Source organism: Elgaria multicarinata, chromosome 4 (assembly GCF_023053635.1).
Source record: "Elgaria multicarinata webbii isolate HBS135686 ecotype San Diego chromosome 4, rElgMul1.1.pri, whole genome shotgun sequence".
Lineage (NCBI taxonomy): Eukaryota > Metazoa > Chordata > Lepidosauria > Squamata > Anguidae > Elgaria > Elgaria multicarinata.
The window spans coordinates 66,203,605-66,471,217 of record NC_086174.1 but is presented as its reverse complement, the minus strand read 5'-3'; the positions used below and the strand labels follow the sequence as shown (position 1 = coordinate 66,471,217).

The window sequence follows — 267,613 nt, the reverse complement described above, 5'->3', positions numbered from 1 at the left end:
GCTGTTGCTACTGGAACCTGGGTCTTTTTGCTTGTGCTAGGGTGGCCACGTAAGAGGACTGTCCTACTTTACAAGTCCATGTAAAGACCAAGAACCATAAGATGGGAGAGCAGGAGTCTTGAATTTGCCTATCAGCAGTTAGTATCTGGACGGTAGACCGAGCAAGAACACAGGTCAACTAGTCACAGTCTTCCTCACTATGAGGGACATTGCAGTTCTATTTAAATTAGGGTCAGTGGGTTGAATCCAAATGTACAATGAATCAGCTGTGCTGGTGGAAGTGGACTTCCCTGCCCCCTCTTTCCCATGGCAGCCCCTCCAGCCCCCTAGAAATGCTACAGTGGGAGTCAGGAGACCCTAATGAATGGGGTGGGCTGTGATGTGGGGAAGATGAGGGATCTCCAACAATTGGATGGAGAGCCTTTCCAAGGGTGGATCCTGGAGCCAACTCATTATTTCTAATTTTGTATCTATAGATATAAATTAGCATATGCAAGCATCACACAAATCTGTGTCCTCCTTTTTTCTTTGTTAATGCATTTCCTCTTTTGTGGTGATGTGTAAGTGGCCACCCTAGCTGTACCATTGAGCTGCAGCCCTTCCCCATGATGGTAACAAAGAAGTGCCTATTGCAGGGTTTTATGCAGCTCCCTGATAGGGTTCTCAACATAGGCCTGCAGCATAATTTCTCCTAGTCTAAGGGAAATGAGCGAGGGAGGAATTTGGGCTGTCCTTAAGTGGACAGAGAACTGCTGTGTCCACAAATGCACTGTGTCTGAGTACAAGACACAGATAGAACCTACTTGGGTTGTGTGCTCAGCTGTAGAGCACTTGCTTTACATGCACAAGCTCCCATGTGCGAACACTGGCAATCCCAGGTAGAGTTGGGAAAGACTCCTTCCTGAAAGGCTGGAGAGCCACCACTAGTCACTGTAGGCAGTAGTGAGATATATGAACGGACTGAGGGTCTGACCTGGAACAAAGCCCATTCCTATGTTCCTACTCAGCCGGCTTCTGCATGTATATGGACTCAGAGCTGGATTGGGAGGAGCGTGTTTAAGGAAAGAGGCACCTTATACGGAATGTACCTGTTCACATAGCACATAATTATAATGTATGGAATCCACTAACACGAGATGTAGTGAAAGCCACCAATTTGGATGGCTTTAAAAGGGGGTTGGAGAAATTCCTGGCAGAGAAGGCCATCAATGGCTACTAGTCCTACCTCCAGTATCAGAAGCGCTATTCCTATGTACACCACTTGCTGGGGAACATGGGCAGGAAGTTGCTGCTTCACCCGTGTCCTGCTTGTGGGTCTCTGGTTGACAGTTGGTTGGCCACTGTGCGAACAGCGTGCTGAACTAGATGGACCCTTGGTCTGATCCAGCAGGGCTCTTCTGAGGTTCTTACGAATCAGATCAATGGCCTATATGTAGCTCTCTACTGTCATTTCTAACTAGAGACACTCAGGCAGAGGCATCTACCATTTCCTGCTCCCTGGGACCCATTTACTGGAGATGCCAAGGACTAGAGGGGATTTTCTGCCTGCAAAGTCTGTGCAAAGTCTCTTGATCCCCTGATTTCTCCTCCCTCATGCTGTAGGTGTGTGATGCCCATCCCCCCCATTTTCATAGAGCCCAACGGAAGTGAGAGTGTATCTCATCTTGATGCTCTGCTCAGCACTGCGGAGAGATGGCACATAATGTCACAGAGCCCCACAAAGCAAACCTTCCACTTCAGCCAAGCCCAGGTGCTGTTTCTGGGAAGCAACAGAATGAATTCTGTGGTGGAATGAAACCGAGAAACTAGCTAAACTGAGCTTAAATAAATCTGGCTCTGCACAAGGAGACGCTCTTATGCTGTATTCTCAGGAATAAAAAACATGGAGGTCTTTGTGTTCAATGACCCATTTCCCAGCGTTCATTTTATTCCTTAGCTATTCCCCCACAGAAGTTTATGTTCAGAACTGTTTTGTTGTTTTAGTAACGCAGAAGCATTGATGTCTCTTACAAAAGAAGGAATTGCTAGCGCCATGCCGCAAGAATCCAAAGGCAAACATCTGCTCCGCTGAACGTCTTGCATCTACATCTTGCTTGTTGTGCATTATTCCAGGAATCATGTGATTAAAATTAAAGCTTTTCGCTGCCTCTGTGCATTGCTTTGGCCGAAAGTATGTGTGGCTTAGTGCGAACCAAGAGACCAGCTCAGAGGCGATCTGTCTACATACAATCCAGCCCATGTGTACTTTGATTCAGTGAAGGGCACAATGGGATCATTCAAAACGATTTGCCTTTTAAAAGGCCCTTTGTTCCCTCCCCCATGTTCCTGGGGTGTACAAGCATGTAGAAATGCAACACAAAGAATGGAGGAGGGGGAGGAAAAATCTGTGGAAAACGTTATTGACAAAAAAAATGTGCATTTCTTTTTGCAAACCAGACGTAGGCTGTATTCAGCTTCAGGGTATTAAGCAGCATTTGCGGACTTGTTAGCGGGCTCGTAGGCATACATACCCCACATTCAAAGGAATGTACTAATAAAACAAATAATACTGAAAGGGCATTCCTGAACCAAAGCCGGGTCTAAATAAAAAGGACCTAGAATTCTGGCAACTTTTTGTTTAGAAGATGTCAACTTCGGCTGTAATCTTATACAGATTTAACTGGGAGTAAGTCCCATTGAACTCAATGGGGCTTACTTATGAGCAGACAAATATAGCATTGCATGGATAGTGATATTGGAATGGTTTTGTTTTTGTGTTTATTCATATATCCCCCTCTCTCACAGTGCTGACTATTAGCAGCTGGCTTAATTGATTGAAAAGTACCTCCCCATGAAAGCCCTTGAACTCTTCCACTTGGAAGCCCCCAGCCCCTTCTGACACGTGTGGCAAAGGCCACATATCTCGCAAAAGACCACTGCATTTCACAAAGGAGATTTGAGAGTGCCAATTGAATAAAGCTTTCTTTGTGAAATATCTTTATGGATCTACAAAGCAGTTAAACCCTCTGTGGGGGGAAATTGTGGACATCTTTTAGAGTGTGACAGCATGAAGTCTCACTGCCTCTGAGGCCTCATTATAAGGTTACTCCCTTATCAGTAGAAGTGTGTGTGCGTGTGTGGGGGGGATAAATCCTGAATGAGAGAAAGGAATCAAGGCTGTAACCCCAGGCAAATTTGTTTAGGAGTCAGCACCACTGAACCTTTAATGGATCATGAGCAAATTAGGCAGTATATAAATAATAATAAATAAACATTCAATAGAAAGGATCAGGCTCCAAGGCTGCATTGTAAACTGCCCAGGGAGCTTTGGCTATGGGGCAGTATATAAATGTAATAAATAACAACAACAACAACAACAACAACAACAACAACAACAATGATTGAAGTCTCTGAGCCGCAACCTGGAAATAGGGTGGCCACTTCTACACTGTCCCCTCTCCAAAAAGGAAATACAACCCCCCACAAAAAAAAAAGACAAAAGAGAGAACAGATTTGCATACAATTTGTTGATGCTAATTTGTAAGTATAGGAGCAAATGTAGAAATGGTGACTATCAATAGAAATACAACCCAGCACACCATAGTTAGGGAAGATGGTGACCAAGTGAGCTGTGTGCTGGATCAGTCTGCTGTCCAGGCGTTAACTGCGGATGGGCGGCTTCAAGGCCCCTTTCTGTGGCTTTTTTGTTTTTAAGTCAGACTTGAGCTGAACAAATAGAGAGAGGATGTTTCCAAATAGAGGACTGTCTTCTCAGCGGCCTTCTAATAGAGGACAGTCCTCTGTGTAGGAGGGCACTTGGCCACCCTACCTGATAACCTTAGATGTCACGCAGCCTTGATGTCTGGCTCCTTTTGTCCTCTATGCCAGGGGTTCCCAACCCCCAGTCCACGGACCGGTCCCGGTCCGTGGCCTGTTAGGAACCGGGCCGCACAGGTGAGCTGCTTTCACCCCCCCCACACACACACACCAGTGTACCTGGGCACGGGGTGCCATCTCGCCTGCCCAGCCGAAGCGAAGCCAGGACGCTGGGGTGGGGTGGGGCGGCTTCGTAATAGTGTGCCCGGCTGGAAGCCGCTCTGGTGCCTACCCAGCTGGAGCGAAGCCAGGACGCTGGAGTGGGGGGACCGGGGGGGCTTCCCAAAACCATGCCCTCAAACCCCCACTCCCCCGGGTCTGTGGAAAAATTGTCTTCCACGAAACCGGTCCCTGATGCCAAAAAGGTTGGGGACCGCTGCTCTATGCAACCCATGATGAACAATGTAAAGAAAAGCAGGGTGCATGTTAATTTTTCCTTTTATTCACATCACATCCCTGAATGATATTGAAAGCCAACATCTTCAGATGTTCCCTACGACTCTTCTTTAAGATTTCTGTTCACCAAGTCAGAGTGAGGCTTCAGCAACGTCTGCTTAAAAGACCTTAGATCTGAACTATTAAGGGCACAATCCTATGCATGTTTAGGCAGGAAAAAATCCTACAACACCCTACATCCACCGGGATTTCCCCCCCCCCTAAATAGTTCAAATGTAGATGATTGTCATTTGCAAAGGTGCTGAGTTCTTGCTGCTGTTGATCTAGTTGTTCAGATTCTGCAAGGCTCACTCTAAATCCAAGGAAACTATTGCAAAATGTGTCGCAAAGTTCACAGCAACATGGCAAAGTGCTTTGCAACACTAAAATGCATAGTGTAGTGTCTTAGCCATCTAATTAGCTTGCAGTGGACTTTGAGTGTGTAGTAAACACAGGTAATTCTTTCCTTAAAACAGTTAATTCTTGAGTGACCACCAGAATCTCTCTTGCAGATACAGGAGTTTCCAAAGGCAGTGGTCTGAATACCCACACGATAGCTCTCAAGTATTGGCTACCACTAGTATGTGAATAATGAAACATGGGACCCACCCTCAAACGATAAAGGGGGAAATCCAGAATGTCTCTTATTGCCATGTCGGTATGGGTGTGTTAAGACCATTTACAGGTGATAGGGCCAGAGATAGTTCCCCACATAAACCTCTCAACTCTATGCAGAGTTAGTATTATTGTTGTTACAACTTGATCCCATTCTTCTCCCTGTCCCTCTTGTCTGGTGATATGATGGCATTTTCCACAAAGCTCTTTGCCTGATGGAAACCCATAGCCCTTCCCCAGCCCCAAACCGGAGTTGACATTAAGTGCATGAATGCATTTGAGTGCCTAATGCCTCCCACCCAAATAACAACTGTGAGGTTTCCCAATCGGATTACCTCTTTCCCTTATCACAACTCCCTACAACCTCCCTCCTCAGAAGTTGCTGGCATCCTCCCCCCACCCACCCACGACAACTCAACTCCTTCCCCCTTCCCCATTAATCTCCTTCCCCCTGTCCTAGTCCCAACAACCACCCCGCCTCTGCCTATCCGGAAGCTACTATTCCCTCTGAAAGGAGAGCTTTCTTTTGGCACTAGAGGACAATTACCCAGTGCCACTTTCAATGCTGATCTCCCAAAAAACCCCACACCACCGCAGTTCCGAAGTGCCTACCATTGCGACACATAGGCAAGATTGAACACGGAATACCCAGCCCTGAAACTTCGCAGCATCGGGTTACTCGACCATAATGTGCAGTAAATAGTGACTAACGATGGTGCTCTCTAAGTAGTCCCCCCCCTTCTGCAACACTGTGCAACTATGAAGCTACAGAATATTGAGTCTTGGCATCTAATGTACATTATCTGCTGTCCTTCGGTTCATTAATTGTACTTGACTGTCGCCATGCCTACTGTTTGTAAACACTCACCTTGGTCCTGCCTCCCACCCTGCACTCTTGCAAGGCTTTGTACGTGCCATGGGGTGTGTCCAGCAGTGGCACACATGTTCTGCCATCATTCCAAAATGGAATGAAGCCACTGGTGCTTCAGCACACTGTGCAGCTGTGGAGGAGCAAGGCGGGGAAACGAAAATGGGAAGTCCCATGACAGCAACTGAGGGGGTATCTGCCCCCAAAGTACACCCACCATTCTATCCCACTTTCACCCCACCAATGACATATACGCTCGAGAACCATAGCGGTGATGCACCAAGGTGAAAATATGCACTAAAGTACTACCTTGAAAATGCACATCTTCGGGAGGAAAACCACGATGTCGCTGTGAGTTGGCAGTTGTGTCATGTGTCCAAAGGTGTGCAAATTTTCAGCCATGATGGAGTAAATTTCCAGTGTAGATATGGTCTTGGCGGAGGTTTCCCTGCTGGGATTAATAGCAGTTTCTCTGGGGGGAGCTTTTCAATAGAATTAAGGTGGAAGGGAAAGGATTCATACCCCTCCTTGCATGGTGCAGTTCTGATCCCTCCTCACAGCTGTTGGAGGGTGGGGGGCCTAGACATGTTAGTTGAGCCCTAAAACTTAGCTGGTGATGTTCCAAGGGAGGCACAAACACAATCCAGGCTTTTGTATTTACAGCAGAGCTTTGAATCAAATGTTTGTGGAGGAGGCCTTACAGCAGCTACAATCCCACTGCATAATGGCAAGAAACAATCATGAGCCTATTTGCACTAACGCCAAACACAGAATCCATCATTTCCAACCGATATCTTTCAGCACCCCTCGAAAATGTTCATGTCTCCTCCATTCGCCACTTTCCCTTCATGCCCACAAATACTGCCAACATTTTATTACCAGCGTGTCGCGTCTGGCTGCGTTTTTGTGTCTCCCACATCTTTATATTAGTGGGTTTTTCCCCCTTACCTCTTTCAGTCACTCGTAGTTTTATAACCTGATCAATAGAAGGCAGTTATACAAACAGCCCTTTTAATTTCCAGGGCAGCCACAGAAAGAGACTGAAGGGAGGGACAGCGCGGTTGCTCAGCCACGTCAGGATGTTTAGTTTTACTTATTATGTTCAGATTCTCATGAAAACTTAAATATCGCTCTTGAATTATAGAGGCAGTCTCATTTGTTCTGCCCGAGTTTTAGGAAATAACTTTGTGCTACGTTTGTGAGCACGATGTCACGTTATTCATTCATCACAAGTTAACTCATTTTGGGGGAGCTCAGGGTAGGTCATTAAAGACTAGCCGCAGATGGCCCAGTCAGGGGGAAGACATCCAGGCAGTGCCGGCTCCACTTTCTGGAGGCCCCTTGGGCCAGGACACCTCCAATGGGCCCCTCCCCCACCGTGAACCTCCTCACTGCCATCGTCCCTGGCTGCTCCTGCTCCTCGCCCTCTTCCTCCTCTTCACGACCACTGGTTGGCTTGACAGGCAGGGAGTCAGTGGGCAAAGAGGCGGTGGGATCTCCTCCTCCTCCTCCTTGTTGTTGTTGTTTACAATATTTATATACCACTCAGTTATCTATCACAGATTCCAGAGTGGTGAACATAGGTATAAACAGTAAAAGAAGATTTAAAAAGCACATTAAAATTGTTCAATTTAAAAACAAAGGAACCAGAAAAGCAGTGGAGGAAGGCTTCTTGAAACAGAGGGCCTTGCTAGACCTACCTGATAATCCGGTGGGGAGTCGGGGCGAGGCCGCGCTGCAGCTAGCGTGGGCCGTTGCCCCTAGCTAGACGTAACACACAACAGGGTAAGGGAAAGCCTCGTCGCGTCCGCCATTTTTTCCTAACTTTAAAGGGGCCATGTGCTCAGGAGTGCACCAACGAAAAGGTAAGTCTTTTTTTTTTAAAAAAATAAAGGGTTCCTCGCTCCCCCTGCCCCTGATTCCCCCCACAATGTCTGATGCCCCCTTGCCCGCTTGCTTGCCCATCCGCGCCCTGCTCGCCATGTCCACCCCCGCTCACCCGCCTGCCCCTCCCCTGCTCACTCACCCGTCCGCCCCTACTCGCCATGTCCGATGACCCCTCCACCCCCCCCAGCCGCGATCTCCCCACCCTGACCCCGTTCTCCCACCCCGGTCCCTGATCTCCTTGCCCTGGCCCTGTTCTCCCCCCCCCCCCGGTCCCTGATCTCCTTGCCCTGGCCCTGTTCTTCTTCCCCCCCCATCCGCCATGTCTGATGCCCCCTCCGCCCCCCCATCCGTGATCTCCCCACCGGCTCCGCTCTTCCCCCCCATCTCTCCCGCTGGGTCCGCTCTTTCCCCCTGGCCCCCATCTCTCCCCCCCCCATGATTTTACATCCCCCTGGCTTGATGGGCACAGTGCTCGCTGTGCCCAGTGTGCGGCTTCTCCCGGCTACTCGTGAGTAAGCGAGCAGCCGGGAAAAGCCATGGAACCAGCTAGACTTTCCACAGCCCTGGGCTCAGCCTGGGGCTGTGGAAAAACTGGGCCACAAGTGGATCCGGTTATCCCGGGTCAAGGGAGGGTTTAGCCCGGCCTGACCCCGGGATCCCCTGTGCATCATCTGCACTCACAGCAGGGAGCCCGGGCCTTGCATCGGGCTAAACCCTCGTCTAGCAAAGGCCAGAGTTGTTTTTAAGAGGTGCTGGAATCAGCCTAGTGTTGGCACATGCCTGACCTCTAGGGGCAGATATTTCCACAGAGAAGGGGCCGCTACATTAAAGACTCTTCTCCTGGTGGATTCCAGTCAGGCCCCAGGTCCATGTGGAACCACCCGGAGCCTGCCCTCTGACCACCTCAGTGATTGGGCAGATTGGTAAGAGAGAAGGCGCTCTCTCACTGTTGTCTGATCCAGAGTGAGAGGCAGGTGAATAAGCAGGTAGCCATGGTGAAGAGGAGGAGCAAATCTAGAGGGATCTTTTCAGTGGGACTTTGCTGGATTGTGGGTCCTTGGCAAGGCCCGACCTGGACACCAGCCCCGCCCTGAAGTGTAGGTCTGTCAGGAGCCATTCTGACCTGGACCTGGGTGTCTGAGCATTTTTAATTGGGATTGCAGCATGTAGTAGGAACAAATTTGACCCGTCTCTCCTCCATCAGGATCCTGAGAAAAATCACCTCCATGTGCTACAATTAGCAGCAAACAAACCAAGCTCCTTCTAAAAGGTTGAAATATCTTCTCTAAGGCTTAGTTACTGGCAGTAAGAACGGTAAGATATAATATGCTGGTGTTCTTTTGTATTTTTGATCCCTGCTGATGCCTTTGACTCCACTCACCACTGGAATGCAGCCTCCAAGAGCTTCTCCATATTAGAGTTCTACCCTCTGTCTGAAAGAGGTTCAACACCCCACTTGATATGTCTACTCAGAAGTAAGTCAAACCGAGTTCAATGACTGGGCTTGAGATTGCAGCCTAGATCAGTTAGAGCTGGCTTCCCTGTTTGGACTGGCGAGTCTAATGTGAGAGCTGGGCCCATGGTACAGTACTCAGGTGACCACAGTCGACAGCTGGGACCAGTGCCCCCACCCCATCACTCCTCTTGCCACAGGGATGGCACCACCTTTCTCCCCAGGGCAAGTGACCCCCAACCCCACTCCATCACTCCAGCCATAACAGCAAGTTTCTGTTCTGTGCCCATGGTGTGGTCTTGCTGAGAAACGACAACATATTTTTGTGCACATTGGAGGCTGCATGACGTAGTGTTTAAAATGGGCCATGAAGTTCATGGGTGGAGAGAGTGCGTGCTGTAAACGCGGAAGGTCCTAGATCCAATCCCCAATGTCTCCATGCAGGGCTAGGAAAAAAATCTCTGTCTGCTACCCTGGAGAGTCACTGCTTGTCAGTGTAGACAATATCTACGCTGGATCAACAGTCTGCCTTGGTATGATGACAGCTTCCTATGTGGCCACCCCATCAGCTGTCTGCCCACAGCAGAGTTATTCTTGTTCCTGCTTCTTGTTTAGGAGGCCAAAGTACAGGGAAGATAGCTGACTTGTTCCAAGACACACAACACGGCGCTTTCAGAGCCAAGACTGAATTCCAGCCCTCTGCTTTCCACCACTGGAGCTCTTGTAAATGTCGGTTTGAGGTTTCCTGACAGCTCTCAGACTCAGCCATCAGAATATGACAAGGAAGTGAGTCCAAAAGGCTTCCGAGTGTGTCTCTCGCTCTGCATACAGATGGTAGGTTTTCAGAGAGGTGGCAGTAGAAGAGCTGGCAAGGGCAGTGGTACACATGCTTAATTGTTTTGCCTCCCACTCCCACCACGGTCACACGGATTTTGTAGGCTTACAAAGCCATTCGACCTGCACCTTGGAGAATCCAAAGCAAGTATACAGAAGCATGACTTGCAATGGAAGTAAAATGGATCGATATTATATGTATTTAAAATATATCGATCACTTCCCCCAAAGCAGTGTACAATAGAAATACTTTAAATGGCCTGTTTCTGTGTGGTTGTTACAGATGCCTACGCTGAGGAGAAGCCACTCCCATGCCACCGCTTTGCAGTGAACTCACAGAGAGAAAACCAATTGGTCATTCATAAGTGACAACCTGGCACTCCTCTGGGAATAGAATTCCCTTTCCAGGAGAAGATCATATGTTGCTCTCGGCAGCTGCACACATGCCTAGTTGGGGAAGATCGCTCTGGTACAAGTGCATATGGGGGGGGCAGGTGGAGGGTCCCTGTCCCACTTGCCCCTAATATAGAACCACTACTGGAATGCACTGAATGTGCACGTCTTATTTTCTTTTTATTTGCCCCCAAATCAATGTTTTGTTATATAAATAGCAGTTTGGGGGGATCTTGAGCAGAGAGAGAGTTTAACTGCCCTCTACACACACACACACACACACACACACACACACACACACACACACACACGCACACACACTATGATTCCATTGGTGCCATTGGCACTAATAGAGGCTTCCCTCCCAATGTAAAGAGCAGCGGGGGGGGGGGGTTCTTTGGGACCACAGCAGAAGGGAACAGGTTAAACTCTCCCTCCCCACCCCTTTGTGGTCCCAGTGCTACACATTCCTCTCCCTTGTGGCTATTTTCATAATAAAAATGTGAGTGAACATTGCATTCACACAATTAATCTCCTGCCCTGTTTATCCCTGAGTCTGCGCCTTCCTTTCAGAAAAATCTGGCTTGCGAACTATGGCTACTCTGTCTAATAAGCCATGCTTCCAGGCAAGGCTTTTACAGCTCAATGTGACTGCCTCATTCACGGAATTTTTCAGGAGGTCCAGGTGTCATCATCATCCCATTTCTCCTCCACTGCTGCTTCCATTTTCTTCCTTACCAGAAAAAAAAAAACCTCTTGAGGAAAACCAGACAGAATAGCTGAACAATGCCTTTTGAGTGTGGGCACCTCTGTCTGGAAGTCCCCTATGTTAACAAGATTCTTACACTGCAACTTAACATTCCTGGGAAAAACTCAGTGTTTTATCGTTATGAAAGTGTCAACGGTTAGCAAGGTCTTTAAAAAAATGCTCCCAAAAGGCTTATGAATTTCCCACCCGTAAGCCGTTTCACCCACAACCACAAGCCTATTTGGCCAGGCATCTTCACTTGTTCTTCACTGACCGTGCATGGGCCACCTTGCTGCTTCTGGCAACCTGTATCAGAGGGGTAGACAAGCCTAGCTTTGCCCCATATAATATGGACTACCATGCCTATGATTATGTCATATTTAAGGTAAGACCCTATTTATCATCTAGAAGAGATAAGAACAGAAATTAATTGAAATGAGTTTGACCAGGCTCACATGATCATGGAGCGGCCACCATGGCTAATTTCTCTTTCTGCATGTTCCAGCTGCATGTCAGGGGACATTTGCCTCCATAGTTTGTCAAGTCGTGTGATCCTGGCAAAGATGGCTTGTTGCCTGTGGCTCCCAGAACCCATGAGCTGTTTTTGGGTTCTGGAGTGGCTTGTTAACCACAGCAACAAATTACCCTTGCTGGGTTTGCATGACACAGCAAGCTGCTTCAGCAAGGATCATGATGCAAATCCCCCTGACATGTGGCAGGGAAAATAAGCCATAGGCACTTATTTCCCCCTTCTGTGATCGTATGTGTACAGCCCCATTTTCTTTCTTTTCATACATCTGAAATTGTGATGGTTCCCTGAATAAATGTTTTGCATACCTATAGTGAGTGGAGAAGGAAGCATGCAATAAAGACACAGACACCAGAGTTTGGGATAAACTAGGGCCTCTTTATTTAACAATAAGGGATATTTAGCTTCATCACACCAGTGTTATACTGTGCAATCACTGTGAATTGCGTGCAAAGGACTCTGAAGTTTTCCAGCTTATAATCTGCTTTGACTGTGAAGTATTCCCATGCATCCTGCTTTAATTGTGCTTCTTAGCCAAAAGAACCGACGTATTTTACTACCCCTTTAGGTGCAAATCTTTTGTTGTCCTCCAAGCGGCCACTGGGGGCACAGGAGGATGATTTGATATGTTTAAAATACAGATTAAACAAATGCTTAGATCTGCGTATGTTCTAAAGATAAAGTCATCAAAATTGGCACAGTAATAGATATTAAGGAGGGCTTTAAGCATACCAAATTTGAATTGGATTGGGTCATCCTTTGATTTTTTATGATTTTTTACATTTCTCCTCCTTTAACCCTTTTCCTAGTATGCAAAGGATCTTAGGAGCACTGCTGCCCGGGGTGTGATTTAGCTAGCAACAGCAGCAGCAGCAGCAGCAGCTTTATGCTATGGGGATAAATTGAGGGAAACGGGGGGGGGATCTACACTATTGCTTTTAAAGCGCTTTAAAGCACTTTGAAAACGTTTTGAAAACTGTATGTGCAGTGTGTCCTGGGCCCCAACAGTTGTCAAAACTGTTCTAAAGTGCTTTAAAGCAGTAGTGTAGATCCCCCAGGTAGGTGGGATGGAGCTCATTCAACCCCTGCTGGATCTGCATGTGAAATGTGTGGGAATCTATATGTCCTTACCTCAGGCAACTTGCCTGGCATAATGGGCGAACCACTTTCATAAGCCAGGAGTCAGGTAAACCCAGCCCCTCTCTTATACAATACTTTGAGAGTATGGGAAAACCACCCCACGTCATCCCCCCTCAAAGCCATAGAACTCTGAGTAGATGAGGCAGGGGGATCTCCAAAGGCATACTATATCCTGACACGGGAGCCATAAAACTCACAAGGAGCAGGAGCTCCAGACATGCCAATCCCTAGAAGATGCCAGAGTGGTCACCATCCCTATTCTGCTATATCAAATTCCCGTGGAGGAAATAAGCCATAGGGACTTATTTCCCTCTCTGTGATCATGTCTACAGCCCCATTTTCTTTCTCTGCATACATCTGAAATTGTGATGGTTTCCTAAATAAATCTTTTGCTTAGCTATTCTTTGTCTTCACTTTTACAGTTCAATCCTGCACAAGACTACTTAGATGTAAATCCCATTGAGTTCAATGGGGCTACTCCCAGGTAAATGGCTATCGAATTGCACCCTCAATCTGCCAAACAAAATTTGAAAACTCTATCAAGATATCTACTTTCTGATTATTATCCCGTTGAAATGCATACTATAGCAACTTAGAAAAAGTAAAATACCCAAACATTTACTGTTGAACCAAATGCATCTATGGATAGGTAAGAGAGGGTACTAAAGAGAAGCTATGTGTGTATTCAGCCCTCACGTGCCCCACTGATTAAAATTAATAAAAGATCTATTGCAGTTTTTCTAGTACACGGTAACTGCCTTTTTAATGGATAATGGCATATGTTGATTTATGGCAGGATGTGATCCTCCAGTGGCTTTTACTATATCATCATAAAACCACAACCCTGAGGAGTACATTAAGCTGAACCGTTCCACTTGCACCATACTTGAGCTCACTGCAGGTCTCTGGTTGTTTTGCATTGCTGGTGGAGAGAAAAAGACGTTATTCATCTTGGCCCTGTGGGGAAGAAGAAGGACCGAGGGGACAGGAGCAGGCAGAAGTAACATTGGGGGCCTGCTCCTGCTGGACTCTTCCCCCCCCCCACAGGGCAAACTGACATCTTGGCCCTGTGGGGAAGAAGAAGGACCGAGGGGACAGGAGCAGGCAGAAGTAACATCGGGACCTGCTCCTGCTGGACTCTTCCCCCCCCCCACACACAGGGCAAACTGCCATCTTGGCCCTGTGGGGAAGAAGAAGGACCGAGGGGACAGGAGCAGGCAGAAGTAACATCGGGGCCTGCTCCTGCTGGACTCTTCCCCCCCCACAGGGCAAACTGCCATCTTGGCTCTGTGGGGAAGAAGAAGGACCGAGGGGACAGGAGCAGGCAGAAGTAACATCGGGGCCTGCTCCTGCTGGACTCTCTCTCTCTCTTTCTTTCTCTCTCCTCCCTCCCTCCCTCCTTGACTCCTTTCCCTTGTGTGTCATGTCTTTATTAGATTGTAAGCCTGAGGGCAGGGACTGTCTTTTTTGCTAAGTGTAAGCCGCTCCGAGAGCCTTTTTTGGCTGAGGAGCGGGGTATAAGTATGATAAATAATAAATAAATAAATAAATAAATAAATAAATAAATAAACCAATCACCAACATCATACAGCTGAAGATGTTTAAGCCACACTTTGGAAGGCAACATCTGGAAGAATGTGAGAAAAGGACTGATAAATTGATTTTATACAAGGATGCCATGAATAATCCCTCTTTCAGATATTCTAGATATATTCTAGAATATACTTTCTAAAGGACATTGACATAGCTGACAACAGAATTCAGCCTTATTTAATTTATCTATTTATTGCATACTGCCCCAAAGCCGAAGCAGAAAAGCCTTATGAACGCCCATGATGGAAAACTTGGTAACTTTCCTGCCATTTATGCTTGCGAGCTATTTGGGACTTCCGAACATGTGCATACCTGAATTTATGCACATGTGCAGTTTTCATAAATGACAATGTCTACATTTCCCCATACACAAGTGTGAATCAGTCCTCAGAAGTTTGTAAACTGAAGTCTCATTACACCTTGGTTTCCCTGCCTATGAAAGAACAATAATGCTGAGCGAGCAAAATTGCTGCATAGGGAAACCAACATTAGACAACCTTAAAAGAAAGGCAGCCTAGAAATAAATGAATATTAGCACATAAAATGTACAGGTAGCTATGTTGACCCATAAGGGGGAGGGACCCTACAAAATCCAGAGCTGGGCAGTGCCTTTATTAGGAGCAACCAAAATGTCACAAAAGATTGAGCAAGCTTTTGAGCAATGAGGGGTAGATCCCATGCTTTGCATGCAGAAGGTATCAGGTTTATTCCTCGGCATTTCCAGGTAGGAAATTTACCATAAATTTCACAAAAATGTGGTAGACTGTTAGCTTCATCCCACCAGCCTTATATTGTGCTGCTGCAGCGAATTCTATGCAATGGACTCAAATGATGTGGATGTAATAGTCAGCTTTCCCTGCGAAGGACTCCGATGATGTCGACTATGTCCTGCTGTGATTGCGGTTCTTCTGCTCCTCACAGCAAAATATTTTGGTGCGTGGAAAGTCTGGTTCTTCTGGTCATGCGAAAACACATCGTTCAAACTTTAACATTATTTTCAAACATCATTTCATTGCGCTGTTTTGTGGGTGTGGTTTCAAAGGCGGGTACTGCTGACGAAAGAGAGGGATGTGACAATTAAACCTTTCCTTCTCCAGCTTCAGAAATCCCCCATTCTCTCCTTGCAGGGAAAACAGGACTGGCTAATCCTCAGTTTAACAAGCAAAAAGCAGCAACAACAACCCTCACCCACATATATACAGGACTGTGAAGGAGGAAAGGAAGGTGGTGGTGGGGTGGGAGAGACTCTTAGATCTGTGTGTGTTTTTAACGGAGCCTTTGCTTCAAAGCACGTGAAAAATGCACCCTCCTTGCCAGTAGCACCCTCATTTTTAAAGATAAAGAGATCCAAATTGGCACAGTGGAAGGTCTTAAGGAGGGCTTTCAGTATACCAAATTTTAATCAGATTGTTTCATCCATTGATTATATATGATTTTAAAAATTTCCCTCCTTTAAACCCTTACAGTTTATAATTCCACTTGTCCATAGGTCCATAAGAGAGGTATTCAAAGCAATACAAGGCTGGTCAGTTTCACCCAAAAATGCCTTGTCAGTTTCAAGTGAAGTCCTTTGTCTGCTTCTGAATCTGTGTGTGTATGTGTGACCTTTTCCATCCTATTCTGCCCTGTTCCCCTACCCTCTCCTTGCCCTCCATGGGGGTGGGGTTCCTTCCCTTATTGATTTGTCTCCCTAAAAACATGTGTTGCTCTTGTTCTTATTTGAATGGGAGTGGGTGGGGGAAGGATACAGATCGTACTTCCATTCCCTTGAGCATGTGAAGCTGAGTGGGGAATGGCAGGAGACACAAACAGGGGGAAGCAGAGATGGAAACATTCTCCATGGGGGGAATCCTGCGTCTCCCCACCTTTTTCTTTTCTTTTTTAACAACAGGGGGTTCAGTTTTTATTGGGAGCTCCCACATGGGAAAGAATGGCTTAATCCTCTCACTAACTGATTTCCCTCTCAATTTCTCTGTCATTGGAGGTCCTGGCACTGCGTTTGAAGTCTCCTCCTCCGTACACTGGGAGTTGAGAAGGCCACTTCCTACCTCGCTTCGCTCCCCCACCCCACCCACCCACCATGTGTTTTTTCCTTTTTAAAGTTGCAAAAATTAAGACTGCAATCCGAGGGGCTCTAATTTGGAAATGCTTTCCGTTGAACTCAATGGACAAAAAAGAGTTGACGGCAGTCTTACCGAACATTCTACTTTGCTGTTCAGTAACAAGAGAAGCAAATCCCAATCCCTGTTGTCCGAGGGGGTGTTGTCCCCACTTCAAACAACCAATAAACGGTAGGAGGAGGTACAAAGAAGATCTGAGGGTGGGGATAACAACATGTGTGAGTGAACCTCAATGGATCTCAACAACGCGCTACAGCAGAGGTGTAAGTTTACAAGTTTTCATATGCTATATAAGCACTAGATAACCGAAATGGGATCATTTGAGGGTAAACCAGAACAAAAGTGTACGTGGGATGAACCTCTTTGTCTCTGCTAGGTGCTGCAGGTATTGGCTTACACCAAGGATCCTGGGATTAAAAAACGTAAGAAAGGCCACCCAAGGTCAGCTATTACCCAGCCTATTTCTAGCCTAAAGTGAAACACATTGGTACCTGATTAGGCAGAGCGGAGACATAAAGAAAAAAGCATATTATATTAGCATATTATATTAGCATAATATTAGTATACTTATATATTTAAATGAATTTCTGAAAGATTTTTGTGTCACATCTGTCCCCCACTTCCCCAAAACCTCTTTTACAAATGCAATGTGCAGAGAAGGAGGGCAAGCATTGCTAATGTGACTTCACCACACACTGTCAAGTACTTATAAACCCTATTTATAGCTACAGTGAAAGATTCAGATATTCAAGTACTCCATTAAAAAAAACACATTAATGAGCCCTCAGAGAAAATTGCTCACAAAGCCTTTTGAGCTCATAACTGCTGGGTTGAGTGGGGGCTTCTTGCTTGTTAACATTCATAAAATATAAATACTGTGTACTAAACACCAGCACTTTGTAGGTCCCAATGACTTATAGTGCTATCAATGGATTGTGTTATGGAGTTTGGAGAGGCACTGCTCGAACTTCGTGGCTGTGTGTCGTTCATTTCTGCGCGCGCCAGTAACTGATTCCTGTTGGAGAGCCTTGTTTTTCTTTGGAACCTGAGTCCTTTGCTTCTTGTGACTCACTCGGTTAGTATCTGCGTGGATAATCTCAGAGATAACTGCCAAGCCTGTTAGGTTAGAGTGACAGAGCAAAGCTTCGGTATAGCTCCAACTCAGGATTGTAAGTGCTGACCTTACAGCTGCAATAAACAAATAAAACTCTTTTGTAGGATTTGAAGCAATGGACTATAAAAGCTTTCCTCTGACATAAGGGATCCCATGTTATCATCGCTGGGAGAGGCATGGTGGCAATGTGGGAGCAGCAAAAAATGAAGGCACATGGAGAACATGGATTATTCTTTCCCCTTCACTGCTGCTTTTTTCAACCACCCTCTACTTTCAATATTGATGTCACTTTTGAGGTATCTAATATTTAGTCTAGATTTTATTAGATTGTAAGCCTATGCGGCAGGGTCTTGCGATTTACTGTTTTACTCTGTACAGCACCATGTACATTGATGGTGCTCTTAAGAGGTAACAGCCATTTGATTGCTGCAAAATGAGTTATGTGCTTCAGACGCAGGTTTTGGACTAGGTGACCGTTAGGCTATCTTCACCCTTTGGATTTTGTGGTCCTGGAACTGTTCACAGAGAAATGGAAGGCCCCAAACATGCAAATGTCTCACACCTTCTTGGATCAATGTCTTATTCTGACAAAGAATGGTCTGGCTGGTACAGAAGTCAACTGTCCTGTATAGTAACCCTCCATTCTGGGCCCAGAAGGTATAATCGAGGAGAATCACTTACGCACTTGCAAGCAATGTCCTACCACGTGTTTGGCTTGCCTGACTGCAGGGTGGGTCAGTGGGCAGTGTGTGTGTGTGTGTGTGTGTGTGTGTGTGTGTGTGTGTGAATAAGGAGACATGCTGGGAAGCCCCTACATGATTACATTGGCCGGCTAGTGCCAACATAGTGGAATAGCAACCCAGGGATCCCCTAGCAGATCAAATTTAATAATGTGGCCCAATTTTCAATCCATACAGTTGTGTCATCTCTTTAATGACTCACCTCCTTGACTTGCAAATAGACCCTGCATTGTCCTGTCATTTGCAGCCTTTCTACAGGGAGCTTTTATTGTGTGCTCGTGATTGCTCAGTTTGTGGGTTCTTTATACTACATTGTCATTCTCCAGGGCCTCTTCCATGCTTTGTGACCATTACTGCATTTTTTTCCTTAATGGGGAAAGTGTGGTATTTTTCTAAATGGATTCTAGAATGCCATAGAAAGCTCATGTAGTTGTGCAATTCTGCTCAACTATTTCGCCGCCTAGTAGTTGTATAGTAGAATACATATAAAGGCAGGAAAAGAAACTGCAAAAAAGAAAACATTTAAAGGAGACGCTCTTACTCCTACAGGGAATAGGAAGCAGCAGCCTTGGTAAAAGTGCAGCTTAAAAGCTTCATGTAGAAAAGCCCTTGGTCATCCCTACCTTGATGGTATATTACCATGAATCAACACAGGGAACAACCAAGCTGCTTTACACCAGTGGGGAAGAGAATCTGCTCTGGGTTTCAGACAGAACTCTAAAGAAGTTATCCAAGGTATGAAGCCTCCATGTTCTATCTGCAATATAAAAATATGTTTCTGCTATGTAATGTCACTCTGGGGCCAATCCAGAGCCAACCTAGGGGTGGAGCTTGGTGGAAGGAGACCAGCGATTGGTCACCTTCCACCAGGTAGGGGGCAGGGGTGGCACAGGACCTGGATAGCCACCCAGAAACTGTGTGCTCCTTCCTCAGTGTTGGGATCACCTGACGCCTGGAAAGAGAGAAAGCGGGGGGTGGGGGGTGCCAACCCGGTGCCATGAAGATTGCCCCTTGGAGAGGAGGCTTTTGAGCAGAAAACCGGAGGGGAAAGTGTTAGTTAGCTTTTCTCCTGTCCTTCCTCCTCCCTTACTGACAGCCCAGGCTGAGTTTGCTTTTTTAAAAAAAAAAAACCAGCTAGGGAGGAAAGAAAGAAAAAATACAGAACCCTGAATAAAATGCCGTTTGAGCCTTATTTAAAAGAGCAAGCAGTGCAGCTACCAGCTGCAACTGAGAAATAAGAGAGAGGAGCCATTAGGGCAATGTTAAGTTCTCAAAAGTAGACTGAAGAGAGTTCAACAAAACAATATTATGTTCTACAGAAGATAGTGGTAGACAGTGCAATATAAGAAAGGTTTTAAAGCCACTTGTTATGTGGAGACAATAATGATCCCTTTACAGGGTGGTTACATAAGAATTAGTGAGATGATGTATGTGCCTCTACATAGTCCTCCATCAAAATTCAAACTGATGGGAGAAATGATGCTGCTGGAGTAACATTAAAGATGTGAGGGCAAAATGTTTAGTTTCTAAAATGGAAGATGCTGAGGACTGACGTCATCCTTGATGTCATCCAGAAAACAACCGCTTCTGATCTGAATCTGTCCCCCTTTCCCTGGCACCCTCAATCCCTCCTGAGTTACTCTCCTACTCTGAGGCAGTTTTTCAAACACTCCTCCAGTCTGTATCACAGTTTTCCAAGAAGAAACAAATGAAAATCAGCCATAAACTGTGGTCTAACTTCCAAAAGAGTGAAATGAACAATAGTAACAAATGGTGGAGACCACAGAAGAGTGGATGTAAATAAAACAAAAATAAAAGTAAATTGCTTGAAATTATAAAAACAAAAACACAGACAATGGCTGTAAACTCCTGAGCTGCCCCAAGACTTCTTGCTGCCTGAGGTGAAAGACAAGATGGTCCCCCGCCCCCTTCCATGGACAGAAGGGCGGGTTGCGTGGTGCATGTACAGCTCTGCCTTCCACACTTCACCACCCCTCTCCATTACATAGCATTTGCTGCCTGAGGCAGCTTCTTTGTTCTCTCTGATGGGCTGTAGGCAAAGGGACAGTTTGAGGTTGAGGCATTAGTTCAGGGTTGGGTGACATGTGGCCCTCCTGGTCCTTTTTGTTCCCCTCCCCACTGTAGTATGGCAATGTGTGTGTGTGTGTGTGTGTGTGTGTGTGTGTGTGTGTGTGTGTGTGAGAGAGAGAGAGAGAGAGAGAGAGAGAGAGAGAGAGTCCCTTTTAAAAAGCAAAAGGTGGTGGTTTGCCACTGAAATTCAGTAATGCCATGGAGGCAAAAGGGAGCTCGTTTAGAGCAAAACAGCCTGTTTTCCCTACAGCAATTAAAATGAATGCACATGGGGAACATGGATTATTCTTTCCCCTTCACTGCTGCTTTTTTCAAACACCCCCTACTTTCAATATTGATGTCACTTTTGAGGTATCTAATATTTAGTTCAGATTTTAACAACTTAAGAGGTAACAGCCATTTGATTGCTGTTTTCCCTGCCACTGCACCTCCACATTTAGGCAGCAAATGTTGGGGTGTGGTGGGAGCAGGGGTGTGAACTCTGGGGGGCTGGGAAGACTATGGCCCCGCCACCCCTAGAGGTAATGATGATTTTATTTATTTATTTATTTATTTATTTATTTATTTCATTTATATCCCACCTTTTTTCCTCCAAGGAACCCAGGGCGGCGTACATAATCCTCCTCCTCTCCATTTTATCCTCACAACAACAACCCCATGTGGTGGGTTGGGCTGAGAGTCTGTGACTGGCCCAAAGTCACCCAGTGGGTTTCCATGGCTGAGTGGGGACTAGAACCTGGATCTCCCGACTCCCAGTCCAACACTTAAGCCACTACACACATTGGCATTAGTTCAGTGGACAGTTTTGTCTTCACGTCCTGCTTCCCAGAAGCACCTGGTGAGCCGCTGTTGCAAACAAGCTGACAAATTAGATGGACTCTCAGTCTAATCCAGCAGGACTCTCTTTCCGTTGTGTAGCCTATGTGCAGAATCTGGCACAGAGGTACACTTAAGACCACTGGTCTATGGGTAGAGATACCTTGTGAAATGTAACTCTATGTGGGGTCCAGAGGGCAGGGGTCATTTCCAGTGGGCAGCTTACCAATTCTCGTCTCCCCTGCAACCTCTCCTGGCTGATTTCCCCCAGTTGCCTCCTAAATCAGAAATTAGCTTGGCTAGGGGGCAAATAGCCAAGGGGATGCAGACAAAAGTAGGTGGGAAGGGGAAGGATTAAACCCACACCTCCACTCACTGATTCCCCCACCCCCCTGCAAATGGTCCCAGCCTCATTCATTACTGTTACCCAGCAAGTACATGTCCGCCTGCATTTTGCACAGATCTGCCCCATAGTGCATTGAATGGCATCAGATTGTGCCTTGGGTGACAAATAGAGTGGGGAAGTTTTCCACTTTTACTTCAGGCAAGACAATGAAAAGAAACCAACATTATATCCCCGTGTAACAAGGGATCAATGGGGGGGGGGAATCATATTGGTGGTACTGGAGGAGATCCTACGCTCATGAAAGTGGAGAGTTTGAGCACTAGATTCAATGAGATCCGATTAGTTTCCAAGAAATCTAAACCATTTTTGATAGCAAGGAAAGAGCTGGCTGGCTTGGGAAAACCTGGGCGCTTAATAAATGCAGTGCCAAGTACTGTTTATTGTGCACAGCTGCCTGGGCCAGACACAGCCATCGTCTGGTTTCACTGTTGTTGCTCCAAAGCTCCCTTGCAACTGGAGCCACTTGGAGGCCCTCTGCAAGGAAACCTATGGATCCCCTTTCAAGCCAAATGAGCATTTGTTGTTTATCTAAGTGATGAAGAACTCTATTGATAACTTGTTCTATCTTAAGTCCTCTCTCTCTTCCAAATGTCACTTTCTTTGGACAGCTGTATTGAAGACAGGGTATGTGTCCTGGAGACTGAGTTAAACCACAGCGTTATCATCTCTTATTATTAAACATCTACAGTCGCCTGTGTAATAAATGGCAGATGCCAAGTGCTCCATTACTGCCCTATATGCAGGGTGAAATCTCGATGCATTTAACTCAATGCATCTTTTGTTATTGACTGCAAAGGGATGTGGATTGCATCCTTAGTTTGCATCAATCACTGCTACACACAGCGCATAGTTAAATGGAGAAATTCACTTCCACAAGATGTAGTGAGGGCTACCAATTTGGATGGCTTTAAAATTCCTGAAGGAGAAGGCTTTCAGTGTGCCATCCAGTGAGAACGACATTGCCCCAAACCTGGATCTCTCTGGACTGCAGTGGGGCTGGTGCCATTCCCCCCAAGCCCTGCAGCAGCGATGGAGTTACATGGCAGGAAGCTGTTTTCAGCTGGAGCCTCATCTGTTTCTCCCAGAGGTGGGGGGGAGTATCACATTTAGCGGGATGAGTGGGTGGGTGCAGGGGCGGCACAGATGTTCCTAAAACCTTTGCCCTATTTTGAACAGAAAGCAGAAGCACACTATGACTTCGTGGATGCGTTGCCACTTGATGGGTACCTGGAATGGTTCAGAGCAATTGAAAAAGTCGCAGTAAAATGACACCGCAAAAAAGCACCATTTCGAAGGTGAAAGCCTGATCTGGCTGTGAGTTGGCATCTGCGTCATTTAAACAATGCAGCGCCACTGCACAGCCATGACAAGGTATACAGGATGTATAGACAAGACCCAGTTCTGAGGCTGTGAGAAGGTATTCAACTGCTGTGCCTCCTCCCTCTCCATCAACCCATCCTGTAACCCACCAGCTGTAGCAAACAAGACTCTTGTGCAGCAGTAGGAGAAGAAGTGTGGGGTTTGAAGTCCAGTGGAGAGAAGGGGCAGGAGACACAGCAGTAACATGCTTTCCCACAGATCTATCCATAACAGACATGATATCCAGGGGGGATCTACACTACTGCTTTAAAGCACTTTATGACAGTTTTGACAACTGTTGGGGCCCAGGACACACTGCATATACAGTTTTCAAAATGTTTTCAAAGTGCTTTAAAGTGCTTTAAAAGCAGTAGTGTAGATCCCACCCACTCCAGGTTGCATTCTGGCAACCTCATAGTATGTGGAGGTAAATCTGGGGATGTAACCCCATTTTCTTGACTAGCCCTCACTTGCAAAACTAAATTGTGTACACCAATACATGCAAGAGAGTGTAATATATACAGATCTACTCAGAAGTCAGCACAATTGAGTCAATGGGACTTGTTCCCAAGTAAATGGTCATAGAACTGCAGTGAAAATGCCCTGAGACTCTGTGATATTTGATAGGATAAAATTCTGCAATTGAAGCAGGAGTTCCAAGACTTGCAGAATGATCATGGTCAGAGAGGTGGATTTTCTTTCACCGCATTTGGGCCACAGCTAGACCTAAGGTTTATCCTGGGATCATCCAGGGTTTGCCCCTGCCTGAGCACTGGATCCCCTGTGTGTCACCTAGATGAACGGGTTTGACCCCTGGACGATCCAGGGGTAAACCTTAGGTCTAGATATGGCCTAAAACTGGGGTTTACATGAAAGTCCAGCAAGTGGTTGTTAAAAGGATTTGATTATACAGAGTAGTCAATGAACTGCCCAGAGATCTTCGGCTATTGGGCAGTATAGAAATGTAATAAATTGGTGTTTGTATGTATATATCAGTGCTGGATATGTGTGTGCTTGTCCTGGCCCCACCCACCCATGCAATCTCCAAAGGATTCCCTAGTCACCAGTATGACCCTCCACCTAAAAAAGTTACCCACCATTGTTCTAAACTGAAGCTTGTATGACTAAGCCTCTCCTGGAATTAAATGCTTAACCGTTCACAATCATTACTTCACAGTCAGCATGCCGCAGCCCAGAAAGTCCCCAAAGCAAGTCATCTGTTCCCTCAGGAGCAAGTGGGTCACGCTAGAATCCTGGGAAGGAGCTAGTCTCATACTTGGCTTTTAGGATGTTTTTAGGATTTTTTTTCCAGATGCTTTAATAATGTGTACTATGTTTTTAATCAATTTTGTGTATTTATACTTATTGATGTTCCCCACCTTGATCCAAACGGAGAGGTGAGTAAGAAATAAAGGTTATTATTATTATTATTATTATTATTATTATTATTATTATTATTATTATTATCGATGCCTCAGCGATCTGGCTCATGTCATGATGGAGGCTATTCTTTCCCCAGAATGCTTTGATTGGATGGATGGCATTCCATGCTTTGGGGCCATGGACCACTGTAGAAACGCCTTTCTGACTGACAAGAAGCAATCTGCTCCAGGCGACTGCATTGTCAGAAGTAATTCCCACTATGTTCAGCAGGGTCCTCCCAGGGTAGGCATGCCTAGGCATGCACCCTTAACCTCACTGGCTGCCTCTTTCCCTCATACTGATTCCCAGCTCCTTTCCTTCTTGTATCAGCCCTCTCAGGCCAGATCTACACCAAGCAGGATATAGCACTATGAAAGTGGTATGAAAGTGGTACGGTTGTCAGTGCCCTTCAATACCACTATAAAGCAGTTGTGCAGATCCTGCCTCTGTCCAGCCTTGGCTCTCCTCCTGCTGCCTTCTTGATGTGGTTTGGCTTTCTGACCTTGACAAGAGGTTCGACCTCCCAGTGTTTGGGAGAGCTCAGATTACATGGCTTGTGCCTCGGACTGACTCATTGCCTTTTGATTCCAGCCATGCTCCCTGCCCCAGCCATAAACAGCATTCTAACCCTTGGCGTTTGATTCCATTTCTGTCTCCTCCAGGGTTACTTCACTCTGGTCAGCTGCTTTGGTCCTCCTGACTCTTGTGTAGCTAATCACTTCCTGATTAGCAGAGCTGCTGCTTTGTCCAAAGGGAAAAGAAGGCAGCATTCACTCACATTGGTGAATCCTGACAAAATGGAAACGTGGTGGGTTGGTGGTTCCCACATGCAGAAAGAGGTGTATTGCCTGTTCTGGGTGGGGTCACATTCCCCCCTTCCCCCGAAGGAGCTGACCTGCACCTTAGGCTGCTCCTTGATCCAACATGGTCACTAGGAGCCCAAGTGGCCACAAGTGGCTCAGAGCACCTTTTACCAGCTTTGGTTGTGGTCTTTCCTGAATAGGGATAGTTTGGCTACTGTGATCCCTGCTTTGGTAACTTTCAGGCTAGACTATTGCAATGCATTGAATGTAGGGATGCCCTTCAGATGGTTTGGAAGCTTCAGCATCTACAGAAATCAGCTGCTGGAGTTCTGCTGGTTTATCTACACCAGGTCTACGCAACAGGGTGCCCATAGGTATCAGTTTGCTCCTGGACACCTTTCTTGGAACCTTTCTACATGAGGCACTTATTATGTGCTCACTATTCCTTACTCACAGTTGTTTACAGGTTCTGACCATCACTACATCTTGTGGAATTGAATCCCATAGCTTCATGGGATGACCCCAGGTTCTAGTATTATGAGAGAGGGCGATAGGTCTCCTTATCCCTGTTCTCCACACCATACATAATTTTGTACACCTCTTTCATGTCTCCCATTACTTGCCTCTTTTCTAACAAAACAATTGCAGATCCTGTAACCTTTCCTCATAGGAGAGTCAACCCCTTATTTGCAGTTGCCTTTTTCTGGTCCTTTTCCAACCATGCCTGGCCACGCTTCCCATGGCAGCCATTTTTGGGAAGCCGTGATGCAGGGACACATGGAGGGGGAGCCACTATTCCAGTGATTTGGGGCAGAAGGAGATATGGCAGGAGGAAGGGGTTGCAACATCAGCATAGAACGGGTTTCAGGTGTCTTCACACTGTTCCCCTTCTACCCTCCTCCTCTAGTTCTCATGTACCTGGTAGCTCATCCACTGAGCCCTTCTTCCCTGTGGTACTACTTTTTAATGCCAGGTCAGTCTGCAATAAGACCTCTCTTATTCATGATTTAATCCTGGATGAGAGGGCTGGCCTGGCGTACATTACTGAGACTTGGGTGGGTGAGCTGGGTGGGGCTGATCTGACTCAGCTCTGCCTATCTGGGTACTCAGTGCAGCACCAAGATAGATTGGAGGGACGGGGTGGGGGAGTCACTGTGATTCATAGATCTTCCATCTCTATCACCAGGAAACCACTCCATCTTGGAGCAGGCCTTGAGGGTTTGCACCTGGTGTTGGGCCAGAGAGACAGATTGGGGATGCTGCTGGTATACCACCCACCCTGCTGCCTGGCATCCTCCCTGACTGAGCTGGCAGAGGCAGTCTCGAGTGTGGTGTTGGAGGAACCCAAGACGGTGGTTCTGGGCGATTTCAATTTTCATGCTGAGGCTGTTTCTGGGGCTCCGGCTCGGGACTTTATGGCCTCCATGACAACCATGGAGCTATCTCAGTTTGTCATTGGCCCAACACATGAAGCAGGGCATACCCTTGATTTGGTTTTTGGGTAGTCTGAAGATTGGGGGGGGGTCCAAGTAACCCCATTGTCATGGTCAGACCATTTCTTGGTGAGATTTGAACTCATAGCGTTACTACCCTCCTGCAAGGGTGAGGGACCCATTCGGATGGTCCGCCCCAGGAGACTGATGGAATCCAATGGATTTCTGAATGCTCTTGGGGATTTTCCAGTGGAGAGAGCTGGTGATCCAGTTGAGACTCTAGCCTCACTGTGGAACGGTGAGATGCGGAGGGCCATTGACTAGATCGCACCTGAGTACCCTCTCCAATCCTATAGAGCCCGCTCTGCTCCTTGGTATACTAAGGAGTTGTGGTCAATGAAACAGGCTGGACGTCGGCTAGAGCGCAAATGGCGCAAGACTCGAAGCGAAGATGACCGAGCACATAATCGTGCCTATTGCATGGCAGTGCAGGCAGCAAAGAAGGCTTATTTTGCTGCCTCCATTGCGTCCTCGAGTAGCCATCCAGCGGAGCTCTTCCAGGTGGTCTGGGGGCTGCTAACATCATCCCCAGCAAATGGGGCCCTGGCTCCATCAAGGACCCACTGTGACCTTTTTGCATCATACTTTGAGGACAAGATCGCTTCTCTCCGCAGCGAGCTTAACGTTGTTTTTAGTGCAGCTCCAGTTGAGGTGTCCATTGCCACCAATTGCCCAATTTTGTGGGATCAATTCCAGTTATTGCGGACAAGGTGCTTGCAGCAGTGCGACTGACCACTTGCCCTCTCGATCCCTGTCCCTCCTGGCTTATAAAAGCAAGCTGAGGGGGTCTGACTGGGTGGGTCCAGGGGGTGATAAATGCTTCTCTCCGGGAAGGGGTGGTCCCTGCTGTCCTTAAGGAGGCAGTGGTGCAACCACTCCTGAAGAAGCCCACCCTGGACCCGATGGATGACCCGATGGATGGCCCTGATGGATGACCTTCATCGAGAGAGGGACAGGGGGAATGCAACCCTGTTAATCCTGCTCAATCTCTCGGCAGCTTTTGATACCATCGACCATGGTATCCTCCTGGATTGACTCCAGGGATGGGCATCGGAGGCACTGTGTTACAGCGGTTCCGGTCCTACTTACGGGGTCGTTTTCAGAGAGTAGCATTGGGTGACCAGTCCTCGGCCTCTTGGCAATTGAGTTATGGAGTGCTGCAGGGCACCATCTTGTCCCCAATGTTATTTAACATCTATATGAAGCCGTTGGGAGCGGTCATTAGGGGATTTGGAGCTAAATGCCATCAATACGCTGATGACACGCAGCTCTATCTCCCTGTGACAACTGAATCAGGTGAGGCTGTGCAGGTCCTGGACCAGTGCCTAGTCTCAGTAATGGGCTGGATGAGGGCCAATAAACTGAGACTGAATCCTGGCAAGACGGAAGCCCTGTGGGTGAGTGGTTCCCGAGTCCGGGAGACAGGCTCATTGCCTGTTCTGGATGGGGTTGCACTGCCTCTGAAAGAACAGGTTCGTAATTTGGGGGTACTCTTAGACCCATTTCTGTCGTTGGAGGCTCAAGTAGCCTTTTACCATCTTCGGTTGGTTCACCAACTACGGCCTCTCCTGGACAGGGATAGCTTGACCACGGTGGTACAGGCATTGGTAACTTCAAGATTGGATTACTGCAATGCGCTCTATGTGGGGCTGCCCTTGAAGCTGCTCCGGAAGCTGGAGCTAGTGCAGAAAATGCTGCAGCTCGGCTGTTGTCTGGAGCTGCCCCTTTCCAGCATGTAACTCCTCTGCTGAGGGAACTGCACTGGCTGCCTATTCGCTACCGGGCCAGGTTTAAGGTTCTTGTACTTGTGTACAAAGCCCTAAACAACTTGGGACCAGGATACCTGAGAGAGCGCCTTCTCCCTTACCAACCTGCCCGGTCACTGAGGTCATCCGAGGGCCTGCTCCTGGTGGTTCCACCTAGATCCATCCTCCGATTGGAATCCACCAGGGGAAGAGCCTTCAGCGTGGTGGCGCCCCTCCTGTGGAATTCCCTGCCTCTGGAGGTCAGGCAGGCTCCAACCTTGTACTCCTTTCGGCACCTCCTGAAAACATCTTTATTCCAAGAAGCCTTTCTTTAACATGCAGCCTTGGATTTCTGTGTTGTTGTTTTTTTGTTTGTTTTTTTGCTTTTTAAATTTTGTTTTAACTGTTTTATTCTGTTTTTATTTTCATTTTACCTTGTACACCGCTCTGAATTTTTTTCAATGAGGAGCGGTATATAAATATTCTAAATAAATAAATAAATAAATAAATACTTTGCCCAGAAATTAATTGGCAGCCAGTGAAGTGATTTTAAAGTTGGTGTAATATGGTCAACCCTAGTAGTTGAAGTTTCCGGACTAAGGTAGCCCTATGCAGAGCACATTGCAGAAGTCGAGCCTCGAAGTTACCAGTATATGCACTACCGTCTTTAGGTCTTCCAGCTCTAGGAAGGGGTGCAGCTGGCATATCAGCCAAAGCTGATAGTAGGCACTCCTGGCCGTGTATAAACAGTAGGGTGCAGTAGACCCAACAACAGCAAATGGGATATTTGGATAAATAGGTCTGCCCATGGTTTCAAGTAATGACTCCATCCTGGAACCATTATCACAATTTGTTGATTATTATTTAAAGCCTTTTATTCCACCCATGCAGTCATATGTTCGTGAGTCCACACTTTTCTTGCAAAGAATAGACTCCATCAAGATACAACCAGAGGACGTGTTGGCTGCTATAGATGTTAGGTTGCTATACACCAGTATACCACAGGACTAGGCACTGGATATTATGTTTAGAATTTTGCAAAAGCATGAAGTATGGCATCCACCATCACATTTTTTAGTTGCTCTGGCAGACATAGCCTTACGAAAAAGTATTTTTCATTTAATAAAAACTATTTTTTGCAGGTCAAAGAAGTAGCTGTGGGGTGTCCCATGGCACCAGAAATTGCCAATTTTCTCTGCGGCGGCTTCTTCCGCCGAGCTCTCCGACCCGGGTGGGCCCCGGGTGGCTCTTTCGCCAGCAAAAGGAGGCCGGCGGGTATGTGGGCGGCAGCTGATTCCCCGACGAAGCCGCTGGGCGCGGCAACTCTTCATCCCGTCCCCGCGAGGGGTGATGCGGGCCCGCCTCCTCCTCCTCCTCCTCCTCCGCCTCTTCTTGGAACGGTTAAGGTAGGGTGTACATCATCGATTTCGGGGCGCCCTAAAGCGCCTTCAGGGCGTCCCAAAGCCTGTGTGTGGATCTGGCCTTGGCAATGCCTAATTTGCAGACATACTTTGGGGCTTTCCAGCTCAGGCAGTTTATCAGAATAATTAAATGTGAGACTGACATCCCATGGGTGCACATGGAAATGGTCCCCCAACAACCTACAATATCTGCTCTTCCCTTTTAAAAACCCTCCTGAGTGACCATTAAATGAATCTCAAATCCATTTACGTGCCTTACTTTTGCTATCTGGAAAAAATGGTCACCATACTTTTCCCCATCAGAATTTCCAATGCTACCCTTCCTGGACCATCCCTTTGTTAGACATGGAGATGAATATGCCCAGTTTGCAGGTTGGGACAGGAATAATATCTATCACTTGAGAGACTTTATAGATAAGGGCCGAGTAATTAATGATAGTAAGTTAAAGAAAAGCTAAACGGTATTAAACCTACCTGGTTCCAATTGTGGCAAGTAAGAATTTTTCTGAACTACAGATTTGACCAGGGAGAAGATCTTTGCCCCCTCACTGCATTTGAACACTTATGTTTAGGCCCCAAGGAAAAAGATAAGGGTTTGACCTCAGCAATTCATGATTTACTGCTAGATAAAGTGGGAGGCTCCTCCCTGGCACTGAAAAACCTATGGGAAGCAGACCTGCACATGCATATAAAAGATGACAAATGGAAGCAAATATGGACAAACCCTCCATGTAGAACATAACATGCTCTATCTCCCCGTTGTGCTGGAGAGGGTGCAATGAGAAGGGCTTCTTTTTGCACATGTGGTGGGACTGCAAAGCCTTAAAGCGGTTTTGGGAACTAGTTTTCAAGGCAATCTCAGAGGCCACAGGCCAAAGAATTCTGCCTGAACAGAACTTGGCTTTGTTGTCCCTGCCGAATGACTTAAATCCATTCCTCATTCTCAAAGAACTTGTAACTATGTTGCTTACAGCAGTGTGTTTAGAAATTGCTGAGCACTGGAAAGACCCAAAGGGCCCAATGCTAAATGGGTGGAAAGGGAAAGTGTGGGACATAGCTCTTTCTGAAAAGCTAACGTATCATATCATCGTAGGGTTTTGTGGGGTGAACTGAGACATGCTCCTTTTGATACAATATGGTCCCCGTTTGTCAATTATGTTAATGGACCTGATGGTAGATCCAGGCCCCTGTTAACTCCACTCCAGGCCACCTCAACTGTTAAATCTTGATTGTAATTAGAATTGGTAATGTATTCATACAATACAGATAATGTAACCGCTCAGCCCGAAATATTCTTGTAAGTATGTATTTTCATCATGAAGAAGCAACCACCATACTTGTTGTAGTGTCATTAATGTAACTATCTTATTTTGAAATAAAGTTTTAAGATCTTTTTTTAAAAAAAGAAAAAGAAAAAAAGACGAAAAGAGATGTTCCATCTTTATGTTCCATCTTTTAGAGAAGGGCATTTTGCCTAGACAAAAGTGGGCCTTTTCTGTGGTGGCACCCTAAATTTGAAATACTCTCCTGGGGAAGGTATGCCTAGTGCCAACAATATATTCCTTTTAGTACCAAGTAAAAACTGTTTATTTCCCAGGCATTTTACATTATTCTATTTTCAGCTGACTGAATACTTATCTCTCAATTTTTACTGTATAGTTGTTTTCATGTTTTATTATTGTATTGTAGCTTTCAATTTTCTATGTATACCTCCTTGTGATTTTTAGATGAAAACATGGTTTATCCATTCTAAGAATGAATAGATAGATAAATAGATCCATACATTTAAGGCGCAATCCTATGCCAGCTTAGATAGAAAAATGGCCTATGTTTTTTTTTTAATATGTTGAGGCTCTTCTAAAAGAAACCTGGCAGAAAAACAAAGAAACCTGGTCAGGCTAGGCTTGTTCAGAACTAGATGGTTACCCTTAGCATGTGAGACTTACTTTCTTTTTTAAAAAGGTGAATGAAACTTGCTCATCCCTAAGGCCAGCTGTGAAACACGTGACATTATTCAAGGACTTTTTGAAGCCAAAAATACATTAATTTGTCCCATAACTCTATAAATCCAGTATTGAGAAAACAGTTCTCTAGAAGTCTACTCAGAAGTAAGTCTCATTATTTTCGATGGCGCTTACTCCCATATAATGCATATAGGGTTGCAGCATGAATCTCTACTCCTTCACTGGGGAATACATAACAGGATAGAAGAGAAGGAAAATTAGCGTCTGTCCTAAGATTCCAGGGATACTGCTAAAAATATTAAGACTGCCCCCCATTTTAAAACTCCTGTTACAAGTGTGGTTTTGAAAACTGCATACCCAGTTTTGAGTATATGCCTTAAACTTCCTTCAGACAGGCAGAAAGCTGCACCAAATGAAAGCTGGCAAGATTCATTTCCCTTTTTTATTCTTGGGGAGGCGGGTGTCAACATTTCATTTCCGTAAAATGCACCTAGTGCTCAGTCAAGAGTTTCAATGTCAGCTCCAGTTATAAGCCCTCAAAGGCACTTAAACTGCAAGCAACAGGCCCTCATTTCCTCCATGAGAAAGACGTTGGGAGTCATGGGAGAATTCTTTCCCATAGCTTCTGCAGCGAAGGCTTAAAATCTTGAGGAGGAGGCTTGGTTAACATACTGACAAGCTAGCCAATGTTCTGCTGCCTGTGCAACTTTTTCTCTTCCTGCTCTGTCGCTAACCACACTGTCTTTGTGCGAAGGACAAGAGGGTCCCTGGGTAGGTTATGTCATTTCCCCTGTTCTCCCGACCAAATGCATATCTGCCTCGTCCACCAACAACTGCTTCTGGGAGGCAAGGCAAGTTGTCAGCAGTTATTTGAGCTGCTCAGGGGTGAACCTATAAAATCATCACCGCTCTTCAAGCTCAGATCAGATGTCAGTTTCATTATTGAGCACTGTTATCGGGATTTATTGGCTTGATGATATTCCTCCATAGTACTAAGAGATAGGTCCCAGTTGGCAACACCCTCACTGAATTGGATGGTCTGTTCTGTTGCAAAAAGTGTGTGGCCTGGAGTTGGTTTGAGGGCAGCTCAGGTAAAAAGAGAGCGCCTCTGTATTTGAACTGCGGAAAGAAGGAATAAGAGGCCCTTAATGAAATCTACATGCCTTGATTCTCCTACACCTTAGCCAAATATAGACTTCTAAAAACTGTAGCTTGAAGCTGAGCCCTGCTGCCTTTCCCCCACCAAAGTCAGTTCTAAAACATCTGGGGTTAGCAAGTTTTCAGAGGAAAGGGCATGACAGGGTCTTCTTTTTAGAAACTAATGATTGGCTACAATCTACTTCCCACTTAAATTAAGTTGTAATAGAGCATGATTGCATCTCAAGTACAGGAAATTAGAAGCGGTCTCAGCAGTTTGTGTTTTGTATTTCAGAGAAGCTGGGGGTTCTTTTTCATACTGAATAACTATAAAAAGTCATGAACATGAAGGCGAGAGTAACTAGGGGATAGCTATGTAGTTCGGAGTCCCCAGACACACACAGAAGCAGAAATGAAAAAGGGCTGGAATCCACTTCAGAGCATAGCCTAGGATTCTAATGGGACTCCTCTTGAGTAGATGGGTTATTGGTTGTAGCCAAAGGTAAATATTCATTTACTAAATCATATATGCAGGTCAATTCAAGGTTGGTTATTCAAGAAGTAGATTATCTGAGGAGTATTGGACTTGTTGGGCAACTGTAAGATTCTTATGGAGTCTTGGCCCAAAACAAGTTTGCTGCCTGAAGTGGAGCCCAAGTGACAAATAAACACACTTTAAAAGAAGGCCTCAGTTATTAATTTTGATGTTATCTTCACCACACCCACCCACAGTGCTGCCTGAAGTGAGTTGCTTTATCCTGCTGCATGGCAGGGCCAGCACTGTTCTTTGGGCCAAATTAGATGTGATGGTGGCAGAGCCAGTTACAGAATCGGGGCTGCTGCCAAATCATTATAAAGCAACAAAGTATGAGAGTGACGGCATGTGGGGGAGGGTGGGGGAGCTGACACCCCTCTGTAACCATGATCCTCCCCTTATTTTACAGTGATTTTTCACCCGGTGGGGCACTGTGACCACAACATAGAAAAGTAGGAAGCTGCTTTATACGGAGTCAGATCAGTACTGGCTTTGGTGGTTATTCCAAAATGAAAGGAATGTCACCATGAAGAACTCTGACGGCGGGCCTTCTCTGGAGTGCCACCCTCCTCTGACCCCCCCTCCCTTGTGCAGTTTGGGAGGCGGAAAATGTGGCATCTTTCAACACCTCCTAAAAGCACACCTTTTCACCCAGATGTTCCCAGGGCTGTAAGTAAACTAATCATGTTGCTCCATTTTGCTGCTCCTTAAGCAGTTTTTACTGTAGTTGCTTTGATGTCGTGCTTTTAAAGTTATGCTTTAATATTATATCTAAATGCATTTTAATATTGTGAACCACTCAGGGATTTTAATATAGTCACTGGTATACAAATATATATTATCAACACTGACCGGCAGCAGCTCTCCAGGGATTCAGGCCGGAGTTTTGTCCCAGCCTTACCTGGAGATGCCAGGGATTGAACTTGGGACCTTCTGCTTGCAAAGCAGGTGCTCGACCACTGAGCTACAGACCCTCCCGACCACAGGAAAGATAGGAAGCTATTGGTCCATCTGACTCAGTGTTGCCTACCCTGACTGGCAGCAGCCCTCCAGAGTTTCACTGGCATCCTTCCCAGCCCTACCTGGAGATGCCGGACGCTGAACTTGGGACCTTCTGCTTGCAAAGCATGTGCTCGACCACTGACCCATGGCCCTTCCCCAAGTCACCTGGGGGAAATAGCTTTCAAAAGGCATTGAAATGTGTGGGGCGGGCAACCTTCTCCAACCGGGTGCCTTCCAGGTGTTTTGGACTACAACCCCTAGCATTCCTGACCATTCACCATTCTGGCAGGGGCTGATGGGAATTGCTGTCCAAAACACCTGGAGGGCACCGGGTTGGGAAAGGGTTCAGCTAGTCCTGCCTGCCTGCTCATGCTTTACTTTAAAGACCTCTGCCCTTCTCTGCCAGCCACTTTAATAAGGAATTGTCAGGGCCTCGTTTGGGTCCTGTTGGCATTTTGTTTCTTTGCATCTCGATTCAAAGACCATGAATCCAGCCTGAAATCATTTAAAAATGCTATTCCATTGCATATGAGGGAGAGAGAGAGAGAGATTTTGTGGCATCTTAAGAACAGGTCTCTCCCCGCCCCCAGTGGGATGTGCTAATGAATCAGAGCCCTGAGCAACAGCTAAGGACTTGCTAGCACCAAAAGTTTAACTATCCCCTCGTCAGTCATCTGTTAACAGAGGATATGACTAAACTGGCTTGGAGGAAAAGGTGCAGCATCAGCTGGGGAATGGCTTACTCGTGTTCAGCATATTTAAGGAGCTGCTTTGCCAATATGTCCAGCAAAGAGAGAGCAGCTGCTTTTCAAAGCTCCCCTACCTTCAAGCGTTTGGAAGATCACCCTAATCAACCAGAGGAGTAGAAGAGGAGGAGGAGGTACAGCACTCTAAAAAGCACAACAACAAAAATAGGAGCTCATGCATTTGTAACAAATGTGCACTGATAATAGATAAAAGCATGTGCCTTCTGCGTGTCGGAAGTACTGCTTCAGCCACATATATATACCTCTCTTTATATATCCATATATCAACAACAATGAGAAGGGGGAGCAATCAGCTGGTTTTTATGATTGTTGCATCAGTGTAAATTGGACTGGTAGAATTTTTTTCCAGTGTTTACTTTGCAAAAAGAGAGCGCCCCTCCCCCTCAAAAAGAGAGATGTGCCCAATGGTATAATTGTGGCATTGGTATAGTCAAGCAGCACTCAGCCTACAAGGGTGGTGGTGGAGCGTGTTCAGAAGAGCGCAACCAGGATGATCAGGGGTCTAGAAACAAAGCCCTATGAAGAGAGACTGAAAGAACTGGGCATGTTTAGCCTGGAGAAGAGAAGATTGAGGGGAGACATGATAGCACTCTTCAAATACTTAAAAGGTTGTCACACAGAGGAGGGCCAGGATCTCTTCTCGATCCTCCCAGAGTGCAGGACACGGAATAACGGGCTCAAGTTAAAGGAAGCCAGATTCCGGCTGGACATCAGGAAAAAAATCCTGACTGTTAGAGCAGTGCGACGGTGGAATCAGCTACCTAGGGAGGTTGTGGGCTCTCCCACACTAGAGGCCTTCAAGAGGCAGCTGGACAACCATCTGTCAGGGATGCTTTAGGGTGGATTCCTGCATTGAGCAGGGGGTTGGACTCGATGGCCTTGTAGGCCCCTTCCAACTCTGCTATTCTATGATTCTATGAATTTCAGTCAAGTAGAGCACAATTCTCGACAAGGTTAAAAGGCCTGGCTTTGGATGAATGAAAGACTAAGTTTTTAAAAAGCAGTATAAATTATTAAGCGTTGTCGTAGTTACCATTTTATACTCCATACTCAGTATACCACTGGTATACTGAGCCAGTCAACCTCTCACCTCTCAGTTGCATGAGGGGAAAAGTAAGACAGCACCTGCTGGCTCTGCCCACTACCACCCTCTGCCCCCTAACCCTTATGGCCCAGCCCTGCGGCCATTGACATGTTGGGACTAAGATTCTGAAGTGGAGAACCTGCTATATGGCCATAGGTCCTTTACGCAATTTAGAAATCTGGTTGTGGTTGTAATCATGTGGATCATAATAGTTGAAGAGATCAACTCCAACAATCATGTTAAAGGATTTGCACATATCTAGGCAACTGTATTGATCCATTCTTCTCTCTCTCCCCCTCCCTCCCTCTCTCTTTTCTAAAGCTATGGGTCTAAATTGCCCCTTTCAAGCATTAAAAGAGGAATATCTCACAACAACAGACTGCTTCTTGGACAATCCATTTCCCCTTCACCTACTTGAAGCCTGGACTGTGTAGATGATGTCAGCATCCCTGCTAATAAAAAAGCCCTTTCACTTTGACCCTGTAAGCCCAAGTTCCACTACACCACTGCCTGTGTATTGCAGCTGCTACCAGAGAGAACCCCTTGCATCCGTTCTGTGGGGCAGGATGTACATATCATAACTAATAAATAATGCTTCCTTGGAAGCCATTTCGTGTGTCCTGGAGGTTCTTATTCTTAATTTGCATTTGGAAGGTACAGGTTACTCAGAAGACATGAGAAGCCACTCTTCTTCATTATTACTTTACTTTACATATTCAAGGGCTGAGCTCTCGTGCTGAAGACAAGTTCTTTATTATTGCTTTACACTGACCAAGGCTGGGTTGGCATTCCAAAAGGTATTCTGGGGCTGAACCAATCCTTTTAAAAATTATTTCTCCAAGGAAATTAATAACCCCAAAAGAGACTTCTGAAAATAATGCAATTTTATAGCAACATGTTTTCCCCTGGCTGCCTGTATGGCATCTGATAGGGAACATTTAGATGCACTCAATACCATTATAGTTTTGGTTCAAACAATAGGATAATAGTGAATCACTTTGATTTGTTTTACTTTAAGTCCTCCAGGCTTGCAATCACAAGCCATGGCATGCTTCCTCTTTTCTTAGGGCACCCAGATCACAAGGGTTAATCTGTAGAGAGTACAAGGGGGCTAATGTGTAATGTGAGTATAATTAAATGCAAGGAGAATCCTGGTTTAAACTAGATGTCTCATGGATCTCTTCCAATGCTAGTCTCATATCTGTCTTCCATTTCCATTGCAGGCCAAAGCTGGACAGAAGCGACCAAGGGCTTGTCTATATGCTCTATATACCCTGTTGGGGCTGCACAGTTGCGCCCTGTTGCTTACAACAGCCACATCGTACTATTCCCGGTGAAACTCTGCTTTTCTGACATGTAATTTTACCATGACTTTTTACATTGCTCTGATGTCACCACGGTTGTTTGTAGTCTGTTAGTGGTGGCTTCAGTTCAGGTTAAAAGAGTGGGTGTAGTGGGGGGCAGATCTCAGTGCAGGTTAGGGGCAGAGATGCAGGCTAGGAGGCCATGGGGTGGGCTTGACAGGCCTAGTAATGGCCACCCTGGCGATATTAAAGTCTGGGGAATGAAGGTAAGGGCTGTTGTGACGAATAATGCATTAATTCAATGAACTGTAGCAGCTACAGGCTTTCAAAGTTGCACAGAGCTTCCAACAAACAAACAAACAAACAAACAATGGTTTTCACAGTTTTCGGTCTCTCGATATTTGCTGCCCACTACCACTGCCTGACACCAGTGCTGTGATTCTTCTTGGCTGGTTAGCCTGTGCTCACTCCTGCTACTCCTGCCATAGCAGCGATGCTGTGGGGTTCTGGGGGAATGAGCAGGCAAAGCAGTGTCATATAGACAGCCCCCAAGAAACTCCTTGTTCCTACGGTAGTCAGTGCATTAGAGATGCATTGCTTCTACTTCCCCAAGAGCTTGGGAGTGCAGCCTCCACACAGATTCCAGCTTCTTTTTAACCTACAGTAGTGTTGGGAACTGGTGGTATGACAGGTGGGCAATTTGTGGACCCCCAGATGTTTTTGGATTGCAACTCCCATCAGCACTAGCAAGCATAACCAATAGTGAGGGATGGAATGAGCTGCAGTCCAAGAACATCCGGGAGCCCACAGGTTGGTCTCCCCTTAGCCAATCCCTTAAGGCACTCTAGGCCCCCATCTTGACGCTGGCGCTTTGGCACCATGAGGCCTCCGGTTCCCACACTTGTGTTCCTTCCCAGCATCTGCATGGGAAGGAATGCAAGTGCGGACTTACCACTGCAGCTGCCACTGTGCTGAGCACCGGGAGGGATCGGGGAGGAATGAGGCAGCCGGAGGAGGACGAGGAGAGGGACGCAGGGCACCCGAACCATCTCTCCTCCCTTTGACCTCCCTCTTTCTGTCCGTTCCTTTCCCTATTATTATTATTATTATTATTATTATTATTATTATTATTATTAGTGCAGCTGAACTCCTGGAGGTCCGCCTCCTTCCCTGTCCAGCCGATGGCAGCCATCGGCTGTGACACGCCTCCACAGACAAAAAGCTCAGGGTAAGTGCCCAACTTTTTTTCAGCAGAGTTTCTGGGGTTTGCCCCTGGATGGCTTCGCAATGGCGACTGCGTCGTGTAGATGACCTGCCGCTACTGTGAATCCACCCATCGTCTAGACAAGCCCCAGCTGTGTCATAAACCCTTCAAGCAGATTAACAGTAGTGCTTGGGACAGCCTCACCTCCTCTGACTTCTATGGGTAACATTTCTGGGATGGCAGTCAGAAAGATTGTTGAGCTGGGCTACCTGAGGTACACCAGAACTTATGTGGAAAAATGAATGATATTGAGTAAGACAAATCTGGATAGCTCACAGCTAAGGGATATGAAGCACTTGCTTTCCTGTCTTACAGAAAGTAGAGAAACCTTGGTAAGAGACACTTGACCCTTTTAAGTATCATCTCATGGCAATAACGACCTCTCATGCATATTTATGTACAGTACTTTGCTTTCATAATGGCCACTTGAAAGGAAGCTATGTGAAGTGTGGCACACACACACACAAAAAGCAGCATTCCTAGGTCCAAATATCAAACATGCCTCTGGAATTTCCTGCATATCAGCCAGAAGCCATCTGACAGGGTATGCAGCGGAGGGGCATTTTCGGAGTCCCTTGCTAAGTAGCTGTGTGCCCCGTTCTTGCATCAGCCTAGTAATAGGACGTTCTTGCTGCAGAACCAGAGTCACATACTTTTGCTCCACAGTTTCCGACAAGTTCTGAGGTGGGGCAGGTGGTTTTCCAAGACGCTTTTCGTTACATGAAACTTTGTGTCGTTCATTAGGGCACCCAAAGCAAAATCATATGACTCCCATTTCCTAAGGAACGTAATTATCTTACTGATTCGTATGACGAGAAACACTGCTTTTATTGTTAATTAATGCTGCCCAATCTGGTTATGCAAATCTGGATACCGGAATTCCAGTTAAGTGCGTGCAAAGGGTGAAGAAAAATGCGGTCTAAAAATAATAAGTGCTATATGCACATCTTTGCATGTGAGTTTACATTTTCCGGTGTAAACCTTTGCTCCTAACTGTGGCAAAGGACAGGGACTGTAGTTGCTTTTCCATGCAAGGGAGAGAAATACAGGCGAAAAAACCACGGAAAGAGTTTAGCCAAAACAAAACAAAAACACAGAATATTTGATAAAGCTAATGAAGTGGAGGAGCAGAAACACACGTGGACGTAACACAATCCTGCTATTTTAGACCCAAAAGAATTTTAGGGGTGGAGAAAGGAGAGGAATGTTTGGACGCCTTTCAAAAGCGTCCCTATTTTTACTGCTTCTTTAAAAGAGAGGGGAGGGGGGCGGACGGGAAATGAAGCAGCGAATTCTTGCGCAGAGAGCATTTTGCCTGTCCCTCAGCAAAGAAAGATCCATCAGACAGAATGACTTCTTGATTCTTTCAGTTCTTAGCCCGTGCTCTAATGAAATTCAAACCTGCTACATCTGCCATACCACACTGTTAATTAGTTTTCTATTTATTTAGCAGATCTAGAAGTGGAAAGCAATCTATTGCCAGTGAATTGTTTGACTTCTATGCTAAGTAGGCTGCATTCCAATCCTCTGATGTTGAAACTAGCAGGAGCCCAACTTTCATCTCATTGCCATGTCAAATTAGCACCCAGCAGATTCTAGATACAAAAAGCTCATCTCTCCACCCCCCCTTTCCCCTCCTCCTCTGCCAGTTTGCAAAAGACCGACATGTTCTTATGAGTCAATATAAACAGGCACTAGGAAGCAATTTGCTGTTCCCATCTCTCTCTTGTCTCTTTCCTCCTTAAATTGATAGGCTAGTTCAGAATACATAAGGCACAGGAACTTGATCGCTTACATTAAACTATGCCTAAGGTGGTGGTGGTTGTTTAAAGCTATGTTTGCTTTTTCATGTAAGTCTAAAAGAGAGAGAGGGAGAGCGAGAGAGAGAGAGAGAGAGAGAGAGAGAGAGAGAGAGAGAGAGAGAGAGAGAGAGAGAGAGAGAGAGATTAAAGATATAGAATAAATGTTTGGTGTATATAAGGAAACCCTGGAATTGCTAGAGCATTTACAAATCTGATGTTAATTCAGGATTGCAGCTTAACAGTACGATCCTATAGAGGTTTGCTCAGTACTAAGTCCCATTGCGTTCAGTGGGGCTTACTCACAGGTCATTGGGTGTAGAATTGCAGCCTGAGACCAGGTTTGCACAATCACCACAGTCCACTGTGGCAGGGGTTGTTGAAGTTTGTTGAATCCTCAAACAATCCCTGCTGCCTGGGTTCAGACAACACAACAAACCATGGGAACCCTCCACTAGGGGCTGGACAGTGGGCAGTGGTGATGGAGTGTGAACTGATAATTCCCTTATTCAAATATCACCTCAGCCATGAACTCACTAGATGGCTTTAGGCAATCTCCTTTCTCTCAGCTTTAGACTATTGAAGGGCACTATATGTGGCCTTGAAGACTGTCTGTAAACTTCAGTTAGTTCAAATAGTGCTAGCCTTAGCAGACAAAACATATTACACCTCTTTTAAAAGAACTTCATTGGCTACCAGTCCATTTCCAGGCACAAGTCAAGGTGTTACTTTTGACAAGTGCTGCTGCTAGGGCTGGACCATGGGAAGCCAGTCACCCCTCTCCTCAAATGACCCCCTGATAGGGGGTGAAGTCGTGCTGCATCAAAAGAAAGTGTTGTGATGGCCATCTCTTCACTACTTGAGTTCCCTCAAGGTAGTGTCTCTGGCTGGTTCAAATTGCTACTACTAAACCTGAGGAAAGTAAAATACTTCTATTTAAAATGGTGTACTGCAGGGCTGCTGCAGCCTCAATTGTGCAACCCCCACCCCCAGCCCAGCAGTGGCAGGAGGAAGTGGAGCCACCACCAGTGTTACTGCTGCCAGAAGGTGGTTTTTTTTTTAATTGCAGGGCTGGCAGGATGACAAGAAGAGTGGCCAAGGAGAGGGGAGGGTACAAGTACTTTGCCTTGTACTTATGTTCTTAGGCAAGTTATTTTTCTTTTAGCCTCACCACTTTGACTCTTGGGACATGGATGTTTTGTTGCACACACGCACAGCATGGCAACCATTTTGTGAATGGGCAAGCTCCACAGCCCATGGCAGCCATTTTATGACAGCACCCATGACATTCTCCAAATTCCAAATGTGCCCACCAACTCAAAACAGTTCAGGACTCCTAATATAGATCAATCCATTGCATAATAATTTGTAAAGGGAGAGCCTCTAACGTAGTGGAAATGGGAGAATGAAAGCTGTACCAAGCACATTATCCAAGTTCTTTAGGCAAAATTAAAGGAAACAGTGCTCATAAGAGTATATGACAGGTCCCTAAGCCCTGTAAGGGATCATTACAAGTGCAACCCTGTATATGCCTACTCAGAAGCAAGTTCTTTTATGAGTATTTATAGCAGTTCTGAACATGGTCAACTGAACCTTGCTAATAGAAGAAAGGGCTATTTTTTAAAAAAAAAAATCCCCAAATTATCCGTGACCGCATTTCATCTTGCACAAATGAATATTCAGCAGGTGTGCTACAGCTAATGCTGATCAGCATAACTTTTTGCTAAATAAATATTACATTTGAAATTGTGAGGGTTGGCATTTTAGTAGCCAAGAAAGGGGGATTTAATTTTTTTTTTATTTAAAGAAAGGGATTAGTTAATCTTTTCAAATGTCCATAGAGTTGATTAGATGAAACAAACAGCTGAACTTTTAAGAAACAATTTGTGAACTGGAGTCATAATAATGAAATACTATGATGCATAACTATGCCTTGGGATGATTGAGAATAAATCCATGAATTTCAGTATCCTTAAATATACATGGTCTGTAGGGTTTTGTTTGTTTGTCTGTTTGTCTGTCCCCAAAGAGCTATATTATCTGCATAACTTTCAGATGTACCAAAAGTAAGATAGGAAAAACACTCAAAGTTTGGGACAAACCAAATTTAAGATGGGGAAAATATGAAACAGAGAGATTCTACAGTTGACAGGTTCATACATCTCTACCTGTAAATGAATGAATTGGAGTGGAGTCTACGAAAGCTTAAAAACAATAAATGTGTTAGTCTTTAGGGTGCCACAATACTCTTCTTGGCCATACTAGTGTGTCCCTAGTTCAGGGTTTGGAGACCACTCCCCATTTCTTGATTTCTCATATACTAAACTTGTGGGTTGGGGAAGCTGCACACATATTTATATATTGTCAACATTTTTTGTTTGTTTGAGAGATGTATTTGTGTTCCATCTTGTGCACTGGTGTTAAAAAGAAAAGAATTTGCCTTCCCTCCATATGCAGCAAACAGATGCCAGAGTCTGGGGACCTCGCATAATCAATGAATGATAACTTACAAAATCTGTAAAACTGCAGGAAGAAATCTAAATTTCAGCAAATTTCCATCTTGTCTGGCTTTTCAGTTTGATCAACTAGAAAAAAAAAGGCAGTTGGGCATAAAAATCCATCTGTTATTATAGCCGCAGTGAATGTGTAGCTGGTAAAAGAATATTCAGAGGGACATTTGAGAAGTGTTGTGAACTCCCCCCCACCTGCCCAAATCCTGGAAATTGTAACTGGCATCAGCGTCATGCTGAGTAACAGTCAAGACTACAATAATCAGTTAGGATCCAACTTTTTGCAGCTGTCCTGAAGGAAGCATATGCTGCACAAGATGAAATGCATGCTTTGCTAGCGATTTATACACCTGTTTAGATGGCAACGTAACAGGCACCTTTAGATTTTTCTCTGGGCAAATGCTATTTAAATTATGCCTTCTTTTTATAGCAGTAATTAATTGGATTGTATCAACTCTTTCTCTGACTTTTAGTTATGCAGATATTCTACCAAAATGCTTGGCGCTGTACAGCCTGCTCTATGGTGAGGGCTACAGAATGTTGCCTCAAATTAACCTGCAAGAGAAATGTATTTATTTTACCATGATTACACATGGCCTTTTCCTGAATACAATAAAGTCAGGTCCCTAGTCCACAGAGCTTAAATTCTAAATTTCTCCAGTGATCAGTGGTGCAGATAGGCAATGTTAGATTCTGGATTTTATGTTCTTACAGTCCCACCCCTTTAGATGATGATGTGTGGGCCTGGCTCCAGGTTTTGTGGCCCTATGGATAACAGAGTTCAATTGGGCCCCTTCAGCACTGTCTCTTTGACACCACCACTTAGAGAGAGAGAGAGAGAGAGAGAGAGAGAGAGAGAGAGAGAGAGAGAGAGAGAGGAAAATGTGTGTGCTTGTATGCATGTGCACCAGTGCCATTCCTGACCCACCACTACATGTGGCCCTTGGGGCTAAAAAGGTTGATCACCCCTAATGGTTATACGTATGGATGGGGAAGAATGTGGATGGGGAGACATTTTGCTCCACCTCCCATAATACTCGAACCCGGGGTCATCCCATGAAACTGACTGGTGGGTGATTCAGGACAAATAATAGAAAGTACTTCTTCACCCAGTGCTTAGTTAAAATATGGGATTCACTTCCACAAGATGTAGTGATGGTCACCAATTTGGCTTTAAAAGGGGGCTGGATAAATTCCTGGAGGAGAAGGCTATCAATGGCTATTAGTCCTGAAGGCTATGTGCTACCTCCAGTATCAGAGGCAGTAAGCCTGTGGGAGTGTGCTGTTGCACCGTGTCCTGCTTGTGGCTCCCTGGTTGATACCTGGTTGGCCACTGTGTGAACCGAATGCTGGACTTGATGGACCCTTGGTCTGATCCAGCAGGGCTCTTCTTATGTTCTTATGAATAACCAATTTATTAAAATCAAAATGACACCTTGTGCAAGGTATGGTATTAAGTTTGTAAGCATGTTGGATATATTGTGAGTTTACCTGTCCTCCTTGAGAGTTACACTGGCTCCCAGGAAAGTGCAGAGTATGGCAGGGAAAGCTACAATGCTTTTAAAAGAATTTGATGCATACGAGAGCCTGGGCTCCTGGCTCTTGAGGTTTTCAAATGCCTCTGTTGGGGGATGAACTGTATCTTCTCTGGAAATGTAGAATTCTTTGCCTTCGGAGATTTGAAATAAACCTAAAGTACTGTTGTTCCAGAAATATCATAAGACCTTATTCTTTGGCATAACCTTTTATTAAAATCTTTTTATTCCCATCTTCGTTTTTTCTACAAGACTTCTACAGAACTGCAAGTTCCTCTCATTTCAACTTCAGGTTATGCTGGATAGCACTCACCTTTTCTGACTGATGCCTTTGAGGTTAGGAGTTTTTCCAGTGTCTTGAAACTTTACACATAGGACAAAAATAATGGAAAACCTTTAGAATAACTGTATTCAAATTTGAATGAAAGCTAATAGAAGGAAACACAGTAGATCCATGTTGTTAGCACAAAGTCATGAGCCATGGATTCTGAACACATTCCATAGCATAGTGGAATAACTCCACCATCTCTCAGGCCCTTTCTGAAGAGGGAATAAGGAGCTCACACACTCACTCACTGTCTAAGTTAGGCTCACAGATTCTCAAGTGGGTGCTCCATCTCCATCATTGTATCATGTCTAGAGCAGTGTCTCTGTTAAGGACTTTGAGCTGCAAGTCCAGGCCTCAGTGCCAACCTTCCACCCCACATCAACTATCAGAGAAGACAGGGTAGCAGATGGTAGGAGACAGCGGCAGCAGGAAACTGTTACAGTGTCAGCACCTGACATGGGCAGTCACATACTGGGACTGAAGAGTCAGTCCCACAACATCCTTTTTTCTTTCTCAAAATTTAGTCAGGAGGTCATGTAGCAAAGTGCCTGCTGCTGAGATTCTAACCACACCTGCCATCTTCATTCCTTCAAAGACACTTTGGGGAAATGAAGATGGTGGACACAGCTGCACCCATGGCAGCAAGAACTTCAGTGGGAACCCAATGCTGGTGACTAGACATTAAGAAGGAAAGAAAGAAAGGCCCTGTTCAGACAACATGCTAAGCCATGGCGGTTAAGCATTTTGAGCTAAACATTATGGCTTAGCCTGTCATGTGAACCATTCCGAACCATGGTAGGTACACAACTGCAGTTTAAACATGCTCACTAACCATTTGCTGCAAAAGGGTTAGCGGCCTAACCATGGCAATATGCTGACTGAACAGGCCCATTGAAAGAACCACAGGACTATTGGGAATATTGCAACCTTGTCTGCAAGTTACTGTACGGGAAGGTGGCAGTGTTGCAGTTAGTTCATTCATGAGGATTTTGAGCACAGCTAGCCTTAGAATCTCTATAGTCTACAGTGTGGTTTCCTGTGATTTCTTTTATTTATTTATTTATTTATTTATTTATTACATTTTTATACCGCCCAATAGCCGAAGCTCTCTGGGCGGTTCACAAAAATTAAAACCACAATAAAACACCCAACAGGTTAAAAACACAATTACGAAATACAGTATAAAAAGCGCAACCAGGATAAAACCCCACAGCAAAGTTGATATAAGATTAAAATACAGAGTTAAAACAGTAAAATTTAAATTTAAGTTAAAATTAAGTGTTAAAATACTGAGTGAATAAAAAGGTCTTCAGCTGGCGACGAAAGCAGTACTTCCTTTTCCTCCTCTCCTCTCCCCATCTGACTACCATCATTGCTCGGCACACATGTGTTTGCTCTGTTGTTCCTGCCTGTATGATAGAACATTTGTTAGTAAAACCATTTTACCGTTTCTTCACTAGAGAAGGCTGTGCGCTTCTTTTATAGACTTGGTGCAGGTGGGGCTTGTAAATGCTCACTGTGTTTCCCCTTTTTTGTTTTTTCTCTGCTAATTGGCTTTCTAACAGGAGGCATCACTATGAATCCTATTAATTAAATTAAACCCATTGCTGTCTGGTACTTGTGGGGGGGGGAGGGGAAGGACCAGGGCACTCGGGGAAGGGAGAGGGTGGTGGAGCACTGGGGAAAGAAAGTGGGACAGCAGCTATGGACCACATTGCCCAGGGCCATTTCAAACTTGGTCGAACCTGGGAAATAAGAGTGTCCTTGAATATATGGGGCACTTTCCAATACAGCTGCTGTACCTCTGCTAATTCCATTGCGCCCATGAGACCCAGTGGTAGCATAACAGGAACTAGCGCTTCCTACAGCAACCCTGGTTGCGAGCAGAAATGCTTGTTTCCAGGACAGGTCAGCATCTGTAAGCTCTGCCTATTTTGTCCTTTTGTTTAGGCTTCTATAGAATTGAAGAATGGTAGATAAAGCCAATGAGAAAGCACCATTTGATATTACAATATGAGTTATGATAAAATCCCAGAGTTCTTCCCTATCCCTGTATGGCCAAAGGAAAGTAACCTGAAATGTAGTCATTTTATTTAAATAAATGGACAGATCACTGGTGCTGAGGTTTGCATATTTGTGTCTGTTAATTTAAACTCTATTAAACTATGTCTCAGGCACATTCCCTCTCCTATTAGTACATTTTATTAAACCAGATTTATCAAAAGGGGAAACATTTATTGATATCTTGAAAGACATGTGTGTCTAATTAAGGATGGGTTTGCTCTGCTATTTTACTTTAAAACAAAGCAATGTTTTCTATTTGTTGAGTTTAACCATGTCGGAAGGGTCATAATGAGGATCTGGCAGCTTTAACTTGGATTGGATTTTGCTCACAATTTCTGTCCACTTAAGATGTTTTCCCTCCAAGATAAACATTTGGCCACTCAAAATGGTGGTCGTTTATCCCAAAATGATCCTCAAATGATCCTCACTTATATGTGACCCTCAAATGATATTTACCTAGAGGATCTGCCATATTGCTTTTTGACTCGTTAATCTATTTGAGTATAAATATGTTTTATGTAGGGTGACCACCATTTGGAAAGGAGGACAGGGCTCCAGTATCCTTTATGGTTGTATAGAAAAGGGAATTTCAGCAGGTGTCATTTATATGCATGCAGCATCTGGTGACATTCCCTCTTTATCAGAACGCTCAAAGCTGCAGGAGCCCTGCCCTCTTTAGCTAGAGTGACCAGATACAAAAGAGGGCAGGACTCCTGCAGCTTTAACTGATGTGATGAAGAGGAAATTTCACCAGGTGCACTATGCAGATAAGTAACAACTAGGGATGTGCTCCGCTTCTAATCGGACTGGAGAAGCAGGAGCGGAGTGGGGGGCTTTGCCTGCCCTTAAGGCGGAGGCGAAGAGGATTGGGGGGCCGGCGGAGCGTGGCGAAGAGGATCGAGGTGAAGGCGGATCCTTCGCCTCAATCCGGAGCTCCGCCGGAAAGGTAAGTGGGGTTTACCGGGCCCTGCCGCTGTCGCTGTCGCCCATGCGGCGACGACGGCAGGGCCCGGTAACCCCCCTCCCCACCCTCCTCTCCCTTACCTGCCTCCGTCCGCGGTCCGTCAGCGTCTTCAATTGAGCCCGCGGTTCCACCAGGAAGTCTGGGCCGCTTGCGGCCTAGACTTCCTGGTGGAACCGCGGGCTCAATTGAAGACGGCGACGGACCGCGGACGGAGGCAGGTAAGGCCCCCCTCTCCCTTGGTCCCTTACCGGGCTCTGCCGCCGTCGGCGCATGGGCGGCGACGACGGCAGGGCCCGGTAACCCCCCCCCGCCCTCCTCTCCCTTACCTGCCTCCGTCCGTGGTCCCTCGCCGTCTTCAATTGAGTCCGCGGTTCCACCAGGAAGCCTGGGCTGCTTGCGGCCCAGACATCCTGGTGGAACCGTGGGCTCAATTGAAGACAGCGACGGACCACGGACGGAGGCAGGTAAGGCCCCCCTCTCCCTTCGTCCCTTACCGGGCTCTGCCGCCATTGCCACATGGGCGGCGACGGCGGCAGGGCCCGGTAAACCCCCCATCCTCTCCCTTACCTGCTTCCATCCACGGTCTGTCAGCAAGCGGCCCAGGCTTCCTGGTGGAACCGCGGGCTCAATTGAAGACGGCGACGGACCACAGACGGAGGCAGGTAAGGCCCCCCTCTCCCTTGGTCCCTTACCGGGCTCTGCCGCTGGGACTGCCTTGAGTCTTGGCGTGCGTATGTATCCCTGGACAAGCTATCATGGTGGCGAGTTTGAGGTTTCTAAAGTGCAAATTGACGGAGCTATGGAAAGGGGTGTGAATGGGGTGCCCGGTTTTCATAAATTCCCCAATAATCAGGGGATGATGGGACTGCCTTGAGTCTCAGCGTGCGGCATATGTATCCCTGGATAAGCTGTCATGGTGGTGAGTTTGAGGTTTCTAAAGTGCAAATTGACGGAGCTATGGAAAGGGGTGTGAATGGGGTGCCCGGTTTTCATAAATTCCCCAAAAATCAGGGGATGATGGGACTGCCTTGAGTCTCGGCATGCGTGTGCATCCCTGGATAAGCTTTCATGGTGGTGAGTTTGAGATTTTTAACGTGCAAATTGACGGAGCTATGGAAAGGGGTGTGAATGGGGTGCCCGATTTTCATAAATTCCCCAAAAAACAGGGGATGATGGGACTGCCTTTAGTCTCAGTGTGCGTATGTATCCCTGGACAAGCTATCATGGTGGTGAGTTTGAGATTTTTAATGTGCAAATTGACGGAGCTATGGAAAGGGGTGTGAATGGGGTGCCCGATTTTCATAAATTCCCCCAAAATCAGGAGATGATGGGACTGCCTTGAGTCTTGGCGTGCGTGTGCACCCCTGGATAAGCTTTCATGGTGGTGAGTTTGAGATTTTTAACGTGCAAATTGACGGAGCTATGGAAAGGGGTGTGAATGGGGTGCCCGGTTTTCATAAATTCCCCAAAAATCAGGGGATGATGGGATTGTCTTGAGTCTTGGCGTGCGTGTGTATACCTCCACGAGGTGTCATGGTGCCAAACTTGAGGTTTCTAACTTTCACAGAAAAAAAAGTTGTATAATTTTTTACCTTAATGCAAGCCTATGGGGGGGGGGAAACGGAGCTCCGAGCGGAGTGGAGTGGACATAGGCGGAGCGGGGGCGGAGCGGCCCGATCCGCAAATCGCAGATCTGGAAGTGAAGAGGAGCGGGGGGTCCGTGCACACCCCTAGTAACAACTGTTAAAGATACAGTAGCCCAGTCCTTCTTTTCATATAGTCACCCTAGTTTTATGTGATTTGTCAAGGAAAAACTCCTGGCAAAACTAGGATCTGAGCTTGACCTTTGCATGTTTTAATAAGGTCATTATTATATACCCTTGCCCTCTAGGCTAGGCCCACAGATGTCCAAGTGTTTTTTTAACAGCTACTGTAAAACACCAATGGAAGTCAAGTACAGGGTACTGGCATAAAGGGTTTGTACTGGTATAGGAGAATTGCTACTATAAACTTTAAACATCCCCCCATCCAAACTGAGTTTGTCATCTCAAACTGTGGCAAAAGGAAGTGGGAGTAGCACTTAATTTTTAAAAGGATAGGTACTAGTGCAATCCTGTGAGGATTTTTTTTGCAGTTGCTCAAAAAAGGCAGATAGAACATGTTCAGGTACTGTATATTATACAATATGTTTCATATGTATTCCTTTAAAATAATATGACCAAAGTTGGAAGGATCTTGTGCTAAATGGGCATGGATAAGGAAGAATATTTTCTCTTGAATACCTTCTATTTCAAATGTATACGCTCACATGTTAATATTAAGCTTCCTGGTGATTAGGGTGGTGACACACATAAACAAAACAGAGAAAACACATCACCAAAAAGAGAGGACTAAACAGGACTCAGATTTGCATCACATGCAAATAAAATGCATGAGCTAATATATATGCATATATTAAAATTTAGAAATAGTTATTATAATTATAATCTGTTATCTGTTTTATGTTTTTTAAATCAGTTTTCTGAAACATTCAATGTTTTAATCTTTGTAAACTGCCCAGGGAGCTTTGGCTATAGGGTGGTATATAATAATAATAATAATAATAATAATAATAATAATAATAATAATAATAATAATAATAATTTAATTTAAATAATAATGCAATACATTTTGCCACATTTGGAAAGACTGCGACCAGGTAACCTGCATGCCTGCTCAGTCTGCTGTTCAGGTGTTCAATGTTGATGGACAACTTTAAGGCCCCTCCTCTTCCTTCTTATGGTTTAAACTGGGTTTGGACTAGACAGAGTTTCAAAGAGAGGATTGTCCTCTGACATCCTTACAAATACAGGGCAGCCCTCTGATTCCAATGCCATATGGTGAACATTAAGAAGACAATGTACCACATTGTAATAAAGAGTCCAGTGGAGTTCTCTGGCTTCCACTAAGAACAGGCATAGCTCCCATTTTTATGTACTGTGGCAAATTATGGGTTAATTAACCCACAATTTGCTGAGGCATGTGTCCGGGATATGCTACTGCTATTTTGAATATGCAACCTCCGATCAGCCTGATTGGAGGTTGCTCCATAACATGCAAACCCAGACTCTATGGGTTAAACTAATTGTAGATTACCTTTGGGTTGTTTAATCTTCGATTAACCTGCATGTCACAGACCAACCCCTGATTGGGCTAATCAGTGGTTGCATATTAAAAATGGCAATGGCATGCAACCCTAGCCAATCATGTTAATTAACTGACCCATGACTTGCCACTGTTATGTGTTAACCAGGTCACTGATTTTTACAAATGGATTTGAACTGTTCAATAATTACTCCCAAGCTATGGAACTCCTTGCTGTACAAAATTTGGTCCCCCCCTCCTTTTAAATCTATCTTTAGAAGTCAGCTGAAAACTTTTTCTGTTTGGATGAGCTTTTCGTGGTGTACTCCTGATTAGGCATCTGCCATTATGTTTGCTGCTGCTATCCTTTTGTCCTTTATATTTTCATTTTTATGGCAGTTTGTTGGTTTATTAATTATTGTTTTATTCAGATTGTGAGTTGCCTTATAGAAGGGTGAGATGAGATATAAATGTTTAAATAAATACATAAATCTTTAGAAAAAAGGAAAGATGGCCAATTCTTGACACTAACTCTGCTTTTTTCTTTTTAGCATTCCCCCACAATTAGATTATTTAATTAGCCCTAGCACCAATATTTGTGGAATTACATTTATACAAACAAATTTCACTCATATAATTTTGAAAGACTGAAATATCTTTTATAGACAAATATTACTTAAATTCCAGATTTATGCAAGTTTCCTGTTTGGTATTCAGAAGTCCTTTATCGTCAATAAAAACTAGGCTTTCATATTTATGGTAGAATACTGACAAAGCACATTGGTCAACATTAATTTGGGGAAAATACAATGGAGATGAATACATCTTAATTCAAGTCAGAATTGGGTTGACCAGTCTTGCATATCCTTTAAAATAAAATAAAAATAGAATCCCTGTGGTTCATCAATGTGTATTTTAAATTTATAAAGCAAAAAATGCATATTCTGGATCTCTGAACAGTTAATGCATGATCTGTTAAATGATCCTGAGAATGAACCCTTTAGGTTCCTTGCTGCCCTAAACAGATTCAGTCTCTTCAACTTCTCTTCTTATGACCTTTTTTCCTAGACTTTCCCCAGAGCTCTTGACAGAATTCTTTTAAAATTATCTTCAGCCTTTTTATTCGTGGCCTCAATAATTTAACATAACACTCAGGAACAGTATTTAAGGGTGTCGAGAGGCAGTTCTACCTTCTCCCCTGTTTCAAACCATATACTCAGGACCACATATATGAAGTCAGTGAGGGCTGGTGGCTCTGATGTTAGTGGGGTAGTGAATCTGCCCCAGGTTTCAGCCAGAACTCTAAACTCCAGGTTTGTGACTGAAACCTGGAGCAGATTCACCATCCCACTGACATCATAGCCACCAGCCTCCACAGTATGAAGGATAAAAAGTAACCACAATGACTGCTCTTAAGATAAGCTGCTTCTTCTTTTTTTTTCTTTTTAAAAAAATATTTCAGGGGTAGAGAAGCTGTGGTCCCCTATATATGGTTAAACTCCATCAGCCTGAGCAAGCATGTCCAATGGGCAGAAATGATGGATGTTGTAATCCAACAACATCTGGAGGGCCACAGGTTTCCACCACTGGAATATACCCAAGTCTTATCCCTCCTTATTCATACCTGAAATGGCCCTGATCATGCCACCAATGTAAGTCTGACTAGCACGGAGTTGCAATACTAATTCTTCAATGTTGGATATTAAACTTCTGTTTGACCAAACATTTGGAGCTGGCAGATGGGCTCTTCCTTCCATCTCCCAGTCACAAAAACTGGTTACTACTTGTATTTTGATAGGGAAGGTTTCCGCCACCACCATTTTTCATGGAAAATCCTTCTCTGATTCATATCCTTTTATTTCTTCTCATTGTACATGAAAGGGCTCCCTTCTGATGCTTAGCACCCTAGTCTGCTATGTATGGACATCATTTCCTTGTTCTTTTACAGTGCCAGCCCCAGACATTTTGCTTCCTGAAGCAGAGCCCAAATGCCCTGACCTACTTAGTTTAAAAGACTTACTATTGCACCATCCAGACACCAATTCCTGACTTCATCTCCTCCCCACCCCAGTTCTGCCTGAAGTAGGTCACTTCACCCTGCTGCATGGCAGGGGCAGCCCTGTTCTTTCATAATCAAGTTTGTTTTTCTATACTATATCCTTGTGTGGGTTTAAAAAAAAAAAAGCCAGTGGGGGTGGCAGTGGGGACTATAATCCTTCCCCTCTGGCATTCAGCTTCCACACATATGAAGAATCTTCATAGGTTTCCTGCTGAAGCCTGACATTTCAGCTGGCCCCCAACCAAATGCGCTGTGCTCCTGACCATTGTATATAATGTGAAGCCCTCCCATACCTTGCTTACTTTCATCAAGCAGCTAGTTCCTGTTTAATCCACCGGTGCAGAGCTAACTGTGCTGTAACTTAATTTTGCATAGCATCTAGCCTGAAGTGAATTTTCATTCAACAAAGTCCTTAGCAAAGTAAATGAAAATGGCAATGTCAATATTGAGGCTGACATAAATGATAGCCTTTGCACAAATGAAATGTAGATCACTTTATTGGATTCAATTACATAGGAAATTGGACAACTTGGAAACAAACTACAATAAAAACTGGAGCACATTTATTAGGGTAACATTTTTTAAATCCCATTAGACATAAATATAAATAGAAGGGGTTAGATAGTAAAATCCTATTGCATTTCAAGGCAAATAAACATTCTGCCACCGCCTAATAAGTTTTTAAATGGTAAAACAGAGCATGTTTTAAAATTTCATGTCCTAGTGCTCAGTTGTGAAAGGAAACAGTAAAATTCCTGAGTTTCTGCTTTAGCTTTGTGAGGGCTAGGAAACAAAAGGGGTGGCAGTGGGATGGACAGAGATGATTAAAAGTTGAAAAGATTAATCTTCAACAATGTATTAAATCAGTCTATATTTCCGTTCCAATATTGTAATAAAATATGTTCATCCATTTGTACAAATCTGCAGTCCGATTATATAATATTTGGTTTGCACCCATATTAAAAGGTTTACATTCAAATAGATATATGAAAACCTTATTTAAGCATACACTAGGCTGTCAAATAGAAAATATTATGTTAAATCACTTTCCCCTACAACAACAATGATGATGATAATAATGGTGATGATGATGCTATGTTCGCAGCCGCAGCTGTTAGGAGTCAAGTGAGGAGCTGTGTGCAGTTTCCTACCAACCTGATTGGGCCAAGGGAGTTTGAGCTGGATATAAATGAGAAGGGATGCCATTGTAGACAATTAAACAAGGGTGTTACGTACTCTGAGTGGCAAGAAAGGTGAATCATTTCTGGCAATGGAATCTGAATAGAGGAGAGAGGTCTGACGCATGACAAAGGATACCAGAGAGAAGCTTGCATTAGTCAGGGCAGGTGATGACTAGACTAATCCCAATCCTAGGCATGCTTACTCAGAAGTAAGCCTTATTGACTTCAATCTGGTTTACTCTTAAGTAAATGTGTATAATCAAGAACAGATGGATTTTCACACAGTTGCGCAAGGAAGGAAGGAGCAATATGATTATACTATATAGATCTTTCTAATGATATTTATATGTATAAACTCCTCAGAGACAAATTAGGTTTACCACAAGCTAAATAAACAGTAAGATCTGTGTCCCTCATTACCCTTTGTTTTCGCCTTCCTCTTTCATGCATAACGACTTTTCTGTGCATTACAGAACAACCCAAACCACTGAAATTTTTTAGGTAAACTTTTTCTTTTATATTAATATGTTTTAATTCAACTTATTTTCTGAGCTGAAACAAGGCACATTTGCAGCTGAGAAAAGCAATGATGCAAACTTGTTCCCTTTTGTACTGTCCTGTACAATCTTTTCTCCTGGCAAAAGATTTTAAATCCGTTTGCCTGCTCCTCTTTCTTTTTCCATGGGAACTGTTTGGTAAGTGCAGACATTAGAGCTGACAAAGCTTTGTGTGCGTTTCCCCCCTTTGCCTGGTTTCTGTGTCTGTGTGTGCAGGCATGCATTCATTAACGTAATTCCTCAACATTCAACAACAGCGCATCATAAACCAGGGAGAAAAAAGACCTCATAAATATTTAGATTCTCCTGTCTACCTTCCAAAGCAAAGTGGGGGGAAAACGAGTATTCGGTAGGGACTTGGTCAAAGTGAATCTGCATGTGAACCAAAATGGGTTACAAAGGGATGAAAAGGTGGTGGAAACTAATATACAAACCCACAGTCTCTAGGGGGTCATTCATCTTGTTGTCAATACAATCCCACTCTCACTGCCTAGTTGCTTTCTGCGCATGACCAGACAGAAGAGCTTTGCAAAGACAATATGGCAAAGGATGTGTGTGTTTTATTCCATCGTGCAGAGTGCATTTCTTTTAAAGTAGGTTTTGGGACAAGGAACCAGCTTTTTCATGTGCCTCTCTTCTTGTCTGCTACGGTTCCACCTCTACAAATAGGTGCCTTTACCCAATAATGTATCAAAATAATGAAAGTTAAGAAAGTCTGAGATACTAGAACTGTTAATTGTGGAAGGGGAAAGAAAGATCATATGGTCTTAATATTACAGTTTTGAATACAACATACAGATGACTGTCATTTTACAATTATTTAAAATAGAAAACCAGTTATATGATGGGGAAACTGTATAAACCTCTCATAACAATCTAAATAAAGGTGCAATGAAATCTCCACAGCTGTAGAAATGTTAGTTAGCTCATGTAATTTAGATTTTATTGTGGTAGTGACAAGAACACAGAGGCCATGATAAATATCTTTACATTTTTATTTGTGCATTGAAAGAACAATGAACTGATTTATGAATGTGTGCTATGCTACAGTAAAGTGTCATTGTATAAACCAAATAGTAAGTATGAAAGAATACTTGATGCATACATATTTAATTGCATCTATATTATACTCTGAATTGGCTTAGCTCTCTATATTAAAAACTTTCAAATTGCCCAGAACCATTTATTGGGTTCTTCATGCATCGGAAGAACTGGATTCAAATCGTTGCTCAGCTGTGAAGGTCTGTGGGTGGCCATGGGAAAGTACTGTCTCTGGGTCAAATCTACCTCACAAGGTTGCTGTGAAGTTAATATGCAACATAGCTCTAGGTATGCTACCTCACACTCCTTGGTATGGGATACAAATGTGATAAATAAAATTATGACTCTTAACTCAGTATGTGAATGATCACCATTGAGGTTGCCTGCTCAATCTGTGATGATGGCAGATTTATACATACAATTAAATATTGGATGCTCCAACCCAGCCCTTGTGCAAATCTAAAATTTCCATACTTACTTCCTGGTTCATTAATTGAATCAGATCTGAAAGGGACCCCAAAATCACAGTGCTTCAAACTGCTTCTTACTAGTGCTGGGTAGAGCATACTATTACCTCCTCAGTCAATAGATACAATCTAAAATGGCATTGGCTTTTCCACCAATCATGTCATTGGACTAATCTTCAGTTTTTAACCCACCATAATCCTCAAATCTTATTGGAAGTGCTGCTGTCTAGCATATTATGCCCCATCTTATACTTGTGCATTTGATGTTTCTTTCTCATATATAGTGGGTTGAATCCAGACTTTCATGCAGCAGAGTTCTGCTTGCGCTGAAGGAAGGGGGAGTCAATTTCTACAGCTACCACTGCTAACTGAAAATAAGCTCTGAAGAGTTGGGGGACCTTCTGGAGTGGCATGAGAGATAGCAGGGGGGAGTGCAGGAAAGGGGGATTGGCAAACATTTCCTCCCTTCCTCCTGTGGGGATCTCATTGCCTTCCATGAATGGAAGGAACCCTTCCATTTGTGGAATGGATACTATGGATCCAATCCAATGAGATCCGTAAATATGAATGTAATATGTTATAAATATCCTTGTACATTTCATCACAATCTATAACAGCTGGGATAAAAAGAGCTGCTTAGATTCACGGAAAGGACTTGCACCCTTGTTTGAGCAACTGACCCCTATATCACTGCTTTTGAATCTTGCCTCATTGTAAAATGAGGTTCACCATGTGGCATAAGGGGCTACTAGCTGATGAAAATGGTTGCACCGTTGTCTGGATACTGGCCCATCAAGAAATGGGAAACACTTTCCCCAAGAGTGTTGGACCATTGAAACTTCTTCAATATGATTTCAATGGTGGCGGAGGAGCTATCTTAGGTTCATGACATGACAGAGAGAATACAGAAAAGAAATATAGAAGGGGAAGAATGCTTAAAATAGATAGTTGATGAGAATAGTAGTTTGAGTAGGAAGCGTCACTCCCACTTCTCCAAACTACTGGATTAGTTCCATGGCTTGCTTTGCCATCAGGAGCAAAGAGTTCGGCTCAGGTTGCTCCCACCAGCAGGAAAGAGGAAGCGGCAATTTTAGCTGATTCCCCTTCCGCAGCCCCCAATGCCACCTCCCACACTGCTCTAGAGGAATCCCCCAGCCCTCCGGAACAAATTTCAGGAGACATAATAAAGGACTGCAGGAGGAGTGGGGAATTGGTGAATATCATCTCTTCCCACGTTCTGCCAATGAAAATACGCCACTGGATCATAAGCCTTCCGTGGGTCGAAGGAGCCCTTCTATCTGCGGGAGGCAGGTTCTGGAATCAAGCCATAGTCTTTTTTTATTATTATTAAATGGATGGAAAGTCTCAGCTGAGATGTTTTCTTATGGGTGCCTCCTTCTAAAGGGCAGCAAGAGAAAGCTATCCTTATGCTTTTTGTGGATGAAACTGGAAAGAGCGGCTCAGTATCTGTTATAATGATTGTTTTTAATATAATGAAAAGCCTTTTTATTTTTAAAACATTTTACACAAATACCTTTTCTAGTGCTTAACTCTTATGTTGTATTGTGGCCACAGTTGTCACAACTTTTGAAAATATACTTACCAAGTACCGCTCTCACATTTCTCAAGAAAAGCAGTATGTCTAGAAAACAGAATGAGTTGTTTTCTTGATTCTGAATAAAGCAGTTTAGCACAAGGCTGGGAAAATCCAAGCTACTTGTTTACCTATTGTGTTTGGATACCTAGAAATTATGAATATTTTTAAAGCTCCAAATAGAGCCAATGCCAACCCCAAGTGATTTTAAGTATTATTATTTTTGTCTTGGTTTAGATTTGCGTAAAGACTTATTCTGGTTTTCAGATTATATAATCTAGTTAAAAGAAACAAAAATTCCTTCATGACATTAGCTCTATCCCTAAGCACACTTTCTTGAACTTAGTTCAGAATACAACCACTAAATAGGAATAATTGGGTAAGACATCTCACCAGAATTTAAAGAGCGCCACTGGTTACAGATCCATCTCCAAGAAAACCTCATAGTGCTGGTGCTGACCTTTAACACCCTACATTGCTTGAGACCCAGGTACCTGAGAGAGCATTTTCTTCCATATCAACCGCCCCGTATACTAAGATCTTCTTCAAGGCTTTCCTTGGGAGTGCCCTTGCCATCTAAATTAAGAGTTGTGGTAACTGGAGAGAGGGATTTCTTAGTTGTGGTACCTCACTTGTGCAATTCTCTCTCCAGAAAGGTTCATCTGGGGCTAATGATGATGTCTTTAGGTGTCAGGTGAAGACTTTCATCCCACCCACCCCGGCCTTTCATGTCTGGTAGGCATTAACATCTGCTTAAATTATTTTTGGTGCTGCCTTAAGTGGTTGCCTATTGTTTTACTGATTATTGTAGTTTTACTGATAGTTTAATTGTAAACTAACCTGGAAATGTTTAATTGAAGAGCAATATAAAATGGTTTAAATAAACGAAGAGAACAAGGTTCACTGTGTTAGCAGAACCACCTCCATTTTTAACAGGAAACTGTATAGTATCCATTGCACACCAAGCAAAATGTCATAATGCCCTGTATGAGAATGTCTCCTTGTGTGCGTCCTTGCATCCTTGATTACTAATATAAACAAGAGTCCTGGCTCCAGCTGTCTGTGTTGAAGTTAACTCTCTGTAACTTACTGTCAGGCCAAAGGTATTGTTTACAGGACTGTTTAGCATAATTAGCTATGCCTCAGTGTTATGTTCTGATTGGTTAATGCTGCTACTGGGCCCTGCCCCTTGAAAGCTTTAATACTGTACCATATTCCCTATGTCTTTTGTCTGATTGCTCCCTTTGAAGAGACCAGGCCTTGATTACTAATCAATAAAGCGCTTTTGAACCCTCTGTCGTTGGAATGGTGGAGTCGTGCTTAAGGGCTGTTTGGATCTCGTCCTTGGGTGAAAAGAACATTGATCTAACAACTGTATTTCATTATATTTTGTGAAATACCAACTGATGAGGATGATGGTACATAAAATTATAATAATAATTTTCTAAACCATTTCCTAATGCTGTAACTTGATTGAGAATCATGGAAGCATAGAATAGTAGAGTTAAAGGGGGCCTATAAGGCCATCGAGTCCAACCCCCCGCTCAATGCAGGAAATGATACACAAGCAAATTCAAATAAAATAAAACTTCACAAAACAAAAGTGAGAATGATCTTATAACACACTCTTTAAATTAGAAATTTGTTATTGGATGAGAAAAGAGAAAATGATGTTGCTCACCTAACAGTACAACCAGTTTCTAGGGTATTTTTAAGTCCCCATGCACTAGCAATCATCATTTCAAAAGTGAATGCTAGCAGGTGAGGATTCATTTGTTGGCCTACCTAAAATGAGTTGCCACTTTGTTACACATTTGGATGATAAGATTTTTAGCGAAGTTGAAAATCAGGTTAGCACTTGTAGTAAGAGGAATGTTTCAAGAACATCAATAGACTTTTGGCAGACAAAATGATCAAAATGAAGTCAGACAATGGGCACAGTTCCTTTTTTAAAAAAACACACACAAAACCCTTGTGAGTTGTAACAGTAAAGAATTGGTTGAGAAGCACTTAAACGGCAGAATATGATATGGCTAGTAGGTGAATAAAATGGCCCTGAAGATTCTTGCAGTTTACCACTGTTACTATGTCAGCTGGCTGGCAGGGTCTGCAAAGATTACAAACTGGAGCAACTTTCTTTTTTTAGGGCAAGAAAAGGAAGGAAACGAACAGAACAAAGCTGTGAGTTTGGGACACACCCAGGGATATGTGATCACCAGATTTGGTGCAACAGGGACACATGGAGAATTATGTCTCCCCTTTGTTGCTCTTTCAATAGGAAGAATAGACTAATCCCATGGCAATTTGGGCAGTTGCCTAGTGAGAATATTAAACAAAATCCCTGAAAGCAACAGGATCTTCCTGAAAAGGAAAATAGTGTGGGTTGTGCACATGCGTAAGTAAGAGAGGGATGGCTACATGGAAGGAAGGAAAAGAATGTGTCATAAAGTAACAAGTGGGTAAAAAGACTAGACCTCTTCTTCACCAATCACAATAAAATTAGCTGAACTCAGAAGGTACAAGTTGAAGACACTTTTTGTCACTTCAGACCTTTTAAAACTGCAAAATAAAGTTCATCAAGACATGTCTAAAAACGATGTGTGTGTGTGCAGACTACTTTTTACTACAACGTAAAAGTTCAGCTGAAGGGGGACTGAATGCTTCCCCATCTTATCTCTATTTGCTCTGTCATCGCAAATATTTTTTACCCCAGCCTAGCTATAATGCCAAAAGAGAGCCAGGCTGGAAAGAGAAATATTTTAAGTGACAGAGGGTGGGGAGGGAAGGAGGAGTAAGGTTCAAGCTCCTTTTACCCATACATCCTTTTCAGTATGAGAAGTAGACCCTCCCCTTATTTTAGATGAAAATGGAGCCAGACATGAATAAACAAATATGGCTCCTCCCCATCATAGCTGTTTTAGCCCTTAAGTACATGCTTAACAATCTCCTGTTAAAAGTGTTGCTCTTTGGCTAAATCATGATTCATAATACTAAATCCCACTAAAGTCATGTTTTGGATTGGGCTGTGAGATACTGGTGTTTTTTTTAAAGGATCTTTAAATAACAAGCAGCAGCAAAGTATTTTAAAACAATATATATTTAAAAACGAGTCAATACATTTCAGATTATTATTTTCCCTTTCTAGCTATACAGATGCTATTAAGTTTTACTTTGCAATCAAACAAAGTAACATTCCTACAACTCCTTCAAAAATATGCAGTCAATATTAACAGAAAATGACTGACTGCTTTCCTCTAAATTTCAGGACAGATGTTTAAGTTAACATTAGCATTGTAAAGCACAAATAGACCTATGTTTCTGAGAGAGAATCATAAGATTTTGATTCTCAAAATGATTAAGTGCATTTATAATGAAACAAATACTTTTTTAAAAAAGTGCAGTACTTTAAATTAGCTTTGTCAAGCCATTGCTCCAAGCATTCAATATTATCAATATTCTTTTGTTAGAGAACTGCAGAATCAGACAAGAATTTCACCTGGTTTTATGTTAATGTTTTTTACACATAGATTTCAGTGGGACTTTCTACCAAACAAGTCTCCAATCCTGAGCACACTTCCATAGGAGTAAGATTTGTTGAACAAACTGGAACTTACTTCTGAGTAAATGGATGGTATGTACTTGGAATGTTCCTTTGAAATCAGTGTGCACCAATATTGAAACATTCCTTTTACAGTCCAAACCTATGCACATTTTCCAAGAAGTAAGCCCTACTATGTTTAGTGGGACTTTTAATTAAATGCATAGGATTGTAAAGGTGTGTTGCTGCTGCTGGGTTTGTTTTTTAAATAAAGTTGTTTTGAAGAGGGAAAAAGACCCTGCATGCCATTATACATTCTATACGGAGAGGACAAACAAAACTGCTCTGAAAAGTGGAAGACAATTTTTTGGCATAACTATATTTCCATAAGGATGGAAAACGATAAGAAATCTGGTTACTTAGGTATGATTTACTTCACTTTGGGTCAGTTACCAAGCAGTGTCAAAGCTTCTACCTTGAACAACAAAAGAAAAAGAAAGGTGGAACCTTTGTTTTTACTATCTCAAAAAGGGTAGTTGTGGCAAATTTGAAAAGGGACGGAAATCTGGCACTGAGGGGGTCGCAGCACACTTTAAAGACTGTAAAGGGGCAAGGAAAGGATCCATCGGGCGCGTTGGCTTCAAATGCTAGCGACAATAACGACAGTTGGCAGCATCAGGAATCATCCGTCTTGGGCTGGGAGTTCAGGCATGGAAAACCTCGGTGCGGCTGGCAGCGGCTGATCGGTTTCATACGCGATGAAGGCGGCAATTCTCTATACCACTTACCTGGGAGTAAGCCCCACTGAACTCGGCGGGACTTACTTTTGAGTAGACCTGTATGGGATTGCGGTGTTAACCTCCTTCGCCCGCGGAGCAAGACCGAGGGACAGAGAGGGAACGGGGGTGAGACCGGCGGGGATCAAGGGGAAGGGGCGGTTGTGACTGGAAGTCAAAGTCCACGGCTATCTAGCGCTCTTCTCTCCTTTTAAATGATGCAGAAATAGGCCCGTTTTATTTTTATGCGTTCGCTTTCGGATTAAAGACAACCCCTCTCCCTTCTGCTCCGCGTCACACCAGTTATTGGGGAGAAGACATCACGAACGCCGGCCATACAACCAGCAGAGCAACCCCATGCATGCTTACTCAGAAGCAAGCGCCACTGTATTCAGCGGCGCTTACCCCGGAGGAATTACAGCCGAAGCCGCCGAGTAGGTAGGCGAGCCGCATGCCCGCCTGCTCCCTCCGCTGAAACGACGTGGTAGCACCGTGCGGCCACAAGGCGGTCTTAACAGGGCTCTCTCGGGCCATCAGCCCGCTTGCCGTCCTCCAAGTACCTCGAAGTGGGAGTAAAAGGGTGTCCTGAGGCGGGCGCGCGTGGCAGCGCAGAATGGCCAGCGCGCGTCGAGAAACTTCCCGTGGCGGCGGCGGCGGCCAGTGCCAGCACTGAGGAAGCGCTGAGGTGGCCTTTGGCGGCCAACCGCCGGCGACCGTTGGCCCTCAGTGCCGCTATGTGTTTTGAGTAGGAAACGACACCGCTTCCCCTCAGAAATGCCAGCCTGAGAGACTGCCCCTCCTCCCCGGCGCCTACACCCATCAGAATCTGTTTATTGGGGAGGGAAGGAGCCGACCACGCCATAGTTTGCTAACAGGCAACGCTGTCAGGTCCTCCGCCCCTCCTCCTCCACCACCACGCCGCCGGCTTATCTATCTCGAACGCAATTCCCCACGGAGAAGCCACTTTCATTAAGAGCGGCGCTCTCCTTGCCCTCACAGCCGCTTTAAGGGACAGAACAAAATTACTCTTCCGTGAGGAGTCTTCTACCCCTGCTTCTCCCTCTGCGCAAGCGCGTAGTGCTCAACTCAGCCCCGCCCCTCCTATTCCTTTCCTACACCTCTGGAGAGGAAGGGCCGCGGCCGCCGCGACACAATTGAAAGCGCGCCTCCGCGCGCGCGTACTCGTACGAGACACCGGTGTCAGAAAGCATGGCGCGCATGCGCCTCGATAGTAGCGCGCCACGATTAGGACTTCCCCCTCCAGCGGCACGTGACCAAGCCCCGCCCGAACACAAGATCGGTGAAGTAGCAAGAGTTTCTTGAGGAGTTTCTTTCTCGTGCGTTGACACACCCGATTCTTCGTAAAAAATCGGAGGGGGAGGGGAGAAGCGCAAGAGAGACTAGGAAGCCGGGGGGGGGGAGTGAAAGAGCGAGCGCACGCGCGCGTCAACAGCCACCGTCGCGAGCGAGAAGTAGTACTAGGCACGAGCCTTTGTATGCGCGCGCCCCCGTCACTCCAAAGCCCAGACCTATCACGGGTGCGTGTGTTTGCATGTAGCGCCGCCGCGTCCTTTTCGGCTCACGCAAGACAAGAGCTCCCCTCCCCTCCCTGGCGGTTGTCAGCCGAGTCCCAACTCTCTCACAGGCGAGCCGTAGGGGCGGGGCGGGCTGGGCTGAGGCCGCGAAGTGGCGCCGCCGCCGTTGCTGCTCGCTGATTAACGGCCGCCCCGCCCCTGCTCCCACCCTGCCCCCAGTCCCCTCCCCGCCGCCGTTGCTTGCTGCTACCGCCGCCGCCGCCAGCACAGCCTGAACTGAAGCGAACTCCAGAGCGAACTGAGGAGGAAGAAGGCGGCGGAGGCACCACTACCACGGCGGCGGCAAGGCTGAGTCTCGCCAGCCACAAGCAAACGGCACCAGCGGGAGGGGAGGGAGGCAGGCGGAGCGGGAGGCGAGGCGGCGGCAACACCACCACCACTACCAGCAGCAGCAGAAACAGCAGAAGCACCACCGGTGGCCGGGAACAGCCTTACAAGCAGCAGCAGCAGTAGCAGCAGCAGCCGCGGCGACTCCTCGGGAAACAGTAGCCAAGCCCGCTCCGCTCCCCATTTCCTTGCCTGCCTCCCCGCCGCGGAGACAGACCAGGGGGCGGTAGAGCTGAGGAAAAGGAGCTGCGACCAACGTCTGCGTGTGCGGCGGGCGAGAGGGGAAGAGGAGGGGGAAATACCGACGACTGCGCCGGCCGCGGGCGCACGGCGTTTGAGGAAAGGCTTCCAGTGGGAGCGGCGACAGGAAGAGGGAGAAGCGGCGGCGGCGGCGAATCTCTGTACAGGGCGGCTGGGGGGAAGGCGGGGGCGCAGCCCTCCGTAGTGGTGGCAGAAGAGGGGCTGGGGGGGTGGCGGCCACCGAGTTCCCCCCTCTTATTTTTCTCCTTCGCCCGGGACCCGGCGGCGTCTGCTGGTGGCTTCTTCGTTGACGGCGCCCCCCCTTTTCCCGCTCCCTCGTTCTCCTCCCCAATTTTCGGGGGGGAAGAGGCCTCTCCCCCCCTCAGCCCACATAACACACCCCGTCTCTTTCCCCGCCTGGCGGGCGCCCAGTGCGGTGGTTGGGCGGGTGCTGGTGCGGGCACTCGCTCGCTCCCTCTCTGCGTTTGGAATATGGTTGGGGAAATGGAAACCAAGGAGAAGCCGAAGCCGAGCCCCGATTACCTGATGCAGCTGATGAACGACAAGAAGCTCATGAGCAGCCTCCCCAACTTCTGTGGGATATTCAACCACCTCGAGAGGCTGCTGGACGAAGGTAAAATCAACTTAAAAACAAACAAAATCAATGCCTCCAAAGCAACTCTCTTCCCTTGTAACTGTGAGGGGGTGGGGGTAAGACGCTGCTTTCTCTTCCACCACCCCAAAAAACCCCTGGGCCTCTACGCTACATGAATCCCCTTTGCCCTTCCTATTCCCGTCTTGAAAATGGGGGCGGACTTCTCTTTTCGCCCCTTCAATGGCGTCTTTTGGCCTTACCTCCTTCCCCGTAAACAAAGGGCAGAAGCGGGAAGTCTTCACAGAAGTTTTGGCCTTTAGGGGCAAGGAACTAATGAAGTCTGGCTTTCCGTGTTCCCTTATTTTCTGCGTAGTTACCTTTTAATCGGTCAACGCATCCGCCACATTGAGAAAAGGAAAGCGTGGGGGTGGGGAAGGAATTTTTTTTTTGGGGGGGGGGGTGATAGGAGAGTTCCGGGACTCCACTATAGAAAGTACGAAAGCGAAGTAGGCCGGGTGGCATGATTTATAGGAGTAGTTGTAAGCGAGTTAGTTTTACAGTCTAAAGAAATTTGTTGAGATTTGTCTGGTGGTGGAAACGTATTGTCGAGACCTGAGGGCTCAGCTCTCTCATCCCCTACTGGGCAGTTTGTCGGCCACCAAAAGATTAAACTGCTTCAAGTTTGAGTAAACAGACCGAACTTCTTTACTAGCTTTTACGCTGAGGAATCTGCTGGAGAATCTCCAAAAGCAAACGCAGAAAAGTGCCTGTGGCGTTGCTCAATATCCATTGCAAGTTCCAGGCCATATACCTAAGCCCCAACTGCTTTTTTCCACTCCAGGTTGTAGAGAGTTGTAAGAGTATGGAAAGTCGGCCACATCTGCAGTGTAACTCTTTGTAGACTTAAGTGTTACAATCTTTAAAGAAATTATTCTTAATTGTTCTTTGGGTTTAACTTTAAATGGGTTGCGGATTGTAGCCAAAGACTTCTATCTCGTTTTAATTATGTATTCTGTTGACCCTACTTGGAACCTATTCTGGATATTAATTCCACATTTTCAATCAAAACCTTATCATGAGAATTCCCATCTTGAACTCTTAAGTTTTTTATGGAGATGTGGAAACTTCGTTAATGGTCAGTTTAACTTTTTAGATATGAATAGTGTTGGAATTTCAGCCTTGGTTTGAGGTATTTTGATTTTTCCCATTAGGAAGAGTTCTATTTTTTCCACACTTCTCCCTGGAAATGACAGGTCTGCCTACATTTGTCTTGGAAAATGTATAACATTTGTTTGATGCAAATGGCTATGAAGTGCCAATTGACAAACGAATTTTATTTCTGACGAATTGTTTGGATGAGACTGTGATCAATGAAATGAACATCAAGAGGATGCTATTTAGGAAGTTTCAGATAAACATTTTACAGAAATATGATATAGTATGAAATTAATTGGAAAAAGAGCTTCTAAAATAACTAACTCAAGCAGTCATAACAATGGATTTTTAAAAGTTCCTGAATCATCAATTTGATCTAAGAATGGAGGCACAGAGTTTGTCACAAGAACAAAAGAGCGGAACATCTATCCCTTCAAAAGGATATTTCAAGAAGAATATGTGAGGTCATTGCACCTTTTGAATGGCCTTGGTGCTCTGGAAGCCTTTGAACTAGCAATTTTCTTTTCTTTTCTTTTTTTGCTTCGTCCAAAACAAGTACTGGAAGTTACCTAATTCAACAGTCAAACTGTTCCTTGTCCCACCCTCCAGTCCCTTTCTTGGTAGTCCAAAGAGAAAGTTCAACTGCCCCTTTAAATCTTTCTGCTTTTCCTGTTTGTGTTGGCTCCTGTGTGGAAGAACAGCAAATGCTGAAAACTTTCTGGAATGTTGAAAAAATGTTCCATGCAAATTCAGTGAATGATCTAAATGTTTTAATATTTGAACACTAAGGGGCGCCAGTTCTTTCTTTTTGAAAAAAAAAGATGTACAATTTTTAGGTGTTTTATAAACTTTTATGCCAAAATCAGCAAAGTTTTTGAATATTTGATATGTGAGATGTTGAGCTTAAAACATAAGCATATTGATATATATGCTTCTGTTTTATTAACTTCTTGGGTTGGTGATATATATTTTCCGCTTTCCAAAATATATTAAAAAGGTTTGTGCAATTTCCATTCAGAAGTCAAGGAACTGCTGTGAAGTAAACACATAATGTTCAACAGCTAGCTACGATGAATTGCTTGCTATACAGAAGAGGGTTAAAATCTGGATTTCTTAAATTTGTATGTATATGAGGAAAACGTTTAAAGCGTTTTGACAATTCAATTTTTTTTATAGCAGGAGGAAGAGTGCAGAACTTGGATCAGTTCTGCATTTTTCACTCTAAGATTATTAATACTTTGGTTAAAGCAATGGTAACTGTTAAAACCAGTCTTAAAACCGAGTAGAAAAGGTATAATAAACAAATATATATTTATTAGGATTGAGAGCATTTTAATAAAATCTGTGTTTATTGATTGAAAACTACAGATCTCTTGTATTTATTTCTAAAGGTTGGTTGTATGTGTAAACATACATTTAAAGACTGTCCAAAATACTCTTTAATTCATATCAGGCATTGTACCTTCTAATATCTAAAAGTACAAAGAAGGAAACTTCAAAAATAGTGCAGTTGGTCTGAATCATTAATAGTTTTTCATCTCTATTTGTTAATAATGATTAGTACCAAAGATACCTAAAAAACCCCAAATAAACATGAAACGGCTTTTCTATTGGTTTACAGCAGCCTGTAGGAAACAAGTACTTTTCCAAGTTAAAATAAGCTATGATTACAGCAATTGTCTGCTAAAAGCACTACTACAAATTCCAGTAATGGAATTTCCATTTTGGAAAGCTAAAATCCCATTTTTATGTAAATTGAAACTTGTTGAATTCCTTTTGCTTGCCTTCTTGTGTTATAAGGACTTGGAGGATTAAATATTAAATTCTGGTGAGTGATTCAAATACTACCCATGAATTGAAGGCAACTGAAATTAGGCAAATATAGATTCAAATTTTTATGCAGTTTTTGTTCTTATGCTAGAAGTATAAGTCCAGTTAGAAGTTAACTCTTATGTTAACTTTAATAACTAAAATGAGTACAGAATTCAGTCCAACTTTGAATGCATTGATCTCACTATTAGTATAGAAATACATGAATTCTGTACTTTAACCTTTTATTTATATGGACACTGCAGTGTCCATGTAGTTATAGGCGGTTAAATACTGTGTTAGATACAGGCTACAATTCTATACCCATCAATCTGGGAGTCAAGTCCAGCTGATGGGATTTCTGTGTGGATATAGGATTGCATTGTAAGTTAGTTGAACTTGTTTCCAAGTGAGGCCCATAAGATCTAATGCCCTATTGATATCAGTGGGACCCAAATTAAACTAATTTATTCTGCAACCTTGTGCATACTTATCTTAGGAGTAAGCTCTGTTGAACAAAGCTAGACTTCAAAGAAACATGCTACAAAGCAGTTTGTTAAAACAAACTTGTTAGTACTATAGCTCAGTAAACTAACTGGAGAGAAAACCAAGATAAATCATAACACAGAAATTAGAGTACCAATCATTTACAGTATAACTAAACATCTAAATACAGAGAACATTGTTGGTTTATTTTTTATTTAGTGTTAGTGATTCTCAATAGTCTGAAAGCAGTGTATGTTCGTTCTCTAGTATACATTATTGAAGCTTGTTTTGCAGCTAAATCATCTCTCTCATGTACTATATCCATGGAACAGTTTTACATAATCAGTCTCAAAGTTTTTTACTTGTATAATGAACAACCTCTGTCTAGCAGCTTAGGATAGATAACTTTAGAATTTACTACATGTGTAGGGACTTGCTTTGTTGGCAATCCTTGTGAAGAAACTTCTGTCATTATATGTGGAAATGTCCAGTAAATTGGATGATTAAATTAGACGATTCATTAAATTTAGTCATACAGGCTATTTATAAATGGATTGGTGCAGTAGAGCATAACAAAACAGACCTTATCACAAAATAATTAAAAATTGTAATTGCTATTTCTTTACTGTTTGACTTAAGCTAAAATGAGTTTGCTACTGTTTTGGGCTGCTCTGGAGTACCTATAACCTTTGGCCTTCTGTTCTTCATCCTTTATGGGTCTCTTCCATTACAGCTTTTCCTTAGGGGGCGGAGGAGTTTTTGTATGACTCCTGTGATATCACATCAACATTCTTTGTTAGAATTGGGCATCTACATGGTGGGATTTTGGGGAACAGATCAGTGATAAGAAAATTAATTTCTTGCCACACATTTCTTGTCACTGTTGACATAGCCACATATATGATAATTTGTGTAATGTTTTCATAAGCATTCTGGAAGTTTTTCTGTAAAGGCAAATTTTATGGGAATAGACCTCTTGACTTTGCAACACTCTCTGAAGGGCCCTCTTGAACTGTGACGGTGTGCACAATTTGCATGCTTGTTTGTGCATGTATAAAAGATCAGCTATTGTTCAATAAATATGTGATCATAAAAATCCCTTTAAGAACTTAGGCTTCCTCTCCCCTTGGCCATTGTTATTGCTCTTATCCAACATCCCCGCCCTAACACAAATAAATAAATTGTCCCATGGAAGTAAATAGTGAGGTCTGAGGCCTCTTATAGTTCCTATGTAATGTAGGCGGAGTTCTGATAGTTAACCACCAAAAGGACCATAATCAAACAAATGCCACAGTTTAATACTTCAGAACAAAACAATGTCCCATCCCCCCAAGAAAGATCTGAAGTACATATTCCCCACAATATATTAAAATTGAAATGCCATTTTGCAGGCAAATAAATTCACCAATTTGCTAAACACCTCAGATCCTAACTATAGTGGTACAGTACCTTTGCAAAACACCTGTACCTTCATGGTTTGCAACATGCTGGCCATTTACTTTCTGGCATGTGAAATTGGGATTGAGTACTACTTCTGTTTTAAGGGAAAGACATTGACAGATATTCAAGCTTTCAAAATGTTCCAAACAATTTAGCAATCTTATAATGACACACGTTCTACATTGTATTTGATTACAAGCTGTAGGCAGCCATTTTTGCGGTTTGTTATATAACCAATTCTCAAATATTTGTAATTAAGGCTGAAACATTTTGATAAAGATATAAATATATTTCATATCCTTTTAAATAGAACACCACCCAAGGAAACTGTTTACATTTTAAAGACTGGTCTAGATTTGGTTCTGTTACTGAATCTTGCTGCATTTCTGAGATGTTTACATTTATTGCATTGAGTGTAAAGAAGTGTATGGTATTTCATAGGCATATGTTCCTCAGTTTTCTCCAGTTACCAGTGTTTACGTTACAAATTGGGGCTGTTGGATGTCGAGAACTATTTGCTAAATGTATGAAAACATTCTAGAAGTATATATCTTATTTAATTTTTAGGGTATTCTATCCTTCAACCAAGTTCTCAGAGTAACTGAATTCTAATGACTTGTTTATGCTTCACCTAAATTGCTTTATACAGTTTTCCTATTTTGTAACTAGGTGGCTTACAAATAATTGGAAATTATGAGCTGTATCCAACTGTCATTCTGCTAGTGCAAATGATGATGTGCTAGCGGAAACCAAGTTCTGAACTATGCGCAAGTTACATTGCGCAAGTGCAGTTGTTCAAGCAGTTGCATGAGCATAATGCAGACCTTTGATGGTGCAATTTGATTTTGTGGAATGACACTTGGCTACTATCCTAAAGAAATATAAAATTGCAAATTTCAAGCAAATGTTAATAGAATGTACTGTAGCATGATTTTCTTTTAATAAAAATGTTTGAAATATGGGAAACAGGTAATACTGTGTAACCAGCGTAGTAACAATAGGTTGCTTAGTGCTAGTGGGAGATGGGGCACCCAATTTTTGCTGATTCTGTCTACCTACTACAGCCATACCTCCATGCCATATCCCATATGGTTCCAGAGGGTCCATGAACCTGTTGGAGCAGCTTTTTTGGGATCCATGAAAACTGGGAGCCCCAACTTGCATGACCAGAAGTGATTTTTACAAGTGGAAAACAACAATTGGATACAACCCAATTTTATTTAAAAGGCTATGCAAACTCAAATGTGGTGTAGGAAGTAATATGCAATCCATTTACACAGTGAGGCACATGGTACCCTAATAAGTTATCTTGGCACCTTATGGTGATTGGAGTAGGATTCTGCCTGTGAAAACCCTGTTTATGCTAGTTTTCTGAACATGGAGAGATTTATTTATCTAAGAATCTAGAATAATGAAATCTTCTTTTGGCTTGAAAAAGTCAGAAAACTTTAACTGAGACTTTAACCAAGATTTTTGTACACGTTAGTGAGACAAATCTGTGGAATAAGGTTCTAATTTTGAAAAGCCTTGAAACAATGCATAATTTGAAACTGATTTCATTAAGCCCAATTCGTATGTTGGATAAACTTGTAGAATAAGAAAAAATGCCATACTGTAAATATGTGTTGTGGTAGGAGAGGCTATTCCTGATAAACCAATTAATTGTATTAAACTTATGGAAGCCGAAGATTCCTGTAAGAGTGATAATCCATAGGAGTCCTTGTTGTGATTAAGTTAAGAAAAGAAGCACTTCCACAGACAGAAAAAATATGGTGTTTTGATTAAAAGCTGCAAGCTAACATACCAAAATAATGTTATAGTGTAGATTTGCAAGAGTATATTTCCACCTAAAATAGAGTACATAAACTAATGCTTAATCAGCTGTGAGGGGAACAGTTTAGGTGGATGTAGTTATATTTGTTTAAAGAAAATACCACTGTGCATACCTAGAATTTCAGTTTCTGTTAACCAAATATCTGAATTCTGAGGAAAAATGGTTTGATTTGCCGGTTGTGGGTTGTGGTGGTGATTTGTAATTCTAAATTTCTGTAAACTTCTGGTCATTCATGTCAATGTTTTGAATTTACAAAGGGAAACAAAATGCTAAATTACAGTATGAAGATATTGGGAATTTTCTTGAGTAATTACATTTTATCCCTTGCGTTCATTTTTGTATGTGTTTTAAATATCAAATACAGTAATACTCTGTAGGAAATTATTATGAAAATATGTATGATTTCAGTCCAGTTGCTACTACTATTGTGTACTAGGCTTCCTATGTTTTTCCCCATTACTATTATTATATTTTCCTCCTTGTGTAATGAGGGCTTTTTGGAAACTTGAACAGTTATACATTTGGAGTTCATAATATTACAGCTCCTAATTTTGATATAACAGTGTTTAGTTAAAAAGTCTTGTGGTACTGTAAAGATTTGTCTAGGTTACACTGTAGCCTCTCATACTGCTTCATGCCTATGAAAGTTCATATAAGAGGTAGTTGGTGTGTGACAGGGAGGGAGGGAAGTATCAGTCGGAAAAGAAGTTTGTTAAATAAGCGCCAGGCTTTTGACTATAATCCAAAGAACTACCCAGTTTTAGGGATAGTGGTCCGCTATGCCACTCGACTGAAGGAACAAGCTTTCTAAAGCATTTTGTGGTGTGTTGATAGGGTGTAGTGGGTGGTGGGGGAAGAGTAGTAACTTAGTGTATAAAAATAGAAAAGCTCCACTGAACATGTCATAAATATCTATTTAGATTTGAGCCTTTGTGTGTTGATATAGTCAGTGTTATGGTATAGGTAGTATTTCAATGTTAACATCACAATAACAGTCTGTTGTTAAGTAGAACATTTTGGGAGATGACCCTGTCATTTCAGTTCTTTGCTATTATTTATCTATTGCATTTCTCTACTGCCTAATAGCCAAAGCTCTCTGGGTGGTTCACAAAAGTTAAAAACATCAGACATGACTCAAAATATAAAACAGTATAAAAATGCAATATAAAATACTATATAAAAGCACAACTGGGGTAAAACCGAGCAGCAATGCAGAGATTTATACAGATTTAAAATACAGATTAAAAAAAACAAGGTTAAAAGACTATGATAAACTGTTAAAATACTGGGACCTGGTGTCGAAAAGAATATAGCGTAGGTACCAGGCAAACCTCTCTAGGGAGCTCATTCCACAGTTGGGAGCTACAGCTGAGATAGCCCTCCTCCTGGTAGTGACCTGCCTCCCTTCCTTTGGCAAGGGCTCATGGAAAAGGACCCCTGAAGATGATCTTAGGGTCTGCGAGGCATTCCTTCAGATAACGTGGCCCCAAGCCGTTTAAGGCTTCCTATTTTGCTTGCCGTATAGAAGTAGGAGAAATCTAAAATACTGGGCAATGTAAGGTGGATTAGATGAGAGTGGCATGGCAATATGTAACACTTATTTGCATTAATGTAACTTTATTAAATATTTAAATAGATGGATTTGGTATTGTCAGGCACTGTGAGCAGGAACTGAAAGATGCAACTTCTGTTCCTCTCTAGAATTGGTCTCATAGGTTTATTTTCAAATACAGTGTTGTCCTCCCTGTATAATCTTCCAGATTGCTCCAGGGCCCTCCCTTCCTTCCTCCACAGCTAGCACAGAAATGGTGAGCTTTTGGAGGGACAAAATCATATGTTTTCCACCAGCCATCTCTCTTGCCACTTTGGAATTCCTTTTTTGCATATGGCTACCAGGTGAATTGTTAATGCAAGACTGAATTACATGCACTGTAGATCACGGCTCTTACACTTGAGTTAATCTTCTGAGTGAGCCTTCTGTGTCCCCAGAAGTAGCTTGAATCAGTTTGGATCTTATCATTATGTACATAGATAAGATTATTTTGTTCTGGTATGCGTTTCTTTTCACTTCTACTAAAGTTGAAGTTGAACAAGAGAATGGATTACTCCTCTATCTTTTATTCCTCTAGTGAGGAATAGAAAGTGTACATGGCTCACCTTCCTTATTTTATCTTCTCAACAAGTCTGAGAAGAAAAGGTTAGGGTGAGAGAGCAACTGTTGCAATATCATTTAGGCCATAATAAATAGTTATGTAGAGTCATCTCCATTGCATTCAGTGGGACTTCTAAGAAAAGTTGCACAGGATTATGTTGTTAGCTTGATGGCTGAATAAAGATTTGTTGCTAGTTTTTTTTCTTAGTCCTAATCTAACACCATCAGCTGTACTGTGCATTTCAGTTTGTTTTTAAACTTACAAGCCTTGGTAGTCAGCCAGAATTTGTGCTCACCAGTGACATGTCCTCTCTAGTGAGAGAGGTGTTGCATCTTGTTTATGATATCACACTAAACTGGAGGCACACTTGAGTGTATCCAAAACACATACCGAGGCCAAGGCAAGCACTCACTCTTTCCAAGTTAAAAGCTTTGTGGGGAGGGGAAAGGGGTACTTCACTTCTGTCATACTGAAATGGTCACAAAGGGTTGCGCAAGATACTCTGACTGGTGAGGTATCTGGTCTTGTAACTGGTTACAAGTAGACTGGGTTCCGACAACACAATAGTTAACGGTGGGTTAAATAGTCAATGGTGGGTTATTGTGTCATCTGTCAGGACTTTTTCACACCATGGTTGGTTATTTGGCTGAAAAACCAATGCAAATAGCCAACACTGTGCAGAGTTGATTATTTGAACAACTGTTGGTTATTGTGTCATCTGTTGGGCACTATTGACTGTTTCGTTGCACATAGTTGATTATTTTCAGCGACTACAGGGTCCCCTGGCAAGCGCAACCAAAGCAGCGGCTGCCTCTCTAGTCCAGCCGGGAGAACTCACAATGACTGATGGGGGAATACCCCCTCAATAATCAACCCTGGAGTTGACTATTAACCCATCATTGACTGTTGTGTTGTCTGAACGTAGGCGTAGAGTCACTGAGGGAAATAGGGCAAGTTATTCTACTGGAATAGCTTTTGCTGCTGAAGTGGTGGGAGGAGATGCTGTGATCCTACTGGTCCTGAGGCTGTGTGGTAGCGGAATGAAATAGATGTGTAGTGCAACTTTTCCAAAATATGTGAAAACCTGTAATCTTCTTTGGGCAGGTTAAGTAAATCAACACAACACTTAATGCAAACAGGATTTCTTAAACCTGGGCTGGGGCACATAAGGCTCAAGGATTTTATCAGGCCTCTTCGGATCTCCAATATGGCCCATTGTACTCAACAAAACTCAGTCATTCTCAGGGTCAAGATGGAGATACCAATAATGATTGAATGTTGCAATGTTGGTATATTGCAACATTCCGCTTAAATTATCAGTGTGGCTTTCATTGAATGTGGGATTTGTAATTTGCCAGCATTTGTAGTGAAAGGTGATGTGTGAATGAGTGGCCTTTGAGTGTGAATGAGAAGGAAGTTCATGGTAAGACCTTGGAGGGCAAAGAAAGGCATATGTGAAAGGGTCTTGGAATGGGTACAGGGTTTTTGTGTGAAAAATAACATAGGGCGTATCCAGTGTTGGTCACTCCACTGACAGAAATTATTTTCCAGTGGAACGGGGAGGGAGTTGATTTTTGCTGGTCCTTCAAAGATCTTTAGCAGATTCAGGGTGTGTGTGGCGTGGTGCAGAACTAAAGGGTAATCATTGAAAATTGCCTACTTCTCCATCTTGCTGAAGGACATCTTCTGTCAGCAGAGTGGCTGCCATTGCCTATTACCCAGTGGCTCCTATCATCTGCTTGACCTTTCAACCAGAGTTTGTCTGCTCTTCCTATTCTAGTAATTTGGTGCCAGATATGATCTTTTTTTTTTTTTTGTGAGCTTCTTGAGCCAAACTGAGCTTGTGAAAAAAGCAACAGTCCAGTTATTGTTCTGTTTAGTTGTTTAACCCATTGTTTAAACTATAAAGATTTATATAAAAGAACAGTAAATTAGAAAGTAGGCACTTCAGAGGACTGTATCTAGCTATTACAGTTGAGCTTCTTAGTGTAAATCTAATTTGGGTATGATTTACTAAGCTGCATTGAAGGCTTTCTCCTGTTTTCTGTTTGTTTTCCAGTATCCTGGGAATCTGTGACCACTAGCAAAATGATAGCAAGATGCCACACTTTTCTTTTGTTACCAGCTGCTTTTGATTCTAAATCCTGAGATAGCATTTGTTGAGTTTGAAAAAGTGTCAACCCTCAAACATATTATAGATGGTATCTATAAAATACCAGCTGAGTTCCGAAGAAAGATGAGCTAATGCCCTCTTGAATATTGAACAAACTTTTTACTGGAAGGTGTTCTAGGTTGATTCAGTGTTTATTTTAATTAAACCTGTAGGCATTACAATATTCTAGTTACTAAAGCATAATCCTAGGAAATTAAAATGCATTACTGTTTAGATAATAGCATTTACAAACGTTAGACATACTGTTGAGAAAACATGTTGGCTTCTAGTGAGAAATTTAATTCACATTCCGGCTGCTTGATAAGCACTGAATTTTTTATTTTGCCAAGTGTTTTTTCAGTTCAGAAAGGTACACTTAACATCAGCCTCAGATTAATATAGGTTGAATTAAAAAGTAATTTATCAATTTAGGAGTTCTGAAGAACATCAGCAAGAAGGTTGATGGTGATGAATTGGATGTATGTCGGTGCTGTAGTGCATAAATGGGCAGACCAGATTTGTGGTGTCTACTTGTCTTTTTTTTAAAAAAAAACAACACCCCACAACCATCCGGAATAGATTTTCACAGAGCTGCAGAGGTAAGGAGGAATAAGTGAAAATATCATACCCCAATTCCTAGAGCAGGAGGGTTCTATGCGTTGAACTCTGGATTGAAGACTGTGTCATCAAATGTATTTCCAAAGTGAAGTATCTTCAGAAGTTTTTATCCAGTTCAAAACAACAAGAAGTAGCATTTCACTATTGATTCTGTGATCCACTGGTAGTTGTGCAAGTTCTAGAGGAATATCATTAGCATAATGAAGGCAATGAGTGGTGAAAGAGCTTTCACTGCTTGTGCAAGGAGAATCAAAGTATTGGACTTGACAGTTATGCAAGGATATGAATAGGGTTTCCACAAGTGGTAGAAGCTTTGCACAAGTGGGAAGACATACTGAATATAGCCCAAAGTCTGTATGGCTGTCCTCCAAGATTTTGTTAGTGCTTTATGCTACCACATGAAGATATTATGTTCTTTAGGTGTTAGTAGAAAACTAGCTGTGCCTTTTTGGTTATTTTGTTCAACTGGGGTTATATTTAACATCTGTAACCCAGAATTTTAAATATTTGTCTTTCCTACAAGTCTTAACTATAGTTCAATTAAATGATTGACTCAGACTTCCCCCATCTTTGATTAGTTTGAATTTTTTTGGGTGAACATTACATTTAAATATATTTATATATTTTAACTCCTCAGTGAACATTTCTTATGATGGTGTGATGTAAGGCGGCAGTTCTTTTTGAGGGCTTTAATAAATAAGATCTACTTACTACTCTTTCCTTCAAATAATTGCCAGTTATGATAGTCTTTTTAATCAAATTTGAAAATCTGGAGTATTTGTTGCCAGAGTTAAAATGGCATCAAAATAAGTTTTTAAGTATCATGAAAGAACGAGTTGTAGACACATTGACCTTAATTTCAGCTGAGGACCATCAACCTTCAATTCCATATGGTTCTTAGCATTAGAAGGAAAGGTATAGTTTCACCCCCAGAGGGATGTTCATCTGCCAGATTCATTTATAAGCTAGAAGAAAAGAGAGGAAACACTATATGGCAATGTGCCCTTTAAGAGTACAGTTCCTGCCCTGATGTCAACCACACCCCCATCCCAAGTAATCTGGAAAGAACCATCTATCTTTGTTTAGAGTACTGAGTGATTTATTGATCAAAGTTTGGATCAGTAGTGTCTTTTAGGATAAGAAGAAAGTCCCTAACTTTCGGGTGTATTTAAAGAAAGCTGAACCTATATAAGCTTATTTTTTCTTTTTTAAAAAACGTTGCATATTTTTATGTGTTCATATAGCTTGTGATCAAGGAAATATATCTGAAATCATGATGACTTCCTGTTTTAAATACTTAGCAAAGAATCCACCCGATCTCAGTGATGCCCAAGATTTATATTGACTTTCCCTGACCCTCCAGATATGTTGGATAACAAGTTCCATAATCCTCAGCTGGTTGGGGATGATGGAAGTTTAACACATTTGGAAGTCCCCAGTTTGGGGAAAGCTGATCTTTAGAATGAGAACTTCTCATACAGTCTCTCCCTCTCTCTCCCCCTCCACTCCCTCCCTCTTTTCTGGAATGAAAAATGCTACAGCTGCTGCTAAACGTTACAAAGCTTAAAAGAAATCTAGCTTGGAAAGAGTATGGTTTGTTTTCAGATGCCAGGAGGGGGAGACAAAATAAGCAGGATAGAAGTATGAATGAAGGGGGAGGGGTATGCTGATGGCTTTAAGATTTATCTGCAAGGTTGATCTGGTGGAAAATCAATGAAAAATAATAGTGACATTTATTGTGTAGCTGGGTTGAGCTAAAACATGAAATACAGAAGTTTGTGCTTCTGTGTTTGGCATGCCTTGCTTGTTAGTATGAGCTGGGAGACTGACAATAGAATCTTGAATCTTATTTGACTAGGGCTAGGCAAACAATAAAGTTGCCGCAATAGTTTTATAATAGGGCTATTTAGACTTGTAATTGCTTACAATCAAATAGACTTGATACAAAAGGGGGAAAATAAGTGGATAGGGAAGGAGAGAAAAATAAGCACTTTCAGGCCCCTACATAATAATTACATGATGGCTGAGTTGAATGGCCAGTGCAGGAGAGAGTTCTGGGATGCTGGAACTAAATGGAAGTTGATCCCAGCCATGCTGAAATCTCATTGTCTTCTCTCTCACTCTAATGCAGCTCGGTTGAATTTTCAAAGAGACCCAATTCTGGGAAGGGAAGATCCAAAGTTGAGCATATTTTATGTACTTTCATTAGGCAGATGACAATGATGTATATCATTAAGTTGTATCAGGGCATGTATAATTGCAAAAAAAAAAAAAAGATTGAAAAGGAGCAAGTACCTTCTGGTAGACATTAGGCCTAGTTGTATCCAGGATGATTTCTAAAATGTTTTCTGTAAATCATGTGATTTGTCTTCAAGCAGTAACCTATTGCTTTCAATTCAGTCTCAGAACAGGATTGGGAAAACATGTTAGTGCATGTCATACTACTTTATGGTGTTTTTTAAAAAAATCAAACATGACTCTGGTACTGTAGATATACATTTGATAATCCTTGATGTTATTGCTCTTATCAGGGTAAAAGCAGGTTTACTGCTTTTATGACTCGTAGAAGTAAATAAGATATGGTAGACTAACTAAACAGCTATAAACTAACCAAGCTTAATGTTGGAATAAGCATTTGAAAGGCTGAGCACCAATAAATGCATGCCAACTTCATCCGCTGAGCATTATTCTTAAACTAGTATTCAGCATACATGAATTTTCCTTTGATCTAAAGGAGAAGCTTGCTAATACTGAATGCAGTCAAAATTACTAGCCATAAAATAGTTTTACCTAGCTTCTTTGCTCAGATACCTACTTACGTTTTCTTTGGCAAATGATCCCAAAGGGAAGAAAGAATAAATTCTAATGTAAAGAAAGGATTGGGTTGTCTTAATACTTGGGGATGATTCTTGACACTGCCTCACATGACTGGACCAATGCTTATTTGCAAGTTATCTGCATGGTAGTTAATATCCAGGAATCCAGAAATTGTTGCTGGGCTTGATAGCCAACTATTTCTTTGACTGGCCAGCTGGAATATACTAAAAGTGTTGCTGATCACATGAAACTTGCCTTTTTCCTACTGAATAAATGCATCCCATTCCCTCCTTCCACAGAATTACAGGAGGGCTTGCAGCACAGTTAATATGGCGCCTTCACAGGCCTGCGTTCCTGCAATTCTTTCAGACCATTGAAATGCTGCTCCATGCCTCCCCAAGTATGCTAAACACAACTAAAGGCTACATTGTCCCTACTCCCAAAATGTCTGTGTTTTCACACCCTCAGCAGCCATTTACAAAAATGCATTTACTTCCAAATCTCATGCTGCTTTACTCACTACACAGGATTTCATTTTCTACTTGGGTATAGACCAGCAGGTATCTCTTTTCAATACCAAGGCAAAAAAAATTGAATGAACATGACCTTTGTCTGCCCTGAAGTCCAGTCCAAATCTTTCTGCCAACCTCCCATCCTAGCAGCAACCACATTCTTCACAAATTGTGAAGAATCTTGGTGCAGGATAGAATGGCTAGAGTGACATGTTGTAAAATATCTCTATTTTCTTGGAGATAAGCAGGTGATTGGGCAGTATTTATTCTCAAGAGAGCCAGTAATGGAGGCAAACCTTTATTTGCAATTGTGAGTGCACTCTAGAAGTAGAAAGCAAGTTTGAGGAAATGAGTTGGGTTTGGGAAAGAGAGAACTACTTTGCGATGGAGAGGCAGGGTAGAGCTGCAGAAAAGGTCAGGTACAAAAGCAGGAAATAAAAAGGAGTTTGAGCAGGAGCAGGCAGCACCTCTTTTAGTCAGTCCAAGGTCTGCAAGGGCATGACAGGAGTGACACAATGGCACGGGGTGGTTTGGCAGCAGAGTTTACCTTAGTGAGGAAAGTGCTGCATTTCTTTACTGAGAGGGCAAAATACCACAGCTGCTATTTGCTGGAAAGAGCGCCACCATACTGATAACCAGAATTAAATTCATTGTTGCCATGGTGACTATATTTGTAGACATCTGGTAACATCACTGATGGTACTTGTAGCTTGTCACATCCTAGGATTTTGCAGTCCTCATTTGATTACTATATTTGAAAATCTAAATTGAAAAACTAAGCTGAGAAAAGCAGCAATCTTTCTGCATTTCAAACTTTCTATGTCATGGTGCTTATTTGATAATATAGTAATGGAAAGATTGGTAATGGGATCTATTGCTTGAAATAAGATGTTTTAATAGTTTCTGTGTTCTTTGGAAATGGAGGAGCCCTAAAGGATGAGAAGATACAGTTTTGGGATCTGATGATCGTGTAGTTTCTCCAAACATAAATTTGGATAAAATTGAAACATTTGAAACAAATGTATACCTGCTACAAAGAACTATATAAAATCAGAGTGATGTGCATGTTGGGTTCAGGTGTTTCCTCTGTTTATATACACCAGTTTGCCCAGATAGCTAAACTTGAAAAGGGTGCACAATATCTAGAATGTTATCAGCATATTCATCTTGAGAATAAATACTGGGAAATATCCTGTTGTGCCCATGCACTCACAGGACTCACTACTCGTACAATGGGGCTTTGGCTTTTCTAAAAATAACCCTTTAAACAAGTGGAAACAGTTGTTGGTAGGGTTCTTTTTAGAAGCACCACAGCCCTGTTGCACAAGTGGTGGATTTGGCGAGCACAACGAAACCAGTGGATGTGGGCTGTCCCTGTTGGATACTGCCCCCTTTTTACTTTTTAAACTCAACAGGAATATGTTAACATACCTGACATTTTCGAATATCCAGTTATGGATTCCTCCAATGGTTGATAGGTGTTGCCATCATATTGGAGAAGCAAGTGTATAAATGGATACAGTGGATGCTTTAGAATGAAGCTGCTCTTAGAAATGAAAAATACCTTCCTTACTATTTGTGCTCCGTAGGCCGTAAAGTGCAGCACATTTTTATAATAAAGATGATGAATTTAATCGCAAACTGGCAGCCGAATGGAAATTGCAGGCCTTGATACTGGGAGAAAATTGCCTATAAAGCAACTCCTGGGAGAGCAGGCTTTAAATTTATCCACCCATTTCGACATTGAGTAGAGGATAGGAATTGCAGGGTATTTGCTGGGCCTGCTTAGTTTAGATGGATGAAGGTTCATTTTTTCCTTTATTTAATAACTAGGGAGATGGTTAAAAGATGACCTTGTTGCCTTACTTATAAGGCATTTGGCAAACTGCTTTGTTTATAAGGCTTTTGAAATACTTAGACTTCAAAATACATTATTGTTCATTCAATGGGTTTTCATTAATTTCTTAGTCTGTGGTTGTAATTTTGATGTAATTCGAAAGAATTAAAAAGTGCTTTTAAGTTGGCAGAAGAACTTTGCAAGGTAGTTAGGATTGCTTATGCTTTCAGAGTCTAGTATTCCTTGGTGGTGGCTTTGGGGAATCCCAGGTATTTCAGTTACTCATATCTGCAGGCTATCTTTGGGTCATTCACAGGTCATTGTGTGTTTCTACAGATTTATTACATTTGTAACTTACCCATCTCTAACAAGTTCAGTCTAACATACATGATTCTCCCCCTTCTCCCTCCCATCTTCATAACAATTGTGTGAGGTAGGTTAGGCTGAGAGTGTGTAGTCCTAGAACAGGTTTCCCTGTTGGCCATGCTGGTGGAAGATGATGGGAGTTGTAGTCTAACAATTCGAGGGGTCTGAGTATCCAGTGCCTTGTCGGGCTGCTGCTGGCAAGATGGGAGGAGCGATGGAGGTGATTTTTGCTTGTCTTCCTTTATTTTATTTTCCCTCTAGATAGGCCTCTCAGCCTGTCTACACGAGGTGTGCTGCTGGGTCTGGAGAGGTCATAGGATTTTTCGTAACCTAGCCTCTCCCCTCCCCTTTTTGACTTCTACAAGGTCCCCCAAAGTGTTTTTATTTACTTGGGAAAGCATCCAGCACAGTTCTTTCTGTGGTGGTTAAAACGATTTGGGGAGGGGGAAGGGATTGGATTTTGGTGTTTCTCTCCTGAAATCATAGCAGTGTCTGTGGCTTTGGGAGAAAGAATCCAAAAAATCCCCAGGGACCATACGATTATGTCCTTCCAGAACCTTGAACTGCATCCAAGCCTTATTTTTTTTTATTTTACAGGGCCTACAGTCTTAAAAATTAATTTACAGAGCCTAGAGCTGCAGCTAAACCCTAAATAATTTACAGAGATTAAAGCCCTAAAAATTAATTTGTAGAGCCTAGAGCTGCACCTTTTTTAAAAAACTTTCCTACCAACTGCCCAATGCTGCTTTCTGATGAAGGTCTGGAAGGATTAAAGGCTGCCCCCCCCCCCCCGAATTCAGAAACAAAAATTAAAAGGGTCTGTGCTCAACCGTCTGCAGCTGCTAACTGCAGAAGAGATTGAGCCTTGGCTCCAGACTCTGGTCTCTGTGAGTCTATATCCTGAGGCCAAGTGCTGGCTACATACACCAGGCATGTGACATCTGTGCTGTGCTCTGATAGTGAAATGCTTTCTCTGGGTCACCCATACTGGCTTGAAGGACATACGTTCTCAAGGTCACCCATACTAGCCTGAGGAGAGGTGGGGGATGCTTTGCCTTCCTCATTAACCCCAACTTGAAGGAATCTGAGGATTCTTGACAGCCATATCACAATATATTTGCAATATAAATACTATTCAAAGAAGTATTTTATACATACATAACTTAACATTTTAGAGGGGGAAATACCACTAGCAGAGAATACCACAGAATACCAGTGTTCCGTAGAACATATATTGGGAAACACTGGTCTAATGCTATATCACACTATACTCTTCTTTGAATATTATTGTAATTGCCCAGCTACTTCCTCAGAATGGAAAATGAAATTAATCAGGAGCTCAGTTTTGGCCACACAGAGCATAGTTGTTAGGTATGTTTCTGTATCATTCTAGATGCAGACAAGTGATCTATTCAGTTTATACCAGTAGAAGTCTAAAACTTTCCATCTTCAATGTGTGGTTCCTGAACACATTAGGCCACAACTATAACATTAGAATAAGGCCACAAGAAATCCTTCATAAATGTGTCCAGTTTTGTCTTGAGCTCAGTGAGGTTCTTCACTCCCTTAAATGTTCCAAGAAGACTGTTCCACATTTTCATACTCTGAATACTTAAAATACACAGACTTTTGATTTATAAATGTATTGTCTAATTAATTATGCTTTGTACTTCTTCTCCTTACCATGGGTGTTTCCAGATCATGACAAAAAAGTGATTTCTCCCCTAGTATACAAATGATGTAGCATTCAGTATTAACTATGTGTAATACGGGGTTCTCATGTAATCAATAACCTTCAGAAGAGTTAGTTGTGGGGGAACTTCACTCACTCCCGTTAACTAGAGCATCTTTCATAGCTGCTGGGCCCCTCCATTTTCACCATAAGAGATCCTGTGCCATTGGTGCTCCTGCTTCCTGAAGGGGCAAATCGAGTAAATAGTCATCGCCTCACTTTTACCTTGAAACTGTAGCAGGTGAAGGGAAGAAAACCTCTCCATCACTGTTTTCATGAAAAAGCAGTGTGTATACTGGTATAGGAGCATAGTTGCACCAAGCACATAAAAAGTGATGCTTCCAAACTATGCGAGACTACAGCAGTATGTTAGTTCATAGCTGATGCTACAATTGCAATGAAAGGTCTAGAAATTACTACAAAATACTGGTTTTATGGTTTGGGATAATATCCTGGAAAAAATAGGAATGCATCAATTTGGGGAAAATCTTGTCTTGAGTTCTCGGAAATAAATGAGTGAACAAATGGTGTCAGTACCAGAAAGAAAGGCTACTGTGCGAAGTAATCTGTATATTCATAAAATGTTCCCTTTCTCTTATCAAAAGTACTCCTCACCTCTAGAATTTAGGTATCTAAAGCTGAACCCGGAGCTTTCTATTTTTCATGCTAAAAATGCCTGCTAGAGAGTGGCTTTGCATGCAGTGGGGGATTGTGAATAGGTGGCATAGGTATGTACAGGTGGAAAAAAATTATACTGATGCAAGATATTTGCCTCATAGAGCACCCTAAACCATTCTTGTGCAAATACTCTGATGCTAAAGTGTTGGAGGGTTTCACTGAATCAGCAGCCTTTTTATACCACTAGTGCCTTTTTAAGCTACTAGAAAATATCACCATAGGTAAGCTGGTCAACCTTGGTAATTTGGAGCAATTTTGGAATTTCTAAAGCCCACTTCAGACATAATACGGCCTGATTGCCAAACTTTCTGAACTGGAACCCCTGATGCTCTGTCTCTTGTTTGTATTTTGCTTAGCTATATTTCCTACAGTTCAGTGATAGTCTGCATGGATCTTCAGAAATTAAATTTTATTTTCCTAACCAACACTTTACTTAATATTAATCTGTAAATTTGCAGACTGTTTCTTGTTTATCATTTTATCCTATTCACTTGTGATGCTTCTGACATACAATAAATAGGCTGTGTAAATGGTCTTACTCAAATTCTAACAAGCTATCCACTTATTTTAATTATCAAGTAAATTTAAGTACAGATAACAGCTGGTGAAGATTCCATCTATATTCTGGAAGGCACCTTCAGACACTCGCAATGGTGCATAAATCTGCAAAAGCCCCAGTTGTGTCATTATTGGGGAACAGTTTCCTCTGATAGAACTGGCTTTATTTTTGCACGATAGCAAAATAGAAATCAAACTAGGCTTCCTACTTAAATAAAACTAGTCACTGGAAGTTAGTCCACTTGCCTTTGCAAATCAATGCAACCTGTTGCACGAAACTTTACTAAATGTTTTGGTTAACATGAGTGGAATTAAGGGAGCAATCCTATGTCTGGGGTTCATAGGATTGTTCCGTTCCCTGGATACGAGGTCAGAGAAAAGGCTCTGACCTCATAGCCAGGATTCTGCACTCCACACCCCCTCCCCTCTTATAGGTCTGTGCTGGCTACTTCTCCATGCTTGTGAACATTGTGTGGAGATGGGGAAAGGTGGCATTCCTGGGGTTGGAGAGGAAGCTGCATTGGCTATCTCAAACTTGTAGCAACAAATCTTTACGTTAGCAGTTGGCTTGGCCAACATTTGTTCGATTTTGAATGTTAATATCTACTTGGTTTGCATGATGTGGCTGGGTCATTGTGTATTATTTAACCCATGATGAGCTGTGATTTGTGCAGGTGCCATTTTGAATATGCAACCTTGATTAGTAGCAGGCTTATGCGAGGATTGTTTAACCCTCAAGTAGCCCATAATGGCCAGGTTCACACATATGCTGCAATCCCCGATTGCCCAGATTAGGGTTTGAGTATTCCATATGGCAACCACTTGTACTGCAACTCACTGTGAATTAAATAATCTTTTTTTTTGGTATTAATACTTTTATTAATTTTCCACATAAACAGAACACATAAGGAAAGGTAAAACAATAATACAAACTATACAAACTATATCACAACATAAACAACTACTAAAATAGTCACAAATACATAAGGCTATATTCCATTTAAAGCGATCTTCAAGTATTATATTTCTAGTTTACCAGATCCAGATTTCTTAAGAGCAAGCAAGTATATTTATCAAATGCAAGAATACAAGTTATATATAAAATCTACATACAAATAAGTCATCCTTTTGCAGTTCTTTTATATATTCAATAAAAGGTTTCCAGTCCATTACATATGAAGCTATTGTTCTTTCTTTTACTAACGCCGTTAATTTCACCTTCTTCGCCAATTCCAACTCTTTGAGGAGCCATTCTTCAGTTGATGGTACTTGTGTTTTTTTCCAATATTGGGCATATAACAATCTTGCTGCCATTGTCATATATTGGAATAACAATCCTTTCTCTTTTAAATGATCATCTGTCCAAGCAAAAACATTTCTGGTTTCATTTCTACATTTACTTTTAAAATGTTTTGCATTAATGCATGTATTTTAACCCAGTATGCCGCTGCCCTTTTACAAGACCACCACATGTGGTAAAATGTTCCTTCTTGCTCTTCACACTTCTAACAGTCCCCCAAACAACCACTATACATTTTTGCTAACTTTGAGGGGGACATATACCATCTATACATCATCTTATAAAAGTTCTCCTTTAATCTGGTACTTAGTGTATACTTTAAAACTTTTTTCCACATGTTTTTCCATAGTTCTATTGGGATTTTATGCCCCACATTGTTTTCCCATCTGACCATACAGTCCACTTGTTCTTTCTCTCCCTCCAACTTTAACAATAGTTTATATACTTTGGCAATAAGATGTTCTTCATTAGTACATAATACCTCTTCAAACAATGACATTGAGCCCTCGAATCCTCCCGTGTCCCTCTTTTAGCAACTCTTCTCTCGTTTTTAGCTTACACTCTCCTTGGGATGTCTCCAAGACATCCCTATATTTTAACCATTTATCTCCACTCGACAATTCTCTTCTATAGAAAGCTTCTTGGTCTGACACCCACATTGGAGTCTTCTGATATAATCTCAATTTATATTTCTTCCATACATTCAAAATTGTGTCTTACAAAGTGATTATTAAAATCCACATTGACCTTAGCTTTCTCATACCAGAGATATCCATGCCACCCAAATCTTATATCATGCCTCTCCAGCTCTAACAATCTTCTGTTCTCCAGCACTACCCATTCTTTCATCCACACCAAACAACAGGCATAGAAATACAGTTTCAGATTGGGAAGTCCCACACCTCCTCTTTCTTTGGCATCTTGTAAAACTTTTGAATTAAATAATCTTTGATGATCTGACTGTGTTGTGCAAACTGCCCATTAAGTGCTATTGAAACAGCACATATATTTCAAAGGGTAGTTCCAAGATAGGGTCTTAAAGTACCTTTCTTCATACTGATTTTCAAAGGTTCTTGGAGGAAATTGTGAAAGCTTGTACAATAAGTTCTTGTATTGCAGTGCTGAAGATCTTAAAACCTTGTCAAAACATGATACATTACAAACCAGATGTCCAATTAGTAGAGATTTTGTGTCTCTCTCTCTGTGTGTGGTTTTTACAAACTGGACATAAATAATCTATTGTGATTCTTGACTAGCATCACCTCCTTGGCATATTGACAAAGAAAAGCAGCTGCAATGTCAAGAGATTTCTCAAACAGTATCGAAATCTAGAGACTGCTAATAACTGATCTTGTCCAGTAAGTCTCTTCATTCCTTCCAATGAAGGTTAGGAGCACAGGAGTGATCAATGGGCTTTCTTTCTTCCTCTTCCTGCCCCTGTTTTTTTGAAGCTGATCTTGCTCGTGTTCCCTGTGCATTGTTGTTGTGGTTGCAAATCCTGGTTTGTGTAATTTGCTAGGGTTGCAAATCTTGGTTTGGAGCTAACTATTGTTAATATTAAGATTTCCATTCATAATGCTAATCATAGGTACTTCTACAAAGGGAACGGGAAGGAGAAATCATACATGCAAACAGAGGAGGGGATGATTGCACCATGAAGCGTTCCTGTCTTCTATGATTAGCAGACTTTGGCAATGTTACCTCTGTAGCGGGCTGTTGTCCCCCATAGGCTAAGGTATATGTATCAACTTAGCAGTCTCTGGACTTCCATAATGTGTGTGTTTACATTTGAGTTTCTGTCCTCAACCAGTGAATCTAGTCAAAATGGCACAATTAAGTTAATAACTACATTGCATATTTCCTCAAGGAGTCTAGATAATTGCACTGGAAACTAGTGTTTAATGGGACACATGAGTAAAGCATTTATTCTATCTCTAAACCATGAAGCAATATTTTTTTTTGCAGTTTTTGTCCATTTTGAAGTGCTTGCTTTAATATTGGTTTAGTTGGCATAGTCTGAATTGACATAGTCTGAAATGGTTGAACATGAACAATAGTAATACCCAAATCAGAAGTGCTCTCTTAGCATCATGATAAAATTGGCATCTCAGACTTTTTATATAATGTATGGAAACAATATTAATTTTAGGAAGAAGAGTGCTGATAAAGAATATACAAAATTGATTTTGGGTTTAAGATAAATCTATAAAGAAATTATTCCTGCATTGGAATTGCAAGTGGCTATTGCTTAAATTTTGTGCTGAAATCTCCTAGGAGGCTATAAATCTGATTGTCACCAGTGAGCACATTTGTGTTCTGATGAGTGACCTGAGCCTGGAAAAGTTGAGGGATGATCTCCCAGATATCACACTGTACCTCAAAGGTATGGAAATTAGCAAATGTTTACATTGGCAGCATTCCAACATTTGTCAGCATTTTGGCTGCGTTTGACAGCCAGGCAGAATGTGTGCACCTATAGATGCTTACTTGAAGAGTTGGTATCTTAATTGTGATATCATGCAAGACCTCTCTTCCACAGTTCCAGGCAGGGTAGTGTGGAAAGGTGCTGTACTTTCCTGAGTTTCACTGAACATGAGGAGGAGCCCCAGTGACAAAGCATCAAGGTAAAAAGAAGTGAAGCATACATGTGAGTTTAGCAACTGGGAGGGGAGGCCAGGGCAGTCAACTCTTCCCCCTCTCCTAGTTCATAACTTTCCCCATATGTAAACACAGAACAATAAAAGAAACAGCTATGTAGGTAGAAAACCAAGAGGGCGTGAGAGCTATCCAATTCATTTCTGTCACGTACGAATACTAGCTTGCTGGACAGAAATCTGACCCTCGGGATAAGTTTGTGGAAGCCAAGGTTGCTGATCTGGTGAAGCTAAGAAAGGCAGAGAGGCTTATGAACAAGACCTTCGAGAATCCTAATAGCAGTGTCCCAATTCCTGCATGACAGCTTTTAAGTAGTGAGGAGAATTGGGGGGCTTGGGAAAGAAAGGTGTCATTTCAAGGAAAGAAGGAAATGATCCCTCAGGGTATGATCCTTGTTTTATACCTGTTTGTCCTAAATATAGGGGTAAGTAACATACAGGAATGTTGAAGCCAGCTTTCAACAAACTCTCTCACTGACAGGCTAAGAGGGTGGGAATCTTTGATCTTGGTGAGTACCAATGCTCACTGAGGGAACTTGCATTGTGGTAGCTAAATTAGGCTACCAGAAAAAAATGAAACAGATTTTTGGGAGACACTCTGTTTAATTCTGAAAGGCATCAGCCATTTTCGCTTGCTTCCCCTTGTGCTATTTCTGCAGATATCATTGGCCTGGTGTCTCTCTGGTGCTGCTTAGTATTTTTTTCCTTTTTCATGTGCAAAGCTTCTTTCCGTAATCAGCTATTTGTTTCCCTTTCCCAGCACTATCATAAGAATGTAAAAAGAGCCATGTTGGATCAGACCAAGCGCCCATTTAGTCCAGCATTCTGTTAACATGGTTCCCAACCTCAGGGAAACAAGCATGTAGGACATGTATCCTCCACCTTTCCAGCCCCACCTCCCCCTGAGAATCTATTTCTTCCAAATAACTTCCAATCAACAAGCTCCTACTTCTTAATTCCAGTTACAGGCAACCCTTTCCATACCATAAAGAAAGAAGGCTTCTTAGGGAGGAAAGAAAATTGGCTTGTGAAGGGGAACTGCCATTGGTAAATGATAGTAAAAACAGTTCTCACAATGGAAGGATGAAAATAATGTAGTCCCCCAAGGATATGAGTTGGGACTGATGCTTTTTAATGTCTTAAATGATCGGGAGATATGGGCGAGCAGTGAGGTGGCCAAGTTTGCTGATAACACCCAGTTATTTAGGGTATTATTTACATTTTTATACCACCCCACAGCCGAAGCTCTCTGGGTGGTTCACAAAAGCTAAAAACAGTAAACATTAAAAATATACAAAATTTAAAAACCATCAGAGACATAAAAACAACAGTATAAAAACAGCAGCATCTATTTAAAACAACAATTCTGGGGTCCATTAAAAAAACAAACTTAGCGTTCAGTGCCTTTAAATGCCTGGGAGAAGAGGAAAGTATTGACCTGGTGCCTGAAAGATAACAATGTTGGCAGAGGCGAGCCTCATCGGGGAGATCATTCCACAGTCGGGGGGCCACCACCAAAAAGGACTGCGAAGATAATTAAAATAGGAATAGGGGAAATGAGTAATAAAATGACATATGCAATTCAGTGTAACCAAGTGTAAAATAATACACACTGGGGCAAAAAATCCTAACTTTACATATACACTGATGAGATTTGATCAGGAAAGGGAACTTGGGTTCAAAGAAAATGTCAACCCAATGTGTGGCTGCTGTAAAAAAAATGCAAATTCTATGTTGAGGATCATTAGGAAAAGAATTGAAAATAAATCTGCCAAAATCATAGTTCCTTAATATAAATTTATGGTGTGAGCAAATGTTGAATACTTGGTATAGTTCTGGTCACCACACTTTAAAGAAGATTCTGTAGAGTTGGAAGAATAGAAAAGGACCACCAAAAAGATAAAGGGGCTGGAGCAGCTCCCCATTTCGGGAAAAGCTTCCCATGCTTGGAGCGATTTACCTTAGGAAAAAAGTGGGGAACGGGGAAAATGGGGGAGAAATTATGCCTGGTGTGGAGAAACGATATACCGTATTTCTTCGATTCTAAGGCGCCATCGATTCTAAGGCGCACCCCATTTTTAGACCTGTTTATTTAGGGGAAAAAGTGCGTCTTAGAATCGAAGAAATACGGTAATACTAGAGTCTGGGTTATCCAATGAAGCTGAATGGTGGGAAATTCAGGTTAGATAAAACGAAGTGCTACTTCACATAGTACTGTTAAATTGTGGACATTGTTATCACAAGGTGTAGTGATGGCAATCAACTTGGTTGGGTTTAAAAGAGGATTAGAAAAAAATAGTAGATAAGGGCTTACACTGACTACTAGTTATAATGGTTATACTGCCTCCAGTATGGCAAAATGCTTCTGTATATGAGTTGCTGAGGGACGTCAGTGGGAGGGTACTATTGCACTCATGTCCAGCTTATGGACTTCCCACATTCATCAGGTTCACTGTGGGAACAGAACGCTGGTCTAGCTAAACCTTTGATCGGATCCAGCATGGTTCTAGTGACAGGTCACACATTTGAACCATGCCTGTGCTTTAGTTCAAAGAAGTGTAACTCATATTTTCTGTATCACATAAGTTGATTACAATATAATATTTGATAACAGGTAGTCCATATGATGTTCACTTAATATCCTCTACTTCCTCAAGGCCTTAGTCAAGAATCAGAGGTGTTGTGAACGAGGATGATCAGAGGTCTAGAAACAAAGCCCTATGAAGAGAGACTGAAAGAACTGGGCATGTTTAGCCTGGAGAAGAGAAAATTGAGGGGAGACATGATAGCACTCTTCAAATACTTAAAAGGTTGTCACACAGAGGAGGGCCAGGATCTCTTCTCGATTCTCCCAGAGTGCAGGACACGGAATAACGGGCTCAAGTTAAAGGAAGCCAGATTCCGGCTGGACATCAGGAAAAACTTCCTGACTGTTAGAGCAGTGCGACAGTGGAATCAGTTACCTAGGGAGGTTGTGGGCTCTCCCACACTAGAGGCATTCAAGAGGCAGCTGGGCAACCATCTGTCAGGGATGCTTTAGGGTGGATTCCTGCATTGAGCAGCGGGTTGGACTCGATGGCCTTGTAGGCCCCTTCCAACTCTGCTATTCTATGATTCTATGATTCTATGAAATAGTTGATTGAAGCAAACTGTTTGGTTAGCAAGCTTTTCTACAGCTGTAGTGAATGCTAGTGAAACACAGTATTTTGCATTGCCATCAAGTTATAGCTTTGTATACTCAAATGAGCATTTCTTTTATTCAATGAGAAGAATTGGCCTTAGCTCATACTTGTTTGGTTTCATAAGCTTGATTGCCTAGACTGCACTTGCTAATATCAGTTATGTTAGTTCCTAGTGAAATTTACTGTTTTACCAAAATGAGGCATGCTACTTGGGCTTTTATCCTGGTAAAACAGGGTGGATAAAAATCAAAGTGTTTTTTTTTAAAAAAGAACCCCCTAAAATGGATTTTTTAAATTTAAATTGGTGTTTTTTTTAATTTAAATTGGATTTTTTTAAATAAAATGCTTTTTGAGGAAAAAATTATCTAAAGATAGTCTTCTATTTAAGATTCATTATAGTCCAAAGGTTATTCATCATGAAATAAGGATTAGCTTTTAATTATGTAGCATGAGGCTGTACATTCATGCAATGTTTAATTTTTTTGGTAAATGAAATCCATTAATCCATTTACAATGTCATGCTCTTCCAGAGGTTTCTGTAAGATTATTGGGCAATTTTTCTATCTAGAAGATATTATCACAGATGCTTAGTTTTACAGTTCTCAAAACTGTGAATTTTTGTCTGCAGAGATCACAACCCCATTGTTCCTTTGCAAATCTATGTACACAGAATCAAACCCTTACCTCTTAAGTGCTAAGTTTCAAAAAATTCAATAAATAGAGTGCACTTTTGGCGCGGGGAAGTCACATGGTTAAATCGAGTCTTTCTGAGTAGTGATTTAAATCAAATTGATTTAAATTAAATCCACCCTGTTGTAAAATATATATTTTTCTATTATAACGAAAGAATTGTATTTTGTGAATTATTTTAAACCTATTGTGTAACTCTGATATTGCTTCTCAACCATTCTCTTAAATACACAGGTTGCTGCTGCCTAACTTTTTGATAACACTCTCTTTGTGTTCTTGCCAGCTGAAATACCTTGCTAAATCTGAACACTAACTTGTTTAATGTTTGGCCCACCAGATAACTCACCATTGGGAGAGACTGTATTGTGCACTTTCTTCTTTAATCAATTAAATATGATATTGAATTTGATAGTTTTTGCAAGTTTTGAAATGGATCATCATTGGAGCCATGTTAGGAAACCATAATGTGTTCTGTTAACCATAATTTGGATTTACATAAAGACTGGGTTCAGATGACAGGATAACCACCGGTAGGTTAAATAGTCAACGGTTGGTCATTGTGTCATCTGTCAAGACTTTTTCACACCATTGTTGGTTATTTGTCTGAAACCAATGCTGTGCAGAGTTGATTATTTGGAAAACCATTGGTTATCATGTCGTGTGTCTGGCACTATTGCTCTCACTGGTTCTGTTCATAATTAGCCCTGTTTTGGTTAGGGCCTTGGAGGTGACCATATTGCATAAATTTTACAGATGAGTATGAAAAGCTTATCTGTCTGTGAACACTTAACATAGGACAGCTAGATCAGTGAAGACTGGCAACGTACTTTCCTAGAAGGTTGTTTAGTGCCTAACTGCAAAGCAAGTTGCTGATAACAGTGTGGCCTTGCTTCTACTTGGCAGCTGTAGAAGCATATTTTGGATGGATGGGTTGATCATCCCTTTAGATTTTCAAGCAGCTGCCCTGTGATGTGGAGCCTTTTAGCAATGTGTGGTGTTATTCATTGTGTTGCCTCTCGGTATTGCAGCTAAATAGTTTTTATAATACAAGGGTGGGGAACCTGTGGCCCTCCAAATGTTGGTCTCCAAGTCCCATCAACTTTAGCCACCATAGATAAAGTTATAGTTTACAATTGTGGGGGCATAACTTTTTTTAAAAAAATACTTATCCTATCCCTCCCAGGAACTTGGGGTGAGACCTGTTTTATCCTCACAATGACGTATGTTATGTTGAGAGGGATGGCTGACCCAAGATCACCTGGTAAATTTCATGGCTGAGAGGGGATTTGAATTCAGTCTCTCTAGTCTAAATTTGTGTTTTGAAGGAACAGAATCTTACATCATGAAGCATTAAAAAGGGAAAGAAATGTGCTTTTTGGTGAAAACCTCTTTCACAACCAGTTGTGGGGTTCTTACACTCCAGGTTTATTGTGGCATAAGCTTTGTGGACTTGTCATTGCATTAAATGTTTGTTGATATATAATCAACAGTTTGTTGATATATAATCACCTCTTCACAGAGGAAGAAAACATAAATACTGGGGCCAAAAGCCCATTTAACAATTGAATTTTCTGCAAAGGAATTAATTTCCTTGAGGTGTTTGGCAAATAGGGGTGCTATATAGGGTCTGAGGATGGAGTCCACATAACCATCCTAATAGTAGTGCCAGTGCCTGAAATATTGAGATGCCTTGGGTTCCATGGGTTATATTTGGGTTAGTAGACATGTGGTTGATGTTCTTGATGTGTGCCCATGCAGTTTTACTCCTGTAGATCGGTAAGAAACTCCTTCGTTAGGTTATAAGCCCATAAAATAAATAGTTGTTGATAACTCTGCAAATACATTATATTGCTGCCAGAAGAGCAGCAGCCATGCACAGGGAGATATTGGCAGACTCTGGGAAATGCTGAGGTTTGTAGAAGTAAACAAACAAACACTTAATGCCTCTCTCCACCCACATACCCGCATTTTGTTGAGAACGGCAAACAGCCACATATGTACTATATTTAAATAGTATATTTTAGATGTTGTAGTTTTGACTTAATTATGCAATTTGTCTATGAAAAGTTAGAATTGTCTTCAGTCCATCAGATAAAGATGCCTTTCAAAATAAGGGTAGGGTTAAACATTTCTAAGGCTCCAATGTGCCACAATATGTTATGGACACATGAGCTAAAAACATCTGTTAGCTAATAACTGTTGTGGACATTTCAAAGGATGTTAATTAATGTCACATATATAAGTTCAGATGCCAAAAGTTGGACTCCTTTTTAAAACTAGTATGGTTCAGAAATTATATGAAGTCTGTAATCAGTATGCTTGCTTGAAAGCTTAGATGATCTTGGTTAACTTTGGGTTGACTGCGGGCAAAACAGTGATCTTCTATGCTCTGATCATGAAGGAAATGGGAGGACTGAAGTGAATGACAAAGATCTGGTTGGATAGTGAAATGATTGCTGCTGTGTTCTTAGCCTGTAGCTAGATATATAGGTGATGAGCTGATGTGGCAGTCATTTGTAAACAGGGTGGATAAAAATCAATGATAAAAAAAATCGGATTTTTTTTATTTAAATCGGATTTTTTTAATAAAATGCTTTTTGAGGAAAAATCTATCTAAAGATAGTTTTCTATTTAAGATACATTATAGTCCAAAGGTTATTCATCATGAAATAAGGATTAGTTTTTAATTATGTAGCATGAGGCTGTTTAAATTTTTGGGTAAATGAATTCCATTAATCCATTCACAATTTCATGCTCTTCCAGAGGTTTCTGTAAGGTTATTTTTCTCCTTCCAATAAAGTACAGCAGAAAAGTTGTCCAAATATGAATGATTAACCTATAAAACTGGAGATAGTTCACCTTGCAATAATTTCATAATTATGTGTTTCTAATAGTATAACCAAATCAGTTTTTTTTTTATATAACTGTAAACCTAATCTGAAAAGTTTCTATTCTTAAAATGAAACCGTCATCTGGTTGTAAATATTAAGATTATACCAGCAAGAATGAGTCTTTGGTAACTCTGAGTTGTGTAAAATTTTATTATTTACTACATTTATATACCAGCCCCTAGCTGAAGCTCTCTGCGCAGTTTACAAATATAGCGAGGAAGAGTGCACTTTGGGGGGGGGGGAGTCACATGATTAAATCGAGTCTTTCTGAGTAGTGATTTAAATCGTGATTTAAATCAAATTGATTTAAATCAAATCCATTCTGTTTGTAAATGTTATTTTCTCTGGAGTATTGCAGCACACATATTGGGTCTGGTTTGTTGCATTGGCTTAGATAAGGTTATCTGGTTGGAGGATGTCATTTTAGTGCCTTTGTTTAAAATCCTACCATTATCAGGTGAGAGTCCACAGGTTTCTTGGGCAGTTGACCAAATGAGTTGATCTGCATCTCAGAGACTAATGGATCCAATTAAGTTCTAGAATTCCTGATGACTTTGTTTGCTCTAGTTTCCTCTGGAATTAAACTTATAATGCCTAGATTTTGGAAAGCTTTAATCTTATAATGCCTCTATATTGGAAAGCTTTAAATGGCATCTCTGCTTTCAGTAATTTGCTTTAGTAAGTTGAAGCTGGACAAGTGAAATTTTATGGTATCAATTCTTTAGAAGACTTCTATTTGCAATTTTATTTCTTGTACTTAAATTCCTTTTGAATATTTTAAGAAAGCAAATATATAAATGAAATGGGATTTCGGAACCTTCAATACTTCAAAGTACCTCCTGATTGCACTAATAGGATCTTAAACTTCAGGCACTTTGAGAATATAGAGACTGACATTTCAGCTACTTTGAATGTTTTGTCATTGTGCTCCCTAACAGACAAATTAATGGCATGAAAATATTCCATTTATTTTCTGTTTACCTCACTGTTTACATCTTTTATAATAATAATTCAGCTTATGTGCAAAAATTTCCTTGTTGAGGCTTTTTTTTTACCAGTGCATCTGTACTATATGTTTCACTAGAACAGCGTTTTTTGTAATTTAAAGAAAATATTGTCAAACAGTTGGCAGTAGCAGAACTGTTTTAAAAAGGCACACTTCTGTATTTAGTTTCTAATTATTTGGTTAAAAAACTGTAGAGATCCATAGAAATGCCAGTGAAATTAAATAATTGTTCTAGATTTTTTAATGTCTTATGTTTAATATAATACACAGTATACATTTTTTCCCCCACAGAAATTAGCAGAGTACGGAAAGACATGTATAACGACACATTAAATGGTAGTACGGAGAAGAGAAGTGCAGAGTTACCTGATGCTGTGGGACCTATTGTACAGTTACAAGAGAAACTATATGTGCCTGTAAAAGAATATCCAGATGTAAGTACCTACTTTAAGTGAATATATCTTCTGGCTCACGTGATACCCTCTCATTGTGCCTTCTCATGTGGTCTCATTTGTGCAAGTTTTGTGGATCCAAGAATGCTACTTAGAGGTAAGGTCTGATACCTAGAACAATAATTTCATTTGCTATTTTATGGCTTTATGGTGAATGTTACCATGTTGCTTTTCTTGCCCTAAACTAGGATTAGGAAATCAAGTCACTTATTATATGATCTGTCAATTAACAGTACCACTTAGCCTTTGCCATAGTTGACAAGCCAAAATGTACAACTACAATCTTGTTCCAGTTTGCTGGGTACTAGAGGTTATCTGATTCTGTCTTGGTGACAAGGGGGTAAGAATTTTTGCTTTTATCCCCCCAGCAGTCATTTGTGTGCTCATGAGCACATCACTTGGCTACAGCAAGATGCTCTCTAGTTGAACTGATAAATGGAATTGTAATGGAGCATTTCTACATATGAGAACAGGTACACCCTAGCATGCAGCTGTAGTGAGATTTGGTGGGGTCCTTTGCCGTCCTTCTCTCCACTGGAACATGTGGGACTTTGAGAATAACAGAGCTTTGCAATGAGGAAACAAGCAAGACACATCACCCCATACAACTAGTATGATTCGAAGCATAATGGAAATAGTGGCTAGCATATTTCTTGTTAAAAGTATGTTCTTGTTCCTCTTAACGAACAAAAGTCATAATTCAGCTCTTATATTTACCTATCTGCCAGGCAAGGTTGGTAGAGCTTAGGTAATCATGTTTGGTAGGCTTCTTGTTCTCCCAGGTTTTCTCTGCTCAACTATGGCAAAATGTTCGTATTTATAACATTCTACCTAATATTAGCTCAGGTCCTTTATCTTAAACTCCTATGCAGCTTGATTCAAACAAGAGCTTCAGATCCACTCCTCGCTTCTGCACAAAGCTCTTGCACATCTACAGTGTACTGAATTGAGGTTTTGGTGTTTCCTGAAATTTTTTTCCTCAAAATATTCTTATTTTTTTAAAAAATATGTGTTATACTTATGGGTGCAATAGTGACTTTTTCAGTTACATACAAACCCATGTGAAAGAATTAATTATGAATTACTGTAGAATACACTTGACTGTAAAAATAGTAGTGGTTACTAAATGGTTACTTTTAATACATAAATGGTTAAGTAAATTATAGCATATAGCCAAAATGGTGAGAATTCCAAATTCCCTATGTAGGAGACTTAACAAAATTGTCATGAACTGCCCGGAGAACTTCAGCTATTGAGTGGGGATAGAAATGTAAGGAAGAAATTCCCTTCAATTCAGAGTCTTTCTATTTCTATGTAAAGTATTTATTGAAAGTTGTACTGAATCTTTTTAGTTTAAATTGTGGTTTATGTTAGGTGGGAAGTTTATTTGTATTGTCAAATTTTAGGGTTAGGGTTATAGGAATATTAGTAGCTTGCCCCAAACCTAACTGCAAATGCTATTACATCTTTAAACTGTCCTTCCAAGAATTATTGTTCAGAGCAGTGTACATGGTTCTTCCTTAATCCATTCTATCATGGCGACAACCATGTGAATTTGATTAGGGAGAGAGAGAGAGAGAGAGAGAGACTGGGTCAACGTCATCTAGTAAGATTCATGGCTGGAATATAGGAAGCTGCTTTCCTGTCTGTCAGCCCATTGGTGCACATCCCATTATTGTCAACATTGACTGGCATTGGCTCTCCAGGGTTTCAAGTAGGTTTTCCCCCCCATACCCTACTTGAAGATGCTGGAGATTGAATCTGGGACCTTCTTGCATACAAAGCATGTGCTGAGCCACTGTCCATCCCTGATCAGGTATTTGATCTCTGGCCTGAATCTGACAATTGAACTGCTACATCACAATGATTCATACCAGTATAAAATATATTTATTCCTTTCTTAGTTGCCCTGTAGCTTCAAGACAATATACAATAAAAACGCAAAATCCCAAATCCACATAAAAATAGAAACATAATAATAAAACAATAATTTAAAAGTAGCAGTTAAGGGGGGCGGAGCTTGGCAGCCTGAGCGATGGCGGGTTTCTTCTGAGGCTCTGAACGGCGCTTGCCGGGAAAGGCAATTATCTCTCTTTTAATGGGCATAAATCTTTGAGCAACTGACAGAAAATGATTATAAAACCAACAGGAGCCGGGAAAGTGGAGAGATTTGGAGAAGGGAGGTGAGATGAACTATGATTAATGCAATGTCTGTCTAAACGGCAACTCTATGAAAAGTGAAAGTAAACGCTGACTGACGCAGTTTAAAAAGAAGGAATTTATGTTTGCTGGACATTGATCTGTGATATAACCTCTCATCTTTATCTCACATGGGAACGATTGGAATGCTGGCTTTCTAAGGTTAAAGTGGTTGACTGGATTTATTGGCGTGGCGAGAAGGGGGGTGAAGGGGTGAAAAAAGCTGCATTTGGCATTCGGTGAGGGAGATGTGGGATGTGAGAGACTTTGAGTGATTAAATCTGATCCCCTCTAGTGAATGCTGTTGTGAACTGGATTTTTCCCCCCTCCTCGTGAAGAAGGAGCTGTGAGTGCTATATAATAGAGAAGCCAGCATAAGTTGCTAAGGAAGAGAGTTGGACTCTAAGATTTATGCCCTACCCAGAAGGGACCCATGCCCAACGTTAAAAAAAAGATCAAAAGTTGGGAAAAGCTTAATAAACAAAAAAAGAAACCTTCAAATCATAATTTGGCTTACCTCTCCTTCCTGGGAAGTACAGCCCCTGGAGTTGAACAGGAAGAGGAAGATATAGACCCAGTCTCTTTGGATACAATACCAAATAAAGAAGGAAACATGGCAGAAGGGGGGAAAGAAAGTGGTAGTAACCCTCCCTCTTTAATGGAAATCAAGGCTATTATAGCAGAAAATAACATGATTATTTTTAAAAAAATGGATCAGCAAATGAGTGAATTCAGAAAACAAATGCGTACTATTATGGATAAAACGATGGAAAATTCGGATAAGATCAAAAAGATAGAGGCTAAAGTGGATCTGGACCAGAAGAAACAAGAGGCTTTCGAAAAATCAACTAATATACAATTTAAAGAATGGGAATTGCGTTTGATCGCCTTGGAAGATCAATCTCGTAGATCTTCGCTTCGAATAAAGCAGCTGAAGGAGACGCAAGGAGAAGATCTTAGAGAAATTATCGTGAACTGGTTCAAGGAGCTGACGCCTGATATTCCAATAGACGGATCGGATCTGGACCGAGTCCACCGTGTGGGGGGGAAAAACTACAAAGGGACTAGAGACATATTGGTGAAATTTGGCAACTATTACAAAAAAGAGCAAATTATGAAAGAATTGAGATCTAAGGTTCAGATACAGTGTAAAGGCAAACCAGTGCAAATTTACAATGATCTTTCTCAACGCACATTAAATTGGAGACGTAGTCTTAAACCAATAACGGAAACATTAATGAAGAATAAAATTCCTTATGCATGGGGTTACCCGGTTTTCTTAAGATTTACATATGGGAGGAGGGAATACAGAGTAACCTCATTGGATCAAGGTAAAGATTTGCTGAAGAGGCTGGGTCTGGATGGGGAAGCAGATGGGGCTGGAGTGGGTGGGGGAGGGAATGAGGCTGGGACATCTGGAGAGTAAGAGAATTGTTAATTATGTTGGAGATAATTGCAAATAAAAATGCTAATATAGAGACCTGCCGGCCAGGCACAGCACTGCCTCCCCCCTCCCCCTTTAAAGTAGATGGCTGGAGTATTAGACTCACGGGGATATGGGGGGGGGATTAGAGTGGGGGGGTGGGGAGGGGGGGAAGGTAGGGGAGGAGGGATCGGGGTAGGAGGGTGTGGGTTTTATGTATGGAGTTTGTGTTTTTATGTAAGCAAGTTTGAATTGCTGAGCACAAGGGATCGGAAGAGATTTCAAAAGGGTGATTATGGATAAAAAGATAAAGGTATCAACACTCAATGTTAAAGGTTTAGGGGCAGTCGTGAAAAGGAAGAGAATAGAACAAATGCTAAATAAAGAGGGATCAGATATTATAATGATCCAAGAGACACACCAAGGCTCCGAGAATTCGAATATGATAAAATTAAAGTGGTTAGCCTATTATGAAAAATCATTAGGGACATCAAAAAAAAATGGAGTGGCCACTTTGATTTCAAAAAAAAGTGGGTTTATATTAGAAGAGGTAAAAAAGGATGATAAGGGTAGATATCTTATGTTAAAAGGTAAAATTGAGGGAAAGGTTTATACTTTGATTAATGTTTATGCCCCAAATGAGAGGCATAGAGAATTTTTTATAAAGCTGTTCAAAGAAATAGAAGAATTTAAGGAGGGGTGTGCATTATTAGCTGGGGATTTTAATATGGTTATGGATAATAAAAGGGACAGGTCAAATCCCACTAATGCTGAAAAGAGGAACAATATGACTATATTGAATAAATTAGTAAAAGAAAATGATTATTTAGATTCGTGGCGCTTACTTTACGGGAATAGGCCTGGATTTTCATACTTTTCCCCAGTTCATCATACATACTCCAGGATAGATTATATATTTGTTTCAAAAGACTTTGCAACGAGGATTTGTAAAATGGAAATGGGGGTAATAAAAGTAACCGATCATGCCTTGTTAAGTTTAGAATTTACAGTTAAGAAAGATTATAAAGAGGCATATAGATGGAAGTTGAACACAAAGATATTGAAATACAATAAAATAGTAGATAAAATTCGGAAGGAACTGTCGGAGGCATGGGAAATTAATGAAAAAGGAGGAACAGCTGGGTCAGTCATTTGGGACACCATGAAGGCTGTAGCAAGAGGAATCTGTATTAGAGAAACATGTAGTTTAAAAAGACAACAACGTGCAGAACAGGAAAAGTTAGAGATAGAAATTAAAAACTTGGAGGAAAGATATTGGCGAAGTAAAGATAAATATAAATTAGTGGAAATACAAGCTAAGAAGAAACAATTAGAAAACTTAAATATAGAAGAGATTCAAAAGAATTTAATGTATATGAAAAGGGAATATTTTGAAAACAGTGATAAGAACTCGAGGTTGCTTGCCAAGCTCACACAAAAAGAAAAAGGGAGGAATGGGATAGAAACGTTGAAAGATAGTCGAGGGAATTATTGTCATGCAATGAAAGCTAAAATAAAAATTTTTCAGGAATTTTATCAGGAATTGTACAAGGGTAAAGAAATTCAACAAGAAAAGGTGGAGGAGTATATTGGAAGGTTTATAAAGAAGGAAATAAAATCAGAATATAAGGAGTTAATGGAGTCAGTAATAACTCAAAGAGAAGTTGAAGAAGTTATTGATAAGTTAAAAGTGGGTAAATCACCAGGAGCAGATGGTTTGGGTTCAGAATATTATAAGGTCTTCAAAGATTGTTTAGTTCCAAAATTAATGGAACTTTATAATAGGATATTATCAGGAGAGAAGATACCTGAATCATGGGAACATTCAGTGATAATTCTGATCCCAAAACCAGATAAAGATTTGACTAATCCTGATTCTTATAGACCTATTTCTTTAATAAATCAGGATGCTAAAATTTTTACATCTATTATGGCCAAACGATTAAATAAATTTTTGGCAGAATATATAGGAGCAGATCAATGTGGGTTTGTGGTAGGAAGACATATGCATAATTTAGTGGGTAGAGTTTTAAATGTAATAAATGTAATAAAAAAAGCAAATATTAAGGCAGGTATTATGGCATTAGATATTTTTAAAGCTTTTGATTGTGTGAGCTGGCAGGCACTAAAGAGTATTATAGATAAATTGGGATTTGGAAATAAATTTAAAAATGTAATAGAACAGTTATATTCCCAAAATACGGCGGTAGTGGTGGTAAATGACGGACTTACTGAAAAGATACGACTAGCCAGAGGAACAAGACAAGGATGTCCGCTCTCGCCGGTCCTTTTTGTAATGGTTATGGAAGTTTTGGCGAAGGCACTAAGGGAGGATAAAGAATTAGAAGGAATTGGAGAGGTAAGGGAGATAAAGCTAAACATGTTTGCGGATGATACTTTATTGACCATTAAGAATCCATTAAGAAAATTAGAAAGAATTAAATATCAGTTGAGGGAATTTGAGGAAATTACAGGGTTAAAAATAAATTGGTCTAAATCAGAGATGATGTTGTTTAACTATACTAAGAAGGAAGAAAAGGATTGGGAATTTAAGGGGATGGAATTGAAAGTTAAGAATGAGATTAAATACTTGGGAATTAAAATTACAAAAAATCTAGAGAATTTAGAAAGGGAAAATTTAACGAGGTTAAAGAAGGAGGTATTAGAGAAATTGGAGAAATATAAAAGATTAAATTTATCTTGGTTTGGGAGAATAGCTTTGATAAAAATGAAGATATTAGCTAAAATTAATTTTGTATTTAGGATGCTACCTATAAAAATATCAGAAACCGAGATAAAAAGTTGGCAAAATATTATTAATAAATATTGTAATGGAGAAAAGAGAGCAAGAGTGAATAAAAATAATTGGTACCTAAGCCAAAAAAAGGGGGGAATGGGTCTCCCAAACATAAAATTATACTACGTAGCAAATAGATTAAGACATGTTGTAGAAGCAATTATGGGAGTAGGAGATTTATACTGGATGGAAGAAAAAATCATAAGTAAGGTAGAGATGAATCTGGAGAATGTTTTTTTTAAAGATGGAGGAAGAAAATGGGTTGGAAGTATAGATAATCCACTCCTGAGGACTCAATGGGAAATTTGGAGCAAATTTAAAGGGAAGCTGCTTCCGAGCAACTCTCCCTTAGCACCGATAATAATGTTAAAGAATTTCCCAGAGGATCTAAAGGGTAGATTATGTAAAATATTAAAAGAGAAAAATAAAATAAAATTAAAGGATTGGGTAAGAGATATTAAAACAAGAGAAGATATGGAAAATTTGTTAAAGGAGAAGAAGCTATCTTGGCTAGAATATGGTCAATTAGAACAATGGAATAAAAAGTGGATTAAAGATAATAGAATGTGCAGAAAGATGACGAGGTTTGAAGAATTAGTAGTAAGTAAGGAGAAAGGAAAAGGAGGTAGTATAGTTTCAAAAGGATTAATGAGTGAAATATATAAAATATTGTTAGAGAAGGAGTTTAGAGAGAATACAGAGAAAGTGATTTGGGAATCAGATTTGAAGATACAAATAGGGCGACAGAGCTGGGAGGGACTATGGAAACAAAGAGTGTTGAGAAGTTTATCAGTAAGAATAAAGGAGAATTATTTTAAAATTTTATGGAGGTGGTACCTAACCCCGGTTAGATTGAACAAGATAAGTGATCAACATTCAGCAAATTGTTGGAGAGGATGTGGGGAAAAAGGAACGTATTTACATATGTGGTGGCAATGCAAATATGTACAAAGATTATGGAAGATGGTGTTCTCAGAAATTGAAGAAATAGTGGGAATGAAAATAGAACAAACACCAAAAATAGCATTGCTGTCACTATTTGAAGATATAAAGTGTGGAAAAGGAATTATAGAGCTGATATCGAGTTTGTTGGTTGCAGCACGATTGATGATAGCTAGGAACTGGAAGATCCAAGGGGAATATTCTATTGAGGAGTGGTATAAAGTAGTATGGGACATAGCCATTAATGATAAACTGACATGTAATATTAAGTGGAGAAAAGGCGTAACTAAAATAAATGAGTTCGAAGGAATTTGGAAACAGTTCCTAGTGTTCGTGTTTACTAAGGGAAATGGGAAACCACCATCAGAAGAAACGATTAGATTTTGGACTCAAGAATGATCCCGAGGTGGGGGGTGCACTTTTATGTTAAGAATGAAAATGTTGTAGTGTGATAAGGTATATGTAATAGTTTTTGATATTTGTACTCAACAATTATTCAATATGTATGAAGCAGATATTTGATGTATTTCTTTTTCTTATTGTGTTTGTTTCAATTATATTTTGGAAATGTTCATTTATGTTTATATAGTGTTGAAAATGAATAAAAATTATTAAAAAAAAAAAAAAAAAAGTAGCAGTTAAAGCAGTTAAATCAATTAAAGCAGGAAACAAGAAATAAAATATTAAAGATAAAACTAACACCCCTCCTAATTCTGTTTTTTAAATCTAATTTTTAAATTGGAGCTGGAAAAATCCCAGATGCCTAGCTGCCTCACCTCAAAATATTTTGTGCTTTTCACTTGGAATTTTTGACACTGGGGTTGAAAACATGGTCTTGTCCTAAACGTAAAGGTGACAATGTACTTGCAGGATGGAGCTAGAATTTTTTCCAATTTTCTGGGGAAAAAAGTGTTCTTTCTGAAATGTTCTGTTTTTTTTCTGGGCCTTCACAACTCTAAACTGACCTGGTATAAGGCAGCTTTCAGTGTTCCTTTGTACCAGCATGCTTTCTTCTGTGGGCAAGTAGTAGCTTCTAAGGTAGTTTCTCTGCTGTGGCACCCTGGCTGTGGAATGAGCTCCCTAAGGAGGTTCACCTGGCCCCCCTACATTATATTCTTTCAGACGCCAGGTGAAGACCTTTTTATTCTCTCAGCTTTTTAACAGTCTATAAACTTAATTTCAATTTTACTGTTTTAAATTTGTATTTTAAATTTGTATTTCTGCACTGCTGCTGATTTTATTCCGGTTGTGCTTTTATATTGTATTTTATATCATGCTTTTATACTGTTTGTTTTATACTTTGAATAGTTGTAATTTTTGTGAACCCAGAGAGCTTTTCGGCGGTATAAAAATGCAATAAATAAAGTAGAATGTAGCTTAGGAAAATGGTATGTTTGCCCAGGACAAGGAGGCAAAGAACTACATCCTATTTCCTACCAGTGCAGTCCCAAAGTAATTCTATGTCCTCTCTCCTGTGATTGTTTTTAACTTAAAATGCAGGAGATCCATTGATACACTGACAATCTTGTCTAGTTTAGTGCTATAAATGAATCTATTAAGAGCATTTCAGTTGCCACACACACACACTTGTGCCTGCTGCTAGGTTACTGATGGTTTATAATAGCTAGTGATGGTTTAGTCCCATATAGGTAGTTATTGGCCCTGCTGGCAGCATACTAGGTAAAATACTTTAGAAAGCATTGACAGGGCAGACTGAGTTGTCCCTTTTAATATATGGAAAGCTGATCTGTCCCATCTGTTTTTGCAAATGCTGGCATTACTATGACTGTCTTCTTTATTGATACATTGTAAGCCGCTCCAAGAGCCTTTTGGCTGAGGTGCGGGATAAAAATACTCTAAATAAATAAATAAATACTAGATGAGGTGAGTTTTTCCTTCAGACAGTGCATTAGGAATCCAGGAAGTAAACAAGCTGGGACTTACTTACTTTTGTCCTATTTGTTCATAAGGGAGATGAGAGGCCATGAATACCTGGTTTCAAAATGTGCGTTAGCTGCTGGGGATTTTTCTCTGTGGCAGATGAACATGATCGGTGTGTCACTTGCTTAGGTAAAGAGCACATCCCTGACAATTGTCAGTATTCTTATCAGCTGGGTGATAGAGCACTGAAACTTAAATTGGACAAGCTAACTACGTACCTTATGGGAATCCAGCTTGCCTGTATAAGACAGCATAAGATCAGACTCCCACCAAAAAGAGAGCCTACCAAACATGATCCTCAGGGTCCATTTTAAATATTCTGTCAGTCGATAGTGCAGCAAGTAAATGAGTACTTCACCTTGTTGGAAGTGCCACCTGTCAAAACTGTTTGGGGGTTGCTCTCTGAACTGTCCAGAATCAGCTTGGGAATTGTCAAAATTCCTGTGAGCTGTCCATGCATTGGACATGCTAACTTGATATATTTTATATCCCCCAAATGCCTCCATCTGAGGCTTGGTTGTAAATAGGACATTGATTTTGGAAACAATGGAAAATAGTTATATATCTGCTAGAATTCACTTACCAGGGAGCTCAGCAGGGTGGATAAAAATCAAGGTGGATAAAAATCAATGTTTTTGGTTTTTTTTTATTTTTTATTTTATTTAAATCGTATTTTTTTTAATAAAATGCTTTTTGAGGAAAAATCTATCTAAAGATAGTTTTCTATTTAAGATACATTATAGTCCATCATGAAAAGGATTAGTTTTTAATTACGTAGCATGAGGCTGTTTAAATTTTTTGGGAAATGAATTCCATTAATCCATTCACAATGTCATGCTGTTCCAGAGGCTTCTGTAAGATTATTTTTCTCCTTCCAATAAAGTACAGCAAAAAAGTTGTCCAAGTATGAATGATTAACCTATTAAACTGGAGATAGTTCACCTTGCAATAATTTCATAATTATCTGTGATGTGTTTTTAATAGTATAACCAAATCAGTATATTTTTATATAAATGTAAAACTAATCTGAAAAGTTTCTATTCTAGAAATGAAACCTTCATCTGGTTGTAAATATTAAGATTATACCAGCAAGAATGAGTCTTTGGTAACTCTGAGTTGTGTAAAATATAGCGAGGAAGATTGCACTTTTGAGTGGGGGGGGGGAAGTCAAATGATTAAATCAAGTCTTTCTGAGTAGTGATTTAAATCATGATTTAAATCAAATTGATTTAAATCAAATCCACTAAACTAAACTAAGCTCAGGTCTTGAAAAAGAGTAATAATCAGAAATGAAAGCCAATCCCTTAAAGTTTTTTAAAAACTGAATTTCTGATTCTTAAAGCATATCATATGGGACATGCAGCTCTTTGTAGATTGGTACACTTGTTACAAAACAATTGCCAAAAGATCTGAGGATCTAGAATCTGTATGGCGTAACTTTTCACTTGTCTGGATACCCTTACTGTTTAATGTGCTTGACTTAGTCAATTATCCTATCCAGTAAATTTATTATCCCCATATAAGAACAAACCTGTCATTTACTAGTTGTTAAAATTATATATTCTCAGTCAAAATACCAGAGGCTTCCAGTTAGTTCAGAAGATATTTAATTATTTTTATTGCTAAATTCATAAAAAGTGTTGGTAGATTTGTTTTTCTTACTACGTCTTAGCACTTTCTCTGACCTAGCCATTTCATGCTTTAATTTGAACTTGCCATTGTCAATAAAAAGCAATACCAAAAATATAACCAGGTGCTCAAGTACCTGGTTACAGTGCTTAAGGAAGAAAAGGAATAAGTTGTTTACATAAATTTTAATTTTAGTTTTCTCCATAAATGTACTGAATTCATGTTTTAGACTGAAAATTGCAGTACTAGTAAAATGAATTGTTAATTGTTGTTAGTAAGTCTGTTCTCTGATGTTCCTTTGCAAAAAGTTCCGATCTTGCAGACTTTCAAGGGTTTATTTGTGCCACTCTCTTTTGATGCATTTAGGGTTTTTGCTCCTTGGTGTGTATTCATGCAGGGTTTTGATGGTGCATTGGATGCGTCCTGACTAGGGAAGCCTGCGTATCAAGTTTTGTCCTGATCCTACAAACTTCAAAGGGTTTATTTGCGCCACCAGCTTTTTGGTACAGCCAGGGGTTTTGACTCCTTTTGACGGTGCATTGAGAACGTCCTGCCTAGGGGAGGCTGTGTATGATGTTCAGTCCCAATCCTGTGTACTTCCAGCGCTTTAGAGCCACCACCCCCTTCTTGAAATGATGCTGGAAGCGCTGAATTAACTTTTCCACTCTCATTAGAATATTGTGGAAGGTTAAAACGGGCTGTTAAAATGTTATCAATGGATAAAACAGTGCCACTGCTCAGGCGAGAGGACTGCAGTAGGATGGGGTGGAGGGATGACTCCGATATTGCACAGTAGCTTAATAAACTACTCACAGTAGCTTATTTGTCTGATCATGTGGGGGATAACAGTAGCTCATTTTCAAAATAACCCATCTTGTCTTAAAGTGACGTCCAAACATGGCCTTCAAGTACATGTGTTCTGTGATCATTTAAGCCAAGAATGGGCAAACTGCAGCCCTAATGCCCTCTGTTTGCAATCAGTTAAAACCATCTGTCACTTCCCTAGCAACCTGCTGTGTGGGAAGAAAGAGGGAGAGAGAGAAAAGGGAGTGGCAGAACCCACCCACTTTTGGCTCTGTTCCAGCTCACCACTGGCTTTGGCCCTGCCTAATGTTCATATGCAGACTCCCAATACCCATGAGGAAATGCAGCCATTGGCAGCCCGAGTTTAATCTTAAAAGAATTCCTACAGTGATGAAAATATATATTCAAGCATGCTGAGAAAAATGGCACAAATCTTGGATTTACTTAAATATTCAGTGTTGATTTATGCTTTATAAGAATTAAAAGTGCATCTTCACTGTTGCTGCTCCCATGGTGAACAAGTTATAAAAAGTTTAAAACTACAAAGTCAACAGGCCAGTAATTTTAAAAATATTTTTACTGTTTTAAAAGTTCTTGGTTTTATTGTTGCAAGGTTTTATTGTTTTAATTGCTGTACATTGCCTTGATTGCTTTTTTTTAACAGATAAGACTGTGGTATATAGATGTTTATAATAAATAAATAGCACAACAATAAAAGTGGCTCTATAGTAAAAGCGTAAGAGCATAAAGAGTAGGATAAAGAACAATTTAATCGTGAGTTTAAAAGGCTTGACAACAACATCTGTTGGCTAAAATGATGTCTGAGTAGGAGCCAGACAAGGCTATCCTTCAGAAGATGGCACATAGATCAAGTCCCCACACCTGAGGGCAGGCCCATACTCCTCAGTCCCAGGCCATTTTGGGCTTAAAGGTAGGCACCAGCACTCCAGCTTGGAAATGGACTGGGAGGCAATGCTGCTGTTTAAAAACCATTTATATATGTTCCCATTGTCTGGTCTTAGGTGGTAGTCAAGCAGATTGGTATTGGACAAACTGTAGTTTCATGGCAGTCGTGAAAAGCAGCTTCAAGTACAACAGAGTGCTCATGCCTGAACTGGAGATTACTACAACATGTAAAACTACAGCCAGGTCAGGCCTCTTGAGGAGGGGTTGCAACTGGTACACCAGCAACAACTGGTGGGAGGCGTTGTGCACTAGGGGTATTATTTTGGTCTCCATTGGCAAGTTTAAACCCACAGTGTCCTCAGATGGGTAACCAGATTCTTTAGAGATAGTGCAATCTAGAGATGTGAAGACCCAGGGGGAAGTGGGGGGTTCCATTTTTTTCCAAGGACTGTTTTTGTTTTTTGTTAAAAAATTGAACAGTGTTGGATTATGCACATTTACGGTCAGGAATGCACAATCATGACTCTACTCACATGTTGGGAAACTGAGCATAAATGTCTATCAGTAAAATATGCTTTATCTGTAATTAAGAAATGTAAGTTATAACTATGTTGCGAATCTTACAGAGTTCATTAAAAAACCGTTTTTCCCCATGGCTTCATTATTTCCAGACAGTTTACATCTAGTCTTTCTATAAAACTATTACATATTTTTCAGAAATCATTTTGGGCAACAATATATAAATACTTTGTCTTAAATTCTAAAAGAAATATTTCATTCTTGATAGTTTGGGTTTTGTTCTCTAGATGCTGTAGCAGTCATTTAACATAGTTCTAATCCATTCAGGCAATAATTACAAATTTACTGTCTCAGTTTACTTTTAAAAGTTTTTAAATATAACCTTTCCTATTCTGGAAAGGCTAGCTTCAGGTAATTTCTGGGGTTGCTCTAGGAAGCGCTAGTGGTCATTCGTGCTAGCACAACAAAATGAGTGCTGGAAAACTGGATTTTACCCAAATTGTGCATTTGTGTTTTAAAATGCTTACATATTTGATAATTAAAAGTGTATGCTTGTTTACGTTCTGAACAGAGTGGGGTACACTAAGGTCTGGTTCTGATGTTTCACTCTTGCACATTCTCTTCTCACTCCTCCCTTTGCATACTACAGTTCCTCCCCTTGGTAATTATAGTTGGCCTAATTCAGATGCCATGGCAAACAATGGATACTGCAAGTTGGGAAGTGATAGAACTGGAATACGTAATGGGAGAAGGGTGCAGGGTGAAACCTGAAAACATGTTCCTTACAATGCAACAAAGGTTTGGCTCTGAGATCTCAGCCAGGCCTAAGTCTTGAGTGTTGTAAATTCCATTTGTGAAGCTACTATGCAAGTAATTTAATATGGGATTGTGGTTGGGTTTGGAACTGAGGGTGTAACTACATATTATGTGTGGTTCTGTGATCCGCACCACATCTCAGGTCTTTAGGTAAAATAAATCCTCAGACTGGGGAGTGGGGAATAATAATAATAATAATAATAATAATAATAATAATAATAATAATAATAATAATAATAGCAGCAATATTTATGCATTGGTTCTAATTTGAAACAAACCTTGAACTAGTTTACAAATGAATAAAAACAAAAAATACCATATACATAAACACAATAGTATCAAGGTTCATGGATGGGAAAGCCAAAGCAAACAGATAAGTTTTCAGTAAACACCTAAAACATGCATTGAGGCCTGACGTACCTCAGAGGAGAGATCATTCCATGGGGCGAGCACCACTGCAGAGAAGGCCTGTCTCCATGTCATTACCAAATGAAAATTGGTAGGCCACAGCATGGAGAACAGGGCCTCCCCTGAAGTATGTAGTTTCCTGGGGGAGTTCATATAAGGGGAGACGTTCCTTGAGGTAACCTGGTGCTGAGTTGTATGGTTTTGTACACTAATACAACAACCTTAAATCTACCTTGGCAACATTTAGTGCAGGCAATAGTATGTTCACATTAAGCTGCACTAGTTGTTAACCTATTTGTTTCATTCTGCATTAGCTGCAGCTTCTGGACCAGTCTTAAGGGCAGGCCCATATAGACCGGATTGGAATAATCCAATCTTGAGGTTAATCTTAGAACTAGATGCAGCGTATTGTTCCTCCCTGAGAATGTGGTGATCTTTGAATAAGAATAAAACATGTTTAAAAAACCCCATCAGCTTGAGGGTTTTATGGTGACTGATACTATCACATGGTGTGTAATAGCTCCACACTTTCCAAATGTATTACATGAATTTGCACATAGGAATTAGCTATACACAAAACTTGCTAAAATCAATGGGTCAATAGTGTACCTGTTTGCAAGTGTGAAGATTGTTTCTATGTAGTTAAAAGAACTGATAAATACAGTAACACGGAGTCTAGAATGCATGTGTCTTGATGACAAATAAAGGCCTCTGCTTTGTGGTTGTGTATCTAGTGAAGTGGTGTGAGCTTGGTAAAGAATGTCAGCAGGCAAGAGTTAGAAGAGTGCTAGCATAGTTGTCACTGAGGAAAGGCAATAAATGAGATCAGAGCTAAATATATGTTTGTGACATTCTAGCAGCTGGCTTAAGCTCTGCTGTTTGTTGCAGGGGTACATTGGCCTTAAAAAGGAAGAGAATGCATTGTAGCCCACGGAGGGAAACAGCTGGTGAGCTTATCACTCTGCTTACTGACAGTGAAGGTCATGCAATTTGTTGAAATAAACATAAATGGTGAGATGCCTTTATGTTCACTGTGTAACTATTATGAGAAATAAGTTCCACTGTAAATGGTAAATACATTGCTTTGCATGTAATCTTGTAGTTTATTCAAATAACTAGATTCCGTTTCTTTGCTGTTCTGTAGTCTAAAACATAACCTTGCTCTAATACACAACCTGTGGTCCATATAACCCACCCCTCCACCATTTGATTTATTGTTGTAAGTTAACTTTTTTCAAATTATTGCTAGAAACTCTTCCCTGGCATGTAAAATAGACATATGTGAGTTGCATTACTGTGTTCACTTATTTACATGCATGTGCTCTAGAGACAAGATGTATCCAGTATCCCCAGTGGCAATGGCAATTGAAGTGTGTGTTTGGTGGTGGTGGGGGCAGCAGAGGCTAACCACCCCCTAGAGGACTCTCCCTCACTACAAAAACTTCTCATAGACATCATCATTGATTTGCTTGCGAGGCTGCTTCCTTGAACTGTTACATTGCTGGCTGTTCCCTTCCTGTCGAAGCCTGTAGTCCAAGAATGCCTTCTCCCACCATCTCCAATGACTGAGGTCATTGGAGGGCATGCTCCTGGTGGTTCCACATGGACCTATGGCCTGATTGCAATCCATCAGGAGAAGAGCCTCTAGTGTAGTGGACCCTTCTCTGTGGAAACCTGTTTCGAGAAGCCTTCCTCAACTGACTAGCCACAGTTTTTCTGGTTCCTTTGTTTTTAAATTGAACAATTTTAATTTGTTTTTAAAATCTTTTACTGTTTATACCCTATGTTCACCGCTCTGGAATCTCTGTTAGATAATTGAGCGGTTTATAAATATTGTAAATAAATAAAATAAATAATAAATAAATAAAATACTTACATTTTAAGGTACAAATGGTTTGGCTATCTAGACATCTTTCAAAAGTTGTGACATCTCAAAAACTTCCATTCTTATGAGCAGGCTCTGGGGCGTTTAGGGGGTGGCAGCCCCACAAAACCACTTTATGGGGACAATAATTACGTTATAAGGTACAACAATGAAACAAGCAGTATCTGTTGGGGAACAGTGTATGTGATTCTAGCTGTCCAATCTCACTGACTTTGTTGGGGCTTAACCCCTCTCAGACCCCTCCAAAAAAGGGGTAATGGGGACCATGAATTATGTCATAAGGTACATGGCTGAAACTGGTACCACCGTGTAGGGGCTGCCTTCCTGCATCTTAAAATATCCAATCTGACTGCCAAGCCCAAATCAGACCATTCATTATGGTTGGAGCCATAGCAATTCTCTTTGCACAGAACTGGAACTTTGCATATCAGTTCTGAAATTATGAACTATCTTAGCAGTAAAAATAAAAGTAAAGGATTATTTTTTCTATGGGTTTTTTTTTAAAAAAATTATCAGTTACTAGCTGATATAACTGACATTGCTCGGGCAACCTAAGATATGTCTGCAAGGTAATCTTCTAAAATAGTAGGCTGGCGTTAGGCCTGTGAGTTAACTTTTAAACACATTAAATTGCTCAAGGCATGCTGGGAGTTGTAGGCATAAGCTGAGGCTAGAATGGAATGGTGGGCGGGGTTAGTGGCAGTTGGAGAAAGTCAGGTAGAAGGGGAACAAAAACAGTGAGAGGTCAGGCAAGTGAGTTCTGAGTAAGAAATGAGAGATAGCGACTTAGTTTGCTCATAGTGACCTGGTTTGCTAACCTGTGCCTTATTTAAAATCAACCATTCTGCATGCCAGTACTATACCTCCCAGCATACCTTTGGAAGCCTGCAGTTACCTGCATCCTCTGAGAGGCGCTTCTCTCCTCGTTGCTGGTCCTTCTCCTTGATAGAGCGTTGATGAGTAGCATCGCCAATGAGTGGAGGTAAGCGGCTGTCAGTGGTCATGCCCAGCTCTGGTCAAGTCCTGCTGGGACTGCCTTGGCCCACACTCCTTGCCCATCAAGTGCTCCATCAGGAGCCTGTACTGAAGGGCTGGGCCAGGCCCCTGCACTGTCCTCCTTCGTGGGGCCTGTTTCTGGGCATGCACAGAGTGCCTCCCCACCCTCCCTCTCAAGGGCAAGAGCTGTGCACGTATTTGCCCTAGATTCAGAGAAAACAGCGATATGAGGACGGGGTGTCTTTGAGCATGTTCAGAATTTGGCCTCACAAAGTCATGCTTTTGTCACGCTGTTTTATCTAGTTATGATTTTAAAACTACGCACAGCAGGTGAGAGGAGGCACCGCAAATGGATGCCGCCCATTTGTATGGGTTGTTTCCTTTTATGTGGAATTGGGTTGACTGCTTGAGACGAACCTTCGGAGCCTGGGTTGTGAAAGGCATGCAGTGGCCACCCACCTGTGCACTCACACTGGCCTCTAAAAACCAGTAATTCTGGCCTCAAAGGCATGCTGGGAGTTCCACCCAAGGCATGCTGGGAATTTTAGGTATAAGCCTGTTTTTTTAATTAACTTCTTTTAAAATACTTAAAATCCAAAATTTCATATTTTTAGATTTTTCTGGTACATTGTACTGCCAGAACTATCAGCGTTCCAACTCATCTAACTCATATGGAAGTGGGTAAACATTTCTGGACATACATCCCACACACATACTTTCAGCTTTATAGGTAGAGATGGTAAAGACCAATAAGAACTCCCTATTACCCTCTCCTTCTTCAAGTGCCCCCCTATCACCTATCACCACTCATTCGGTAACTTTGTAAGGTAATGGTATATGGAACCAACACAGCAACCAAAACTAATTAAACTATTAAACTATTAAACTATTAATCTTCCTCCTCACTGCAGTCTGTCTCATTTCCTTCATCAGTATGTATGTGTATGCCTGTTTCATCGTCTTATTTATTTATTTATTTATTTATTTATTTATTTATTGCATTTCTATACCGCCCAATAGCCGGAGCTCTCTGGGCGGTTCACCAAAATTAAAAACATTCAAAGTATAAAACAACAGTATAAAACCATAGTATAAAATACAATATAAAAGCTCCACCAGATAAAAACAGCAGCAGAAGGAAGAGGAACTGTTATGCTTGGCTATTGGACATTGCTGTGGGGTGCTAGGAGCCAGTAGAACAGTGAAAGCAAAAACTCATTTGACAGCAGCAGTAGATCCTCTGGTCTAGCTGCAGAGCAAGAACATGGCTGGCAGAGTCCTACTTGGAAATTTCTCTCATAGAGACCCTGGGGAGAGAACTTGAAGGCTGACATTAACTCCTATAACTCATATTAAAATTTGAAAAAATAATCTTCTCATGTGCCCCACTTATATGCTCCCATCTTTTGCATGAACATCAAAACAAAGAAAGTTTATCAACAGCAAAAACCAACGAAGAGTCTTGTGGCACCTTAAAGACTAACATTTTTTTTGTGGCATGAAATATTATTTGGAATGTTCAGGTTTATATATTATTTATTATTTATTGCATTTATATACCACCCCATAGCCGAAGCTCTCTGGGCAGTTTACAAAAGTATACAGTACATGTGGTGGTGGTATGGAAATTCTAAACAGTGATGTCAGAAGGAAATTAAATGCAGAAAAAATTGAATGAGAAAGCATTCTTTTCATTAAGTACTTCACAGCTGCCTGCTCTGCAGGTGTATTTCCTTAAAAAACCCCCCACCACAACCTGCTAGTGGACAAGTCAACAACTCTGGGCCACACACTGCAGTACTATCATACACTAATCTCTCTCCCAGCAATCAGTGTCATTTATTGTATTTCTGTATTGCCCCATAGCCAAAGAAATATGGGGATAACAGCCATAGACTTAATTTGTAAAGCTGTTGTAACCCATAGTCAGCCACAGTGCCCCCCTCCCTGTGCACACAGTGATCTGGTTTGCATGATCACTGTGGCTTAAACAAGCCATGGAGGCTTGTTTAATATGTGGCATGCGCAAGTCCCCATTTACCTTAATTACCCGCCCAGTAATTGTGTCATCCAGACAACCCTCAAATAATCCACGGCTTTTTGGTTTTGGGGTGGGGGTGGGGGTGTTTCTCTCTGAAATAAGCTGTGCTGCCTCGGTTTGGATGACATGCCAAGCTGTGCCCAGATGGGTAATTAGGCAAATGGTGCCTGGCATGCGCCATTGCTCAAATACGCAACTGTGGTTTGTTTAAGCCATGTTGATTGCGCTAACTGGACTGTTATGGGTATAACATTGGCAGGTGGTTTTTTTTAAAAAAAAAAGTTTACAAATGCAGTAGCCCCCTTTTTTGCATGAAATAACACCTGAGCTACAAAGAATGTGAACCCTGTGCTATTCCTGCTAGCCATTGTTTGGGCCTCTCTATGCAATTGCCCAGTCACAGCTACATTAAAACTCTGTATTTACCAACTGTTTTCTATAGATGGTAATCACTATTCTGTAAGGGTAGAACAAAGGGGAGAAAGGGGAGGGGGCAAAATGAGCCAGCAAGTTCCTTCTGCAGACAAGTCTTCACTGTATCTCTGTGGCCAAATCTTGATCACAGTTGTGATTTCATTCATTGACTAAATACACTGAATGGTGTTAACTGGCTCATTTCTCCCAAAATGTTAGAACAAAACGATTGGCCATTTCTCAAAAAACGATTGGAATGTGTCTCAATGTTTTGCCTCATATTTTGTGTTCTACAGGAGTTAGAGACTTTCTCTTTCCTTTAACTTGAAAGTGGGGGAATCTGGGCTAGCTAGTGGGGGGCCTGAGATGTTGCGCTGTGAGTGACAACCTCCTTAGCTCTGTGATTAATGTCTTCCACATGAATTTACTCAACTATTAAGATAATCTAAGAAGCGTAAGAGTGTTCCATGGTCATTATGAGAGTATAGGGCCTTTTTAGTTGTGGTACCTTGTGTTGAACTCCTAGACCCATCTCAACTAATCTTCAGAAAGAGACTGAATCATTGCTGTTCTTTTCTGCTTTTAATGTTACATACTACTACTACTACAACATTTATTTCTTACCCGCCTCTCTGTTTGGATCGAGGCGGGGAACAACAGTAAGTATGAAATACATATTCAATAAACAAAAAACCTACGGTTTACAAAACAACGTTAAGGCTGTACAGTTTTCAACTAAGCACCAAAAAGCAGGGAAATTGGGAGTTAAGGCCCACAAGCCTTAACGCCACATCCTCCCTAAGGAGGCAGAAAGTACCAGTGAAATTCTCATTCTCCCAAAGCAGATAAACCATGAGGACAGGATGGAGAATAGGATACGCAGAGGTGACTGTGGGGTTGTGGAAAACTGATGACAAACAACTTAGAGCCACCTACTTCTCTTTTTTTGTTTAGAGCAGCCCTTCCCCAACCTCGTGCCCTCCAAAGGTGTTGGACTACAACTCCCATCATTACAAGTCAGTATGTCCCATGGTCAGGAATGCTGTTCTGTATCCTTACCAAATACAGGTGCTGCACACAATATTTTTTTTCTCACACACATCTCGCATAGAGCAGCACGATTGATAACAGAAGGGGCACTATTTGTTGGAGATGTAGAACCAGAGCAAGGGCTAGCATTTTTAACTTTTGGTCAATACCCTGCCCTTCAAAGAACCAATGTTTCCCCCCCCCCCCCCCTCTTAAAATGTGTTCATACAAAATATACTGTTCACTCCCCACAATACGTCATCTCATCAGAGGAGCAGAAAAGGATTAGTTTGGTTGTCTTGAACTCCTTTCAGATGAAATTAGTTTGCAATCCTATACCACTTGGGAGGAAACTCTAGTAAACTCAGCGGCACTGAGTTCTGAGAAGACATGTATAGGAGCCAAGTATAAGTTAACCTTCTCCAGCCTGGTGCTCTCCAGATGTGTTGCACTGCAACTTCCATGTTATGGTGAGGACAAAAAACATTTTCTTCAATGGTTTTAAAATAATCCTTACACATGAATCTGTTAGGTGTTAGCTCTGTCTTTGATCTCACAATGCTGAGCACGTAAGTAAAATCCTCTGCGGTCACAACATTCCTGATCATTGTCCATGCTGACAGGGACTTTTATGAGTTGAACTTCGAAACATCTTGTGATCTACATTCTGCCTGCCCTTGCTCTAGAACAGCATTCCTCAACCAGTTTTCCACAACCCCACAGTCACCTCCGCATATGATAGCCTGCTTCCCTCTAGATGTTTGAGAGTATAAGTTGCAGCATTCCTGACCATGGGACATACTGACTTGCAATGATGGGAGTTGCAGTCCAACACCTTTGGAGGGCACGAGGTTGGAGAAGGGCTGTTCTAAACAAAAAAAGAGAAGTAGGTGGCTCTAAGTTGTTTGTCATCAGTTTCCACAACCCCACAGTCACCTCTGCGTATCCTATTCTCCATCCTGTCCTCATGGTTTATCTGCTTTGGGAGAATGAGAATTTCACTGGTACTTTTTGCCTCCTTAGGGAGGATGTGGCGTTAAGTCTTGTGGGCCTTAACTCCCAATTTCCCTGTTTTTTGGTGTTTGGTTGAAAACTGTACAGCCTTAACGTTGTTTTGTAAACTGTAGGTTTTTTGTTTATTGAATTTCATGGCTTTGTGTAACGGATGACCAGATATCTTTTAAAGCTCAGACATGCCTATTACACATGACTTGAAAGTCACATGTAATACGCACATCAGAGATTTAAATGAATTTTAAAATACTGCTTCCCAAAACTGCATTTGCCTTTTATGCTGCAACCTTACACTGTTCGCTCACATTGAGAAATCCACCCAAAAGGTTACGTTCTTTCCACCTGGCTATCCCAAAGCACCTATCCCATATGACTTGGGTGTACTTTGGGATTGGCAGGTGGAAAGAAGCTCACCTTTTGAATCAATTTCTCAATGTGAGCTAACAGTGTAAGGTTGCAGCATAAAAGGCAAATGCAGTTTTTGGAAGCAGTATTTTAAAATTAGTATAACGGATGACCAGATATCTTTTAAATCTCAGACATAAAATGAAGACGAGGACGAAAAGGACTACATGCCCTAGACTACTTCAACTACTGGGGGTGGGGCACTGAATTCTATGATTCTGTGAATCTAAGTCTACAGTAACTGGAGGGTGCCAGGTTGTAGCAAAAACTAGGTCCCTTAACCATTTCTTTGGTGTGAAGTAATGCTTTGGGTATAAGATTCATGGATGTATATTTAGAAAACGTTTTCCTTTCATACAAACATAAAGCAGATTTAGCTTATAAGAAGGTACACAGAGAAAGTTAAATATTTTCTATGTACAACCAAAACAATTCACCTTCCTTCACACCAGAATTTTTTTAAGAGACCTATATCTGTGTTCAAATTCAAAATACACACACACAAATCTATAAAAGAAAGCTTAACATGTAGTTCAGCACCTTTTAAAGAAACACACACTACCTGAAGAAGTTTAAACTCATGGCAGATAGGCCTCCTCTCATTCCTAGTCTCAATATTTCTTTCCATAAAGTTTAAACTTTATAAGAAGCTTGGGTGTGGAACTGCCACCCCAAAGGAAAGTTTGCCATATATTCTTTACTTTGAATTAAGGAGGATGCACCAGCACTTCAAACTCAAACACCCCCCCTCCCTCTTCACAATCACAGACATACAGCAAAGTCAATCCTTCTATCAAACCCCTACCTGAGCCAGCCAGGTTTTCTTTTTCCTTGGAGGCCAGGGAAGGGCCTCCCTCCAAGCAAGGCAGATCATTTCTCTCTCCCTCCCTGGCCTCCTCAGCACTGTGGGGAAGGAGAGGGCCCAGACAGGGCCTTGGCTCAACTGCAAAAGGAAATGGCTGCTAGATGAGCCAGGCGGCCATCTTATTTCCAACATTCCAATCTATCCGAGACAGGATGGAGGGGGGAGAGCAACGCAACTGAACATGCTCTGCTCTATCAGGCCTCCATTGACTTTAATGGGGCAAAGAAATATATTCATTAAAAATCAACAGAAGTGAATTTTGAAAAAAGAAAAGCCATTCCACCAACTAGAAGACAGGGGGACGAGATCCTACCACTGGATTGAAGGGTAAGGGTCCCAATTCGGAGCTTTTAGTGTGCAAAAAAATGGTCGCCACCCAGAAGAAGAAAGTCATTTTGAGCCAGAAAGGCTTTCCCCACCTTGGTACTTTGAACTGCCATCCTGCCCTCAATATTTCAGCAATGTTCTTGAAACACGCAGGGTATGTAAAACAAGTATTTCTTTCTGGCAGATCTCATTTTCAAAAAGATTGGTGAAACATTTTTCATTTTATGAACATCAGAATGACCCACCCCCAATTACGGCCTTAACATTGTGGAATGCTGTATGTACTCTTCATCCTTAACACAGGGAAACACTCCTGTGTTTCCATGTAAATATACTGATTAAAAATACAGTATACATTGTTAAAACATCCTAAAAGCATACTAAAAGCTTACTAAAACGTTGTTGCTATGTTTATCCAGCTTTAGTTTTTAATTGTGTTGACTGTTTTGTTGTATGTTTATACTGTTGGCCACTTTGATAAGTGGTATTAAGAAGTAAGATACAAATATTTCAAATCAAAATAGACTTTATTGAATGGCAGCTCTTCATGCTGGATTGAAAGCTGTTACAGAAGATCTCCCAACTCTCTTTAGCAGGTTTTGGGGAAAGGATTGGGAATCTGAGGCAAGGCAAGGAATTTCAGTCAGAAGCCTTGGATTGGGGATGTGGTGCAGGCTAGAAAATATTTTCCATTTCATTTTGAATCCCCTTCTGATTATTTTGTACATAAATAACAAGGCCATCTCTTACAGAAATGATTTGCCAAAGATATCTGATAATGCAACCTTCTAACTGGATATATTAAAGACATTATTAATAATGCCATAGCTTTGTTAAAAACACTGCATTATTATATTGACCCTGAAAACCATTCAAGACGTATGCATTTGATCTGTTGAGCTGTTTCCTGGTTAAACTCTCCAATTCTTCTGTACATAGGTTATTAGAGGTGAATAACATGGATTTAACGGATTTAGTAATTCATTCCAAATCTCCTACTACATTTTTAGCCGTTGTTTTGCTTTAAACCCCTTTTAAAGCATGGGAACACCTGCTGCTGTATAGAATACTCATTTTATCAAGATCACAGGGATAATCTGGTTAGTCCAGATTAGAGAAGCAGTGATAAGACAATAATCCAGATTCTTTGGAATTGATTACCAGTGAAATTTCTGGCTAAGATAACAAGGGATATATATGATTGATGATTCTGAAAAAAGAAGAAGATATTGCACAGCTGTTCAACATCTTAGAACAAAGAGAAAGGAAGCTCTGTTAAGTGGTATGTCTGTTTCCTTGTGATACTATTGATGTTTGCTTGGATTTCACATTTGAGAGAAGGTTGGCCTTAAAATGTTGTGCTTTGGTTTGTATAAGCGCCATCACTTAACCCATGTTTGTTTTATGCTTATGGTTTGGTCTTGTGCTCAGGGAAACAATTGGGAATGTAATATGAAGGCAATGGAAATGGTTCGCTACCATTGTCTTAATATTTGTATCAGCTGTATTCATAAGCATACACACTGTATACCAACTTAACTTGTATTCTGTTCCTGTCATTCAGTGACATGTTAAGTGAGATAGTCTTCTTTTCTTCAGCTGTAATATTGGATTTAGTCCAGTATGATTTAGGCACTATCACACTTACTATAATATAATGATATCTATGGCCTTAGCTAGACAGGGCTTTATCCTGTCTAGCTATAGGACTCTGTTTAGATCATGCCACTTACTGTTTAAAATAGGAGTTATCTCAAAAGAATTGGCTTTGTGGTTTCCTTTCTGAAGAATGTTTATGTTGTACCTAAAGTAACTACCATGATAAAAGTAAACAGTTTTTCCATGTTCTATATTTTCTTTATCTAAAATTTCTTTTGTGAGGCAGTACTGACGTAGTCCAGGAATGAACATTTTTTGTATCGCCTGAATACATAAATGTTATGAATGCGTACAGTTGAGAACAGTTGTGAGTTACTGCTTTCATTATGTAGCTTTTTGACTCTTACATATGTGTCTTCGAAAGGTGACAGTTGTAAACAGCTCAATGAAAATAAATTATTTGATCTGACTGGATTATTCAGTACTATTTAGAAATATTTCCTAGATCTAACTTTATAATTCAATGTGTGCCTTAGCTTGTTTTTTTTAATAATAATAATAATAATAATAATAATAATAATAATAATAATAATAATAATATATTAACAAACGAACATCTGCTAACTTCATAGTGTAACCCCTCTCACTACTTATATTTTGTTTTTTTAGTTGCTATTCCTTTATTCATAGAGCACAAAGGGAATTGACTACTGGTTTCTAGTTTCGCACATGTCAGGTATAGTGAAAAGATTTAAAAGTAGGATTATTTTCATTTGACTGACATTTACGAGCTGTCAGAATAAGGTATAAAATTGACATAGTTCAAGTTTGTGTATTAAACTGGGAAAGACAGCTAACAGATGGTTCAGCTTGTTTAAATTGTTCTTTAATGTGTTTTCCAAAGCTCAGCATATAGCGAGGCAAAAAGTACTGCAGGGAAAGTAAATGTAACAAATTCTCAAGAGTGCTTATCAATGTAGCTTGTACTTGGTAAAATCAGGCCTGATGGAGCAGGGATGGGGGAGGTTGCAACATTTGGCGGGCTTTTGTAACCAACCAACCCTTGTTTGCCAGGATTCCTCACCCAAGAGGTGCGGTCTTGTCCTTGGCTAAGAGGTTGGGACAATCCCCACTCTTCCAGCTGCAAGCTAGTGAAGGGAAGATTTGCTTTTGTAATTACAGTGCACTGCCAGGGTGCTCAAAGTAGCTCAGTTCAGAATGATTGTAGGAGCAATTTCCCTCCCCTCCTCCTTGAAACTCAGCATGATTGCAGGGATGATGGCCTTGACCCCCTTTCCAGATCCTAGAATGGGAAGAAGGCTGAAAGGGCAGGGGTTGTCTTGCTTACCAGAAGGTAAGCTAGCAGAATTCTGGACTGTTGGTAAAACCCTTTAGAGGAAACCCCCCCCCCCCCAATTTCACTCTACATCACATTTGACTAATGTGGTTGTCAATTCTGGTTGTGCTTTTTATACTGTATTTTGTAATTGTGCTTTTAACATGTTGGTTGTTTTATTGTGGTTTTAATTTTTGTGAACCGCCCAGAGAGCTTCGGCTATTGGGCGGTATAAAAATGTAATAAATAAATAAATAAATAAATAAAATAATGCTGCTTAGACTTGCCCCGTGCAGTGATTGCAGCCACATGGGGTGTCAGTTCAGTGGCTAGGATTCTTACATACTATTCTATGATCTCTTTTTGGTTGTGTTGGCTTGGGAAAGACATGCCTATATTTAGTGGGTAGAGTGTCAATATTCATCTTTGAGAAGTCATCAGAAAATTTCTCCGTTCACATAGTAAAGCCCCTCATCTCAGTTTGGTAGAAGGCATTGATTCAATTTTTGAACAGGGCTAACTAGCATGCTTATAGCTAGCTTGTTTAACTTTAAGTATTATTTAAGAGAAACATATAGGACAAATCCTACTTGAAGAAACCTTACAGGGCAATCTTATCAGACGGATCCAATGCCTCCAACATACCCAAGCTCTTGCTGGACTCATGCGTGCGGGGTAGAAGTGAGGGAGAAGCAGTGTTTTCTCTCCCTTCCCTTCCTGTTCTGAGTGGCATGGGGGCTTGACTGAGTTTCCATCCCTTACAAACAATGGAAGGAGGGAAATTATTTACACCAGCTTTAGGACTGATGTAAATTCTCTTCTGTGTTGGGCTACGTTTGCTAACTGGGAGTGCTTTGGATCCACAGGATCAAAAGTCTTTCTCAATCCACCCCAATTATTCCTTTGTTGATGTCAGGGCCCCAATGTTTGGGATGTAAGGGATATGGACGTTTCTGTGGGGGCTTGAGGAGGTTTCCAAGGTTAGCTCCCCTCTCTAAGGGTGGCCCTTTCTATCTGAGCTCAGTGGAGATCTGAAGAAGCCTATGGGCCCTGAGACGGCCTCCCAGAGGCTATAGGATTGTAGCCTAAATATTTTAAATTTCCTTTTTTTGAAATCCTATTTAATAAAACCTCTTGTTTAGAAAAACTAATTTTTATCCATCTTGAAGCAGTAATTCAAGACAAGGTTTTGTTAATATGGCTACAGTCATGCTGTTATGTGAACATGTAGTGTTTCATTTGAGGCAACTAAGTTGTTGTTTTTTAAAAAAATTTCAGTTTAACTTCGTTGGAAGAATCCTTGGGCCCAGAGGGCTAACAGCTAAACAACTTGAGGCTGAAACAGGATGTAAGATAATGGTCCGAGGCAAAGGGTCCATGAGAGACAAGAAAAAGGTAAGATCTTAAAAGATGAGCAGCTGTTTGTCAGAAGAGCTTGTTTACAGATGAATAGGCACAATTTCCTAAGGCATAATATTATGAAGGCAGTAAAATTTTGAGTTACCATTCTTATCTTAACTTTTACAATGGATTATAAAACATTTTGCAAAAATTAGCAGATACTTTTGCATTCAAATTGTTTGTACATATGATTATTTTATGCAGGTTGAAATAATATTGAGTCTTCAGTTATGCTAGAAGTATGTATGTCTGGATAGAAAGAACTCTGAAATTCTCATGATCACAACTGCCTACAACATCTGTAACCTCTTTCTCCCCACCCCCTATGCCATGGGTAATAACTTGTGAATGTATTAAGTTAGGGTAATGGAGAAAAGGATTAAACACTATCTCCTGGAACAGCCTTCTTCAGTCTGGTACCCTCCAGACACCCAACAGTCCCAGCCAACATGGACATTGAATTGCAGCCCAGAATATCACAAGGGCACTACATTAGGGAAGGCTGTCTCAGGAAACCACTTTCCTGATCTTCAAATCCATGTGGGCAATACTAACTAATTTTTTAAAAAAGCTCTGGGCAATTCTAATTGTGGATGACTCGTAACACATCTTAGTAGGGCCTCATATGATACATTCCAAGTATTCCAAGAACATCACATTTAATCCTTTCGACAGGCTTGAAAGTAGGCAAATAGTAATATTCTGATATGGCAGATGGGGTTGTGGTGGAGTGGGGTTTTTAACAGATAGGAAAGCCAGTAAAACCAGTATGGCCCGGAGTTCATATTGTTGGCTACTATGCTGTTATAATATGACTAGATTGTTCATTGCTCACTTAGGTAAAGAGCACAAAATAATTTCATTTTCTTCCCCTTGAGCATGCTGAATGCAAATTTGTCTCTTGTAGAAAGACATGTGTCATATTTTGAGAACAGAGCAAATTACAAACATCCAGCAGGATAAAATAGAAAAGAAGGTGATCTTGGTGGTTGATTCTGGTGAGATATAGAGATGTGAATTTTTGGAAATTTTGAAGCAATTGGGGGGGGGGATGTTTCCCCCCTGAAAAAATGAAAAATTTTGGGAAAATGTTGGGGAGGGGGAATGCAATATTAGCACTTAGGAACATAAAATGTAATTATGTACAAGTTGGTTTGGCATAAAATAATTATATTTGTTATATTAAAAGTACAGTGTATTCAAACAATTATTATAAATTGAATTTTTTTTTAATTTTTACTTTTTTGTGTGACAAATGGAGCTACAAGCTCCTGAACTTTAAGGAACACCTGAACTGTAAGGAGCATCTTTGATTTTGCCAGTTTACGAGGAGCAGGCAAAAACAATAAAAAAAACCACAATAAAAAAACACTGAAAAAGCTATCAACATTAGTAACAATATATATATATATATATATATATATATATATATATATGTTTCCACTAAGACTCAACAGTGTCAAGCAGGCATAAAGCACACATTCCCATAAAAACTGAGAAAAAGGAAGGACCAAGATTCAATGAATATTCATGAAATTTAATCCGACTGATTTTTGAACTATAGCTATCACCATCAGTTTCGGTCTCTGCTTCAATGGCAGTGCGCCCAAGAGGTAGAATTGCATCTTGCTGTTGTATTTGAGAGTTGTAGTCTCAGTTTGCAACCTAGGACTTGCTTGTCCTTAATGCACCAAAATTGTAATAATCTGATACTATACATAGTTTTTAGAAATTATTTGGAGAAGCAAATACATAAACAGCTTGTCTCAAACATTTTATTCATCATGCTAAAATAAAACATTCCATAATCCATTTTTTCTTACTCCCCCCACCCCCATTTTTTCCAATTTTCCAGGAAAAAAACAAAAAAGTATTCGGAAAAAATGGCGGCAGGGGGATGCTCCCCCCCAAAAACCTTTCTAGTTTTTTTTTCAGACCTTCACATCTCTAGTAAGATATAGGATGGAGTCTCTTGAGTTACAGTCTGGATTCCAATATTGATGACTTGTCAATTCCTGGCTCCCAGTATTAACCAGGTTCAGATGACACCCTTTAACCCATGAGTTCTTCTTCGTGGTCTCTGTGCATCACACTTAATGGGGCTCTGCGCCTGCGCGGAGCCTCGATCGGACTTTTAATAGCTGAGAACTTTTGGGCGGGAACTCCTCCCCCCACCGTCAGGGCGTATATATATGATGTTCCTGCCCACTCCCTCAGTTCCTCTTCGACCGCCGCCGCTTTCGCTTCGTCGGGACTAGAGTGTTCATACTCACCTCTGCTGAGATTCTTCTTCGTTTTTTCTTCGTCCGTTTCTCTTCTTCCTCCTTTTTTCTTCATCTTCTGGAAAATAATTACGAAAAGAGGAATAGAAAATTAGACGGGTAACGTTGCCCATAGCGTCCTTGAGTGCATGGCCTCAAAGGCCCCGTTTACAAAATGCAGCCAGTGTGGCAGTAAATTGCCGCCATCCGACGGACACAATCTCTGCCTTCTGTGCCTCGGAGAAACCCATATTGTCGAGTCCTGCAAACATTGTATGTCTTTTTCCAGACAAGCAAGGAAAAACAGAGCGGACAGGTTAAAATCTCTTTTGTGGCAAAAAGCCCTTCAAACAGTCGACGCCGGGCGTCAACTCAATATGGCATCCATCGACGAAAACACCGCGTCTACATACAGTCTCCATTACCTCCTCTGGTTATCGAGCCTATCTTGACCGCATCGGAAGGAGAGATTGTGGAATTACCTCCTCGCAACCGAAATCCGACCTCGGTCACTCGAACCCGAGAGACATCACCAGACCAACCAGTTCCACCAAACCAAGCAGCTTTTACTGCTTCTCCTCGGAACCAACGTACTCCACCCCGCTCACCCTCGCATTCCCATTCCAGAGATAGGGAACGGCATGCCTACCAACGACCGGAACACGATCCATACCGTGCCCGCTCCAGGTCACCTCATAGAGACTGGGATCGTTTTTATGAACATTACCCTCCACATCATCTTTATGATTATTGGAGGGGATACCCACAGCGTCCAAGCCCGAGGTACCAGGATATGTACTATGAGCCTTTATCACGCGTACCCAGACCGAGGTCTTCCACGCCTCCTCCACCAGTACCACCAAGAGGAGCATCACTGACCGCCCCCCGTAGGGACCTAATATCCCCACCACGGGACCGACCACTCCAACCTCCACCGCACCGTCAGCAGCCTCCACCTCGAGCTACCAGACATGCTTCTCCTCTATCAGAGGAAGACTATCAGTCCGATTCATCTTCGACTGCATCACCCGCTCCATCCATGCCGTCCCCAGCCGACACGGTACCGACAAAGGGCAGGGTATCCCCGTCGGAAGAACTTGGAATTTTTTCGGACCAAGTACTCCGAATGGCTCAAAGCCTAGGCATTGACGCCCAACAACAAATTGAACAAGTTAAGGATCCCGTATACGACGCAATCTATACGGCTTCCGCTGTGCCAGTATCGGTTCCACTCCTTCTGGCTCTCCTCCAAACTATCCAACAAACTTGGGATACCCCAGTGACCATCACTTCGGCATCAAGACGGCTCGAATCCATGTACAGGGTACAAGAGAAAGATGCCGCCTTCCTGTTCTCACATCCCCGCCTGAATTCCATAATAGTAGAATCGGCACAAGGGAAAACACATAGACAGCACAGTGCACCAACCGATAAGGAGGGTCGAAAACTTGATGCTCTCGGAAGAAAACTATACTCTACATCAGCCCTTGGTCTCCGAGTTTCTAACTATGGAGCAATGATGTCCAGATACCAACTTTTTCTCTGGGACAAAATCGGATCCCTGTGCGACTACCTCCCTGAAGACCAACGGGAGCTAGCAAGGGTATTTCAATCAGAGGTGATGAAGCTTTCCCGCCACCAGATAAATACGGCTCGCCACCAGACAGATTGTCACGCAAAGTCCATGGTCGGGTCCATTGCACTGCGCCGCCATGCATGGTTACGTTCCGCAGGCCTCACTCCCGAAGCCAGGACCAGAATCGAAGAACTTCCCTTCGACGGAGAGGGTCTCTTTAATTCTAAGACGGACGACCAGTTAGATTCTGTACAAAAGGCTCGAACCACGGCAAAAAAGATGGGAATCGGCCAGCCACCAACACAAAAAGCCATCAGACCTCGTAAGTGGTTCAGGCAACAAAACCCCTATTATAGTAGGCAATTCACAGAGCGCACTCCATGGTACCAACCACAACAACAACGTAAACAGTACCAAGCCCCTAAACCGAGGTCATACTGACCCACCCCAGAGACGTCATCTTTGACGGTCATTTGGTTGCGCCCATGAAATTTGGCAACAGGTTAGCCCAGTTTCGTCATGCTTGGGCCTCCATTACTACAGACGCATGGGTACTGAACATTATAACAAATGGATACCACTTAAAATTCAACACCCTACTGCCACTCGGAATCATAAAGATTACCCCTCCCACACAAGTCCTCAAATTAGAAACCTCCACTCTTCTCCAAAAAGGAGCTATAGAACAAGTAACCACCGATCCATTCTCGAGCGGTTTCTTCTCCCGATATTTTACCGTCCCCAAAAACAACGGAGGACTCCGCCCCATTTTAGATCTTCGCCCCCTAAACAAATTCATTTCAACCGAAAAATTCAGGATGAACTCATTGGGGACAATCCTACCCCTTCTACGGCAAGGAGTATGGTTCGCATTCATCGATCTCCAGGATGCATATTTTCATATCCAAATACACCCCAATCATCAAAAATACCTCCGCTTCGCAATCGGGTCACAAGTCTTCCAGTTCAGAGTCCTCCCATTCGGCCTCTCCTCTGCCCCCAGAGTCTTCACGAAATGCATGGCCCCCGTATGTGCATTCCTCAGGACTCAGGGCCTCGAAATTTACCCATATCTGGACGATTGGTTAATCGTATCGATCAAGAAGGACAAGCTCCAATCCGATCTCAACTACACCCTTCGCCTCCTGGACAACCTCGGTCTCTGCGTCAATTCCGAAAAATCCAACCTACATCCTTGCCAAACTATACAGTTCATCGGGGCGCAACTGAACTCTCAAAAAGGAAGAGCTTATCTTCCCAGAGACAGAGCCACCAAACTTCTGTCTCTCGCTTCCACAGTTTTTTACAACAGACACACAACTGCGCATACCATTCAGAGACTACTAGGCCACATGGCCGCAACCGTAGCTGTGGTAGAATGGGCACATCTCAAAATGAGACCCACGCAACTCTGGCTACAAGAGGTTTTCGACTTCGAGTCTGACGGCCGTCGGATCCGCCTCTCCATCCCAGACACCATAGCTCGATCCCTACTCTGGTGGATGGACATATCGAACCTAACTCAAGGAATTCCATTCCTGACTCCCTCTCACACAAAGACCATCACAACAGACGCTTCCCTCACAGGATGGGGAGCCCATTGCAGCACCCTCCAAGCTCAGGGCCGCTGGTCTACAACAGAGACACAATTCCATATCAACAAATTAGAACTCCTTGCTGTTTGGAAAGTGATGATCGCATTCGAGTTGATCATAACAAACCAGTACATACAAATCCTAACGGACAACACATCCGTTTTATGGCACCTAAACAAGCAGGGAGGCACCCATTCGCCACCCCTCGTCAACCTCACTATCGAAATCCTGACCTGGGCCATGTCCAGGAACATTCGGCTCAACGCAGTCCATATTGCAGGTATCTCCAATACCCTGGCAGACTCCCTGAGCCGTGCGTCAAAGACATCCCACGAATGGGAACTAGCAACCGAAGTTCGCCATTCTATATTTCTCAAATGGGGACAGCCCACCATAGACCTGTTCGCCTCCCCACAGAACACTGCATGCAGCAAATTTTGCTCCAGAGTATGGCACCGTGCGTCACTAGGGGACGCTTTCTCACTCCACTGGTCCGGGACATTATTCTATCTGTTCCCACCTTTTCCCCTTCTCACGAAGGTCATAGCGAAAATCGCCAATGACAACACAGATGCCATTGTCATCGCACCGTGGTGGCCACGTCAAACCTGGTTCCACACACTCCTCCGTTTGGCACAACGGCACTATATCAACCTTCCGTTACAACAATGTAACGGAATGTTCCGTTACAACAATTTAAATGTTGTAAACCGCCCAGAGAGCTTCGGCTGTGGGGCGGTATATAAATGTAATTAAATAAATAAATAAATAAATAAACACAACCTCATATCTCACACTCACAACATGGTTCATCACCCAGACCTCAAAACCCTGAAACTCACGGCATGGAGGATGTACCAGTAACCTCGATACCTACCCGGGTCCAAAGAATCCTTGATGCCTCTAAAAGACTTTCGACAAGGCGCTCATATGCTTCTAAATGGAAAGCTTTCCAACAATTCACATCCAACAATTCACTTGATCCACTCCATTGCCTAATAACGGATATACTTCAATTTCTGACAAACCTCTTCGACTCGGGACTTAAATCTTCATCGATTAAGGTATACTTAGCAGCCATATCGAACACTCGCTCCTCTGTCGATGGTTACACGCTTTTTCGTCACCCATTAGTGCGGTCTTTCCTTAGAGGTCTAAACAACCTCGCACCCCCTCTCAGGGATCAAGCACCAACATGGGACCTACCACTAGTTCTAAAGATACTTACCGCTCATCCTTTCGAACCTATGGCATCCTGCACCCTCCAACATCTCTCATGGAAGGTGGCATTCTTAGTTGCCATAACCTCAGCCAGAAGGGTTAGTGAACTTCCAGCTCTAAGGATCAACCCTCCTTACCTGACATTCCACAAGGAATCAGTGTCCCTGCGACCGGACATCTCTTTCCTTCCAAAAGTCGCATCAGATTTCCACATCAACGAGGCTATCTCTCTTCCAGTCTTCCTTCCGGACCCGTCTTCTGACCTGGAAAAACAATTACATTCATTAGACGTTCGTAGAGCCGTGGCGTTCTACAAAGCTAGAACCCAGCCCTTCAGATCTTCACAGAGACTATTCATCTGTTATGGCGAACCTAAGAAGGGCACACCAGTCTCCAAACAACGTATTGCTACCTGGATTCGACAAACGATCCAACTAGCATACAAAATTGCAAAAAGGGACCTTCCACCTACAGTGAAGGCCCACTCTACACGGGGAGTAGCAACCTCTACCGCATTCGCCAGAGGAATTCCCCTTATTGACCTTTGCAAAGCAGCTACTTGGGCTTCGCATTCCACATTCATCAGACACTATAAGATGGATGTCCAAGCAAGATCCACGGCTCGCTTTGGGAAAGCTGTGCTCTCATCAATTCTACAGTGAGACACCGACCCGCCTCCGGTAAGTCAGCTTACTAATCGCCCCATTAAGTGTGATGCACAGAGACCACGAAGAAGAAATGCAGGTTGCTTACCTGTAACTGTAGTTCTTCGAGTGGTCATCTGTGCATTCACACTACCCTCCCACTGTCCCCACTTCGGTGTCAATACCTCTCTATACCGATGATGGTTCTCCTGAATCCAGAGATCGTCGTCGGTCTCGAGGAACTGAGGGAGTGGGCGGGAACATCATATATATACGCCCTGACGGTGGGGGGAGGAGTTCCCGCCCAAAAATTCTCAGCTATTAAAAGTCCGATCGAGGCTCCGCGCAGGCGCAGAGCCCCATTAAGTGTGAATGCACAGATGACCACTCGAAGAACTACAGTTACAGGTAAGCAACCTGCATTTCTGGGTTCTAACCCATGGCCACCATATTGCATATCATAGAGTCATAGAATAGAATTGGAAGAGGCCTATAAGGCCTTTGAATCCAACCCCCCTGCTCAATGCAGGAATCCAATTTAAAGCATACCTGACAGATGGCTGTCCAGCTGCATCTTGAATGCCTCTAGTGTGGGAGACCTCCCTACCTCCCTAGGTAAGTGCTTCCATTGTCATACTGCTCTAACAGTCACAAAGTTTTTCCTTGCTTCCTGTAACTTGAACCCATTATTCCGTGTCCTGTACTCTGGGATATCGAGAAGAGATCCTGGCCCTTCTTCGTGTGACAACCTTTCAAGTACATGAAGAGTGCTATCATATCTCCCCTCAGCCTTCTCTTCTCCAGGCTAAACATGCCCAGTTCTTTCAGTCTCTCCTCATAGGGCTTTGTTTCCAGACCCCTGATTATCCTCATTGTCCTCCTCTGAACCTCCTTCAGCTTGTCTGCATCCTTCTTGAAGTGTGTTACCCAGAACTGGATGCAGTACTCAGATGAGGCTGAATAGAGGGAAACCAGTACCTTGCGTAATTTGGAAGCTATATTTCTATTAATGCAGCCCAAAATAGCATTTGCTTTCCTTGCAGCCACATCACACTATTGGCTCATATTCAGCTTGTGATCTACAACAATTCCAAGACCCTTCCTGCTCAGGGGTTGTTACGTTGTGAGAACCTAGTGAGCATGGGTTATGTGAGTGTTAAACAACCTTATACAGACCATGGGTTAAGCAAAGGTTGTTTAGCTGTCGCATAACTCATACTTGCCAGGTTCACACGACATGACAACCCCGGGCAGGTTTTGCATATTCAAAATGTAGGTTGCAGGTGCTGCAGTCTCACCGTGGTTTAAATAAATAAAATAAAATAAATTCCCTTTTAACAAATACAATAAAAGACAGTTGTGCCACATTTAGTATGCTTATGCTTAAAAGGCAGAGACTTCATAGTATGATTAATTTTTTACATAGAAAAGCAGCTCTTAATTCAGTTGAGATGAAGAATCATGGATTCAGTTTGTTGTAGGGGAATTGAATATGATCACATTAAAGCCAGTGTTGTAGCCTTTACAACGTTGTTAAATTCAGATATCAGCTTCAAAGAGGTTACTTTTAGAAAGTATACAAAATAGAAACTGTCACATTAAAAGTGTTTGCCCATGGGCAGTTACTAATTCTTCTGTGAGTGGCAAATTACAAAGGTACATTAATAGGATATCAATACTCTTTAAACAATTCTGAATTGGCTTTAATGGAGTAGAAAGATGTGGAAGGCTGGTGTAGTGAAAATGCAAGTACAGTTCTTGTACATATCTTTCTATGTATCTGCTTCTAGTTTCTAGCAATACATTCATCATTTTGCAACACACAAATGTGGTCAGTTAAATAGAGGACCAATGCGACGACACTGACCTCACACAGAAGGCCTTGTCTAGTAGCACACCCTTCTCAAGCCAAGTGCCACCTCTTGAAAAGCCTGAGGAAAGGGTAAAAACAACACAACCTTTTCCCTATATCTGAGGGAACAAGGTAAAGGATTTTGGAAAATAGGTTCTGTTGTTGAGGTACTGAACTGCAGGTGTATTGTTAGAAGTTTTACACTGTGTAATGTAGCAGGTAATAAATCCGAGCTGACATGTGGTTTGTGGTAACAGAACACAAACAGATCTTTGGTATATCAATTTAGATCAAACCTGCTTATTTTTATATTTAAAACAATCCCAGGTCCCTTAAAATCCTATCTCTTCTCACTCCTCACACACCAAACACTCTCATGAAGCACAAGCCAGACTAAACCCAAAACTAAACCAACCACGCTAAACTAACAATCCCCTCAGCCAACCTATTCATACTCCTCCCTCCCCCTTTCTTACAGCATCACTAGCCACACCCACTCAGTCAAATATTCTGCACTCTAGACATACAAACCCAGACATACCTAAGGGACAGAAAGGTGGGTATCACCACTACCAATATTTACTTGTCTCATTTATGGTTTTCTTTGTGTGAAGCTGTTGAGGCAGGGGAAAGAAGCAAACAGGTAGGTTCTTGCATTTATTTACCACTTTTCCTCCAAAGACCTCTGAGAGGTTTATATTGTGTCTCCCATCAACACCCAATTAATTTTACTAAGGTAGGAATTGATAGCTTGTGTGTGTGTGTGTTTGTGTGTGTAATACATGTTGTAATGAAATCTAACTTTTGTAGTGAAATCTGTGACATGTGATTAAGCAATATAGAATGTAACTCTACAGTCTTGAATTTTTTTCTGGATTATCCAAATGAATTGGATATTACAAACAGATTGAACTTGTTTCCTCTGGAGTGAGACAGTCAAAAACCCGATTCTACTTCATACATGATGTATTTTCTTTGTGGATATCTGTTTAACATAGGAGATTGTGTTTGCTCTGCTTTGCATTCCTAATCCGTACATAGCTGTCTGCGAATGTTCCTACCCATAAGGGCTTCTTGCAATGGCAGTGTTTAGATTATTACATTTTCTTAAGACAAAATATGAACAAACCTTATGCACCTGTGCGCAGCTGCTTTGCTGCTCTCTTCACATGAGCAGGAAAAGAAGCCACAGCTAACTAGCCTCCTACTGTGTCCAAACTGGAAAACTGTGATTAATGTCTTTCAAACAAGGTTTAAACTTGGCTTTGTATTCTGGCATGCTTTAAAGCTATTAACCATAGTTCCCCAGTTCAGATGTAATGGGAAGCCATAGTTAACACTTTGTGGGTTGTGTCCCTGTTCGCACAAAGGGAAGAGTGAAGCAGCTGACTATGGGTATGCAGAGCTCATTCATATCTCAACTTTTAAGGCCGAGATTTGATCATTTAAATGTGGATAATTTGTGCAAACACATGGAAGAAAGTAGATTCATATTCTTTGCACATAATAAATCATTTATGTACTATTTTTTATGTGTGTAGGTTGGTTGTCTGACCATTTTTTAAATGAGACACTCATTGTCCTAATACTACTTTAACTAGGTTGTTATTCCAATAATAGGTTGGCAAAGATCTTCCTCTTTAGATGACCATCAGGGAATGATCCCCGTTCTTTATTATGTGCTGACTGTACAATTTTATCTTTTTGGTTGGTTATATTGATAGATAATTGTTTGCTTAGGTTCAATTTTTAGATACTATATTTTTTGTTCTGTTTTGTTATTCGGGGGCTTCCTTGATAGGTGGGTTTTATATTTTATAAATAATGGTATCCTTATACATGACTTGAAACTTGAGACTAAAGCTCATACAAAGACCTTATCATAGCTTATACTACATTTAAGTGAGAACGTAGTAGGAGTTTTAATTATTTACAAATGCAGTTGCTTCAGAAGCATGTTGCATCAACCATGTAGACCATTGTAACACTTATAAGAACAATTACAGTCAACAATAGAATCAGTTTTGGTAGTAGTGTTCTTTACTGTTGTGCAGAATTTTCTTCGTCTATAATGGGTAGGCAACTTTTGAATACAAAGCAGTGGTGGGGTCTGAGCCCCCCACCCCCCTTAAGCAGCTGTTTTGAACCCACAGTTTTCAGCACCAACAGAAACCTATTTTACAAGAGGCAAATTCTTTTTCTCTCTAACTCATTCCCCCAATCTTTTTTTTCCTTTGTCACTTTGGATCACCCCAGCTCACCAACCATAGACACAGAACCCCCTCCCTCCCTGCCTCCCCCCCTCTCTCTCTCACACACACACACACAGCCATCACTTTGCTTTGAAGTGAAAATTTGTTAATTAGAGGATGTGTGTGTGGAGGTAGGGCACCTCAGTGGGCACTGAGAAAGGTATCTTGAGATAGCACTACCTCTCTGGTCTATAGCAATGTGAATATATAGCTCTATTCACAATAAACATGTTAAAAGTGGATAGTATCCAATGTTAGTCCTACTTAGATCCATTGAAATGAATGGGATTTAAATTAGTCATGATGCTTTCAACTTAAGTCCTATTCGTTTCAATGAGTCTATTCTAAATAGGATTAACATTCAATAGTACTCAATATTTATAGACACCCCCACCCTGCCCAATTAATTTGAAGTACTTGAGTATTTCTGGCATATTTTTATTTTCTTTGTTTATACTTTCCATTAGTGCAGTGTGCTGAGAGTCTTAGATTGCAATTTATATAAGCGGGTTGGCGTCATTTATTTTTTAAAGTGACCAAGTGGTGCATGGTTTATGCAGTAACCTAATCCACTGATTGCATTCTGACCTTTATATTAAACCTTGATCATGCATTGTTATTGAATTCAGTTTAAGGAAAAGATGACAAGCTTTGTTTCATAGGTTAGTTAATTGTGAGATTTAAGGCATTAGAATTTTTTTCAACATGATTTTTCTGTTAGCAATAATGATAAAACACAGCATTGAAAGAAATAACAAAACTTAAGTAATTTGTACAAAAAATTCTTTGTATGTTGTGTCCCATTGCATTTAATATAAACAATATTCCTCTGGGATGGAAAACATAAGAAAGTCCTGTTAGATTTTACCAAAGGTCCATCTAATCAAGCATTCTGTTTCTAACAGTGCCTAGTTAAATGTCTCTGAGAAGCACAGCCATCCAGTAGCTGATAGTCAAAATGTACTAACTTTGGGCATGGACGTTCCATTTAGCTATGATGTATAATAGCTATTGATACTCAACCCTGAATTGGTCTAATATCCTTTGGAAGCCATCTTGTAGAAGCACATTCCATAAATTAAGTCTTGCTAGTATAAGTCTGAATCTATTTTATTTTTCCATCCCAATTTTGTGCAAATGAAATTCATTTGGTGACTGAGGGCCTTGCTAGACCTACCGGTGTTCCGTGCTTGAGGAGGGGTGTAAGCGGGTTTTCCTGCATAGGTTTGACGCCTCAGCATCCACACGTTATCCTGGTATTGGAGAGGGGTTGTTGTGGGAGTTTGTTGCGGTTGTGGTGCTGTCGGTTTGAGCACGGGATGCGGAGCCACACTGGCCTGATTTTTTTGGGTTTTTTTCTGTCCGTGGTGCGATTTGCACAAGCATGAAAAAGCACAATCCACGGTGGTTGGCGGCGGTGGCGGCTGAAGTGCAACTGCTGCTTATGTTGGATTCCCCCCTCCAGGGCTGGGCACAGGGGAGCCAGTTGACAGTGGTGGATGATCCACAGGGGGCGTGGCCAGTGGTGGCAGGAGGTTGGAAAAGAGTGGCATTGTTGAGCGGCCACGTTGACAAGGCAGAGATGCTGTCATTTTCTTTTGGGGGTGATGAAGCACCATGTACATTGATGGTGCTATATAAATAAATAATAATAATAATAAGGCGCAAAGGAGAAGCGTGGTCGACATTTATGCATGGGCAGAAGTCCTGTATGATTCACATCTGCAATAGGAGTGGTCTCCTGAACATGCATATAGTAGTATGTCCACTTCAGATGTTTTGTGATCTGAGGACAGTCGTCTGCATGTGCACTCTGCGCCTACATCTCCCATCTGGCCTCTGCCTATTTCCAGCGATGACCGGCTCTGCGCCCCTCCCCCATCCCACGGAGCCATCCCACATCTGCGTGTAGGCATGGCAGTAGCTCTGAACCAGCTGCGCCAGCGGAAGCGTATTGTGCCCAAGCAGCATATGCGGGAAGGAGAGGCGGCTCTGTGTGTGCGTGTGTGTGTGGAGCGATAGCGAAGGGAGGGGAGCTGTGGAAAATCTCCGTGAGGGAGCCCTTGTCACCCTTCTCATGGGTGCAGCCATGTACATCGGGGCTGTGGCGCAGTATCAGCGGTTCTGTGCGGTCGTGGCTGCCAGATGGCGGCAGTGGGAGGAAGAACTACTGATGTGGGTATGCCGCCACACCAACCTATTGACTGCCCTCCACCAAACCGGCGTCAGCAGCCTGCCACCGTCACTCTGCCCCCCCCTCACCCAGCAAATGCAGACAGAAGGATGGGGGGTGTCTATTGACACAGTGCAAAGGGGGCCCAGGGCACATGCCCACCCCCTTGGCTGATGCTTCCCTGACCTTCTGCCTGCCGCCACGTGGCCAATGGAAGATGGCCGCCCACCCTCGCCTGTTGCCCCCTTACACCCAGCTGCCACGTACCCACACCAATAGACACACAGCCCTGCCTGCCTCTACTGTGCCCGTCATTCCCCCACTCGCCTTTGCATCATCTGCGCAGCCTACACCACCAGCATTAAGACGGTACCTGCGGCTGCCCACCGCGACAATAGGGAGGGTACAGCCCACCAACTTCCCATTAAAGTTGGATGCCCACCTTCCCGAAAAGTTTCCCACACAGAGGTAACAAGCTGCATATAACCCACACATCCACAACACCCCCAACACCCCCCAACTCACCAGACAGTTTTCCGTTCCTCCGTTCGTGCGCAAAGCGGACCCGTTTATTTTTAAAAAATAAGCCGCCGCACCGCTGTCGCAGCTGCACACGGGGTGCAAATGGAGGAAGAGGTTTGGCTGAAACCGCTGGCCACTCCCCTTAGCATGCCTTCTTCTTGACCATTGCTGACCTCGCCAGAAACCACGCTGACCTCATTTCGTCCCATACCTCCGCTGCCCACATCCAAATTAGCCCGCACCGACAGGAAATACTGGGCTTAAAGCTGTTTCACAAAACTCGGGAAAACAGAGGTTTCAACACAGGATGGAATAGACATGTGTGTCCTTCATTCCTTTCCTCCCCACTTGCAACAACCATTATTCCAGCCCGAAGCCATACTGGCTGGGCTGGATAATGGATTTCTTCTTGATAAACAGAGAATTAGGCACACTATACCTTCAAACTTCCTTTTTTAAAAACCATAAAAAAATTTTTTAAACTATACATTATTATTATTATTATTCATTTTTAGATGTTGCTTTTCAACATTGATGCTTATTGATATCACTGTGCAAAACTATTCCCTGGACTCAAAAATAATATACTCTATGTTTAAAAAATGACTTTCTCAGAAACAGAAGGAACTGCAGTATTATACTTGCAAATATAGCCTAGCAAGTGCTGGTGAAAGAAAAGGCTGTCCGGGTAACAGGCTTGTAAGGAAAAAAAAAAAAAAATGAAAAAAAAAAAAAACACAGGATGGACACGGATCCTGGTGAACGTCATGTGGACCTGTAAGGACGCCACCGGTATACAACCCGTACTACAGCCCCGTCTAGCAATGGCCTGAGTTCTAGTATTAAAGGGAATATTTTCCTTCCATTTTTCTCCACGCCATTCATAATTTTATACCTTTTATCATGTGATGAAAATATATATTCCTAAATGCCTTAGTTTTTCCTCATAAGGAAGAGTTTTGCAACCTTTGGATCATTTGCTTGCTATTTGCTATATCTTTGAGCTCACAATACCCTTAATATGGGATGACCATTTCGCAGTAATTCTTATTGTGACTGTATTATATAAAGGATCTTTACTGGGCATTTTATTTTCAATGCTGGTAGTGATAAACCACATATTTTGGTTTATAGACACAACTATAAGAAATTAATTTCAGCTAAGAAATCGCAGTTCCAGGAATCTGGGCTGACCTTGAATCGGGCACAACATGGTCAACCTTGGCCTATTTTTATATTTTTTATATCCCTATACCAACGGTAAAGTGGGGAAAAATTCTATTTGGAGTTATTCGAAAAGAGAAAAGTAAATTGCCTTAGGTACAGGACACTTTTTTTTTACATTTATGGCCTCTTGTATCTGCTCTTGAGATTAAACTGCTTATTAAGACATTGAAGAACAATAATCCGCCAGGTGAGGATTTTTTACCTCCTGAATTATTCAAGAATGACATGAACTGGTGGGCTTCAGTACTGGCTGGATTATTTACCCATATAAACAACACAGATTGTATTCCAAAGGGTTGGAATCTTAGTATAATTATTCCTATATGTAAGACAGGTAATCAGCAGGATCCAAGTAATTATAGGCCAATCAGTCTGATTGATATCCCAGCAAAAAATTATACTAAGCACCTCTTAGACTGGGCTGGACAATCTACTCTGGATAATTGTTTTACTTTAAATTTTATTAGATTGTAAGCCTATGCGGCAGGGCCTTGCTATTTACTGTTTTACTCTGTACAGCACCATGTACATTGATGGTGCTATATAAATTAATAATAATAATAATAATAATAATAATAATAATAATAATAATAAATCATCTAAGTATTCCGTTAAGGGTAGACAGCCTTTTGCAGCTTTTATAGACTTAAACGTAGCTTTTGATTCCATAATTGTTTTTGGCAAGTACAAATATAGATCTGAAGCTCTTATTATTAATAAAAGTACTCTATTCAAAAACTATTTGAAGGTGAGAACAGGTTCAAATGAATCACTGAATCATATTCCAACACACAAAAGCATTCACCAAGGTTGTATCCTAGCACCATTTCTTCTTAATTTTTATATTAATGATGTTGTGGCATTTGTACATAATCAGAGTTACCATATGCCCAAAATTTCAAATAGGGTGGTAAATATTTTATTGTATGTTGATGACATGATTTTACTTTCAACATCTCAAGTAGACTTGAGAAGACTCCTGAGTCAACTTATACTGTAAAGAAAAGGATCTACTTATTAACAAAAACAAGTCCAAAGTAGTAGTATTTGGTAAAAAGAGAAAATTTTATAAATGCCCTATTAATTCCAAGGTGTTAAAGCAGTTAAAACATTACTGTTACCTTGGTCTTAACTTTTCTGCATCAGGATCCTGGGCTTCACAAATAAAGAAAAGTGAACTACAAACAGCGGCTTGTTTACAACCATTAAATGGACTGCTAAGTTACCCAGACACATTACGGCCAATTTTTAAAATTTACAAAGCTTTGCAAAGTGTTCAAATTTGCTTTTTGAGTCTGATTCTGGTGGTTTCTAAGTCTACTCCAGCATACTTAGCTTGAGCAGAATTGGGTATGGGAAAGATCTCTGAATTGATATATGGAAGGATGGTAAGTTATTTGTATAGAATAAATAACTTAACTGAGGAAAGTCTCCCAAACATCTGTCCAGAGAAACAGAAGTCAATTGTTCAAGGGAACTGTTGGCTGCAGAAACTTTTTAAACTCCTTCCAAACTTTGAATTTTCTGATCCAGCACTCAATCCAACACTGACAGCTAGCAGGAATATTTTTAAGCAAAGAGTGTTTGATGTAGGAGTGCAGATCAATATAACTATGCTCACATCGTCAGGAACAGTGAAATGGTTATCTAGTATAAAATATGTGCACCAATTTGAGAAATATTTAAAAGTACCCATGAAAATGGAACAACGGAAAACTCTTACACATATAAGATTTGAACAAATAGACACTGCGATGAAATGGGGGAGATTTCATGGCATACCAGCAGAAGACAGGTTGTATGTTTATGGAGATCCAATTCTAGAGGAGGTAGCACATTATGTATTTGACTGTCCATTATATAGAGACATAAGAAAAGGTTATTTTCAGCCTCTTTTAAAGATACTTATTATATTCAACCAACCCATTCGTGATACAGAGGGTTGCACTATTTGCAGTGAAATGTAGAACAAAGTTTTTGGGTACTATCGTTATAAAGATTCAGATGTGAATGCAATGTGATTGACAGGATATTAAAGGTTTCTGTATGTTTGCTGTTCACCCACCTTACCATCATTTCAGTTAAGGATTGTTATGTATTTCATAGTTCTGTTGTTTTAACCTTATGTGTAACTTTTGATATTGTATAATAGTATTGTAAAATTTTAAGTTTGTATGTGTTGCAATGATCTGTGAATTGAGCAATAAATGTTTGGATTGAATTGGTAATGGGTGATAAATGACATCACGTTTAAGTTCTTTTGAAATTTAGGATGTCTGTATGTAGGCCTGATGACTAGTTAATTTATAATGTTTCAGTGATTCTTAGAATGGCCTTTTTTTGTAGTTTGGATTATTTGTTTTGATCTTGTTCTGTAGCTTTTTATTTTTGCTTTGTCTTCATCTCTTGTTACCTCTATTTGATTTACAGTGCAATCTTGACAAATCTTTGAAGTAAGTTCCACTGACCTAGTTTGCATGTAACAGCAGCAAATCATGAGTTCATTAACCGAAGATTATCCAGTGCATGTTCTGGGTATGTTCTGTGGCCACTTTAAATATTCAACCCTTGATCGGGCTGATTGGGGGTTGCTATGTGACATCTGAACCTGAACACAGTAGGTTAATCATGGGTTAAACAGCCCAGAGTTAACCTAGAAGTATTTTATAGGGGCTGTTCAAATAACACACTAACCCATACTCGGTGGTTGAGTGTAGGTTGTTTTTTGAACCGTGGGTTAGTGTGTTGTCTGAATGCAACCATGGTGGCTTGTTAACCATGCAGTGTTACTTATTTTCATGAACAACCCCCCCTTGAGAACCCACAGTTTGTTGTTGGGTTGTTCTGGGTGGTTAGCAAGCTACACTTCATGGTTAACAAGCCACTGTGGCTGGATTCAAAGATCACAATAATCCACCCTGTGGAAAATGTGCTGTGTCCAGATAACACACTAACCCATGGTTCAGTTACTTTCTACTGTTAGTTTTTCCCTACCCTGTGCCTGCTTACCCTTCCCTGTACCTGTTGGCATTCTCTTCCCCTCCTTATTGTTTTACTATGATTTTATTAGATTGTAAGCCTATGCGGCAGGGTCTTGCTATTTACTGTTTTACTCTGTACAGCACCATGTACATTGATGGTGCTATATAAATAAATAATAATAATAATAATAATAATAATAATAATAGCAAATAACCCACTGTTCAAAACAATTCACACTCAACCACTGTGTGTGGGTTAGCATGTTGAGTGAACAGCCCTATAGTGTCTGGGTTCAGACATCCTGTAGCAACCCCAATTGGTGGTTGAATATTCAAAAAGTCTTCTTAGCATGGCCTGTATGTGCTACAGCAAATCATGGGTTAATTAACACATAATTTGCCATTGTTACTGACCAGATACACATGCTCCCAGAGGGAAAATAAACCATGGTGGCTTATTTTCCCTCCCCGTGTATGCTGGTCATGAGCTGCCCATTTAACATAATTACCTTCACCTGACACAGGTTGTTGTGATGTCTGAACCTGGCGAGGGTAGTTGGCTGGGGTGGATTACAAACCACCCTGAAAACCATGGCTTGTTCTAGGGTTTCCGGGTGGTTTGTAACCCCCCCCAGCCACCCATGAAGTTCAGTAGCCTTACTCCCAGGGAAGTGGGTATAGGATGGCAACTTCAGTTTTTTTAAAAGATAAGATTCAGTAGCGGGTATTTGTTCAACATCTTTTGTTGCACTTGATGTAAATAATTAAGTGAAAACTTGATGTAAATAATTTGGCATCTCTGCAGCTTCCATATCGTTCAATACACTTTTTGCATCTCTCGCTGCTTCCATGCATTTAAAGTACGAAAAGAAATTCTTGCTAGTGGCTGTAATCCTTGCGCAAATGGAAGGTTGCTTGTATAATTGGGTTTCCTGTCTCCCGACTGTAGCCTCCTGTGTCCCTGAAAAGCTGTTCGTGATGGTTAGGGAACATTTTGGAAGAGTGTAGGGGGAGTAGAGGGTCCCCTCCTCTCAGAAGTGACTTGCAGGGAAGTGCAGTGGGTTGAAGGGGTAGAAAACCCCTGATATATTAGTAGCTTCAGCTAGTGCAAGGACTAGATGTGTTTAGCAATATGCTTCACAGATTGTTTTTGTTTGTTTGCTTGCTTTATCAGTTTGCTCCCTTTATTCTCATTTCAGCAAGCCTTCTACTTTAAAAAAGGAACATCCTTGACTGATCATTTTCATCCTCTTGGGTTTATTTGTATCTTTCTCTAATTTGTTGCATACATTTTCTGTTGGTGGTTTTAAATGTCCAAGCATCCTGCGGAGATTTAATCCTACTGGCTGTTCCTTTCAACAACCTTTTAAAGCAGGGATGGTCAACGTTGTGAGATGATGGGAATTGTAGGCCAAAATATTTGTAGGTGCTACCAGTTGACCATCCTATTTTAAAGTAATATTTTCATAAGAATTAAGAGCTGACTGCATCAAATGGAAAGCCTTTCTAGTCCAGCATCCTATTTCCTGCAGTGACCATGGAAATGCCCATGAGAAGCCCGCAAACAGGGCATGAAGGCATTGGCCCTTTGCTGCTGCTATTCCCAATGACTGGTACTCAGACAAATTCTGTCTTCAATCCTGGAGGTAAAATACAGACAGCCTTATTCTCCATACATTTTTTCTAATTCCCTTTTAAAGCTATCTTAAGTTGGTAGCTGTCATCACAGCTTGTGGACAAAAGGGTTTTTCCAAATAGGGAATGAACATTAAAATGGCAATTGCAGTTTAATCTTAGCAAGTATAAATTGATATACACTGGACAAAAAACCCTAACTTCATGTTTACATGATGGAGTCTGAACTGGCAGGGTCTGACCAAGAAAGAGATCTTGGGAACTGTGGTGGACAAGTCAATGAAAATGTTGGTCCAGTATGCAGCAGCTGTGAAAATGGCAAATTCCTTGTTGGACATAATTAGAAAAGGAATTGAAAATAAAATTACTAATATCTTACTCCCCTTAAGCATATCTATGGTGCAAGCACAGTTGGAATATTGTGTGCGATTCTCACTGCACTTGAGGATATTGTAGAGCTGGAAAAGTTACAGCAAACAGCAACCAAAATGATAAAGGAGCTGGAGAAATACCTCTATGAGGATAGATTACAATGTTGGGGGCTTTTTAGCTTAGAAAAATGGTAAGTAAGGGTGGACATGATAGAAATTTCATGTTGTGTGGAAAGTGAAAAGCCTTAAATACTAGAATCATCCAGTGAAGCTAAATGATGGGAGATTCAGGCCAATAGTTATTGGAAATCTATTGGAAATCAGTACCACAAAACATTGTCCATAACTTGGATGGCTTTAAAGGGGTCTAAGATAAATTCATGGAGGATAAGTTTATCAGTAAGGTTTTTGCGAGCATCTGATTTGGTCCGTTTGGGCAGTGGACACCTCACCCCCTGCAACTGGCCAGCATGGACCCCGTCAGGCATCTCAGCAGCAAGCGCAGACCTCAGCTGAGTGCTCATGAGGCCTTAGCAAGCATTCAGCAGCCACTCCTGAAATTGTGCACTCCCCCCCCTCTGAGTTAATGGCAGCCGCCATTAGTATAAAAGAAGTGTGCAATTTCCTGTATCACTGTAGGATACACTTGGATTCATTTATTTGTGTTCTCTCTCTTCCTCTGGGAGTGGGTGGAGTGGAGAACAGTTGCCCTCTGTGTATGCATGATCCCATCATTTGGTTGCATAAAAAATGGCTCTGTAGTAATATTAAAATGGACCAACTTGTCTCTTACTAGATAGCCTGCCATTCACTAAGTTTATGGGAAGGCTATGTGGTTGCTACGTACCCATGATTTACTTGCTAAATGATGCCTTAATTCCAAACTAGTGTGAGGTGTATTTTGAGAGGCAACTTTGAACAGCCAACTTTCATCATTAGTAAAATAAATTATGCTCTCCTGTGGAATTTAAGCAAATTATTGTACTATTGTATGAAATTCATGATTTAGTTAATTATCCATGGCTAATGAAGTGAGCTGTTAGGTTCTTTTTAAAAGGGCAGTCCATTTTATTACTAGGTGCAGTTAGAGTGTCTTAAAATTAAGTCTTGATTAGATTGCAGTCAATTGAAAGAATATTGTAACAATTTGTACTGTGTTTTGGCTCAAACAGCTTTTCTTTTAAAGGCATCTAATCCTCTCACTAGACAGAAATTAATGCTGGAATGTTGCTTATGCATAGAAATTGACAAATGACTCGACTCTTAACAGGGAGGTTTGTCTGAGCATTTTTGTTAACAGCAAACAGTAACAAGCCATTAAATTGTGATTAAAGATGAGAAGTCTAGAGAATGCCTCTGAGAACAGATTGTATCCTTGGACATTTAAATAGCACATTGATAAAGATGAACTAGAAACCGTTTTGATAATTTTACTTGTTTGGCTTTGGATCATAGACCAACGTTCCCCAACCCAATGTCCTCCTGCTGTCATGGTGGGTAGGGGTGATGGAAATTGTAGTCCAACTCACCTGCAAAAAAGGTTAATTTGCATAGTAAAACTTTCAGACAGCATCGGAAAATGTTCTGATGCACTAGAGAGATCTAATTTAGCATATTTATTTTGTATTTAGGAAACAACAGCTTTAAAAAAAGTAACTTTTTGTTCCACAAACTTTTGACCTGAAATATTTGAGGGGATAAATTAAAGCATGTGTAAAGTAATTTAAATGTTATATTATGTAGAAATTTTTATTGGGAAATTTGTTCAAATTTAAAGACATTTGCATGAACTTCCCTTACATAGTTCAAGTGCAAAGAAAAAACAAAGGTACTGAAAAGTGTTGACACACTTATCAATATTAGTAACCCAAAGGAATGTGCATGATATGTTGACAACAACTCATTAATTTCAACAATTGAAATCTTAAACTAAGGTTGTTTAGTACCTTCAGTTTTGCTGTCACTATTAGTTTGATTTCACTCTGAGACATATATGAATGCTAGGGATAATCACCTGAAAAAGATTAATTACAATTTGGAATTGCCAAGTTTGCTTAATATTGTATTTGAAAATTGCATACATTTTTACTAATGAACTTATGAAACAGAAAATTTTCCACAGAAATATAAAGTCACTGGAAAATCTTCTGGCTCCAATCACTGACTGTCAGACCTTACTTCTACCTATCAGTGATGGCTGTTTCATTGTTGTTCATTACTTTATTTTTGTAAGAGGGAAATTGGACTGATGCTTAATGAAGCAGAAAACAACAACACAGGAAAGAAAAACAGAAGAGAAAATTGTACAGTGTGCAGGTTTCTATATTTCCATACTCAACCTTGCAAACTGTCTTGGGTGCTGGTTGTCTGAAGGATATTTTAAAGTCGTTTCCTCTATAGGTAAAAAAGTAAAGTATGTAAAATGTTTACACTGCAACAATCATGCAAGCCCTGGTTGTAAGAATAAAACAATGTATACAATGATAAGGTTTGCACCTAACTCTATAGGCCATGGGTTTAAACAGTCCTTGAGTGGTTATGCATGAGCAGGAGAGAGTGGGTTTGCTTTTAATGAGCAACCTACAATCAGTCAGGTCATAGGTTTTTGAGTGCAACATGCAAATCCAGAGCGTTAGGTTGTTTAGAGGTTAAACAACCCAGCAGTTAACACAGCAATAAACCATGGGTTAACCGGTGGGTTGTTTAGCCCCTAAACCCTCTAGTGCTCTGGGTTTGCATGTCATGCTCAACAATATATGACCTGGCCAGTTGTAGGTTGTTGTTGTTTACGTATTCTAGAGGTAAAAAAGAAAAGCATGCAAAACGTATACACAGCAATAAAGAGATGGAACCCTCTTCAACTGTCCTCCAAATCTTCTGTGGATTGTTAGGAGTTGCTTCAGAACAGATTCTATTGGGCAGGGTACAGGAAGCAAGAGAAGACAGTGAAATCCAGTTGCATGAGTGGAGGTCCGCTTGTGTGATGTTGGATGAAAGCCAGTATAAATGTTACTCTGGTTATAAACTAATATAGTTTAGTAATTAGTTTTTCATATAAATGCAATAGTTTGTGCACACACTTAAAGGGCTTTTTGCCTTGTTGCCTTGTTTGCTTCTTTGCACTGTTGTCTTCGTTTGATTTATTTGTTAACTAGCTTAAAGTAGGGTTGGGGTTAAACAAACTGCTACTGCTTTTGTCACTGCCATCTGGAAATTCTATGGGGTAATGGCAGCTTGTTCTTAACAGTTATTACTTAAGACAGATAATTTTAACTATTACTTAAGAGAAGTAATTTAGACTCCCAGGATAATGTGTGCTCTAATGCAGGGGACTGAAACTAAAAAAATAGAAGAAGCCTACTCCATTTATCAGCATCCCTTGACACTTTGCGCTAGTTCACATGAACACCTCAGCCCACCTGGGCTTATTTAAGCAACAGTGGGTTGACGTCCATGCCAGTGGCCGTTTTGACTATTCAACCACCCATAGCAGGGGTTGTCTTGATTTGTCGTGTCATCCGAACCTAGGTGGCAAATCCTGTTTATTATTATTATTATTATTATTATTATTATTATTATTATTATTATTTATTTATATAGCACCATCAATGTACATGGTGCTGTACAGAGTAAAACAGTAAATAGCAAGACTCTGCCGCATAGGCTTACAATCTAATAAAATCATAGTAAAACAATAAGGAGGGGAAGAGAATGCCAACAGGTACAGGGAAGGGTAAGCAGGCACAGGGTAGGGAAAAACTAACAGTAGAAAGTAACAGTAGAAGTCTGCACAACATCAAGTTTTAAAAGCTTTAAAAGGGGGAATTAACTCTACAATAGGCCATGGGTTATCTGAGGGTTGTTTAACCCTCAAAGAGCGCCTGTTGCCTGGGTTCGGACGACAAACCATGGCAACTCCCCGCTGGGGTTGAATATTCAAAATGGCCACCGGGGTGTGCTTCAACCAATCCTGGCTTTAAAAAGCTACAGTGGGTTGCATTGATCCTGTGAACCCCACCTTTGTGTATTTTTTTTTTAGAGAATGAGAGAGGCTGCTGAGGGAAGACAGGCTGGGGAAATATGCTTCCATCAGCCCATTTGCACATGGCTAAATCCATACAACGCATTTTGTGTTGTGCATATTATGTGTTTTCTTAATGTTTTAGCATTTAAAGCAAGACATCTGCTGGCAGATTTGTGAGAGACAATTGTCTTCTAATGAAAAGCTTGTATGTACAGAAGAAAAAGAATAGGATTGATTGTGAGCAATCTAAAAAAATGTAAAGCATTTTTGGAATATTTGCATATCTAATTGCTATGCAATCAGAACTAAGTGAACTGTAGCTACTTGAAGCTACAAAATGAAAGGCAATCATTTATGTGGGAAATATCACATTTACATGCAAGCCTGTCTGACTATTAGAGTTAGGTTCTTCTTGTGTTTAATTATAGTGTCTGAGAAATAAATTTATGCTTGTGTATTAAATGAATGAATGTGACCCTGAAACATCAGCTGTGCTTTGTTGTAATGGAGCAACTGGCACTGAGGAGAACTTAGCAGTGTTGTGTATTTTGATGATAAGAGACTATGCCAGAATAGCCGTTAATTATCTGCTTTGTTTGATATGGAAAGTAGTGGCTCTGCACTTTTCTTTGCACCAGTGACAGTGCTTAGTTAAACTTGTATTAAATAGTAATAATGCCATCTCTCTCTTCTGGTGGTGAAGAAAATTAATAGGGATTTAATGTGTTTGGAGACAGCTTTGCTTTGTCCGAATATAATGGATTAATCATTTGTTTACTACAAGGTGTGTTGTTTTTATGGTATCTAGTATTAAACACTTGACTGCAAAGTGTACTAATGCGGGAAGAAAGGGGGAAATATTAGTTTACAAATAGTAATGTATTTATAGGGATGAAAGATAGGAATTGAATTTGAACAACTGAGGAACTGTACAGTAATAATGTAAATAACTTAGTTATGTTAAGGTTCTACTGATGGGATTTTGCTAATGATGTGAGATTGGAAAAAAACACCAAGAAGATAGTTTGTTTTCTCAAACAAAAGTTTGAAAAAAATGTTGGATTGCGGAATATATTTTCTTACTCTCCAAAAATGATTTTCAAGCATATCCTTTTTGCAACATAGTGGCAAGGTCTTTTTATGTCACTGTCTCTGAACCCTTTTGCTTTACGCCTGCTTCAGATTTCTCCCATTTTCTGCAGCATGTGAAAGAATCTGGGCTATGTTTGCAAAAGTGCCAACTAAAGAAATAAACTGGCATGTGAAAGAAGCCTGTCCCAACGCAGGCAAACCTTCAGTTTGTAGAAGCATGTGGAGATAATAATGAAGGATCAGAAGAAGCAGAAACTCCTGATTGTAATAGCACAGAAAATTAAACTGATTAGTCAACGTTGCATGTAGGAAAATTAGTTTCCCATGATCCAGTTTGCATGCCACACTGCAATTTCTGAGTTGTTTAACTCAGAAATTGCTGGGATGAATGAAGTGCTGAGTGTGCTCCCTCCCATTTTCCATTTTCTGTTACAACCCAGGAACATGGGCAATTGTTGGATTTAACCCACAACAACCCAGCGTTTCTGGGTTTGCACATCACAGAACAACCAAGGAATGCATAAGCCAGATCAGTGAGTCTTGTTTCCCCCCTCTGTTTCCCCCCAGCTCTATTTCTTAAAATAAGTGCTTCTTGTGTGTGCTTGATACTGGAGGAGACTAAGTTCAGAATACATAATTTTGTTTTGCTACAATGTTGCTAGTTACTTGTTTTCAACAACTTTTGTCTGCTTTTCATAAACTGTCAAAATTGAAGATGCCAGATTTCTTAGAGTTCTGCAATTCACTCCATTTGTAACAAAATTTAAAAACGTTTAGATGTCAATTCAGTTAATGCATTTGTAATTCTTGCCTGAATAAAGTATACTTTTAGATTTAATATACCAAGCATCATTTTTATGAGCAAATGAAGTTAATACATAATCCATTTTATGTTCCTAAAGTAACTTGAGAACTGTAAAGGGTGCTAAAAAGGCAAAGTATTAAATATTTTCCACTCATGGCTTCTAAAGTTCTGGAAATGTTACATCTCTAGATGTTGGCAGTGAGGTTTCTTCTTCACAGCATGCAGAGGATAAATTTATAATGCAGGGGAAATCAGCCAGTATTTCAAGTACCGTTTGGAGACTTAAAAGAACTTTTCAGGAAAATATTGGTTGTATAAAACCTAATGCTAATGCCTGGAAATGCTTATGTTCCATTTTGTGAAGTAGAACTAATATTTCTGTGGTGTACTAATATAATACTACACTAATAATAAAAATAATTAATATTTTATATGGTGGCTTGGAATCTATTTGATAAACCTTATAGCAGTCCTATTAGACAGGGTAATAGTATTGCAGACAGAGGACTAATGGCTGATAGAAATGGGCCTGCCTAAGGCTACCAAGTACATTTATAACTGGGCTTCCCACCTCTTGACTACTACATTGCATCAGCTCTGTAGCCCATTGTGTGATGCCTCTTCATTTTGGCACCTCACTTACTGTTTCTTCTAAGCCAGCTGCAGGGTTCTTGCTGTGTTGTATTTGCTTTTGTGTCATCTTTACTTCAATTGAGTATGGAGACAATTACTTAAAAGGCTTGTGCATCCTGAATATGTGCTTTGATGCTATTGAGCTAGTTACATTCCTAAGGGTTATAGCATTTGTTTGAAGGAGTAATACTTAGCATGGAGACTTGTGTCTTATGTGTTCCTGGGAGGACGATGACTGCCGATCAGTTCCTTGGCTACTGCTTAAGCAGTACTCCAGAATTCTACCATTTCTCCCATGTTTTAACGATGAAACTGCTAGCCAAATAGTGTGATAAGAACACCTGTGTGGAAATCATAAACCCTTGTTTGTCAGGTGTTAAGGAGTGCAGAAGATAAGATAGACAAACAATGCAGATAAAACGGGAATGTTGTCGTTAAAAGGGACATCTGATCGAGGTTTCAACTAATTTGGCATGAAGTTGCTCTTCTCTTGACAATTCAGGTTTGGAAGTTCTTTTTTTCAATCTTCAGCTGTATTTTGGAGATTCAGGTAGCATTGGTAACTAAGAGTGCTTTTTATGAGCTTCAGCTGGAATGACACCTATTACCCTTCCTGATGAAGTTGAGCCTTGTTTCCATGATTCACACTGTAGTTACTTCCAAATTGGTCTACTGTAGTGCTCTATATGGAGTTGCCCCTAAAAAGTCCTCTGAAACATCACTTAGTACAAAATGCCACAGCCAGATTATTGGCAAGAGCCTGGCAATTGGAGCATGTTGTCCCTATCTGGTTTGTACAATAGCTGCGTCTTATTTATCTGGGCTCAACTTAAAGTGCTAGTACCTTCGAAAGAGACCCGGGTCTCTTCTGCATGTCCCTTAGGTATACTCTGTTCAGCTTCAGAAACCAGGCTAAGGCAGCCAATGAGAGTAGGTCCTTCTCAATAGGGGCACTAACCTTCTGCGAAGCCCTCCAAAAAAGGTTCATCATGCTGTGATAATGCATGCTTTTAGGTGCCTGACCATACATAACCTTTTCAGCAAGCTTTCTGCTGATTTGGGTTAAGTTTTTAGACTGTGCTTGAGAGCTAGTCGTGCTGTTAATTAGTTGTAGCCTTCTGTTGTATGATGCTTTGTAGAATTTGCATTTTTATGTACTTGTGTTGTAATGTTGGCATTTTTGTATTTGGTATGTTATGCTTTATTTAGAAGCTTACATCATGCTTTTCTTTATCAAATAAACCCCAACAACTTGCAGTTGAAAAATAAATGAACAAATGAGTGGGATCTCTTCTTTTCCCCCTTCTCTTTTAAACTATATATAAGACAAATTGCCAGTGTTTCAAGGAAGTGTGATGTAGTAGTGATGGGGGACTTCAATTACCCTGATATCTGTTGGGAGACAAATACTGCCAAAAGTGGCCCTTCCAAGAAATTCCTGACATGTGTGGGTGATAACTTTCCCCTACAGAAAGTGGAGGAAGAAACTAGAGGATCGGCAATCCTTGACTTGATATTGACCAATAGGGATGACTTAGTGGATAAAGTGGCAGTTAAGGGAACTCTGAGGGAAAGTGACCACGTCATACTTGAATTCTTGATTATGAAGGAGACAAAAGTTGAGTGTAGCTATACACGTACTCTGGATTTTAGGAAAGCTGATTTTAATAAACTCAGAACTATGATAAGTAAGGTCCCGTGGCAAGTGAGCCTAATGAGAAAAGTAGTGCAGGATGGGTGGGAGTATTTAAAAAAGGAAATTTTAAAGGCACAGTTACAAACAATTCCAACAAGGAGAAAAGATAGAAGACAACAGAGGAAACCATTGTGGCTCCACAAAAAGCTTAGAGATGACCTGAAAACAAAAAAGGATACCTATAGGAAATGGAAGGAAGGCTGGGCTACAAAAGAAGAGTACAGACAGGTGGCACAGAAGTGCCGAAATGGTGTCAGGAAGGCTAAAGCTGTGAATGAGCTGAGATTAGCGAGGGATGCTAAAAGCAATAAAAAGGCTTTCTTCAGATACGTGAGTAGTAAAAGACAGAGGAAAGAAATGGTGGTTCAACTGCTTAATGAGGATGGCAAATTGATGACAAAGAAAAGGCTGAAGTGCTCAATTCCTACTTTGCCTCATTCTTCTCCCAAAAGCGAGTCTATGACCCCCCTGGAAAAAGTGAAGCAGAAGTTGAGGGGGCAGGATTGCAGTTTGAGATTGATAAACAAATGGTCAAAGAACACCTAATTCTTCTTCGTGGTCTCTGTGCATCACACATATGGGCTTTGCGCCTGCGCAGAGCTAGTTCCGGAGACTTCACAAGCTGAGAACAATATTTTTAGGCGGGAACCCCTCCCCTACTGTCCACTGAGCATACTCGGGTGTTCCCGCCCAAACTCTCCAGTTCCTTTCGACCGCTGAAGAGTTAGCAGCTCTGTGAGACTTCGCTCTAGGTTTTTTCTACTTACCTTGCTGAGAACTCGTTTCTTCTACTCATTCTACTCTTCAAATTCCTTCTTCTATTCCCTTCCTTTCTTTCCTAAATAATAATAATAATAATAATAATAATAATAATAATAATAATAACAATTATTATATTCTATTAATCTTGTTTAACTTCTTTTACCCTCTGCGATTCTCGCATTCCTCTGCCTATGGCACAGACCGCCTTGTTTAAAAAGTGTTCCAAGTGCTTACAGAAAATCTCTGTTACAGATGGACATTCCCTATGCCTACTTTGTTTGGGTGAGTCCCATAAAGTTGAATCCTGCGTCTTCTGCCTCAAATTCTCCAGGCGGGCCCATAAAAAACGAGCAGACCGCCTCAGATCTATATTTTGGGAGAGGGCATTGGCAGCGGTTGATCCATCTGCACCCGCCACAACCCCATCCACTCATGGACTTATGGAGTCGATGTCCCAGCCATCTGCGCAGATAATTTCTCGGAGCTCTGCCCCAAAAGTATTATTTATTTATTTATTTATTTTATTTATTACATTTCTATACCGCCCAATAGCCGAAGCTCTCTGGGCGGTTCACAAACCGGCTAGTAGCCGTGCTTCGCCTCCTATGCTTACAAAAAAGCGATCTAAGAAGCCAGGGGACAAGCGCCCTGTGGAGGAGCCGCAGAAGAAAAAGAAAAAATCGAAGCATTTGGAGAGGGCTAACCCCCCTCCCCCTCCATCACCACCGAGATCACCGATACCGAGATCTCCAATGCGCACACCCTCGACACCGAGAGCCTCGGTATCGAACACACCAATACCGATTTCTCCATCCATTCAAATCATCACTGTTCCCATGGACGACATGATACCGGGACCCTCCATTTCCGACGGAGAAATCAGGGACTCCTGCTTTAACCATTCAGCCGGCAGCAACCTCTCCTCACCACCGGGCTCCACGGGCTCCACCTGCCACTACCAAGGAGACCTGATACCGACCATCACCCCCTCACTCTCGGTACCGAGAAGGGTTACCTGCCTCAATGCATTCTGCGATCTGTCGGTACCGCCCACCGGTACCGATGCACCACGACAACAGATTTCGCTCCCCCTTGAGGGATTACGAAAGAGCCTCCGAATGGTCACTTCCGCCTTACTGGGAGGGCTGGAGATACCATAGAGAGCAGGAATATCTTTATAGCAGGCACAGGTACCCTCCTCATACTCGATACCGACAACCCCCATCGGCTTCGCTCTCTCGCCCGCCTGTCGAATGAGACGGTCTCCTCTCTCAGCCACCTCGACAGCAGATACCCCTAGAGCCTCTCCCTCAATACCTACGTCAGCTGCCCTTCAGACCCGCGCCACTGCCGAACTACAACAACCACTCCCACAATATGATGATGATTACGATTCAGACTCTGAATCCTCTGTCCCAGCCTCCATTCTGTCACCTATGGATTTAGTTTCCCCCCCAGAGAGATCATCCCCTTCTGAGGACATGGCACAATTTGGAGAGCAGGTTCAGCGCATGGCTATTTCTCTGGGCATCAAGATGTCGGGGGCATCTAAAAATTAGATGACCCAGTGTTTGACGCAGTCTCCTCGGAATCTTCTGCACCTGTAGCCATTCCTTACCTACCTACGCTTCTCCAAACTGCACAGCAATCTTGGAAACTGCCGTCTTCAATGCCCCCGACTTCCAAGAGATATGAATCAATGTACAAGATCCAGGAAGTGGAGGCACCCTTTCTATTCAACCATCCTAATCCTCACTCTATTATTGTTGAGGCTTCGCAAGGTCGTTCCCAGAGAAGACATACCGTCCTCGTAGACAAAGAAGGGCGCAGACTTAATGGCTTTGGGCGCAGAATTTATTCTTCTACTGCCCTCTCCCTCAGAGTAGTCAATTACCAGGCCACCATGGCACGTTATCAACTATTTCTATGGGAAAAGATGTCTTCCCTTTGCAAATACCTTCCTGATGAACAGCAGGATTTAACCCAAGTATTTTACACAGAGGCCATGAGGCTCTCCAGACAACAAATCAACATAGCGCGCCATGCCACAGGTTGCGCATCTAAGGCAATGATAGGCTCTGTTGCCCTAAGAAGGCACGCATGGCTTCGCTCGGCTGGATTATCCCAGGAAACACGGACATGGATTGAAGATCTTCCATTTGACAGCAATGGACTATTCAACTCCACTACTGATGAGGCTATGGACAGCATACAAAAAGCAAGAAATACAGCGAAAAAGACGGGCATAGTCCAGACTCAACAATCCTTCTATCGCCCCAAGCGCTGGCCTCATTCTCAGCAATCCACATTCCCCAGGTCTATCACACAACAACAAGATCGTCCTCCGCGGTACCAACCACAAACACAATTTAAGTGACAACAGTTTCCCAACTGTTTCAGGCAAACCAAAAATAAATCGGACTACACTGCCAAACGGCGTCTTTGACTCACCGCCCCATTCTCTCAACATCCCAAGATTCGGAAACATACTCGCCCCTCACTTTCACACTTGGGCAAGCATCACCACAGATTCTTGGGTCTTACGCATCATTCAACAAGGATACAGAATCACCCTTACATCCTCACCACAACTCGGAATTGTGAAAACCACCACTTCATCCCTGCCACTAAATCAGGAAATGGCTTCCCTACTAAAAAAGGGAGCCATCCAAAGAATACACCTCAAAAATGGCTTTTATTCACGCTATTTCACAGTTCCCAAATTGGACGGAGGTCTGCTCCCCATATTAGACCTAAGAAATCTAAACTGTTACATCACAATGACAAAATTTCGAATGACTACTCTCGCAGCCATTCTCCCACTCCTTCAACACAATGCTTGGTTCACAGCTGTGGATCTCAAAGACACCTATTTTCATATATCTATCCACAAAAATCAATGCCATCTCCTCCGTTTTATAATAGGAAAAGACATTTTCCAGTTTCGTGTTCTTCCATTCGGCTTAACAACAGCTCCCAGAAACTTCACCAAATGTATGGCACCTGTGTGCGCTTTCCTAAGGACTCTAGGAGTTGAAATATATCCATACCTGGATGACTGGCTCCTAGTAGCAAAATCACAAACGGAAGCCATAAAAAACACCACAACCACAGTCAACCTTCTCACATCGCTCAGCCTCTGCATCAACGAGCAAAAATCCACGTTCCAACCTACCCAACATATCAAGTTCCTAGGAGCAATCCTAGATTCCACTGTGGACAAAGCTTTTCTTCCTCCAGACAGCAGCAACACTATCACTCCTTGCACGCTCACTCTATTGTCGCAACACCGTGTCCGCCTTCAAGATCCAGAAACTACTCGGTCTCATGGCAGCGTCCGTCTACGTTGTTCCTTGGGCACGCCTACGGATGAGGCCCCTACAGTTATGGCTACTCCAAAACTATGACAACACGACCGACGCCCATCATTGCAGGCTATCCATACCACCACATATCCGCCAATCCCTTCTTTGGTGGACTATCGCGGACAACATTACTCCGGGCCTAGAATTTACACCACCGACTCCATCGAGAACGGTAATTACAGACGCCTCACAGCTCTGTTGGGGTGCCCACTGCAGCCAATTCAAGATTCAGGGACTCTGGAATGCCCTAGACAAAAAGAAGCACATCAATGTGCAAGAACTCCTAGCTGTCAAGAAAGCCCTCCTCGCCTTTTAACATTTTGTATCGGGCCACAACGTACTAATACTCACAGACAACATGTCTGTTGTATGGTACATAAACAAACAAGGGGGAGCACGCTCGACAGACCTCATCAACTTGACCCTAGAAATCTTTCACTGGGCTATTGCCCACGACATCTTCCTCTCCGCTCTACACATTGCAGGACAGGACAACGTAATAGCAGACAACCTCAGCCCCCACTTTGTATATGACCACAATTGGCAACTATCCCAGAGTTCTCTCTCATTAATCTTCCACCGTTGGGGACAACCCGTAATAGACCATTTTGCCTCTCCTCACAATGCCATCTGCACCCGTTTCTGCACAAGAGTGGGCCTGGGTCGAGCCTCCATGGGAGATGCATTTCAGCTTCTTTGGTCAGGTCCTCTGGTTTATCTGTTCTCACCTATACCACTCCTTCAAAGAGTCATAGTAAAACTGCAGACAGACAATTCCAATGCCATCCTGAGCGCCCCCTGGTGGCCCAGGCAACCCTGGTTCACTCCTCTACCTAATCTCCAGAGACTCGGGCCGCATTCTCCATCCCGATGTCCACATACTGCAACTAACAGCTTGGAGAATTCGACATCATTTCTAGAACCCGACTTCCCACAGAACATACTAAGTGTCTTAAATGCTGCCAGAAAACCCGCTACACAGAGATCTTATTCTCACAAATGGAAAGCTTTCTCTAAGTTCACTCTCAATAGAGCATCCAACCCAGAATCAGCTCCCATCTCCGTTGTCCTGCAATTCCTTTACTCTCTCTTCCAAAGAGGTCTCAAATTCTCCTCTCTGCGTGTCTATTTAGCAGCCATATCTGCTTCTCATATCACCATTCAAGGCTCCACCGTTTTCATGCATCCGGTCATCAAATGCTTCATGAAAGGCATGAAGAATATGCTTCCACCTTTACGCTCCATAGTCCCACAATGGAGTCTTTCAGTTGTATTACAGGCACTCTCATCGAAACCATTCAAGCCTCTTGCAACAACAGAACTTAGACTACTCACCTTTAAGGTGGCCTTTCTAATTGCCATCACATCAGCCCGTAGGGCTTCAGAGTTGTGCGCTTTACGCATCGACCCTCCTTACCTGACTTTCCATCATGACAAAGTTGTCCTCCAACCGGATCCAGCATTTCTTCCAAGGGTGGTTTCCTCCTTCCACCTGAACCAAGACATCACTCTGCCAGCCTTCTTTCCAGTACCATCTTCTCCTCTAGAGAGTACGCTCCACTCCTTGGATGCTAAAAGAGCTCTTGCTTTCTACCTTTCAAGGACAGCACCTTTTCGTCAGTCCCAATGACTATTCTTGTGCTATGGGGGTAACCAAAAAGGACAACAAGTTTCCCCTCAGCGACTTTCATCCTGGATAACACAAACCATCAGATTGGCCTACGAGATCGCGAATATTCCTCTTCAAGGAAATATTCGAGCTCACTCCACTTAGGGGAGTGTCAACCTCAGCCACCTTTGAGCGAGGCGTTTCAATCCCAGACCTCTGCAAAAGCGGCTACATGGTCCACTCCTCTGACATTCGTTCGACACTATTGTCTGGATCTCAGGGCGCAAAGAGATTGTGCCTTCGGCATAAACGCAAGTCCCTGAATGACATGTTAATCTTTGAACACTGTTTGAAGCGTGGTGGGAGACAACTAGAGAGTGAGCCTTTCTAGTTGTGGCACCCTGCTTTGGATTTCTTTTTCCGAGGCAGGCTTGCCCAGTGACTGCATTAATGGCTTTCCAGTGCCAAGTGATTTTTTAAAAAATATCTTTATTTTCCAATGGGACTTCCTCCTCTGTCCTTCCCCAGAAGGCCCCACCACCACCCAAAAATCTGTTCTGGAGGGTGCCTCAATCCTCCAGAGTAGATTTTGAAAGTGTGTAAGGAGCTACAGAGGGGGAGGCAGAATCACCTCCCTCCCAGTTCTGTGATGGACGCAGGTCTGTCAGCAGAACTACTGCATTGGATTTCACCCTTTATGAACTAGTTGTTAAGGTGTACTGTGTGCAAGCAAGTTGGATGAAGCTGAACTGAAATGAGGTGTATGATGTTTTGGGAATATACAATAATATGTGACCCACCCAGCGAGCTTCAGCTATTGGGCGGTATAAAAATGTAATAAATAAATAAATAAGTCGCTCAGGTTTTCATGGGTCATTCACTTAAGCTGGATCTTCAGTTACATCAGCAAGAAGGTGCTCTTCTAACAGCCCGTTCTAGCGACAGTGTTTATAATTCTAACTGCTATAATGCTGTCTATGTGCAGTTGACACTGATGACTGTCCAGTATATATTAGACTACCTTTGGGTGGATCCAGGCTTTCAAAAACTCTATAGCTTTCTGATGTGGTCAATGAGCAGTGTCAAGAAAGCTATTAGAGAAAAGTCATCCTAAGGGGCTATTGTGCCTGCAACAATTGTCCAGTTCTGACCAAGAAGTTATAACTGATTTTTTTAATTTTTGTGATAGTTAATGGGGGAAGCATGAAACCTTGGGTTTCCTATCCTCGACTTGGGCTTGATACTGAGTCAAAGAGGACCAATTCAGAATAGAATTGGGGCAATTTCCAAAGTGTTGAAGCAGGGTGTGTGTGTGTGTGTGTGTGTGTGTGTGTGTGTGTGTGAGAGAGAGAGAGAGAGAGAGAGAGTCAGTGTCAGTGTACACCTCTAGTATAGAATAGTTCTTGGCTCAATGAGCATAGTTTGAAATGGTTGAACATGAGCAGTAGTTACATTAGTGTCATGGTAAGGTTGGCATCTCAGACTTTTTATTTAATGTATGGAAAACAATTCAATCTAGAAAGAAGAGTGCTAATTGTGAATGTACAAAATTGATTTTGTGTTTAAGATAAATCCAGGAAAAAAATTGTTGTGTGTGTCAGTATGTCATCTACCTATCTTTACCTAAATGTTTAATATAACTTTATTCAGGAGACAAATTAGCTACTTGTTTCCAATGTTGTAGTATAAATCCTTTAAATTGGCAGTGATAGCCTGATCTTTTCATGCCTGTCTCTTCTCATTTGTAATTATGTTTTGGAATATGTGGGCTATTTTTACAGCATTTTTTATGCTGCCAGTCATTGTAGTGAAATTATTAGATTGCTAATATAACATGCATTTGTGTCCATGGATCTTATTTGTTCTGAGTGGTCCCTTATATTTCCATATATGACCCCACACATACACAAAAAGTGCTAGACATAATACCCTTGGTTAATCTGTGTGAGGATTCTTCCTATCTCTGAAGCCCGTTGCCTCCATCCCAAGTATGCTTGGAACGGCTGTGCACCAACAATCATCTTTAAAGTGTCATATATTTTTATAGCAGGGCTACCTATTTCATTATGACTTTGAATGGTAGTTGGACTGGTTCAGACATAATAGTACTCATTTCACAATGGGTGAATTGAAATTCAAAATAATAGTGATAAATTGAAAATTCAGAAAGTGTGCTGCTCTGACTTTGCACATGAATGCTCCTTCCTTATCTTTCATTTTCTGAAATATTTTTTATTTATTTATTTATTACATTTATTTCCCGCCTTATTTTCTCCAAGGTACCCAAGGCGGTGTACATAATCCTCCTCTCCTCTCCATTTTATCCTCACAGCAACCCTGTGAGGTAGGTTGGGCTGAGAGTCTGTGACTGACCCAAAGTCACCCGGTGAGCTTCCATGGCCAAATGGGGACTAGAATCCAGATCTCCCAACTCCCAGTCCAACATTCTAGCCACTACACAGGCTCTCACCATGATTCTGTCTTATGTTTGTATTGAGCAATGCCAATTTTTGGTAATCTGATTGTTTGGCTTCATTCACAGATTTAAAGGGAAGTTGTAAGCCTTCTTCCAGGCAGTCAAAAATATTGCGCAAATGGCACATTTGAAAGTTACAAATTAGTAAGTCATTTGAAATAACCACAAATGCACTTCATATTTACTCTTGGAACTTAATGGCAAACTTAAGCCTGATTCAATAACTTCATATTTGTATTGATTCCACCTATTTCTCTGAGTAAGATTTTTTAACTCAAATGTATTGAGTTCTTGTAGCTGAGACAACAGAAATTAAATATGATGTTTTGTTTTTTTCAGGAAGAACAAAACAGAGGCAAGCCCAATTGGGAACATCTCAATGAAGACTTGCATGTACTAATCACTGTGGAAGATGCTCAAAACAGAGCAGAAATCAAACTGAAGAGGGCTGTGGAAGAAGTAAAAAAATTACTGGTACCTGCAGTAAGTAACTACATTAAATATTCATGATTTGAGATGTGTTCTTTAAATTAGGGAAAGTATCATTCATTCATAGGTTGTATGCATGTAAAAGAAATATTTTTGAGTACTTTTCATCTAAAGCATCACAGAAGGCTTTGTCAACAAAACAATTTATAATATTAAAAAGGATATTGAAAGGAATATATCTGTATTTGCTTTTTCAAAAGCAAGTTTCTCCTATTGGAAAAGGACAATAGCTAACAAATATATTCTTCATAGAGCATTGAATTATGGATCCCTTCAAAGACCTTTATCCAGAACATGGAGATCTGCATGAGGCTGTTGACTTAAAAACAAAAATAATGCAGCTGCTGTGCTACTTCACAAGCTACTTCTTAAACTTGTGGATGATTCAGAAGTAGTTTGTAACATAATATGGAGGGCTACTGTTCAAAGAAAAAGGATATAAGTTCTGCAGTACATGGAAATACCTTTGGGCACACTTAAAGTAAACTTTCGATCTGCCCAAGGGGAGAGGGGAAGAAGCATCTAACATTTGCATCCCTGATTATGGTCATAATATTTATTTTGTTCCCACATGTGAAGATTTGATTTCATGATTGTACTAAATTTAGATCCAGTCAGGTATTTCTAAGTAACTCTTTCTCTCTACAAATTGTCTTGTTAGACAGAGCTACCTCTAATAGAAATGTATGAATGAGGCAGTTTAAAGAATTCACTATGGAAATATGAGCAGAGTATATGGACTGTAGCCACTGTTACTTAAGCAGCACAAGGATGCAATTTTGAGATTTCATCCCACACATGCACAAGGCCATATAAATGTCACACTGTCAGCTTATGTGGAAATTTAAAGATTTTTTTTAACGAGTTAATACTATATTATACAGTTTTCAGTAGAGTTCTTTCTAAAATGCAACTGAAGTGTATGTCATGAAGAAAGGAAAGCAGTATCAAAATTCAAATATATATTAGTACCACATTCAAAACAATTTTTAGCCAGTGCAATTATGTTTTATAGACTGAAAAGCCGTGTGAATAATGTGGGGGAAATGCATGCACAAAGCCAGTTCATTCAGAGTGTTGGTTTTTTTTGCTCTTACATGATTGAGATGTCTGGAAGTTTTCTAAAATTATTTTTAGGTAGACCTTAATTGGTTTAAATCTGAGCAGAAAGATAAAACTGCTCCTTTTTCCATTCAACTAAATTTTGGTAGTTGACAGTTTGATAGAATTCTATTTGCGATTGATACCTCAATTCTGAACATTTTTACTTGGTAATAATTAGGGTTTTAACCAATTAAAATTTGTTGATTAATCAACTTCCCTTGAACTGATTTAATAGGCTAAATTTAAATACACTATGCATATTACTAAAATAAAAATTTAGGTGCCTTTTTGAGGACAATGAAGGCAGCATGAGAGAATACAATTTAGTACACAAAACACACTCTTTTAAATTTCCTAATACAATAATATATCAGAAACAAACTATGTGCCCTTATTGGTATAAAATTGGCCCTGTTTGGTTAGATAACTTTTAAATCACTTTACTGATTAAATCCTTTAAAGCTTGAAGACCTGTTGACTTCAATAGAAAATGTATGTTTTTGTGTTCCACCCATATTCACTGGTTGTGGAAATGATGTCAGTGAGGATGTATGTACAGGATGATTATATTTGCAGCAGTTTTGCTTATATTCAGCGTTGCTGATCACACCTCCCCTTGCACTCCTCCCAAACCTGCCCCAATCCTGCAGAGCACAGTTTGGGTGGTGATGCAAAGGCCTGCAAGAGGGAGGGGGGAGTCGGATAACTTTTTCTCCACAGGTTACCATTTGGCAGGTGGATTGTTAAGAGTTGGATACATAGTCTTTAGTTTATAAAGGCTGTGTTAAGGTTATTTTTAAAAGTTACTCAGAGAAACAGTGTTTATTGGCTGGAGATAATATTGATATACATAGCCAGTTTGGGTCAGGATTGAGGTATGCATGAAAGAGAACACTTTTGAGATGCATGGTAGTTGCACATAGTGAGCTGCCAAATTTCATCAGACATCAATGTTTTTAAGTATATATTATACTTTTGCACTATAATTTTAGTTGCTCACTTTATTATTTTTTTGAATCGCTGTTAATGTTTTATCATATGTCAAACAGGTATTCCATCTCCATTTCATTGTCGGATTTTCTTTTCAATTTGTTTATGCTTGGAGATAATGTGGATGTTTGCATTCTGTTAAGAAAAGGGAGAGGTTATTTGACTACTTTTGTAACTAAATATTCATGCTTATTATTATATATAAGAAACATAGAAATGCTAGCTATTGCATCTGCCTTAAAATCTAAGTGTGAACAGACAAGTTTCAGAAATACCTTTCTTAATTAATCTTTACTCATTATAAATGGTAAGTTAGTTTCTCAAATATGAGTCAAAAGAAATCTTATAGAAATGTTGTGTTTTCTGATTCTGCAATTAACATCCTCAGTTCTTGTGTACTGAGAATGGTTCTCTCTGTTTAGGTGTAGATGTAACACTGCTTCTATGTATATTGCTATTAGTGGGAAGACAGCCTCAGGATTACCTACTAGCTTCCTGGAATAAATTCTTTGTTCTCCTTCCTTCCTCCATATTATCAAAGCTGGATAAACAGTTTGTCAGGACTAATGTTAACAATGATTAGTGTTATCTATGGTTCTAGTTTAACAAGGATCTGAAACTAGTTTCATGTGGGTTTCAGAAACCAAGTTTGAACTAAATTTTCAGATCTTGGTTAATGTTTGTACCAGCAAATTGCTTTGCAAATGAATTAAGACATAAGCTTTCATGGACAATCCCACTTGCTCAAATGCAAGAAGTGTTCTCCTCAGTTGACATGGGAGAGATAGGTATAGACTGGCCAAGAAATTCAAAAAGTACAGTCTGTGAGATTTTTACGCTAAGCTGAATTATATATTCCAAATAGGACCTGCAGCAAAATTTTGAAGTGCTTTCTTACTCCCTAACAGGAGTGCATGTGTTCAGTATTTGCTCCTGCCATTCATGGTCTGCTCCAGGATACTATAAACTGTGTAAGGGGTTCAAACAGGCCAATTCACTCTCAATACCCATTCCCATTAGTTTCCGTTTTTATTTTTCAATCGTCACTCTGCATTTTGTGGCTCCTTGAGGCCCCAGAGTATGTCCTCATTGAGCTGATTCTTGGATGTGAGGGATTACTCAATTTTGGGTTTAAGATGTTTTGTGCTTCTGCACATCCCTAGTTTTATCTGAGCATGCTGGTACCTCTCTCTTGTGGTCTTCTTTTGGCTCCAATTCTGTTGTTACTCAGCCACCTGAGTTCATTGTTCAAGGGAATGATAGGCAAGTGTCACCATTCACAATGGCAGTAAATACAGTTTACGCAACTCAAACAGCTAGTTTCTTGGGTGTTTTTCAGCAATTTGTGCAGTTTATTCTACCTTCTTTTCTCACAAGAAGATCATGTTCCATGAAGTCATTAGAGGATATTGTCATTCTCCTCTACTCTGCTTTATGTGGTGGCATCCAGGAACAGCTGAAGTGAGTTACAGTATGATGGTCATCTCCTAACTAAGAGTTCAGTGTAGGTTATGTGCTCCTACCACACTTTTAAGAGCTGTCCCAGAAAAGAAAAGAATTGAAAGTGGAAAGTTTTGAACAAACATGTGACTTAGTTATTCTTATTCTAGCATAGCTGAATCACTAGTCTATGCTATATCAACCGTTGAGTGAGCCGGCAGGGTGTAGTGGTTAGAATGTTTTGTGAACCGCCCAGAGAGCTCCGGCTATTGGGCGGTATAGAAATGTAATAAATAAATAAATAAATAAAATGTTGGACTGGGATTCAGGTGATATGGGTTCCCCCTTGGCCATGAAGTTTACTGGGTGACTTTGGGCTCGTCATTGACTCTCAGCCTAACTTACCTCACAGGATTGCTGTGAGGATAACATGGAGAGGAGGAGGATCATGTAAACTAGTTTCGTGGATTCCTTGCAAGGAGGGATATAAATGTAATAATAATTGAGTGCAATTAAAAAGCTTTTAGTCTAATCACTCTAGGGTATGGTTGAAATATGGATTCTCACAAGGAGAAGATTTATAACATACTGGCTTATATAGTGGTAGGCATTCTTATGCCCTTCATACATGGAATTTAGATCTAGACTAGAGGACCTAGACTACTTCTTTTCAATTTAATTACTAAGGATAACCCAAGAGAAACTTTTCAAAAGGGACCTTAAAGGCTGAGATAGGCCACTCTTTCTTTCAGGAGTGTGATTGCCTTTCTACATATAGGAGAAGTAGAAGATTTCGTATTGCAGAAGTGGCCTGTAATTTTTTAAAACTTTGGACTATTGGCAAACAAGAACTTGTCATATGATCAAGGCACTCATCTGTCAGTTGTTTTATGATTGGTTTCTAGTTGATCCACCACTCAGCCACCACAAGAGCTCACACCTGAACTGATGTCAGAATGTTCCTGTCTTTTTCCTCCCTAACTTCTTCCCACGTCCCATCAAACAGTGCTTGGCTACTGTGCTTGCTTTTGATTTTTAATCTTTCACATGACTAAGTGAATCAGAATTGTATGCTATTTGTTTTGAGGGGGAGAGAAAAATCAGTTGTGGTCCACATTCAGAATAAAGAACAACTTTTTATTACCATCAGTTCAAAGTATACACTTCAGGTATAATGTCAGAAGTACTCATGGACCCTAATGGAGGTGAAATTGGAGAGCTTGCTTCTCAGTTAACAACAAAGCAGGGATTGGAGAAGCAAAATTGCTTTTACTCTTGTGTTCCCTTTAATGATTGAATTGGTTCTTAACTTCTAAGTAGATTTATTCTACATTTAAGAATAATCTTAACTGTCAGGTAATTCCTCAATATCTTATGTGGATTCTGGTCAAATGAGATTAGGAACCTGTTATAAATACTACAAGTGCTTCATAAATTGCATCAGCTCTATTTGCAGATGTTGTCTTGAACTATATTGCATGTGGCTTGAAATATGTCAGTACTATGACTAATGCTGGTCTACAGTAAAATAGTATTATGTCAGTTGGGCTGAGAATCAGTTCTTGTTGGCAGAATTAAGAAAAAATACTACTGAGAGAACATACAAACTTGGCTCCTTCAACTCCAACCAATTGCACTTTTTGTATAACTTCTGTTTGGACTAAATCAGGTTTTATGTCAGCTTTTCTGCATAGACTACCGAATGAGAGTGAAAAAATGGACATACTAATTATGGTGGACTTGTTTTAAACAGGACATCTTTAGTGATTGAAAAAATCACTAGAAAAGTAGCGTGTTTGTGGCTAAAATTACTTCAAGTTATTTTCTGAACTTCAAGTCCATATATATGGCTGTGATTTTTCAATCTGAATATTGCTGTTCATCTGTTACAACATGTCTTCCATTAATTTTGGGGTAGTTTGAAGAGAGGAGAGCTCACATGACAAATAAAGAGCTGGTATAGGATCATCTTTGCAAAGTTTTTTTGTTGAAAAATGTGTATTAAAGGAATAAGGTTAGTGTATCTATTTTAAACATTGTTTTCAATGGAGACACTGTTGTAACTTTAGTCTTTTGCAGTCATCTCCTCAGAAGAGATATTCTGGCAATTGTTAGTTCTCTATTGTGTTGCAGCCAGTGTAGTGTAGTATCTATATAGAAAATTCAGCTTTGATCTCTGCTCACTTATGAAGTTCATTAATTGGTACTGAACAAGCCACCATTTCTTAGTCTAAACTACCTTGTAGAGCTGATATGAGAACAAAATGCTGCACCAGGTTCCCCTGATGAAGAGTGTGGGGTGCAATATTATAATCTAAGGTACGAGTAGCTTCCTTTCTGGTAATTGTACAAGGGGTCATAATATACAGGTAGACACATTTCATTTCATTTATTACATTTTTGTACTGCCCAATAGCTGAAGCTGTCTGGGCAGTTTACAAAGATTTCTCTGGAATTCCTCACAGCACTACTAGAGCCATTGTAAACTTGGGTGGTCTCACTCGGAACCATCCCTTTTCCCTGCTGCACAATCTATGTTGTCATCTCTCTTCCACTAGTGAGTTGCTTGACACAACTGTAACTGGGCAGATACTGCTTTCAGGCCTGTGATTGGACAGGGCCATCTGCATGAGAATCGGAGGTTGCTTGCCTGTAAATGGAGTTCTTCCAGAGTGCCATTGTCTAGTCAGGTATCCCTACTGCTTCCCTCTTTTGGGAAACATTTATCACTAAAAGACAGAGAAGCAGGGAGGCTGAGCAGTAGCTCTACTTTGAAGAGCTTGTCTCCATGTGCTGGATGGAACGTCCTGTGCATTGGTAGTTAAAGGGTTCCAGTGCTCTCCCCTATTACTTGGCTGGACAGGGTCACTTAGGAAGAATTCTCCTAACAGGTAAGGAACTTCCCCTTTCTAACTCCAGTTTTTGTGTCATGTTCCAGGTCTTCCAAAGGTTGATAGCCCCTCCCAGAAAAAGTAAGTTGGGCTGTGATTTTTCTAATTTAAAAGTTGTAAAAATAGCGACAAATTTAGTGCTCGTTCTGCCTCTTTATAAGATTATAAAGGGTTGGTTTAGACAGTTGTAGCTTTATTTTACAAGTCGCCTTAACTTGTACAATTTCAACTCATTGAAACTGATTCATTAACCCAAATTTTCCCTAATTTACATGGATAAGAAAATTTTATTTTGTGTGTTTATTCTAGGCACTCAACCATTGTAAATTGGTGTAGCTCATGTTTGAAGATATTTGAAAATATTTGTTGTTTCAATAATAAGGGAAAATGAAACATTCATGCCAAGGACTAGTAAATGGAATCCTAAAGGGATTATATTTATGGATTTAAAAGGTTCTGAATGATGGTAATGTCGTTTTCAAACAAGGCCAGATTTTTAGGACAAATGATCTGTGTTTATGCTGAATTTTTGTGTTCCATTCTTAAGCATTGTCAATTTTAGGTATTTACTAATATAAATAATAAGAACTTTTCTTCCTAGCCAAAGGTCCACTTTCATAATAAGTACATGAATCATAGCTATACTTATAAATCCCCTGTGATTAGGAATAATATCAAACATGTAATTTGTATAAAATGTTGTCATATCAGACTCCTAAAAAACATCAACCCAGTGCACATCTTGTACTAATGCATCTGCAGATTTAAAATGTGAGGGGAAGGATTAAAATATTTCATCAAAGGCTTCTGTTCAAATTAACAGAAATGTATTTGCCCTTAGCTAAACTCAGATTGATATACTTGCACAATAGAGAGTGGTTTCTCCCAAAATAGGTAGGGCTTCCAACGGATAGATAACTTGTTATCTGTTGACATTGCCCACATTGTATTGGGTTAATGTCGCTACAGTACATTGCATATTATGAAAGACCTTTGCACTGCAAATTCATGGTGTATCAGAAAATGTATGCATTAAACATAAGAGCAATTGGTAAAGGGGATCGTAAAAGGTGAAAGAGCATCAGCCGGTTCAGATTTCCTCCTCTCTGTGAGCCACCTTGAGGCTCACCATTGGGCAAAAGGTGGGATGCAAATAAAAATAAAAATGATGATGATGATAATAATAATAATAATTTAGTCCATCTTCCACTTACTTGTTTTTTGTCTATAGGAGGATGGTATTCCATTTATGTGGGTAGAGCAGCCTTCCACAACATGGTGCCTTGCAGATGGGTTGGGACCGCAGCTCCTGTAATTCTGTATCAGCATAGGCCACGGCTCCCATATTTCCCAGGCAGTATGATCATAGACTATGCTGGCTGGGAATTATGGGAATTGTGGGCCCAACACATCTGGAGAGTGCCATATTGGAGAAGTCAGGTGTAGAGGATGCTTAAGTCATTGTTTACATGCTTAAGGCAAGAAGAGTGTGAATGAAACCAGTAGGGCAGTTGACAGGAAAATGAGAGTTACTAAAGAGAAAGGTTCTTAGATTAAGCCATTGTCTCCATGGGGGAATTGAAGGAGTTGGGAGAAAGGGTCAGTAGCAATCTGTTTGCTTTTTTAAAATATAGTGGATTGATTTAAAATAGTGATCTTAAATTTATGATCTACATTATTAAGTGAAGATTGATATAAATCAAATAATTCATAATTGTACTTTCATTTTTACCTAAATAAAAGTGGATACCACCTAAACAACTAAATAAGCCTTTGTACTACTGAAGATAATCTAAAATCTTCATGCAATGTATTGTTTGTGTGTATAGGTGAAGGGGCAATTATGAAATTAGTGGCTTTAGATGTGCAGACACACAAACAGGATGGCATTGTGCAATACCAATTTGTTTAAGAACTTAGGACCCACCAATAAACTACATATAGTCTGTTTTTAAAAAGCCATGTATTTAGTTTTGATAATCAAATGGGGCTTTGGTTTCTCAAACAGCAATACTCCTCCAGTGGCACACTATTTTTTAAAAACAGAATTAAAACAATTTCAAATGCAAATCATTATTTGACATAGAAATCTGTTCAAGAAAGAGGCAGCCCTGAGCAGCCCTTAGACCACTAGCTGTATGCAGGCATTCAGCCTGCTCATGTGAAGGCTAACTGTGGGAAAGTGAAATGGGTGCTCATGCAAGACCTACCCAGGGGGCAAAGCTGAAGGAGGCTTCTACTCGTATTTGCTTGATAACAAGTAGAAGTGCCCAAGTAATTGGGAACCCTATTTTATTAGGGTTCCTTACTGTTGGAGACTTCTACTTCCATTCAAACAAATGCAAGCAGCTTCCTTCAGATCTTCCTTCTCAACATCATAAAGTTGGACATGGGGAGGATGGAGATGTTGGGGTTGGCCTTTTCTGCATGCCGATTTTGTCACATTGCTTTTAGTCCTCATGTGAGTATGCTGAATGCCTATTAAGGGTTACTGAGATGCTTGCATGAATCTTGACACTTCCTCCACTCTCAGGAAAAGCTGCTTAGATTGAGGGCAATTTGGAATATAGAAAGGGGAAGGAGGTGCTTAATGCTTTGCCTGTCTGCCACTTCTCTACTCTAAGGCCCTGTTCAGACAATATGCTAAGTCATGGTTAGGCTGTGAACCCTTTTGCAGCAAATGGTTAGTGAGCGTGTTTAAACCTTAGTTATGTAGTCACCATGGGTCACTCAACACACTAAGTCATGGCTCAGATGACCTGCTATCCCCTAATGTTTAGTTCAAAATGCTTATTAACCCAAGTGGTTTACTGGGGTTGAACAGTGTCTAAATTTTTATTTATTTATTTATTTCATATTTATGTTGCCCAACAGCCTAGGCTCTCGTGGCTGTTTACAACTAAAACCATGATGTGGTAATCCAATTTAAAACTTTAAAATCACATAAAACCGAAATAAGTTACAGTCCAGGGAAGGTTTGTTTAAAGAGATATGTTTTTGGGAGACGTTTAAAAATACTACATTTCCCGCCTCCTAAACCGCATAGGGGAGGGAGGGTTTTCCAGAGGGTGTGTGCTGCTACAGAGAAGGCCCGCTGTAGAGGTGCTTCATGATGACATTCTCTTTGTCTCGGAATGACGAGCGGGGCCTCCTCTGAAGATCATAAGTGTTGCCTGGAAAGCAGTTTGCTAGGGGTATCCTGGTCTCAAGTTGTTTAGAGCTTTGTAAGAGAATAGCATGACCTTGTACATGGCTTGGTAGGTAACAGGCAGCCAGTTATTTTTTTCTCATTTATTTGTAGAAATGTAGATGGGTCACAGAATTGGTTCACATATCAGTCACTTGGAGGTGTCCTGGACCTTTTTTTTTTTTTTTTTTTTAAAGATATTGGGATAATAATTTACTTTTGAGACATGTTTCAAAAATAGTTTCCAGGACAGTGCATGGAGAACTACTATTTGATTTCAGTTGCTTGTCTTTTTTAATCCTCGACTAAGTGCTCAGAACTTTTCAGTTAGATCATTGTATCTGGATGAGAAGTAGAATAAAAATCTATATTTAATAGGCATCAATATTCCTTTTTTGAGAAGTTGAGGTAGAAGGTACAAACCAAGTGAGGTTGCTTAGGTTTAGGATAATTCTACAATGTTGACAGAGAGCACCTTTGGTGTGTCGTGTTCAGACTTGTATTTGAAGGGTTAAGGTTTCTGATGTCTAGAATTGTCATTTATGTGTATAAGCCACCAAATCGTTTCTTCCCAAAACAGCAATAGGGAGAGTAGATTAAGATCTGTAAATATACCAAGAACAGATATTTTGAAGATCTGTGACGGTCATCTTAATCTTATCCTTTCAGTTTGTAGAATGTAATTTGCTTTTGATTTCTACAGGCCTAGTTTAATCATCTTAAACAGGCATGTTTCTTTAATCCTAATTCAAAAACTTGCTGTAACCTTAGTATCCCATAATCTGTTGTAGATATCACTGTTACAAATTCCTTTGATCCATAAACTCATGTTTTGAAGAAGTCTGATTAATATAAAGCTTAAATAGAAAACACATGAACCTTTTTTAGTAATTAAATTAATTTACATGTTCTTAACGTTGCTTGCCTTTTATTCTTTTCCATGTATCTTTTGTAACAACCACAATTGAAGATTAACAAGGACTAATTTAATTGAAATGAAGCTTTCTTTTTCATACAAAGTGCAATTACCTTGAACTCTTTTACGTGTTCTGTAGAATAAGGAAACATTTGTTCATTAATTTATTTAAATCTTTTAAAAATATTTTCTTCAATTAGTGGTAGCTGGAAAATTCTGCCACATGTCAGCAAGGTCAAAGTATGAGCATTACTCTCCAGTACGTGTGTAGTATGCCTATTCAGTGGATTGCTGTGGCATTACCTCTGTTCTAGTGACCTAGTTAGCAAGAAAGCAGCAGAGCATGGCAGACAGAAGTGCAGGCCTGACTCTATTGGGACCAGCTTTGTAGCCCCTCCTGCACGTGGCAAAAGTGCCACAAATTATGTATTTATTTTATTTCTATTTTATTTGTAATTCCCTTGTCAGTTGTAGTAGGTATACAGTGTGCTAACCACCCATTCATATGAAGTACACATTCATAATTCTCACAGTTTGATGTAAGCCACAGTTACTCAAATGATGCTAGATATATTTTTGCAAAATGACATACTGTCCCAAAGCAAGAAACAAATCCTAAGTAGCTAGGCCCTATTGGGCCCCTAAATAAGTCTCAGTGACGTTTAAATATTGTTATATGTTTGAGGGATTTGTGTCTGAATGTCATTAGAGGAATTTCCTACATCTGTAATTCTTGGGTGTACAACTGGGGTTAGGTCAGGAGAGGGCTAATGAAACTAGTAGTTTAGCTAGAGCTTATCTTGTTGGCTCTGGCAGTGTTGTCAACTAACCTGCTTTCTTAAAGGAGAACGCCATTTCGAATGGGGCTTAGTTCCCCATCTCATGAGGGCATCTAAGCTGCTTGTGTAAGAAACCAGAAATGTACCATGCTCCTGCTATCAGTTGGGAATGTTAGAAAAAGGTTGCATGCCAAAGTTTTCTTTGCATTATGGATGGCACCCCTATATGTACTTAATGATAGGTTGCCACTTGATAAGTGGTTGCCTATATATACTCTGTGAGTACTGGATTTCAGAAGACAATTGTGATTTCTTCTTTGCTTAAATATAACTCCAAGCTATTGAGCTTAAACATTCATATGTTACTATTTTAAAAATAAAAAGTCCTATGGCGCATTAAGACTAATAAATTTATTATGGAATGAGCTATGTGATTTATGTTTTGCAAGACAGCACTCATCAGGATTTTAAAAATAGAATTTGCAATTTATTTCCAGTGCTGCCTAACGTCTGACTCCAGCCTGGTTGCGATTTCAGAAGAAACCATGGTTTGTTGCAGTGGTGTGGGTTTTCTGAACTTCTTGAATTGGAAAAAAAATACTCCTCTAAATTGATGGAAATCTAATTTTGCATGTTTGATTTAGAGTAAACAAAACTAAAAAGGTCATATTAATTTTATGTGATGTATAAATATCTGAAAAGTAGTTTCCAATAGTCAAAAATAGTTGAGCTGAAATATTTTGATGGGGTGGAAAAATTCAATAATGGGTACTTAGTGTGAGTTTAAATGTCATTTTCAAAGCTTTACTTGGAATTTATTTTTACTCGAATACTTGTAAATGTTTTAAGACATGACAACATAATAGCATACTTTTATGTTTAGATTTTAACAGTACAATCCTAATGCATGCTTATTCAGAAATAAGTCCCGTTGAGCTCAGCAAGGCTTATTCCCTAGGAAGTGTTTTTAGGATTGCGGCCTAAAAGGGGGTGGGGCAGGAAAGCCACTGAAAACTGTTGATTTTAACAAGCTGAAGGGGCTGTGCATATAAATGACCTAGTTCACACACTATAGTTGGGTTATTGTGGATTATTTAACCCATGATGAGCCATCGTACGTGCCTCTGCATATGCAGCCAGCATGTTCAATCTGCAACCCCCAACTGTGGTGAGTAGGGGCAGGGGCTTGTACTGTGTCATGCAAACCCAGGGTTTATTCAAGGATTGCTTGCATAATCCTCAATTAGTAGTAGGGTGATGTGAGGAGTGTATAACATTTGAATAAACCACAATCGCCAAGTTCACACAACATGTCATAACCCCTGATTGCCCCAGTTGGAGGATTCAAACTGCACTCTCCACAGCTCATTTTTGGGTTAAATAACTCATGATGAACTGGCTGTGTTGTGAGAGCTGGCCTAGTGTGTGCTTCCTATATATAGTTACCTGAAATAGTTATATTATTATTATTATTATTATTATTATTATTATTATTATTATTATTATTATTTATTTATTTATTTATATAGCACCATCAATGTACATGGTGCTGAATTTTAATTCTAGATTATTTTATCCTTTTCAGTTACCCAATTTAGCTTGCATTATGTATGTTCATTATGTTACTAATTAATTTTTTTTGAACAATCAGTTTCTAAAAGGGGAATATTTTCAACAGAACAGTATAGTGATGGTCTTGCATGTTTCACCTTCCCCTTTTGATGCTAGGGAAAAAGGATTAAAATTTATTGTTGCGGTTTGGAACAAACCACGATGTTCAGTTACTTGTTTAACCTAACTATAGTTAGATCATACCATATTTTCTTCATATTGTGACATAATTGAAAATGTCTTTTCAAAACACTGTGCAGAAGCATTAAACTATAATCCTCTCACACATAAAGGATGAGGGGAGGGAGATCATATGACCCCAAGGCTTTAACTTCCTCATCTTTAGGATGAGCAAGAATAATATTAAGGTGATCAAGAAGGAAAATTTTAATAGAATTTTTCTCTTATTTTTTAGGGTCCAAAACACTGGATAGTAAAATAAAACATTTTGGACTAGTGAGTTGTGGATTGATTTGCAAATATTGTATATTAGAAGATTTAAATCCTGTTTTCCAGCTATAAGAGCTTCCAGGTGGCTTACAACATATTGTAGTAAAATACAAAAAACCTGCTGCTATAAACCAATTATGGTAGCAGGGTGGTTAAGTAAAAGTTTGACAAAACAGGACTATTCTCCTAAAGGTGAAAAGAGTTTCTCAGGGGAGGGTATTCCACAGCCTTGGCTCTGCTTCTTGTTCCACACTCCAACAAAACATGCCTCTGATGGCGAAGGGACAGAGGCAAGCCATTCAGTGACAATTGCCAAAGGCGAACAGATTAATGAGATTTGGTGAACAGATTAATGAGATTGAGGTTCTCAGATTGGGATGTGAAACTTTAGGAAACATTAACTAGACAATTAGTTGAACTCCACTCAAAAAAGGACACTGCAAAATGTTAACAATGATACTGATCAGGGAAGCTGGGTGAAAGGATTGAATTTACAAGAATAAGTGAATATAATACAGGATACCATAACTCCATTTTTCTGTTTATCTCAGAAAATGTACCGCTGAATAAAGATAACCATATAAGGTCACATTTTAGATTTTTTTTGGTTTTTTACTATTACATTTGATGTTACTTTTATGCCTATTTGGGTTTTTTTAATATACTTTAACAGTAAACAAGTATATTTTCAAAATGGTATCCTTTGCATACTGATACTGTTGATTTATGCACTGAAAGGTATGTGTTCTGTATTAGGGTTCCTGCATAAAAAAGCTGAAATCTGGGCAAATTAATCTGCATGTAGTGTAAATTAGTTTCTGTATTAGCCTACTCAATGTAACATCTGAAAACAGAAAAGATAGCAGGATCAGTTCTGCAACACAAGTCAGGTTAGCTTGTGATTCCCCAGTTGAAGATCACAGGTATGAGAAAACATTGGGAAGAGAGATGATGTACTAGCATCTATAGATAAAAGGAATTGGATATTGCCAACCCAGGAGTCCCTTGGCTCAGGACACTGCATTTTCCATATGCAGACATAAACGAAAAGTCAAGATAATTTTGTGCAAGGTCCAACCTATAGGTAAGTGTGTAGTTTCAACTCTGTAGTTGCTGGAATAGCAGAAGTGCAAGGGGAGGTGCTCAAAAGGTAGAATTAGTAAACTCTGGTTTCAGAGCTTGGGTAGAGAAGAAAAGCCCAGAGCATATTTTTACAATTGGAGTAAGAGTGAGTGCTTTAAACTCTACCCACTCAATGATTCCTCCTAGCAGATGACCTATCAGCATCTGTGGGCTAGTCTGCATGTCATACTAAACTATCATGAGTTAATTAACGTAGGGACTCCAAGGTGCACCCCAGCCACTATTTTGAATATGCAAACTGCAATGCAGGCATGAGCCATGATTTATCATGTTTTGAATCCGGACAGCATGGGTTATGCAAGGGTTACCCAGGTTCACACAAAAAGTTATGGTGCACTCATGTGCTGCAGTTTGCATATTTAAAATCGTGGCCAGCTTAATTAACCCGCTGTGGCTTAGCATGCATGACATGCGAACCATTAGTATTATGAGGACAATCTAAGATGGGAAACACTGTGTTTCCTTATAACATGTAGCTTGGTTTTCAAACTTTATGACATTATACAGATTGAGATGGTTCAGATGTCACAATAAACCCTGATTTATTTTGAGGGGAATGAGCTATAGTAAGCCCCAGGTTTTTATGCTCCTCCTTGTCATTCATCAGTGTGGCCACAAAGAGCAGATTGGAAACTTTTGCTACCCTTTTTTATTAACTGTAACTTGTAATTTCATCTGAACCTGACAAGTTTTGGATAATACTACCCATCATTTGTTTGATACAAAGCAACTTCAAATCATGGATTATGAAGCTGTCTTTCTTCAACAACCCATAGTTAAAATTAACCACATTTTAAGGTTGGAGGAGAAGAAGAGAGGAGAAGGAGTGATCCTGAGGCTTCTTTCACACTAAACAATGGTTTATTGTGAAATCTGAACTGCCCAATAACTGACTTGTGATCACTAGCCAATCTTTTACCTTCTGATGCAGGCAATGTCAGATAGTCTCTCTCTTTCTCCCTACCCTTTAATATGACCTATGTAGGATTAAACCATATCCTCTTCAGAAGGGCAATAAAATGATATTAACTACTGTACTTTCTGCTATGTATCCCATATCTAATTTTCAAATATTTATAGCACTTAACAAGAACAGGAAATTGCTTGTCATTTGATAGTTGATGAGAAACAACGTATCTGTCTATTCTAAGGGTATCCGTAATTTTCTGAGTAGATGATCCACTTTTATTGTCTTGTGACAGAACTCAGTTCTTGGTTGCTAAACTTTTTGCACACTGTATGTGTAATATTTGATTTAGAAAATGTGAATTGAATCTTTTAGTTGAAGGTATATATTGACTTTGCAATAATAGAGTCTTCCTAATAGACAGCTATGATGTGATACCGCCATCCCCTCATGTGCAAAAAGGTGTTGCTACTATTTCCAGCCATGCAAGGCCATTTTAATCTGAATGGAAAATCTGTCTCCGGGACCAAAAGTACAGTAATTAGCAGTCTCTTCAGAGTGTCAGAGCAGAATTACCATTGTCATGGTTTAGCTGAAGGATAAAAGGATTGAATTTGGGTCCCTTTGCCTGCCAAACTAAATGAGTTGCCATGGGAATTTTCAAATGTAAGAGGCGTTTACTTAGAGCAATTTGAAGGGTTTGAATAAACTCATAAATTATGGGTTTTAAAGGAGCAATCTCTACTTTCTCTGGCATAGGCTGAGCAGCAACATGAATGCTGTTAGAAAGCTGCTTACATACTTAATGAGAAGGAGTTGATCCATGCTCCCGTGCAGACTATCAGCTTATTAAAGCCAAACTGTTTCCGCTAAATACTGTACAGTAAGCACATTTCAAGAGAGACAGTTTGTAACAAATCCCTGGAGTGAAAAACAAAATCTGATTGCTTTAGATGTAAATTGAATTTCCCTTGCTGGATTAGATCTCTTTTCAAGTAATGCTATTAAAAATGGTTTTTTATATTGTTTCAGTAAACATTAACTTGATTTTAACTCCCCCTCTGCATGTAATATTTATTATAATATGTATCAATTGTGACTATGGAGGGGATGAAGGGCACTGAAAATTTTATATGAAAGCAAATCAGGTGCCTTGGCTCTTTGAACTGGTTTCAGAGCCAAGGTTTGTTCCCACTAAAAAGAGGTTGGGCTTTGGCCTGCTGACTTGTTTGTCAACGTTGACACTATTGAAATGTTTTTGCAAATACCTGAAGTAATGAACATTGCTCATGCTTGTTTAACCTTCAATTCTACTTGATCAGCTATAGAGGTAATAGTCACTGGCATTCTGTGCTGGGCTTTTGGAATATGGTTTTAATTAAAGTCTTTGTCTTTCACTTTTTTTGGTGAGATTAAATTAAATGTGACTGGACAGCTGGTTTTATCACATGCCTGCACCATTCATGTATAAGTGAGCTGCATGTGTTCATATCTGACTTTTAATATCAGAACGTGTACACAGATGAGAGGAGCAGAGACCTCTTTTTCATTAACTTGCTCCGTCTTTTCAGGGATGTTTCTCTTAGCTTGGCTTGCTTCCAGTATCAGGACTAGGAAAAAAGTGCCTATGGTTGACAAAACATAATACATAAATGGGGCAGATGTTAGAACAACCATATCTACCCCTCCCCCCATGTCTAGTTAGGCCCTGGCTTCATGTTTGATATATGTGATTTTCAGACTAACAGACCTATATACTTTTTGATAGTATTGTGTACTGGATTTATGGTCAAAGATTCTTTATCTGGTTGGTATTGGATATTCTTTTTAAAAAGATCGTTTACCATTTCTTGAAGTTAGAGGTCAAAAACACATGATGTCAGATCGTTCTCTCTCTTTTCTCTCTGGTATCCTTTCAGCAATTTCTCCTCAGCTTCTCTTCCTAATGTAATTATCACCAACTGTCTTTTCTTCTACCCCTTACCCAACATGCTGTGCCTGTCCTTTCATTGGCCCAGTACTCTAAAGAGCTCATAGGCTAAGCATTATTACAAGTGCATACACACTGTGTCACATGCTACATTACATGCACAGTGTGGGGCATTTACATTAACTTCCCCTTTGCCTCATTCTTCTCCCTTCTCACGTCCTGAGCTGTCCGAAGCTTGAGCTTTGAACTTTTTCGAAGTTTCACAATTTTTCATGCAACTACACTGCTCAAACTTCAGTTTAAAACAATAATATGCGAAATCGGTCTGGTAGACACAGCCATATTCTTATATAAGATGTCCCTTTCATAGTGTTGTGTTTTGTTGCAACTAAATTTATTCTGTGGGTGCTTCTTGATTTTAGTAGTATCTACTCTTTGCTTTTCTGCTTCAGACTGCCAGCAGAATAGCAACTCCATATTTATAGTTGGATTGGTAGCCGTTTTTCTATGGCCTCCAAAGTTGGGATGGGACAATTTTACTTGGGATCATGGCATGGTGGAAAGGGGTAAACATTCCTTCCTCTCTTGTTGTGGTCCTGATTGGGAAGTCCCTGCAGCTCCAATTGGGGAAAAATAAAGTGATGGCAGTGCTAATTTGGATTCTAGACATGGATACATACACATACTTAGGAGATGGTCATTACCTTTACACTCTGTGTTTTTAATAAATATTATTGGGGCGATGTATGGTAGGGGAGAGGATCAACAAAATGAAATACGTTATATCACTGGCATTGCTTACTTTCTCTACCCCTCACCAACTTGACACAAGAGAAGCAGCTCTGCCCTGGAATTCAGGTGAAATATGTCAAACTGCAAGCCCAATACTTTCTCCTAGTGATGTAAAAATTCCAGAAATTTTGAAGCCATAGAAAAAACATGTGATGGTGAATTGAAATTTTCAGAAAAATGAGGAGAAAATTATGTACAAATTGGTTTGGCATAAAATTATCACATTTAGTATATTAAAAGTACAGTGTATTCAAATACCTATTACAAATTGAATTTAGTTTTTACTTTTTTTGTAACAAATGGAGCTACAAGCTCCTGAACTGTAAGTAACTTTGAAACAGTAAGGAAGCTCTTTGGCTTTGCTGGTTTATCAGAAGCAGGCAAAAAACGACTTTTAAACAGAAGAAACCATCAACATTAGTAACAAAGAAATTTATGTCTTAAGCATTTTATTCATCATGCTAAAATAAAACATTCGATAATACATGTTTCCTTCATCCCCCCCCCCCATTTTTTCAGGAAAAAATGGTTTCTTTCAGATTTTTTTCTGGGGGTTTTCTGGGCCTTCACATCTCTACTTGCTCGCAGTCCTTCTGTAACAGGGCAGGCAATAATGTTTCCAATTAGCCAAAGTTATCTGAAAGGATTCCATTTCTCACTTCAACCCTTGCATTGTGATAAATCAGTGTTCTCCTTCCCACTCTCATCCCTACACTTGCTCCCCTTCTGGTACTCTTAGTAGAATCCTGTGCACAGTGAGATCAAGAAAAGCTGTGTCTACTTCAAACACGATGAACTCCACTCATCCTCTTAGCTTCTCTGGGGCGCTAAAGCTTAAGGAAGTAAAGAGCGTTTTGTTCAGCACAATTGCTAATGTAGATTATCTTGGTTTTGTTTCCAAAAAAGAGAAAGTAATACAACATTGTACACTTGTACACTATCCGTCTGACTCATGATTCAACCATTATTTTCAATTCCAGCATAATTCTAATAATTTGGGTCTATATCTGATGTACACACTATTTGGTTTCTATTTTATATTCTCTATCCCAAGATGCATTTGTATCTGGCAATTTTCTATAGTTCAGAACTCCAGTCATAAAAACAATGAAATAATGCAGGGAAGATATCACATGAGAATTGAACCGTATCACAGGCTCAGTGCATCTTACCACTTTATTTGTATACAGTCCCATTCTGCTAAAATTTTATGATCTTAAATATAACTGGCTGCAAAAATGTTGATGGGATTAAATCTAAATTAAGACTACATTAATGCAATGTATTGTTCCAAAGTACAAGCTGGTTACTTCCTATGCATGTCACTGTTTTTTAAATGTTCTACTGGGTAGAACGGCAAAGGTTTGGAAAATAGTGATCTACTACAGGGGTCTTTAGATAGCAGGGGAACCTAGGGAAGGTCGGTCTTCTAGGGATGATATTAATACCCAGGCAGGTTCATGTGGGAGAGAACTGCCCTTATGATACTAAGTCCCTAAGCTATTTATTGCTTTAAAGATTATAGCCACCACTTTGATTTGTGCCTGCTAATGGACTGGGAGCCAGTTCATTTATTTCCGAACTGGTGATCTCTGTTCTATTTGTTTGGTCCCAATCAGTAATGTAGCTGTTGTAGTTTGAACCAACTAAAGTTTCTATGCAGACTTCAAAGGCAGGCCTGTGTACAATACTTAACAGTAGTACAAACAGAATGCTACCAGGTCATGGATAATGCCAGGCTAGAAGAGGCCACAGCTGGGCCACTTGGGTTTTCATTGGAATGAATGTCGGTTTGTGAAAAACTGACATTGCAAGTATTTCGCTGCTAGTGGTAGGTAGGAACAAAGATATTCACAGGACTATTGCAGTATATTCCTGACCAAACAGATGCTTTAGAATAGGATTGCTGAACAACTTCAAACCGAAACACCAAATTTCATATTGGAGAAGCTCTTGGGAGCTGCGTTCCGGTGGTAGGTGGGCCAAAGGGAGGGATTAAAATGTCAATCATACCAGCATATTTTAGCTTAAAACTCTTATTGCCAGTAACTAAATCTTGGAGAGGCATTCAACCTATTGGAATGGGTGGGGGGACTGCAAAAAAATTCAGGAAACCAATAAATAGTCCAGGGAAAGGAGATGAGGCCATCTGTGGAACCCAAATTGCCAGATTTGGCTCTGGGGCCTGAGATTCTGTACCCCTGCTTTAAAAGTAAGTGAAAAATAAAGTGTCACGGTTAGAGTGTTGGGCTTGGACTCAGGAGATCCAGATTCTAGTCTCCACTTGGCCATGAAACTCACTGGGTAACTTTGAGCCAGTCACTGACTGCCAGCCTAACCTACTCCACAGTGTTGCTGTGAGTATAACATGGGAGAAGATCATGTAAGCCACCTAGGGTTCCTTGCAAGAGGACAAAAGGCAGGATATACATGTAATAATAAATAATAAAATAGAGTTAGGTAAAAGTTTTTTGCAATATCTTTGTCATGATGCTATAATATGAACAATGCAGAGCTGAGCAAACCTAGAAGCTTAGAAATGTTGGTTGGCAGTTAAATTTGCACCAAGGTTAGTTTTTAGGTATGAAGTCATGTTTGATCATTCTATGATGCAGGAGCTGCCAAAGGCTTTGTTGCACTGTAGTGTATAAGACTGCACCTTAATAAACCTTCAATATACTTTTCCTGATAGAGGATTTTGCCAATATATTTCTCTGCAATTATTTAGGAAATAGTTCAATTTTATGTAGGATTTTTTTCCATCTACCTACAAGAAATATGTTTTAAAAACAATTCCCATATAGCCCTCTTGAACACTAAAATAATTCTGTACTTCAGGGATGGGTATCTTGCAGCTTTCAATTTACTTTCATGGAGGTACGTGGCATGGGGAGGAGCCCAGCAGGAAGGGAGAAAAGGTAGAGTGATGTAATGGTGTGGGTGTGAAGCAAAGGGGGAGGGGCAAAATGGACAGAGCTCCCAAAGTGGGGGTGAAGGCAGGGCTCTGGAAGTGATCACTTCAGTTCTTTAGTAAGAGTAATCTATCCCTCCCTAGGCAGTCTGATGGGTGAAGGAGGAAGAGAGGGAAAGAAGGGGTGGCACAGCCCACTTTGGGCTCCCACCCTGCTGACATGTGGCACCTGAAGGATAATGCAGCCCATAGTAGAAAAGAATTGTTTCCCCGGCTTTTGGTATTTATTATAAAACAAAACAATAAATGTATGCCATATTAATTTTACATGCTGTAAAATATCTCAAGTTTTTCCAATAGCTAAAAGCAGTTGAACTGGCATATTTAAGGAGCAGGGGGAAATCACTTTACAGTTTAAATGTTACATCTAAACAAATTCAAAGCTTTAACAAGTCAATCTGGTAGATGTTCCTTATCTTTAGATTGTTAGCATACTGATTTTAACATATACATAATATGTGTTTTTAAGAATACTCACTTGAATAATTATTTGCCTACTTGATTTTTAGATTTAATTGGCATCATATCTATTCCAGTTGCCCAAGTTGGCTTGTAAAGTATTAATTCATTATGTTACTAATTTAAATTAATTTAGTTATTAATTAGTAAAATTAATTACAGGTTAGTTATGATGTGCATTTTCATGAAATTAATGCATTTCTAAAATGGGAAAAAATTCAGTGGAAAAAGTTCTAGCAAAGTTTCCACTTCACATCACTTTATATGAGGTTATGTGAGGTATGTACAGATAGAAATATCTAAGGTAGTATCCTATAGGGGCTGTGCATGTGTGGTCAACCCTGGTCTGCATGGCACCAACATTGCACTTCAGGGGGCAAACCCTGACACAGACAACAGCGTAAGTTGCCAGAAGAGGTAGGCTGCATTCCTTCTGGAAACACTCATTTTCACTTCATTCGGGCCTTGCGCCTGGAAGAAGGGTAGCATCATGACTATACATGAACCAAGGCTGGTGGGACTGGCCATGTGGGCGGGGGCCCTGTAGGATACTTACCCATAGTGATTTCATATAGATTCTTAATTGCAGAACTCAGAACTGTGCTGAAGTTGTCTTAAGTAGGCAAGGATATGAAGACACGGAATATTACCATGTGGTTAATTTTAAATAATTCCCTGAACTTTTTTTTTTAAAAAGGAGAAGCATTCAGTCACATTAAGCCCATCACCTATAATTTGAAGTGGCATAGCCCAGAGGCAGGCTTATTTCCTCAGTGAGAACTAGGCCCTAGTTTCTCTAGAACTTGATAAATAGGATAAACAGTTAAAACCTCTCATGAAAATTACTGACATCACCAATTTTAGTAATGTTTTGCATTGGTTCTAATACAATAAGTTATTAAGTTCAATATTTATGTTCTTAAATGTACCATTTTCCATTTTAAAGAGTCCTTTGAGTAAATTAATACTGAGTAAATTAATACGTTTGTTCAGACAGCACATAAATTATTCAAGCAGGGATATATCTATGACTGTGCCAATATATTCCAAGCCCTTGTAGAGCAGGCATTGTATGATGTTATGGCAGTATCACAAGCAAACACCAATAACATCAATTTAACAATATGTTGCTGTTTCTGACAGCATGAGCCCATTTTGTTAAGAGAATGGTAACGTTTGTTGATTACTGTGAAAGAGAAACCTCTTTCAGATAAATTTGGGTACACTAGCAGAGCAATCCTTCACATGTCTACTCAGAAGTAATCCCAAATTATGGGATTGCAGCCTGACTTTCTGTGTATAAATTTCAAAACAAAATAAACATAAAGAAGGCATGAGAAGACGCTCACTATTTCCTCTCCTTTCCAGGACACAGAAACAAATGTCCAGGGAATCTTATGTTCCCAGAGTGGCAAGGGACCTCCCAATTCTTGTAGCAATGATTTATTAGTTTGTGGTGTATAATACCCAGGCCTTATAAGGCCAGCTTCAAATCTAACTTCCCCATTGTCTAGAACCAACTTTTCAGGTGGTGCTAAATCCCTGGTGATGGGAATTGATTGGTTAAAACCAAAGGAAATTTCTACCTCTGAAGAGTATCCTTTCGAAAAAGAAAAATGGTTGTCACATGTCACCCATTTTAGGAAGAATGCTTTCCATTATATTTCATACCAAGGTGTGTATACATGCACTGTCTTCAAACAAGTAGCCCTTAGAGTTGCTTAGCAAATTATCAGTGCCAAGTTTTAGAATTAAGTAGCTGGCAACCATGGGGATCTCCCAACATGTCATCAGCCCAACATTTTAATCTGTATTGAACTTACCAATAATACTATATTTCATTAAATCGGGAGTGGGCAACATCAGGAGGTTTGGGGACCATTTCCACCCTTGGATGCCCCCATGCGCTGCGCTGCCAAAATTCGGTAGTGCAGCAGTTCCCCCCTCCCCCCAAATCAGCAGTTTGTCACTGAAGTTTGGCTGCAGACAGCTACAACAGACAGCTGGTGTTGCCATGTGCAACTATCTTGATTCTCCCGGGTTTCAACATCATCAAACATCGGAATCTTTCTGAAATGGCTGGCTGTTGGGTGTGGGCAGGACTGCTTAGCAGTGATACTTTTCTTTCTAGGACAGCTGTTTCCTCAGGGGCGGGTTACTGCTTGACTTCATGGAATTTTCACTTTCATATCCTGCAGGGTTCCATGTCTTCACCCATGAACTTGGTATGCATATATTGTCATCAGTATGCAGATGATATGCAGCTCTATTTCTCCTCTTCAGATCCAGGTGTAGCAGTGGGAGTGCTGAACTAATGCCTGTCTGATATAATGGTTTGGAACGGAGGTTCAATCAGGCATGTTGGGTGTGGGTGGGTGTGATGGTGGGGGGATTCAGTGCTCAGCATGTAGGTTCTGGTTCATAGCTTATGAATCCATCATGATTGCTAGAGGATCAAATGGATTCTGTGGCAGAGAGCATGTTTTAGCAGCTTTGGCTTGTGTCTCAGTTACGACCTATCTGCAGGTGGATAATCTGGTTGCAGTGATCCATACAGCCAGATTAACCTAATTTGGATTACTGTAATGTATTATATATGGGGCTGCCTTTAAAGATAGTCTAGAAACTTTAGCTATTGCAAAACCTAGCTGCAAAGATTTTAACTAGGGACAGGCATTCTGAACATATTAAACTAGTCCTATCTTACCTTAAATAGCTACCAATTTGTGTTAGGGCCCAATTCAAAGTGGTGATTTTGATTTATAAAGCTCTATATGGGATTGGAAGCCCACATCACACCTATCTTACTGGTTAAGTCCTTTTTTCTCACACACTTTTTAAGATCTTCCATTTTAAATCTCTTTGATTTTAACTGCTAGCTTTTGTAATATATGGTGTGTTTCATTTTATTCATTTTACTATATTTATATCCCCTCCTTTTTTCCTCTTGTAATGAACCATGGTGGCTTACATGCTCCTCCTCTCCACAACCATGTGAGTTAAGTTAGGCTGACTGGTCCAAAGTCGCCCAGTGAGCTTCATAGCCAAGTGGGGCCTAGAACTCCGATCTCCTGAGTCCTAGTCCAACACTCTAACTACTACACCACAATGGCTCTATTTTATGGTATTGTGCTGGTAACTGTCTGCTGGACTTCTTATCCTTGCTTTTTTTAATTGCTTGTGGATTTTATTGTATTGTGTTTTAATCTGTTCAACAGCTCAAGAAACTTTGTCTATTAGGCATTTTCTGTGAGGCATTTAAGGAATATTATCATAAATAATAACAGAATATTTAAATATATGGATGCTCTAGGTTTCCTTCATTAAATTTCAACCGGGATTACTTTATGACAAAGCGCTCAGATTTTTTTCTCCCCCTTCCACTCCTGCTCACATGAGCTTACGTAGTTATTTCAATAAATTCTTATCAAAGGCTCTTTATTTACAGCTGGAAATAAGCAACCTGAGTTTCTGCACTTCGTGAAACAACAACTCTGGCTAGCTAAAGTGCTGCAAATCTATATTAAAAAAACGAAAGACTTCTCCCTGGCAACCCAGTGCCTACAGCAGTTGAGGCCTTCAAATGGAAGGTCATATGACTGACACATTTGTCTCCTAAAGAGAGGGCATACAATTCTTTCTTTAGAACTCTGTATTTTTAAACTGGCTGAATGTAAGTCTTAGCCAGAAGTAAGATGAGCTGTGAGTACCCAACAGAAATAGCTGTATCGTCTCATCCTGGAATGTATAAGCTGTTAACAAATGCTAAGAAAAAATAACTTGCTTAGGTTTATACTGGATTTTCTTAAATTGTTTGCAATGTACCAGAAAGTGTTATGTATTTGTATAGCTGTTTACAAAATAGTGTATGGTTGATGTTGTTGCTGCAAGCATTTATTTGCTGTGTATTTTTATAGTGTGTTTTTCTCTGTATGGGACACACTCTGGTCTGGATTGTATAGGATAATCTGTGGCAGTTTGGAGGGTGTTTGATTTACACTAGTGGGCTTTATTAGATTACATAGGATGTTTCAAAGTTACCTCCATACATTATATCAAAATTTCTACAAGAGAAGTACATTTCTGTAGGACGTAGCATGCAACTTGCAACAAAATGCATGTGTGGGTTTGTCTCATTTAAATCAACAACCAGCATGCATGGTAATTCCTACATGAGCAACCCTAATGCTTTCTCATTATTCTTTGTTAGCTATTGGCATTTCATTGCTATCTCAAAGAATTTACTTATAATTCTGGTGAACAATGAGTTTACAGTCTGTATCCAAATAAGCAATCTGTAGGTTAGTACCTTAGAGATACCAACATGAGACACAACTACAGAGCTGTTTGTTCTATAGCCTTGCTTGCCAGAGAAAACAATCATTTTAAAGGAAATAAAGATTATACCTCATATAAAATGGAACAAAATATATGGACAAATTAATTTAGTATCTCTCCTTTGAGTCAAGCAACTACATCCTGTCCAGATACTTGGAGCTGTGTAGACATGGACAACTTTGTAACCGATATAGTGAACTCCACCTTGCATCATTTATGATTCTTTGAACAACGGACTGTGTTGATAACCATCAATTTGGGTGGTTTTAAAAGGGGATTGGACAAATTGATGAAAGATAATCCTATTAGTGGCTAACAATTCTGATGTCTGTATGCTGCTTCCAGTATGAAAGGCAGTATGCCTATGTACAACATTTGCTGGGGAACATGGGCAGAAGAGTGCTGTTGCATTCCTGTCTTGCTTGTGAGTTTCTTGCGGGCAGCTGGTTGGCCACTGAGTGAACAGAATGCCAGTCTAGATGGACACTTGGTCTGATCCAGCATGGCTGTTCTTCTGTTGAAACTTCAAGCCCTGTTTGGCAAATCACATTTAAGCAAAACCGATTGGAATCCACCAGGGGAAGAGCCTTCAGCATGGTAGCCCCCCTCTTATGGAATTCCCTGCCTCTGGAGGTCAGGCAGGCGTCAACTTTGTATTCCTTTCAGTGCCTCCTGAAAACATCATTATTCCAGGAAGCCTTTCCTTAATGACCAGCCCTGGTTCACTGTATATTTTGCTTCTTTTAAAATCTATTTTAAAGTGTTTTATTCTGTTTTTATTTTATTTTATCTTGTACACCGCTCCGAAATTTTCAATGGGGAGCAGTCTATAAATATTGTAAATTAAAAATAATAAATAAATAAATAATAAGTGTGGCCTCTGTGCATCACACCTATGGGCTCTTCACCTATGTAGAGTCCTGTTTGAGAAACTAATATAGCTGAGAAATTTTTGGTGGGAGCACTGCCCTACTGTCCCATTACAGATGTCTCCAGCTTGTGGTCCTGAACATGCACACTGTATAACTATAATGAGCCAGTTCCTGGTTCTGTTGCATTCTGACATGGCCAAGAAAAGGAACCTTAGGATGTGGTTGTGTAGGTAGGAATAGGCTTGATTGGTAATTCTCCGGTTCATTTCTGTAGGACTACATTTCTTGGCGGTAGTTGAGAGGGGCAAAATATGCTGCTTACCTCAGACAATGGGACTATCAGTTACAGAGAGCGAAGTATAGCCGCACTCCAGTGGTGCTCTTACTTGCACTTTCTGCCATGTAAGTTAATAGTTGCTATTTATTTGGGTGTGGAAAAGAAATACTGCATGTGGAGATCAGTGATTTACTGATACTGCCCTTGTGTAGTGGATATCTTTGCTTCCATCAGCACGGACCCCATGGGGGAGAGCGGTACAGTGTGTTGCAAGCGCTGCCTGCGGAGGTTTTAAATACTGTCTACTTAAGCCTGAAAACTAAAAATCTGTACATGCCAGAAGAATATAGATCTGAAATGAGAGCAGCCCCTCTTATCTAGAACAATGAGGGAATGTCCTTGCTATCAAAATATTTAGAACAAGACAACAGCTTTTAATGGTAGTGTTTTTGTTTGAACTTGGATGTAATAAAGCATGTTCATTTCTTAGCACTTTATCTTATTGCATGCTGAAGAACTTAAAGAAAGGAATCATGGAGAAGCTTGATTTTAGAGCAAGTATCATTAAGTAGAAAAATGTACAGGTGATGGGAAATGTAAGGCGATAGTGCTAGCTCTTCCCCCTAGTGTGTCTTTAACATTATGACCATTGAATTTGTCAAGCGAAACAGAAAAGTAGACTTTGCATATCATTTGAACTGATAGCTTGCTTTGAAAAGATAAGTAGTGTTGGCTGAAAAATAATGATGCCAATTTATCTTTGCTTGTCCTAGGCATTGTAGTACGTATCATAGTTTTCTTCTGAAAAAAGTAAGCTATACCATATTCATTTAACATTACCAATCCGGCTATAGTATTTGCATGGGTATCTTGGGTTTTGTACTTATTTAGTTTGAGATACCAAATTCTATCAGAAAACCAACATAAGTCTAAAATATGAATGGCTCGTTCGCAATACGTGGCTGTTTTGTCTACTTATTTCATTAACTGTTATGTCTGCCTGTTTTTGAGTAATGATTTTTGGATACTTCCCTGCTGCAAATACACATTTCATGAAGATAATGGCTGCATTTCCATGTCATGCTAAACCAGGGGTAGGCACCTTTCTTGGTGTCCATCAAGGTGCCCTGTCTCTCCCACTTACTTTTAATTAACAAATTTTCTTGATCGTAGCTGGGAATGTGTTGGCTGGCAGGCAGTAGGTGGGAATAGGTCACCTCCCATGAAATAGGTTTCTGTTGGTGCTGAAAACTGTGGGTTCAAAGGAGTTGTTTAATGTGTTGCTGCTCAGACCTTACCTTTGTCTTGTACTCAGACATTTGGGTGGGGGTTACGTGCTTTGTGGCAGCCAATCGGAAACTTCTAGAGCAGAGGTGGCAAATGTCTGGGCCTTATGTTCATATCTGGTATTGAAATTATGTGGTTGTTGAGCCCAAAGCCTTCACAAGGAAGATAACAACTTCCCACTGGCCAGGGCAGCTTCCAGCCTCAGTCTCCAAAGTGGTCCAAGGATGAACAATTATCCACAATCACTTGTGGTAGCATCCACCACAATCTTCACCAGTTGTGCCTCTGTTACCAAGGCAACAGATGTGATAAACCCCAAACCAAAGCCAGATGTCACATGAGTCTTCTGGTATCTTACCAAAATTGAATGGCTTACCAAAGAGGGAACATTTCTATTCCCCCTTCTGCTGAAAGCAGGAGCAAGACTGGGGAGGAATTAGGAGCTATTCTTCCATTCTTTAGGATGATCATTGACGTTTTTAAAAAGGAGCCTTATCTTACACCAGTTGGAACTGAGTGGTATTAAGATAAAATGTCCCTGGAGCTTGATTTAAATATTTGCTTAATCTTAGTTTTTCTTTTAAACATATTCTTATGCGTAGAATTGAGGGCTAGCTTCAAATTAGTCATAGCCACAAATAGTCCATCTGATGACCTGCTCTGAAATTCTCTAAGGTTCTTAGTTGTGTTTGAATAACAATCATTTCCCCAAAAATGTTTCATAGCATAGATATTTTTGCTCTATTGATTATGTTGGTTATGTTTCAAGAGTGACAAGAAGGCATTGTTCTGCTTTCATTCACAATTTTTTTCACTCAAAGGTGGTGTTTTAATACTATGATAGGAGTTTTAATACTATGATAGGAGCTCATAGAATAGATACCAGCTCAGGAATCTGAATTTTAGCACTGTTATATGTAGATGGGATGTTGCCTGTGAAGTTATGCAAATATCAACAGCCACCAGCTAAGCATGCTTACATTACTTCATTGAAAACAAAAAGCCACAGACCTGCAGCCACTGAAAAAATCTCTTTAGGAGTGAATAGGAGCTCCTGAATAATGTGGGCTGCATTGTTCAGAACTGCATTAGGAGTAGGGAATCACTTGAAATTAGACAGAGGAATCTTGCACCAGTGAAGCTTCTTATTAAAGTTTTACTTTAAAGGTTGTTTGTAGTTCTGCGAGCCTTGACATTTTCCCGAGTTTGCTGATAAGTGCCACTTACCATGTGGATGGCGCTGTTTTGGCTACATTAGCAACAGCACTCACAGACTGAACTTCGGAAATAGAGGAAACAAGTAGGGCTGTGCCAGAAAATGTGGCATATGTTTATTGGGGATGTCAAAGTTCTCTCCGTTCTCTGATGCCCAGAGCCATTGAACTGGCAGATGTGACTGATAGAAGAGGAAGTGAATGGGTAGGCACCTTTATATCTCTGTGTCTTTCCTCCAGCCTCATTTTCTAGCAACTCTATTCCATTCCCCTGCCCATTTGGCTTTCACTTTTTCACTGTCAGCAGTCAGTCAGCATTATGTGGTAATGCATGCTCAGTCCTTTTGGGATTGTTTTTGGGGAGGGAGAAGGGGGTCCTCTTAGGATTTTTTTCTTTTAAAAAAAAGTTCTTCTGTAAACCCTTGGGGTTCCCTGGAATTCCTGATAACCTCCCTCTTCTGCATGCTGTTGCTGGTTTAACTGCATATATGATGGCCCTGGAGGAATTTAATTGGAATCAGAATATATGAGGATATAACCAATGAGGCTCCGTGCTTACACAGAGGAAGGTTTCTGATGCTGAACAAAGCACACAGGAAGGTACAAATGCGGAGGCAATACTTGGCAGAAGTCATTCCATCAAGGTGCAGCAGAGGAAGAGATGGGAAACAGGGCCTGCTCCATTGGCTTTGTTGAGAGAGTACCTCCATTTGGCTCCTTCTCTCCCTGAACTGTTCCTTTTCAAGCTGGTCGCTGGTTCTTACAAGAATTATGTAACTTTATGAACTGATGTTTGAGTTTGCTTCTTTTCCTATTCCCAACTCTTTCTGTTTTCCTTTCATGGAATGCCTTTTAGATTGGTCACCTCTAGACAAGGTCTGTCTTGTTTATATTGATCTTGCATAAGCCATTCGGAACCTTTTCAGCTGAAAAGCAGAGTAAAAATGTTTCAAATAATAAATAAGTGCAGATTTGGAAATGTCACTTTAGAAATTAATGTTACTGCAGGTAGCTACTGACCTGTCTGGAGGCTGTCAGATTGACCTATGGCTTGAGCTTGGTAGTGGAGGATGATTACAGTTTGTGGGATTCACTATTGTTTTGTGGTGAGAAAGTTCAGAATCTTTTGAATAATTTGACACCAAAGGGGAAGGCAAAACAGTAGTTGGGCTCTAAATTCTGAAGTAATGTTGCAGCTCCTATCACATGATACTAGGATTTTCCACTGGATCATCTTGATATTTTTTTTTAAAAATGCCAGTACTATAAACATCAAGCAAAAACTTCTGTAATTGCTACATGTGTAATAATCATTTTCTTATTGTGTATATAGAGCAGTGGAGGGCAACCACCTTTCGTCCGGGGGCTGGATTATCCCCAAGTTGGTGGGTCGGATAACAGCGAAGTGGTGGACTACCTTCTTGAACCCCCACCCCTCTCATGATGTCATCCACCCAGCACACTTTGCTTCCCACAAAATTATATATATATATATATATATATATATATATATATATATATATATATATATCGTTGCAGAGAGAAGCACAGGGCTCTGTGCTTCTCTCTGCATGGAGAAAGGGACTTGGCTGGGGCTTGCAGGATCCGGCTGCAATCCAGGCTTAACACCAAAAATGTTGGTTAGAGGATAAAAGGGTTGAGTCGATCACATTAATTTAAGCTAAATAATAAAAACCCGAGACCTTAACCTCCTCTCAGTACAGGGGATTTGATTCATTGGTACAGACTGCAAGTAATGCTGTCATTCAGAGGTTCTTCGTCTTTGGCTTGCACCTTCTTTTTGCTTAAAGGGGAATGCCTGCAGAAATATTTGAAACTATGAGACATTACATAAGTATTCTGTACTTGTCAATTGAGAGAAGAGAGAACTGGCCAAATAAAATGATATGCCTTTGTGGTGTGCTTTTTCACCCTTTGACTTAAGTCTCTGGATGCTATTCAGGGCTTGAATAGAAAAGAGTGTGGCAGAACAGTTACTTACCTTGAACATACTCATCAACATCAACAATATAAAACCCATTCTGATTTTAAGTGATGGAATTATCAGAAATTTACAGTACAAAATGATATTTGAGACACTGTGTAAAATGAGGTCTTGGCTGCAAAGCAATGAAAGTAAAAGCCATGTAATCCAAATATATTCAAAACCAGTGTAATTTTGAAATGATACTGTATTCACAGCCCTGGTATGAGCAAAATTATCACTTGATGTTGCAGGTTATTCCATCTTCTGCTAAGATTAAATTTGTGCATTTGAAGTGTGTTACAATTATGTGATCATAGCTGAACATTTATATTTGCTGCATTTCACTACTCAGAATATTACCTTTCAGAATGCAATTTAAGACTACAAAATGAATACAAACATAGAATTAAATACCTTGCTATTTTTAGTTAGGAGATATGTCAATATAATAATGCATTCTACAACCTAGTTTATTTATTTCTTACATTTCTATTTCACCCAATAGCTAAAGTTCTCTGGGCGGTTCACAGAAATTAAAACCACAAAGTACAGCATAAAACAATATAAAATATAAAAGCTTAAACTACAGTATAAAAGTACAAGCAGAATAAAATCTAGCAAGAATGCAGGGATTCAAAATACAATTTTAAAACAGCAGAGCTAAAAGACGAGGATGCTAAAATGCCTGAGAAAATAAAGAGGCCGAACAGAGTACAATGTAGGCGCCAAGCAAATCTCTCTAGGGAGCTCATTCCAAAACTGGCGTGCCACAGCAGCAAAGCCCCTCTTTCTGGTAGCCATCTGCCGCACATCCTTGTGTAGAAATTGTGTCTAATCAAGTTTTAGCAAATGACAATGGCTTGTAAATCCTAAATGGAAAATAGCATGCATCATAGGCAATAACTTTGAGAAGATGTGCCTGTAGATTTCCTTGGGAGAAATGTTTTCTAAAATATTTTCCCTAATGAACCTTCAATATCTGCGTAAATACTTGAAATTAGCCACGTCTCTCATGGAGAATAAGAATCGCCCTACACCAATCCCCATTCTCTATTTTTTTGGGGTCTTCAAGACCTACTCAGTCTCTCAAATTAGATGAAAGCTAGAGACAAATCCATGTTCAACTTCACCAAAACATCTCTGTTCCAAGCAGAGCTGGTCATAAAGTTTTCCCTTCCCCCTTTAGTTTACATGTCAGCGTAGAAGACAGGCTGCCCTTCATGCCTCTCTGTTTAATACAGTTCTCTGTTATCAAAAGCATTGGGCAAGAGAGAGCGCAGCCTCCACTACTACTGTGCCAGCTTGCCACAGCTTGGTGCTATTTAGAGGCTATGTATTCTGGCTTCCTCCCTGTGTTCTTTGAATGTAGAAAGAGGGTTGAGAAGATCAGTGCTTTCAATTTAGGACATAAAGGGAGGGAACATCACATATGGGGGGACCTTGGGTGAGTAGTGCAGTATCATGGTGTTTATATTATTCAGATGTGATTCTATTTCATATATCACTTAAAATGTGTTAAGTTCTTTGAGCAGTGCTGATATTGTAAGCTGCTATTCTAATAGTCTATTTTATTTGTGCAGGCAGAGGGAGAAGATAGCCTTAAAAAGATGCAGTTAATGGAACTTGCAATTCTCAATGGCACCTACAGAGACGCCAATATCAAATCACGTAAGTACTATTGGAATTGTGGGACCTTCATACATGAGGATGCTAGACAGAAATTACCTATATTTTGTATGTAGTCCGTTGACACCCTGATTGACCTTGACATTTTGCACACCTTTCAATTACCTTAAAGCCCACAAAAAGTACATCCCGTAGATGTGCTTCACATATCCTGTCTTTCATTTCTAGAGCACACACACACACCAGTTCATAGTTCTGCTTAGCTGGTGTGGTATAGTGACATGGCTGTACTTATGATGTCATGGCATCATGCAAAGTGAGCAAATCCTGCTGCTGTTGAAAAGAGAGGAATTGCACATGCTTTCTGTGCATGTCTTCTCTCATACTTAAGGGCCCTTTTAAACATTTTCCTAACTGTAATGGGGCCTCTTTTCTTTGAGTGGCTTCTGTGTTGCTGATCTAGCCATGTGGGTACAGGCTGATTGCATGGGTCTTCCATGAAATTGGCACCTGCTGGGAAGGCAAACCCCTCAGTAAGCTGCCACTTGTTACCATTTTTTAATGTTGAAGATATTCAAACCATAGATAGTCTATTGTCTACAGTGTTTTTGCATGTTTTCCCATTCTCTCCCCCCTCCTCCAATATGTCAGGTGGGAATTCAAAGATCAGTCATATGATGAACCTTTTTGCAACAGCTCTTAGTTTCATTCAGCATGTTTTGACAAACTGTGCATGTATTCTGGGTTATTTTAAAACTAAATGCCTTGCACTTACTAATTGGGTTCGATTTTAGTCACATTTGAAACATTAACAGGCAAATCATTGCACTTTGAGACTAAGAGTAGCCAGCCTAATCACTAATTGATATAGGCAATACTTTTTCCTGTCAGTGCCTTTTCTTATTTAATGAGCCACAGTTTTGGATAACAAATCCAGTAGAGATGTAATGCAACCAAATTGGCTCATTTTTATCTGCTTTAGTTCATTGTTGGTATAGAGCAGTGGTTCCCAAAGTGGGCAGTACCACCCCCTTGGGGTCGGTGGGATTGCATAGGGGGGTGTTAAGAGGTAAGGGGGCTGCAGGGGGGCACTAAGAGGCAAAGGTGAGGTAGGGGAGCGCTCGAGGTGGTCTTTTCTGTACCAGGAGTTTTGGTTACAGAAGGAAATTTCTGATCGCTATCCTGCACTATGGAGAATGGTTCAGAAGCTCCTGGTTGCATTTCCAACATCATATTCAGTGGAATGTGTTTTTAGTGTGGTCTGCCTACTTCTCTCCAAGCAAAGAAATCGACTCCAGATTACTAAACGTGGTGATTTAAGACTCGTGTTAAGTGACTTTAAACCAGACATTGGGAAACTGGTATCACTTCATCAAGCCCATCCATCACATTAAGAATTTACAGTATAGTGAGGTACCCTACCCTAGTTACTAAATGTGATATCTCATATTCTTGCTAAATGACCATCAGACTTTGAAAATATGATATCACTGGATCAAGTTCATCAATTATGTTTAATTGAATAAACTAACAAAATGTAATTGGATTTTGAATAAATATTTAATTAATTGTTACTGTTTTGAATTTTATTGTTATTATCTTCCTTAGTGGGTCGTTGAAAACCACTATTCTGAATAATGATTTTTATAGTGTAGGGTAGGGGGTACTGGGCATGAGTTTGTGGAGCTAAGGGGGCAGTTACCTAAAAAAGTTTGGGAACCATTGGTATAGAGAAATTAACTTTTCTGGTGTGCTAAGGGGACCTAAATCTTTTCTTGGTCTTTGATCTGGAATGTCAAATGCCTTGGAGGTTCCAGTTGTTTACATTTAAGAATGTAGCATTATTGAAAGGATATGGAGGTGGAATGTAAACAAACACTTGTCCTCCTGCTTGTTCTAATGTCATCATTGTATAAGTTTAGACTGTGGTCACATAGGCTAAAAGTACCTGAGGCTGAAATTCTTTGCACACTTGGGATTGAGTTCTGTTACATTCTCTTAAGTAAATATGTATAGGCTTGAAGTTGCCAGTCTTCAGAACTAATTTATGGATATAGTCCCTGAAATCGCATTGATTTTCAGTGATTTTGTGGTGTACCTTTTAGGTGTCTAATTTGATGCCCATTTGGGGGAATTAGGTGACCCAAAAATGTTTGCTCTCTTTTGAAAAGGGATGCAGTGGGGAGCTAGCCCTTGGGATCCAAGAGATACTAAGGAAAAGGGCAGGCAGTATCCTGCACATGCACTCAGTAAGATGTAGGTTTGCTCCCATCTTCGAGCATTATAGAAATGCTACTGTTATAATTAGCTGTAGCCAACTAGCAGAATTATTGCATTTTGTTTCTCTGGTGAAGAAGCAACAGCAGGTAGTAGCTTAGCAAAATCTGGTGGAGGCATGGGATTCACAAACGTGGGCTGTCCAAAGACTTTTTCAAGGGAATTTCTTGTCTTAAAAACCCCACTGAGCTTCCGAAGCACAATTGTGGGAACAGGGCTCAACCCAGCCTCCCCAGGTCCAAGGTGGAGGCATGTCCCTGTTGCACTAGATTTGGAAGCACCTTGGAGCCAGTGCTACTGTAGGGCTAAGTTCCTGCTTCTACCCAAGATTAGTGCTGGAGTAAGGTTCTCATCCCTTGTCATGCTAGGTTTGGAAATCCTTTCATAGCAACAAGGTGTCTTGTTGCTTTTTGTCTCTGGAAGTCCAAGATCAGGGAGAGCTCTTTTCTCTTCCTTATTTTCCAAAACAATAGAGCTTTTGCTTTATTAAAAGATGGCAAATGTAGTTGTCGATACCTGCCTGGAAGGGAATTGCCTGAGGGTGTACCCTTGTTAATTACTTAGTAATTTCTGGAGTTATTTGAAGCTTTCTCCTCCAGCATCTTGCTGTGGTGCATTAACTGTTGTTTTATGGTATATTGTGGTCTGCACAGTGTGACTTTATGGGAATTGGGGGAGAGCTGATGCTTGAGATAGGAAGTGGATTTGATAGTTGCCTTTTTCTTGTAGTTTAAGTACGATGGCTATAAAATCCTAATAATTTGTCTCAAACTTTACAATTCCTAATGTGGAGGTGGATGATAGTTTGCTTATCATTTTCCTGCTATTAAAGTAGTTTTTACTTAATGCAGACAAACATTTCCAATTCTATAAGGGCTAACATGTGGCAGAACACATATTTTGCATGGAAAAGGCCCTGGTTCTATCCCTAGAATCTCCTGCTAAAGCCTGGGAAAGGCCACTGTCCCTAGAATCTCCTGCTATAGCCTGGGAAAGGCCAGTCAGTGCCGATAATACTGAGCTAGATGGACCAGTGATATAAGACAGTTTCAAATGTTCAAATGAGTTCAGTGGCTATACTATAAAGTGCTATGGACTTGGAGGTAATCTAAAAGAAGGATGAAGTTAGCAATCCTACGGCTCACAATGTATGCCTCTGAGCAGCTGCAGAGGACCTTATTTTGTGAAGAAAATGCTTCCTTGTTTATTCAGGTTTGCTGGGATCTGATGTCCTGCACCTCAGCCTGCCTGCCTAGGGTAGCATTGGTCCTATGGAAGCTACACTGCCAGATAGGTAGCCTTGGGTAAGACGGCAGACAATCACTTGACTAAAGAGAAGATGTGGGGGGACTTGTTCTAGTCTAGGTTGGTCTTGCTGGCTCATCTGCACAGCAGCTGAGAAATAGACATATACATGAATTAGTTTAGTGAAACCTAAGCTTTCTAGTATTGTAAGAGAATAAAATGAAAAAGGAACTCAGAAAACAACCAACCAACCAGCCCTAAACTCTATTTCTCAATGGAGGGACCTGGTGTCTGGAAAATGTCTTTCCATCCACAGTTAAAACCCTCAATCTTTTCGTAGCTCCTTCATCCTTGTAAATGGCCCTTGAGCCAAGGACCATTACAGTTGTGAAGGCAATGTTTAAGATGGGGAGGGCAGAACCTGCTCAGTTTGCAATCTATTCCTAGGCTCTGCTCTCCTGGAAATACAGAATAGACCCGGGTACCTTTACAACAGGGTTCTTCATTACTACAATACATTAAAAAACACTAAGAACACTGGGGAGTCACATGACACTCTGCCTCAGCTCCAAGGCCTGCACTAAGAGAAACACCCAGTTCACATATAATGGCGTCAAATTGTGGATTATTTAACCTACAATTTGTGTTAACATGCACTGCATGCAAACTGCTTCTGATTTCCATAAACAACCTCCTGTCAGAGGTTGTGAGCATGATGTGTGAACCCAGACTGATGGGCTGCTTAGGGGCCAAAAACCCCAGTGGCTAACCCAGTTAGAAGAGAACTGTCCAGAGTGAGGAAGAGGCCCCACCATGGCTTCTGAAAGAACTAAAACTTGCAGTTTCTCTTAAAGATATACAAACACATCATACATTCCTGCATTGAGCAGGGGGTTGGACTAGATGGCCTTGTAGGCCCCTTCCAACTCTGCTATTTTATGATTCTAAGATCACAACAAATAACTCTAGTTCTTAATAAATGGCACTGCTGCTACAATGAGCTTCACAGCTCCCCTGTATTTCCCTAAAGAAACACTAGGATAATAACACTGGGCTACACTGCAGAGTTGTCGTACACTACTCTAACCTTGCCAGTAAAATGAGAATGAAAACACTGGGCTACTTTGCAGGGCACGTGCTACCCACTCTCTCAGCCGCAGCCCCACAACCTGTAATGTAGATATAAAATGATGGACTTCATTTACATAAATTGTTAGGGTAATTTTAAAGAAGTTTATAAACTCATTTTTTAAAAAATATTAATAAGACTTGACTTACAAAGATCTTTGCTGTCTTTGCTGCTACCTTTTGAGGTTGGGGTAAGCACCCTACTGTCCAATCTCAGGACCCTACTGTCCAAATTCAACACTAAACTCTTGGATTTCTTAATTGTTTTTAATGAGGCAGCATTCACCACCCACTATAGGTAATCGCCACCACCACCACCCAGCTTAAAAATGAAACCGGAAGTTCCTTCTCCAGACGCTAAGTGTGTCAATCATTGCTATGCCCCAACTCCTGCCCACAGCAGCATACAAACTAAGTGGACAGGGATGGGAAGCGTGGAGTGCTCCATCCCTCTTCTGCCAGTCCTTCTTAAAGCATGCTAGTAAAAATGTTGCAGATAACTAACTTTTGTGGACTTATTTCAAGGCTGGCCTGAAACCTTGGATTCAGACCTGACTGTTTAACTGGAAAATACTAGGCTAGCTGAACCAGCAATCTAATTCAGTAGGCAACTTCATTTTATTTATTTATATTTATATACTTGCCTTATCTGCTAAAAGCCATCAGAATGGTGTACGACAATTTAAACCGATAAAACTTTAAAATAATAATAATGAGCATTAAAATATTAAAACTACAAATTTTAAAAGGCTCACTTGGAAAGATGCCTACACTCTTTCTAAAGCCAAGAGAGTAGGGGACAAACTATTTCTGAGGCAACGCATTCCATAGTTTGGGGACAATACAGGAGAAAGACCTTTCATGCAGGTTTGGCAAGCAGGCTTCTGTGGGGAATTGAGCCTTCAAAAGGGCCTCTCCTGCAGACCTTAATAGCCAGGCAGTTTCAGAGAGGAGGGGTGCATAGATCCCTGTGGGACACCATAGGCCAATGGCTTTGCAGTCTAAAATTAATTCCCCAACACTACCTTCTTGATATGGCCTGACAGAAAGGACTGGAACCATTGCTAATCAGCACCTCCAAGTTCCAGCCCTGCCAAGAGGTCCATAGGGAGATAATGGTTTATGGTATTGTAAGGCAGCGGGAGATCCAAAAGAACTAATCAGGTTGTACTTCCCACCTGCCCCCAGCTTCTGGCATAGGTCATCCACCAAGGTGACCAAAGCACTCTCAGTCCCATATCCTGGCTGAAAGTTTGACTGAAAATGGTCCAGATAATGACACCAAGAAAGTCCTGTCTCCATCCAGCCACTTTTTCAGACATTATCACCTGGTTGGTATAACACAACAGCCCACTCTGGCTTAATTTACCTATGGAGGTGTGACGTCATTCCAAGTACCATTTTTGTTTGGTGCCAATGGGCGCCTGGCTTGCCATGTCGTACAAACCCAGGCAGCAAGTGTTGTTTGAGGGTTAGAGGACTTTCTAATAACCCATGGTTCTTTCAGTCTCTCTTCATAGGGCTTTGTTTCCAGACCCCTGAACATCCTGGTTGCCCTTCTCTGAACACGCTCCAGCTTGTCTGCGTCCTTCTTGAATTGTGGAGCCCAGAACTGGACGCAATACTCTAGATGAGGCCTAACCAGGGCCGAATAGAGGGGAACCAGTACCTGATGTGATTTGGAAGCTATACTTCTATTAATGCAGCCCAAAATAGCATTTGCCTTTCTTGCAGCCATGTCGCACTGTTGGCTCATGTTCAGCTTGCAATCTACAACAATTCCAAGATCCTTCTCGTTTGTAGTATTGCTGAGCCAAGTATCCCCCATCTTGTAACTGTGCCTTTGGTTTCTATTTCCTAAATGTAGAACTTGGCATTTATCCCTATTAAATTTCATTCTGTTGTTTTCAGCCCAGCACTCCAGCCTATCAAGATCACTTTGGAGTATGTTTCTGTCTTCCAGGGTATTAGCTATCCCACCCAATTTTGTGTCATCTGCAAATTTGATCAGCGTTCCCTGCACCTCCTCATCCAAATCATTAATAAAAATATTGAAGAGCACTGGGCCCAGGACTGAGCCCTGTGGTACCCCACTTGTTGCCTCTCCCCAGTTTGAGAAGTTTCCATTGATAAGTACTCTTTGAGTCCGATTCTGTAGCCAACTGTGAACCCACCTAATAGTTGTTCCATCTAGCCCACTTTTAGCTAGTTTGTTAATCAGAATATCATGGGGCACTTTGTCAAAAGCTTTGCTGAAGTCAAGATATATGACGTCCACAGCATTCCCACAGTCCACAAGGGAGGTTATCCTATCAAAAAATGAGATCAAATTAGTCTGACAGGATTTGTTCCTGACAAATCCATGTTGGCTTCTAGTAATCACTGCATTGATTTCAGGGTGTTTACAGATTGACTTCTTTATAATCTGCTCCAGAATGTTCCCAGGGATGGATGTCAGACTGACTGGTCTGTAGTTCCCAGGTTCCTCCTTTTTGCCCTTTTTGAAGATAGGGACAACGTTAGCCCTCCTCCAGTCGTCCGGCACCTCACCCGTCTTCCATGATTTTGCAAAGATAATAGACAAAGGTTCTGAGAGATCTTCCGCTAGCTCCTTCATTACTCTAGGATGCAGTTCATCGGGCCCTGGAGATTTGAACTCATTCAAGGAAATTAGGTGTTCTTTGACCATTTGTTTATCAATCTCAAACTGCAATCCTGCCCCCTCAACTTCTGCTTCACTTTTTCCAGGGGGGTCATAGACCCGCTTTTGGGAGAAGACTGAGGCAAAGTAGGAATTGAGCACTTCAGCCTTTTCTTTGTCATCTGTTATCAATTTGCCATTCTCATTAAGCAGTTGAACCACCATTTCTTTCCTCTGTCTTTACTACTCACGTATCTGAAGAAAGCCTTTTTATTGCTTTTAGCATCCCTCGCTAATCTCAACTCATTCACAGCTTTAGCCTTCCTGACGCCATTTTGGCAGTTCTGTGCCACCTGTCTGTACTCTTCTTTTGTAGCCTGGCCTTCCTTCCACTTCCTATATGTATCCCTTTTTGTTTTCAGGTCATCTCTAAGCTTTTTGTGGAGCCACATTGGTTTCCTCTGTTGTCTTCTATCTTTTCTCCTTGTTGGAATTGTTTGTAACTGTGCCTTTAAAATTTCCTTTTTTAAATACTCCCACCCATCTTGAAACCCATTTCATATGATTGCAGCCTAAATATCCAGCTGATTTGAAGACATTATCTCTTACCACCACCACCACTTAACCAAAGTTTAAAACTTTTCAAGCTAAAAAGTGCATGTCTTGAGAATTGTGCCCTAATACTAAGGTTCAAATTTGAGAGAGAAGCAAGGAACTTCTTCCTCATACTTAAAATTAATACTTTCACAAAACTGAGGAGTAGGTTTAGAACTATGTACTAACAGGGCAGAAGAACCAGTGACAGTAGTAGAGTGTTACTTGCCATTTACTGTTTTACTCTGTACAGCACCATGTACATTGATGGTGCTATATAAATAATAATAATAATAATAATAATAATAATAATAATAATAATAATAATCTCTTTTAAATATACTTTGCTGTACTCTCAGAATGGCATGAGCAAATAGTTGGTATTTTTCCATTGCTCCTTCCCCAACTTTTGTGTTATATTCCAGGAGCAAAGACAAAGCAATGGGTCGATACTACCCAAATTAATGTGCTTATTTTGCATAATTAGCAAACAATGCATAACAATTAAATTGCAGTGTCTGGCTTTGGGAAACTGGGTTATGGCAACTCTACTCACAGGCAGGGTGAATAAAAATCAATTACTTTTTTTAAAAAAAACAGATTTTTTTTTAATAAAATGCTTTTTAAAGAAAAATCTATCTAAAGATAGTTTTCTACTTAAGATACATTATAGTCCAAAGGTCATCATGAAATAAGGATTAGTTTTTAATTATGTAGCATGAGGCTGTTTAAATTTTTTGGTAAATGAATTCCATTAATCCATTCACAATGTCATGCTCTTCCAGAGGTTTCTATAAGATTATTTTTCTCCTTCCAATAAAGTACAACAGAAAAGTTGTTCAAATATGAATGATTAACCTATTAAACTGGAGATAGTTCACCTTGCAATAATTTCATAATTATCTTTCTATGATGCGTTTCTAGTAGTATAACCAAATCAGTATTTTTTTTTATATAACTGTAAAACTGATCTGAAAAGTTGCTATTCTTCCAGAACACTTGAGAACTACCAACTCAATCACAGCTTTTAAAACTCAGCTAAAAACTTTTCTTTTCCCTATAGCTTTTAAATATTGAGTTTGTTCTGACTCTATACTGTTAGCCTCACCCTACCCGGTGCCTGTTTACACTTCCCTGTGCCTGTTTGCATTCTCTTTCCCTCCTTACTGTTTACTACAACTTTATTAGATTGTAAGCCTATGCGGCAGGGTCTTGCTATTTACTGTGTAATCTGTACAGCACCATGTACATTGATGGTGCTATATAAATAAATAAATAAATAATAATAATAATAATAATATTCTAAAAATGAAACCTTCATCTGGTTGTAAATATTAAGATTATACCAGCATGAATGAGTCTTTGGTAACTCTGAGTTGTGTAAAATATAGCGAGGAAGAGTGCACTTTTTTGCGGGGGGGGGGGAGTCACATGATTAAATCGAGTCTTTCTGAGTAGTGATTTAAATCGTGATTTATTTTATTTTATTTATTTATTTATTTATTTATTACATTTTTATACCGCCTAATAGCTGAAGCTCTCTGGGCGGTTCACAAAATTTAAAACCATTAAGAACATAATAAAACATCCAACAATCTAAAAACCCAAATACAAAATACAATATAAAAAGCACAACCAGGATAAAACTACACAGCAGAAATTGATATAGGATTAAAATACAGAATTAAAACAGCAAAGTTTAAATTTAGGTGTTAAAATACTGAGAAAATAAAAAGGTCTTCAGCTGGCGACAAAAAGAATACAGTGTAGGCACCAGACGGACCTCTCTGGGGAGCTCGTTCCACAGCCGGGGTGCCACAGCGGAGAAAGCCCTCCTCCTAGTAGCCACCTGCCTCACTTTCTTTGGCAAGGGCTCACCCTGCTCACAGGTCACTTTATAGTTGCTCAAGCTTCAGTGACTTCAATGAACTATACCAGTGTAGATAGGTAACCCCCACAAGTGATTCAAATACTTTGTAAAAAATTAGCCAAAATGGAAAAAAGCCACCCTATTTTCTTTACCAATGAGGTTCTGTTAACATATGTGTAAATTGCAGGTATTTTCTATGTACATCCTGAATCTGTTCTTTAAGGGCCCACCCTAGTTAGACCTGATACAATAACAAAAGCTAAATCAAGTTCAATGTGATTATTTTTGTGCACAACACTAGGTTAGATCTAGAGTGATATTTGCATGACAAGGCCAGCAAAAGCAGACTTCCTCATCCCATCCTCCCCACCCCAACCTCCCAAAATTGCTAGGCAGAGGATTGAGTGACCCTGGATGGATGGAGGCACTTTTCAAGAGTGGAGATCCCACTTGTGTAAGATATCTCTGCCAGATTTCTGGGGACCTCCTCAGGGGCCCACAAATGTTGTCCAGACTTAGTAGCTAAAACCTTCCCAGCAAGAATTAAAGTAAAGGTGTCTCTTTCCCTTTCTAAACAGTACATAACCTTCTGTAGAAGGTGTCTCTTCTACGGAATTAAGGAGAATGGCTAATAGTGCAGGTGGCATTATTCCCCAATAACCCGGAGCAAGCATCTGTTTTCAAAATCAGATTTAAAAAGGCTGAGAGACAGCCCCCCCCTTCTCTCTTTCCCCTAAAGGCTAGATTTTTCTTCCCCCAATTGCAGCACTCCTCTTCATAACCCAGACTTTTTTTGTTGTTTTGTTTCTTACAAAAGGGGGAAACAAGGGTGGTAGGTCTTTGCTTTCCTTCTTCCTCTTCTTCTAGTATGGAGCTGAGGTGAGACGGAGAAACCAGTTGCAAATGGGCTGGGGAATGGAGAAAAGATGCAGAGTTAGAGATACAAAAGGAAAGAACTGAGACAAATAAAAAGGGAAGAATTGAAATTTCCCCCTGCTGTCTCCCACCCAGTCAGTTAATTCACAGTGCAAAACTTTGTATTCTTAAATCTATCTGAAACTGGAATGAAGTGCTAGGAGCTTGTTGACTGGGCTGTATTTGAGTGGAAAAGATACTTAGGGTGAAAGTTGAAGGTTGGGGCAGCAAAGGTTCTTTAGCCATTGCATCTCATGCTGAGTTCGAGGAGGAGGATAGTGCTGGGGGCCGGACAGGAGAGCAAAAGACACTGCAAGGGGGAAGCAGCTTTGCATGTGGTGAGGAAGAATAACTAAAACACAGTACTGAGCAGCGCCAGAGAGTGTGTTGAGTGAAAACTGTGCAGCTTGTGTCTCTCCTCCCCCCCCCCCCCCGCTCTACAAACCAGATTTGCAGATTCTCAGAAACGGAAGAGAAAACACTTTTGTTGATGCCATTCAGAACTCGGGAACAGCCCCCCCTCCCCCCCCCCAAAAAAACCTACTAAAGGTTTTTGTGGAATCCTAATTTTGCTGCTGTAAAGCAACCTTCCTCCTGAGCATTCTTGCTCATCAAGATTACTGAGACTTTCTCATTCCTGGCCTGTTGGGGAATGGGCTTGTCAAAAGCTGGACCTCCCCATCTCTTTCAGCCCCCACCCCATTCAGGAGAGTCCTCTTTGTGTAGCTTTTTTGGGGGGTGGAGGGGGGAGACTGCTGTAGGGAGGAGGGGTGGGAAAGTCCACTCCCACCAGCCATGTTACACATTCATAACTGAATGCAACCCAAAGTTTTTGCATCAAAAATAATATTATTGCTCTTGATTCGCAGTGTTCTTATGTCAAGTCTGTATGTAAGCATTATTTGGCGTATTTAACATTTATCTTCTACTTGATAATGGAATCTGCTTGTATGTTTTGGAATTTAAGCAAGGCAGGAATAATAATCCATCATTCCCCTTCATCCTAGCATCTGTTAAGAAATGTTAAGACATGAGGATGCATTCACTGACAGTCTCATATCATAGCCTATTCCATATGGATTAGTCTATTCCTTTAATAATCTATTTATGTTGCTCTATTAAGCTTCAACAACTAAATGGCACTGTTCCCCCAAAATAGCTTGTGAGTTGCAGTCTAAATACGTTTTTAAATGATATTTAGGAAGTTGCATTTCACTCTGTTTTGATCAATCAATAAAACTGATTTAAACCCTAGGAAGTAATAGCTAAGTGATGGGTGATGCCAGCATTATGTACTAACATTTTTGCACTTCTTAATTCTGTTCATTGTTTAAATACTGTTTTCTAGTCCACAAAAAGATATTCTGCCTTTCAGAAAAATAGTTACAGAAATATTTTCTAACCATATCAGAGTGGGAGAAAAGTTGGTGGAATTTATAAAGGCATAATCATGTTTTTTATACCTGTCTTTGTCACCACTTATACCTCAGTGATCCTGAAAATGGATAAAGCTATATAATAGATTTTGATGTTTGCATTCCAAATAGAATGTTTATATAATAAGTTGCAGTTGAAACATGTTATGTATTATATCAAAATTTCACTGAATTTGTGTGGACAGTCTCACTATATTTAATATTCCATATGCAATTACAACAGTGTTTTCTTTGTTTCCTGCATGCCTCTCAGTCTCATGCAGTCTTGAAGGCATAGGTAATGAACAAATATGTGGTCTAAATTGAGCTTTTGTGCTGTGTATCCTGTTTTAGAAATCTATTCTACCATTTTAAATTGGCTTTTATTTTGCATGTTCATTCTTAATCACACTGGGAAATGGAAAGCTGTTTGCTTTTGAATGGTGTGCTTTGGCACTGTGTGATCAATGCATGTACTAATGATTTCCTTTTATTTTTCTTCTTTCCTACTTTTCTACTTTTCTCATCTTTCCATGTTTTGCACTGCTGTCTCCATACTTTCTTCTAAATTTCTTTGCTTACTGTAGCAGCCCTTGCCTTTTCTCTTGCAGCGACAGCCCAGGCTCCAAGGATTATCACAGGGCCTGCGCCTGTTCTCCCACCAGCTGCTCTGCGTACCCCTACGCCAGCTGGCCCTACCATAATGCCTTTGATCAGACAAATACAGACCGCTGTCATGCCAAATGGAACTCCTCACCCAACTGCTGCAATAGTTCCCCCAGGACCTGAAGCTGGTTTAATTTACACACCTTATGAGTATCCCTACACACTGGCACCTGCTACATCAATTCTTGAGTATCCTATTGAACCCAGTGGTGTATTAGGTAAGTTTTTCCCAGATAACTAATTGGATGTTAATTGATCAGTTGGTGTGTTTCATAACTTACTGTTGTGTGACTTGCAGATTCCTTTAAGTTTGCATTGGGAAGGTTGCATTTTGGTCTTTTGTCTTAAGAGTAATATGCATGTAGTATAAGGAAGCATATACAGCATGACCTGGTTCACAAACAAAGGCAAATTGTGGTTTAATTAACTCATGATTTGCCACATTTCTGCTTTTAATCAGCAACCAACCATTAGCCAGGTTGTAGGTTGTGAGCATGATGTACGAACCTGGAGCTCTGGTTGTTTGGGGGCTAAACCCAGCAGTTAACCCATGGTTTGTTGTTGGGTTACCTGCTGGGTTGTCTAGTCCATAAATAATCCAGCATTCCAGATTTGCACATGATGACCAACAGTCTTAAGACCCAGCTGATCGTAGTTGTTGATTAAAAGCAGAAGTGGCAGGCATGCAGGAGGTAGTGCACACACTCACTTCGTCTTGTGTGTGGCAAATCATGAGTTAATTAACCCACAATACACCATTACACATGAACAAGCCCATTATATTAACCTAAATTCTTTGGAAGAATCTTTTTGCTATAGAAGAATTTGCAGTTGTTGCCCTAAGGAAAACGTTATCAGATGCATTGACAACTTGATAATTTTTTTCTTGGCACCTTTTAGAGGTCCACCAGCTCTCTTTGCTTTTCTGATTTGAAGATGCCACCAGATAGAACAATATGCAACCTTTATATATTTAGTGGAAATAGGTGTGTGAGACAACTGGACTAATTTCTAAATAGTATAATGGGGCACACTAGTGTGCAGTGAAAAAATGAAGCCACCATGTTAAGCATATCCGCCATTCCATGTCCCTCAGAGGGAGGACCTGTGTAGCATTGATTCATCCCCTCTCACCATATGTGTGTATTGATATCCTGAAAGAGGACATAAGGGGTGTTCTGGAATTCTCATACAACACATGGTGTTTCTCATAAATGCAGCTGATTACCAGAAGTTTTATCATTGGCTGAAAAAAGCACAATCCCATTTATGAACCCTCACAAAGTGGGCACATCGTAAGTGAGTGTTAACTGGCATATCCCACAGTTGCAAGGAGGGTGACTGCCCCATTGTTCTAGGGGATGACTGAGAGGAAATATATATCTTTATATATCTTTTTAACCATCAGTGAAGTGTGCTTTCAATTTTAAAGTAAAATGAAGTTAGGTGAGAGCATAAAATAAAGGATGTTACAATTTGAAACATTGCTGGCACATTTTCTTTTTACAGAGGAGATTGAAATGCCTGTCATTCCTAATACTTTGGTCCATTGACTTTCTGCATGAAGGCTAGAATATAGCAACACTTATAAAAAGTGGTCAATGCGTACATTGCAGTGTAGTTTTTGTTCTTTTCATAATTTTGAATACTTTTCCTGCCTATTCTTTGTGTGAAGTGTATATGACCTTGGTATTATATTATGTTCTGATTTATCACCCTTCTGCTTTTAAACTTGGCTGAGCAGTAGTTACCTACGTTCACATTCAAAAGCCACAAATGTAGCTCATACTAAGCACATTTAAGCTGCACTCATTTCAAATTGAGAGATTTAGGCTTAATCCTGCGTGTTAGCCTCATTGAATTCTCTGGGATTACTTCTGAGTAGACATGTTATTCTGCACTGTTAATCCCCCGTTGAAATCAATGGAACATAGTTTTAAATGAACATTGGGTAACTACTGAATATCCTGTTGAAATAAATAAATGGTAGTGCAGAATAGAAGGTTAGATCTCATATGTAGACATATGCTCTTATTTTCCTGTTGGTCAAAGGAAAACATTCAGCGCTCTTATTTTTGCTTTTTCTCTCATCATTTTCTACTGCTTTTATAGAACTGATTCTACTTCAGCTCGTCACAACACACTTACCTTAAATAGCCCTTGTTTTAAATTAATGAAAACTGAAACATTGTACTTTTGAGCCACTGGTACAATGTTTTTTCTTGCTGTCCCATATTTCCTCTGCCTTTGCAAGTATTTTCCTTCAGGATGTGGATAATCTGTTCAGGAAGAGTATTACTAGCCTTACATCTCTTCACATGACTTCACTTGCACTGCAAGTCATGCATAACATCCTATAAATATAGCATTTCCTTAGGTACTGATAGCACCCCATCCTAATTAGTTGGTTGCAATAGGTCTCCAAGGCTGCTTACAATAAGAGAAAATTAATACATTAGTATATATACTTATTAGTATTGTAGTTAATTACTTGTAGCTAAGCACCTCCCCCATTATACTCTAATTTAAATTAATTTCTGGAATTGTGGAAGTACTAATTCTGCACTAAGATCTGCACTATCACCTAAGCAGTGACTCTGAATAATCAACCAAATCTAAACTTGTAGGTGATACAGTTCATGCAACATTGCTGCTGCTGTGGTGAGCATAGGCTTCTTTTTTGGCTATAACTCAGGGTCATGTTAACTATGGCAGAGTGTGTGCAAAACCGACCACAACACTGAAGCAAATGAGAAATACTGATTGCTGCTGGATTGTAGCAAATATACCTAGTGCTAATAAACCTATGTGCTATTAGATGTAAAATGCCAGTATTAAAATATATTGTCATGAAGAAAGCCCCATGATTTGAGTAGTACATAACAGATACACATGCGATTACCAGTTTTTCTCGGTGAAATATCAGGATAGTATAAAGTTCCAAGAAGATTGATTTAGGAAAAATGTGTGAGAATGTAAGGGAAGATTGACAATAGCATTAGTTGACTAATTTTTAATTCCCTTCCTTTTATCTTTAGGTATGGCTTTCCCAACGAAAGGCTAAGAATTCAAGAATGGTCTTAACTGAACCCTCATCAGAGCTGACTTTAACAAATGCTTAGTTTTCAGCAGCCTTGAAAAAATGTAGCCTAGCAGTCAGTGACTTACTTGCACTTTTTTGCACATAGAAATAAAAATGCTATTAATTTGGTGTAGCCTGTGCTATGACAAACTAGCTGTGATTTATGAGTGTATGGTAGTATACTGACTGCTATGTATTCTGTACTATTTGCTTTACTAATCACCTAATTCATTGCAGTTCACAGTTATTGACTTAGTTTTAAACCACAGTCTGTAGGCTTGAGGAATTGCTTTAAAACTTTTTTAAATGGTAAAAACTGGAAGTTGTTTTAAGATTAGCAAAGAACCTTCAGTATTAAAAATGGCATTATTTAAGATAGTCCTGCTGCAAGGAAGACACTTCAGTGAATATGTGACTAGTAAAGCTCAAATGTGTTTGGGTCTAGTAGATTTCATGAAATACTGTAATTGAGTTTGTAAATGAATGGATAATGCCGGTTAAGGCCCAGATGTTTAAAATAAATGCAATATTAATCTGCACAGATATACTCCATATATTAAGGTTAAAATTTGAAACTACTGTGCCTTAACTTGTTGCTTTCTTTAAATGAATTTTTTAGAAAGTGATCTTTTAAAATCCATTTTGATAAGCCTGCTGTTAATGTTTTTTTTTTCAAATGTTTTCTAACTGTCTTGGTAATTGCAATTTAACTAGGTGCGGTGGCTACTAAAGTTCGAAGGCACGATATGCGTGTCCATCCTTACCAAAGGATTGTGACCGCAGACAGAGGTTAGTTTAGTTCTGCAGTTCTTGCTTATAAGAAATGCTTTGAGTGTACATGAAATTTGCAACACCACAGCTGGTTAACCAAATACTATTTTGACCATTCTATTGATGTTTTACATTAAATTGAAGTGGTAGTAATATTTTTTTCCAGAGGTTTAAAATTGTAAACTACTGTACCCTTCCCATCTAAATGATATATATAAATATATATATATATATTAAAAATATATATAAACTTCAGTGTATTCAGTATAAAATGCTATAACTTGTTCCCTTTGTAAGCATTATGTAGGATTTAATTCAAGCAGGACTCAAGTCTTAGTGTTGCATTAATAGTTGATCCTCCCATGCGACTCTTTATTAATTTGAGATATCAGATTGGTGTTGCAAAATAAAATGAATGGATGGGCGCTTAATGAGATAGAAGTAAATGTTTTCTGTGTATTTCAGGAGAAAGCTGAAGATTTAGTTTCCCTTCTGCTGATAAACCATTTGTGTCACTGTATTATAATTTGATCAGGTTTCTTATCTAAATTTTCTTCTCTAAAGAAGATTCTCTTCTAAATTTAGCAAAGGATAGTAAAAATGCTATATCAAAAGCTGTCTAGAGTTTGTGTTAGTAAAGACTGCTTTGTCTAGCTTCTGTCAAAAATGAATTTTTAGGTTTATTATTTGCAGCTAAAATTCATTTCCTGAACTTGTTGCAATTTTGATGAGCTGGTTAGCAAAGACAACTGTTTTTAGATGTTGGTTGGCTTGGATATTAAATGGAAAAGAAATCTTCATTTTCTCCTTTTCATGAAATGTAATTTACAATCCTTGTGAACTCTTGGGACCTTGAATGATGTAGAACTTCTTGTGAAAAGTGAACTCTCGGTTTATTGACATTGAACACACTACTTCCAATAGTGTGACTGCCTTTGCTCAGGAGCATTTATGCCAGTTGAGGTATTTATTTAATTTGTGGATTTTGGAAATTGCTATCTCATCAGTTTTCAAATTAATGCTCCCCTCCTATCTCACAAGTCTGTGTTGTATTGCTCTAAAATGCAAATGATAATGGAGTGCCAAATTGTATAGCCCAGGAACACAAGATGTTTCTTTAGGTTTCATGAGTTGCACTCAAGTAAATTCAGGTAATGGCTATTTTATCCTAAAGCAGATGTAGAATGTAATATGCCACTCCAGAGCCCTTTCTGTACATTTTACCAACTCTTGGGCTCATACTAATAATTGTATTAGAAGCATTCCAAACCACTTCACAAAAGTAGATTCTGGGGCATTTCTAAAATGCCACTCTGTAATCCACATACATGGTTTCACTGAAAAAGCACTACTTATGTTGAATCACAATCATGAGTGTTCACTCACTTTTGAACAGTACTCCCCCCTACCTACTACCTATAAATGCTGAAGGAGCAAGATCATCCTTTCCCACCTCTACCTTTCTTGATGGGCCACCCAGGAGTATAATATTTGAATGTGAAAAATCAGTGTGAGTAGGCCCAGGTTACTTGGTTCCCATATTCTGGGAATTATGCCCATATGTGAATATCTAGAGATGCCAGAAGCAGACCAGGACAGCTGATAGAGAAGAATGTAGTAGAGAGTATTGTCCAGACTGGGTCACAGACCCAACTCTTCTTTCTCTTGGTTCTTGGAGCTGGAATATTTTGACAGCTGGGTAGTAATGCAGGCTTTGGCCTTCCTTAGTTTTATAGTTGGAAGGCATCAGAAAATATTTTTCCGACTTTTGTTAGATTTTTGCTTTTAGTAACTTATGGTTGTAGCATCAAGGTTTTACTCGCAGAAATCGTTTAGTACATGTAGCATTTGCAATTGCTTTTAGCAGTAGATGGTCCCGAAGTGCCTTCTCAATTATAGTCACTATTGTATATCATACGGTGACTTTCTTAATATTTTCTCCTCAAGTGATTATTGCCAGTTTGAGCTAATGGTGCTATGTGATTCAGAAATATTTGTAATTAGTGAATATGGTTGAGAATTTCAGATTTCATAAAGTGCTAAAATTGCCTTTGTGTGTTGCTTTTGAACAGCAAATTGTATTGCAGTAGATCAGAATGCTGCATGTGTTTCCTCATTAAGATTCTTATGCATATCTCTTGGTGTTTGATTTAGGTTTTATTTCAGTCCTGGTATGCAACCAACTTCTAACTAAAATAATTTTAACTTTTTTGTAAACTCATATTATGCTAAAATTAATGTGCACTTCCTATTTATACCTGCAATAGATGTACACAAGTTTTGATTATCTGTCCGATATTGTTGTTAGTTGAAATACAATGTCAGTAAACCGAACTGTTTTCTTTTCATAACGAAAAGCTATGAGCGGATAACTAGAGGTAAAATGTGAATTCATTGGGTCTATGGCTAAATTGTTTTCCAAATTACTGTATCCTACAATTGTATTCTCTCATTAAGCAAGCTTTTATTTTTAATGTTGGCTTATATATAAGCATTGCATTTAAAGCAAGAGCCCCCTGTATGTCAGTATCCATTCTCTGAGTTTAGAATTGAAGAGTTCAGCAGTACTTAATTAATTTCTGCTAAGGTTAAAGCCCCGCTATATAAATAATATAAACTGAATTTGATTCATGTAACAGAGAGACTGACTGATATAATTGTAATAAACTGTAAATGGTGTTGCACAGTTGACAAACCTGTGTGTACTGTAGAAGGTCAGGGACTTGGCAGAGGATGTATCACAGGTGTACTGGTATCTTAAGATAGCTTGCATTGATTTTACGTACCACAAGAAATGGCAATGCTAAGATCGTAACAGAATGTTGTTTTTTTCCTCAAAGCCAATTGTCACATAATTTATATATAAAAATTGTAATACCGTTTTAATCAAAATTGTAATAAGTACCAAGAATGCTTTAAGATTCCGGATATCTAGTAAACATTTTAAGGTGGCAAGATGGTGCCACATTAAATATTTATTTTTTAATTTTAAGTTGTTTTTTGTTTTTTGTTTTTTACAACATTTTATAACTTAAACCCCACTTTCCAGCATTTTTAAAATGAAATAATTAAATCAGGGAACATGAGATCTCACTTAATTTACAGCAGTAATGTTTAGTGTTCATGATCTGTAGCCTAAATAATAGGCCATAGAAACAATGTAACATGTGAAGGTAAATCCAACCCATGATGTAGGTCATTTAAAAGTGTGCTATCTGTGAACATTGCACCTACTGAATTTCATTTTAAGAAATGGCACAAATCTGACTTTGCACTGAATACCTTTCTCACTTCCATCTCCTCTGCTTTAGTCAATGGCAACAGTACAAATATTCTTATCAAACCTCAGAATTTATTAGAGACGATAAAGCTGTTGAATGAGTCTTAAAATTTGTACTACTGTAAAGTGGACCAAGTTGTTGAAGGAGAATGTGAGAGAGTCATTAAAGAAGGAACAGCTCAAGAACATTGGGAATGATAACTTTCCACTTGAGAACTTTTTTATGTTTTACTGTAATTTTTTTTGTGTGTGTTTTGGAAAAGAAAATAGTATTTACAGGTGGCTTCTTTTAAAATATAAAAATATAAAGCAGGAATGTATATGAAATGTCAGATTTTATTGTATTTGCAGAGTTATTAGCTTTGAAAAAAGAGCTGTTTGTAGTTTTAAAAATGCCTTATTAGTATCAATTAGATTTCCTCTATTTTTGATGTAACTAGAGCATTTTAAGTATAGAATTTTAAATGGCAGGACTTTTACAGTGTTTACATACAAGTGCATTTTCTTAGTGTCCTATATATGTAAAATAGCATTTTCAGCAGGAAAACGCTGGCTAGAACATTTGGCCTTTTCCTGGTTCCCATGATGATGCCTACACTTCTAGATTTCAATTTAGTATTGCTTTGTATCATGAAGCCAAGAAATTCAGTGTTGTTTGTAAATAGAATCATTGAAAAGCAATAAAATTTATTGAACAAAAATAAACTTGTTTGCCCATAGTTTGTGAAACCAAATTGTTCATGACAAATCAAATTCCTTAGATTCATTTCTTTTAACAATCAGTTATTAATAATCACATTCATCATAACTAGTTGCTTTAATGCTTGCACATGGGAGAATACTAATGCTTAATAGCAGTCAGATACTGATAAGGTGCACTGACTGTTCTAAATTCTTTTACCAAGTTCCAGAAACTATTCATTGTTTTTGTTTTTTTAATTTTCTTTCACCGACTGCTACTAACCATTAGTTGTTATATTTTATTTATTTCTATTTTTCCTGTTAACCGGTTTTGTGGGAGTGGGCTTCTCCTTCATATGTTCAAATCATGATACAAGGCTGTCATGATTTTTATTGCATTCTGTAGATGGTGTCGAGCAGTATGTCAGAATTAAACATGCTTGTTTTTATTAGTTGTGATTAGTTTTCATGTTGTCATTAAGCCGTCACTAGCTGAAACTAATCTCTTCTCTATCTTTCTTTCTTTTTTGTTTTGTTTTTTGTTTCTAACCACCCAGCCGCCACCGGCAACTAACCTATGACCTTCTGACCTCTGAACTCTTCACCCAATGATGACCTGACCATGCCTGCCTGCTGATCAGTTAACTGGTAATCGCCTTTGCTTGCCTGTCTTCAGTGCAGCGAGCTGAGGCACTTGTCCGTTCGTCTTACCATCTAACAAAAAGACAAAGAATTTGTTGTCCTCCAATTCAGCTTTTTTTCCCTGTTTGGGTGAAAGTGGTTCTAGAACCTGCACTGAATAGTAGTAAAGCAATAAGGTCCAATTCATCCCTCCGCACTGATCATCTTTTAGTGTCCCACCCTAAACGAATGGTAAGAAGGGCCTCACTTAAGAGATGGAGGCAGATGTCATTTAACTCCCTGATGACAGAGGCAGTTACTGTGAGACTTCTAGGAATCTTTTTCTTCTCATAAAGAAGTCAAAGCTCTCTTTGAATGTACTGTGTGATGATGCATCATGCATGAACCTTTGGTCAGGGATGTCATTGGTGAAGGGATTCCTAAAAGTATTCAAAATTTGACATGCAGTGTAGTCACTACCAATGCCCTCAAAGGGTAGAAGATGCAGCCTTTTTTATATTACCTGCCAAATTGGGTGTTTTTAAGAAGAAAAAAGTGCCATGAAAAATAGGTTACTGGATTTTTGAACTACATCAATGCATAAACAAAACAGCAACACTATTGAAGCTAAACCTGAGATACAGTTTCTTTTACTATACATCAGCTTCCTTAAAAGATTACACGAGTACAAGGTACATGCATTATGCGTCACGTTACTGGGCAAACTGTTCAAATATTTTTTTAAACCTCCCTGTATAGAAAAAATTCATAAGGATGTAAAAGCCATGCTTGCCTATTTGCTGTATACATGTAATGAAATTGTAGATAAAGTGTAGTGCATTGAAACAAATTGAAAAAAAAAGTAGATACTTTTACTATACAAGGGTGCTGGTGCAGAAAAAATATATATTTTTGGAAATGTAGCATTTTATACTTTCAAGTGTTATAAAAAAAGAAAAAAGAACAAAGAAACCCTTTATTTCATTAAATGATTTTTTCTGGTGGTTGTCGAGAAACAAAAGACCAAAAGAGCCTTTTTGTCTTTCTTTTTTATTTTTTAAGTATTGGAATAAGTATAAAGAAAAGAAAGTGCCTTATTTTCTTCATGGTCATTTAGTCAGATGTCTCGTATAATCAGCTCCTCCCTCAGACAGCAAGTTAATGCATGCCACTCAGTCGCCCAGTATGTGAAAAGAAGCTGTGAGGAAAGACAAATGAGTTGACCATTTAAATTACCTGGTTTTTGCCATAGCGTGATGCATCTTTGCCAGATCCTAAACTGTGAAATAGAATTGTTCCACCAACAGCCAACCGCATATTTTTGTAACATGTTCCCTCTTCAATTGTAGACAATATATTTTTATAGTACTTGCTCAGCCTTAAACCAAAGGGTTCTAAGATGCAGTCTCATTCTAAATCAAAGTTTCAGATTACAATATTTATACAGTAGCAAGTGTTTATTTCCCCCCATCACCACCACTTAGGGATAGGTTGTATTGTCTCTATTTGAAATAGATGCAGGAAAGTATAATATAACTTGAACTTGCTACAGGATATTTTTTTTCTGTGACTAAACAGAACATTCAGACAGCCTGTCTTTGAGCATATTTTAGGTTTTTGTATGTTTCATCTACAATGCCAAATAGAGTATACAGTGCATAATTCTCATCAAACTCCTACTTGATGAATGTTAACTGCTGGTTGCGCTTTACTGGAAAGATAGAGTATCAGTTAACTATCTTGAAAGTCCAGCTATGCTTCAGTTTGAGTAAAAAAAAAAGGATAAATAGTTAGGCTAGTGGTATTAAACACTTTACGCACAAAGGTGAAGTATAAAAATAACAAGCAAGTAGCAATATGCTCGTGGCTTTGAACCAGATTTGGCAAAGATCAGGTGATAACCTGCCCCCTCCATTGTGTCAACTTATTCCCCTTATAACCTTCACAGCTTCCAAATTAAAGGTCAATAGTAAGTTAGGTAAGAGGGCTTATTTTTTAAGCACCTGCATGGTGACTTTATCAACATTATGTCTCACCTGGAAACAAGTATAAGTTTATTTACTATGCAATAAACATTCATCCTTTTTGTACTCAGCTAGCTTTTCTTTTATCCTGCCACTGGCTTGTCTTCCTGTTACACATAGGTTTTTTTGGTTTGACTTTCAGTATATGCTGTGCCATTTTGAGTTTTGTTTGGTTGAATAAACTTGCGACACTCAAACACTTTGGAGAGAGAATTGCTAAAACATTACCAGTATTTGATCCAGTTTCATCTCAACTGTGATAAACCTGGACATTTTTAGATGCTGATCAAAGGTCTCTTCTTGGGAGAAGTGTGACTTGTAAAAGTAATGTTTGTTCTGAAAAAAGTTTGAAGACTTAGTTGACAACATTTTGGATCAACTTAAAAGCATGACTTTTGAAATCTCTGAATGCCTTGGTTCTCAGTATTATCATTCTTTATTGAATTTTTCTTTATTAAAATATGTAGTTTAAGTCTTTTTTTCTGACAGTATTATGTAATTTTTTTTAGAGTGGGTATATGGGAGTGTCGCTTGTATGTAACCGTACAGATGACATGTATTTGTCTATTACTTTATCTTAGTTTGATGCTATGTATGTACCATAACCAACCTATTGCCTATGAGAAACATGTAAGATAATGTATTTACAGCCATTGTTACAAGTTTATAATGTATTTTTCTATCTTGTTTTATATGTATGTTATATAACATTCAGAAGAATTTTTTTCCTGATTGAGAAAAGGATACAAAAATGCAAAACTCACAATTTTGATAACAGAAAATTGCCAATTGTTTTGCAGTACTTTATTATTATATTGGGAGTGTTGTCTTTCTTGGGCTTTTAGTTAGCTACTGGATTGAATACATTAGACATATTTGGGTTTTAGTTGGGTTTTTACATAGCTTGCATTTTAATTCTTTGGTTCTTTGCTGTTTCTATTAACCCATAGCATTATTTTAATAAATGTTATAATACCAACCTACTAACTCTGGACTATGTCAGTTTATTAACCATTACATGTTTAATTAAAATAAACAAGGAAAGACAGAAGAATGTAAAGTCTTGAGTTCTTGGACTAACCCTGAAGAACGTGACCACAGATAACACAACGTGACTTGTTTTATGTTGTTTGTTTGGCTGACATTCTGCACACTACTATTAAATTGGCTTTGGTCATTCTGGCCTCTTACCTTGTGGGTAGGTGCCAGTAGAGTTGGGAACAAGTAGCTATTGGAGGCATTCTTCTTGTAGAGTCTTGCCACTTGCCTTTCAGCATCTGCATTACTAATTCCACACTTTCCTTCTCTGAAATAATCACTGTAAGCTCACAGCAAAATGCAAAGATACCAATCTATGGTAGATAATGAAAAACGCCCAGAGAAACCAGTTTGATTCTTTGTTGAGCCATTTTGAGGTTACACAAATTCATTGTAATTTGAAACTCTGATTAAAATGACAGTTCAGCATCTCAATATGTAACAACTCCTGTATTATATATGCTTCTGAGTGTATCTGAAGCAGGAAATATGTCATCGTTAACCTAGTAGAAGTCGCCTCACTGGTGCATAACTCTGAATTACTTTCATTGTTATCCAGAAGGTGTTTAAGTTGCAATCTTCAAACTGCATAACTCTCAGGTAATTGCACTGATTTCAATCAGACTGTTCTACAATAAACAGTTTGTATATTGTAGCTTAACTGCTTACAGAATTGCAGGCATCGTTTTACATCTTCTGTGATGCTTGAATACTACATAGCTCAGGCCAGTACAAAACTGTATAAAGTCCAAATAGGTAATTTAGTAATAACTGCAAGAATTACATACTTCTAGTAGTAGACCTTTTCAAGAAGAGGTCTAAAATTACTTGATATACTTATCCCTACGCATGACTGTAGCAACACAGATGCAGAGATCTAATCATCTTCCTTTTATTACAAAAGCAGTTGTTTTAAATATGGGTTCTATAGCCTATTCATTTTTTTCCAAAGTATAATTACTTTATACACTTCTGAGAGAGCTATCTTATTAATGACTAGCATTTCTTTAAAATTGTTCCTTTCCATTAAATATATATTAGATAATTTAGAATAATAAGAGTCAAGTTTTAAAATTGATCTTAGGCCCTTATATTTCTTTTAAAAAGTAAAACAAGATCTTGTGGTGACAACAGCATATGAGTTAGACAGTCTTTCATCCCATTAATTTGCAGATTTATACTTCATTTATGTACCACATAACACAAATGTAGAATTCATAATCTATTAGAAGAGACTGGGTTAGAGCAAATCAATATATTTAGGACCTACACAAGGATTAAGTAAAGTAAAATACAAATTACTGAAATCCAGAGACGTTTCAGAGATAATGTCCAATATTTTTGCTTATCAATGTGCCATACAAACTTTACTCCTAGGCATTATTAAAGGAATTTCATAATTTGGAATTTTTTATCTGTTTCAGTATTGCAAGTAAAACTGTAATCACGCTTTGAGGATTGACCAATGTTAAATTTTTTCATAAGGTCTAAATTCCATGGGTGTGTACACATTTAAAATCACAACCAGCATTTATTAAACATTGTAGAATATAGACGAGGCTTTTTTTTTAAAAAAAAATGTCATGCTGCTACTTTTTTCCTTGACACAGAGCAAGAAACTAAAATGCTGCTCTGAATAGACAGAGAGCACTTCCCTTGCTCATGGAAAAAGAGGCATATTTCGTTCTAGTAACAGCAGATGCTTGTACCTAGTGGAATGCCACTTGGGAAGGCCCTCCTGACCTTGGAGGAGCTTTTCATGGAACTACACCATGCACCAGTGTGGCTTTCCATACAGAATATGGGATCCCATCTATATAGTTTCATAAGATGACACCTTATTCATTATTTTTTCCCAGAGGACTTAAGCTGCAATTCTAAACTAGTTATTTGGAAGCAAGCCTCCAATGATTCAACTTCTGAGTTGACTTGTGTAGGATTGCACTTTTTTGTCACATTTTAACAGCACTAGCTTACCTTGTAATAGACCTATTACTTTTAGAGGGATAACCATGACTTTTTCTCTGAGGTGGAGAGTGTTTATGGCTAAAAACAATAGTAAAATGCAACTTAAAAGGAGGAACTGATCAAGGTACCAAATACCTAACTGCAGATAGAAGGCTGGTTCCAGACTTAGCACTCCATAAACAATAGAATTCCTATTCATGTAGGAAAACAGAATTCAATGGAGGCTTCTTACTGAAGGAAGGGTGTGGTCTGATGATTTTCTCTGATTCTCCCCTGCATCCCCCAGAACTATCTCCCATGCTTTTCCAGAGGAACTCCCAATCTGCCAGAACAGTGTGGGGAAGTGGCACTAGGAGCGGCAGGGGGAATCAGAAAAACATCACCCTTTCCGCAGCACTAGCCAAACCCTACTGAGCATATGTTGAATCCAACCTAATGTTTAGCGTGCTTTCAAAAGAATAAGTCCCGCTGACCTTGGTGCAGCTGATTTCTGAGTAAGCATGTTTGGAGTCATGTTATAAAGTTTGTAGAAGTTAAAATGGTCCTTAGGCTATGATATTGCCAATTAAAATGGAATTTATTATAATGCAGCTAGTGTTCTTTGACTAAGTAAGTCGTTTCCAACGCAAGATTTTTTGAGTGAACTAGTAGCCACTCCCCCCATCCCCATTGCTTTAGACCTCCATTTTCAGTTGACAACTTTTAGTCTATGGCGGTGGTGTGGCAAACCACTGAAGTAATTTCTATAGGAAATGCCAATGGAAAGTGGACAAGCATCAATAATCACATTAGATGCAACTGAAAACGTGTACATGTTGGCACAGGTTTCTGAAATACATATTGCACAGATAGGTCCACAATTCTAAAACATTCCTGGAGTACAAATTACATGTACTTGGGATTCCTGTATTTGAATACAATTGCCAATGAAATATTTTATGTGATAATCAATGTTGAATCAAACTGGTTACAAAGGAATGGTGCTCCTGGTTCTTTTTTACACTGACGACTAACTGCCAGTGCAAAAAATCCTGCCTTAGAAGTGTGTATTTTAGAAGCAGCAGGTGGTTTACTTGCAGTATTCACTTCTTGATACCAATTATGTTGGTGGTTGACTACTAATTACATCTGGAGAAATTCCCAGGACAAAGGTTTGCTTCTGGGAAACTTATGATTAGAGAAGGATTTTTTTTAAAAAGATATATAAATATCTTTTTGAGTTTTTTTGTGAAAAAAAAATGTTTGAATCATTTAAGTTTTTGTTTGTGCAACACAATGTGTATTAGGAAAAATGGACGTTGCCCAAACACATGTAAATAAAAAAAAAATCACGCCTGTAAATGATGTGCAATAAAAACTGGAAAGGTTACATGTGCTTGATCCTCGAAAGCCAACTGTCAGCTTGCAGGGCTGCCATTACTTTTATATTTTGAAAATCAAAGTTTATTCTGTATCTAAATGTATGGCAGAATAAAGAATGTATATTTTGCACTCTTTAACTGTCATTAGTGATTTTAGCATCTTAAGAGATTCCAGATTTTGATAGCTGGTTACTTAATCCACTCTCACTGGAAAATATTTGTTGAATGGCTTGTGTCGGAATTAAAAGAGAACAGAAATGTGTACATATCATTGAAAAGTCAATGTCAAAAGTATTAATCAACCTAAACATAAGGTAAGAAAATTTGAAGTACGGCATAAAGAGGAATACTTGTGTTTTGCATAGTAGCTGGGAAAGAGAAAAATTAATTTTACACTTACAGATCACTAAATTCTCATTGCTACATGGGAGCAGCAAAGCTGCACATTTCTCTCATATGTAGTTCCAGGAGTACTTAACGTTATACATTCATTAAGATCTCTGCCCTTGAATTTATTTTTTTCTACACTGCCCTTCCCAGTGTTCAAGGAATTTGTGTTTTTGAAATGGCTAGTACTCGTGTGTGTGTTTTGGTGGTGTAGCTGGGTGCAAGAGAAGGGCTATACTGACAAGGTGATCAATATTTCCAGTTTCGAGAGATATGGGCATTCTTAACTGAGTGAGCTATTTCATGGGGAGGCCCACCGTGGTTGCTGGCTTAAGAATCAAGCCTTCACAATGATCTTCATTCACTTACTTTTAAATCCATGCATGCCTCCTCAGAAGTAAGCTCTCTTGAGTTCAATGGGACTTACTCCTAAGTAAGTGTATATAGGATTGCAGCCAAAGTTGCTTGTGTGTCCTTTACCATAGGCCTTTAGCTTTCTAAGTTCCATGGATTCTTTCTACCAAATTGTATTTGCTCCCCAGTGTCTTGCACCCATTTCCTTCCTCACGCTGGTTTGCTTAGTTCTACCATTCCTATTTCAGTGACATTATTGCAGTATTCTCAAACCCACTCCTTTGATGCTGCCATGCTAATAGGTGGCACATGATGTGTACACCTTGTCACATATACTCTACACTACAGAACATTGCAGCATATAGTTCCGTGGGTTTGCATCAGTACCGAGGAATTTCACGTTTTTCTCTTGTCACTCACACCATAACTTTATATAGATATCCTGTTGCAAACATCATTAGTCAACATTGCTGGCATCAGTTCTGTCCACTATTATCAGTATCTTTAATACCTGACATTGCTGGAAATCTACCCAGTTTCCCATAAACTACATTTCCTAAACACACAAATGGGTAAGTAGAGTTCAGATGCAAAGTGTTTCCCTGGGATTGTCAGACTCTTTAGTTTCCTCAACGGTGTAACCTTTGGCCAAAGTGTAGACGGATACCCACTATCCCAATATATAAAGTCATTGCAGTGCATGCATCAACCGTTCCTTTTACTTGTCATCAGTATTTGAAGCTTTCCTTGCTTATTTTGCCAGCTTTTTGTTTCCATAGCCCCATCTAGGCATCTTAGATCATACATTAAGCCAGAATTGGTTTAGCTGCCTTACATTTCCTTTGGTCTGCTTGCCCTCCCCCATTTTAGCAGTGAGTTGCAAGATTTGCTGTAGTCTAAAGAACTCCCATTTCAACAAGAGGCTTCTCAACCCTGATCTGTTGAGCGACTGGTATTTGTCACTTGCTAGTTTGATTTGGCCACTTATTTACAGCCTGCATGTAGCCAGAGGGTGGGTGGGGGGGGGGCACTGCTGCTGTAATCACTAGGCACATCAGCCCAAGCTTTTCTGGTTTCTTTTTGGACCCCATATCATCTCCTATACTAAAGGCTATAGCTATGACCCATCCTTGCTAGTTCGATTTAATACCTCCACCCTTGATCTGAGCTTGAATCCTGTCAAAGCCTTCTCAACTCATGGCGCTGTAAGCACCACACAGAACATTCTTCTCTACCCTTTTGTGTTTTAACACCTTCCCAATTCATTTGGGGAGGAGTCTAGAACTCATACTCGCCTGAATCGATCTGCTCACAAAAAGATTTGGACAAAGATGTAAATGTAAAGAAGACTTTGTTTTCTGTATGTAACCATAAGCAATATCAACAATTCATTGTGCAAAATTAATTTAAATTGTGCCTTTGCTCCTGGAAAATGGGACCTGCCCTATTTGCAGTATAGATAACAAAGTAATACTGAGTTAAAAATCACTGCATTGTTCCTTGCTTCATGAACCTGGGATTCTGATCTTCAATAATGCCTCTTCCTGTGGCATGTGTGATCCCAAGAGTTTATTGACTGGGTTTTGGGTAAAAATTGTAGGTAGAGGTCATGATTAACTTGACTGCTTTCCTTTTGCTGTTTGGGGCTCTTATTTGATAGATGACAAAGAGGGTTTAGAACACATGGTCCACCCCACAAACACCCTAACACACTTGATATGTGACACCAGCACTGCTACAGGTACAGTACTGGTAACCTGGCTATTTCTACCCTCTGCCCTGAAACACAAGTTGCACTATGATGGAAATCTGCAGAGGAATGAGCTTGTGAGAGAGCCATAGCAGCCACCCTGTATGCCCCAATGTAAGCCATCAAATCGTTTTGGATCCTGAGGACACAAAGTAAATAAGCGATAGGAATCCATAGGAATCATTTGCAGTCGGCAATGGACTTGCTACCCCAACAAAGCAAAGAGAATCTGCCATTTGATACCATATTGAAGATTTCTTAAAACTTTAAAAGACATATTGAAGATTTCTTAAAACTTAAATTAAAATCACTGTATAGTCATCTCAATCTCTTCCCAAGTTTTGATCTCAGTTAATTTTTTTTGAAAGGTCTCAATTGGAAGACATACTTCAACCGCTGACTACTGACCTCAAAGTAAAAACGTTCTGGGAAATCAGCCTGGCAAAATGCTTGATGCATAAAGTGCACTTTTTGCTCAATTCGAGATAGGTGAAGGCCTCAAAAGTTAAGCGAGAAGTTTAATTGACAAGAAGAAACATTGAAAAAGGCGAAAGACTCATTGGGGGAAATAGCATAAACAGAAAAGGGAAAGACTGTCATAAACATTGGAAAAGCCCAGGAACGTGCAATGACAGATTTGTAGGTACTTTTAAATAATGTAGAAAAGGAAAAGCAGGTAAAGTAAAGCAAACATTTTTTCCTGACTCCTTTCTAATATTTTTACATAAATGGGTAAGGAACCAAGTGCCCTGGGAGCGAAGTTGATAGATCGGGTGGGGTATACATTTTCTCGATAAAACGATGAAATTAAGGCTTTGAAGGTTTGGATTGATTTAGTATTTGAAGCTCACTGTAGCAAACGGAGTCCCTGGATTTTGAATATTATAAATGTTCAGCTGGAAAATGCTGTGCACTGCTCAAAACGTTGAAATGATAGTTTCATAATAATAGTCTTGAATACAACATAGAAAAGGGAAAGGGGTCTACTGAGCTTCATGGCTGAGCAAGGATGTGAAGAAGAACCTACCACGTCCATTGACTACAGGATAGGATGCAGTCTGTTCCAGAGTTTGGTTGATGTGTGCACAGGCCTGCTTATGGTCATGCATTTCCCTGCTCTTGTGTTTTATGATTCAGAGGCAAAGTTTTTCTTGAGCTTCATAGTAACATATTCTGAAAGTTAAGATGGATAGATGAGAGGCAGCCTGCAGGGCACAGCAGCAATAGGGTTGGGCAGGGGGTGGCTGGACAGCTTGCAGCAATAGTTTGGGGAAAGCTGGGAGTATCATCACTGATCAGAGCCAGCATGGCAGGCAAATTAGATTTGATGAAAAATACGAAGCTTTGCTGCTGGACAAGAGGAGTCTCTAGCATTAAGTGAGCAACAGGCAGCTAACAGGCAACATGACAGCTAATGTGGTCATTCTCCCTCTACAGCAATCGTAAGTAGCAAAATATCAAAGAGTGGTTAAAAAGAAACTGTTGATACTAATAAAATCCGTGTATTTGAGGTTTAGTTACCTTTTTCAGATGAAAAGTATCCTGTACCAATGCTCATACATGAAGTAAAACCAATCAACCAAAGGGGATTAAGGTCCTAATAATAATAATAATAATAATAATAATAATAATAATAATAATAATAATAATAATAATAATAATAGAAACATGAATTGGGCTGTAAAGGGAAATGAGTGTATCATTTATTTATGGTTTGTGCAATATCTCTCATGTTGCTATGTTAAAATAAATGCACCTGTATTTGGGGAGTATTTCTACTTCAAGTTGGAAGTGTCATGTCAACATGAAAACTACAGGAAGCTCTGCTGCACCAATTCAGTTTTATTCCAATTAAGTTTATATTTCACACTGAACATAAGAAGAGCCCTGCTGGATCAGACCAAGGGTCCATCTAGTCCAGCATTCTATTCATGCAGTGGCCAATCGGCTGTCAACAAGGAACCCACAAGCAGGACACAAGTGCAATAACACCCTACCATTCATGTTCCTCAGCAACTGGGGTACATAGGATTACTGCCTCTATCACTGGAGGTAGCCCATAGGTATCAGGACTAGCAGCCATTGATAGCCATCTCCAGGAATTTATCTAACCTCCTTTAAAAGCCATCCAAATTGGTAGCTATCACATCTTGTGGTAGCGAATCCCATAGTTTATCTATGTGCTGTTTGACGAAGTACTTCCTTTTATCTCCCACCAATCAGCTTCATGGGATGACCCCATTGGGTTCTAATATTTTGAGAGGGATAAGAATGTCCCCCTATTCACATTCTCCACACCATGATTAATTCCGTTCACCTCTTATATCTCTCCCCTTAGCCTCCTTTTCCCCAAGCTAAACAGTCTCAACTATTGTCACCTACCTTCTTAGAGGAGTTGCTCCAGCCCTTTGATAATTTTAATTGTACTTTTTCCAGCTCTACAATATATATATATTTTCTGGGGTGTTTTTTTTTTAAAGTATGATGACCAGAACTGTATTCCAAGTGTAGTCACACCAAAGATTTGTATAAAATAAGTATGATATTGTACTGGGATCACTTGTTCAGAGTCTGGTGGGACACTTTAAAACACCAGTCTTGGGGCAAATGCAACTTACATTTCTATCTTACTGCTCCCAGTCTTTTCATAGCTGTATTGTGTGCTCACACCAACCATATAAGGTATGCTAATTTGAGAGGGAATGGCTTGCCCAGTACCACCCCATGAGTTTCCCAGCTGAGCAGAGAGATGAACGTGAATTTTCTACATCAGACCATAGCTGCCACAACACACTGGCTATAAACACGACTACCAGTTGATACTGTTGCAATCTCATAATGAAATCTGTTGTGGTTTTTTTGGTTAGGGGTCCCCCTCCTATATTTAGGAATACCAGGACAGTTATCAATGCTCTTTATCTCAAGCTTGGTTATAATGACAGGAAACTGAAAAATGGTTTGGTTGTACCTCCTTGCTCATTATGTCAAATCAATGCAGGGAATTATGAGCTCAGGCCAACTTTGCCCACAGAGTTGGGACTCATCTACACCAAGCAGGATATTCCACTATAAAAGCAGTATATAAAAGGCAGGAGCCACACTACTGCTTCATAGTGCTGTTGAGTGTGACTGCTTTATAGTGGTACTGAAGTGCACGGACAACTGTTGGGGCCCATGACACATCTACACCAAGCAGGATATAACACTATGAAAGTGGTATGAAAGCAGTATATGGTAAGTGTCATGGGTCCCAACAGTTGTCAATGCACTTCAATACCATTATAAAGCAGTGGTGTGGCTCCAGCCTTTTATATATACCACTTTCATACCACTTTCATAGTGGAATATCTGCTTGGTGTAGATGAATCCTTGGTTATGATGTACGTTTTCTCACTTCAAATTTGGATTTACACCTATGTAGAATAATAACATTGGAAATGGAGATTTTTTATTTTATTTTGGTTTATATTCTGTCCTTCCAAAATATCCCAGGTTAGCGCTTTCAGATTAGTCAAGAATAAAGCTTGAGTGAAAGAGGGGAGGGGTTACTAATGAACAATATATTGACATGGATCAAACATGTTGTATTTAATGGAATAAAGAAAATAGTTATGTCCAGCAAACACATGGTAGGGCAGATTTCTCCCCCACCCCACAGTAGGGCCTCATCCAGGGAATTGGCTACAGCACAGCTTGAGAGAGCAATTTGTTCACATTGGCCCAAGTACTTCACTCTTATTCATCATGATCACAGATAGAAGGGATGCATGAGCATTCTACTGCCTGCTCTCAAAAGTGTTGAGCCTTTGTGAATGTTCCAACCAAACAAAAGTTTTCAAGCATTTAATCTGCACACCAAGAGCACCTTCTGCCTCTGTCTACCCCCTTTCCAAAGGCCCTGAAAATTTCCTTCGGGCAGGGAAGGGGAGATGTTGGTGGACAATTCCCAGGTGAGCATTTTATGCTGCTGCTTCCATTCTGTATTCCAAGGCAAATTTCAGGGCATTGGGCAGAGGAAGGGGAGATGGTGGCGGCAGTGACTTGTAGGGTCAAGGCAAGCAGTTCCTGCTCCCTCCCCTTGTCCTGGTCAAAAGTTCATGACACCCTCATTGGATAACCTTGGTCCAATTTGCCTCTGCTTTAAAGAAAGCACAATCGCAGCCATATTACCTCTATGTGACTTGACTCACTTCACCCTCAGGTATAGAGAATAATAAATATAGTTCTCAGGTTTAGGCCTTGCTCAGAGGAAAAATAATACTGATCTTGATGGACCAATATGCTGGTTCCCTTTGTCCTCCACTTTTCCCCATAGCCTTTCTGTGTTTCTTCATATGCCACTGGTCCTCTCCCCTCTTCACAGTTATCTAGCATATCAGAATTGATCTCATTCTGAGTCAGATGAATGGTCCATCTGCCTTGACCTGACAGCAGCTGTCCAGAGTCTTTGCCATAGAGATCTATCCTGAGATGTTTTAAGTAGGGAGGCTTGAGGAATCTGCTCTTTCCTATGTAAATTTTCCTGATCTGCACCTCTCAGGACTACTGTGTGGATAACAGTTTAGCAATCCAAAGGACTGTGAACATCTCTGAATGTTCTACAACTCACAGCATTGTTGGCTGGGCCATTCTAGGAGTTGTAGATTTTTTCCCTGTCTAAACATGCATAGAATTTCGCCCTTAAAATTATTGAAAATACAAATGTAAATATGAACTTGAGAGTTCTATTTCTATGGCCTTAAACACATTGGTTAGATCCAGAGGTCCCATTCCATGAGTGGAGGGCCTTTTTTGTAAGTGGGAGGTCTTTTTCCAATTTAGCACAAGATTCTTTGTGTAAGAAAAGGGAACTTGAAAACCAACTGAGTGCAAGATATTTGTTCTAAATCTGTGTTGTGCAAAGACCTTTTGCTAGGTTTCCCCACACACACCTTACAGAACAGTGCCACCAATAGAATGTGTTCTATTGGTGCATCGCCCTATATCTTTAGTTTCCTGAGAGCAAGTAAAAAAGGAAGGAAATAGTTAGAATGATCAGAAATGTAATCTTCTGGCCAATGTAGAGTGAAAGTCCTACTGCTTTGCAAATGTGTCTCTGGAGTCTGTCTATATGACTTATTTGCCCTGCGGAGGTGCTGCATCAGTTATACAATGCAGTCGCTAACTCACATCCACCATGGGGCTTTTCCCTGAAACTGTGATTTTTAAAAGTCAGGGACTTAACCCAACTTTTCCCTTTGAAGTGAGGTCACCACAGTCCTTCCACAGTGTGACTTCGCTTTGCCACCCACCCCAGAACATCCCTGGCTCAATACCAATCGCTGATAGATTGCTGGGCAGAGGGCAGGCTTGACAAGCCAAATGGCCTCCAGAAAGCCTGCACTCCCTCCTAGCATGGGGATTTTCTGCCCTCCACTCCCGCAGCAGCAGCAATGCCATGTGGTTTTATTGGGAAGGACTGGCGTAGCAGCACCATGAAGACACCTCTGTGGTTGTCATTGTTCCTGGTATAGAATCAGCTGCTTTAATTCTATTTGTAATAAGGAATGTCTATTTTCTTTCTTGGCACAATTTGGCAAAACCAACATATTAGGTAGAGTTAGTGCACTAAGTAAGGGCTGCTTTGTTGCCTATCGCTTGTCCTGCAGCTTTTGTCATTACACCTCAGGCCTGCAAAATCTTTGACCCTCAAAAACTAGATGCTGCTACTAGCCATGGATTGTAGCCTGTCAAACACTTTATCAGATAAACAGATAAACCATTTTGCAGTCCCAACAAAACCACAAAGTTTATTAAGCTGGGGGTGGGAAGTTTTATCAAACCCATTGGGTTCCCATGCTCACCTGGTAGACTGCATTTAGCTTGGTAGAAAATATGTTTTGTAGGCTTATACTTCCTTCCCTTTGCCCTCCATTTATTGCCTCAATTGAAGTAGAAAACCCTATTCCCCCATTTTTTCATTCCCTTAGGCTGCAAAGATGATGATTATTAATACTACTTCTGAGTGAGAAACGATCCAAAAAGCACAAATGAACAGTGATTAATGCTCCTAAGTGGCTCTGTTAACTTTGATCTGTACATCACTTCCAATAAACGAGATGTCTTCTGCTTCTAGAAATGGTGACCTGTCCACCTCAGATTTTCACCAGTCCTCTGAGGTACCTCACCACATTACAAAGATCTTTGTGGAAGAGCCACAGAGACATTGGTTGCAGCTATGTGATGGAGAACATACTAATAAGACAGTGTTTCATGTTTAAAAGTCGTCAAACATTCAAATGCAAAAGAGAGCCCCTTATGCTGGCCTCTGTCTTTTTATTTGGTCTCTTCTCATCAAAGAACAAATCTGAATGAAAAGTTCCCTCAGACTTGAATCCTGCTCATCAAAGTACATCTGCTATGGAAAATTATGTCTCAGGATATTATAACTTTTATGTAGCCACAATAGTTCCAGTACAGAGCAGTCTTCTGTGATGCTGTCCCCTCTGGCCCTCATTTATTCTTCCGTATAAATCAAAGGATCCCAGCAATGGAATGGGCATCAGAGTGCTATGCACTGTCTCTATGACTCACCACCCTTGTTTGGCCTTACAGCAGCCCAGCCCAGTACCCTATACTTGCACCTTCCCTTCCGCTGCCACCATTGAATCCTGTACTCTACCTCAGGTGGTTCAATGGTGAAATGGTGGTTCAACTGCTTAATGAGAATGGCAAATTGATAACAGATGACAAAGAAAAGGCTGAAGTGCTCAATTCCTACTTTGCCTCAGTCTTCTCCCAAAAGCGGGTCTATGACCCCCCTGGAAAAAGTGAAGCAGAAGTTGAGGGGGCAGGATTGCAGTTTGAGATTGATAAACAAATGGTCAAAGAACACCTAATTTCCTTGAATGAGTTCAAATCTCCAGGGCCTGATGAATTGCATCCTAGAGTAATGAAGGAGCTAGCAGAAGAACTCTCAGAACCTTTGTCTATTATTTTTGCAAAATCATGGAAGACGGGTGAGGTGCCGGACGACTGGAGGAGGGCTAACATTGTCCCTATCTTCAAAAAGGGCAAAAAAGAGGAACCTGGGAACTACAGACCAGTCAGTCTGACATCCATCCCTGGGAAAATTCTGGAGCAGATTATAATGAAGTCAATCTGTAAACACCTTGAAATCAATGCGGTGATTACTAGAAGCCAACATGGATTTGTCAGGAACAAATCTTGTCAGACTAATTTGATCTCATTTTTTGATAGGGTAACCTCCCTTGTGGACTGTTGGAATGCTGTGGATGTCATATATCTTGACTTCAGCAAAGCTTTTGACAAAGTACCACATGACATTCTGATTAACAAACTAACTAAAAGTGGGCTAGATGGAACAACTATTAGGTGGATCCACAGTTGGCTACAGAATCGGACTCAAAGAGTACTTATCAATGGAACCTTCTTAAACTGGGGAAAGGCAACGAGTGGGGTACCGCAGGGCTCAGTCCTGGGCCCAGTGCTCTTCAACATTTTTATTACTGATTTGGACGAGGAGGTGCAGGGAACACTGATCAAATTTGCAGATGACACAAAATTGGGTGGGATAGCTAATACCCTGGAAGACAGAAACAAACTTCTAAGTGATCTTGATAGGCTGGAGTGCTGGGCTGAAAACAACAGAATGAAATTTAATAGGGAGAAATGCCAAGTTCAATAGAAACCAAAGGCACAGTTACAAGATGGGGGATACTTGGCTCAGCAATACTACAAATGAGAAGGATCTTGGAGTTGTTGTAGGTCACAAGCTGAATATGAGCCAACAGTGCGATATGGCTGCAAGAAAGGCAAATGCTATTTTGGGCTGCATTAATAGAAGTATAGCTTCCAAATCACATCAGGTACTGGTTCCTCTCTATTCAGCCCTGGTTAGGCCTCATCTAGAGTATTGCATCCAGTTCTGGGCTCCACAATTCAAGAAGGACACAGACAAGCTGGAGCGTATTCAGAGCAGGGCAACCAGGATGATCAGGGGTCTGGAAACAAAGCCCTATGAAGAGAGACTGAAAGAACTGGGCATGTTTAGCCTGGAGAAGAGAAGATGGAGGGGAGACATGATAGCACTCTTCAAATACTTAAAAGGTTGTCACACAGAGGAGGGCCAGGATCTCTTCTCGATCCTCCCAGAGTGCAGGACACGGAATCACGGGCTCAAGTTAAAGGAAGCCAGATTCCAGCTGGTAATCAGGAAAAACTTCCTGACTGTTAATGCAGTACAACAATGGAATCAGTTACCTAAGGAGGTTGTGGGCTCTTCCACACTAGAGGCCTTCAAAAGGCAGCTGGACAAGCATCTGTCAGGGATGCTTTAGGGTGGATTCCTGCATTGAGCAGGGGGTTGGACTCGATGGCCTTGTAGGCCCCTTCCAACTCTGCTATTCTATGATTCTACTTCACAAAACACTCCAGTGTGAAACAAAAATAATGTTTATTAACAATAGGTAAGGTTATGCAGTTAAAGAGCATAATGGTTTCATCAGGTTCAAGTTTATTTGTTTGAGTACAGTTCTATATACAACCCTGCATACTTTACCTTCTGGACTACAGTATCTCTCCTCTCTTCACTCTGTCCCCCAAAATAATAAAACATGTTGTTCCTACATTAAATGTAGTCCCTCTCTCTGACAAACCCCAAACCGCCCAGAGAGCTTCGGCTGGGGGGCGGTATATAAATGTAATAAAATAAATAAATAAACCCTTCTCTCACCCTTCAAACACTTCTCACTAACTGCTTCTCTGTTAACTCTTCCCACTACCTGATGAACTCCAATCCTAACCTTTGAACCACCAGCCAATCAGCACATCCTGGTCACTTACTCCCCTTCCCGCTAGAATTAACTACAACCTTGTTCCAGCAGTACACAAAGCAAATATATTTTTAAATTGCAGACATTATTAAAACAGGCCTTAAACAGCAAAATATCACATCTTCCCCCCACTTGGTGCCTTCCAGATGTTTCAGATTATGATCCCTATCATCCCCAAACCATAGGGAATGTAAGAAGTTGCCTTATACTGAGTCATATCATCAGTCCATCAACCCTTGTACTGTCGACACTGACTGGCAGAGGCTCTTCGGGGTTTCAAGCAGGAATTTTGCATGCCAAGCATGTGCTTTACCACTAAGCCATGGCCTTTCTCCATTGGCTGTGCTGGCTGGGGCTGATGGAAACTGTAGTCTAAAACATCTGGTGAGTGCCAGGTTGAGGGCTGATTTAGAGAGACCCATGGATTGAGGACTGCACTAGAGAATTTAGGAGATGTCAGCTTCCTGAAGAAAAATGATCAGCTGAGACTGCTGCCATCAACTTTGCTTCCATTTTTGCATGAATATTGAGGGGTTTTTCTTTTACATTCCTTTGCACTGGCTCCCACCCATATCTGGAATCAAGATGTATTATTGGTTAGTAAGGAGACAATAATTATGAGACCAATAACTATGAGAGCCATTTACCCTTTTAAAATAGGAACAACACAAGACCCTGTATGATGCCACTGCAGTTGTTCAGAATGTTAGTCTGTCAGGGCTTGGGTATTTCAACTAGGATGTGCTTGGGGCATTGTCAAAGCATAGGTGATGAGATGACAACTGGGCAGGCATTTGTGAATGACGCTGGCATTTAAATAGTTGTCAATGCTCTTAATTCCCTGTCTGAGATAAACTGTATCTAAATTCTAACTATCTAAAATGTTCCTGCATTCCTTTTTAACATTGTTTGAGAAATGTATCTGGAACTTTCAGAAGATTTCAAGGTCTAAGAAATGGACAGTCTGACCCTACTTATGAGTTGGAGTAGCTACATGGCCAAAGTGGGTCTGGCCATAGCTCAGTGGTAGGGCAGATGCCTGGTATATGGAAAATCACTCATTCAATCTCTGGCATCTCCAGTAGCAGAACTTGGAAACACCCTGTGACCATGGAGAACCATCACTGGGCAAAGTGGACAACACTGGCTGGGGAGGACCAGCAGCTTCCATAGAACATGTTCCATAGAAAATTCTGGAATACAAGGATGGACCTTTAGGGTTTGACTAGGTATGGAAGTTCTTGTGTTTTCCAGTCACATGTTTTATGTGGGTGATACTATCTATCTATCTATCTATCTATCTATCTATCTATCTATCTATCTATCTATGAGAGGAATTGAAGTACCTAAATCAACAAATTAACTTATTGGCGGTAGCTGCCATCCCCAATGCACTAAAGTCCCACTGTATATTATTTGTGTTAGGTATTTCTTCTATGTTTTTTAAGGCAATCCCCAACCCCCAGGGATTTCCATAAAAAAAATCTAAAACAACAATTGAAATATAATTTAAAAAACAAAAAACAAAAAATCAGCAAAAAGAACAAAGGCAGGTAAAATAAATTGCAACATAAAAACCCCGTGTGATAATAAAAGATCTTCACCTGACACTGAAACAACAACAGCAAAACAAACAAAAAACCTCCAAGGGGTTGTATCATATTCAATCTTAGTCTAACTTTAATCCTATGGATTTCAGTCTGACTACTCTAATCCAAGGGAAGTCCCGAGCAGGGGAGAACATTTCAAAGGTGGGGTGCTCCAACAGAGATGGTCCAATTATGGGTTTTCCAATCCATCTGGCTCACTTGCACAAAGGCCTCTGATGGACATCATTATATTCAGGCAACTTCATGTAGGAAGAGGAAGAAAAGTGCTATTTCGAGGCTATTTTGTGCTTTAGGTCAAACCTAGTACTTTGAATTGGACCTGGAAATGAATTGGGAACTAGTGCAGCTGTTTCAACACCGGACGTATTCAAGCATAAGTGCATTTAGGGTTGGGATCATTCTCTGGAGACAGCATTGTTGCCATTGTCCTCATCGTTCTGTAAACCAAAGTTTATGACAGCAGGGCACCTGACTATCTGCTGAGGTTGAAAAAGATGTGAAAAGGGAAACAATGAATGAGGAAGACAAATCAGGGGGTATTAATGATGTTTATGGATGACTACAATCCTGAGAACAAATATATAAATAGGACAGTCCATTGCAGTGCAGAGAGTCCTGGGCCAGATCTACACCAGGCAGGATAGGACACTTTTAAAACGGTTTGAAAACTGTATATGGAGTGTGTCCTGGGCTCCAACACTTGTCACTACTGTGATCGACTGTTTTAAAGCAGTAGCGTAGATCCTGCTCTGGCAAGGAACATAGGAAGATCCATATTGAATCAGACCACACATCCACCCAGTGACCAACCAGCTGACTATGGAAAACCCACAATTAGGACAATGGCACCTTCCCACTCACATTCTCTAGGAACTGGTGTACATAGGCATACTTCCCTGATACTGGAGATAGCATATAGCTATCATCTCTTGTAGCCACATATATCCTTATCCTCCATAAATGTGTCAAAAGCCATTGAAATTAGTAACCATCACTACTATATAATCAATTAAGAAGGAGGGAAATATTTTGGATCTTCACTTTAAGGACAATACAGCCACAAGGTCTTAATGAAGAGTACAACTGGAAGCCATGGTTATAATTCTGTTCCTATGTTTAGAACTGTATTTTGAACTGTATTTTGTTTTTACTTGCCATTGTTTTGAAATGCATTTTTATATGTATTTTTAATAGTATAATAGGCTGACTGTACATTACCATATCTGGAGCAATACCATATGTGTTGGATTGTAACAGCCCACTTTGTGCCCTTAGGGGGGTTGCATATGTTGTTAGAACAGGAGCCACTTGCTCTAGGAACTTGCAAGTAGCGAAATTAGGATTATCCACTCTTTAACGAGTTGATAACACAGCTGCACTGGGCTTTGGCCATGACCAGTACTTAGTCAATAAAATCCAAATGAACCCTATGGCACCTAAGCCTGCCGTGCATAGGATCTTTGCATGCAGCACTTTATTGAAAGCCTGCTTTGACTGTAGACTTGGTTTATGGATGCTTCAGCTATACCTTAGCAGCTACAGTAAGATTATATTTTCCATTTAAATTACCTCTAGATAGTTTGTCTTTGAGTAAGCTACTTGGAGAAAATTAAGATGGTATTTCCCTCCCCAATTTTATTTTACATATTTTAGAGATAGGAGGGAATGTCAAGTCCCCCTTCCTCCCCTGATGCATTCATAAACCAATTGACACAGATAAGCTGCACAAGACTTAATGTTTCGTAAAACAATTGTTTATCGGTTTAAATTCTTGTGTTTAGTTTTAGGAAAGGGCCAATAGGCCTTGGTAACCAGCTACTTTTGCTTTTGCATTGCAGTTCTGAAAGGAACAATTAAGTTATCAAAAACATTCTATGCTTTGGGCTGTAATGTTGAATAATTTCTTATCCCACTGACAAAGACCCTTGTGGTCGAAAGGTGTATGGGACAGGTGGATGTGTATAGCTTTCCATAGGATCAGTAGAAAAAAGTGACATGTGTAGTTTCTATCTAGTGCTTGTGGACTTTGTTTTTATTCTGGTATAATTTCATGTTATGTGTTCAGTCATTATTTTTTAAAATTATAAAGTGTTTATTATTACTTTTTGAGCTTAACAGTATGGATAAGTTATTTAATTAGATTTTTATCTCAGTGTGCATGGTGGTAGCTCCATTTGAACCTTGTACTAATTTACTTAAACCCATTTTGTTTTGTGAAGCTCTTTCAAAGTCATCCAAATTGGTGGCTTTCACTACATCTTGGGGAAGCGAATTCCACAGTTGGAATATGCACTGTGTGTGTGTGTGTGTGGGGGGGAAATACTTCCTTTTATCTGTTCAGAATCTCCCACCATTCAGCTTCATGGGATGATCCATGGTTCTAGTACTTAGGGACAATCCTGGTTGCAGGAGCAAAATGCCCTTCAGATGGAAGGGCCTTGGATGGAGACAAATTTTGATCCCATTTTAAAGCTGTGCAGCTACAGAAGGCATACAAAGGAGACAGCATCTGCTTTATTGAGGCCCAAGGACTCTCAAGGGCCAGCCCTGAAATCTGTTCACAGTAACACAATCTTTCCTTTCACAGCTCCCTTGCCACACTTCGTCTGCTTCCTTCAGATACATTGAGGCTCACTGATCACATGGATTATCTTGGGTAAATGTGACACAGAAATAGTTTCTTGGGTCATTACAACAGCCTCCAACCCCCCTGCTGGGTAATATAGTGTAAACAACTATTTGATGTGTTAAAAGTTTTGTAATTGGGACACCACTGGCCGGAAATGACTAAAGTTATTTGCATTAGCAGCATTGCTCTGTACATAGTCGAATGAGCTTTCCACCCATTCTATCTAAAGATGAGTTTGCTGTAGCTTGGAAGTTTGCATATTTTGCTCATGAACGAAAATTAGTCCGATAAAAGTGATTGCTTTGCTCATTTTGAGTCACATAAATGAAATGAGTGCAATGAGATAGGTAAGGAGCCTGTTGACTTCATACACCTGTGGATGTCTGCCTGAGTGTCTACCAGCATTGACAAGGCAGCAGCTAAAGTGGGTTGTTTTTCTTTGTGAGAGGGAGGGGTTAGCCAGCTAAACAAGCTCAGAGAATCAGTTTCCCCTATATCAACCTTCCCCAACCTGGCGCCCTTCCCCTTAAGTGTGAGGCTACAATTCCCATCACCCCCAACCAACAGAATTTTATATATTGCATCTAAGACAACACATTTCTGCTAATGCTCAACCACTGTTGGTCATCGTTGGTCATCAAGGACTTTGGTCATGGAGAGGATACTTGCATTGATATTGACGAGCATCACTTCAATATAAAGGAAATCAGCATCGTGTAGCTGCAAAGATAGTATTCACTGTATACATCTAGGCATACTATTTTCTGAAGCCAAACAGCAACCTAAAATGCATTCCTGGACTCAACCCACTGCAGCAGTGTTGGGGTAGCCCCATCCCATGTGACTGGGCTCTCTGCACACTGCGTATCCTCTCTTTCCTCTCAGGTTTCAGTTTAGAGCCTTTCCCATGTACACAAGGAAGATCTGTAAGGCAAAACAACCATCGGGCAAAGCAGAGCTGTCTAGCATCTGTGAAGGGAGGAGGAGGAAGAGGATGTAATGAGGTTTTGATGGCCTGATCGATTCATGCAGTGTCTCTATAGTGTGATGTTTGCACATTCTGGCTGAGTGGGAAAAGGAGGACTGGTCCAGTTCGAGAGGATCTGTACATGAGAAAGGAGGGTTGTATACAAGTTGTCCAACCAACATCCAGACTTCAAGCAAGAAGCAGCAGTAGATGATGGGTGCCATTCCCCCTACATCCCACTCCCCCCCCCCCAAATCCTTGCTCAGAACAAGCTAGTCCGTGCCACCACTCTTTCCCCCATCTCTGAGAGAAAGAAGGAGTTGGCATTGAGGGAGGGAGGGAGGGAGGGAGGGAGGAGAGAGAGAGAGAGAGAGAGAGAGAGAGAGAGAGAGAGAGAGAGAGAGAGAGAGAGAGAGAGAGAGAGAGAGATGGTGGAACCTTCGGTAGCACGCTGCGACAAATTTACACGGCACTTTGTAGATAAAGTCTCTCAGATTCATCATGAATTGGACACCACGCTTAATACAGCTCCACTAGTAGAGGCATTCAGAACTCTGTCTGTTCCATTTTTATTAGATGAGTTTCAGTTACTGAGGCCCAATGATGTGTACAAAGTGCTTGGCCAAGTTCGGTCAATTTCCTGTGTACTTGACCCTTGACCCTTATGGCTCATTACATCAGATAAGGAGGGGATTGCCAGCTGTGTCCAGGAGGTTGTAAATGCCTCCTTGTGAGAGGGAGTGGTGCTGGCCTCTTTAAAAGAGGCAGTAATCAGACCACTCCTGAAGAAGCCTAACCTGGATCCGGAGGATGTTAACAATTACTGGGCAAAATGCTTGAGCGGGTGGTTGCAGGACAACTCCAGGCACTCTTGAATGAAATGGATTATCTAGATTTATTTCAATCGGGCTTCAGGCCTGGTTTTGGAATGGAAACTGCCTTGGTCACCCTGTGGGATGACCTTTGCCGGGAGAGAGACAGGGGGAGTGTGACCCTGTTGATTCTCTTGGACCTCTCAGCAGCTTTCGATACCATCAACCATGGTATCCTTCTGGATAGGTTGTCTGGGCTGGGAGTTGGAGGTACTGTGTCGCAGTGGTTCCGCTCCTACTTGGATGGCCGATACCAGAAGGTGGTGCTGGGGTATTATTGCTCTGTGCCATGGCATTTAGGCCATGGGATTCCACATGGCTCTATTTTATCCCCTATACTGTTTAACATTTACATGAAAATGCTGGGAGAGGTTATTCGGAGATGTGGGTTGAGGTGTTATCAATATGCGGATGACACCCAGCTCTACCTCTCCTTTTCATCAAACCCAGGTGAGGCAGTGGCTGTTCTGAATCAGTGCCCTAGCATGGTAATAGACTGGATGAGGGCCAATAAACAGACTCAATCCAGACAAGATGGATGTACTGTTAGCAGGTGGTTTGCCTGTCCAGCTAGGGGATGTTCATCCTGTTCTGGACGGAGTTACACTCCTCCTAAAAGATCTGGTTTGTAGTTTGGGGGTGCTCTGGGATCCAGAGCTGTCACTTGAGGCATAGGTGAACTCAGTGACAAAGAGCACCTTTTATCAGCTTAGGCTGATATACCAACGGTGCCCTTATCTGGACGGAGATAGCCTAGCTACAGTTATCCATGTTATCATAGCCTCTCATTTGGATTCCTGCAACGTGTTATACATGGGGCTGCCTTTGAAAATGGTCCGGAAAGCTCAACTTGTACAAAACAGGGCAGCACATTTACTAACATGGACCACATCACACCAGTCCTCTTCCAGCTTCATTGGCTGCCAGTCCAGGTCCAGGCCTAATTCAAAGTGCTGGTTTTAACATTTAAAGCCTTAAATGGCATGGAGCCAGGCTATCTGAACGAACGCCTCATCCCATATGTACCTGCCCGAACCCTAAGGTTATCCTTTTTCTTCTGCTGCCCCTTACGCCTGGAACGCTCTTCCAGAACACTTGAGAACTACAAACTCAATCACAGCTTTTAAAACTCAGCTAAAAACTTTTCTTTTCCCTATAGCTTTTAAATATTGAGTTTGTTCTAACTCCATACTGTTAGCTTCTCCCTACCCGGTGCCTGTTTACACTTCCCTGTGCCTGTTTGCATTCTCCTTCCCTCTTTATTGTTTACTACAACTTTATTAGATTGTAAGCCTATGCGGCAGGGTCTTGCTATTTACTGTGTTCATAGAATCATAGAATAGCAGAGTTGGAAGGGGCCTACAAGGCCATCGAGTCCAACCCCCTGCTCAATGCAGGAATCCACCCTAAAGCATCCCTGACAGATGGTTGTCCAGCTGCCTCTTGAATGCCTCTAGTGTGGGAGAGCCCACAACCTCCCTAGGTAGCTGATTCCACCGTCGCACTGCTCTAACAGTCAGGAAGTTTTTCCTGATGTCCAGCCGGAATCTGGCTTCATTTAACTTGAGCCCGTTATTCCGTGTCCTGCACTCTGGGAGGATCGAGAAGAGATCCTGGCCCTCCTCTGTGTGACAACCTTTTAAGTATTTGAAGAGTGCTATCATGTCTCCCCTCAATCTTCTCTTCTCCAGGCTAAACATGCCCAGTTCTTTCAGTCTCTCTTCATAGGGCTTTGTTTCTAGACCTCTGATCATCCTGGTTGCCCTTTTCTGAACATGCTCCAGCTTGTCTGCGTCCTTCTTGAATTGTGGAGCCCAAAACTGGATGCAATACTCTAGATGAGGCCTAACCAGGGCCGAATAGAGAGGAACCAGTACCTCACGTGATTTGGAAGCTATACTTCTATTAATGCAGCCCAAAATAGCATTTGCCTTTCTTGCAGCCATATCGCACTGTTGGCTCATATTCAGCTTGTGATCTACAACAATTCCAAGATCTTTCTCGTTTGTAGTATTGCTGAGCCAAGTATCCCCCATCTTGTAACTGTGCATTTGGTTTCTATTCCCTAAATGTAGAACTTGGCATTTATCCCTATTAAATTTCATTCTGTTGTTTTCAGCCCAGCACTCCAGCCTATCAAGATCACTTTGAAGTTTGTTTCTGTCTTCCAGGGTATTAGCTATCCCACCCAATTTTGTGTCATCTGCAAATTTGATCAGCGTTCCCTGCACCTCCTCGTCCAAATCATTAATAAAAATGTTGAAGAGCACTGGGCCCAGGACTGAGCCCTGCGGCACCCCACTCGTTGCCTCTCCCCAGTTTGAGAAGGTTCCATTGATAAGTACTCTTTGAGTCCGATTCTGTAGCCAACTGTGGATCCACCTAATAGTTGTTCCATCTAGCCCACTTTTAGCTAGTTTGTTAATCAGAATGTCATGTGGTACTTTGTCAAAAGCTTTGCTGAAGTCAAGATATATGACGTCCACAGCATTCCCACAGTCCACAAGGGAGGTTATCCTATCAAAAAATGAGATCAAATTAGTCTGACAGGATTTGTTCCTGACAAATCCATGTTGGCTTCTAGTAATCACTGCATTGATTTCAAGGTGTTTACAGATTGACTTCTTTATAATCTGCTCCAGAATTTTCCCAGGGATGGATGTCAGACTGACTGGTCTGTAGTTCCCAGGTGCCCTTTTTGAAGATAGGGACAACGTTAGCCCTCCTCCAGTCGTCCGGCACCTCACCCGTCTTCCATGATTTTGCAAAAATAATAGACAAAGGTTCTGAGAGTTCTTCCGCTAGCTCCTTCATTACTCTTGGATGCAGTTCATCAGGCCCTGGGGATTTGAACTCATTCAAGGAAATTAGGTGTTCTTTGACCATTTGTTTATCAATCTCAAACTGCAATCCTGCCCCCTCAACTTCTGCTTCACTTTTTCCAGGGGGGTCATAGACCCGCTTTTGGGAGAAGACCGAGGCAAAGTAGGAATTGAGCACTTCAGCCTTTTGTTTGTTGTCTGTTATCAATTTGCCATCCTCATTAAGCAGCTGAACCACCATTTCTTTCCTCTGTCTTTTACTACTCACGTATCTGAAGAAAGCCTTTTTATTGCTTTTAGCATCCCTCGCTAATCTCAGCTCATTCACAGCTTTAGCCTTCCTGATGCCATTTCGGCACTTCTGCGCCACTTGTCTGTACTCTTCTTTTGTAGCCTGGCCTTCCTTCCACTTCCTATATGTATCCCTTTTTGTTTTCAGTTCATCAATAAGCTTTTTGTGGAGCCACATTGGTTTCCTCTGTTGTCTTCTATCTTTTCTCCTTGTTGGAATTGTTTGTAACTGTGCCTTTAAAATTTCATTTTTTAGATACTCCCACCCATCCTGCACTCCTTTTCTTTTTAGGCTCCCTTGCCACGGGACCTTACTTATTATAGTTCTGAGTTTATTAAAATCAGCTTTCCCAAAATCCAGAGTACGTGTATGGCTACGCTCGACTTTTGTCTCCTTCATAATCAAGAATTCAAGTATGACGTGGTCACTTTCCCCCAGAGTTCCCGTAACTGCCACTTTATCCACTAAGTCATCCCTATTGGTCAATAACAAGTCAAGGATTGCCGATCCTCTAGTTCCTTCCACCACTTTCTGTAGGAGAAAGTTATCACCCATACATGTCAGGAATTTCTTGGAAGGGCCGCTTTTGGCAGTAATGGTCTCCCAACAGATATCAGGGTAATTGAAGTCCCCCATCACTACTACATCACACTTCCTTGAAACACTGGCAATTTGTTTCTCAAAAGTTTCTCAAAAGTTATCTGTACAGCACCATGTACATTGATGGTGCTATATAAATAAATAAATAATAATAATAATAATAATAATAATAATAATAATAATAATAATAATAATAATCCTCAGGGGTTCTTCTCCATGAGCCCCTGCCAAAGGAAGTGAGGCAGGTGGCTACCAGGAGGAGGGCCTTCTCTGCTGTGGCACACCGGCTGTGGAATGACTTCCCTAAGGAGCTCCGCCTGTCACCTACACTATATTCTTTTAGACGCCAGGTGAAGACCTTTTTATTCTCTCAGTATTTTAACTGTCTATAAATTAATTCTGACTTTGCTGTTTTAAATTTGAATTTTAAATTTGCATTTCTGCACTGCTGCTGATTTTATCCTGGTTGTGCATTTATATTGTATTTTATATTATGGTTTTATACTGTTGTTTTATACTTTTAATGGTTTTAATTTTTGTGAACTGCCCAGAGAGCTTCAGCTATTGGGCAGTATAGAAATGCAATAAATAAATAAATAAATAAATAAAATAAGATTAAGCAATTGTTTAGCATTATGTGCACAAGCCTTGCATGTTCCCCTCTCCCCTCTGGCATTGACACAAGAGGAATTTAGAAGCTTTAGCTTCCATTTTCAACTAACCATGATTTCTTGTTATGTCTGAACCTAGACAAACTGTGATTAATGTAAGCATGATTTAGGGCAAGAGTCAGGAATGTTTTATGGTCTGGGGTTTCTCCCAAAGCCTCCTTTGGTCATATAATGTGAGGGGGTAGGTTCCACCGATCACATAAGGAGCAAAATTGCCTGGGACTTCAGGAACTCCATGCTTCCTGACATCATTGGGTCCTTGGCAAAGTGCTGGCTGTTCCAGGTTCCAAGGGGGAAAAGCCAGCTTTAAACCATGGTTTACAATTCTGTGTTTCTTTGCTAAACCATTGTTAACAATAACCAAAATTATTGGCTTGGATAAAATGAGTAACTGCAGTTGGTTGATAATGGAAGTTAACCTTCCAATCTCATATTTGCAGCTGTGCTGGAGGAAGTCAGGGAAATAGGCAACACATAAGCCTGAGGAGCACATGGCCTTGTTCCTAGTACTAAATCTTGGTTTAGCATCACATCCAAATGTAGCATTTCTTAGCACCCTCTACTTTCAAAATGGAGGAAAAAATGCTTTATGAACTCACGGGTATCTTTCTATAAAGCTGGTGATGAGCATTACTGCAGCATTCACTTAGATTAACCTTAAATTCTGGCATGGTGCACTCCAGCAAGTCTTAAAATGTATGTATTACAGAAGAAAGATAAGCTCTCTAGGGGTATCTATGCATCTTGGCCTGCTTCATAAAGCTGGGGAAATTACTGGCGCTCCTCTTCTTGAGGAGCAAAACACACATTACATGTGAATGCTGCAAAGACTGACCAATGGCCCAGTTTGAACCGGGATTAGTATTACCAGTTGCTGGGGACCATGACTGAGAGGGTGCTATTGAGCTCATGCTTAGCATGTGGGTTTCCCATTGGGGCTGCTAGTAAGTCCCTGTGATAACAAAATGCTGAACTTAGATGTTTGGTCTGATCCAGCATGGGTGGGAGGGTGCTGTTGCACCATGTCCTGCTTGTTCATCCCTGGCCGATGGCTGGTTGGCCACTGTGCGAACAGAGTGCTGGACTAGATGGACCCTTGGTCTGATCCAGCAGGGCTCTTCTTATGTTCTTAGTCTCTTTTTATGTTCTCATTTATTCATTGATTCAATTTATGAGTCCTCCTATAGCCAAAGTTCTCAGGGTGACATACATAATAAAAACACTATACAAAAAAATCAATGATAAAACACATTAAAAGAATTTAAAAGCAACAACAATCATTTCATTTTTTAAAAAAAACTACTTTAAATTATTGTAAATAAAATAAATAAAAGCAGCTAAAATATGGGAAAGTATGATATGAAAATGCAGCTTTTAAACACAGCATTAAAAATAAAACAAGCAGCAGTTTAAAAAATGGCCCGGCAGAATAAAAAGGTCTTCACCTTGTGCCTAAAAGTCAACAAAGAGGCCATTCTCAATTTTGGTGGTGGTGGTGGTGTGTGTGGGGGCGGCACAAAAGGCCTGCTCACGCATAGCCACTCATGCATAGCCACCAAATCTCGGTACGTGGGGGCACCTGGAGGAGAGCCTCAGACTATGATCTCAGGACATGGGAAGGAACATATGGGTAGAGGTGGTTCTTCAAGATATGAGTGGAGAAGTATCACATGCTCCCCAGCTGCCTCCTTGGCTCCTGAGAATGCCTCCTCCATGGGCTTGTATAATAGATCTCGTTCTAAACAAATATATGGCATGCAGTTAATGTCAGTAGCTCCACACGGACTTAGAATTAACTGTTGGGCCAGTGTCAAGGGTAGGCATGGTTGGGCACCTGCCCAGGGCCCACACCGCAGCAGGATCCACTGACAAGAGAGCCCTGGAACTGCTTCTTCTTTTCAGCACTGCAGCCTGCTTGTTCACCTGCCTCTTGCTGTGACCCAGACCATGGTGGTGAGGAGGAGGGGCAATAGATGCCACGGCCTGCCGGTCAAGCAAGTGGTAGGAATAATGGCAAAGATAGGAGGAGTATTACAGCTGTTGACAATGTAAGTGAGAAGGTAGATGCACTGAGGGACAACCCCATACACACACAGAGGGCTGGCACGGATTAGTTGTGTATAGGAAGCGGACTCAAAAGGACCAAATGGCTCATCTCTATGGTTTAGGAGGACCAAATGTACTAGACGTTTGGGAGAATTCAGTGAGCTAAGCAGGACGTGTTTCATTTTCACCTCATCAATGCCATCTAATTATGAAGGATTAAGTGTCAATTGCTCCCTAAGCGGCTGTGTTCACACTTCAGCGAAGCATGGGTGGTGGATCCACTCTAGCGTAAGCCACAAGTGTAAAAGACTTCACTAATAGAACTCCTGTTATGCCTGGCCATCAGGGAGACGCTAACTATAGAGAAGGCACCATAAACTGTGAAATGAAAACTGCTCCTTTCTCTACGATAAGAGGAAGCTGGCATTGAACCTATTACTCAGATTATGGTGAATCTGAATTGCTTTCCCCTTGAGCTGCTACAGAGATAGATCAGACGGATTAAATTCCTCTCTCTTATGTAAAACAACTTAACTGGAATAGATAAAAACGTAATTTTTTGGGGGGGAAGACTTGTATGTTTCCTTGAGTCTGGATAATAATAAGTCCTTGACTTACAAATGTCTGGTTGATTGTTTAATGAATTATTTTCTCCCTCTCAGGCTGTTACTGAATGGAATGTGCTAATAAAACATTATAAAAAAATGGAATACATGTATTACCTGAAATAATTCTAGTAGACTGATTTACTTGCATAATAAATGTATGGTATTATTTTTCTCTCTGGCATCTGGTGAGCAATTGATTATTGTGTCCAATCTATACACTATTATTTTCTTTACACCTCAGAATTCTAAACATGGTGGTCCGTTGTCTACATGTCATTGCCTGTATAATTATACATCTAAAATTGCTTTTAGGTAATAGTAGAAATAATAATGGAAAATTACTTTTGTGATTAAAGACAGAGACAGAGAAAGAGAGACTTTGACCCCAATGCAGCAGCGAAGATCATATGGAAGTAGGCCCTGGTGTGTGTAGCTGGTGCAGACATCTGGATGTGTCTCTCGAGATGCTCATATATCTCCAGTTCATCATCTGGCATCATGCAACATATGTCTTTTTCAGGACTGGGGAACTTCCATCACTCCAGATGTTCTTGCCCTTTTGTTGTTGTTGTTTATTCGTTCAGTCGCTTCCGACTCTTCGTGACTTCATAGACCAGCCCACGCCAGAGCTTTCTTTCGGCTGTCGCCACCCCTAGCTTCCCCAAGGTCAAGTCTGTCACCTCCAGAATATCATCCATCCATCTTGCCCTTGGTCGGCCCCTCTTCCTTTTGCCTTCCACTTTCCCTAGCATCAGCCTCTTCTCCAGGGTATCCTGTACATATCTCTGGTTGTACTGATCCATTTAGTTTTCATGGCAAGAATACTGGGGTGGGTTGCCATTACCTTTCCCAGGGATCGTATTTAGTCTGACCTCTCTACCATGACCTTCCCGTCTTGGGTGTCCCTTCACAGTTTAGCTCATGGCATCCCAATCCCTTATCATTGCCCATACTGGCTGGGACTAATGGGAGCCGGAGTCATCTGGAGGGCCACAGGTTCCGCACTCCTGATCTACATATAGGACTTACAAGATGTTGAGTGCCTATCACTTCCTGGAGTGCAAAACCAAGATTAATAATAATAATAACAATAACAATAATAATAATAATTTATTTCTTACCCGCCTCTCTACTTGGGATCGAGGCAAGGAACAACAGTGAATATAAAACACATTGAAAACTGATTAAAAACAAAGCATACAAAAACATTCTAAAATTTCACTGGATAGGCCTGCCGGAATAGATCAGTCTTTATTGCTTTATTGCCATTCCACAGTCTGGGAGCAGCAGAAGAGAAGGTCCTCTGGGTAATACCCATCAGCTTAGTTTTGGTTGACTGAAGTAGATTCTTCCCAGAGGACCTGAGTGTGCGGGGCAGATTGTACGGGAGAAGGCGATCCTGCAGGTAGCCTGGACCCAAACCATGTAGGGCTTTAAGGCGGTGGGTGGGCAGGAGGAGGAAGTTAGGGTCTTCCCCAGACCCTCAATTGTAAGAGGTCTGGAGGAAACAATTCCACTGTGGGCCACTGCATCATGAGAAAGCTCTGACCAGCCTAGGGCTGTGGTGTAGTGGAGCAGGAAAGTGAAGGAGTGCAGCAGCTCTGGGATGTGATCTGCAAGAGCATGAGGATAACTGATGATCCTCCTTCCTCTAACAAAGGAATGAGGTGAGAACTCATTTTGTGTCTAATCAGCATATAAGGCAGGGGTGTGGAACCTCTTTCAGTTTGGCGGCCAAACTCAATTTTGGAGAAGCTCTCGGGGAGGGTGGGGAGAGAAGAGAAGCGTGACCCCCCACCATGTGCATGGGAGGGTATATGCAGGGGGATATCCCGCCACATGCGTGGGTGGGTAAGGAGTGCATGCCATTGTCACACTGGGGCAGGGGGAGGAAAGAGTGTGAGTCATTATTGTGCGGGGGGGCGTAAGGAGCGCAAGCTGCTGCTGAGCTGGGGGGAGGAGTGCAAGCCACTGCTATGTCAGGGGTGGGGTAAAGAATATGAGCTGCTGCCACAACAGGTGTGTGTGTAGGGGCAATGGTGGTGGCATGGAGACCCACAGTCTGTCGAGTGGCAGGATGTGTGGAATCCACCACCCTTCTACATCCACTGCCACTGGTGGAAGATTCAGCCTGCCTCATGAGAGGGTCGTTGCATGGGGCCACATTCCAGTGGTAGGCGGGAACAAAGGCACAAATAACAAGTTTTGAGCCACACAAACTACCAGCCAAATTTAACTTAAAACTTCTACTGCCACCAATTAAGCCACAGGAGAAGCATTTTAGAATGGGGGAAAACTGTACAAAAGCCAGGAAACCATCAATCAAATGGTGGTTGGGGAAACGGGAGTGGAGCCAGGGGAAGTGGGTATGGCCATTTGGAGAACCTTGGAGAGCCAGAATGGGACATCAGGAGGTCCAGATTGGAACCTGGGCTGGAGGTTCCCCACCCCTGATGTAAGAAGTCAGAGAATAATTAAGCAGAGGCTGGATACTTCTTTCCTCTTCTTTGATGGAGTCCCTACTTCACTCTAGCAGTTTATATTGTAACACTTCATTGAAAGATTGCTTGCATTTCTGATTAAAAACTCACAGTTGCATTTCAAGGGCTGAAGATCTTCTTTTAAAGCTCAAGGTGATTTAAAAGTTGAACCTGCACAGTCAGAAGTAAGCACCACCAAGTTCAATGCAGCTTACTCCTACGTTACTGTGCATATGCTACGAATTGCTGCTCTTTACTGGTGGTGGTGGTATGAGTATATATAGTCAAGAGCAGCTTCTTCATTTTAACATTTACTGCTATACCACTGGTTTAAGGGAGATGCTACCTTTTGTTATACTATGTGATCCAACCGTAGACTATACCCTAATGTTCTGGGAACTCTGCATAAAACATACAAATGTAGAACTGGGGCCCATTAAAAAAAGTGTGTATGTTTGTAGGAGAAACATTTTTATTAGGTGGATTTTTTTCTCCCCCATTAAAAATAATTTTGGCAATAGAGGTGACATATGACCCAGTTGTCCCCATTCCACATTGCTGTTTCCAGAAGAGAAAATCACTTAGGACCAGTCTGGTTTTAATTCCTTAACTTCATTTTTAGATTAAACTGGCAGTTAGGAAATCCATATGTGGCCATTTCTGAAGGTTTATCAGTGGTAGTCTCCCAATAAGAACCTAACCATACACAACAATCAACATCTAAGGTCCTCCTCTGGGTGCCTACTCCAATGGAGGCTTGGAAGATGGCAATGAGGGAGAGGAACTTCTCGGTGGTGCCCCCCACCAATTATGGAATTATCTCCCCGACAAGGTCTGCCTGGCGCAAATTGCTCTCTTTTCGGTGCCGGGTCAAGATTTTTCTCATTTCCCAGGCATTTATCAGCATGTGATGAGTTTTAATCAACCCCAGATCTGTTTTTAGGTTTGGCTAACAGCTCAAAAGTTGTCCTTAGATGTATATTATCTTTGTGTATACTGTCTGTATGTTGTTTATGGTTTTAAATTTTGTATATCATTAATCTTTTGTACACTGCCCAGAGAGCTTCAGCTATGGAGCAGTATCGAAATGTAATAAATAAATAATAAAATAATAATAATAGCTTTATGAATTAACTCCTTTCAGACTGCAAATTGTTTATCTATATGAATGAACTCCTTTCAGACTGCAAATTGTCTATCATCTATCTATCTATCTATCTATCTATCTATCTATCTATCTGTCATCTATCTATATCCCAGGCATCTTTGCCAACAGACAATGACCTAATAAAAAGAATGATCTTGACTACGCCCCCACTTCTTTGGCAGGCTTTAGACATAGGCTTACATAGGCCTGTTGCTCATTTTTTGAGGCAATTCCCCTACCTGTCAACATCCATTATTCTGTGATGGTTGAATTTTAGCCAATTCTTTCCCATTTACTTCTCAAAGTCCATGGGAAATCAAAGAAGCTGCTAAATCCAGAACAGGTGTGAATTACCTTGTGTTTCCTCTGCCCATTGATACTTCATTTCTTCTTGCCTTGCTATCTCCATTGGTATCCATATAAGCCAATGAATGAGGTGGAGTCCTGCAGAGTTCCAGTGAGACATGAAAGTAATTGCTAGAGCTGAAATAACTTTGCCGGGGGTGGGGGGGAATCCTTTTATAGATATTTAACTGTTGGATGTAAAAGTCCAGTTTGAAATTCAAATTTCAAAATGTAAATTTGGATTATATGTAGAAGACTTCCTTTCAGTGCCTTGCAGTCTTATTAACTAGATAGACTCCTGACTCTCAACTAGAAGCCAAAAATAAAATAAATTACTGGGTTCATTTTTGCAGCATCTAAATTGTCTGCCTTTAAATTGTTTAGCCTGAATTTTTGTTTCTGTAAAAGTTCATTTTATTTCTGATTTACTTCACATACTCAGCTCTTCCTCTAAGGGAGCCTGATTCCCTTACATATGGGTCTAGGAGGTGTCTCATCCAAACAAACGTATAGGTCCAGAGCTGCTTCCCTTCCCATCTAGGTGTGCCCTTGAACAATTGCCTTGTTTATTCTGGGATTTTTGGAAGAAAGGAAAACTTTTCTTTTTTTTCTACAGCTTTTAGAACTTGACTTTGTTCTTACTTTCACACTGTTAGTTTTATTGTCCCCTGTACCTATTTGGTTCATTCTCTTCCCTTTATTATTTTATTATTATTTTATTAGAATGTAAGCCTATGTGGCAGGGTGTGGCTGTTTTATTCCTTTACTATGTACAGCACCATGCACATTGATGGTGCTATATAAATAAATAAATAAATAATGGCATGTTGTGCATCTGCGTCTTCTACCATTCTGGCACTGGCAAAAGGACATAGTCCAATGGAAGTGTGTATGCTTTAATCCAAAAGCTCCCAAGTTCAACCCCTGGCATCTCCAGGAAGGGCTAGAAAAGATTCTTATCTGAAACAGTACTGAGCTAAATAGACCAATGGTCTGGTTTGGTATAAGGCAAGTTCCTACATGCTAAATATGGTGAGACAGAAGGAAAGCCAGTTATCCAAACCAGTTTAAGAGAATTTATTGGCAGAATAAATACCCCAGAATTCCATCTACAGGTCAGAATATGGAAAGCCTACAGTAGAATACAGAAGAACTAAAGATCCTAATATGTGATCACTATGCCTTGGTTGTGATGCACCAATGCTGAAGCAATGAAGCATGACTGGTGAAGTGCATTTTGAACACTTCAGATCGCATCACTGAGGACTTGAAGTAAATTCGCTTCAATTGAGCTTTAAAAACAGTAATTGAACTCGTGATCTGCAAATGTTCTGGAAAAGAATTCCAGGCATACGGTGCAGCGAGAGAAAATGGACGAAGCTGAGCAAGAGAAGTAGAGACCCTTGGGCTGGTCAGAAACATGGCATTCCATGAGCGAAGAGCATGAGCAGGGCAATAGTGTGAGGTGAGAGAAGAAAGCTAGGAAGGAGCTAGACTGTGACAAGCTTTGTAAGTCAACAGCAGAAGCTTATATTGGATACTGAGGTGAACGGGAAGCCAATGAAGAGATTTCAGAGTGGAGTAATGTGATCAGAGCGATGAGCCAAGAAGATGATCTTAGCAGCAGAGTGGTGAATAGAAACCAGCCTCTGCACCTTGAAGTATTTAAAAACAGACATGACTTTCAGATTGCTCAGTCCTATGTAAACTCAAGATAGCAAACAGTCAAATTTGCCCATGGAATGAAGATGTGTGCACAACACCTCAGTTATCATCTGTAAAATTGGCATCTTTTGCCCTTTTCTGACACTCGTAATGGACTAAATCCAAAGTGGATACGCTAAGTGGATGACCACTAGTGTGATGGGACTTTGTCCATTCCTCATCCAACTGCACCTCCTGTGCTGACCAAAAATCTTCTCTGGAGCGTTGCTCAACCTTCCGGAGCAGATTTTGAGGATGTGCAGGTGGCTGGATGGGGGAGGGGGGATTGCTCCCTTCCTGTTTCCACTGATGGTAGCAGTTCCATCAGCAGAATGACACTTGGATCCAACCCAATGTCTGTACAATATGGAAGAAGGATTTGGATTATATAGCAGGAGACACCCTAAACTCCATGTATTGGTCATTACTTTGTGAAAAGTAGTGGGATACACACACACACACACACACACACACACACACACACACACACACTTGTGCACAATCAGTACATGGAGGTTGAAGCCAGGGCCACTGGGCATGATCCTAATTCTGCACTCCATGCACTATTTGTATCTAGATCAGTGTCTGCACAGGGCTTTAAAGCATCAGAAGCAGCTTTGGTCCAGTGTGTTAACTGATGCCTTCTTTACCTGGGACTTCCCTGATGTCTAATTAGAAAGAACAGGGACTTTGCCTTCTGAATCCTAATCACAACTGGATCCACAGTCATTCTTTTTGCCACTTTCACTGTGTAGTACACTTGCCTCTGTGATTTCCAAATTCCTTTTAGTCCTGCATGTCTATAATTTAAATTCAATGTACTCCACAGGCAGTTGGTACCTTTGAAGAAAGAGAGGAAAGCCAGATGATTCACTGAACTATAAGGTGAGATGGCAAATCCAACTCTCAGTTGCTTTGTGCTATAGTATCTTACAAATTATTATAGCTTACTGGAAGTCTGGTTCTAAGCACAATTATTAGGGAGTTAGCCCCACTGAGTTCAGTGGGACTGATTTCTAAGTAAATAATGTTCAGGACTGCACCGTTAATCCCCTGAAATTAGGTATCTAAATTGTACCCCTAGCCTCATCCGACTTCTGACTCATGCTCCAACCTACTGAGTCCAATATTTAAACTTTAGACTGGTGCCCTGGAAAGTACCTAGATGCTCTTTCGAGCCTTGTAAAGTCGGAATTATTATGTTCTGTGTGTCTTTGGAAATTGGAAAAATATATGTGGCTTTATTCCCAAAAGTAGCCTTATATGTTTTGGCCCTGAGTACGGGCCTTCTTTGGGGGCTATATTAGAGGGGGGGGGAGGACAAAGCACATAAATAAACATGTTTTAAAAATACTTTTGAGAAATAAAACATTCATTTTAAAAACACGGTAATAAGGCTAATTATCGCACTGGGAAATTGCCTGTGATTACTTACCCAGTGATTACTTACTCAATATATATAAATGCCTGCAGAGATCTCTGAAAAAATAGTCTCTAAGATGAATCTTGTGACTGGTGATAATTTGTGATAGATATACTTACAGCTGTATCTATGTAGTTTCTAATTAAGTTCAAGGTATCCCATATCTGGACATGCAGCATATCCCGAGAGTGTGTCTGAAAAGTACTGAATTTTAAATAACAAATATAAGAGGATGAATACTGGGCTGAGTTTCCTCACTAGACCAGGAGATCATCACACTGGACACAGTAAGCTAGGGTCCTTCACCAGCACTGTTATCAGCAAACAGGACAAAAAGAGGCAGAAAGGGGATGCTTGTCTATCTATCTGAATTTATAAATCACTCTTCATCTACAGGATCCCAGGGTGGTGTACGCAACATCAAAAACAAGACAACAAATCCAATATAAAAACCATACAATTACACCCTAAAAACAAATCAGGGGATAATCCTATGAGGTTGCTGAGTATCCAATGCAGGGCAGCTGGAGCGTGGAGGCGATCTTCACCTCTGTACGCCTGCTGCCCTGTATTTCTGCTGGACAGGCGATTTTGCCCATCTACCACCTGCACTTCAGAGGGGGAGGGAAGGAGGAAATGTCACATGTCCAATGCCCTATTATCCAGTCTCCGCCCCTGTGAACACCCCCCACCCCCTTTTCCACTTCCATGCTCCATTTCCTAGCATGGAGACGGAGCCAGAACTGTGCTGGCTACGAAGGGGAGGGGAGAGTGCAGTTTCTAGACTTCAAGGTTCAGCTTTGTTTCTGACTGTGGAGTCCAGAAACCAAACAATCCTATGTCCTAACAGACACTGTCTGGAGAACACAGGATCACACCCTTAAACAACAACTCTTCAACCAGCAAATCAGACAAGAATCAATTCAATTTGAAATAGCTCAAATGTATTTATTTTAAATTACAATTCTAAAATTATCAGATATAGAAAGGTTAAAATGCAACCAGAAAAAAATTAACTTGGTGTTGAAAAGGAAACCTAGTTGGTGCCAATCGGATCCCTTTAGGAGGTCTATGGTAAGTAATCCTCTTGAAGGGTGCAGCTCTTCTCAAGGGCTTTTTAGCCTTCTGGAGAGATGATTCAAACACCCGCTGTTGTCTCCTTTGAGCTGTGGTTCTTGGCACTTGCAGCTTTTATAGGGGAATGCCTGGTGGATGCAGCATCAGTAGGAACAATCTTGGGGCCTTTCTTCATGGTGCTGGGTTGGCGCCACCACCCTCCTAAACTCCACAGGAATCAGTCTTCCCCCCCACCTTCTTCCTGGTGGAAGGTGACCAATCACTGGTCACCTTTCACTAGGGACCGCCCCCCGGATTGGTTCCAGAAAGACGTCAGACAACGGAAGAACCATTCTGTCATCACTCCCATTGAAAAATTTGAGGTAAGTCCCCAACTTTTTCAAAGCGCAGCTTCGTGGTAAATCCCCACAGTGGCTGCAAAGTTGCGGCTGCCTCATATAACTAACACAGCACACATCCGCAGCCACCATGGGCGTTCTCCACATATAGATGCCCCCCTGATTAGCTCCTCCTTGGCTGGCCTAGTGACTAGCCTCCCATTGTCCTTATTGGGCACTCTACCTGTTCTACCTTCTTTACTCTACCACAGGAAAGAAACTTTGTGTAGTGAGTCCCATCTCTCTGCCACACCCTCCTAACTGATCCTAGTTCCTGTCACTGTTTGCTTGTTTGCAAGTGTGTGTTCATGTGCATCAGCAGATGTGGGGCTTTCAGTATGCAGCTTCTTGGGTTGACAAGGGCTTACTCTCTGTTGCCCAGGATGGTATTGCACTGTGGGCCTGAGTGACTGGGGTAGGGCTGGATCAGTAACAGCAGGGGAGGAGAAACTGTGGCCCTCCAAATGTTGTTGGACTATAACCCATCATCTTTGATCACCGGCCATGCAGACTATGGCTGATGGGAATTGGAGCCCAACAGCATCTGGAGGACCACAGGTTCCCCAGCTGTGGGTTACAGGAGTACCCACGGTAAGCCATGAGCCTTGGTGCGATTGGGAGAGAGGACAGCAATTGTTTGAATTTTTTAAAACTGTATATGAAGTGTTCCAGTCACGGGAATATGGTACATCTGAAGGGCATGTGTGTGTGCAGGACTGGCTAGGCAGCTGCGGTTGTGTCTCTCCACTAAACTGTTGTTACACCACCACTTCTAAATGAATGCTCTATCAAAGAGAGGCAAAAAACACCAAATCAATAAATCACTTTTTAGTTAAAAGTTTCGACATTAAGAAAAATCCTGCCTCCACGTATCCCTAGATAGCTTTCTTTCTTTTGAATGCTCCCTTACAGGTTACTGGTTTTTACACGGAGGAGTACTGTCAAACTTTGTGGCTATCTAAAGCTATGTTTATCTACGACTGAGAAAGAATTATATGGATACAGCAGCAAACAGAAGCAACCCCAAGACCAAACCATGGAAGTCCTGCAGTCCAGGAAACACAGAGCACCCCCCAGATCTTTTAAACATCCAAAATAACTAATTCAGAAGTCATTTTTTCCCAGGTCCACCACTTCAGTGTGATCGGAATCAATGCCTCCTTAATGTTTTGTCTTCTCTTATGCCGTAAAAGATTTAAGGGCCATTTTTGGAAATTGAGAAACTGCTGTGGGCACCACCACAAAATGCCTCCCACAGAGGATGTGGCTAGTCACATAATATGGCTGCCGTGGAAGCCTGGCTATTCAAAGGACAAATAATTCACCCATTAAACTCACTACAGGAAGAGAAAGGGACAGAACTCTAAAGCTAAGCCACATATTTAACCCCACAAACAACACAGCAAAATACTCATTTAAAGTTGCAATCTTATGCATGCTTACATGGAACCCAATGAGAATTCCTTCTGAGTAGACTATATAGGATTGCTCTGCTCATCTTATATACACACACACTTTCCTCATGCCCCAAACAGAAAGAAACATTTTCCTTATCTTGATCCCAGCTACAACTACTCCATTCCCTGCTGTGTGTTTATGAAGGGTGAGCATATGAAAAGGAGGACAGGGCTCCTGTATCTTTAACAGTTGTATTGAAAAGGGAATTTCAGCAGGTGTCATTTCACCTGGTGAAATTCCCTCTTCATCACAACAGTTAAAGCTGCAGGTGCCCTGCCCTCTTTTAAATCTGGTCATTCTAGTATAGCTCCTGCACCTTTAGCTGTTGTAATGAAGAGGGAATTTCACCAGGTTCTCCATATATACAAACGACACCTGCTGAAATTCCCTTTTCTATGCAACTGTTAAAGATACAGGAGCCCTGTCCTCCTTTGCATATAGTCGCCCTAGTTTATGAAAAATGAAAGAAGGGGCTTAGAAGGGAGAGAAAAAGAGCAAGCCTGGGGACTGCGAGGGAGGGTGAGAGGAAGAGAAAGACCAAGGCTTGAGGCTAGAAGTGAAGGGGAAATAACAGGGGAGGGCGGCTTACCTGGCTCCGCTGTCTAAGGCCAGAAACAGGCCTATTTCCAGCCTTAGGTGTGGGCGGCAGTCAAAGCCACTGCATGGACTGCGGTGGCATGGATAATGGAACCAGGTAAGCCCCCTCCCCCACTTTCCTAGCTCTGCCACTGCTGTGGTCCATGTCACGGACCCAAAATGGAGAGGAGCACACCCCTACTGAAGTGCACTGACAATTGTTGGGGCCCATGACACATCTACACTAAGCAGGATATAACACTATGAAAGTATGAAAGCAGTATATGGTATGTGTCATGGGCCCCAACAGTTCTAAGTGCACTTCAATACTGCTATAAAGCAGTTGTGTGGCTCCTGCCTTTTATATACCGCTCTCATACTGCTTTCATAGTGAAATATCCTGCTCGGTGTAGCCCAACGAGTGAGAGAAGGTCTGTGCGGACCAACTAACTTACTAACTAACAGCCTGACATGGCTGTCTAACTCTGCTAATGAAAACCCAGCCCTATAAACTCTAAGTCTGGACATATTGTGGATTCTGCCCCTGGATTCAGAGGGCCTACCCATAACTCCCTGCTCAGGTACCAGATTTTTGGTTTTGTTTGAAGAGTCAGTAACCCTATTTAGGTAGGAGAGCATCACTGGAAGACTGGAGCTCACACATGGGCAACTCTGGCAATACTAAACCCACTATGAATCGTGTTGTGTTGTTAGGATTGGGGACACTGTGGCGGCCATGAACCAAAAAACCAAGTCTAGATGTGAAAATGTTGGTGATTTGGTTTGGTAATTCTCCCTCTCCCCCATCATCCCTTTTTGGATGTCCTAATAAATTGCCTACATAATCTATGCATATGTAACCAAGTGGTTGTTATTGTTTTGGTGCACAAAAGTTAAGTGTATATTCTCCCACTTCTGCCCAGAGGGGAAAAATCAATTGTGGTGTAATTAGAATTCAAACCACTGGTGTAGTTTTACAAAGGTCATTTTAGACTGGAGAGAGATTGAGAATGTTGTTGTTAATCGAACAGAGGATATTTAGTCAGTCCCTTTAACAATAAACGGAGAGAGCAAACAACATTAGGTCTGCTATCTCTGCAGCTACTCAGATGTGCCTTTTAAAAACACACCCATATTTTTCCTTATTATAACTTCAGTGGAACAGATTGTCCTCTCCAGCCGTACTGGAAAGCGGAGTTACAATGGTTGCCTGTTGCCTCCATTCCATACAAATGCACCCTGTCTGATAGAGTCACTTCCATATATATTGGAAAGAGCTTTGTGAAGTCAAAAATATCTTAACTCTGAAACTTCTCTTCTCTGAGTGTGGGGTGGGCCATGCAGTGCTTCAAGGCTTTCTACAAATCTTCCAGGATTTTTCTTCTTACTTGCTTGCTTTCTCTCTTTCTCTCGGCAATAGTTTTCCTTTACTAGTTTACCTTTTTGCTAATTTCCTTTGCATAGTTTTTCTTTTGCTAATGTTCACTACAACCCACTTCCCCTTGCCTTGCTATGCTAATTTCCTTGCTCTCCTCCCTTGTTTGCAGAACTGGCCCAAGACATTTTGTTGCCTAAAGCAAAGAACAAGATGGCACCCTCTCCTGTTCCATGTGCAGAAGCCAACCGGACTGGCTGTTGAATCTTTCATCAGCACTGAAGATGGGAATGCGTCCAACACTGCACCTACTGGCAGCAGGCTAGCTTAGGGGGGCACAGATCAGGCTATGTGGCACACAATTCTCTCCTCCAATGCCTTGCTGCTGCCTTCCAGCATCTGCTGCCTGAAGCCACTGCCTCACTTTGCCCAGTGGTAGGGCTGGCCCTTCTCATTTGTCTGCTTCTTTTCTTTACAGGCTTATATCTGTTACTGTGATTTTAGATTGTAAGCCATATGGCAGATTGTCTTGTTTTGTTTTATTTTGTACAGCACCATGAACATTGATGGTGCTTTATAAATAAATATGAATAATCCAATTTCAGTATCTGGAAAAATATTAATCCAGTTTCAGTATCTGTCCTGTAATTCTTCAAACGTTGTTATGGAAATTATAGCCCAATTTAGGCATTTGTCTGAACATGCAAGAGCTGAAAGCAAACCCTGCCCCCAACATCCTCCTTCTGTTTAGACATTTGCATGGGCTTCTTTTTAGACTTTTGGACATTCAGTATGAAATTCTGAAGAATGTTTCTAAATTTGTTCCATTGAATGCACTTAGAACCCTCCACATGATTGGGAACCGTAGTTTATTAGGGTTTCTGCCTGCACTGATCCTTCTAGGCACCCCCCCCCCACTTTAAGTCTTTGCAAGTTCAGGAAAACAGCTGAACAGGGCTTGAGTAATGTAACATCCCATAAACCATGGTTTTAAAAAAGGAAGGCCCAGCCCCCAGGTTCACGATCTGAGGCTCTTTCCACTCATCTATGAGTAATATGATTCTTATTTTAACTATGGATGGTTAGAACATCAGTGCAGTCTAATAGTACTTCTTTCTTTGCTCAAAATGGAGGCTAGATTTTAAAGTGAAAGTCAGATGACAGACGTCAAAGATTGAACATTTTCAACCCAGAAATGAATTGCATGCCTCCTTAATCCTTAGCCACAGCAGCTGTTTCAAACTAAGGTTTGGATGTGGTTGAAATACAGATCCAGTGAAAGTGTGCATGAAGGGCCCAGAATCAAGTCACTGAAGCAATTCCAGCTGCCAGTAAGAAAATGTGTTATTCTGTTTTTAAGTGGGAGGCTTAGATCACTTTAGTGGGTACCAAGAAACGTGTCTGTAGCGCACACGTTTGTTGCCTATCCTCGGCTTAAGTGTAGTGTGCAAGAATTGCTTTAAAAATGGTTAAAGAGGCAGTTTGCCCCAAATGTGGGGGAGGAACAAGACAAGTATTGGGGTGTGTATGCAAAGGGGTGTGTGTGTGTGTGTGTGTGTGTGTGTGTGTGTGTGTGTGTGTGTGAGAGAGAGAGAGAGAGAGAGAGAGAGAGAGAGAGATGGGTTCACTCCACATGAGAATAACAGCACTGCCATCTATTTGAATGTACTGTGCACTCTCAGTAGCTCTTGGACCACCATTGGAGAAATAACACAGTTGCATATGGCAGTGTATGAAAAACTTTGGCCAAGCTTAAAATAATCTTTGTTGATCTGCTAGTTTAAGACTGCAAGTCTAAGGTCCTTTCTACACCTAAAGGTTATCCCACGAAAATGGAGGGACCGTCCCTGCCTGCTCCCGGGATCCCCTGTGTGGCATTTGGATGCACAGGGACGATCCCGGGATATAGGGCTGGTGTAGACACATGCCCTAAGACTGCAATCTGCTAGTTTAAGATTGCAATCATGTTTAGAAGAAAAACGTCCTACAACTCTTACGTACATGCTGGCTGGAGCATGCTTGCTGAGAGTTGTAAGACTTCTTTCTTCCTGTCTAAAGATGCATAGGATTGAGCCCTAAATAGGAAATCTTTTCTATTTTGAACTCAATCTCTGCTAATATAATCTTTGAGAATTAATTTAGAGGTTTTTGTTTTTCTTTTCTTTTACTATTAATCATCTTTACATGTCAACTTTATTTTTTCATAGTAATCTCATTATATCTTTCTCCTGCTTGATGCGTTTAAGATTAACTTCCATTTATAAGAGGTTTATTTGGCATATTAATCCACGTCTTTCAATTTGTAAGCATTGTCCCTGCAAGCAACCATCCTACTGTTTTTCTCATGTGGTTTTATAACGTGCATGCTTTGAGGACTCAGTAAACTAAGATAATCTGTTCAATTGGCCTAGTTTATGACTGATAACATACTAAAGCTGCAATGATATACTCACTTACCTGGGAGTAACTCCCATTGAGTTCAATGGGACTTTCTTCTGAGTAGACCTGTCCAAGATTGCACTGTAAGACACTAAAGCCACTTTGACCAAGGGTCAAAGTGCATGTGCAAAGTGTGTAACTGGAGTCCAGGATATTCTCATTGCTCAGTCAACAGGCTGCCTTGTTCTCCTAACATGTATATGAAGATGTCTCTCACAGGGTCAGACCATTTGACCAACCAGTCTGCTACCATCCAGCTCTCCCAGCAGCAGCTCTCTAAGGTTTCAGACAGTGCTCTTTCCCTTCCTTGAGAGTTGAGACCCTTTTAAACTGGACATGCTGAGGTCTGCCCCGGGACTTTCTGCATGTACAGCAGGCACTCTTCCAGCAGAGCTATGGCTGACTGGCTTTTTTTCTGTGACTGACGTTTCAGTGTTGATATTGTGGCAAACCTGGGGACTGGACTGAAGAGGGTTCATGGAACATTACTGGTTGCAGCAAAGTTGTGATTCACCTTCCTTTGTTAGCGGGGTTTGGCTGATCGCCCTCAGTACCGGACCTTGACAATGATTAGAAATAGTCGGAGACAGTTCCAGATGGTGGGAGCAATTTTGGAAAATGGACATGCCTTTCTCCACTGTGCTTCATTCCTGGTGGGCATGACGTAATCTAGGTGCCTATGAAAAGAACAATAGCATGCGGTTTTGAGCTAGAATGACAAAGACAGGCAGCTGTGTTTGGCTGTCTCCTTGGGTCTTAAGCAAGGGTGGGCAATTTGTGGCCCTCCAGATCTTTTGCCCTACAGCTCCCATGATCCCTCAACATTGGCTTTGCTGGCTAGGGCTGATGGGAGTTGTAGGCCAAAACATCTGGAGCACCACAAGTTGCTCATCCCTGTTCTAGAAGATCTGAAAATTTATTTATTTATTTATTTATTTATTTTATTACACTTATATACCGCCCCCATAGCCAGAGCTCTCTGGGCAGTTTACAGAAATTCTAAAATTGAGATAAAAACAAGTATACAAAATTTAAAATTCTAAAACACAGAACATACACACATAAAGCATTAAAAACCGTTAAAAAACTAAACATGTGGGTGATTAAGATGTGCTGCCATATGCCTGGGCAAAGAGGAAAGTCTTAACCTGGTGCCGGAAAGATAGCAGCATTAGTGCCAGGGGAGCCTAGTCAGGGAGATCATTCCATAGTCTGGGGGCCACCACCGAAAAGGCCCTGTTCCTTGTTGCCACACCCCGAGCCTCTCTCGGAGTAGGCACCCGGAGGAGGACCTTAGATTTTGAATGTAGTGACCGAGTATATTCACGTCGGGGGAGGTGTTCCATCAGGTATTGTGGTCCCAAGCCATGTAAGGCTTTATAGGTCAAAACCAGCACCTTGAATTGGGCTCAGAAACATACAGGCAGCCAGTGCAAGCGGACCAGAGCAGGTGTTATATGGTCGAACCTTCTGGTTCCCAAAATCAATCTGGCCGCTGCATTTTGCATGAGCTACAGCTTCCAAACCATCTTCAAAGGCAGCCCTATGTAGAGTGCATTGCAGTAATCTAACTTGGAGGTTACCAGAGCATGGACAACTGAAGCCAGGTTATCCCTGTCCAGATAGGGGCGTAGCTGGGCCACCAACCAGAGTTTGTAGAAGGCACTCCGTGCCACTGAGGTCTCCTGAGCCTCAAGTGACAATGATGGATCTAAAAGAACCCCCAAGCTATGAACCTGCTCCTTCAGGGTGAGTGCAATCCCATCCAGAACTGGTAGAACACCCCCCCCCATCCTGTCAGCGGAATCACCTACTAACAGCATCTCAGTCTTGTCTGGATTGAGTCTCAGTTTATTAGCCCTCATCCAGTCCATTGTCTCAGCCAGGCACCGGTTCAACACATCCACAACCTCTCCTGCTGAAGATGAAAAGGAGAAATAGAGCTGCGTGTCGTGAGCATACTGATGACAGCACACTCCAAAGCTCCGGATGACCACACCCAGCGGCTTCATGTAAATATTAAACAACATGGGGGACAAAACCGACCCCTGCGGGACCCCATACTTGAGAGTCCACGGGGCCGAGTAATGTTCCCCAAGCACCATCTTCTGTATCCGACCCGCCAAATAGGAGCGGAACCACTGCAAAGCAGTACCTCCCACTCCCAGGTTAGTGAGTCGTCCCAGAAGGATACCATGGTCAATGGTATCGAAAGCCGCTGAGAGGTGGAGGAGAATCAACAGAGTCACACACCCTCTCCTGTCTTTCTCCCGACATAGGTCATCATACAGGGCGACCAAGGCTGTTTCCGTGCCAAAACCAGGCCTGAAGCCGAACTGAAATGGATCCAGATAATCAGTCTCATCCAAGAGTGTCTGGAGCTGGCCCGCCACCACCCGCTCAAGGACCTTGCCCAGGAATGGAACATTTGCCACCGGCCGATAGTTATTAAGATTTTCCGGGTCCAGGGAAGGTTTCTTTAGGAGTGGTCTCACCACCGCCTCTTTCAGGCAGCCCGGGACCACACCCTCTCGTAAAGAGGCATTAATCACTTCCCTGGGCCAGCCGGCTGTTCCATCCCTACTAGCTTTTATTAACCAAGAGGGGCAAGAATCCAGTACAGGCGTGGTCGTGCGAACCTGTCCAAGCACCTTGTCTATGTCCTTGAGCTGGAAAAGGGGTCTGCTGTGTTCTTTCACCTATGCTCAGCCTGTATATTGTAAAAAACTGGAAATATTACAAAATATCAATTGGTCTCCAGTGATCTCCTTCCAATGGAAACCAAACCTGGGTAAGTGCTACACTCAGTGGGCACAGAAGAGGCGCTGCCGGGAGAAAGGATCACCTCGCACCAGAAATGACCCCTCTCCTGGCAAAGCGTCCTTCTCAATGATCTCCATGGCAACAGGTCTTCTACTCACCCCTGCCCTGTTGCCATGCTGATCAGGGTGACGAGCGACGTGCAAAGATCAGAGCTGCTCGTGACAGGAACAGCTACGACCTTTGATCACCGCTCCGATGTTGTCAGAGGTGTGCCTGCCATGGCTGGATGTTTCATGTCCAGCCGCAGGAGGCATCCTCGACCGCCCTCCCCCTGATCCACTTGGGGATCGCCTCGAGGAGATGGAAGGGGCTCCTTTTATCCCCTCAAGGCGATCCCCAGATGGATGAGAAATGGGGGTGGGCAGCTCAGGACATGCACGTGCCTGGCAACACATGGGACGTCACGATTGGTGACGCCTCACCCAGACAGCATATTCCCATGTGGACGAGCATTTCAGGAGGCCCAATCACCCTGCCGCACTAAGGGATGGGATGATCGGGGCTCCTGAAGCGCTCACACGCACAGGATTATTTTCCCTTGCCCATGGAGCTGTGCAGGGCTGGAGCGGCTGGGTTTCTGCCACTCTTGCTTCGTGACTCTGTGGATGGGAGAATGATCCACGGAGCCCGCCAGACGACACAGTAAGCAGCGGTTGTCTCGATAGTCAACAGAGCAGCCTGTTGTTTTTCTCCATTGACTATTTTGGGAAAATAGGCAACCATCTGTTACGTGTTGCTTGACATACGACACAATAAGCAATGCAACGGACGGTTGCCTAGTTAAGCAACCATTGCTTATCGTGTCATCTGAACCTAGCCAGTGAGAAGGAGGAGCACTAAATGCTACTGCCTGCTTGCCAAGCTTTATCTTCGACTCCTCGCTCTCCTTTATTCCTCATATTGAGGCAGTAGCTAAATCTTGTCGATTTTTCCTGTATAATATTGCCAGGATTCGATCATTTTTGTCTGTCTCTTCTGCCAAGACGCTTGTTCATGCACTGGTTATTTCACGGTTGGACTACTGCAACCTTCTTCTCTCTGGCCTTCCTTCTTCTCACATCAGTCCGTTGGTTTCTGTTCACCACTCTGCCGCAAAGATCATCTTCTTGGCTCGCCGCTCCGACCATGTTACTCCGCTTCTGAAATCTCTTCATTGGCTTCCAATTCACTTCAGAATCCAATATAAACTTCTCCTGTTAACCTTCAAAGCTTTTCACGGTCTAGCTCCTTCCTATCTCTCCTCTCTCATCTCACACTATTGCCCCGCTCGTGCTCTTCGCTCCTCTGATGCCATGTTTCTCGCCTGCCCAAGGGCCTCTACTTCCCTTGCTCGGCTTTGTCCATTTTCGTCTGCTGCCCCTTACGCCTGGAACGCTCTTCCAGAACATTTGAGAACTACAAGTTCAACCACAGCTTTTAAAGCTCAACTAAAAACTTTTCTTTTTCCTAAAGCTTTTAAAACTTGATGTTGTGCAGACTTCTACTGTTACTTTCTACTGTTAGTTTTTCCCTACCCTGTGCCTGCTTACCCTACCCTGTACCTGTTTGCATTCTCTTCCCCTCCTTATTGTTTTACTATGTTTTTATTAGATTGTAAGCCTATGCGGCAGGGTCTTGCTATTTACTGTTTTACTCTGTACAGCACCATGTACATTGATGGTGCTATATAAATAAATAATAATAATAATAATAATAATAATAATAATAATAATAATAATAATAAGCAAGCAAGTGGAAGCCTTGATGAGAAAGAGGAGGAGGAGCAAGAGCAGCTGTACAGTGACTGTGGTGCTGAGAAGGTAGACTTACTGAAGAAGGGGACCCATTGGGTATGTCTTGCTCAAGGGCCCTCAAAAACCTGGAGCTGAGACTGACTGCAAGCCACTTCCTTTCCCTCGGAAGACCCAGCAGCCCAACTGTCCTCCTGGGATTTCAGAGCCTAATCTAGAAAGGAAAGAGGCTGGATTGCAGCTGAATATCCAGATTATTCTGTCTACAAATCACATCCATTTGTATAATATACTGCAAAACGGTCTAACCAATGGTTTCCAGGCAGGAAATCAAGAAATAAAACCTTTCTCTTGTGCTCCAGCCAGCGCGCTCCTGTTGCCCATGTGCTGCTTTTCTGCCTCTTTTTTTAATAAAAGAAATGGCTTGCTCTCGACTGCATTAGAGCTAAATTATCATTTATGTTTGTCAGAGGGGTTGCTAATGTGTAATGAGATTTTAGAGTTAATGTTTTGTACAAAGCACTTAGCTGAGCTGGGATGAAATTGGTTTAGGATTTTGATGTGGTGTTTTAATTAAAGATAGTTTCCAATCAGGGCCGAGTGAACGGCTTGTCAGAAGATTTTGTTCCCATCAGCCAATACACCAATGTAATCCCAGCCTTGCTGTGTGCATTTGGATTCCGCTGAAGGAATTAGGCTTTCTGGAAACAGGGCCATTGCTTTTGCTGTGATATGTCTTCAGGGATGCGACCCATTTGTGGGTCGGATGTGGAGATGGAGTCAGTGACGTGGATATGGATATGAGTGTTTTACACCAGCCTCAGCCTCAGGTGAGTTTGCATAAGCTTTATTTTTTTCACTTGCACCAGATACACAGCATAGTTGCCTCTCCTCTGGAGAAGGGAAGGAGCATAGCTCAGTGCTAGAGCATCTGCTTTGTATGCAGAAGGTCCCAGGTTC

At 41.0% G+C, this 267,613-nt stretch overlaps 1 protein-coding gene across 5 annotated transcripts; it reads left to right on the top strand.

The window, feature by feature from the left end:
• Positions 1-64,814: 64,814 nt before the first annotated feature.
• QKI (QKI, KH domain containing RNA binding) lies at positions 64,815-219,877 on the top strand. 5 transcript variants are annotated; one of them, XR_010025374.1, is made up of 8 exons: positions 64,815-65,269; positions 97,392-97,534; positions 125,126-125,242; positions 162,360-162,503; positions 195,635-195,722; positions 208,353-208,649; positions 211,470-212,302; positions 216,803-216,827. XR_010025374.1 is itself a non-coding variant. In XM_063124463.1 (8 exons), exons 1-8 carry the CDS (start codon positions 65,128-65,130, stop codon positions 216,817-216,819), a joined length of 1,023 nt encoding a protein of 340 aa, XP_062980533.1. In that variant the 5' UTR covers positions 64,816-65,127; the 3' UTR covers positions 216,820-219,877. The 5 variants fall into 5 exon arrangements, 3 of the variants coding, with proteins under 3 accessions (XP_062980533.1, XP_062980532.1, XP_062980530.1); XM_063124463.1 differs by having other exon boundaries at positions 64,816-65,269; positions 212,228-212,302; positions 216,803-219,877; XR_010025373.1 differs by having other exon boundaries at positions 65,035-65,269; positions 208,356-208,649.
• The last annotated feature ends 47,736 nt before the right edge of the window (positions 219,878-267,613 follow it).

Bases quoted from the DNA above. Each gene is read 5' to 3' on its own strand.
- QKI (XM_063124463.1), top strand. From the start codon at position 65,128: ATGGTTGGGGAAATGGAAACCAAGGAGAAGCCGAAGCCGAGCCCCGAT. The intron at 162,504-195,634 runs GTAAGTAACTAC...TTATTTGTGCAG, and splicing joins AAAAATTACTGGTACCTGCA to GCAGAGGGAGAAGATAGCCT. The intron at 208,650-212,227 runs GTAAGTTTTTCC...CAATTTAACTAG, and splicing joins TGAACCCAGTGGTGTATTAG to GTGCGGTGGCTACTAAAGTT.